The 284,017-nt window shown below is 46.0% G+C and overlaps 7 protein-coding genes, 1 long non-coding RNA gene, 2 other non-coding genes and 1 pseudogene across 15 annotated transcripts; 6 read left to right on the top strand and 5 right to left on the bottom strand.

Annotated features, from left to right (window-relative positions):
• Positions 1-2,184: 2,184 nt before the first annotated feature.
• Slc38a7 (solute carrier family 38 member 7) lies at positions 2,185-15,123 on the top strand. 2 transcript variants are annotated; one of them, XM_048355466.1, is made up of 12 exons: positions 2,185-2,216; positions 2,803-2,923; positions 5,787-6,179; positions 6,758-6,956; positions 7,150-7,294; positions 8,596-8,694; positions 9,197-9,254; positions 9,434-9,548; positions 10,650-10,797; positions 11,258-11,457; positions 12,141-12,195; positions 14,167-15,123. In XM_048355466.1, the coding sequence occupies exons 3-12, from the start codon at positions 5,910-5,912 to the stop codon at positions 14,267-14,269; spliced, it is 1,392 nt and encodes a 463-aa protein (XP_048211423.1). In that variant the 5' UTR covers positions 2,185-2,216; positions 2,803-2,923; positions 5,787-5,909; the 3' UTR covers positions 14,270-15,123. The 2 variants fall into 2 exon arrangements, with proteins under 2 accessions (XP_048211423.1, XP_048211424.1); XM_048355467.1 differs by lacking the exons at positions 2,185-2,216; positions 5,787-6,179 and having other exon boundaries at positions 2,344-2,923.
• Positions 15,124-38,972: 23,849 nt separating this feature from the next.
• On the top strand, positions 38,973-126,202 carry Cnot1 (CCR4-NOT transcription complex subunit 1). Its single transcript, XM_048355468.1, is given in 50 exon segments — positions 38,973-39,125; positions 58,858-59,133; positions 61,157-61,264; positions 62,479-62,577; positions 63,033-63,101; positions 63,185-63,239; positions 64,004-64,207; positions 66,176-66,344; positions 67,588-67,714; positions 67,812-67,922; positions 69,284-69,454; positions 70,255-70,382; positions 72,933-73,173; positions 78,590-78,709; positions 79,760-79,882; positions 81,985-82,136; positions 83,896-84,046; positions 85,480-85,681; positions 87,347-87,493; positions 89,666-89,790; positions 90,136-90,422; positions 92,095-92,173; positions 93,553-93,783; positions 94,311-94,451; positions 94,952-95,131; positions 96,882-96,998; positions 98,415-98,525; positions 99,362-99,439; positions 99,828-99,981; positions 99,984-100,004; positions 100,801-100,931; positions 103,030-103,326; positions 104,917-105,057; positions 105,152-105,256; positions 105,829-105,948; positions 107,596-107,787; positions 108,671-108,813; positions 108,938-109,046; positions 109,139-109,308; positions 109,939-110,170; positions 113,548-113,796; positions 114,476-114,639; positions 115,200-115,317; positions 116,854-116,955; positions 118,863-119,036; positions 121,181-121,330; positions 121,884-122,064; positions 124,437-124,569; positions 125,299-125,433; positions 125,791-126,202. Coding segments are annotated over 49 exon segments (7,128 nt in total). The 5' UTR covers positions 38,973-39,125; positions 58,858-59,031; the 3' UTR covers positions 125,870-126,202.
• LOC125358947 lies at positions 84,328-84,463 on the top strand. The gene has a single exon (XR_007212461.1). It is a non-coding gene; the product is annotated as a small nucleolar RNA SNORA50 (small nucleolar RNA).
• Positions 96,351-96,486, top strand: LOC125358946. Its single transcript, XR_007212460.1, has one exon. It is a non-coding gene; the product is annotated as a small nucleolar RNA SNORA46 (small nucleolar RNA).
• Positions 126,203-127,009: 807 nt separating the features above from the next.
• On the top strand, positions 127,010-151,002 carry LOC125358384. Its single transcript, XR_007212300.1, has 4 exons — positions 127,010-127,135; positions 127,887-127,892; positions 133,870-133,879; positions 150,991-151,002. It is a non-coding gene; the product is annotated as an uncharacterized LOC125358384 (long non-coding RNA).
• On the bottom strand, positions 127,080-130,843 carry Setd6 (SET domain containing 6, protein lysine methyltransferase). Of its 2 annotated transcripts, XM_048355470.1 has the most exons (9): positions 130,759-130,843; positions 130,498-130,593; positions 130,266-130,410; positions 130,049-130,190; positions 129,766-129,960; positions 129,559-129,673; positions 127,966-128,146; positions 127,693-127,835; positions 127,080-127,607 (listed from the first exon to the last, which is right to left on the bottom strand). In XM_048355470.1, exons 1-9 carry the CDS (start codon positions 130,783-130,785, stop codon positions 127,305-127,307), a joined length of 1,347 nt encoding a protein of 448 aa, XP_048211427.1. In that variant the 5' UTR covers positions 130,786-130,843; the 3' UTR covers positions 127,080-127,304. The 2 variants fall into 2 exon arrangements, with proteins under 2 accessions (XP_048211427.1, XP_048211426.1); XM_048355469.1 differs by having other exon boundaries at positions 130,266-130,593.
• Positions 132,438-173,928, bottom strand: Ndrg4 (NDRG family member 4). Of its 3 annotated transcripts, none has more exons than XM_048355471.1 (16): positions 173,250-173,465; positions 154,497-154,591; positions 150,002-150,046; positions 143,375-143,480; positions 143,125-143,245; positions 142,977-143,039; positions 142,760-142,820; positions 139,135-139,221; positions 138,615-138,671; positions 138,284-138,387; positions 137,638-137,694; positions 137,507-137,558; positions 136,834-136,881; positions 136,665-136,700; positions 136,461-136,512; positions 132,439-134,566 (listed from the first exon to the last, which is right to left on the bottom strand). In XM_048355471.1, the coding sequence occupies exons 1-16, from the start codon at positions 173,284-173,286 to the stop codon at positions 134,412-134,414; spliced, it is 1,176 nt and encodes a 391-aa protein (XP_048211428.1). In that variant the 5' UTR covers positions 173,287-173,465; the 3' UTR covers positions 132,439-134,411. The 3 variants fall into 3 exon arrangements, with proteins under 3 accessions (XP_048211431.1, XP_048211428.1, XP_048211430.1); XM_048355473.1 differs by lacking the exon at positions 173,250-173,465 and adding an exon at positions 173,833-173,928 and having other exon boundaries at positions 132,440-134,566; XM_048355474.1 differs by lacking the exons at positions 150,002-150,046; positions 154,497-154,591; positions 173,250-173,465 and adding an exon at positions 146,628-146,886 and having other exon boundaries at positions 132,438-134,566.
• Positions 173,929-197,750: 23,822 nt separating this feature from the next.
• On the bottom strand, positions 197,751-203,338 carry Gins3 (GINS complex subunit 3). Of its 2 annotated transcripts, XM_048355475.1 has the most exons (3): positions 203,073-203,338; positions 201,490-201,723; positions 197,751-199,275 (listed from the first exon to the last, which is right to left on the bottom strand). In XM_048355475.1, the coding sequence occupies exons 1-3, from the start codon at positions 203,250-203,252 to the stop codon at positions 199,045-199,047; spliced, it is 645 nt and encodes a 214-aa protein (XP_048211432.1). In that variant the 5' UTR covers positions 203,253-203,338; the 3' UTR covers positions 197,751-199,044. The 2 variants fall into 2 exon arrangements, with proteins under 2 accessions (XP_048211432.1, XP_048211433.1); XM_048355476.1 differs by lacking the exon at positions 201,490-201,723.
• A 3,615-nt stretch (positions 203,339-206,953) lies between these two features.
• Positions 206,954-208,575, bottom strand: LOC125357888 (annotated as a pseudogene).
• Positions 208,576-243,336: 34,761 nt separating this feature from the next.
• On the top strand, positions 243,337-257,250 carry Prss54 (serine protease 54). Its single transcript, XM_048354745.1, is given in 6 exon segments — positions 243,337-243,372; positions 243,374-243,425; positions 245,529-245,700; positions 250,744-251,002; positions 252,329-252,460; positions 256,535-257,250. Coding segments are annotated over 6 exon segments (1,263 nt in total). The 3' UTR covers positions 257,147-257,250.
• Positions 257,251-257,605: 355 nt separating this feature from the next.
• Positions 257,606-277,928, bottom strand: Ccdc113 (coiled-coil domain containing 113). Its single transcript, XM_048355087.1, has 9 exons — positions 277,828-277,928; positions 275,304-275,430; positions 271,688-271,843; positions 269,911-270,066; positions 269,381-269,461; positions 267,873-268,028; positions 260,918-261,025; positions 259,304-259,459; positions 257,606-257,692 (listed from the first exon to the last, which is right to left on the bottom strand). Exons 1-9 carry the CDS (start codon positions 277,926-277,928, stop codon positions 257,606-257,608), a joined length of 1,128 nt encoding a protein of 375 aa, XP_048211044.1.
• Between the last annotated feature and the right edge of the window lie 6,089 nt (positions 277,929-284,017).

The raw sequence follows: 284,017 nt of genomic DNA on the forward strand, positions 1-284,017 counted from the left end.
CTGGCTGCCAAGACCTCAACTAGCTGAAGAAGGAAGCTGACTTTGTTGCTTTTAAACAAGGCTTACTTGACCTAAGTCCCATTTCTCTATGGGTGTGAGCCCTTCTTGTGTCTTATTCAGAAGTTCAAATTATTTGCCCACACCTTCCTACTTTCCTGTGAGTCTTAAGATGTTACTGTTCTCCAATCTGGTGAAGGGTTGTGTGCTCAAAAAGAACGATCATGCTGGGTGCCCATGGCTCACACCTGTAATCCTAGCTACAGTATTCAGGAGGCTGAGATCTGAGGATCATGGTTCCAAGCCAACCAGGGCAGAAAAATCCCCGTGAGACTTTTTTTTTTTTTTTTTTTTTTGGCCAGTCCTGGGGCGTGGACTCAGGGCCTGAGCACTGTCCCTGGCTTCTTTTTGCTCAAGGCTAGCACTCTGCCACTTGAGCCACAGTGCCACTTCTGGCCATTTTCTGTATATGTGGTGCTGGGGAATCGAACCCAGGGCCTCATGTATATGAGGCAGGCACTCTTGCCACTAGGCCATATCCCCAGCCCCCATGAGACTTTTATCTCCAGTTAACACAAAAAAAAAAAAAAAAAAAAGCCAAAAGTAGATCTGTGGCTCAAGTGGTAGGGTGCTAGCATTGAGCAGCACCTAGGCCCCAAGTTCAAACCCAGGACAGGCATACACATGCACACAAAATTCATTTCACTCTGGGCATTCTGACTCAGTATGTCTGGGATGAGGTTTGGGAATGTGAATGTGTGTGTGTATGTGTATATGTCTACAGAGATGGAACCCAGGGCCTAGTCCATGCTAGGCAGGCATTCTATATCCCCACCCCATTATTTCAATTTCTGTAGATAAGAAAACAGACTTCCCCACAACCACAATTTGCATACAAATCTACAGTTATTAACATGCTGCTTGAAGTTTGTACTCTGGTTCTATGGCACCTTCTCCAATAAAGCTTCCACCTTTTAGCCTGGTATTCAAGACCGCTTCCAGGGCTGGAGATATGGCCTAGTGGCAAGAGCGCTTGCCTCGTATACATGAGGCCCTGGGTTCAATTCCCCAGCACCACATATACAGAAAATGGCCAGAAGTGGCGCTGTGACTCAAGTGGCAGAGTGCTAGCCTTGAGCAAAAAGAAGCCAGGGACAGTGCTCAGTCCCTGAGTCCAAGGCCCAGGACTGGCCAAAAAAAAATAAAAAAAGTTGGACTCAAGACCGCTTCCAAACTGGCAGCTATTGCTGCCTTTAGACTCAAGTAGCCTTCCTCCATGTCCTTTCCAGACAGTGCGCACACCTGTAATCCTAACTACTCAGGAATCTGAGATCTGAGGATCGTGGCTCAAAGCCAGCCCAGGCTAGAAGGTCCGTGAGACTCTTATTTCCAAATAACCAATCAAAACTAGAAGTGTCTTAAAAGTGGCAGAGAGGTAGCCTTGAGCAAAAGAGCTCAGGGACAGTGCCCAAGCCCTGAGTTTAAGTCCCATGACCAACAGGGGGGAAAAAATTGTACAAAAGGACAGCCCTGTAAACTGGCTCTTAACTGGGTGCCAGTGTCTTACTCCTGTAATCTTAACTATTCAAGTGGCTGAGATCTGAGGATCTGGATCAAAGCCAGTCCGGCAGGTAAATCCCAGATTCTTATCTCCAATTAACTGGCAAAAATCCAGAAGTGGAGGTGTGGCTCAAGGTCTTGAGTTCAAGGAAGCAAGCAAGAGAGAACAACAACAAAAAAGTTGGGTCTTAAGGTAACATTTGTCTAAAATGTGACTGGAAGCTGGGCATGGTAGTTCACGCTTGTAATCCCAATAATCCCAGTACTTGGAAGGCAGAGGCAGGAGGATCTCCAATTCAAGGGCAGCCTGGACAGCAAGTGGGACCCTGACTCAAAAGAGGAGAAAAAATAAACTCTGGGGTCACTGGCTGTGGCAGAAATGTAGACACAGAGGAGAAAGATAAGATAATAGTTTTGACCCATTGCCCTTGAAGGACAAAGATGCCAGGCCTCTTCAAGACCTGCCCAGGAAGAAGTGTTTTGCTTGACCAAAAAGGCCAGGCCTAAAATTAACTGCATAAACGCTGACTGGCAGTGTCTAAGAGTAACGCCTCCTGAAAACTACAACTCCCAGCGTGCCCTTCGGCCCGCCCGTGCCGGCGGTCATGTGACAGATGCTCACGTGTCTCCCCAGCCGGCTCCGGGATGAAGCCCTGTAGGTAAGTGGTAGTAGGTGGAGGTGGTGGAGGGTGGGAGCCTGGAGACCCGGGGTTCCTGCGGTTTCCCCCCTCGGCAGAGCTCAGGCCACAGCTCGCTCCTGGTCCCTGGAGCTGGTCCTCGACCCCCTGCCTTTTATTGCACCGCCAGGGTGGCACCTTATCCAGTCGGGTCTCCACCCAGTCCTAGGCCAGGATGGAGTCCCGGAGCGGCCCTCCAGTTAACCCACGTGGCCCACCTTGCCTCACTCCAGGCCTGCGAACCTTACACGCACACACACCTGGCCCAGCCGGACATTTCCTAGTCCACCTTCCAGTGCACCTCAACCCTGGTTTCGAGGCTGTAGCTCCGGACTGGACTGGGACAGGTCCTGGGTGGGACCTGAGGGGTCAACTTAAGTCTTCGATAGAGCATCGGGCTTCTAGTTATGGCCCTGCCAGCTGCTCACTGTGACCTTAATCTCGCTCCCTCGGGAGCCTTTTTCCCTGTCTCGTGTGAGCACTCAGTTCTGAATCCGTATTAGAACCAGTTTCCCCACTTTCTGAAGTCAGCTCAGAAATCGCCTGAACTCCTGTATACTAACTCCAGGTTTTAGGCAAAGTCTTCGGGAAGAAAAACTTAAAGCCAGAGAGGGAAGTGAGGAGAATCATCACAGATCTTGGGAAGAAACAAAGGGCTCCCTTCCACCATAGGCAGGTGGAAATAGCAGGTAAGCTGGGAGCTGTTGGAGCTGTGTGATTGGGGGTGAGATGGGGATTAATGGACCTACACTGATGCAGTGGGTCTGTAAAGGAGATTGACTTTTACCCCCATGAGATCTGCAGTCTCAATTTCTGCTTAGAGGCTGGGGAGATGACACAAGATTGGGGCAGGAGGGCTATGGTAATGTATTGCCTAGAGAGGCAGGAAGCTGCTCTAGCCTTGTGACCTTGGATGGGTCATCCAATAAACATCTGTAGCTGTAGTGTAAACAAGTGGTCTTAGACCACTCTGACACTATACTGGAAGCTGGGAATTAGAAAACTCTGCCATCACTAGTCACTACTCAGGTTTTTTGCTGAGAACAGGTTGCACAAGAGGAAAAAGTCCTGTGTCACAAACTCATTTTTTCCAGAATCTTGCACCAGTAGAGGCAAATTTCCCCTAGGACTGTGTCCCTTGGCTGTACACATACACACACAGGACCAAACTCAAGGCAAATACTATACCACCTAAGCCACACCCAAGTCCTCTTGGTTACATGCTTAATGACAGATATCTGAGAGCAATTGAACTTTTCCTTCTCTGTCTCATGAGGGAAATATGTCATAAAAATGCTCTCCAAGAACCATTGGAGCCACATCGATAGGCATAAAAATAAAGAATTGTCTTAGCGAGGCAAAATTTACTTCTGCCTAGAAGGATGCACCATCAGCTAAAAATCTGGCAAGCAAGCACACACACAGAGCAAGTAGACTGCTCAGGTATTTATTCCTAACTCAGCAGGCCCTTCCCCTGTGCTCAGATTTGTTGAGCTCAGGTTCACAATCTGTTCCTGATTAGCTAGTTTGAATAGGGTAATCTATTTACATAAAGTGATTTTGAAATAAGAATAACTGTTCACAAGCAATGTCAAAACATATACCCTCTGCCATTCTTGTCTGGGGAAAGTTGTAAGTCTGTCTTGGTGAAACCAGTTTGAGACAAAAACCTTACATTTTACAAATCCTTTCTTATCCCAAGGCAGTTCCTCTTTTTCCTTAACAAGAACAGAGCCACCCAGCCAAAGCAGGAACTTTCAAGCAATGAAAAGACTATTTTTCTCACAAATTCTCCGAGCTTTGTTTATTCACCCTCACTGGGAGAAACTAAGAATCATCCCAAGGAGCTATTGTTTACCCCTGTGGACTGACAATTTCAAAAATGATGGCTTTATGATAGACCCTGATTAGATTATTATGGCAGAATCTGGGGCTTTCCTTATCAGATACACCCTGCCTCTGAGTTACATACCCCCCCACCCCAGCCTGATTATTTATTCTGCCAGTCCTGGGATTTGAACTCAGGGCCTGGGCACTATTCCTGGGCTTCTTGTCCTCAAGGCTAGCACTCTACCACCTGAGTGACAGCACTACTTCCAACTTTTTCTGTGTATGTGGTACTGAGGAAACAGTACTCAGAGTAGGGCTTCATGTATGCTAGATAAGTACTCTACTACTAAGCCACATTCCCAGCCCCATAATGACTGTTTATTGAGTACTAACTAGTTGCTAATGTTAAGACACTCCTCACAGAAACTTAACATGTAAAGGCTTAAAGAGGTAAAGTGATTGCCGAAGTCAGCTGTCTAGGAAAGCAGATAGGTTGGCATTCAGACTCCAGAGCCTACTCTTGAGACCCGGAGTGCAGCTTCTCCCTGCTGGGAGATGCTCTTGATCTGGGATTGAACTAATACATGGGTTTAAACCATCACTTCTTTGTGTGTGTGTGTTGGGGGCGGGGGGGGGGTCCTCAGGCTGTGTGAGCTGAAGCTGGAGAACATTGGTCAGTTTTCAAGCCTGGACCCCTTGAAGCTCAGGATTCTGAGAAGAAGAAATCTCTTTCTGGCTTTTGAGAAAGGACCAAGAATGAAGGAAAAACTGCATTTCATCTCAGGCCCAGGGAGAGGCAGTGACAAACAAATGCAAACCCTCCATTAACCGTGGGATGGTTTTCTCCTTAGTAAACCCACTTTTAGGGCTCCATTGAAGACTAAATGAGACAAAGCACTGTGGGATGCAGTAGGAGTGGTATATCGTAACTATCACTACCACATGTGTAGCCTTAGAGCCTTGTAATTCAGCCAAGGAAAATAAATCCATGCCTATGCATTGCTAGCACATGAGAGAATGCTACAAGGAAGTGCCTGAGCAGTACCAGACCTTCCAGGGACTCCAGGAAAGACTTCCTGTGTGTGAAATGCTTCCAGTCCCTCCCCAGCCACAGGCGTAGGTCCTGTGTCTTCCGGGAAATGGCGAAAGCATACTTGGGCCTTTAGACAGATAATGGGGAACTTGTCATGTGGGAGAAGAGTGACAATTGGCCTCAGCGTGATAGAATTTAAACTCTAGGGTGCAGGGAAGTGTGCTGAGCCATACGTAATACATTGAAACTTGCACAGGTGTTGGTAAGAGCTCCTGAGAGCTTCTGAGAGCCTGTGGTGTAGAAACAGGCTGACAGATATAGGTTCCGATCCTGCATCAGGGCCTGCTCGTATCCAACCTTGAGTCAGTAAGTTGATTTCTTTGACCCTGTGATCACAAGGCTGTCACAGGATTAGGTGAGATAAGATACATCCATGGCATACCTGCTCAGTGAGAGCCTTCCTAATGCTGATGTGTTAGCATCAGCTCTAGGTGTGGTAGCCTCTTCTCTTTTCTGTTTAGGTCTTCTTTACCTAGTATAAGACTGAAAGCAGGATTTGCATCTGGTGTATTTTTCTGTGTCTGCTATCTCATACTGTGGCACCCAGTGCAATGTGCTTCCCAGAGGCACACCCAGATTTGAACTCCGCATCTCAGGATAACAGTAATACCTGCCTATTTCCCGTCTAGGTTGACAAGAGTCCTCGTAAAATAGCTGTCCTGAACAGGCGAGTGAGTGTTCCTCAGTTACCCCCAGGGATGTGGTCGTGAGGCAGAACCCAGAGCTCTTACAGCAAGACGACTTTCGGGGCCATGGCCCAGTTGAGCATTAACAATGATTACAGTGAGTGGGGCTCCAGCACTGATGCCGGGGAGCGGGCGCGACTGCTGCAGAGTCCCTGTGTGGACACAGTCCCCAAAAGCGAAGGTGAAGCCTCTCCTGAGGGTCCCGACAGAGGCACCACTTCCACGCTTGGGGCCATCTTCATCGTTGTCAATGCCTGCTTGGGTGCAGGGCTGCTTAACTTCCCAGCGGCCTTCAGGACTGCTGGGGGTGTGGCAGCTGGCATCTCGCTGCAGATGGTGAGTGTACAGACCGGTGATAGAGATGAGTGTGGGTGGGCGCTGCGTCAGTAGAACAGCTATAGTCTGAGGCTGACGTTCTTCCCCTCCATTATATGTGGCAGACATTGCTAATCTATTCCAGCACTGCTGGAATAGAAGCCTTCAGGGAGATTTAAACATCAATTGCATGTTTAACTTTTTAGGTAGTTCTTTGATTTTGCAGTTGTGGTAGAAGAGATAGGCCTTAGTCTTGAGAATTATAGACATCTTTACAGATAAAATGACAGATAACTTGTATGGGCTTCATAGTGGGAAGGGAATAAGATAAAATAAGACTATCCATAATTGGTGATTTTTTATTTAAGCTGATGGGACTACCTTGTGTCCATTATACTATGCCCTCTACTTTTATGTTTTAAACTTTTCAAGAACTCTTTTGTTTCTTAAAGAAAACCTCAACTTGGCAACCTCTAGCAGTCAGTTAAAATCGCCTTGCCAAATGAGATCCCTTTGCCAGAGCCACCTAGTAAAATACTTCGAGACGCCCTTAGCTGCCAGCCTCTCCACACCCTCCTTTCTCCCTGCCCTGCCTGCAGGGCATGCTGGTTTTCATCATCAGTGGCCTGGTCATCTTGGCCTACTGCTCCCAGGCCAGCAATGAGCGGACCTACCAGGAGGTGGTATGGGCTGTGTGTGGCAAGCTAACAGGTGTGCTGTGCGAGGTGGCCATCGCCGTCTACACCTTCGGCACCTGTATCGCCTTCCTCATCATCATCGGGGACCAGCAAGACAAGAGTAAGGTTCTTCCCAAGGTGCCCACCTCATCTCCCCCTCAACCCCAGAGATCCCAAGGTGAAGAGAAAGGGTGTTATCTACCTGCCTGACCTCATCTGAACTGGGGCCCAGTAGAGGGAGGGTCTGGGGCCCAGCAGAGCAGGAAGGCCACATTCTGATGGCCCGGGATGACACTGCCTTCCTCCCCGTGCAGTTATAGCTGTGATAGCCAAGGAGCCAGAGGGGGCCAGCAGCAGCCTTTGGTACACAGACCGCAAGTTCACCATCAGCCTCACTGCCTTCCTCTTCATCCTGCCCCTCTCCATTCCCAGAGAGATTGGCTTCCAGAAATATGCCAGGTTTGGAGGTGCTCCCCCCTCCCCCAACATGGGTGGGACAGCTCTGGTCACGGTCAGCTGGAGACCCAGGAGCTGCTGGGGAGTCCCTCCATGGCATCTCACTTTCTTGGGGAATGAACAGACAAAGGCCTGTAGTGTTTTAGGCCCAAGACTTCCCTTTTCTGTCACCATCAAGGGGGGAGCATGGTCCTTTTCATCTAGGAGAGATGTAGCTCTAAATTTTCTTGTCAAAGAAGGGACTGGGGCTAGGAAGGTGGCTTAATCTGTAGAGTGCTTGCCTAGCATGCATGAAGCCCTGGGTTCAATTCCTCAGTACCACTTAAACAGAAAAGGCTGGAAGTGGCTCTTTGGCTCAAGAGGTAGAGCCCTAGCATTGAGCACAGAGAGGCTCAGGGACAGTGCCCAGGCCCTGAGTTCAAGCCCCAGGACTACAATAAAGGGCGGGGGGAGGACTGGAGGATATCAAGGAGTGTGAAGGCAACCTGCTAGCTTGGAGGCTTTTCCTGGGAATGTGGGCTTTGAGGTCATTTCAAGATTCTAGCCTGGGGCTGGGGATATGGCCTAGTGGCAAGAGTGCTTGCCTTGTATACATGAGGCCCTGGGTTCGATTCCCCAGCACCATATATACAGAAAACGGCCAGAAGTGGCGCTGTGGCTCAAGTGGCAGAGTGCTAGCCTTGAGCAAGAAGAAGCCAGGGACAGTGCTCAGGCCCTGAGTTCAAGGCCCAGACTGGCCAAAAAAAAAAAAAGATTCTAGCCTGGCAGCATCTCCCATGCAGCTTGTGATACAGGGAGAGACGAGCTGCCTGGTTTAGTATCTGAAGGGTGGGATAAGAAGGGAGAGGGCTGTGCCCAGGCTGCTTCCTACCTGTAAGCAAAGTATCTCATTCTGCTCTCTCCATGGTTCCCTTCAATGTTGGTGCTTTGCTTTATACTCTTACTTTACCTTCAGCATCTCCTAGTGCTCAAAGGCCCACAGAACAGCCTACAGCCAACCCTGCCTAGTCTGGGCATCTTAGATCAAAATTGTCGCTGCGCTGTGGAGCCCAGTTTTCCATCATGGCCTCTGAGCCGGGGAGTTGAACTACATCCTATGTGCCCATAGCCAGAAATGCTGCCCACTGGCTTCCAGCTCCCTCCTAGCTGTGGCGGGTCTCTGTGAAACTTATTTTCAAGGTATTTCCCAAGTCTTTGCTTGGCATATCTCTGTCCCAAGAGCAATAGGTGGGCACACTGGCATGGCATCAAGTAAGGGGCTACTGGGGCTGGGGAGGAAGAAGTCAGTCTCTCCTTCCTGGCAGCTTCCTGAGCGTCGTGGGCACCTGGTACGTCACTGCCATCATTATTATCAAATACATCTGGCCAGATAACAAGATGACCTCGGGAGATATCCTGACAAGGTGGGTGGGCCTCCCCAGGAAATACATGGGGTAGAGCCTGTCACATTGGCCCTGGGAGGTACTGAGTCAAGCATCCAAAGGCCACATGGGCTCTTGGGGTTTATTCACTCTGAGCAGGGCTGACTCACCAAGCAATAAAGGGAGAAACGCTCGTGAGATCTGACAGATGCTATGTGCTAGACACAGCCCAGGTTGGGGGGCCTCTCAGAGTGAGATTGCACCATTTCCTGACACTGTTAATCTGTCAGTTTCTGTATCTTCTATACAAGGACGAATCGTTTTTCTAAATCTATCCTTCTGCTCTTTTTTAATAAAACAAAGCCAGAAATTGAGCATTTGGGCTTTAGGGGAGGGCCTTACAGAGCCTCCGTTTACTGAACTTAAGTGGAGGTGCTCGGCATGTGGAAGGCTGGCCACGGGAGGCTGTGCTGGCGTGGGGGAAGCGTGGATGACAGAGACACTCTGGAGGCTTCACGGGCAGCTGTTCATTGTTTGTTCTCAGGCCAGCTTCCTGGATGTCTGTGTTCAATGCTATGCCCACCATCTGCTTCGGATTTCAGGTGCCAGCAAGGAGGTCCCTGCTACCCCCTTAGGTCATCCCTCACCCTAGGACGGAACTCTTATCACAGGCTGGATGGGTGGAATCCTGGGGGTGGGGAGGATAAAGCAGGGGCCCTAGAATTTCCTCTTGTCCCCAGGGCCTCTGTCCCCACCATGACTGTGCCCTTTACCCCAACAGTGCCATGTGAGCAGCGTGCCCGTCTTCAACAGCATGCGGAGGCCTGAGGTGAAGACCTGGGGCGGGGTGGTAACAGCTGCCATGGTCATCGCCCTGGCTGTCTATCTGGGCACAGGTGAGTGCTTCCCCTTCACGGGCCAGGTCAACTTGAGTGCCTAAGCCCTCCAGCCCAGCTTTCCTAGGGACTCTCCTGTCCTACCAACCTGACAAGCACTTCATAGACTTTGGGTTGAATTTAGGCTGTCCAAGATGAGAAAAGTATGTTCCTCTATTCACTCGTGGATTCTAGATTGGTGCCTAGCAAGTTCCAGAAGCTATTGTCAGTGAAGTACTGTGAAGGGTGAAGGTGCCCCTGTCCCCAGAGGAGTGGCATTCTCCTTGTGAGTCAGTCATGTGGGAATGAATGGGGGATTCCAGTGACTCGTGGTGGGTGGGGTGGATTCACAGAAGGGCCCTCTCTGAGGAGGCTTTGTCTGGGGAAGCCCAAGGGATGAGACAGTCTGAAGAGTGAACTTCCCAGAGAAATAAGGTCTCTGAACCAGGGTCGGAAAGCAGCTCTGTGTAGCTAGGGTGCAGAGACTGAAGGCAGAGAGCCATGAGGCTGGACAGGTTGTGGAGAGCGTTCTGGAGAGGAAGTGTTTCGTGCTGAGGAGTAGCTGGGGAATGAAGGCTTTGACTGCTGCACGGAGTGGTTTGGGCAAGGGCTCTGTGGCCCTCCCCATGCAAGATGGGGGTGGGGTTGGGGCTGCTAGGCCAGCACTACTCCAGCCTCTGAAGTCATAGCCAGGGACAGGGAAGGCAAACAAGCCAAGTGTCTGTACAGTGGGGCTTCCTGGCTAGAGAGACAGTTGGGAGGGATGTACTCTGAAGAAAATAGAATTGGGAGATGAGTGAGAGCCTGGGTGAGAGTGGTTGTGGATGGGAAGTGTTCTTCAAGGAGGGGCCACCTGAACTGAGACCCAAATTTTGAGATGGCAGCATGAAGAGCTAAGCAAAGCAGTCAGTGTAGAGATTCTGAGACAAGAATGTGCGAGTCAAGTTCAGAAAGGTGGTGGTGTGGTGGCTAGAGAGCTAGCAGGAAGGGATCTCAGAAGGTGAGGTGGGGAGGCACCTTCTCAGATGGACTCCCCCAGGCGCAGCACCCCGTAGGAGTGGCTGGTCCACCCCTTGCCCTCCTCGGGCTGCGCTCACACAGCCCCCTTGTCCCTGCCTTTAGGCATCTGTGGCTTCCTGACCTTTGGAGCCGCTGTGGACCCCGACGTGCTGCTGTCCTACCCTTCCACAGACATGGCTGTGGCTGTTGCCCGAGCCTTCATCATCCTGAGCGTGCTCACCTCCTACCCCATCCTGCACTTCTGTGGGCGGTGAGCCCCCTCCCCAGCCCACGTGGAGCCCCAGAACCCCTCCAGTATGGCTCTTGGCCTTACCTGGAGACCGTTCTATGGAAGAAGTTCAAAACTATTGAAAAATGTCCGTGCCTACAATGGCCCCCGGATATTCCAAATGAGATCTTAGAAGTGCCTTTATCCCAGGATAACCAGAACATCCTGTGAGTCCTTGAGAATCTCCCAGCCTTTTCTGAGCTCTCACATGGGCACCCATCGGTTTGGAAACCCCACTCAGTTTCTTGTAAGGAGATGAACGGTGTTGTTTCCGTGTGACGAGGCAAAGCACTGAGCCTTGTGTTCCCATTGCTTCATGTTAAGCCCATGCTACGAAGGCCTGGGCTCAGGCAGGGCCCTGCCCACCCTCCACCCAGTTCAAGGTCTGGCTCCTGTGACCTGGAGGCAGGGGCATTAATACAGAAATCCTCCTCACTGGTAGGGCGGTGGTGGAAGGCCTATGGCTGCGCTACCAGGGGACCCCTGTGGAGGAGGATGTGGGGCGCGAGCGGCAACGGCGTGTGCTGCAGACGCTGGTGTGGTTCCTGCTCACCCTGCTGCTGGCTCTCTTCATCCCTGACATCGGCAAGGTCATCTCAGTCATCGGAGGCCTGGCTGCCTGCTTCATCTTTGTCTTTCCAGGTGTGGACCCCTGCTGCTCCTGTCTCAGCCCCGTGTGTGGCCTCCCTGGCCTCAGCTCACTGCTCGCTCAGAGCCTGCCCAGGAGAGTAACCACCAACCTTTATCACTTGCCCACCTCAGCTGCCCTGGGGGTCGCTGGCGAGATGTGAGGCTCACTGGGGGCAGGCTTGCCCAGAGGTTAACACACTCAGCTAGTGAGCCTCAAGCCCTTGCATACCCACTGGTTGAGCCCAGCACTGACAGTCTCACTTTACACTCAAGCATGTGTTCCTACTTGACGTGGGGATCTGACTGCCAGGTGGCTGCAGGCCCACCAGAAACTCAGGCCCACGAATGTCTGTCTAAAGGGGCCTGGAAAGCCCTTCCCACTGGGCTTGGAGCAGGGAAGCCCCATCCACTCAGGAATCCACTGAAATGAACCTGAAGTGTGAGCTACCAAAGAGCCACCATTTGGCTCTGAGTCCCACCTACAGCCCAACTCATGCTCACCAGGTGCTGGCCTATGGGGAGAGCAGAAGCAAGGCCTCCAGCTGAGTGGAGCAGAGGGCTGGGGGCGGAGCTCTGGAGGACAGAACAGGCCTTTCTCTGCCACCCCACTGCCTCTTGGTGAGCAGGAGGCCATGCTGAGCGAGAGAGCCACCCCTTGCTCCCTCCAAACCCAGGACCACCTCTTCTCTTCTCAGGGCTGTGCCTCATTCAAGCCAAATTGTCAGAGATGGAAGAGGTCAAACCAGCCAGGTAAAGCACAGCTGACCCAAGGGCTTCCTGGGGTTGTGGAGCAGGGTGGACTGGGAGAGGGCCTTAAAATTCATAGGAGGGCCTGGCAAACCATGAGAGCTTAATGAAGATTTTTAAATAGGTAATCCAAACCAGTTGTAACAATTCAAAATACTACTGAAAGACTTAGAAAAAAGTGAGAGTTTCTTCCAATCCCTCATCATTCCTCTCTCCCACCACCCCTGTGGACTGTGCCCCTCGAGGCTCTGAGACACACACGGCTGTGCACAGATACAGGAGCTAAGTGTGTATGGTTTTTGTTGATTTCAATACAGGTTCTTCCTACACACTGGTCTCATACTCATATGGCCCAGGTTGGCCTCAGACTTGCTGTCCTCTTGTCTTGCCTCCCTCCTGTACAATTACAGGTGTGTGGCACAATGCCTGCTTCTTCCTTCTTTCGATGGTTTCAGGATAGTGTGTCATGCGAGTGTGTCCTGTCACACATCTTGGCACATCCATTCCGTGGTTTGTGTAGGATCAATTCTTAAGAGAAAATTGGTGCGTTACAAGGCACTTCATTTTGCTTTGGTATATGAGTTTTCAAGTTGCCTTCAAAAAAAGCAGTTCCAAAATCTCAGCAACACTGAATGATAGCACCCTTTGCCCCGCAGCCCTACCCAGGCTGCATGTGAACTGTGGCACACTTGTAACCGAAAATGCACATTAGTATGCACATTTCCCTGAATAGTAAAGAGGCTGAATAAAAGGTTCACACACTTTAAGAAAAATTATTCCATCAGACACCAGTGGCTCATACCTGTAATCCCAGCTACTAAGGACACTGAGATCTGAGGATCAGGGTTCTAAGCCAGCCTGGGCAGGAAAGTCCATGAGACTCTTAACTCTAATAAATTACTCAGAAAAAAGCTGGGAGTGTCACTGTGGCTCAAGTGGTAAAGCTATAGCCTTGAGCACAAAGAAACTCAGGGACAGTGTCCAGTCCTGCGTTCAAGCCCCAGGACTGGTAGGAAGAAAAAAGAGAGAGAGCTGGAACTGTAACTCAGTTGTAGAGCACTTGCCTTGCATGCATAAGGCCCCAGGTTCCATCCCAAGCACTACTAAAAAAAAAAAGAAAAAAAAAATATCCGGCTGGGAATGTAGCTTAGTGGTAGAATGCTTGCCTGGTCTACATGAAGCCCTGGGCTTGATTCCTCAGCACTACATAAACAGAAAAGGCTGGGAATGTAGCAGTGGCTCAAGTGGTAGAGTGCTTGAGCAAAAGAAAAGAAAGTGCCCAGGCCCTGAGTTCAAGCCCCAGGACTGGCAAAAAAGAAAAAGAACAAAAGAAATATCCCACAAATAGCACTTGTGTCCTAGCACTCAGGAGGCTAAGACAGGAGAATCGGGTTCAATACTAGCCTGAGCAACATAGCAAGACCCTGTCTCAAAATACTAAAACAGGCAGGCACCAATGGCTCTCACTTATGATCCTAGCTACTCAGGATGCTGAGGTGTGAAGATAACAGTTCAAAGCCAGCCCAGGCAGGAAAGTCCGGGAGACTCATGTCCAATAAATTACCCAGAAAAAAGTCAGAAGTAGAGCTGTGGCTCAAATGGTAGAGCACTTGCTAGTGTTTTTGATCCTGTCTGCCTGCAGATGTCTCATCTTTGTCTCATTTTAAATGAAATGGTCACATTCCACATGACTTGCTTGTTCCCTGACCCTCTGCCCATCAGGAGACCTGCATTCATACCCTGGTCCCACCCTCGCATGCTGTGACCATTCTGTTAACTCCATTTGGTCTCAGTCTCCTTATCTTTGGACTAGGAGAACACACCTGGCCTACATGCCTCTGTATAGAAAAGGCCCTGGGAACTCAGGTGCTCTGTCAGCAGATGCAGTGTACTTCTGTTACGATGCTTAGCTGATAAGTCTGCAGAGTCACGGACAGGCTGACCGACCCATCCCTCTTGTCCTCTGCCCTACAGCTGGTGGGCCTTGGTCATTTATGGAGTCTTCTTAGTCACCCTGGGAGCCTTCATCTTCGGCCAGACCACAGCCAATGCCATCTTTGTGAATCTCTTGGCATAACCACTGCCTCCCATAACCACTGCCATTGTGGACCCCAGGAGCCATCTCTCAGAGCTATGGGCTGCTCCAACTCCAACATCATTCCAGCTGGTGTGATGGCATCTGGACATCCTTTTCCAGGATGAATTAGCTAGCCCCATACCTGTGGACAGCTCAGTCCCCTTACCTTTCCTGCTTCCCAGCCCCGGCAATGCTGATGGTGGTGGCAAGTCTCATGTCACACAGGAGTTTCCTCCTCCCCCACCTCCCAACATCTCCACGCATCAGTGGGACTTAGAACCCATTCTGACTTCCCTGGAGAAAGGCCGTGTGCAAAAGGCTGGAGTACCTGCCCTGCATAGGGGCTGTGTTCAGTGCCTGTTCCTGTCCTCAGCAGCCATGGCCAGTGGCAACTTCTGGATCTGAGCTTCTGAAGGTGGCCCTGGAGTCATACAGATGTGCAGAGACAGCTGTCTATTCCCCAGACCCTCAGGAAGCCTGCTAGCCACTTTGCCATGGCTAATTGCCATTCCCCAAGTCTCAGGAAGTGGGGATGGGGGTGGGGATGGGGGACGGTTTCACCCTGACTCTCCAAACCTAATAGTCCAGGCCAGGCATCCCTCTCGTGTGTCCCCAGACATCACCAAGTCTAATGTTTACAAAGGGTGCCAGGATGGCTCTGAGACCAGGGGCCGCCTGTGCCACGGTGCTGTGAGGTCCTCCTTCCTTAACCCATTGGTGAAGATGGGCTGGGGTTTTTTCCCTCAGATTCCAGATGAGCCCTTTTCAGAGGGTCAGAGTGGGGAATATAGGAGTCTGGGAACCTTTCAGACCCTCACTTTGGGCTGAGCTGACCAAACCTGAGTGAATCTCCAGTGTGTGCATGCGTGTGTGTGTGTGTGTGTGCACCTTCTCTCTGACCCTCTTCCCTTCCTCAGCTACCCATAGCCTGAGAACCCAAAGGAAGAAGGACAACTGGGACCTAGAGGTTTCCTTTCCTATCTGCTTCCTCTTCCCTCACCCTGTCTATGTTTAGTTGAGTCTTCCCCTCTGGTATTTTCATTTTGTTTGGGCAGAGCAGGAGGGCTGGGTGGCTGCCCTAACCAGACAGGGACCTGGGAGAGGCTCTGAGCTCCTGCCTTTCCTCCATTTCCCTCAGTCCTTCCCAGGCTGGGCCAGTCCTACTGTGTCCACTTTGACTGGGCCTCTCCCTCCTGCCCCTCTGTGATCCTAGAGGAGCTTCACAGCCCTGCCTGTCTTTGCTCAGAATCTAGCCTCTTCTACAACACCAGATTGTTCTCATTCATGGAGTGAAGTGGCAGAAGGCTTCTAGCCCGCCATCTTGCTGTCCAAGATTGGCACTGTGAGCAGGCCAAGGGGTTGGGTAGCTCGGGGTACTACTTCACTGGAGGTTGGGTTTCACCTTCTTCCCCAAAAACAGAGAAGGAAAGGGTTACATTCACCCCAAAAATTAATTCCAGAGCAAATGGCTAGATTCACTGATTCATATAGGTTACTCGTCACCCTTATTTTCTTTCTGGCAGTATTGGGGTTTGAACTCAAGGCCTTGTGTTTGCTTGAAACATGCCACCAGTCCATTTTTCCTTTAGTTGTTTTTCAAATAAGTTCTTGTATTTATGAGCAGGCTGGCTTGGACTGCATTCCATATTCTATAGTTCCTGAATAGCTGGGGTGACAAGGGGCTCACAAGCTTTTTGTCCATAGTGGCCTCAAGCAGCTATCTTCTAGAGAAGCCAGGATTGCAGGTGTGAGCCACCATGTTTGGCCCAACATCCCTTAATATTCCATACACTTGATGGTACTTGATCCACATCTGCCCCTCATTAGACTAAACTCCAGGGGAACAAAGTAGAATCCTGGCCTGCCAGGCATCATAGTCCGGTGCCTGCCTAAGAGGAACATGCTCAGTGGTTAATTGGGTGAATGTATGAGTGAATGGCAACATTTACTACAAGTCCTCGTGTTGCACCAACATTACTTGTGTCACCCTCATGTTGTCCTTACATTAAAGCGGAGGCTGAGGGTGGCTAAATGGTTTGCCAGGGTCACACACATCATAGGAGTGGACCCACATGTGAGTAAGCCAGTGAACACCAGCCACTATCAACCAGCCTGTGACCTCTAGCCCCAGAGGGCAAGTCCAGGAACCTTGGGCCCTCGTGCTGGCTCCAGTAGCAGATGTCAGAAACCCTTAGATCCCCTCCCAGCTAATCATCAAGAGGCCTGCCAGCTAATGACTCTGGACAAATGACCTCTAGGACTCTGATTCTCTTATTTATAAAATGAGAGTGATGGACCAAGTATGCCAGCACATACCTGTAATCTCAGGGTCTCTCCGTGGCAGCCCACAGAAAAGCATGAGAACCTGTTTGAAAACAAACTTAAAGCAGAAGGACTGGGGGAGTAGAGCATTTGCCTAGCACATACAAGGATCTGAGTTCTTTCCCCAGTACCACCAGAAAATAAGAATGGCAATCACTGACATTTGTGTAACTCACAGGGTAAAGCAGAGTTGATGTAAAGAAAGTACTTGACTTGAAAAATAAAAGTGCTTTGTAACTACCTGTAAGCTGCATTCCTCAGTTTCTTGGGAGGACATGTGCTGGGGGTTCTCAGTGGCCTGGGAGGTACGCAAGTCAGGAGTGGCTACAAATGCTGATTCTGCAGCTTGTGGTGGGGTCTGAGACCCTATGGTCACCGCTCCTAATGAGGCCCACCCTGCTAATGCAGGGGGCCTAGACAGCAAAGCCTTTGGCCTCTTAGACCTGGGTCCAATTTCAAATATGTCTCTTTTATGCTAGGAGAACTTAGGAAGCTGATTCCGTTCTCTGAGTCTGTACTTGTCTGTTGTTTGAGACAATCTTACTTAGACTTACAATCCTGTCTTGGCCTTCAGGACTGGGATTACAGGAGTGTACCGTCACACCTAGCCTCATAGCTGCTCATATTGTGGTTGTAGGTATTACAGATCCAAGGCATAATAATACCTGGGGAATGCCTGGCAGATAGCAGGAATTATTGTTAGTCATTTTACTGACTAGGTTGTGCAACTGCAGTTCCTTCATTTGGTCACTAGAGGTCGCCCATGCACAAATCTGCTCACAGATATGAAGCCAGATTCATCTGCCTAGGCTTGCTTTGAACTCCAATCCTCAGATCTCAGCCTCCTGAGAGCTAGGATGACAATTGTGAGCCATGGATGCCTGGCAAGAGTACATTTCTTTTTGGACAATGTCACCCCTTCCCTTACTCTCTCCCAGTCAGTGTACCATCTCTTTATGATGAAAGCATATCTGGGAACCTAGTCTAGTCCATCACTGTTGTTAAAAAGGGAAAGAGAAGGAAAGTGACCTGTCACAGTCAACAGTGGCAGCCTAAGAGTCCTGTCTCCAGACTCCCAGAACAATTGTTTGGTCTACTGTGAATATCTAGTATTTACTTTTGAGCCTCTGACTCCACTTAGGTCCCCAGTGCTTATTCCAGGGGATGGAGGAAGCCCTGGGACGCTTCTCTGTACCTCTTTTCCCAGAGCATTTAGCTGTGACCAACTCTCAGGAAAAGCATAGAATAAGAAGCTGACTACCGGGGCTGGGGATATGGCCTAGTGGCAAGAGTGCCTGCCTCATATACATGAGGCCCTGGGTTCGATTCCCCAGCACCACATATACAGAAAATGGCCAGAAGTGGCGCTGTGGCTCAAGTGGCAGAGTGCTAGCCTTGAGCAAAAAGAAGCCAGGGACAGTGCTCAGGCCCTGAGTCCAAGCCCCAGGACTGGCCAAAAAAAAAAAGAAGCTGACTACCATGGCAACTTGCTGCGGAATCTGTGCCGCCTCTTCTGTTATCCAGACCTCTGCCTCCCCCAGGTAGGGTTGTGGCCATAAGGAAAAGACTGGTGGGAAGGCAGTGGTAGAACTCCTGCCAAATTTCAGCATAGCAAAGCTGTCTACAGCCAGAAGTAGCTACAGGGACTCACTGCAGTCTCCGAAGATCACAGTCCTTAGGTGTATACAAACAATTATCTCCTCCAGTCCCTTGTGCTTACACACAGACATTCACCAAAGAACAAAAGCACTTCATACTTGTCATTGGTGTCTCATGCCTACAATCCTAGCAACTCAGGAGGCTGGATCTGAGATCACAGCTCAATGTCAACCTGGACAGAAAAGTACATGACATTCTTATCTCCAATAAACTCCAAAATAAAAATTTACAGAAGCTGGAAGTGGCTGGTGCCTATAGTCCCGGCTACTCAGGAGGCTGAGATCTGAGGATCACACTTTGAAGCCAGTCCAGGCAGAAAAGTCCCTGTGAGAATCTAATCTTCAATTAAGTACTCAAAAAAATGGATATGGCACTGTGGCTCAAGTGGTAGAGCAATAGACTTGAGCAGAAAGAGGGTCAGGGACAGTGCCTAGGCCCTGAGTTCGAGCCCCAGGACTGGCGTGCGCGCGTGCACACACACACACACACACACACACACTTTTCATTCTTTGTAGCTCTTGTCAGGGTTCCTTGCACTGAGAAGACCAAGTAAATCTGTGAGATACCTTTTTAAAAAGAGTATTAGGTTCCAGGCAACAGTAATACTTACAAGACAATATGTTGGGAATTAACTGTACAACTGGAGAAGGGGGAATTGGGAAGGAGGGAAGGTGAGAGAAAAATGAGGGAGGAGATAACAAGTTTGATAAGAAATGTACTCATTATCCTGCATATGTAACTGTAACCTCCCCTACTCATCACCTTAACAATAAAATTAAATTAAAATAAAATTAAAGAGTATTAGGGCTGGGTGCTGTTAGCTCATGCCTGTAATTAATAGCTACTCAGAAGGCTGAGGTCTTGAGGATCAAAAAGCCAGCCTGGGCAGGAGAGTCTATGATACTCTTATCTCTAATTAACCACCATAAAGCCAGAAGTGGTTTTGTAGCTCAAGTGATAGAGGACTAGACTTGAGGGGAAAAAAAATCAGAAAAGCTCAGAGGCAGCACCCATTCAACTAATAAAATGAGTTCAAGCCCCAGGACCAGCACATATATAAAAAGAAGAGTAAAGGGTCCTGGAGGTGTAGCTCAGTGAAACAGTGTTTGCTTAGCATGCAAGAGGTCTTGGGTTTTATCCCAGCACTGATGTAGGCAGTGTCTGGGAGGTGGGCACAATGGGATGTTATTTCCAGGAAGGAGCTCTGAGAGCAAGCAGTTCCCTATCGCCACCACCAGGAGGTGCTTCACAGCAAACTCGGATCACATAGCAAAAGTCCTTTGATTTTTGTCATCGGTGACAGCCTCAGATGGCTCCCCGTGCTGGCTCCAGCCATAACCCACTCCACGACCTTGAGATGCTCCCTCTGTCTGGTCCATCATTTGTGAAATAAGGTGGTAACACTCTGTGGTCCCTCCTTAAAGTATACATAAGCCTTTCCAAATCCCTCACCATTGACATCCAGTTCTCTGAAGTTTCTCCTTGTTTCTGCCTCCTCTATCTCTGAAAGATTAGCTTTCTCTCAAAGTCTATCTCTTACAGATTAGCAACTGGCTCAAGTTAGCAGGGAATGCACGAACCTTCCCTTCCTGCACACTCCCTAGTCCCCAGCAGTGGAGGAAGAACACTGACCACACAAACACCAGACAGGAATCTCTAAACAGGGATATCATTCTTCTGTTTAGTTTTATCAGTCACTGGGCTTGAACTCGAGGCCTGGGCACTGTCCCTTTTGCTCAAGGCTGGCACTCTACCACTTTAGCCTCTTCTGGCCTTTTCTGTTTACATGGAACTGAGGAATCGAACCCAGGGCTTCATTATGCCAGGCAAGCACTCTACCACTAAGCCCTATTCCCAGCCCTTCTTTTTTCTCCTTCTCCTCCTTCTCCTCCTTCTCTTCCTCCTCCTCCCCCCCCCCTCCTCCTCCTCCTCCTCCTCTTCTTCTTCTCCTTCTTCTTCCTTCTTCTTCCTTCTTCTTCTCCCTTCTTCTTCTTCTTCCTTCTTCTTCCTCCTCCTCTCCCACTTCCTCCTCCTCCTTCTTCTTTTTGGGGAAGCTCTTGGTATGTAGCCCAAACTGTAGAACTCATGATCCTCTTGCTCCTGACTCTGCTTCCCGGGCCTAGGAGTACAGATGTGCACAATGTACCTGGCTCTCTCCCTCCCTCCTTTCCTCCCTCCCTCCCTCGCCCTCCCCCTCACCCTCCTCCTTCTTCTTCTCTATCACAATGGAATTGACCTCCAAGGGTCAATTATCTCCTATAGTTCTCTACACAGACATATTCATAAAACTAAAGACTGAGGCTGGGAATGTGCCCTAGTGGTAGACTGCTTGCCTAGCATGCATGAAGCTGTGGGTTCAATTCCTCAGTACCACATACACAGAAAAAAATCCGAAGTGGCACTGTGGCTCAAGTGGTACAGTGCTAACCTTGGGCACAAAGAGGCTCAGGGACAGCTACCAGGCCATGAGTTCAAGCCCCAGGACTGGCAAAAAGAAATAAAAAGAAAGAAAGACTAGGGCTGGGGATATAGCCTAGTGGCAAGAGTGCCTGCCTCGGATACACGAGGCCCTAGGTTCGATTCCCCAGCACCACATATACAGAAAACGGCCAGAAGTGGCGCTGTGGCTCAAGTGGCAGAGTGCTAGCCTTGAGCGGGAAGAAGCCAGGGACAGTGCTCAGGCCCTGAGTCCAAGGCCCAGGACTGGCCAAAAAAAAAAAAAAAAAAAAAAAAAAAAAGAAAGAAAGACTAAAGAGGGACTTACAAATGTTATCAGATATTCTGGGTTCTCCTATTGATTGATTGATGGATTGATTGAGCCAAGGTCTTGCTGTTGCCCAGGCTGGCCTCAAACTCTCCATCCTCATTCATGCCCAGTCTTCCAGGCTTGGGATTACAGGTGTGCATCCTCACATTTGAATCATAGTCATATATTTGTGTGTGTGAGTGTGGTAAGGGGGTGGGGGGCTGGAGCTTGAACTCAGGACTTGGACACTGTCCGTGAGCTTTTTCGCTCAAGGCTAGCATTCTACCACTTGAGCCACAGCTCCACTTCCAGTTTTCTGGTGGTTAATTGGAGATAAGAACCTCACAGACTTTCCTGTCCAGGCTGGCTTTGGGTTGCGATCCTCAGATCTCAACCTCCTGAATACCTAGGATTACAGGCATGAGCCACAGGCACCCAGCTAGGTTAAGTGAATTTAGTGTTGAAAAGTTCCAGCAGTAGGCCTGGCCCAGGGTGTGCTCACAGCAGGTGTGGCTACAAGAACATATTATCCATAAATACAAAAGAGATGTTCTGCTGGATAATCAGGTTTGCCTTTGTTTTTATTTTCTCATCACCTGTGCTGAGGATTAAACCTTGGATCTTGTGAATACTAGGCAAGTGCTTTGCCCACTGAGTTCCATCCTCCCAAATATCCTTTTGTTTTTTTGTTTTGTTTTGTTTACAATTTTGGGGATAGAACTCAGGACAGGCATTCTACCAGGAGTCTACATGCCTAGCCACCCTCTAGTCCCTCCTTCCTTAAAAAAAAATCTGTATAAGGACTTGAACTAAGAGCCTCATGCTTGTCTTACTTGCTCAGCTGGCCTTCTACCACTTGAAACAGGCCTCAAGCCAGCTTTTTTATAGTTATTTTGAACATTGAAGCTCTTGTATTTTTCTCCTCAGGCTGGCTTCAAACCTCCCCATCCTTCTAATTTCATCTTCCTGAGTAGCTAGGATCCTAGGCACAAGCCTTTGATTGGCACACCCTCTTTTTTTTTTTTTTTTTTTTTTGTATTTTTTTGGTGCTGGTACTGGAGCTTAAACTAAGGTGCTGGAGGCTGTCTTAGTTTTGTTTCTTTGTTTACTCAAGGCTAATGTTCTACCTCTACCACTTGAGTCACAGCTCTACTCCTGGTTTTTTGGTGATTAATTGGAGATAAGACTCTCACAAAAGATCTGGGAATATGGCCCAGTGGCAAGAGTGCGTGCCTCTCGTATACATGAAGCCCTGGGTTCGATTCCCCAGCACCACATATATACAAAATAGCCAGAAGTGGCACTGTGGCTCAAGTGGCAGAGTGCTAGCCTTGAGCAAAAAAGCTAGGAACAGTGCTCAGGTCCTGAGTTCAAGCACCAGGACAAAAAAAAAAAAAAGACTGACAAACTTTCCTGCCTGGGCAGGCTTCAAAACTTAACCCTCAAATCTCAGCCTCCTAAGTAGCTAGAGTTACAGGTATGAGTCACTGGAGACTCGCTCTTGAGCTCAAGGCTAGCACTCTACCACTTGAGCCACAGCACCATTTCCAGTTTTCTGGCAGTTAGTTGGAGATCAGAGTCTCACCGACTTTGCTGCCTGGGCTGGCTTTGGACAGAAATCCTCAGATCTCAGCCTCCTGAGTAGCTCAGATTGCAGGCATGAGCCAGCTATGCCTGGCTCCTTTTTAAGGATTCATTTTAAAGGGACTTTATGCTCTGATTCAGCTGGGCCTTGCTACTTTATTGGCTCCCAGCTATGACCTTGAAGAATTCTTCCTACCAGAATCTGAGTCAAACTTCACACAGCTTAGTGAAAAGGATAGAAGTCTCTGCAGAGCAGGGACTCTCTGTATAGTGACTCACCTGTAATCCTAGCTATTCAGGAAGCTCAGATCTGAAAATTGTGGTTCCAAACACCTCAGACAAACAAATCCAAGAAACTCTTCAGTTAGCCAGCAATAAGTCAGCAGTGGAAGTGTGGCTCAAGTAGTACAGTGCCAGTCAGCAAGAAAGCTGATAAGTGCAGTGCCTTGAGTTCAAGCCTTGATACCAGCATACACACACAAAAGAAGTTATTAAGAACTTCAAGCCATTGTAGAAAGGCTACCTGTCATCTTCTCTATTTTACCTTCAATGCACTCGGGATTCCAAATATCTTTTGGAGGCAGAATCTCACTATGTAGCCCAAACTAATCTCAAACTTAATATCCTCCTGCCTTCACTTCCTGAGCACTGGGATTAAAGACATGCACCATGATACCTGCGTCAAATAATTCTAATTTGGTCTAATACTTGATGTGGGGGTCCTTTACTTAGCAGGAGAATTGATAGAGTGTTTTGTTTTTTTTCCAGATTTGTTGTTGTTGTTTGGTGGGGAGCTTGCACTTGGGGCCTGGGCACTGTCCCTGAGCTCTTCAGTTCAAGGCTAGTGCTCTACCTCTTGAGTCACAGCGCCACTTCCAGTTTTCTGGTGGTTAATTGGAGATAAGAGTCTCATAGACTTTCCTGTCCAGGCTGGCTTTGAACTGTGATCCTCAGGTCTCAGCTCCCTGAGAAGCTAAGATTATAGACTTGAGCCCCCGGTGCCCAGCTTCAGTTTTGTTTTGTTTTGTTTTTAATAAAAAGTTTGAACCAGGAGCTGGTGGCTCACACCTACTAGCCACTCAGGAGGCTGAAATCTGAGGATTAAGGTTCAAAGCCAGCCCAGGCAGGGAAATTTGTGAGATTCTATCTCCAGTTTACCAAAAAGTTGGACGTGGAGCTGTGGCTCAAGTGGTAAAGCTCTAGCCTTGAACAAAAAAGCTCAAAGAGTGCACAGTCCCAGCTCCCAAGTCTGGGCTGTGGCCCTGGCCAGCCGGCCAGCCTGCTTTTTACGGTCATGGTTCCAGTTCCCGAGTGTGGGCGGTGACCCTAGCCAGTCAGTATACTTTTTACTTCCCCAATAAATCCATCATTTTACTTGAAAAAAAAAAAACAAAACTCAAAGACAGTGCCCAGGCCTTCAGCTCAAACCCCGGGATTGGCACAAGAAGGAAAGAAGGGAGGGAGGGGAAGAACAGACACTTGACTAGAATGAGAGCATGGGGGGACAGTTAAATGGAAGGATGTTATATTTATTTGGAACAGAGGAGGTAATCCTTGAGTTTGATCCTTATCACTGGCATCTGTAAATGAGAATAATTTGCAAGGAGTCAGCTACCCTGAGATTCTGAGTGTGGTTCTTGGCCAGTGCAATGAAGCAGTGTAGCTAAGTGGCTAAGAGCCATTTATATCTAGACATCAAACCAAAGTGAGTTTGAATCTTTTTTTTCTTTTTGTGCCAGTACTAGGGCTTGAGCTCAGGGTCTGGGCACAGTCCCTTAGGGTTTTGTTGTTGTTGTTGTTCAAGGCTAGAGCTCTATCACTTGACCCAGTTCCCCTTCTGGATTTTGGATCATCAATTGGAGGTATGAGTCCTATAGATGTTTCTGCCTGGCTGGCTTCCAAGTGTGGTCCTGAGATCTAAGCCTCTTGAGTCCTGAGGATTACAGGTGTGGGTCAGTGGTGCTGGGCTTAAACCAGACTTAAGAGGCACTAGCTAAATGGTGGGTTTCGTAAAGTGGAAATAGGAAACTGAATTAGAGGAGAGTTAAAAAAAAAAAAAAGCCTGACTGATTCACTTGAGAGGTTTTTCTGTTTTTGTTTTTTCCTCTGGTATGAGGTTTGAAGCATCTCATGCTTGCTAAGCAGGCCCTTACCACTTGAGCCACACTCCCATCACTTTTTTGCTCCAGTTATTTTCAAGCTAGGATGTCACTTTTTGTGATCCTCCTAGATGTCCATCCTTCTGTTTAAGCTTCTTGTTTGAGCTGGGATGACAGGTTCCTGCCACCACGCCCATCTTTTTTTTTTTATTGAGCATTTTTACCTTGGCCCTGCTGGAATCTTGAGTGTCTCATCTCATTCCTCTGCATAGCTGGGATGACAGGCTGTTGACTGAGATGGGAATCTCAACAGCTTTTGGCTTGGGCTGGTTTTGAACCTTGATCCTCTCCATTGCTACCTTCCTAGCTAGGATGCTAGGACTACAGGTGTGAGCTGCTGGTGCTGGGCTAGGTTACTTGTGCACTTTTCTTCATATGGGTTAAAGCAAAGGGAATAGACTTATTACCCTGACTCAGGAAAGCTGGAATTTCCTGATCTCAAGAAAAACTGGTCTGGTTTGGGATCTTCTTGCATCCGTAAGACTGCAGGTTGACGATGTAGCAACAGCATGAGTGATTGTACTGTGGCTTGGTCTGGTCCATTGGGGCCTAGTGTAAGGAACTCAGGGTAAAGCCAGAGCCTCCCAATCCTTTGCTTAATGCTATATAATTCTAACTCAGACATGGTGCTAGCCTTGTTCTCTTCTCTCATAGTAGCCTTTTATTTACTAAGCAGACCTGGGGATTGAACCTAGGGCTTACCCAGGCCAGACAGGCAACAGCCTCTTATTGTTTTTATTATTATTATTATTATTTTCCCAGTCCTGGGGCTTGATGAACTCAGGACCTGGGTGCTGTCCCTGAGATTCTCCGCCCCCCCATACATACACCATGGGGCTTGAACTCTGGGCCTGTGTGCTGTCCCTGAGCTCTTCAGCTGAAGGCTAGTGCTCTACCAGTTGAGCCACAGAGCCACTTCCAGTTATCTGAGTTGGAGATAAGAGTCTCACAGACTTTTCTGCCTGGGCTGGCTTTGAACTGTGATCCTCAGATCTCAGCTTCCTGAGTAGCTAGGATGACAGGGGTGAGCCACCAGCTCCTGGCCCTGAGCTTCTATTTTGCTCAAGGCTAGCACACTACCACTTGGCCACAGCCACCTCTGGGTTTTTTTTGTTGATGTGATACTGAGGAATGGAACCCAGGGCTTCAAGCATGCTAGGCAAGCACTCTACTACTCAGCCACATTCCCAGCCTGGCAGCAGCCCTTTAAAATCTAGGACATATCATCTCAGTTCAATGTCCTGCCTGGCTTCTCTGACTGACATAAAAGCCAAAGTCCTCACCCTGTCCTGAAAGGCTCCACATGGTCTACCTCTCCTCTGAACATACAGTTACTGCTTTTCCTTTTCTACGACTGCTCTGCCTCAGCCTTACCCCAGGGCCTTTGCATTTCCTGGTCTCTACTTGGAATCCTCCCCCTACCTTTTTGTTGTTGTTGTTGTTGTTGTTGTTAATTGTGGGGCTTGAACTCAGTGCCTGAGCACTGTCCCTGAGCTCTTCAGCTCAAGGCTAGTCCTCTACCACTTTGAGCCATAGCTCCACTTCCGGTTTTTGAGTGGCTAATTGGAGTTTCACATGGACTTTTTCTGTCCAGGCTGGCTTTGAACCATGATCTTCAGACCTCAGCCACCTGTGTCTGGCTTGGAACTCTTTTGTTACCAGATGCCTGCATGGCTTCACTCCTCACTTGATGCAAGTCTCAGCTCAAATCCTCTATTAAAGAGAGATCTTCCCAAACAAAAATTATTGCCTACCTCCCCATTCTTCTCACCTCTTTCTGTCACTTCAGTACTTCATTCCCGTTCATTATTTTTGGTATTATTTACTTATTCATTATTCACACACACACACACACATACACACACACACACACACACACACACACACACACACACACACACACACCCCAGCCCTGCTAACTTAATGGCAAGATCAATGAATGCAGTAACTACTTCTTGCTATTACCATTCCAGATCTGGTACGCAGGAACCATGAATCCCTATGTGCTGAGTGAACGACTGAATACATGCCAGGCCTTGAATTTTATCTCATTGATTCCCACTGTATTTGCTAGGGTAAATATTATTGTTAGTCTCAGTCATAGACTGAAGCCCAGAGGTGGCGACCTAGCACAGTTACCTAGAGCAGAGCTAGGATATGAACCCCAGGATGTGACTCAAGCGCCCAGGCGGCAGTACCAAAGGTCCCTTTGCTCCGGCATTGTTGGTGTCCACTCTTAGCTGTTTGCTGGGTGCTTTCCCAGGTTTGGTTTGGTTTTGCCGTGCTGGGGATTAAATCCAGGGCATAGCACATGCTGGGTAATCAATCAGCTCCTAAGCCACACCCCCAACCCACTGTTGAGTGCTTTCTGTGCCAGGGAAGCCTTGAACTGGGGACAGCAGGGTCTAAGCCAGAGATGTGTGTTGAGTGTTAGGTGGTGGAGCTCTCATCCTGTTAGGAATGTGGAAAAACAGCACCTCTCCAGGAGCCCCTCTCCCCCAGGACAGGTGCATCCTGGGTCCTTATCTCTTAGGAGCAGTTCATGGTGATGGAGAGGCAGAGAGGAAGGCAGTTGGAATGGCCTGGCTGCTTGCCTTCCTGCTTGCTGCCTGAGAACTCCACCAGAAGTGGAGTGTAGACCAAGGATTGTTGTGGAATTCAGGACAATTCCAAAAGAAAAAGGCTTAGAGATCATCTGTTCAGTTCTTCTGTCTTAAAAAGAGGATTCTGGGTTGGGAATGTGGCTTAGTGGCAGAGTTTGGATGGCTCTGTCTCTGTGTCTCTGTCTCTGTCTCTCTCTCTCTCTCTGTCTGTCTCTCTGTCTCTCTGTCTCTTTCTCTCTCTGTCTGCCTCTCTGTTTCTGTCTCTGTCTTTCTCTGTCTCTTCTGCTCCTGGGGATTTGAACTCAAGGCCTAGGTGCTATCCCTTAGCTTTCTTTGCTCAAGGCTAACACTCTATACTACTTGAGCCACAGCTCCACTCTTGGCTTTTCGTTGGTGAATTGGAGATAATAGTCTCATGGACCTTACTGCCTGGGCTGGCTTTAAACCATAATCCCCAAATCTCAGCCTCTTGAGTAGCTAGGATTATAGGCATGAGCCCCCAGGGTCTGGCCCTCACCACTTTGTTTTGTTTGTTTGTTTTGTTTTGCCAGTCCTGGGGCAACTCAGGTCCTGGGCATGGCCCCTGAGTTTCTTTTGCTCAAGGCTAGCACTCTACCTCTTTAGCCTCAGCACCACTGAGGAATCGAACCCAGGATGTCATGCTAAGCAAGCACTCTACCGCTAAGCCACATTCCCAGCCCCCCTCACCACTTCTCTTGAGGTTCTAGGATCAAAACCATGACCTCACCCACTTCAGACAAACACTCTGCCACAGAGCTATATCTGCAGGCCTGAACTTCAAAACCTCTTACTAAACTGTCTGTCTCCAGCCTCCTTATGGTCCCTCTTCTGGGTTGCCTGAATGTTTCCACGCCATTGCCATGCACATGTGGTTGAACCAGAATGATGGGAAGCAGGCCCTTGGCGCTCTGGACTGCTCCCCTCCCCCTTCACACACTGCAGGTAAATCCAAGATCTGGACAGCCAGTGGCAGGAGTATGACAGACAGACAGTGGCCAGATGGGACTGAGGGGCCTTTCATAGGGGAGAGGTAGGGCAGAGACAACAGGCACTCAAATGCAAGCCAAGGCAGGGATGCTGGCTCTGTGTTGTAATATCAGCTCCTGGAACAGTGCCTGGAACCAAATATTGGTTGAAAGAAAGAAAAGGGAGAGGCTCATATTCCAGTTGGACAGGAGATGAGGAAGAGGTATGAGAGAGAGAGAGAGAGAGAGAGAAGGAGAAGAGAGAGAGAGAGAGAGAGAGAGAGAGAGAGAGAGAGAGAGAGAGAGAGAGAGAGCTGTATACCAAGGCATAACTTTCTGCTAGCTGGGAGGCAGAATTGAAAAGAGACCCCTAAGAATCCCAGTTCTTAGTTCCCCTGGTTCCCAGAATACACGCTGCCATCCTCAGGTAGAGCTCTCTTCCCGGGAAAGCTGTCAGTCTCAGAAGCTCTTTTCTTCTAGGAATTGCTACAGCATGATCTCTGGACCCCTGTCTACAGAAGGATGCTCACTTGCCTTGCTAATTCCTGAAGGGGCCAGCAGCTGGTGGCTCACATGTGTAACCCTAGCTGCTCAGGAGCCTGAGATCTGAGGATGGCAGTTGGAAGCTAGCCCAGCAGGAATGTCTGTGAAACTCTTATCTCCAATTAACCACCAGAAAACTGGAAGTGGTATTGTGTCTCCAAGTGGTAGAGCACTAGCCTTGAGCAGAAGAGCTCAAGAACAGCACCGAGGCCCAGAGTTCAAGCACCAGGACTGACAGGGGTAAAAAAAATTCCTGGAGGAGACAGGTTTGTAGAGGTTTGAAAGCAAGGGTAGCTTCTAGCAACACTCAGTGGGTACTGGGGATAGTGGTGGGATGCCAAAGCCCTTTTCCTTCCCAGAGGTCACCAGTTTGACCTTGAAATGCTCTAGAAGAATACTTTCCCCAGAAGCATTCTAATGCAAGAAAGAAATGTCAAGAGGAGCTGAGTGTGGTGGTTCATACTTGTAATCTCAGTACTCAGGAGTCAGAAGTAGTAAGATCATGGTTTTGAATCAACCTGAGCTACACAATGAAATCCTGTCTCAAAAACAACATAAAGGCCGGGAATGTGGTAGACTGCTTGCCTAGCATGCATGAGGCCCTGGGTTCAATTCCTCAGTACCACATAAACAGAAAAAGCTGGGTGCTGTGGCTAAAGTGGTAGAGTGCTAGCCTTGAGCCGAAGAAACCCAGGGACAGTGCTCAGGCCCTGAGTCCATGCCCCAGGACTGGCAACAAAAACAAAACAAATAAAAAAATATATTTTTTAAAAAGCCAGGATCACGGTTCAAAGCCAGCTCCAGAAGGAAAGTCTGTGAGACTCTATCTCCAATTAACTACTCGAAAAGCCAGAAGTGGTGCTATGGCTCAAAGTGGTAGAACATGTTGAAATGGGTGACTTTGATGTGCTGTATTCATAAACAACTTTGTTAGATGGAAACTCCTTTGTACAACTACTTAAAGATAATAAAACAAAAATATTTTTTAGAAAAAGGATATTTTGGTTGGCACCTGTAATGCCAGCACTTGGGAGGCCCAGCCTGGGCCACAGAGTAAGACTTCATCTCTTAGCTGGGCACTGGTGGCTCACGCCTGTATTCCTAGCTACTCAGGAGGCTGAGATCTGAGGAGTGCAGTTCAAAGTCAGCTAGGGCAGGAAAGTTTATGAGACTCTTAGCTCCATTTAGCCACCAGGAAACTAGAAGGGGCACTGTGGCTCCAAGAGGTAGAGCACTAGCCTTGAGTGGATAAAGCTCAGGGAAAGAGCCCAGACCCTGACTGACCAATGACTGACAACAACGGCAATTAAAAACAACAACAACAACAACTCCAAAACAAAAAACCATCTCAAAAACAAAAAGTGAAAGCCCAGGTTGGTAGCACTGGAGCACTTGCCTAGGATGTGAGAGGCCCTAAGTTCAATTCTAGTACAAAACAACAACAAACACACTCATGAATTTCCTGGTTTCTCAGAGGTTCACAGCCCACATGTTAGGGCCACAAAATGGTTGCCCAATATCCTCAGAATAACAAAGAGGGAAAAATGAGGTCGAGGGAGGAAAAGCAACTTACCCAGCATGACACAGGAAGTTAGTGGCACAGCTTTGTTAGCTCTCAGTTTCTGAATTTCTCAGCATACTTTTTACAATGTGCCTCTCAGGGAAGTCCTCCAAGAGTACAGACACCAAAGTCCTGCCAAAGTCTTAGGCCTACCAGTTTAGAAACTCAGGTGCTAGGCAGTGGGAATGGCTGGAAAGAGGTGAGGACCAAAAATTAGGCCATGGGTGATGGCTTTGTATGGGATGGAGAGTCCCAAAGTAATCAAAACTACAGGAAACTGAAGTCACATCAGTAACTGAATTCCATTTTCATCTGGAAAAAAAAGGGGGATTGAAACACATGATCAGTGGGTTAACAAGGCCAAGCATTTCTGTTCATCTTCTTCCCATGTTTTTTTTTTTCTTTTTAACAAAGTAATTATTGGTTTATTATCTGGGGAAATTTTCTTCTTTATTGTTATTATTAAGGAATTACAATTCCATAAGTCAGGTTAATACAGTGCTTCTTGGACAATGTCACTTCTTCCTTTGTTTTCTCCCATTTCCCTCCTCCTGTCCCTAACCACAAGTTGTGTAGTTCATTTATTACCTAGTGCATACTGAATACAGTGACTGCAGGTATTCACCTTTCTTTTTCTTTCTTTCTTTCTTTTTTTTTTTTTTTTTTGCCAGTCCTGGGGCTCCACAGCGCCACTTCTGCCTGTTTTCTGTATATGTGGTGCTGGGGAATTGAACCCAGGGCTTCATGTATACGAGGTAAGCACTCTTTGCCACTAGGCCATATCCCCAGCCGGTATTCACCCTTCTTCCCTTCATTTCTTTTTTTTTTGGCCAGTCCTGGGGCTTGGACTCAGGGCCTGAGCACTGTCCCTGGCTTCTTCCCGCTCAAGGCTAGCACTCTGCCACTTGAGCCACAGCTTCTGGCTTCTGGCCGTTTTCTGTATATGTGGTGCTGGGGAATCGAACCTAGGGCCTCGTGTATCCGAGGCAGGCACTCTTGCCACTAGGCTATATCCCCAGCCCCTCTTCCCTTCATTTCTGTGTCCCCCTTTCCACCCTTCCTCCCACTTTTTTATTTTGAAATTTTAGATATATTTTTTTTTATTTTGTCAGTCCTGGGGATTGAATTCTGGGCCTGGGCACTGTCCCTGAGCTCTTTTACTTGGGCTAGTGCTCTGCCATTTTTTTTTTTTTTTTTTTTTTTTTTTGGCCAGTCCTGGGTCATGGACTCAGGGCCTGAGCACTGTCCCTGGCTTCTTCTTGCTCAAGGCTAGCACTCTACCACTTGAGCCACAGCGCCACTTCTGGCCATTTTCTGTATATGTGGTGCTGGGGAATCGAACCTAGGGCCTCATGTATATGAGGCAAGCACTCTTGCCACTAGGCCATATCCCCAGCCCCTGCTCTGCCATTTGAGATACAGCTCTGCTTCTGGCTTTTTGTGGTTCCTTGGAGATAAGAGTTTCACAAACTTTTCTGCCCAGGATGGCTTTGAACTGCAATCCTCATATCTCAGCCCCCTGAGTAGCTGGGATTAGAGCCCTGAGCCACAGGTGCCAGGATCATCTTCCCACATTTCGTAACACAGTTTACAGAAACCTCAAAGCCTCAAAATTCAGTCCTGTAAGTGTGTTTTGCTTACTCCCTAATCTGGAAAAGATAAGGCTTTTGTTTTCTGGCACTTACATTTCTCTCTCTAGGCCATCCTGGGGAAGTTTTGTAAAAATTCCTCCTCTCGCTCCGGGACTTGTGGTTAATTGGAGCTTGAAGGGCTGAAAGAAGGTTGAGAAAAGGGGCCAGATGAGGGATTAAGAGCTACCTTTTGGGGCTGGGAATATGGCCTAGTGGCAAGAGTGCTTGCCTTGTATACATGAAGCCCTGGGTTGGATTCCCCAGTACCACATATATAGAAAATGGCCAGAAGTGGGTGGCTCTGTGGCTCAAGTGGTAGAGTGCTAGCCTTGAGCAGAAAGAAGCCAGGGACAGTGCTGAGGCCCTGAGTCCAAGGCCCAGGACTGGCAAAAAAAAAAAAAAGCTAGCTTTCAAAAGAAAATACCTAATTTCTAAATATGATTGAATCCTGACACTCAGGATTGCTAAGCTAGAAGGTGATTCAGTGGACCCTTTACTATGAAGGCCTCTAGTAAACCAGCTTGTCTGGGTGCGATTTCCAACTGTCTTCTAGAAGTGGTAATCTCCACTACCCCAATATAAACATTCTGAGTCTTTCAGCTCTCTACTAGGGATTGGAGCCACCCAGCCTTCTGACACACAGTTGAACACTTTGATCTCCAGAGTGGTAATTGTGCAAATCTTGCAGGTACTTAGCTGAGTCTCTATAGCACCTCAAATCCTAGGAGTGATTTTGGCATAGCTCCAGAGAAGGGGGCTAGCAGTGGGCATAGGAGTCTCCTAGAGCAGTCTGTTAAAACAGCAAATCATCTTCCTGTCAAAGATAAGCTGAAGCGGGGTGAAAAGCAACTCAATTTCATTACAACTTCTCATTTTTGGGGATTGAAATCTGAAACTAAAACTAGCTATAGAATTAGAGTCGATCTTAGATTGTTGACTTCAATGAGTCTCTTTCCCATTCCTCCGTTCCCTCTTCTTTCCCTTTTCTCTTCCCTCTTTTCCTCTCCCCCTCCTCTTTCCCTCTCTCCTCTTACCCTTCTCTCCTCCTCTCCCCCCTCTCATGTGACAGGCTCTCATATGTAATAATCCAGGCTGTTCTCAAACACTCAATCCCTCTCAGGATTCAACAGGAGTTCAGAGATTACAGTTGTAAAGATCCACACCCCCCTAGTTTAAATATCTTACTTGACTTTTATTATCAGTTCTAGAATGAGGTTAACACCTTGGCCTGTAAAATAGAGTAAGTATTCTGATGAACCGAGCAGAGGAAGTTGGTTTTATAGACAAAGTGGTCTGAGGAAAGCAGAAGCAGAACGAAAACCAGACTGGTTCAAAGTTACTTTTGGAAAAGTTAAAGCAGAGGGAACTTAGGCCTGATAAAACTTGCTTGTTTGAGGATTTTGCTATTCTTATTCTCTTTTACACACACACACACACACACACACACACACACACACACACACACTGCCATATGTGGTGAGGGTTCATATCTTTAATCCTGTAATCCCAGAACTTGTGTGTAAAAATACAAAACATGTAATTTTAGAATGTAGTGCAGTAAGAAACTCCAATCTTGTATATTTTCTTCCTTCTTTCTTTCTCCTTTCCTTCTCTCCCTCCCTTCCTTCCAGTATTTACTCTGTAGCCCAGGCTGGTCTCCAATGTGTGCTCCTATCTCTGCATTGCTAGTGATGGAATTATAAGTATGAGTCACCACTTGAGTAATTTTGCGATGTGTGTGTGTGTGTGTGTCTGTGTGTGTCTGTGTCTGTCTGTGTGTGTGTCTGTGTGTCTGTGTGTGTATTGGTCCTGGGGCTCAAACTATCCCAGAGCTTTTTTGCTCAAGGCTAGCACTCTACCACTTAAAGCCACAGCTCCACTTCTAGATTTTTTTTAGGGATTAATTGGAGATAAGAATATCACAGAGCTTCCACCAGGATAAAGGAAGGTGCCATATTACCCCCTCTTCCTGGTGAGACATGGCTTCTCCAATAAACCTCCTTTTCCTGCACACACACACACACACACACACACACACATACACACACACACACTCACAGATTTTTCTATCTGGGCTGATTTTGAACTGTGATCCTCGGATCTCAAGCTCTTGAATAAGTAGGATTACAGGCATTTACCACTGGCATTCTGCCCTAATTTTACCTTTTGACACAGGTTTTTCAGCCTCCTCTGTTCCTCCTCTGTTGTTGTTGTTGTTTTTTAATATGTGCCTGTGGGGTTTTTCCCCCCTGTCACTTGTTAGCACAATTAGTTGTAGAAGGGTTTTTTGTATATACATACCATGTACCTTGAACAGAATAGTTCTCTCTCCTCCTCTTCTTGTTTTTTCAACTTTTATTTTTATTTATTTATTTTTGGCCAGCCCTGGGGCTTGAACTCAGGGCATCCCCTGAGCTTCTTTTGCTCAAGGCTAGCACTCTACCACTTGAGCCACAGCACCACTTCCGGCTTTTTCTGTTTATGTGGTACTGAGGAATTGAACCCAGGGCTTCATGCATGCTAGGCAAGAACTCTACCACTAAGCCACATTCACAGGCCCTTTAATTTTATTTTAGTATGGAACATTTCACAGATTTGTGTATCATCCTTATACAGGGGCTATGACCAATCAGCTGGTTGATGTCCTTTTGCTTTACCTAGTTAGAAATCATGGGTAGGCGATGAGCTTTTCCATTCTAGGCATTTTGGGCTCTTGGTGGTTTTTTTTTTTTTTTTTTTTTTGGCCAGTCCTGGGCCTTGGACTCAGGGCCTGAGCACTGTCCCTGGCTTCTTCCCGCTCAAGGCTAGCACTCTGCCACTTGAGCCACAGCGCCGCTTCTGGCCGTTTTCTGTATATGTGGTGCTGGGGAATCGAACCTAGGGCCTCGTGTATCCGAGGCAGGCACTCTTGCCACTAGGCTATACCCCAGCCCTCTTGGTGGTTTTTGTAATCCTTTATGGGTGGCAGAAGATGACAAGGAACAGTAGTAGGAGATGTCTTTTAAGTGTTATAGCTCTTATTGGGCCTCCAGTGCTAGCACCCGTCACTCTACAGCCACAAATGTTATAGCTCTAGGGCCTTGAATGTCTGTATCTGTAGCCTTTGACAGTAGCAGCTAGTGTAAGAACCCTTCAGTTTCTCTTTTTAATTTTGTTTTTGTTTGCCAGTCCTGGGGCTTGAACTCAGGGCCTGAGCCTGGCTTCTTTTTGCTCAAGGCTAGCACTCTACCACTTGAGCCACAGCGCCTCTTCTGGCTTTTTCTATATATGTGGTGCTGAGGAATCGAACCCAGGGCTTCATGCATACGAGGCAAGCACTCTACCACTAGGCCCCATATTCCCAGCCAAGAACCCTGCAGTTTCTTTCTGGCCTTTAAACCCCCCTCCCCCTCTTTTCTTCATCCTAGCTCTCCACCATCCCTTGCTCTCTATTTCTGCCATGTCTGGTTGTCTCTGCCCTCTGTCACTTACCCTGGCTGCCACCATTGTTGCTACTGCTACCAGGCAGTGGCTGCCTCTGATGCTGTCACTGCCACCCATGGGACTGGTAACTGCTGCTGCCTCTTCTCTTTACTTCATGTTACCAGCTTAACCCACTCTAATGATGGAGATCAAAAATAGGCAAGAAAGGGCTGAAATAAGGATACTGGATCGAAGTAACATGGTCTAGTCCTCGCCGCCATCATGGTCTAGCCCTCTCTGCCATCCTGACCCCTTGGTAGGTGGTGGGGGCTTTTCACCCACTTCTGAAAAGCCTAGAGTTAAAATAGGCCATTCTTTGAATTGCACATGTGTCATGTTGTTTAGCCCCAGGAAAGTTCTCACCCCGGATGGTTTGCTTTGCTTAGTAAAACCCTTTTGTTAGGCTTGAGTCCCCACCCCAATCTTGTGGGGTTTTTTGCCTTTATAAGCTTTGTGCTAGCTACATTCAGGGCTGCAAGTCCTTGGGACTGGAGTCCACAAAGACTCCCAATATGACCTCTCAAAATGTGGCTTCTCAGTATCTTTCCAAGGGATTGGTGTATATAACAAGACTTGTATTGGGCTGATTGTGCATCACTGGAGGGCTGTCTCCTGGCTGACATATAAAGTGAGCTGAAATTGCCAGCCCAAATGGCCAGAAAGGGTGTGTGATGAGAGTGTCTATACATGGCAGTCCTCTCGTGCAAATGAAGGACTGTGCTCATACCAGGTACATGTCTTCCACTGGGCCACCAAGGGAACTGCTCCTTCTATGGTCTGGGTAGAAATGGCTGCAGAGTCATTTACAACATGCCAAGGCTTCTGATGTCAAAAACAAGCTGTTTGCTGAGACAGTGCCCTCAGGAGCCAGAGTTGCTGCTGTGGTTGGTTGTAGCTTCCTCAAGATGTGTGTGGAATGTTCAAAGCAGCTGGCATTGGCATGGGGGCAATTCTTTGCTCAAAGCAGCTAGGGTACGGGAGAAGTCTGTCAGTGAGTCAACATCTTATCTTATTTACAGGAAGATAAACATTAAAAGTAGTGCTTACAGTAGAGCAGTGATTTAACAGTTCTTAACAGTGTTCAGTGCTCTAACAATAATTACCTACTGCCCCACTACTCCAGGGAGAGATTGGCCCCTCTGATCTGTCACAGGGCCATTCTTTCATGTCTGTGTCATTCTAATTCCATGCATGTACTGTCAAAGGAGCACTTTTAAAATAGTTACTTGCTGACATGCCTCTCCTGTATCAGTCACTGTTAGATGCTGGAATACACCTATCTGCAAGACTGAAGCAGTTGTCTTTACTATTTGTGGGGTGCCTTTCATGTAGCTAGTTGAGAACACAGTGCTCACATTGAATTCTTTGCACACACTGAATGCTTGCTCAAAGACTTCTATCTCCAAGGAAAGGTAGGCATCAAAAAGCATTTTAAGCCAGGTGTTGGTGAGTCATGCCTATAGCCCTACCTACTAATTGGAGGCTGAACTCTGTGGATCATGGTTCAAAACCAATCCAGGCAGGAAAGTCCATGAAACTCTAATCTCTAACCAGCAAAAAGCTGGAATTGGTCCTGTGGCTCAAATAGTGGAACGCAAGCCTTGAGTGAAAAAGCTTAGGGACAGTGTCCAGGCTGTGAGTTCAAGCCCCAGAACCAGCATACAAAAAAGGCAACATTTTAAAGGAATTATGCTAAGTGAAACAAGCCAGTCAGAAAAAGACAAATACTGTATGATACTAATTTGGGGTGCTTTTCTTTCATCAGACACAGGGTCTCTCTGTAGACAAGGCTGATGTGGAACTGTGTGTATATGGGTATTGCTATGTATTGAACCCAAGCCCCTTGCACATAACTAGGCAAAGCACTCTACTATTGAACTATATCTCCAGCTCCTTAGAACTCCCCATCAACCTGTTCCAACTTCCTGCAGTTACTTGTTCACCTGCAGTTACAGGTGAACATCATTATCATGAGTTATGTTAAAGTACTCAAGCCCTTAAAAAAAGAAAAACAATTAACTGGGTGATGGTGGCTCACACTTGTAATCCTAGCTACTCAGGAGGCTGAGATCTGATCATGGCAGTTTGAAGCCAACCCCAGCAGGAAAGTCTGTGAGACTCTCAGGGCCAGGCTTCTTTTTGTTCAAGGCTAGCACTCTACCACTTGAGCCACAGCACCACTTCTTGCCTTTTCTGTTTATGTGGTGCTGAGGAATGGAACCCAGGGCTTCCTTGGCATGATAGGCAAACACTCCACTGGGAAGCTACATTCCCAGTCGTCTGTGAGATTCTTATCTCCAATAAACTACTCCAAAAGCGGGAAGTGGTGGTGTGGCTGTAGTGGTAGAGCACTAGCCTCGAGCTCTGCCTAAGCTGAAGAGGAGAGACAACAACAAAGAAAATATTTTTAGGAACAAAGGCAGACAGCCAGGAGACAAGTTAATGAGCCTGGCCTGAGGATAATTGGTAAAAAGTTAGGCTCGTTCTTCTTTTTGAAGTAAAATCTATTCAGTAAACTCTTTTCTTTTTAAAATAAAATCTATTTTGGGAAAAGTTGTGACCATAAAATCTTATAAACTACTCTACTATAGATAACGTGTCCTGCCTTTTATACTGCGCACTGGTGCTCTTTTTTTTATTACTTTCCGGAAGATAAGCCAGGAAGATAACTTTAATTTCTATCTTTCTGCAAATCATACCCCTTTCAACAAGCAGATGTAGAAGAGGAAGTTCCTTTGATTCGAAAAAGGCAAGCGAGAACCAGGTGTGCGCCTGGGAGACTACATTTCCCATCATGCACTGCTTCTCAAGGTCGCAAAGTAATGACAAAGGCTACGCATTTCTTTTGCGACCGAAATGGGCAGGATGTAAGACTACATATCCCAAGATGCAAAGACTCTCCAACTGTAGTTCGGCGCTGGGTTAGTTTTCCGGCTGTGAGCGCTCGAGGGGAGGAGTGTTTCCACTGGGGATCCCCGCAGCACACCGGAAGACGGAAGAAAGTGGAGGGAACCTGCCTCATCCTAACCGAAAGCAGTTTCCGCACAGGCTGACGAGGCGTTACGGACTCCCGTCTCGGTTTTATTGTTTCTCAGAAGCAGTGTCTGGCCCCCATTGGCCGGAGACTTCGAGTCCTAAAGCCCCGAATCGAAGTTAACGGCGTTTCCCCATTGGTCCTCGCCTTTTGCGCCGGCGCGCCGGGGTCCGACTCAGGTCCCGCGGGGCCGGTGAGAGACCATTGGGCAAAGCCCGCCAAATTGGAGCTCGGATTGGTAGTTGCTAGCGGGAGCCTGGTTTCTTCCTCGACTTCTGCGGGCGCTGGTGTGTGATTGGCTGAAATCCGCGGGCGCCTGCCAGTGATTGGCCAGGCGTCGAGGGTGGTGTGTGGCCATTGGCTGGTGCTGGGGCCAACCCTCCTCGGCCAGGCAGCGAATGGTGAAATGGGAATGGGGAGGGGAAAGGCCGCGACGTGAGCGCGCGACCTCCGGCGCCATTTTGTAGAGAAACAAGCGGAGTTAACCGAAGAGGGGGGTCGTGGAGAACCGGAGTCCGAAGGACCCAGGAGTTTCCCTGTGTCCAGCGCAGCCGGAACTGCCTGAGGTCAGTGGGGCTGGGGGCTTGTTGGTGGTGTCAGCCTCGGAACGCGAGTGCGAGTGAGAGAAGGGTCGGGGGTTTGAGCCGGGGCCATTGGGAGCGTTTCTCAGAGCTTCGGGGTACCGAGGGGCAGCTGGGACAGGGAAGTAGAGCAAGGCGGGAGAGGCCGGCTCCGTCTTCGCGGCTCGTGAGGGGCCCTGCGCCCGGAGGAGGCCGGTGCGGAGCTTTCAGGAGAGCGGAGCGCCGAGAGCGGGTGAGCCCCGCGGTTGGCGCCCGTCCGGGGCCTGGCGGCTTTTGGAGGAGGACGGCGGCGGCCGTGGCGGTTCGGGAGGCTGGGCGCCGCCGCACCGCGCGGGCTGCAGCCTCCCGCGGTCTCACGAGCGCCTCAACTGTTTCTCCTCGGGGCTCTCGAATGGGCGCCGTGGGCACTGACTCCCGAGGCCTAGCTGCCGCGCTCGGCCGGGGTGGGGGGAGGGGACCGCCGAGGAGAGGGAGTTGGTGCGGACCCCGGAGCTTTTCCAGGTACGGGGAACTGCCGCTCACCCCCGGGTGAGTCCCCGCGCGTTGTCAGCCTCCCTGTCGTCCGCCCGCCAGTGGGAGGGGCGCGCGAGACTCAACACTAACCCGTCAGTTTTGGCCACAGGTTTTTTTTTTGGGGGGGGGGGTTGTTGTTTGTTTGTTTGTTTTTGTTTGTCTCACAGGCGCAGGCCGGCGCTCACTTTCTCCGAAGTGGCCTGCGAGTCTCCCCCCTCGCCGCCCTCCCCCCTCCGGCTTGGTGTAGGTGTGGTGGTGGTGGTTCTGTTCACACCGGGACGAGTGTCCCTTCCTTCGTGAGCTGAGAGCACTTGTAGGCCTTGAGGTTGGCTTGCAGGTCTTTCGAGTTTGTTTAATACCAGACCACACAACGTGTGTTTTTGCAGTCCCACCTGCTCAGCAGAAGCCACCCACCCACCCACCTGTGGTCATGGATGAGGAATGAGCTCTATGGGTTTAAAGAAAATGCTGTTGTGTTTTAGACTTTCTGAGAAGTCAACTCTTCCCCCACCCCCAAAGTCAGCTAATCACAAAGTCGTTATCTTCCCCTCCCCTCTCCCCCTCAGGCATCAACCTACCTAAGATCTCCAGTGCATACTAGGCAATTCCTGTACTAGTGTCACCCATCTTAGACTTGTTAAAAAAAGTATTTTGTTCTTGAAAACAGTACTTACATCTTCCTACTTGTATCTCTATAGTTGGATCTTTGATGACTACATAGGAGTTTTGTGGGGTTTTTTTAGTCTGTCATGGGGGACTTAAACTTAGGGCCTCTGCACTGTCCCAGAACTCTTGTGCTCAAGACTAGCGCTCCACTTTGAGCCACAGCTACACTTCTTTTTTTTTTTTTCTGGTGGTTAATTGGAGATAAGAGTCTCAGACTTTTCTGCTGAGGCTGGCTTCGAGCCGTCATCCCTACATCTCAGCCTGCCGAATAGCTAGGATTACAGACATGAGCCACCAGCTCCCAGCTTTAAAAAAAAACAAAACAAAATAAGCACCCTTTTTCGAAAGACAATTCTGAGCATTTCTCGAAAGATATTGCCTTTGCAATAGGAACACGTGACAGTTAAGAAAATGGAGAGTGGATACAAGATGCTGAGAAGTGGGTGAAACAGGTTAAGAACAAATTTATTTATTTTGTCAGTTGTGGAGTTTAACTCTGGGCCTGGGGGCTGTCCCTGAGTTCTTCAGTTCAAGGCTAGCACTCTACCACTTGAGCCACAGTGCCACTTTTGGTTTTCTGGCAGTTAATCAGAGTTAAGGATCTCAGGGATTTTCCTGCCTGGGTTGGCTTTCAACTGTGGACCTTAGAGATTTCAGCCTCCAGAGAAGGATTATAGTTATAGGCATGAGCCACTGGTGCCTAGCACAAACTTATTTTTGTAGAGGGACTAATCTTTGGTCCAAGTTGGAATTTCTGCTCTTTGAAAGATTGGTAGCATAGTATTTAGGAGTTAATAAGATACATGTATGGTAACAATCTTGGAAGAAGGCGCTTCTCTGGAGGCTGAAATTGGAATATTACCAACCTAGGGTAAAGTTACCTACCTAGAACCTAGCTCAAAAACAGTAAAAACAAAAAGGCTGTGGGTGTGTCTCAAGTGATAGAGCACTCACCTAGTGTGTGAGAGGAGACTGTGGATTAATTCCCAGTAACCCCTCCTCTTCCAAATAAAAGGATGTATAGTAACAGTTTAAATAATGATACTTTAGGAAACAATTTGTTACATTGTCTAAAGACAAAAATGGGTTGATGATACCTGGACTCTTAGGTGGATAGTGGTGCTTTCATAATGCTACGGTAATGGTAGCATGTTGCTAAACTTAAGGAAAGGAGTGATATTCTGGTTGGCCCCCTTTCAACAAAAAGACCCAAAGTTTCTGTCTTAAATGTTTTGGTGGAAACTTGACAAGTCTCCGAACAAGACACAAAAACCTGACCTTTAATACCTAAAAGTAGTTCCTTACCTGAGATTATAACCAGAAGTGGTTTGGTTGTTTTTTTGGTGTGTCAGTACCAGGGCTTGAGCTGGGGGCCCTTGGATTTTTGCTTGGTTTTCTTGCTGGTGGCTGGGTGCCCTATCACTTGAGCCACCCCTCTGATTAGGCATTTTATTTTGCTGGTTAATTAGTTAACAGACTTTTATGTCTGGGTTGGCTTTGAACCTCCAATCCTCCTGAGTAGGGCATCCGGCCTTTTTAAGAAAAACTGTTGCTGTCCTCAAATTTGTAGTCTGCCTCAGCTTTTTTTTTTTTTTTGCCAGTGCTGGGGCTTGAACTCGAGTCTGAGCACGGTCCCTGGCTTTTTTTGCTCAAGGGCGGCACTCTACCACTTAAGCCATAGCATCACTTCCAGCTTTTTCTATATATGTGGTGCTGAGGAATGGAACCCAGGGCTTCATGTATACAAGGTAAGCACTCTACCACTAGGGCGTATTCCCAGCCTCAGCTTTTCAAGTGCTGGTATTGCATGGCTAGTAACCATGCTATGCCAGGCCTAAAATGCTGTCACTGTGTGACAAAATGACCAGCTAAGTAAACTTCTTGCCAGCATGACATTCCAATGAGTCTTATTTTAAGATAAAGAAAAGCCAGCAATATCCTTTCTTTGTGCATGCAATTTTTAAGAATCATGTTTCAAAGCCACAATTTTTAGGGTTCAAAACCTGTGTGGTCTTTCTTCTGCCACCAGTCCTGGGGCTTGAAATAAGGGACTGGTCTCTGTCCTTGAGCTTGTGCTCAAGGCTAGCACTCTACTACTTGCTTTTTGTGGCTTTTTGTGGCTAATCAGAGATAAGAATCTTAAAGACTTTGCTGCCTGGGCTGGCTTCGAACCACAATCCACAGATTTCAGGCTCCTGAGTAGCTGGGATTACAGGTGTCAGCTACTGGTGCCCAGCTAGTATCTTTTTTTTTTTTTTTTTGCCAGTCCTGCGGCTTGGGCCTGAGCATTATCCCTGAGCTTCTTTTGCTACAGCACCACTTCTGGCTTTTTCTGTTTATGTGGTACTGAGGAATCCAACCCAGGGCTCCATACATGCTAGGCAAGCACTCTTCTCTCTTTGTAGCCATACACCCAGCCCCTCAGCTACAGTTTTTAGAGTGAAGTATTTGAACAAATAATTGAGGTTTTGTTTTGTTTTGTTTTTGCTCAAGGCTGGCTCTCTTCACCACTTGAGCCACCGCTCCATTTCTAGCTTTTTACATAGTTAATTGGAGGTATATAGTCACACACACTTTCCTGCCTGGGCTGGCTTCCAGCTGATATCCTCATATCTCAGCCTCCTGAGTAGCTGGGACTAAAAGTGTGAGCCACTTGAGCCAGGCTATCCCTGGGCTAAAAGCTGAAGGCTAGTGCTCTACCACTTGGACCACAGCTCCCACTTTTAGCCTTTTGATGGTTAGAGATGAGCAGCTCACAGAAGTTGGGCATGCTGATGGCTCATACCTGCAATCCTAGATACTTAGGAGTCTGAGATCTGAGGACCACACAGTTCAAAGCCAACCCTGGGCAGGAAAGCCCGTGAGACTCTTAACTCCAAAAGTGGCACTGTGGCTCAAAGTGGTAGATTGGCAGCCTCGAGTGAAGAAAGCTCAGGGTCAGTACCCAGGCTCAGAGTTACAGCTACACAGCTACCCCCCCCCAAAAAAAAAAAAAAAAAGAAAAAAAAATCTTGGACTTGTCCTGGCCTCCAACTACCTCCTAAGTAGCTAGGATGACAAAAATTAAAAAAGAAAACACTTAGGTCTTTCATTTTGGGAAACTCAGTATTAAAATTCTAGGAGCAGGGCTGGGGATATAGCCTAGTGGCAAGAGTGCCTGCCTCTGATACACGAGGCCCTAGGTTCGATTCCCCAGCACCACATATACAGAAAACGGCCAGAAGCGGCGCTGTGGCTCAAGTGGCAGAGTGCTAGCCTTGAGCAAAAAGAAGCCAGGGACAGTGCTCAGGCCCTGAGTCCAAGGCCCAGGACTGGCAAAAAAAAAAAAAAAAAAAAAAAAAAAAAAATTCTAGGAGCAGGGTGCCATGGCACATGTCTTAGGAGGCTGAGATTTGAGGATTGCAGTTCAAAGCCAGCCCTGGCAGGAAAGTTTGTGAGACTCACATCTCCAATTAAATTGCAGAAAAAACCAAAATGGTGCTGGGGCTCAAGTGGTAGAGTACTAGCCTTGAGCAAAAGGTGCTCAGGGACAGTGCCCAGACCCAGAGTTCAAGGCCCAGGACCAACAAAAACAAAACTTCAAAGCTTCTAGGACATGGCACATCTATCTATCTATCTATCTATCTATCTATCTATCTATCTATCTATCTATTTATGCATGCCAGTTCTGGGCCTTGAACTCAGGGCCTGAACACTATACCTGGCTTCTTTTTTGCTCAAGGCTAGCATTCTGCAACTTGAGCCACAGCGCCACTTCTGGCCATTTTCTGTGTATGTGGTGCTGAGGAATTGAACCCAGGGCCTCATGTATATGAGGCAAGCACTCTTGCCACTAGGCCATATTCCCAGGCCCTAGGATATGTCTTGGCTAATTTTGTTAGAGTTATTAGAATGAAACTCCTAAAATGTTGACTGCGATACTAAGTTGTAGGAGAAAGGTAGGGTATGGTAACATAATCCCATTCTGGAGTCTGAGGCAGAAGATTTTGAGTTTGAGGCTTGCCTTGGCTAGACTACAAGACCATGTATCAATAAAAAAAACACCCAACCAAACCACAACACCCCATCACTACCACCACCACCACACACATAAACCTGAATGAGAATTATTCTGGTGATGTTGGACTAAGTGTATAAAGGGGTTAAAAACACATTTTGCTTTTGGTGTGTGGTGTGTGTGTGTGCACTCGCACAAACACATACCTGGCCTTGAACTCAGGGCCTGGGTTCTGTCCCTGAGTGTTTCTGCTCAAGGATAGTGCTCTATCATTTTGAGCCACAACTCAACTTCTGGTTTTCTGGTGGTTAATTGGAGATGCAAGTCTCATGGATTTTCTTGCTTGGGCTGGTTCTGAAATGCAGTCCTCAGATCTTTTCTTTTTGGCCAGTCCCAGGCCTTGGACTCAGGGCCTGAGCACTGTCCCTGGCTTCTCTTTGCTCAAGGCTAGCACTCTGCCACTTGAGCCACACCACCACTTCTGGCCGTTTTCTATATATGTGGTGCTAGGGAATCGAACCCAGGGCTTCATGTATACAAGGCAAGCACTCTGCTACTAGGCCATATTCCCAGTCCAATCCTCAGATCTTAACCTCATGTGTAATTAGGATTACAGGGATGAGCTACTGGTGCCTGGCACTGTCTGCTCGTCTGTCTGTATTTGTTTATTTTTTGTTTTGCCAGTCCTGGGCTTGAACTCAGTGCCTGGGCTCTGTTCCCCAGCCTCTCTGGGCTCAGGGCTAGCAGTGCTTTGAGCCACAGTATCACTTCCAGCTTTTTTTTTTTTTTTTTTTTTTTTTTGCCACTCCTGGGCTTGGACTCAGGGCCTGAGCACTGTCCCTGGCTTCTTTTTGCTCAAGGTTAGCACTCTGCCACTTGAGCCACAGCGCCACTCTGGCCGTTTTCTATATATGTGGTGCTGGGGAATCGAACCTAGGCAAGCACTCTTGCCACTAGGCCATATTCCCAGCCTGGACTTCCAGCTTTTTCTGTTTATGTAATACTGAGGAACCAAACCCATGGCTTTATGACTGCTAGGCAAGCCACTCTACCACTAAGCCACATTTCCAGCTGGCACTATATATATGCACTATATATATATATATATATATATATATATATATATATATTTTTTTTTTTTTTCCCAGTCCTGGGGCTTGGACTCGGGGCTTGAGCACTGTTCCTGACTTCCTTTTGCTCAAAGCTAGCACTCTACCTCTTGAGTCACAGCACCACTTCCAGCCCCCTTTTTTTTTTTAAATTTATTAATTGAACACAAATTTTTTGACAAGGTGTTGTGCAAAAAGGGTACAGTTACATAGTAGGTCAGTGTGTACATTTCTTGTGATATCTTACCCAGCCCTTTCTATTTATGTGGTGCTGAGGAATGGAACCCAGGGAGGGCTTCATGCATACTAGACAAGCACTATACTTATTGCTACATTCCCAGCCCGAATTTTTTAATTAATTAAAAAATTTTTTTGACATGGTGTTATGCATAAGGGGTACAGTTACATAATAGGGCAGTGTGTACATTTCTTGTGATATCTTACACCCTGCTTTTCTTTCCCTTCCCTAGATCAGTTAGACATATATACATTACACAGTGTATCAAAAACATAATACAGTATCCACGTGGCCTACGCCAAAGGAAATTCACTTAGGACTTTAAATGTAGCATCAACAATAGAGTTTGCTTATCCTTGTCTTATATGAACATACATACATCGCTTTTTGAGCTATTGTGATCCACTGAGAGGTCTATTTTTGACCTTTATATGTTGAGTAGTTGTTTGGCTTTAGTTACATAATGTAGGGTCACTGACCCAAACCTGAGGGAAATATCATTTGACAAGATGTTTTTGGTTTCGCAAACCTGGTCTCTACTGTCACCTCCTCCCCCCACCTTAACAGTCATATATCAAGGAGATCATGCCCCTTTGTTTTCTGTGTTCTAAGCTTGTCTCGTTCAACATTATTTGTTTAAGTTCTGACCATTTCCCTGCAAATACCAATATTTCACCATTTCTAATCGCTATGTAGCATTCCATTGTGTATAGGTACCATATTTTTTGGAACCATTCATCTGTGGAGAGGGGCATCTGGGTTGTTTCCATATTTTGGCTGTTGTGAATTGTGCCGCGATAAACATGGAAGTGCAGATGTCTTTTTGATATCTTGAGGCCTGTTGTTTAGGATAGATGCCTAGGAGTGGTATGGCTGGGTCATAGGGTATGTCTATGTTGAGCTTTTTGAGGAACCTCCATACTGTTCTCCAAAGTGGTTGTACTAATTTGCACTCCCACCGACAATGGAGAAGGGTTCCTCTTTCCCCGCACCCCCTCCAGCATTTGTTGTTTCCTGAGTTCAGAGTATAGGCCATTCTAACTGGAGTGAGGTGGTATCTCAGGGTTGTTTTTATTTGCATTTCCTTTACTGCCAGGGATGTTGAACATTTCCTCATATGTTTCTTTACCATTTTTATCTCTTCTCATTAAGAGTTACAGATTCTTTTTTTTTTTTTTTTCCAGTCCTGGGCCTTGGACTCAGGGCCTGAGCACTGTCCCTGGCTTCTTCCCACTCAAGGCTAGCACTCTGCCACCTGAGCCACAGCGCCCCCTCCTGGCCGTTTTCCATATATGTGGTGCTGGGGAATCGAACCGAGAGCTTCATGTATAGGAGGCAAGCGCTCTTGCCACTAGGCCATATTCCCAGCCCCTACAGATTCTTTTAACTTAAAAAAATTGACTGTTGTTTTATAGCAGGTAGATACAAAATTGAATGGAAGGTATAGATATTTTCAAGGCCTCCCCATTATCATTCAAAACATTTCCCACCCCAGTGCTACATTTGTTAACAACTGTTAAACTTGTATGTGTGAGTCTTTTCTCACCCAGACTCCATAGTTTTAGAGTTCATCCTGTGTTGTGTATTTACAGGCTTGGGCAAATTATAGTGCCTGGTTTGTCATAATAAAAACAGTTGACTTGGGGCTAAGGTGTATATATAGTTCGATGGTAGAGCACTTGCCCAACATTTGTGAGCCTCTGGGATTCATCCCTAGTGTTGCAGGGGGAAGAATAGTTGTCCTTATGTCTAGTTCTAGTCCCTGTTCTCTTTTTGCAATAGTTTCCTATTATTTATTACCTTTTACTCAGCATCTAGTTCTTAGATTTTTTTTTTCCCCCCAGTCCTGGGGCTTGATCTCAGGGCCTGGGCACTGTCCTTGAGCTTCTTTTTGCTCAAGGCTAGCACTCTACCACTTGAGCCACATTGCCTCTTCTGACTTTTTCTGTTTATGTGATACTGAGGCTTCATGCACGTGAGGCAAGCACTCTACCACTAAGTCACATTCCCAGCCCCTAGTTATTAGATTTCTTTATGCTACAAATAATGTATGTATACATTCTAGTAAAATATTTTAGGAATACATTTAATTCTTTAGTGCTTATAGTGCCTCCTAAAGTCAATCAATGGTTTAAGACATAACTTTCCTCTGTACAAAAAAGTACTTCACACACCCTTTCTGGAGCTGTACATGTTGCTCCCTACCTGCCTGTACATTACTGTATTGTGCTATAATCTGGAGCTGTACATGATGTTTTTCAAATACATTGTGTGTGTGTGTGTGTGTTGGCGGCGGCGGTGGCGGTGGTGCCAGGGGTGGGGGGGGGTATGTGCTGGGTATCAAACCCAAGGCCTCAGACCTGTTGTGCAAGTGCTTTCTTTACCAGTGAGCCATATCTCCAGCTCCCAAAATATAGGTTTGCCTCTCTCTCTCTCTCTCTCTCTCTCTCTCTCTTTCTTTCTTTCTTTCGTCTTCGTCTTTCTTCCAGTCCTGGAGCTTGTTTTTTTTTTTTTTTTGGCCAGTCCTGCGGCTTGGACTCAGGGCCTGAGCACTGTCCTTTTGCTCAAGGCTGGCATTCTGCCACATGAGCCACAGCGCCACTTCTGGCCATTTTCTGTATGTGTGGTGCTGGGGAATCGAACCCAGGGCCTCATGTATATGAGGCAGGCACTCTTGCCACTAGGCCATATCCCCAGCCCCAGTCCTGGAGCTTGGACTCAGGGCCTGAGCACTATCCCTGGTTTCTTTTTGCTCAAGGCTAGCACTCTTACCACTTGAGTCACAGGGCCACACTTCCAGCTTTTTCTGTTTATGTGGTGCTGAGGAATCAATCCCAGGGCTTCATGCATGCTAGGCCACATTTCCAGCTTCTACAGGTTTGCCTTTTATCTCGTGTTACCCATCTCCCAAAACCATAGCTATCAATCTAGTCCAAACAGGAATTACTGTCCATATAAGTTGATTTTGTAGTGTTGAGGGTTGAATCCAAGCATCCCTGGGCCCTATTACCTTGTGTGTGTGCAAGTCTGTGCACACATGTGCACACGTTCATGTGTATTCATGTATTTCATGTATTGAGGCTTTGAACTCAGGGCCTGGGTGTGCTGTCCCTTAGCTTTTTCTCTCAAGGCTAGTGTACCACTTTAGCGACCAGGCCTCTTGCAGCTTTGGTGGTTAATTGGAGATTGAATCTCACACTTTCCTGCCCAGGCTGGCTTTGAACCATGATCTTCACATTGTAGCTTCCAGACGGATTACAGGTGTAAACCACTGGCATCCAGCTTCTTATTATCTTTTCGCAGTCTTGAGTATATTAAATACTTTTTTTTATACTACTAAGAAGATGGTTCTGACTCGTTGATTCTAGATTGAGAACTTGGTTTCTTTCTGATTCTTGATATGATTCTCATGTCTCAAACTCTGTGTTCTAAAAAGAAATATTTGCAAATACTTAATGAAAGTTTGAAATTTAATGACAAATTGATATGATAAATTCTTGTAAAATAGTTAAAATACCCTTACATGACTAGTAAATAAGTTAAGATTACACTGCATTAGTGAACAAATTGCTTTTTGAAGTGCATAGTTTATATAGAGAACAATTGTTGCTGTTTTTGAGGCTGAGCTATGCTCTGTACCCCATGCTCGCTCCAAATTCTTGATTTTCCTGTCATAGCTTCCTGAGTGTACATGCCACCATAGCTAGTGCAAATCAGCTTTAACTTTCATCCATTTGATTTATTTGTAACTGTTAGCTATTGTCTTTTTGTTTAGTTTGGTAGTGTAGGGCTTGAACTCTGAGCCTCACCATTTGATAGGTTATGTGTTGTGACTTTACCACTTGAGCAACACCTTCAGCCCTGCATTTTGCTGATTATCTTTGGAGACATTGTCTAGTGAACTTTTCTGCCAAGGGCAGGCCTAAAATTTCCAGTCTCCAGATCTCAGCCTCCAGAGTAGCTAGGACTATAAACATGAACCACAAGGCCGATTTTTTTTTAATTTGTGTATTTTTGTTTATGTACCTAGGAAATGAACCTAGGGCCTCATGCACACTAGGCACACAGTCTACCAATAAGCCACATTTCCAGCCCTGGTTTGTGTTCTTTTATTGAGACAGACTCTCACTGATTTTCTATAACAGCCTACCTAATGATGATACTGTAGGCTCTCCCATATGCCACCATACCCATCTTGTTTATGCTCTTTGAATGTTCACTACTTCCTTGTCAACTGGGTTCTAAAAGAGCATTTTTATGTTGCTACTGTGATTTGAACTTTGTTCCTTGGGCTTGTTAGACAAGTATTCTACAACTGAGTCATTCCTTCAGCTCCAAAAAAGCGTTTTTGTTTTTTTCCTAGTAATATATATTTTTTGGATGGTTTTTATTTTTCACCCTTGACTTTGTTTTTAAGTTGAAGAGTAGTAGAGAGGTGAGGCATTCTCTATTATGTTCTAGATAAATTTCTTTTTGTCGGTCTTGGAGCATGGACTCTGGGCTTGGATGCTGTCCCTGAGCTCCTTTCGAGCTCAAAGCTAGTACTCTACCATGTGAGCCACAGTTCCATTTCCAGTATTTTTGGTGGTTAATTGAAGATAGGAGTCTCAGAGTTATCTGTCAGGTTGGCTTTTTACCGTGATCCTCAGATCTCAGTCTCCTGAGTAGGTATGATTACAGGTATGAATCACTGGTGCCCATCAGAAATTTTATTTTATGGGCTGGGAATGTAGATTAGTGGTAGAGTGTTTGCCTAGCATGCATGAAGCCCTGAGTTCTGTTCTTCAGTACCACAGAAAACTGGAAGTTGTACTGTGGCTCAAGTGGTAGAGCACTAGCCTCGAGCAAAAGAAGCTCAGGGACAGTGCTCAGGCCCTGAGTCCAAGCCCCAGGACTGGCCAAAAAAAAAAAAAAAAAAAAAACAAGTTAAGCCATTCTGCTCAGACCATTTACTACTATTTCTCTCAGTAAAAATGAAAACAAGTAGAAAATTTCATCACCTTTAGGATCTAGCCCTGTCTTGTCCCTCCTGGTATTTTCCATTTTTCTTCTCCTCTAAACTTAAATCTTTAAAAAAAAAAACAAAAAAATCATTATCTCTCTGTAAGTTAGCCTCACCTAGAATGGCCTCCATTTCCTTAAACATGTCATACTTCTTCCTCTGCCTAGAACATCCCCCAGATAGATGTACATGGCTATTTCCCCCACTTCCTGATTCTGTTCAAATACTACTTTTTCAGTAAGTCACTCTGACCACACCACATACAAACATAAACCTCCCTTTAGTTAATCTTTTTACCTGTTTGTTAGTATCTATCTCCTTTTTAAACCAGTCTTGGGGTTTGAACTCAGGGCCTGGGTACTGTCCTTGGCTTCTTTTTGTTCAAGACTAGCACTCTGCTACTGAGCCACAGTACCACTTGCACCACTTCTGGCATTTTCTGAGTGGTTTACTGGAGATCAGAGTCTCACCACCTGGGCTGGCTTCAGCCGTAATCCTCAGATCTCAATCTCCTGAGAAGCTAGGATTATAGGAGTGAGCCACCAGTGCCTGGCTGAAACATTTCCTTCTTTCATGTTCATCTCTCTGTCCTCTAACCCAGGCAAGTGTTCTACCATTTGAGCGATGCCCCCTAGACCATTGGTTTTTCTGTTTGTTAATGTTTTGAGTTCATGATCTCATTAACTTTATCAGTCCTATTCCTCCTGAATAGCTGGGATTACATGCCAAGGCACTATTCCCAGCCCTTTCTTATTTTTCACGGTCTTGCTGTGTTGCCCCTCCTGGCTCTGAACTCCTTTGTTCAAGTGATCATGCTGCCTCAGACTTTTTTTTGGGGGGGGGGGCAGTCCTGGGGCTTGGACTCCGCCTGAGCACTGTCCCTGGCTTCCTTTTTGCTTAAGGCTAGCCCAGCCCTGCCTCAGTCTTTTAAGCAGCTTGGACTGTAGCCACGTGCCACACCTGGCTTTAATTTTTTTTTTTCCAGTGACATTGAAACAAATATGCCTTTTCAAAAACTATCTCAGAGGGCTGGGAATATGGCCTAGTGGTAAAGTGCTCGTCTCATATACATGAAGCCCTGAGTTCAATTCCTCAGCACCACATATGTAGAAAAGGCCAAAAGTGGTGCCATGGCTCAAGTGGTAGAATGCTAGCCTTGAGCAAAAATAAGCCAGGGACAGTGCTCAGGCCCTGAGTTCAAGCCCCAGGACTGGCAAAAAAACAAAGCAAAAACTATCTCAGGTTATCTGTTACATACTAAGTACCCTGCATGTATTTGTCTGAATTAATACAGGTAATAGTTAATACATAAACTTTTGTTAAGTTGTAGTAGCCACTTTATATAAGCCATATGCCATTTCTGATTATCTGGTGGATTTTTTTCTTTTTTGTGTCAGTCCTGGGGCTTGAACTCAGGGCCTGGGGCTGTCCATGAGCCTTTATTTTTCCACTCTGGGCTAGTGCTGTACCACTTGAGCCACAGGCTCCACTTCTGGCTTTTTGGTTGCCAATTGGAGAATCTCATGGACTTTTCCTGCCTGAGCTGGCTTCAAATGATGATCCTCAGATCTCAGCCTCAGGACTAGCTGGGATTGCAGACATGAGCCATCAGCATCTGGCCTATCTAGTGGATTTTATTTATATTGTTTTGGTCCTGAGGATCCCCTAGGATTCATGTTAAGCATGCCTTCTACCCCCTGAGCTGCTTCTGTAGTCCCTGACTGGTAGATTTGAGTTGTATTAATAAGTAGCTTATATGCATTTGTGGAAAGCCAATCTAAGGTTTAGCTTGTAGAGTCCACCCTGCAGAAGGTAGATATAAAAAGCCATTATTTCAACAAAGGCATTGTTGGCATTTGGGCAGAACCGTTTTCTCTCTCTCTCTCTCTCTCTCTCTCTCTCTCTCTCTCTCTCTCTCTCTCTCTCTGTGTGTGTGTGTGTGTGTGTGTTCAACTCAAGGCTTTATCCTCTGGCTTGGCTTTCTTGCTCATGGCTGGCTGGCACTATACCACTTGAGCCATGTCTCTAGTCCTGCTTATTGCTGGTTATTTTAGAAATGGTGTCGTGGACTCTTCTGCCTTGTCTGGCTTTGAATTGAGACCCTTTAGGTCTTAATCTCCTGAGTAGTTAGGATTATAGACATGAGCCACTAGTGCTGCCTGTGTTTTAAATTGGTTCTGGGGATTGAACCCAGAGCCTCTGATATGTGTTTTCACCAGTGTACTGTCAAAATAACCTATCCGCAATTTTTTTTTTGTGTATGTGTACTGATGTTGGGGCTTTGAGTCAGTGTCTCTCACTTTCACTTGGCTTCCTTGCTCATCGCTGGCACTTGAGTACTTCCCTTACCTCCAATCTGGCATTTTCTGGTCAATTGGAGATGGAATCTTTCAGATACATTCACCCAAAGCCTGGTGATTCTTACCTGAATCAGTCTTATGCAGGACAGGAGTCTCATCTATCTGCATTTATTAGTCAGAACTTATCTGTTAAGAGTACGTAGTGTCTCACCTTTAAAACATTTTTCCCCCCTTTGGTTGTTGGGCTTGAGCAAAGTGCTTAGGTATTGTCCTCAAGATTTTTGCTCAAGGCTAGCACTCTACCATTTTGAGCCGACAGCTCCACTTGGTTTTCTGGTGGTTAATTGGGAGACAGAAGTCTCACTGATTTCTCTGCTGGGGCTGGCTTCTAACTGGTCCTCAGATATCAGCCTCCTGAGTAGCCAGGATTACAGGTGTGAGCCACAGGCGCTGGGCTGGATTCAGAGATTCTTTTTTTTTTTGGGGGGGGGGGCAGTCCTGGACTCAGGGCCTGAGCACTATCCCTGGCTTCTTCCCGCTCAAGGCTAGCACTCTGCCACCTGAGCCACAGCGCCCCTTCTGGCCGTTTTCCATATATGTGGTCCTGGGGAATCGAACCAAGAGCTTCATGTGTAGGGGGCAAGCACTCTTGCCACTAGGCCATATTCCCAGCCCCTGGATTCAGAGATTCTTTTTTTTTTTTTTTTTTTTTGGCCAGTCCTGGGCCTTGGACTCAGGGCCTGAGCACTGTCCCTGGCTTCTTCCCGCTCAAGGCTAGCACTCTGCCACTTGAGCCACAGCGCCACTTCTGGCCGTTTTCTGTATATGTGGTGCTGGGGAATCGAACCTAGGGCCTCGTGTATCCGAGGCAGGCACTCTTGCCACTAGGCTATATCTCCAGCCCCCAGAGATTCTTATGGTTATCACCAAGTTATCTTTTTTTTTTTTTTTTACAATGTGACTATAGAAAGGACTGTTAGAGTGTTTCATGAAAATTACAGGTTGAATAACACCTTATCGTAAGATTAATGTACACAAATTACACAATGTAAGATTGTTTAGCTGTTTGGAATCGCTTTTGTATGTGTATTCATGAACTTTGGAGAATGCATAGAAAGAAACTTGGCTGCAAATACTAATGCTTGATCACAGGCATGTTTTGAATGGTGTGCTTGTGATAAATTAGGAATTCATAGTACACAGGTTGGCAATAGTAAAATAATGTTATTCCCACACTTTAGCCATTAAACATTTCTAAATGGTGCTGCCTTTTTGGCATATTTTTGACTACTGATTGTAAGTTGCCCCCCCCCCACTCCCACCCCCTTTGGCAGTGTTAGAGATCTGATATCTGTTAGGCAAGCACTTTACCAATAAGCTACACTGCTCAGTCTCTGTTAAAACCCTTTCTTGTTTTGTGTTGCTTTATTTTGTTTGCTTTTCTTTTTGAGATAGAATCTCCTTACTTATTCCAGACTGGCCTAGACTCAAGATGTTTCGCCCTCAGCCTCCTGATTTGCTAGTATTTTAGGCTTGCTTAAATTGTTTTTTGTTTTTTTTTTTGTACAGTGCTTAGGTTTGAACTCAAGACCTTATGCATGCTAAGCTGACAGTCTTCCACTCTAGTCCTATTTTTTTTTGCCTGTTAATTTTAATTTTTTTTTTTTTGCCAGTCCTGGGCCTTGGACTCAGGGCCTGAGCACTGTCCCTGGCTTCCTTTTGCTCAAGGCTAGCACTCTGCCACTTGAGCCACAGCGCCACTTCTGGCCGTTTTCTGTATATGTGGCGCTGGGGAATCGAACCCAGGGCCTCATGTATACGAGGCAAGCTCTCTTGCCACTAGGCCATATCCCCAGCCCCTTTTAAAAAAAATTTTATGATAAGCCCTCATGGACTTTTCTGCCTGGGTTGGTTAGCTTCGAACCACTCTGCCTCTCAGGTAGTCAGGATTACAAGCATGAGCTACCATAGTGCTCTTGCCACAGCCTTAAGTTTTGTTCACCCCCCCCCCCCCCCAAGTCCTGGGGTTTGGACTCAGGGCCTGAGCACTGTCCCTGGCATCTTTTTGCTCAAGGCTAGCACTCTACCTTTTGCCACAGCTCCACTTCTAGCCTTTTCTGCTTATGTGGTACTAATGAAGCACTACTCTATCACTCTATCACATTCCCAGCCCAAAGAGGTGTTTTTTTGTTTTTTTGTTTGTTTTTTTCCTCTACTCATGGAGCTTGAACTCTGGCCATGGGCGCTGCCTCTTTAGCTCCTCAGCTCAAGGCTAGTGCTCTACCACTTCAAGCCACAGCTCCACTTCAAAACAAAAATCATTTGAAGATCTTGCCTAAATCTTGGGAATCTTCCTCCTCTCTGAACCATCTACTCAATTTCGCAACATCATAGAATGCAAATGAAAGGGCATTCATTCATAGCCAAAAATGGTGGTGCATGCCTATAATCTCAGTATTTGGCAAGTATTTGGGAAATTGAGGATGAAAATATTAGGTTATCCTAGGCTACAGAGGAAGATTCTGTCTCAATACACACATCTCTTCCTGCCTTGTGTGTGTTCATTATACCCATACAAGCAATCTGAAGTGATGGAGGAAATAACTGTTGGTAGAAGGAGGACAGTTTGATGTTAATATATATGTACCTTTTTTTTTTTTTTTTTTTTTTTTGCTGGGCCTGGGGCTTGAACTCTGGGCCCTATCCCTGAGCTCTTTTTGCTCAAGGTTAGCACTGTTAGCACTTGAGACACAGCACCAATTCCAGCCTTTTCTGTGATTAATTGGAGGTAAGTCTCAAGAAATTTCCTGCCTAGGCTGGCTTTGAACCACATCCTCAGATTTCAGCCTCTTGAATAGGATTATAGGCATGAAACACAGTCCTCTGGGCTTGTATAATGAATTAAAAAAATTTTTTTTTTGCCAGTCCTGGGCTTGGACTCAGGGCCTGAGCACTGTCCCTGGCTTCTTTTGCTCAAGGCTAGCACTCTGCCACTTGAGCAACAGTGCCACTTCTGGCCGTTTTCTCAATATGTGGTGCTGGGGAATCGAACCCAGGGCTTCAGGTATACGAGGCAAGCACTGTTGCCACTAGGCCATATTCTCAGCCCCTGTATAATGAAATTTTTAAAAATGTACAAGCTGTCATTTCAACAGCAGAATGAGTGACAGCTCAAAATATTAAGAAGAGAGTATAACCAGGCCCTGGTGGCTCACTCCGATAATCCTAGCTACTAAGGAGGCTGAGATCTGAGAATTTCAGTTAAAAGCCATCCAGTCTGAGACTCTTATCCAATTAATCTTATCTCCAATTGAGTACCAGAAAACCAAAAGTGGAGCTCTGGCTCAAAGTGGTAGAGTGCTAGCTAGCTTTGAGGGAAAGAGCTCAGAGACAGTGCCCAGGCCCTATCTGAGTTCAAGCCCTAAGATTCACCAGGAAAAAAAACAACATAGAATCTGTCCTAATTGCTGGTTCTCATTTAAAAAAAAAAAAAAGGGCTGGGAATATGGCCTAGTGGCAAGAGTGCTTGCCTCCTATGCATGAAGCCCTAGGTTTGATTCCTCAGCACCACATATATAGAAAAAACCAGAAGTGGCGCTGTGGCTCAAGTTGGCAGAGTGCTAACCTTGAGCACAAAGAAGCCAGGGACAGTGCTTCCTCAGATTATACCCCAGGACTGGCCAAAATAAATAAATAAATAAATAAAATAAGTAAATAAATAAAACTCTATACACTTGACTATTGACCAAATTTGCCAGTAGGTGTGCCATGTGTGTTGAGAGGTAGCCCAGGGTGACCTAATAATACTTGAGTGTCCGTTTCCTAGATACTGGGATTATAGGCATGTACCACCATTCCTGGTTGTGAGTGCCCTTTCATTTGCATTCCACATTGTTATTAAATTGAGAAATTGGTTGTGGGGAGTAGGAGAATTCCAAGATTAAAAAAAAATATTTTTTAAAATTTTTGTGGGCCATGGGACTTGAACTGTAGGCCTGGGCGCTGTGCCTGAGCTCTTCAGCTCAAGGCTAACTCTGTAGCACCTGAGCCACAGCTCCATTTCTGGTTTTCTAGTGGTTAATTGGAGATAAAAGTCTCACAGACTTTCCTGCCCAGGCTGACTGTGAACCTCAGTCATCAGATCTCCACTTCTTGAACAACTAGAATTAACAGGTGTGAGCCATTGGTGCCTGGCTCATGATTCTGAAATTCTAATTGTGGAAAGCTGTTATATCTTTAACTTTCATCCCTATATAGTTCCTTTATAGGTAGGACCCTTATGTTTCAGATAGGGCTTTAAAGCCCATGAATTCCAAGAATTTTGCATGAGTAACCTTAAGCATGAAATTACTATCAGCTGAGATAGGGGAATGTTTTGTATGTATGTAAACAAATATTGTGTGGGAAGTCAGGAACCTTATTTTTCTTCACAATACTAATGTGTACACTCTTGGCCTTATACTTAGCAGGCCAGTGCTCTCTACATTTGAACCATACCCCCAACTTTTGATTTTGCTTATTTTTCTGCTTAAGGTCTCTCCCTCTCTCCTCTCTTTCTTCTGGTGGAGGCGGCGGGGGGGGGGGGGGTGGCGGTTGTAGTGAGGGCCTGGACCCTGTCCTTGAGTTTCTTTGGCTCAAGGCTAGATTAAAGGGTCTCATGTACTTTCATATCTGGGCTGGCTTCAAACAGTGCTCCTCAGATTTCTGCCTCCTGAGTTAGGATTACAGATTACAAGCATGAGCCACCAGCCCCCAACAAAATCTCATACTTTGACACAGGCTGGCCTTAATCAATAGTCCTTCCTTACAGGCTTTCTCAACTGAGATCACAGGCATGTACCACCATGCCCAGCTACTTGATTGGGATGTGTGACTCACTAACTTTTTGTCTTGGATGGCCTTGAACTGTGATTCTTCTAATCTCCCCGCTAGAGTAGCTGGGATCAGAGGTTTGAGCCACCACTCTAGGCAAGGTGATCACTTTCCAACATAAGTGTTTGAGATGTCAGGTTGGAAATTAAATACAGAAGAAACCTAGACACCATGAGAGGTTTGAGTTGGACATAAGTTAGAGATTAAACTTTGAGAATTGTTGGTGTAGGTTTTTTGTGGTTTGGGTTTTTTTTTTTTTTTTGCCAGTACCACCATTCCTGGTTGTGAGTGCTCTTTCATTTGCATTCTACATTGTTACTAAATTGGGAAATTGGTTGTGAGGAGTAGGAGAATTCCAAGATTTAAAAAAAAATTTTATTTTTATGGGTCATGGGGCTTGAACTCTGGGCCTGCGCACTGTTCCTGAGCTCCTTTTGTTCAAGGCTAGCACTCTACCACTTGAGCCACAGGGGTCACTTCTGGCCTTTTCTGTTTATGTGGTGCTAAGGAATCAAACCCAGGACTAAATGAATGCTAGGCAGGTACTCTACATCTAAGCCACATTCTCAGCCCCAAGATCTTCCTTTTTCCTTGGAAGAGATCCTCCTATCTTCCTCTTCTCTATAGCTGAAATTACATGCATGAGTGACCATACCCTTGCTGAGAATTAATTGTTAAGTTTTCCTTGGGATTAGCCTGTGGCCACATTCCTCTCAATCTTCACATCCTGAGTATCTGGGATTACAAATGTGAGTCATTCCTGGCCCCTTGAGTTTTGTATAAATAGGTTGTAAAGGAGAACTGAAAATATGAGATTCTACCTAAACTCTTAATTTTAATTGTATAGTCTTGGTGCTTTTGACCACGATAGTAGAAACTCTCTTTGAATTGGTAAGTAGAAATCTCAAAGTCCGTTGTAACATTTTAGGCACTGTGACAAAGAGATGAAAGTTATTTAACCTTTTCTTCTAATTTAAAACTCTGATTTTATATTCATTTTATATTTTATTTTGTAAACAGGTGCCATGTTTCAGGACAGAGTAAGACACCTGGTAAAGAAGAATTGAAGAAATTATACAGATACCAGATATAGCACAATTACAAAGAAAGCATTAACCTGCCTCTGAGGTGACTAAAGGGGAATAATGGTGATTTTGCGCCGGGCTCGGCCGCCTGCTTCCGCCCCAACCAGCAATGAATCTTGACTCGCTTTCGCTGGCCTTGTCTCAAATCAGCTACCTGGTGGACAATTTAACCAAGAAAAACTACCGAGCCAGCCAGCAGGAAATACAGCATGTAAGTAATGTAATCAGGAAAGAAGTAACATTGAAGGGATGAATATTCAGGGGACAGATGATTAGAAGTGTATATCGGTATGTAGCATGACATGTGACCAACCTTCATCTCTTTGTGTTTCTGTTCAGTGTAATTGTTAATTTTTTTTTTTTTTTTTTTTTTTTGCTAGTCCTGAGGCTCTTAACTGGCCCCCGGCGCTGTCCCTGAGCACCTTTTACTCATGGCTAGCACTCTACCACTAGAGCCGCTTCAAGCTTTTTCTGTGATTTAATTGGAGACTTTACAGACTTTCCTGCCTGGGCTGGCCTCGAAGCGTGATCCTCAGATCTCTCCCCTGAGTAGCTAGGATTACAGGTGTGAGCCACCGACACCCTGCTTGTGTATTTATTCATTCATTCATCCATTTATTTGGGCATAGGGCTTGAACTCAGGGCCCAGGTGCTGCTTAAGGTTAGCACTCTACTGCTTTGAACCACAGTGTAACGGGAAAGTCTCACAGACTTTCCTGCCTGGGCTGGTTTTGAACTACTATTCTTAGATCTGAGACTTCTGAGAAGCCAGGATACAGGCATGATCCACTGGCACCTGGCTTGTTCGATGTAATTTTAAGTAGATCTTATCCCAACTATTGAGGATATTCATATCTTTTCATTTCTGTCTTGAAAATGAAATATATGATCTGGTTTTGGACCAGTTCTACTTTTTTCTTTCTCATTTCAAGAAAAGTTGAGTTAATTCATAAGCCATAAAACTCACCCTTTAAAAGATTCGTCCAGTCAGTGTTTGATTTAAAGTTGTATGTAAATATCACTGGACTATTTTATCACTCAAACAGAAACTCTGGATTTGTTAACAGCCATTCTCTTGCCTTTTCTGTTCTTGACCCCTACTGTATTTTTGGCTTTTGTGGATTTGTTAGTCCTAGACATTTCATAAGAATGAATGTTATATGTGGCCTTTTGTGTTCGTCTCCTTTTACTTTAATAATCTTTTTAGCATTTGTCCATTTGTGTTAATATTCCATTCCATTTGTTTTCTTTTTTAATTGATTGTGGGGCTTGAACTCTGCCTGGATGCTATCCCTGAGCTCTTTTTGCTCAAGACTAGCACTCAGCCACTTTCAGTCACAGTGCCACTTCTGATTTTCTGTTGGTTAATTGGAGGAGTCTCATGGGATGACTTTGAACTGTGGTCCTAGTGAAATAGTACTCAACAATTAAGCTACATACTCAACTTACTTTTAACCTCCCCCCACCCCCCTTTTTGGTCTTTAATGTTTTGAAGATCTGCCTGACTTGTGCAAAGCACTGCATTTTTTCTTTTCCAGGAGAAGCACATCCTTTTTTTTTTTTTTTTTTGCCAGTCCTGGGTCTTGGACTCAGGGCCTGAGCACTATCCCTGGCTTCTTGCTCAAAGCTAGCACTCTGCCACTTGAGCCACAGCGCCACTTCTGGCCATTTTCTATATATGTGGTGCTGTGGAATCAAACCTAGGGCTTCATGTATATGGCCACTAGGCCATATTCCCAGCCCCATCACTTCATCCTTACTAGTCATCATTCCTTTTTGTTTTTAGCCATCCTTGTATGTGTAAAGTTGTTTTAGTTTTACAAGTAGTAACAGTGAATACCTTTCCACGTGTTTTTCTTTTCATGTGTTAGTTTTTATATGCTTGGAGGAAGATCTGTTGAAATTTTTTGACTTGCAGTTTAAAAAGCTAGTGTTCTTTACCATAAGTTCAACTTGCACAGTATTTAATTTAATCTTTATGAAAAGTAAGTAGCACTTTAAATTTAGTGTTTGTAACTCTTCCTTATACTTAAATAGATATTCATACCTAGGAATTTAAGGATAAAACTATCGAACTATACACCAGACACCCTTCCTCACCTATATGTATACACATGCATGTACTGTACATGTATTTACATGTATACATATAGGTATAGACTAGGTATGTACATATATATATAATGTTGTGTATATTAACTCTTCCTTTAATCTTATATTTTTGTCCTTTGCAGATTGTGAATCGGCACGGTCCTGAGGCAGACAGGCATTTATTACGCTGCCTATTTTCACATGTTGATTTCAGTGGCGATGGTAAAAGCAGTGGCAAAGATTTCCATCAGGTATTTGGGGCTTACAAGGTTTATGTCCACTTAGTTCTTAATTATTCAATCAATGCAGTTTTGTGCATAATGTATGTTAGAAAATAGCATCCAGGCTCTGGTTAGATAAGTGATACTGAAGACATTTCTGCTCCCTTCCCCTTCCCCTCCCCTTCCCCTCCCTCTCCCCTCCCCTCCCCTTCCTCTTCCCCTTCCCCCTCCCCTCTCCTCCCCTCCCCCTTCCCCTTCTCTATCCCCTCCCCTTCCCCCTCCCCTCCCCTCCCCCTACCCCCTCCCCTCCCCTCCCCCTTCCCCCTCCCCTCCCTGCCCTCCCCTCCCCTCCCCTCCCCTCCCCTCCCCCCCTCCCTTCTTGTGTGTTGGTAATGGGGTTTGAATTCTGGGCTTGGACTCTGTCCCTAATGCTCTACCACTTGAGCCACAGCATCACTTCCCATTTTCTGGTGGTTGAAGTCTCAAGGGCTGGTTCGAAATCCTCAGGTCTCAGTCTCCTAACTAGCTAGGATTATAGGCCTGAGCCACTGTGAGGTAGCCCATACGATTTTTATCTCTAACTTTGGAAAAAGCCAGAAGTGGAGTAGTGGTCAAGTGTAAGAGTACTAGCATTGAGTGAAAGAGCAACAGGACTGAGTTCAAGTCACCAACCCCCCTCCCCAAAGGTATTGTACTTATAAAATGATTTGTTCAACTGAAGTCCATCTGTATGACTACTTAAAATGAAAAAAAATACTTTCATCCTTAAAAAAAATTTCTGTAAGAATGAATAGACTGTAATTGGTCTAAAACTAGGTCTCCTGTTTCCTTAAATTACTGTCACCCGCTGTTCACAATTTTTTTTCTTTTTCTTTTGGCCAGTTGTGGGGGTTGAACTCAGGGCCTGGGCACTGTCCCTGAGCTTCTTTTACTCAAGGCTTTTGCTCTACCACTTGAGCCACACCTCCACTTCTGGCTTTATTTTCTGTTTACATGGCACTGAGGAATCCAACCCAGGGCTTCATACTTGCTAGGCAAGTACTCTAGCACTAAGCCACATTCTCAGCACCCAGCAAGTTAGCTTTTCCAGATTAGGATTTCTCCAAGACTGTTCAATTTATTTTCAAAGAACTGATTTTGATAAATAGTATGCAGTATGAAATTGTTCTTTAATGTTCTGATAAACTCTGCTTTATTTGTGTGAGGTAATAGTGCTAATAGCAATTCATTTTTTATTTTTAAAGACACAGTTTCTGATTCAGGAGTGTGCGTCGCTGATTACAAAGCCAAATTTTATCTCGACATTGTCATATGCCATTGATAATCCATTGCACTACCAGAAGGTTGGTACTATTTTTTTTTTAAATCTAACTAGTCCTAAGAATGTGATGTTACTCTTTAGTTTTTGAGACAGAGTCTTGTTAATTTGGTCAAGTAGGCTTCAAACTCTTTCTCCTGCTTCAGACTCCCAAGTGCTGAGTTAAAGGTGTTTGCCAGTAATTTGTCTAGAAAATCATCTCCCTCTCTTAATGAAAGTAATGTCTTAGTTTGAAAATTTTCAATAGTTACTTTGGAATCTTTTTGTAGCATTCTAACAAATGAAGGCAGTTAATTTGATAATAGTAGACTCATAACAGATCATGTGAAAGCTTAAGTTTGTTAGTAGTTTAGGATATGTCATATTGCTTCTAGTAGCACTACATGATTATGTTGCTTAACATATACTGTCATGATTGGGTATAGTGATCTTAAAAACTTCTTAAACCATTGTTTTAAAATATAATTTGGTTTGTTTTAGAGTTTAAAGCCTGCACCTCACTTGTTTGCCCAGCTGAGTAAAGTTCTCAAATTAAGCAAAGTACAAGAGGTAAGTGGTTTAAGAAAAGAGTTGTAGGTTTAGAGCTATTAATAATCACCTGACTTGGGTTAATGAAATACTTCTTATTTCAGGTAATTTTTGGCCTTGCCCTCTTGAATTCTTCCAGCTCAGATCTCCGAGGTTTTGGTAAGTAATTTTTCCCCAAGAATAAGATTAATCCTAAGATTTTTTTTTTGGCCAGTCCTGGAGCTTGAACTGGGCATTGTCCCTGAGCCTCTCTGTGCTCAAGACTAGCACTCTACTACTTGAGCCACAGCACCACTTCTGGCCTTTTCTGTATATGTGGTACTAAGGAATTGAATCCAGGGCTTCTTGCATGCTAGGCAAGCACTCTTATCACTATGCCACATTCCCAGCCCCCTATTTTTTTTCTTTTAATACCACAACACAAAATGTAGTCTGATATTTCTGTGTTTCCTTTTTCGGGGGAGGGGAGGAGGTGTTTAGAGAAAGATTTAAAGTTTTGCACTCTCCCAAGCCAGCCACACTGTAACCATATATTTTTGTAGTGTTGCCCATATTTACATTGTTATATAACTGATCTTAATCTTTTCACCCTGTAAAACACCCCTTCAAGCAGCTGCTGGCAGTCTCTGCTCCTCTCCCCATTTTTTTTGTTTTCAGGGGTAGGTAGTCGGTGATAGGTGCTTGCTATATAGCCCTTGTTGGCCTCAAATTCAGCAACCTCCTAACTTCTGAACACTGACAGAATAGGCATGTGGGACTATATTTGGCTCAGTCTTTTTGTACCTTTGAAGTATACCTATAAATGTATTAGCTCACTTGTGACTTGTGAAGGAAAAGGCATGACCTCTGTATATAGTAAGAGTATGTATATTTGTATGTAAGTAGTCCGTAAATAACTTGAGTTTGGTTTACTTGATTTCTAGCTGCCCAGTTTATCAAACAGAAGCTTCCAGATCTTCTGCGTTCTTACATAGACGCAGACGTCAGTGGAAATCAAGAAGGTGGCTTCCAAGACATAGCAATAGAGGTCCTACACCTCCTCCTCTCCCATCTCCTTTTTGGGCAGAAGGGAGCCTTTGGAGTTGGACAGGAACAGATAGACGCTTTTCTTAAGACTCTGCGCAGAGGTAAGAAATTCTTTTTAACATCTGATATCACAGATACCAGAATGTTAGCGTATTAGCAAAGACAAATTTACTTTTTTTTTTTTTTTTGCCAGTCCTGGGGCTTGAACTCAGGGCCTGAGCACTGTCCCTGGCTTCTTTTTCCTCAAGGCTAGCACTCTGCTAACTTGAGCCACAGCACCACTTCTGGCCTTTTCTATATATGTGGTGCTGAGAAATCAAACCTAGGGCTTCATGTTTACGAGGCAAGTACTCTTGCCAGTAGGCCATATTCCTAGCCCCTACTTGTTTATTTTCTTAATTCTATAGAGATTTTTAAAAGTAAAATATGAAAGTGATAAAGCTCTGATAAATATAAGACAAACCTAACTTGATCAGTAATCTTTGCTATGGAATTAGAATCCAGATAAAACTTGAAATATTTTCCATAGTCTTTTTTTTTTTTTCCTCCCTTAGGGAGACTACTTTGTAGGGTCCAGGCTATTAGTTTAGAAAGTTGGTCACATTTGTTACATGTTACATTGCTTCCTTAATGTGGGCATTGTAATGACAAGGTAAATTATTTTGGAGCAAAATCTATTCTTTTTTTTTTTTTTTTCTTTTTGCTAGTCCTAGGGCTTGAACTCTGGGCATATGCACTGTCCCTGGCTTCTTTCTGCTCAAGGCTAGCACTCTACCACTTGAGCCACAGAGCCACTTCTGGCTTTTTATGTTTATGTGGTGCTGAGAAATTGAACCCAGTGCTTCATGCATGCTAGACAAGCACTCTACTACAAAGCCTCATTTCCAGCCCCCATAGGTAATTTTTTTTTTTTTTTTTGGCCAGTCCTGGGCCTTGGACTCCGGGCCTGAGCACTGTCCCTGGCTTCTTCCCACTCAAGGCTAGCACTCCGCCACTTGAGCCACAGCGCCGCTTCTGGCCGTTTTCTGTATATGTGGTGCTGGGGAATCGAACCTAGGGCCTTGTGTATCAGAGGCAGGCACTCTTGCCACTAGGCTATATCCCCAGCCCAGGTAATTTTTTTTTGTGACATAAAAATTTAAGTTCTGTCGGGTGGCTCACACCTGTAATCCTAGATACTCGGAAGGCTAAGTTCTCAGGCAGTTCAAAGCCAGCCCAGGCAGGAAAGTCTGTGATTTGCATCTTCTAATAATCACCAGAAAACTGGAAGTGAAGGTGTGGCTCAAAGTGGAACAGTGCCCAGTTCAGGCCCCATGACCAGGGGGGAAAAGTTCAAATTCTAGTAAAGTCATAATGTGGGCTAGTTGACTGGGGAAATTAGATAAACTTTATTCTGAATTTTAATTGTTGGAAGAGTTGGTTTTGGAAGACTTTGTCTTTTGTGGGGTTTTTGATTGTTTGTTTTTGTTTTTGCCCGTCATAGGGCTTGGACTCAGGGCATGAGCATTATCCCTGGCTTCTTTTTTTTAATATTAATTAATTTAGTTTTTAATTATTTGGCCAGTCCTGGGGCTTGGACCCAGGGCCTGAGCACTGTCCCTGGCTTCTTTTTGCTTAAGGCTGGCCCTCTGCCACTTGAGCCCCAGCACCACCTCTGGCTTTTTCTATATATGTGGTGCTGAGGAATCGAACCCAGGGCCTCATGTATAGGAAGCAAGCACTCTTCCCACTAGGCCATATTCCCAGCCCCTCCATCGCTTCTTTTTGATCAAGGCTAGCACTCTACCACTTGAGCCACAGCGCCCAATTCTAGCCTTTTCTGTGTATGTAGTGCTGAGGAATTGAACCCAGCACTTCATGCATGCTTAGGCAAGCACTCTACCACTAAGCCACATTCCCAGCCCTTATGTTGTTTTTTTTGGGTTTTGTTTTTTGTTTTTAAAGTTCTCAGTGAAGCTGAGGCTCTCCCGTGGCAGGCAAGTTCTCTTCCACTGAAGTCACTGAGTTAAACCCTAAGCCCCTGGTGGTTTTTAATCTGTATAGCAATTGTGTCCTTTTTCTTCCCTCAGATTTTCCCCAAGAACGCTGTCCTGTGGTGCTTGCACCACTTTTATATCCTGAAAAACGGGACATTCTAATGGACAGGATCCTGCCTGATTCTGGAGGGGTAGCTAAAACCATGATGGAGAGCTCTTTGGCTGATTTCATGCAAGAAGTAGGCTACGGTTTTTGTGCAAGGTTAGTAATAAAACATGTTAAACTTCCGATTATTCTTGTGGTAAACAATATGTAATTCTTTAAAACAATTTTTGTTTCTATATTTTAATTTTCCACATACTAGTGTTGGTGTCAGCTGTAAACATCCTGAGATGGTTAAATTTCTGTGTTTCTTGACCACTTTCTCAAATTAGGAATTAAATCTTTAGCCTAGTTACTAAGATAGGCATAATTTAGCTTTTGGGGAAGAAGATAGGTTTAGAACTTAGTATCATTTTATACTTAGTGTCTGTTTTTACTTTCCTATACCCTACCCTCAATATCCTCACTATACTTTCCTGTCTTTCCTTTTCTGCTTCACTATATGACCTTCCAAATAGAGCAATGAAGGCACTGAGAGGTAAAGTGTGAGTTGACCTGTTGTAGTTATGGTATGACTCAGCCTGTTAGATATTTGTTACCTGCTAGTCATCAAAAGAAGACGTAAAAAGAAAAAGACCCTGAAAACCATTAGTAGCTGCACTTGTGTCTGATGTAATGGATTAATTTATTTTCTCTGGGTATATAATTAAAGGCATTAATTTGCTTTGCTTTGGGTTTAAATGTAATTTGTAGTGCTTTAAAAGCTAAGTCCCTTCCCACTTACATATCAAAAAGTTTATTCGTGAGACCCTCATGCAGCATTCACTTAAGTTAGTTTTAGATAGAAAGTGGAAAAGTATGCATTTTCAAGATTTTAGTCAAACTAATCTTGTGTAAAAAGAAACTTGATTCACTGTGAGAATTGAATATACTTTTGTTTCATTGGGGGGGATGTGTCATTGGTTTCATTTTTCTGCCTTCCTTTGTATTTTGTACTTTTTTTTCCCCCCTTCTATTCAAGTGGGTAATTTTGCCAGGCACAGGTGGCTGACACCTGTAATCTTAGCTACTCAGGAGGCTGAGATCTTAGGATCACAGTTTGAAGCCAGCCCAAGCAGAAAGTCTGTAAGACTCTTATCACCAATAAATCTACTCAGAAAAAGCCACGAGTGACCCTTTGGCCCAAGTGGTAGAGTGCTAATCTTGAGCACAAACAGGCTCAGGGATATTGCCCAGGCCCTGAGCTCAAAGCCCTAGGACTGGGGGAAAAAATTCAAGTGGATAATTTTTATATTAATATTAAAATTATTTTGGTATTATTAAATATTTTATTATTTGTTAACTTTTTTATCTTGGTATTTGACTGTGGTAGTGTTTTTGAAAAATAGTATTTTTGTTTCAGTATTGAAGAATGTCGGAATATAATCATGCAGTTCGGTGTTCGGGAGGTCACAGCTGCCCAGGTTGCCAGGGTTTTGGGAATGATGGCTCGAACTCATTCAGGATTAACAGATGGTATTCCGTTACAGGTCTGTTGAATTCAGCCATTTTACAAAATTAATGATTGTCATATCAGCCAGAGCCAACACATTAGATGGTTGGATTTATTTTATGTTTGACTTTTAGAGTATCTCTGCTCCTGGCAGTGGAATCTGGAGTGATGGAAAAGATAAAAGTGATGGAGCACAGGCGCACACATGGAACGTGGAAGTCTTGATTGATGTTCTTAAGGAACTGGTAAGTTCATGCAATCCTATTTTTAAATCATGTATGTATCCAAAACAAAAGCTTTTATAAGTCATATGCCCAGCCAACTAAGAGCAACAGTGTTTTGTAATTCCCCATCTTATTGGCCTTAAAAACAATGAAGCATCAGGCTAGTTAGATATGTAAAACAGTATAGAATCAAATACAAGAGTCTTACTGGGGTGTTGCTTACAATTTTGACTAGTACTGCTGAGGTGAATTGTGAGATATGTGAGGTATTTTTTGGGATGAGATGAGCTTATTTGTTTAGAAAGTAATGATGAAAAGAAGGGAGTTATGAATGTATGGTGGATAAAAGAACGTTCTACCCAACAAAAGTTCTATGGTGCCAGGGGATAATAAAAGTTCACATTTATTTTGACTGCTTCCATGTTCAGATATCTACAGCTAAGTAATGGTCCCCAGTAAGTGAAGCACTTCTATTGAATGATCAAATACATACAATGAAAATTTCTGATTTCAAAAGGGATTGGTAAACTTTAGAAGAGGATAGTACATTGACTTTTAAATCTTCACTCTTGTTGAAGAAACAGAATGTGACATTAAGGCAGGTGCTGGTGACTCACACCTGTAATTCTAGCTACTCTTGAAGGCCAAGATCTGGAAATTGCATTTCAAAACCAGCCCCGGCAGTAAAGTCCATGAGATTCTTCTTCTTCTTTTTTTTTTTTTTTTTTGCCAGTCCTGGGCCTTGGACTCAGAGCCTGAGCACTGTCCCTGGCTTCTTTTTGCTCAAGGCTAGCACTCTGCTAACTTGAGCCACAGCACCACTTCTGGCCTTTTCTATATATGTGGTGCTGGGGAATCGAACCCAGGGCTTCATGTGTATGAGGCGAGCACTCTTGCCACTAGGCCATATTCCCAGCCCCCAATTGTAACTTCTTAAGCCAGCGTTGGCTACATAGAAAGTGACAGACCAGCCTGAGCAAGGTACTCAGAAAAAAATAAAAATTAAAAATTTACATGTGTGAGCTCTGGGATGGTAGCTCAGTGTAAAGGCTGGTCTCAGACCTATATGGTCCTCCTGCCTTAGCTTCCCAAGTGCTGGGATTATACGTGTACAGTACTCTAGTCTTGAAACCTTAAAAAGAGCCTTGGTGATGTCTCTTCTCTTTTTAATATTAAGGTAGAGGTGAGTAAAGGGCTAAATGGTCTGTGTCTGTCTGTTTGGAGCTAGGACTAGGGTCTCTTGCATAGTAAGATAGCTCTACCACATAGCTACTCTCCAGCCAAGTTCGAAGTCTGTTTGAAATTTACTTTTAGACTGGCCCTTTGAAAAAAGTGTCATTTGCATACATTTGTTAAACTTTGAAATTCTTTTGTTTTATTAGAACCCGAGTTTGAATTTCAAGGAAGTAACTTACGAACTAGACCATCCTGGATTTCAGATTCGTGACAGTAAAGGACTTCATAATGTGGTTTATGGCATTCAGAGGGGTTTGGGTATGGAAGTGTTCCCTGTAGACTTCATATATAGACCTTGGAAACATGCAGAAGGCCAGGTAAGTAGATGGTGGAAGGGGAGGAAAAGAAAATTTATTTTTGCCAGTCCTTGGGGCTTGAACTCAGGGCCTGGGCACTTGTCCCTGGCTTCTTTTTCCTCAAGGCTAGCACTTTATCACTTGAGCCACACTGCCACTTCCGAATTTTTCTGTATATGTGGTGCTGAGGAATCAAACCCAGGGCTTCATGTATACGAGGCGAGCACTTTACCACTAGGCCATATTCCCAGCCCCAGTATTCTACCTCTTGAGTCACAGCACCACTTCCAGCCTTTTCTGTTTATGTGGTGCATGCTAGGCAAGCATTCTACCGCTAAGTCACATTTCTAGCCCTTGACTGAAACTTTTATTAAGGCAAATTAAGGCAAGTCAAATGTTATTGAGTGTGTGTATTTAGAGTTTATTCCTCAAAGGAATGGGACTAACAGACCTAGCTTAATGATTGTAAGATAATCTCTTCCTTCTGAATTGCTTGGCTTTCCAAGTACAGATTATTCTGTATGTGTCCTGGGGTTGTACTCAGGGCCTGAGTACTATCTATTCATGAGCTATTGTGCCACAGCTCCACTTCTAGCCTTTGGTGGTTAATTGGAGATAAGAGTCTCATGGACTTATTGCTTGGGCAAGCTTCAAACCATGATCTTCAGGTTTTAGCCTCCCAAGTAGCTAGAATGTGAGCTAGTGGAGTACAAATGACTGATTTTAAAGGAAAATTATCTTTTAATAATTGAGATTTGCCTAATAAAAGTGTTTCAAGTTTTTATGGCATCATAATTATTTAACTTTGTTTTTGGTTTCAGCTCTCCTTTATTCAACATTCCCTCATAAACCCAGAGATCTTCTGTTTCGCTGACTATCCCTGTCACACTGTTGCTACTGATATTCTGAAAGCACCACCAGAGGATGACAATCGAGAAATTGCCACATGGTAAGTAAATACTGTGGATTGGGTTTTCTTTAAGGGATCACCTCTGCTGTTGTAAGTAGAAAATTTAACAGTGAACGTGTACATAGTAGACTTAAGAAACAGTATTTTTAGTGATCCTTGTTAAGTTTTTATAAAGGATATCGCATCTTTTGTATCTTTTGTAGTAGTGTCTGGTATTACATATTTTCTAACATCAAAAATTTGTAACTCAGATATTAGAATGAGATTTGTGCTTCCAACTAAATGTTGACAGCTTTTTCCTTGTATATTTTCTTGCTTTCCATCCTTTCTAAGTTTCCCAAGAAGGCCAATAGATGAAATAACTTTCAGCTAAATTAACTAGATTGTCTAGGTTCTAGTTCCAAATTTCTGGAGGAATCTGATTCTGGCCAAATATCTAGATGAATATTCACCTAGAACTCTTTATCCAGGTATATGAGGTAAGGATAGTGAAAGCACTTCCTTCCATCCTTATTGTAATCATACATGACTCTGGGATAAGGCATCTATTTCATAATTCCTGGGATTTGAACTCTTGGCCTTGGTGCTGTCCCTGAGGTCTTCAGCTCAAGGCTCTACCACCTGAGCCACAGTGCTACTTCTGGTTTCCTGGTGGTTAGAGTCTCATAGACTTTCCTTGGCTTTGAACCGGGATCTTCAGATCTCAGCCTCCTGGGTAGCTAGGATTATTGGCGGGAGCCACCTGTGCCCAGCAATATTTCATTTTACTTTCTTTTTTGGGGGGAAGGGCAGAGTGTACTGGTCCTGAGGCTTGAACTCTTAGGGCCTAGGCACTGTGTCCCTAAGCTTTTTCACTTAAAGCTAGCATTCTACCACTGCAGCCGTGCATTCTACCACTGCAGCCACGGCTTCATTACTGGGTTTTTGGTGCTTAATTGGAGATGCATTTCACAGACTTTCCACTGTCATCCCTGGCTGCCTTTGAATCACACACCTCAGAACTCAGACTCCTGAGCAGCTAGGATTATAGGAGTGAGCCACTAACTAGTACATGGCTCATGATGTTTCTTCCCTTTTTTCTTTTTTTTTTTTTGCAAGTCCTAGGGCTTGAACTGAGGACCTGGGCACTGTCCCTGAGCTTCTTTTGCTCAAGGCTAGCACTCTACCACTTGAGCCACAGTGTCACTTCCGGCCTTTTCTGTGTATGTGGTACTGAGGAATTGAACCCAGGGCTTCGTGCATGCTAGGCAAGAACTCCACCACTAAGCCACATTCCCAGCCATGTTTCTTCTTTACTTGTGATTGTAGCCAGCTCTCTAAATTGTTTCCATATCTATAAACTATCTGCAAACAGTAAACATTCAAATGAAAAGTGCACCTGTACCACACATATGCAAGCTTTTTCCTAGTTATTCCCAAAGCAATACAGGGTAACAGCAACTTAAATGGCATTTACACCACCCATGATGATTATTTGTGTAGGGATGTGTCAAGATTAGACCATTTTATTTGTGTAAGGGACTTTAGAGCATGGTCCTGAAACCAGTCCCTTATGAATGAGAGGGACAACTGTATACTTTCCCAGGATACTTACTCCATCATTGAACAGAGTAGAGCAGGTTAAAGCAGGATTAAAGACATGAGCCAAGAACACTTAGCAATTAATTTTAGAGTTTTGAGTAGTTGTAAACTATGATTTATTTCCATTTTTTCACCCCAGTCATAAAAATCCTTATCTCTCTGGTAAGGTGGAGCCATGGTTATACAAATGTTCAGTGGTTGTATCCTCTCCATCAGTTATTACCTGTTAATTTGAATTACCTTGGAAATCAGTTTGGAAACCTAACAGCATTTTCTTTTTTTTTTTTTACTCAAGGCTAGCGCTCTGCCACTTGAGCCACAGTGCCACTTCTGGCTTTCTCTATATGTGTGGTGCTGGGGAATCGAACCCAGGGCTTCATGTATGCAAGACAAGCACTCTACCGCTAAGCCACATTCCCAGCCCCTTAACAGCATTTTGACCCCACCCCTCACAGTGCTAGTAACAAGGCTTGATTCCAACACATACAACAAATCAAGTGCTCTACCACCAAACTAAATGAGCCTCAAAAGCATATTGTTATCTTAAAAACAATATTTATCTTAAGAAATACCAATAATTTGGGGCTGGGAATGTGGCCTAGTGGCAAGAGTGCTTGACTCTTACACATGAAGCCCTGCATTCGATTCCCCAGCACCACATATATAGAAAACGGCCAGAGGTGGCACTGTGGCTCAAGTGGCAGAGTGCTAGCCTTGAGCAAAGAGAAGCCAGGGACAGTGCTCAGGCCCTGAGTCCAAGGCCCAGGACTGGCAAAAAACAAAACAAACAAAAACCCTACAATATAAATACTTAAATTCGGTAACAGCAATGTGGTTTGTGCTAATATACTAGTTAGTAATCACTTATTTTGACTAGTGGTGTATCTCAGTGGGAAAGTACCAGCATGTATGAAGCCATGGGTTTGATATTCAGAATCCAAAACCTTCAGTTGAGTGTGATGTCCTAGTATTTTTATTGAGAGAGCATCTTTCCTTCCTTCTTTTTAGGAAGAGCTTGGATTTGATTGAATCTCTGCTTAGGCTTGCAGAAGTTGGGCAGTATGAACAAGTCAAACAACTCTTTGGCTTTCCTATCAAACATTGTCCAGACATGCTGGTATTGGCCTTACTCCAAATCAACACTTCTTGGCACACTCTACGTCATGAACTCATCTCTACTCTGATGCCAATATTCCTTGGAAATCATCCTAACTCTGCCATTATTTTGCACTATGCATGGCATGGGCAGGTAAGACATAGCTATTTACTCATGATTTCTTCACCTAATATTTGACATTCTTGGAGGCTTGAGCATATTTTTGTAGACACTCTGTCAATCTTTGTGTGTGTATGTGTACGTGTGTGTGTGCATATGTGTGTGCACGCACGCTGGTCCTGAGGTTTGAATTCAGGGCTTGAGTGAGATAAGAGTCCCATGGATTTTTCCTGGCTTCAAACTTAGCTCCTCAGGTCTCAGCATCCAGAACAGCTAGGATTACAGGCATGACCCTGTAATTGACAGCCGCTTGGCTGCCAATCTCTTAATAATGAGATTATGGTGGTTATAGTACCAATAACAGGTGTGTTTTACTTGTTATTGTAAGCTCTGTTGCTGTTAACACCAAAAGAGAAAGGAAGTAAAGAAAAAATTTTTTTAACTTTTGTTCACTCATTTATTAGTGTATGTGTGCCAGAGGTGAAGCTTGAACTCAAGATCTAGGCACTGTCTTTGAGCTGTTTTGTTCAGGGCACCTAGGGCTTTAACTCTCTCTGAGGGCCTCAGCACAGGCTCCTGAGCTCTTTTTGACCAAGGGTAGTGTTCTTCCACTTGAACCACAGCTCTACTTCTGTCTTTTTTGGTACTTAGTTGGAGATAAGAGTGGCATGGACTTACTTACCTTTCCAGACTGACTTTGAAATGTGTTCCTCAGATCTCACCCTCCTGAGTAGCTAGGATTAGAATCATGAGCTATTTTAAGACTTTCTGTGTGTGGGTGTACACATGTATTGGTCAGTTTGTCTGTCCTGGGGCTTGAACTCTGAGCCTGAATGCTGTCCTTGATGTGTGCGTGCGCCTCCTCAAGTCCTGTGTTGTAGTCTCCTCCCCTTATTTTTTGTGGGTTTGGCTAGAACTCTACCACAACTTCAGTTTTGGCTTCTTGGTAGTTCATTGGAGATAAAGAGTCTCAGAAACTTCCCAGGTTGGCTTTGAACCATGAACCCAGACTGTAGCTTCCTAAGTAGCTAGGATTACAGATGAGAGCAATTGTGCTGGGTTAAATAAAAGGCATCCCTAGGGAGCACAAAGACAATTCTTTGAAAAATTTAAAAAGTTCTACATATAACCAAACACTTTTAAGTGTTTTTGCTGGTAATAAGGAGCTTGAACATTGGTTATTTATTATACTATGGTTATGCACGTAGTTTTTCCAGGGCAAGGCTTGTCCATTGACTCCAGATGTACTAATTGCTGCAATTTCCCCAAATGTGGGAAAGTCAGCTGCATAATTTGTGGTAGTGAGTGATTGCATTTCCACTTTCCCTTAAGTAAAAAATAAAGTAGGAGGTCATAAATGTAATTGCCATTTTTAAATTGTCTAGATTTTCATATTATTTAGTTTGTAATGAACTGGTTTTCTATTTTTGTTAGCTTTCTAGTTGTATAGGATGAATTTGACAGATAAACTTTTGTTCATTGATTTTTTTCTTATTTTATAATTTTGGTGCCATTACTAGGGTTTGACTCAGGGCTTTGCTTTCTGGCTTGGCTTTTTTGTTTTTGTTTTTTGGCCAGTCCTGGGCCTTGAACTCAGGGCCTGAGCACTGTCCCTGGCTTCTTTTTCCTCAAGGCTAGGACTCTGCCACTTGAGCCACAACGCCACTTCTGGCCATTTTCTATATATGTGGTGCTGAGGAATCGAACTGAGGGCTTCATGTATACGAGGCAAGTACTCTTGCCACTGGGCCATATTCCCAGCCCCATGGCTTGGCTTTTTTATTTCCCTCAAAGCTGATGCTCTACCACTTGAGCCACATCTCTACTTCTGCCATTGGTTTTTCTTAGTAGCCAGTCTGCCTTCCTTCCCTCGGTTCCCCTCCCCTCCCCACCCCATCTTTCCCATGTGTTAGACAAGTGTTCTGCTAATATTTCCATGTCCCAGTCCTTTTGCTCTTTAGTTGGTTTTTCAAACTAGGTCTCATGTGAAGTTTGCTTTAGCTAGCCTCCAGCCTTCATCCTTCTGTCCTATCTAGGGTAAAGATAGAGTCTGGAAAATTTTTTGCTTAAGCTTACCATAAACTATTTTCCTCTTCTGGAATAGCTGGGATTTTATATACTTTTACAACTTGCTTCTTATTTATTTTTAAGATTACAGATGTGTACCACTATGCCAAGCAAGTCTATATTTATACAATGGTAAATGCTAGAACTTTCCAGGAAAAATACTACTTGTTTTACTCAAGTCTTTATTTTGGTGTATAAAAGTAAAACAATTTAAAAGCTTTTATATGATATGCAAATGCTTTAAGAAGCTAACTTGATAAGAGTTCTTTCTTGATTGTGTGTGTGTGTTTGCGCGCGTGTGTGCATGCACACATGTGAATTTACTTGTATTCATGGCCTTATATTCCTCCTTGGCTTTCTTGTTTATGGGTGACACTGTACAACTTGTGCCATGCCTCAAGTAGGGCATTTGCTGGGTAACTAGAGATATAGTCGTAAGGAAATTTCTTCCTAGGCTGTCTTTGAACTTTGGTCCTCTAGGTCTGAAGTCTCCTGAGTAGCTGGTATTGTGGGTATAAGTCACCTGTGCCAGTGATAAATCTCCTTTGAAGATGTGAAAATATGTGCCAGTGGTTTATGCCTATAATTCTAGCTGCTTTAAGAGGTAGAAATGGATCATGACTTGAAGTCAGCCCAGGCTGAAAAGTATGACAAACAAGACTCATTTTCAGGGGCTGGGAATATGGCCTAGTGGCAAGAGCGCTTGCCTCGTATACTTGAAGCCCTGGGTTCGATTCCTCAGCACCACATATATGGGAAACGGCCAGAAGTGGCGCTGTGGCTCAAGTGGCAGAGTGCTAGCCTTGAGCAAAAGGAAGCCAGGGATAGTGCTCAGGCCCTGAGTCCAAGCACCAGGACTGGCCAAAAAAAAAAAAAAGACTCATTTTCACTGGATAGTTAGGCTTGGTGGGACAAATGTCACCCCAAGCTGTATGGGTGGCTAAGATCAAGGTTCCTGGTCAGAAAAAGTCCTTATAGCTTTAGCTCCAGGGAGAGAAGCTAGGTGAGGTACTGTGTACCTGTGATTTTAACAATAGTAAGAAGCCTGATAAAGGCAGGTCAGGAATTGGAGGCCAGATAAAAGTGGCTGGGAGGGGGGAAGAGGGAAGAGTGGAGGGGACCAGACCACACCAGGTACTGAGTTCAAGCCCCAGGACTGGCACCCAGTGAAAGGTAACTTAGTAACCCAGTGAAAGCCAGCCTATAAGCTTCAAGTTCAAGTTCTAGTACTGGGTGGGGGGAGGGGGGAACTATTAGTCATGCCTTTTAGTCAGTTCCCTTTTATATTAGAGATCCAGTTATACCATAGGCTTATAGTTTAAAAAATACTTGACCAAACATGTACTGTCTAATTTTCATTCATATCTTTCTTACTAGAGTTCTGAGGTTGAAAGGTCAGGCTGAATGAGTTGCTACTGTCTCATTCCTGGTATTTGTCTTCCTGAAATACTTATCAGTTCAGGGGAGTTAGTAGAATATGATTTGTATATAGCAGTAGTAATTGCCTTACTTCTTTGTCTGAGAATATTTACTGAGGTCTATCTGTTAAATCTTGTAACTACTGAAAGCCATAGAATAACACCTCCCCTCCCCCCCAAAAGAATATATACTTATTTTGAAACAGGTAAATTTAGAATGTGTTATACAGATATCATTTCTAACAACACTATACTGTGCAACATGAGTGATGATAATCTTCAACTATTAGTCTGTTTATAGGCATGGTAATATTTGTTTTGTTTTGTTTTGCCAGTCCTGGGCCTTGGGCTCAGGGCCTGAGCACTGTCCCTGGCTTCTTATTGCTCAAGGTTAGCACTCTGCCACTTGAGCCACAGTGCCACTTCTGGCTTTTTTCTATATATGTGGTGCTGAGGAATCGAACCCAGGGCTTCATGTATACGAGGCAAGCACTTTACCACTAGGCCATATTCCCAGCCCCAGGCAGGTAATATTTATGTACTTTTCAGCAGTTACTAATGTTGGTGTATTCTTTTGTTTATGCTATTATTCTTTTTTCTTGTTTTTTTTTTTTGGCCAGTCCTTGGACTCAGGGCCCGAGCACCGTCCCTGGCTTCTTCCCGCTCAAGGCTAGCACTCTGCCACTTGAGCCACAGCGCCGCTTCTGGCCGTTTTCTGTATATGTGGTGCTGGGGAATCGAACCTAGGGCCTCGTGTATCCGAGGCAGGCACTCTTGCCACTAGGCTATATCCCCAGCCCTTTTCTTGTTTTTTGGTTGATCATGGGGCTTGAACTCAGGGCTAGTGCTCTACCACTTTGAGTCACAGTGCCACTTCTGGCCTCTTCTGAGTGGTTTATTGGAGATAAGAGTCTCACAGACCTTTCTGCCCCGGGCTGACTTCAGCAAGCCTCAGATCTCAGTCTCCTGAATATCAGCTAGAATTACAGGCTTGAGTGACTGGCACCCAGCCCTTTCTTTTTCCTTTTGTGGTGTTGCGGGGTCATACCTAGATGCTGGCACATATTCTGATACTTGGCCAAATTCTTTCTTTTTAGTTTGGGGTTTTGGCCATAATTCAGGTGGTGCTGAGGATCACATTTCCAGACCAGTCTTATTCCTACCTTAGTCCCACTTCCCTTTTAGTTTAGTAATTACTTATTTATTGTCAAAATGATGTACAGAGGGGTTACAGTTTCATACATAAGGCCATGGGTACATTTCTTGTACTATTTGTTATCTCCTCCCTCTTTCCCCCTCCCCTTCCTTCTTCCCCTCTCACCCCATTTCCTATTTATTTATTTATTTATTTATTTATTTTTGGCCAGTCCTGGGCCTTGGACTCAGGGCCTGAGCACTGTCCCTGGCTTCCTTTTGCTCAAGGCTAGCACTCTGCCACTTGAGCCACAGTGCCACTTCTGGCCGTTTTCTGTATATGTGGTGCTGGGGAATCGAACCCAGGGCCTCATGTATACGAGGCAAGCTCTCTTGCCACTAGGCTATATCCCCAGCCCCTTCCTTTTTATTTTTGAGACATGGTTTCAGTATGTAGTTCAGGCAGGCTTCCGACTTAGGATACTCTAGTTTGCCCCTCAGGTGTATTGGGATTATAGATTTTTAGCACAATCGCTGGCTTCATATTACTTCATTTTCTCACTTTTGTGTTTGAAGATGGGTAAGCAGATATATATATGTATATTTATATGTGTATAGAAACAATGTTGTTGAATTATTTGGACTGAGAGTTAGAAGCTACTTGGATGGTATAGAATGAAGAGCTTCTCCAATTGCATAGTGGTTTGAGGCCTGAACCTAGTATTTGTATGGGTATTATTTTTATCTGAATATAATGAACAAAATTAGGCATTTGTTAGACTGCCCATCAGATAGAAGGGTTTCCATCTAATCTCCTCCTCTCTTCTTAGGGCCAGTCTCCATCAATACGCCAACTTATCATGCATGCAATGGCAGAATGGTACATGAGAGGAGAGCAATATGACCAGGCCAAATTGTCTAGAATACTTGATGTGGCCCAAGACTTGAAGGTAATTTCAGAGGGGCAGAATAACAGTCTATTTAGAAAGTCAAATTTATGTAACTTAGACACCTTAGGCACAATTTACATGAAATTAGAATTCTGATCAAATGAATTAAGATTTTGACTTTTGCCTCATAAATATAGAGACATTGGTACGGTGAATGATTGTAGATATGTAAAAAATAATGTCTTTATTTTAGATAGTCTTCATTTATTTCTGGTTGGTCTTGTGTATCACAAGTCTGGTTTTTCTTTTAACTGCTTTTGGCTTTGTGTGAGATGTATGATGTAGATGTTGAGTAATGAAACCTGAGGACTTGGATGTTCTGGGTTAACACTGCCACTGAGTTATATACTCAGCCCTGGCAAGGCTGTTTTCAAGCAAGTGAAATGATGACAATACTTTTTTGCCAGTCCTGGGGCTTAGACTCAGGGCCTGAGCAGTGTCTCTGGCTTCTTGTTGCTTAAGGCTAGCACTCTGCCACTTGAGCCACAGTGCCACTTCTGGCCATTTTCTGTATATGTGGTGCTGGGGAATTGAACCCAGGGCTTCATGTATATGAGGCAAGCCCTCTTGCCATTACTATACTTTTTTTTTTTTAAGAGTTATTTAGTAGTAATATAATTTTGGAGAAAATAAGATGCACTTATTAGAATATCGGTCTATGGATATCACATGACTACTTGCATTAGTGTGGGTAGTAAAGTTGTGCTTAGATTTGCACATTTAGATTTAAAAGAAAATAGGATAGTGAACATTATACTTTGAGTCATGCTTTGCTGTGGGTTTAATTCAAAAAAGCACCAGTACTTTAAAGTTAAGAGTTACGAACTGACTTAGAATGTGAATTTATTTTGAATTAGCAATAACTTAAGCATGGAATGTATTAAGCTGTTTAAAAAGTTGTGACTCTTCCCTCAAAAAATAATTGTGGCCAAGGAAATATTAGCAATATGTTACTAGACTTGTCTGTGAAAAACAGGAAATAGAGAATAGGCTACAGCAATAGTAACTTACTATGTGACTTGACATTTTTAGTGTTCTTTTTCTCTTTAGGCCTTGTCAATGCTGCTAAATGGCACTCCCTTTGCCTTTGTTATTGACCTTGCTGCACTTGCTTCACGTCGTGAATACCTCAAACTTGATAAATGGCTCACAGATAAAATAAGAGAGCATGGGGTAAGCATGGTGTGTGTGTGTGTGTGTGTGTGTGTGTGTGCCCGCGCGCAGTGTGCACACACATTTAAAGTCTGGGAACTATTCCTTAAGTTTTTTGCTCAAGTCTTGTGCTCTACCACTTGAACCACAGCTCCATTTCTCCCTTTTTGCTGGTTTAGAGTATAAGAGTCTATGGCTCAGGTTGGCTTTGAACCTGTATCCTTACATCTCAGCCTCTTGAGTTAGCTAGGATTGTAAGTATGGGTTACCTGGCATAAGCATGATGTATCCATTTATTTCTCTCTCTCTCTCTCTCTCTCTCTCTCTCTCTCTCTCTCTCTCTCTCTCTCTCTCTCTCTCTCTCTCTCTCTCTCTCTCTCTCTCTCTTTCTCTCTTTCTCTCTTTCGCCAGTCCTGGGTCTTGGACTCAGGGCCTGAGCACTGTCCCTGGCTTCTTTTTGCTCAAGGCTAGCACTCTGCTGCTTGAGCCACAGCACCACTTCTGGCCATTTTCTGTATATGTGGTGCTGGAGAATTGAACCCAGGGCCTCATGTATACGAGGCAAGCGCTATTGCCACTAGGCCATATCCCCAGCCCTGTATCCATTTATTTCTACTTTTATTTTTTTGGGTGCTAGTCCTGGGGTTGAACTCACAGCCTGGGTACTGTCTCTGAGCTTTTGTGCTCAAAGCTACCACTTATGCCACAAGTCCACTTCCTGATTTTTAATATTATTTTTTGCCAGTCCTAGTGCTTGAACTGAGGGCCTGGACACTGTCCCTAAGCCTCTTTTGCTCAGGCTAGCACTCTACCACTTGAATCAAAGGGATACTTCTGGCCTTTTCTGTTTATGTGCTCCTGAGGAATTGAACCCAGGGCATCATGCATACCAGGCAACCACTGTACCACTAAGCTACAGTCTCAGTCCCCCTGATTTTTAAATTTTGTTCACTCATTTATTAATGTATGTGTGCCAGAGGTGAAGCTTGATCTAGGCACTGTCCTTGAGCTGTTTTGTTCAAGGCTTGGCCACTTGAGCCACCACTCCATTTCCCCCATTTTAGTGGTTAATTGGATATAGAACCTCATAGGGTTTCCTGCTCTGGCTGGCTTCAAACCTTGATCCTCATTCATATATCAGCCTACTTCCTGAGTAGCTAGGATTTATAGGCATGAGCCACTGCTTCCATGTTCTGCTTTTAAATTTTGATGACTAAAGTATGTAAGCTTTTATTTTCTGGATGGTGCTAGGAATTGAACTTGGAGCCTAGTGTATGCTAGGCAAGAATTCTACATCTGAGCCTTATCCTAAGAAACAGTTTTGTTTGTTTGTTTTGGTACTGATCCTGGGGCTTGGTTCAGGGCCTAGGCACTATCCCTGAGCTCAAGGCAGTGTATTCCTCTGTCACTTGAGCCACAGCTGGACTTCCAGCCTGGGCTGGCTTAAACCCAAGATTCTCAGATCTCAACTTCCTGAGTAGTAGATATGAGTCACTGGCACCTGCTAAGAAATAGCTTTTTAATATGACATTTAGGCCAGAGGTTGGTGGCTCATGCCTGTAATCCTAAGCTTCTCAGGAGGCTGAGATCTGAGGATTGTAGTTTGAAGCCATTGGGGGCAGAAAAGTCCCCATGAGACTCTTTATCACCAATTAACCACTCAAAAAACAAAAACAAAAAACCAGAAGTGGCACTGTGGCTCATGTGGTAGAGTGCTAGCCTTGAGCACCAAAAAGCTCAAGGATAGCACCCAGGCTTTAGTTCAAGCCCCACAACAGACTGATGACATTTAGAAAGTCATTGATTTCTGCATTTTAGTCTTGTTTGTTTTTTTAACCAGTCTTGGGGCTTCAACTCAGGGCCTAGCATTTGTCCCAGAGCTTTTGTGCTCATCGCTACCACTGTACTGCTTTGAGCCACTGCTCTATTTCCAGTTTTCTGGTGGTTAATTAGAGATAAGAATCTCGTGGCCCTTCTTGCCCAGGCTGGCTTTGAACTTTGATCTTTAAATCTCAGCCTCCTGAGTAGCTAGGATTACAGGCATGAGCCACTGGTGCCCAGCTTACATTTTAGGTGTTTTCAGTATCAATTTCAATATGCCGAAAACATATTTTTTTCCCCAGGAGCCTTTTATTCAAGCATGCATGACTTTCTTAAAGAGAAGATGTCCTTCTATTTTGGGTGGACTTGCTCCAGAGAAAGACCAGCCTAAGAGTGCTCAACTTCCTCCTGAAACTCTGGCCACAATGTTGGCTTGTCTACAGGCTTGTGCTGGGTGAGAAAAATATGCTAGGAAATAGCTTTCCTTTGTTCTAGAATTTGATTATTTTGCTAGTAACTTATTAATGTTTTTTGTGTCTGCATTCCTAAGGAACATTGCTCTGTTTGTTCTTGTTGTTTGCTTTTGTCTAATTGTGATACTAGAGTACTATTGACTTCATATAATCCGTTTTGTGAGAAGAACTGATGTTCACACGTTTTTTTTTTTAATGCCATATATTAGTCAAGGGGGGATTTTATTGTGACATTTTTACTCATTTGCAATGCATTTCACTCAGTATCACCTTCTCTTAACAATGTCCCCCTTCATAAAATACAAACAGGTCTCATTGTTGTGTGAAACAATTTACTTCATCATATTATCTTTACACTCTCCTTGTTAGTGTTAGCCCTACCACCCCCTCTGGCTAATAACCTCCAACAAATATTGTGATTATCCTGCATTACCACCCATTTTCCTCAGCTCAAGAAATTCTGCCTAAGCTACCTAGGTAGCTGAGACTATAGGTATATACCACTGTGACCCACTTTAATCCATCTCAAGACATTATCCAGTTGATATTGGGGAGGATGAGGGGTAGGTATGATTCTCATAGCACAAGTTGTTTTAGTCTGTCAAACATTTATCCTGTGTGACATTTGTTTAAGATTTTAATCTGTGTAGTTAACCATGTGTATTTTTTTAAATCTGTGCTGTAACCTTTAACTGTGATACATTAGTGTTAAAATTTCTTGCTTGCCTGTTTACTTTGACATAAGGTTTTGTTGTTGTTGTTGTTGTTTTGGTCAGTTGTGGGGCTTGAACTCTGGGCCTGGGCACTGTTCCTGAGCTCTTTGGCTCAAGGCTAGTGTTCTACCACTTGAGCATGTCATGTCCCCCCCCCCCCCCCCCCCCCCCGTGGTTAATCATCGGAGATAAGAGTCTCACTGCCTTTCCTGCCCTGGCTGGCTTTGAGCCTTGATCCTCAGATCTCAACCTCTTGAGTAGCTAGGATTTCAGGCATGAGCCACCTGGCTTAGGATAAAGTTTTGCCAGTGTTGAAGATAATGTCACTGTGCAGAAAATACTAGTAAGGAGTGACTGATGCAAAACAATTTGATCTGAAGAGAAATTTAGCCATGGTTTCCACAGAAAGTTTTCTTTATTAAAAAATAATAATGTTTTATATAAGTATTGTGGAAAATGACAACTATAATTTCAGCATCTTTTGAACTCAAAATGATTTTTTTATTTTTAATAAAGATGGATACAAATATACAAAATAAAAAGTATACAAAATAAACAATAAAACTATACAAAGGAGTTAATATTCAGCAAATCATTTTATATAGTGCATTTGATGTCACCCCTTTTATCATTCTTTCCCATTCCTCCTCTTCCCCCACTTTTCTTAGTTTCAAAGGAAATGCATTTAATAGTATGACTTCATTCTCTTCCTCCTTTCCTCTCTCATTCCTTTACCCATCTCCCCTTGACTTTACCCCCTCCTTCCCCACATTTAAAGTGTCAGTTTCCTGGTACTCATTTTGTTGGCCTGTGATTTAGTTTTTCTAAGGAATTAAATGGTTTAAATTCTCCCCTGTAAATGCCATACTTCTGTTAATATATTTGTGTGCACTTGCATATAACCCATATGTGTTACTTGTACACTTATAAATGATAAATTAGGTTTTGAATTTAAGGTCTTGTACTTGACAGGCAGGTGCTCTACCACTTGAGCCACACCTCTAGCCCACTTTCGTTCTCTTTTTAGGAGTGTTTCTCAAGAGTTGTCAGAGACCATCCTCACCATGGTAGCCAACTGTAGTAATGTTATGAATAAGGCCAGACAGCCACCACCTGGAGTTATGCCAAAAGGACGACCTCCTAGTGCTAGTAGCTTAGATGCCATTTCTCCTGTTCAGGTAAAAATGAATATTACCATTGATATGTCTGCATTTGTTCGTAGACTGAGAATAGACTAAGCTTCTACACCATCATTGATAAAATGAACTTATTTCATTTTAGATAACCTGCATGTGTAGTATCCACTTGTATTTTAAAGGAGATCCATCAATAGGCATTATAGTTGAAAACAATTTAATTATCAAATAGTACGTGACTCTTAAGACCAAAGATAGAAACCACTTATTTAGGTAACTGAGGAAGGTTTCTTTTTAAAATTAGAATTACACTCTTGAGAAATAAGCACTGCCTTTGAATCTGATGTGTCTTGTTTGTAGCTTCACGGGCCAAGCAACAGTACTAGAGCATAACGACTTGTTATAACTGGGGCTCTTCAGCTCTCAACTGAACTGCTCTTTTAAAAACAAGGTACATTTAAGTTACTCCCTGACATCGACCATCCTCGTTCTCTTTGGGAGCAACACACCCCACTTCTGTTACCCAGTGAATGGCAGATTGGGGTATAAGGAGAGAAAACAGCGTTTAGTGATTCTTCAGTGTCTACTTTATAAGAGGCATTTGCTTGTCATTTTCTATACTCATGAGGGTATGAAATAGTGCCACAAACTAAGATGCTTGGAAATACAAGTTATTAGATTGCTTAGAGATTATTTGGTAAATAGCATACTTGTATTTTAAGTTTGTTTGATCTTTAAACCCTGAGGATTCTTTTTTTTTTAAATTTTTTTTATTATTAATTGAACATAAATTTTTTTTTTACAAGGTGTTGTGCAAAGACTGAGGATTCTTAAAGTTGGACTATATGTTTGGGCTGAAGGATTTATTTATAATTTTTAGTGTTTTATGGAGAAATAACTTAGTTCAGAAGATTTTATTTTACTGGAAATTGCAGTGACTCAGCATAACACGTGGACATGCCATTATAGTGACAGGGCAATTATTGTACATAGATTTTCTTTTTCCTTCCTCTTCTATGGCTCTGATACTTTCTGACATGGGTCAATTCTGAAACATATATGTGTGTGTGTGTGTGTATGTGTGTGTGTCCCGAAAATGATTAGCAGACTTGGTACTGGGAATTAAATATTGTGCTTGTTAAGTTTTTTTTTTCTGCCAGTCCTAGGGCTTGGACTCAGGACTTGGGTACTGTCCCTGAACTTCTTTTTGCTCAAGGCTAGCACTCTGCCTCTTGAGCCACAGTGCCACCTCTGGCCCTTTCTGTTTTTGTATGTGGTGCTGAGGAATCAAACCAAGGGCTTCATGCATGGTAGGCAAGCACTCTACCACTAATGTGGCACTCTGCCACATTCCCAACCCCTGAGGTTCCTTTTTAAAAGTAGGAGGAAATACTGCTAATGATTGCTTTAAATTATGCCATCTCTGACTTTCCTTGAAACATGTCTTAATATACGTTTATAATGTTTTTCTTTAGATTGACCCCCTTGCTGGAATGGCATCTCTTAGTATAGGTGGTTCAGCTGCTCCTCACACCCAGAGCATGCAGGGCTTTCCGCCAAATTTGGGTTCTGCATTCAGTACCCCTCAATCACCAGCAAAAGCATTTCCACCTCTTTCAACCCCAAATCAGACAACTGCATTCAGTGGTATTGGAGGCCTTTCATCACAGCTTCCAGGTAAGGGGAAGTAATATGGATTACTTGTAATTTAATTATACTTTTTAAAGTGACTGTGATAAAAAAAAAAGTTACTTCGGTGAAAAAGTGAAAGAAAAAAATGTAGTATTGTTATATTCAATTTAGTGTAATAGAAACATGGAATATTTAAACTTGCAAAGATAGTTGAGTAGTTTAGTAAGTGTTCTGTATGTTCTGTATTGCCAAATGATAGTATTACTTGTTTGTTGGTCACTTTTATAGTATTTTTTGTAGTTGGGAATAATGTCATATTCTTATAAGCATGTGTTTCACCATTGAGCTATATATATTCAATGCTAATCATTGCTTATTCAATGCTTAGTTCAGTCTGTGTGTGTGTGTCTGTCTGTCTGTCTCTGTCTGTCCTTCTGTGTCTCAATACAGAGATTGAAATGAGGGCCTTGTACTCTTGGCTTTCTTACTCATGCCTTATACTCTACCACTTGAGCTATGATTTTAGTTTTGACATTCTTGTTAACTGGAGATGGAGTTCCTCAAAACTTTAATGCCCAGGCTGCTTCCAAACTCAATCAAGTGTCAGGCTCCTGAATAGCTAAGATCACAGGTGTGAGCCACTAGAGCTCAACTAAGATAAGTTTAATGAGTTACTAACGAGATATAATTAAGCTTGAAAATACTGTACATACTAGATTCAGGCATTTATTCTTTGCCCACATTAAAAACAGTATTATAGCTCGGCACTGGTGGCTCATATATGTAATCCTAGCTACTCAGGAGGCTGAGATCTGAGAATTGAAATTCTAAGCTAGCACAGGCAGGAAAGTTTGTGAAACTCATATCTCCAATAAACTACTCACACAAAGCTGGAAGTGGCACCATGACTCAAGTGGTAGAACACTAGGCTTGAGTAAAAAGAAAGTTCAGGGACAGTGCCCAGGTCTTGTTTAGTCCCTAGAACTAGCCCTCTCCGTACCCCCCCAAATAGCAATATGTCCTTAAAACCTTTTTAGTGTCCTCTCTTTCCCCAAATATTTTTTTAGCTTGTAGCTTTATATTGAATCAAGAACTCATGTTCATGTTGTAAGTTGGGGTACTAGAGCCTATGACTATTGACATGACTCTGTGATCTAGTTAATATTGCTCTGAGGTGATTCTAGACTTGATGCCACACAAACCAAAGCTACTCTGTAGCTGTTCAGTGTCTTAGGATAGATCTTACTACTCTTAAGACTCTTTTTGGCCAGAATTAAGAACAGTAAATTTCTGGTAACTATAAAATGCTAATAGTGAAATCAATTTTAATCATTGATAAACAAGCCAGGGGCTCTTATAATGTTTTTTTAAATTTCATATTCAAGAATATAAGGGCCCTATTTTGTTGCTACTGAAATCAGTTTTTGTAATGGCAGTCAACAAATAAAGGGATACTTATTATTTAAAAAAGAAAAAAGAATATAAGGGCCCTAGATGTATAGCTCTAATGATAATAGCTCCTACCCAGCAGGTAAAGAATAAAAATGAAGTAATAAATTCTAAATGCTGAGTAAATTTTGCTATTATCAATTTGTGTCTACATTGAGATTTAACAAAGAGACATGGAACTATTAAGGGTTTACCTTGGTGCTGTGAATGACCTTAGTATATAAGGAATGATGGAACTCTGGCTACCTTTGTTCTCTCTAGTAGGTGGTCTTGGCACAGGCAGCTTGACTGGTATAGGAACTGGGGCTCTTGGACTTCCTGCAGTGAATAATGATCCCTTCGTACAGAGAAAATTGGGCACCTCTGGACTCAACCAGCCTACATTCCAGCAGAGTAAGATGAAACCTTGTAAGTGGTAGTGTTGTCTGTGATTGTGAAGTGTGACTGATACACATACATTTTACTGAGTGCCTGACTTATTATCTTTTGAGTTATATGGACAGAAACATTGATTAACTTAAATGTTTTGTGAAGGTTAGATGTTGATATGTATCCTACACTAGAAGAAATAAAATCATAAATTTGAATTATTAAAATTAAAAACTAGATCTATTAACCCATCTTTACTTTGGATTAAGTCAAACATGTAATGGTTAGTAAGAGGCACCATCCCCAAAGTAAGAAATAGGTGTGGGAAAGCAAAAATATTTTTAGTTCTTTAAATTTCTTGGTGTTGGCTCCTAAATTAGGAAAGACTGTGTTTTGTTTTGTTTTTTTTTTAAAAATTTCAGCTAAGTTTAGAAAGTCAACATTTAAAGTTTTAGTTTCATGTTTCATAGCTATTGCCATGTGTTAAATGAAATAATTTGTGAAAAAATTTTAAAAGCTTCACCTCTTTTGCAGTACTATGCAAAGTCAACCCATAGACATAATTGATTTGTGTCTTTTTTATCCCTGGGACTGAATATCTATTTAACTGTATTTATCTATCCATCCATGCCAGTCCTGGGGCTTGAACTCAGGTCCTGAGGACTGTCCCTGAGCTTCTTTTGCTCTAGGTCAGCGCTCTTACCACTTGATCCACAGCACCACTAAGGACCTTTCCTTTTTATGTGGTACTGAGGAATCAAACCCAGGGCTTCGTGCATGTTATTTAGGCAGGCACTCTACCATTTAGCCACATTCCCAGCCTGGGACTGAGTATTTGTGATACATGGTTTAAAAGTATTATCTGGTTGAAGTTGGCAATGCCTGTAGTCCTAGCACTAGGAAGGTGAAAGTAGGATGATTTTGAGTTTTGGCAAGGCTGGGCTCCATAGTTGAGACCCTGTCTCTCAAAAAACAATCTAGAAGGATCGAAAATGTTAAGTGTGAAAGGCTTGTCTGAGTGTTGTTTTATAGCATGCTGTGTGTTTCTTATCAGTTTGTTATACACATGCATTAATAGTCAAATGAGATTTTTATTATTTTATTGCTTATGGCTTGAACTCAGGGCCTGGGCGGTGTTCCTGAGGTCTTTTGCTCAAGGCTAGCACTCTACTACTTTGAGCCACAGCTCCAGTACTGGTTTTTGAGTGGTTAATTGGAGGTAAGAGTCTTATGGGGACTTTTCTGTCCAGGCTGTCTTGAGCCATGATTTGCAGATCTCAGCCTCGTGAGTAGCTAGGATTACAGGCATGAGCTGCTGGCACCCAGTTGAGCTTTTTTTTGTTTTGTTTTGTTTTTGTTTTTTGCTTGTTCTGGGGCTTGAACTAAGGGCGTGGACACTGTCTCTAAGCTTCTTTGTTCAAGGCTCTTACTGAGTCACAGCGCCACTTCTGGCCTTTTCTGTTCCTGTGGTACTGAGGAATCAAACCCAGGGCTAGGGAAGCACTCTACCACTAAGCCACATTCCCAGCTATATGGTTGAGATTTGTATTGTAAGCCAGTAAAGACTTGTAACCTAAAGTGGTTCTTTTAACATTAAGCATAGTAGGAGCTGGAGCATAGTGAACTTTCTTATTATAATATGTCTTTGTGAAAGACAGTGTAGGACTCTGTATAGCATCACTTATTAACTGGAGGTTTTTTGTTTTTGTTTTTTTCTTCTTTCTTTAATAGGGGTTTGTATTCAACTCAGGGCCCTGGGCTCTGACTCAGCTTTCTGGCCTCCAGTCTGTGTTCAGCCTTTAAGTCTTATCTGGCCAGGCACCAATGCCTGTAATCCTGCCTACTTAGGAGCCAGATCTGAGAATTGCAGTTCAAAGCCAGCCAGGACAGGAAAGCCGTCTGAGAATCTTAACTTTCAGTGGTCTACTCAAAAGCTGGAAGTGGACCAATGGCTCAAGTGGTAGAGTACTAGCCTTCAAAACAGCTCAGGGATAGTGCTCAGGCTGAGTTAGTTTGAAGCTTAGGACTGGCACATACTCAAAAAATTATTTCTGTTTTCCTGGAACACAGTAATATTGGTTTGACCATTTAATACTTAAGTCTCCATTTACTTTTTCTCATGAAGTTAAAATTTATACTGATCTCTGGCTCTTTTCATGGGATTTGAAGAAGGAATTAAATTGCACAGTGATTATTCTTTGTCTCCCACAGCAGATTTATCTCAGGTGTGGCCAGAGGCAAATCAGCACTTTAGTAAAGAGATAGATGATGAGGCAAACAGCTATTTCCAGCGAATATATAACCATCCACCACATCCAACCATGTCTGTTGATGAAGTGAGTATTTGGGATTCCTAATTACTCACTGTTTGGTAAATCTTAAATATGTGCCTTTTTTTTTTTCGAAGTGTTTAGAAATTCAGCTCGGTGTTTTGATATGTTTGTGTACCTTTCAAAATATTTGCGCTTTTTTTGAGGGGGTTATTTTTCGAGATGGAGTATTTAAGAATTTGCTGTCCCCTCTATCCCAGACCTAAGTGCTAAGTGTTGGGAGTCTAGGGCTCTTTTGGAATATCCTAACTCTGTTTATTGGTAAATACTTTGTATAAGTCTACTATTAAGAGTATTTCTGGATGTTTTTTCTAATAGTTGCTTGTAAGTATGTGTTTTGTTCTTTTCTAGGTACTAGAAATGCTACAGAGATTTAAAGACTCAACTATAAAAAGGGAACGAGAAGTATTTAACTGTATGCTAAGGAACTTGTTTGAAGAATATCGATTTTTCCCCCAGTACCCTGATAAAGAGTTACATATAACAGCTTGCCTGTTTGGTGGCATAATAGAAAAAGGACTGGTCACTTACATGGCATTGGGTCTGGCCCTGAGATATGTCCTTGAAGCCTTACGGAAGCCTTTTGGATCCAAAATGTATTATTTTGGGATTGCTGCACTAGATAGATTTAAAAATAGGTGAGTAGATAGGCTTCTTATGAAATGAGTTTTTCTACCTTTCTCTTTCCTTTCTAATAAGAGTCTCACTATTGGCCTTGAATTTGTTATCTCTTGCCTCTGCCTCCCTAGTTCCAGAAAGCTTTTTTTTTTTTTTTTCTTTTTTTTTTTTTTGCCAGTCCTGGGCCTTGGACTCAGGGCCTGAGCATTGTCCCTGGCTTCTTTTTGCTCAAGGCTAGCACTCTGCCACTTGAGCCACAGCGCCACCTGTGGCCATTTTCTGTATATGTGGTGCTTGGGAATCGAACCTAGGGCCTCATGTATACGAGGCAAGCACTCAGGCCACTAGGCCATATCCATATCCCCAGCCCCAAGCTTTTTTTTTTTTTTTTTTAAATGCAGGGACAATAGCTTATTTATCAATTGATGGATGTCAGGCTCTATAAATATGTATATGACACATTATACAATGTCTATATGAAGTAGAAGAGGCCAAATGAAAATAATTTATCACAATTACCAAATAAGTAGTAGGATAACTGATAGGAAGGCCTTACATTTTTGTTTCTTTTTTATATTTTACATATCTTTTAATGTGTAGTTCGTGAATTTTCACAAATTTATCCAGCAATTTTCATTGCTCCTTAAGGAGCTCCTTCCTTTCTATCATTCATGAGGGCTGAACTCAGGGTCTGGGCCTCCCTTTTGCTCAAGGCTAGCATTCCATCACTTTGAGCCATACCTCCATTTTCTGGTGGTTAGTTGGAGATAAGATTCTGAGGAACTTTCCTGCCCGGCCTGGCTTTGAACCAAGATCCTAAGATCTCAGCCTCCTGAGTAGAGTTACTAGCATGAGCCACCAGTGTTCAGACCCAAGGGTCATTTAAACGGAATCATGCCATTTGTAGGTTTTGTGGGGTTTTTTTGAGGGGAGGGGAGTGTCACCCTCCCCCACTGATGCTTGGACTCAAAGCTATCATTCTTACCATTTGAGCTGTACACCCAACTTTTTTTGTGCCATGTTGAGCTGTGTGTGTGTGTGCGCGCCAGTACTGGGGCTTGAACTCAGGGCCTGGCCACTGTCCCTGAGCTGCTTTTTTGCCCAAGGCTTGCACAGCACCACTTCTGGCCTTTTCTGTTTATGTTGTACTGAGGAATCAAGCCCAGGGCTTTATGCTAGGAAATTACTGTTTCAATGAGCCACATTCCCAGCCCATGTGTAGCTTTTTGAGCATTATGTTTTGAGGTTCATTCATGTTACTACATATTTTTAGTATTTTATTACAGTGCTTATACTCACTACACAGTTTTCTATTTTATCTGTTGGGTGTTTGGGTTATTTGTAGATAGCATCTTAGTGGTTCTTGTTTTTCTTTTTCCTTCCTTCTTTCCCCTCCCCCCCCCCCCCCCCCCCCCGTTACTAAGCACATTTCTACTACTAACCTATATCTACCCTGTTTCAATCTAACTTTAAAATACATCCTTTCACAAGTAAATGTTAACATTTTTATTTTCTAATAATAGGAAGGTTCACAAGTATTTTCATATACTTTGGTGTTCTGTCCTTGGACGTTTCCTTCTAATTAGATATTTATAGATAGAATTTGGAAACTGCTTCAACTAGTGTGAGAGGAAAATATCTTCTGTTTTTACAAAACTGATGAGTTATAAAACCAATTGTTTGTCTTGGCAGATTGAAGGACTATCCTCAGTATTGCCAGCACTTGGCATCCATCAGTCACTTTATGCAGTTTCCACATCATTTGCAGGAGGTAAGTGCTTTCAGCACTTAATACCTATCTAGTAGTTGGGTTATCTATTTTAACGTTTTTTCCCCCCCTTCCCCACCCAGTCCTGGGACTTGGACTCAGGGCCTGAGCACTGTTGCTGGCTTCTTTTTGCTCCAGGCTAACATACTATCTCTTGAGTCACAGTGCCACTTCCAGCCTTTTCTGTTTTTATGGCGCTGAGGAATCGAACCCAGGGCTTCATGCGTGCTAGGCAAGCACTCTACCACTAAGCCACATTCCCAGCCCTTTGATTTGAGTTTTATATGAAATTACATTAAAATATCTTAATGGATGAGCTGAGGAATATAAATCTATAGTTATTCTATGACCATTAGCACTAATATATATGGCAAATCCGGTTCTAAGACGGATCTGGAGTATGATTCATAAGCATAAATTTTTCATTGCTTAAAGTGTTGTTGTAGGTTGAACTTTCTTAAATACGTAAGATGAAGTGTTTGTTGAAACACGTTTTTAGATGCTTGTTTAGAGTCTGTTGAAGAACTTAACTAAAGAGGATGCAGTTCTTGGGAAAATGGACCTAGGGAAAAATGTTAAAATACCTTGTGATTATTTTTCATTGTTTTAGTAATGATTTGGTGTTAGTATTGTTCAAACTTCTGTCATGGTTTTGATCAGTAAGTTTCAAGTGGAAAGTTGATTTAAGTCTTTATTAACTTTATTTTTTTTATTTCATAAAACAAATTACAAGGTCATTGTTTAATACTAAGAACAGATATTTATTGTGGTCTTAGAGCTCATTTCATATATATGTATACATATATTGCTTATATATGTATGTGTGTGTGTGTGTGTGTGTGTGTGTGTGTGTGTGTATCTTGTACACACACGCACGTTTGGCACCCACTCTTGCTGAGCTGTTGCCCCAGTCTCACAAACAACCCTTTTTGGAGGATGGTGACAGTACAGGAGGCTTGAACTGAGGATTCATTCTCATTCAGTTTGCTTGCTCAGTTATCTCTCTACCACTTTTCTTGTTGTTTTGAAGATAGTCTCAAACTTTTCAGTTCTGGCTTTTTCTATATATGTGGTGCTGAGGAATTGAACCCAGGGCTTCCTGTATACAAGGCAAGCACTCTACCACTAGGCCATATTCCCAGCCCTGTTTGCAGTTATTTTGGTCTATGATTTTTTTCTTTGCTAGATGTATTCTCTAATAAATACTTAGCATACTAATATTTTATCTTCACAGGGGATGGGGCAAGGATTAAGGGACATAGATGTACCAAAAGACAAAAGAGTTCTGATATTATTCTCTTTATAAGTGAAAGTAATATAACTCAAAAGTTTTAATCTCTTCTAAGAACTCTTTATTTTGCTTCATTTCCCTATTCATATAGTATATCGAATATGGACAACAGTCTAGAGATCCACCTGTGAAAATGCAGGGGTCTATCACAACCCCTGGAAGTATTGCACTGGCTCAGGCCCAGGCTCAAGCCCAGGTTCCAGCCAAAGCTCCTCTTGCTGGTCAGGTTAACACTATGGTAACCACCTCAACCACCACCACTGTTGCTAAAACGGTTACAGTCACCAGGCCAACTGGAGTCAGCTTTAAGAAAGATGTGCCAGTAAGTAGGTCTCTTTTTCTTTCACAAGATTTGTTGTAATATATCAAATAGTGAGATGTATTTTAATTTTATTATGAGTATAAAAACCAGCATTCCTCCCTGTCTGCATCCTCTCCCTGTGTTTTCCAGAGGCAGCCACTATTAATATTGGATATGTATTCTTTCTTCTACTGCCATTGCACTGTCATGCCATGTGTATTGTTTTTTTTTGGCCGGTCATGGAGCTTGAACTGGGGACCTAGGCACTCTCCCTGAGCTTCTTTGTGCTCAAAGCTAGCACTCTACCATCTGAGCCACAGCACCACTTCTGGCATTTTCTGAGTAGTTTATTGGAGATGAGAGTCTCATGGACTTTCCTGCCTGGGTTGGCTTTGAACCATGATCCTCAGATCTCAACCTCTTGAGTAGCTGGGATTACAAATGTGAGCCACCGGTGCCTGTTTTATACTAATGGTTTCTGTTCAATCATCTGGGATTTTTCAAGGAAGCATCTCAGTTTACCTAATGTACTTTATTTTATTTTTTAGCCTTCCATCAATACTACAAATATAGATACATTGCTTGTGGCCACAGATCAAACTGAGAGAATTGTGGAGCCCCCAGAAAATATCCAGGAGAAAATTGCTTTTATCTTCAATAATCTCTCACAGTCAAATATGACCCAGAAGGTGAGCATGGGTATTATACTTGATAAGTGCCTTTCTTCTTTTCCTTATGGTGTGAAGCATTTATTTAGTCTCTTTTTTAAAAACTGTTCTGATGCATGCTTGTAGTGCCAGCTATTAGAAGGTTGATGTGTGAGATTTCCTTGAGCACTGGAGACCAGCCTGGGAAAAACAAAATGAGACCTCATCTCAAAAGAAAAAAACTCACTTTGAAGGTAGAGGTAGGGAAACAAAGGAAAGGAAATGTGAATCTCCAACTAGTGGCTGTGGGTTTTATGGACACACGTAAATCATAGTACGATTTACATTGCAGTGATGTATAGGTACAGGCTTTTTGAGAAAAAACTTGATGTTATTGACAAAATAGAAGCATTCGTTTGTTCTTTTATCCATAAATCAATTTCCAGCATGTACTCAAAGAATATCAGACTTAAATCTTAGAATTTAAACCATATTCTTGTTAGTATAATTCTGTGCTTCATCTGTCCCGTTAATTGGCCTAGGTTGAAGAACTAAAAGAAACAGTGAAGGAAGAATTTATGCCTTGGGTTTCACAATATCTAGTTATGAAGAGAGTCAGTATTGAGCCAAACTTTCACAGCCTGTATTCAAACTTCCTTGACACACTGAAGAATCCTGAATTTAACAAGATGGTTCTGAATGAGACCTACAGAAATATCAAAGTAAGAGTCATTTCTTGTGTTTCCTTTAATTATTGGTTTAAACTGGAAAATACTTACATTTAGGTATTCCTATACTGTTTATATTATTTAGGTTTTGTTTCAAATGTACAGCTAAATTTCAAAAAGATTAATCTTAAAAGGCATTTGTGTTTACATTGAATGTAAACAGCATTCTAAATTTGTTCTCATTTTTCCTTGATTTTAGAATCTCATTATCTGTTATACATTAACAGTGGCATATTACTTTGTATATTCTATATGGATCACTGTCTCTTTGCTTCCCTGTTCTGTAATTTATTTGCCATATGCTTAGTTCTTCACTTTTTTTGTTGCTGTCCAGGGGGCTCAACAGCATCTGGGCACTAATGCTGAGCTTTTTGCTCAAGGCTCTAGCAGTCTACCACCTGAGCCATAGTTCCACTTTTGGCCTTTGAGTGGTTAATTAGAGGTCAGAGTATAATAGACTTTCCTGCTCAGGGTGACTTCAAACCTTGATCCTCAGATCTCAGCCTCCTTAAAGGGTTTTTTTGTTTTGTTTTGTTTTTGTTGCCAGTTCTGGAGCATGGCCTCAGGGCCTGAGCACAGTGGTCCCTGGCTTCTTTTTGCTCAAGGCTAGTTCTCTGCCAATTGAGTCACAGCATCACAGCGCCACTTCTGGCCTTTTCTATATATGTGGTGCTAAGGAATCAGGGCTTCATGTATATGAGGCGAGCACTCTACCACTAGGCCATAAATTCCCAGCCCCTCCTTAAAGGGTTTTTAACTCTCCTCTCCCCCACCTGTTGTGGGGAAGCCCTTGAACTCAGGGCTTGGGCACTGTCCCTGGCTTCTTCCCGCTCAAGGCTAGCACTCTGCCACTTGAGCCACAGCACCGCTTCTGGCCGTTTTCTGTATATGTGGTGCTGGGGAATCGAACCTAGGGCCTCATGTATCCGAGGCAGGCACTCTTGCCACTAGGCCATATCCCCAGCCCTGTCCTTTTGGTTTTTGAATGCCTAATAGGAGAGAGGAGTTCCACAGAGACTTTACTGCCCAGGCTGGCTTCTAACTGTGATCCTCAGAATTCAGTCTTTTGAGTAGCTAGGATTACTGGTGTGAGCCACTGATGACTGTCCAAGGGTTTTTAATTTCTAAACCACTAGGAAATTTAAAAAAAGTACAGACTAATGTACAACAGTCACTACTATTTGTTGAGTGTCTTGGCACTGTTTTAGGAACCAGCACTATATTTAAACCTATGATGAGATTTTCCTCATTCTAGGTTACGCTGTAGTGCAATAGAATTCCTGGCTCTTTCTGTTGCACAGCTGATAATGTGACATTCAGTTGTTGCTTTATGGAGTTAAGGGACATGAAATCTTTAGCTCTTATTAGTTTGTAGCAAGGATAATTGCTTGTCAGAAAGGTCCTATATAATCTGAGGTAAAATTTAAGATCTTGGTTGTTTGCTCATTCACTTAACTCAGTCACTCACTCACCTGTACTAAAGATCATACCTAGAGTCTTCACACATTTTAGACACATACACTTGACCACTGCACCTATATCTCCATCCCTTAAGACCTAACTAAAAATTCACTGTTTTCTGTTGAACAAGGCAAAATAATAGGGCATATGTAACAGTCTACTTTGGGCATGTTGTTGCAAATAATTACAGAAAAAAAAGGAAATATTAAAATTCTCAAACGTTGAGTTGAGGATTTTCTTTCATGTTTCTTGTCATTGTTTTCTTGATCCTATATTGTTTTAGGTGCTCCTGACCTCTGATAAAGCTGCAGCAAATTTTTCAGATCGTTCTTTGCTGAAGAACTTGGGGCATTGGCTGGGAATGATCACATTAGCTAAAAATAAACCCATCTTGCATACTGTGAGTTTCAGCTGAAAATTTATGTATAATTTGAAAATATTCATTCTGTGTATTATGTTAAAAACCCTTGGCTTTGTCAGGGGTTAATGTAATGATGATTTTTTTGGGGGGGGGTAAGATTTTTACCTATGTTTGAAATTAATTTTTTTACCCATGGTCTAATAGTATGCTTGGCTATAGAAAAGCCAACAAAGTGTGGTGTTACTGCTTCCTTTTTCCTAAGGCAAGGTTCAGATACGATTACTATTTGGGAGAATAAATGAGATGCTTTTCTTTCCATATATATACACATAAATGTGTGTGTGTGTGTGTGTGTGTGTGTGTGTGTGTGTGTGTGTGTATCTTTTTTTTGTGGGGGGTCAGTCTTGGAGCTTGAACTCTGCTTGGGTAGTGCCCCTGAACTTTTTGTTCAAGCCTACATTATTCATCTAACCTCAACGTATATATTCATTCCTTTATCTTGTTTCATGGAGAAATAGTCACTTGGAGATAACAGGAATAGACTTACTGACTCATAGATACTCTGGAAGGCTCTCAGGATAACTACATTTTGCAAAAATAAGGAATCCAACAGGGCCCCTCAGGTCTGAGAAGAATTCTTTTCTCCTGTGAATTCACCACTCAATCTATTTTCCAACGCAGATTGATTACCAATCCATCTGGAGTACAAAATGCCTTTGGGTTCACCATTGGCTGATTGATTTAATGATAATAAATCATGGATGGGTTTCCTAATATTTCCTCATTGTCACGCTCAAGGGGTTTGTGTATTCATCTTCCATTTGTACATACATTATTATTGAGAGAGAACTCTTCCAGGCCATCTAATATTTCTGCACAATCTAGACCTTCTGAGCAAAAGATACACTTGAATAGCAAACAGCCTTGGAAGCCAAAGGCAGTGAATCTTTCTCTCTTTATCCAGTCTGGGGCTTGAACTCAGGGCCTAGGTACTGTCCCCGAGCTTCTTTTGCTCTAGCACTCTACCACTTGAGCCACAACATCACTTCTGGCTTTTCCTGTTTATGTGGTACGGAGGAATCAAACCCAGGGCTTTATGCATGCTAGGCAAGCACTCTACCAGTAAGCCACATTTCCAGCCCCTTTAATTTTTATTTATTTTATTTTGCCAGTCCTGGGGCTTGGACTCAGGGCCTGAGCACTGTGCCTGGAATCTTTTTGCTCAAGGCTAGCACTCTGCCAGTTGAGCCACGGCGCCACTTCTGGCTGTTTTCTGTATATGTGGTGCTGGGGAATTGAACCCCAGGGTTTCATGCATGTATAGGAGTAAGCACTCTTTGCCACTAGGCCATATCCTCAGCCCCTCTTTGTACAATTGTTGAAGGCTTTCAATCTTGAACTTGTTTTGGGGCAGTGATCGACACCACCAGTTCTTGAAAATGTCTTCTCTCCTAGGATTTGGACGTGAAATCTTTGCTACTAGAGGCTTATGTTAAAGGACAACAAGAATTACTGTATGTAGTGCCCTTTGTTGCCAAAGTCTTAGAATCCAGCATTCGTAGTGTGGTAAGTGGATTTTAATATTATATTGGTGGCTGATTTGTAAGAGTTGGTCCAAGAAATTTATAGCATAAGTTCTTTCGTCCCTTCCCTCTCTTCCCTCCCTTCCCTCTCTTCCCTCCCTTCCCTCCCCTCCCTCCCCTCCCTCCCTCCCCTCCCTCCCTCCCTCCATCCCTCCCTTCCCTTCCCTCCCTCCCTCCCTTCCCTCTCTTCCCTCCCTCCCTCCCCTCTCTTCCCTCCCTCCCTCCCTTCCCTCCCTCCCTCCCTTCCCTCTCCTCCCTCCCTCCCTCCCTCCCTCCCTCTTGGTTGGATGTGGTTCTTGAACTGTGGGCCTAGGCATTGTCCCTGAGCTCTTCAGCTCAAGGCTAGGACAACGCCACTTCCCATTTTCTTGGGGTTAATTGGAGATAAGATTTTTATGGACTTTACTGCCAGGGGTGGCTTTGAATCTCGATCCTCAGATCTCAGCCTCCTAAGTAGCTAGGATTACAGGCGTGTACCACCAGTGCCTGGCTTAGCCTAAGTTCTTACTAACATAAAGCCCATCCGGCCATCCATCCATCCATCCCTCCCTCCCTCCTTAAGCAGCACTGGGACTTGCACTGAAGGCTCTTTTGCATTTGTTAGTACTATATACTTGAGCCATGCCTTCAGCCACTTCCATCTGTTTTTGTTAATTTTAGATTCAATATGTAAAGCTAGATGAAATTATAAGACTGAATATAATCAATGGGCTTGTGTTTTGGTATTTTCTTAAAATAAGATGATGAGGATTTTATATGGTCACATTTTAAACTAAACGTTGATTTTTGGAGCCATCTTATCATGCCAAATTTCTTTAGGTTTTTAGGCCACCAAACCCCTGGACAATGGCAATTATGAATGTATTAGCAGAGCTACACCAGGAACATGATTTAAAGGTAAATGTAATGAAGCTTTATCCTTTGGAACAGTCTCTGCCTGTGTGTATTAGTTACAGTAACCGCAGACTTTGAGGGAATTCTTTTGGGGTGGGGGGCTAGTCCTGGAGCTTGGACTCAGGGCCTGAGTACTGTCCCAGTTTTCTTTTTGCTCAAGGCTAGCACTCTGCCACTTGAGCCATAGCATCACTTCTGGACATTTTCTATATATATGGTGCTGGGGAATCGAACCCAGGACTTCATGTATATGAGGCAAGCACTCTTGCCACTAGGCCATATTCTCAGCCCTGAGGGAAATCTTAATAGCTGAATTGAGTGTAGACTATGTTATGAATAAAACTAAATTTTTCATTCTAAAATTCTAATTAAAATACTGGTCTTAATGCAGTTAAACTTGAAGTTTGAAATTGAGGTGCTCTGCAAGAACCTTGCATTAGACATCAATGAACTGAAACCTGGAAACCTATTAAAAGATAAAGATCGCCTGAAAAATTTAGATGAGCAACTCTCTGCTCCAAAGAAAGATGTTAAACAGCCAGAAGAACTCCTCCAATCACAACAACAAGTAAGTGTGACAATTACTTTAGCCTTTTGTTAATCAGAATGTTTTCTTACATGGTACATCTCGGTGTACGTAGCAAACTGTTAACTTCTGCAGCTGTGTGCTGAAATGTAATGTACATTTTTGGCAAGCCTTATGTAATGAAGCTACCACTGACAAAGGGGTTACATACTTTGTTCGCATCTTATATAGTAATGGAATTTACTCCCCCATGTCAATAATGGAACTTGAACTCAGGACCTGGGTACTGTCTCTGAGCTTTCTCACTCAAGGTTAGTGCTCTGCCATTGAGTCACAGCTCCACTTCTGGCTTCTTGGTAGCTTTTATTGGATGTAAATCTCGCAGACTTTGTGCCCAGGCTTTGAACCAGGATCCTCAGATGTCAGCCTCTTAATTAGCTAGGATTTATAGGCGTGAACCACCAGTGACCAACCAGAATTTCTTTTTCAGAAAGAGAAAGGTGAGACATTAAAACTTTTTTTTTTTTTTTTTTTGGCCAGTCCTGGGCCTTGGACTCAGGGCCTGAGCACTGTCCCTGGCTTCCTTTTGCTCAAGGCTAGCACTCTGCCACTTGAGCCACAGCGCCACTTCTGGCCGTTTTCTGTATATGTGGTGCTGGGGAATCGAACCCAGGGCCTCATGTATACAAGGCAAGCTCTCTTGCCACTAGGCCATATCCCCAGCCCACATTAAAAACTTTAATTCAGTTAGTTTGGTTAGATAACCAGACTTAGATGACAGCTTAATATCTTTTATTAATCAACAAATATACTCTTCTTTTTAATCTTTTACATTTAGCAACTTCTACAACACCAGCTACCAGTACTACTTGTACAGCCACGGTTCCACCACAGCCACAGTACAGCTACCATGATATCAATGTCTATTCCCTTGCAGGACTGGCACCACACATTACTCTAAACCCAACAGTAAGTAAACACTAACTACTCCACCCTCCCAATTAATTACTAGTTTGTGACAAAGGCATCTATTTGGTCCTTCCTGCATTCTCTGCATTAGTAAGCGCTTGTTACCAAGTTAGATCTTTGAATGTTACGTAGTACATTTGAGAAATTTTTTTCTTGCTCTTAGAAATAGTCAAAATGATTAGCACATTCCTGTCAGCTAGTCTTATCCCAACTCTTGATAATTAAGACTAAGAAAATAACAATCTCAGATTGTTCTTTTTTTTTTTTTTTTTTTTGGCCAGTCCTGGGCCTTGGACTCAGGGCCTGAGCACTGTCCCTGGCTTCTTCCCGCTCAAGGCTAGCACTCTGCCACTTGAGCCACAGCGCCGCTTCCGGCCGTTTTCTGTATATGTGGTGCTGGGGAATCGAACCTAGAGCCTCGTGTATCCGAGGCAGGCACTCTTGCCACTAGGCTATATCCCCAGCCCCTCAGATTGTTCTTAACAGGTCAAAAGAGCCCTGATATATATAGTAGCCTTTTGCTTTTTACTTTTATTAAAATGTTACTTTGGCCTGTATTAAGCTTGGGGGCCGGGCGGTGTCAAATAACCAGGAGCCAGCTGGGTTTTTTTCTTTTCCTCCAGTCTTGGGGCTTGAACCCCGGGCCTGGGCAGGCAGTCCCTGAGCTTATTTTTGCTCAAGGCTAGCTCTCTACCATTTGTGCCACAGTGCCACTTCTGGCCTTTTCTATAAATGTGGCAAGCTGATCTTTGTATATAAAATTTCCAGGCCAGTGTTGTGAAATGGAATTTTGTTCTTTTAATTATGTTTATATTGGGTTGTTTCTAGGAGGCTGTCAAATCTAAAGTCAAATAACACCTTAGAAATTTCCTTTTCTGTGCTTAAAGGTAGTATTTAGTTGGGATATTCAAGGTAGATATTTATTGCCTTTTTTTTTTTTTTGGCCAGTCCTGGGCCTTGGACTCAGGGCCTGAGCACTGTCCCTGGCTTCTTCCCGCTCAAGGCTAGCACTCTGCCACTTGAGCCACAGCGCCGCTTCTGGCCGTTTTCTGTATATGTGGTGCTGGGGAATCGAACCTAGGGCCTCGTGTATCAGAGGCAGGCACTCTTGCCACTAGGCTATATCCCCAGCCCCCTATTTATTGCCTTTTGTCTGTTCTGCTTAACTTCCTTTTTCTTTTTTGAGGCAAGATTATGTAGCCAAGGCTGGCCTTAAACTTTCCACCCTCCTTATGTCAGCTTCCTAAAAATGTTGTAATTGTGTGTCCTACTACACCAGCTTAGCTTAGTGTTGGTGTAATTCATAATCCTGTGGTTTGAGTTCTCATTGTTGAGTTTTCACAAACTCAAAATGTTCACAGATATGGTAGTACTTTTGTATTAGAGTTGAAGGTTTTTTGTTTTTGTTTTTGTTTTGGTTTTTTTTTTGCATGTGGTCCTGACCTTGCTATTTAATCTTGGAATTACCATGTGTAAAATAAATCATTAACTTCTCTTCTACTCTCCCTTCTGTAGGTTTGGTAGGCAGTGTTCCTATGATTCCTTTTTGAATTATGCTTAGTATTTGAACATTTCATGTTCATTATGAATATTTCTTACAAACAAGTTATAGACACCCTAGTGAATGTTAGGGCATAGCTTATTCCAGAAATGAAAGATCAGAAATAGTTTTTCAGTAGGCACTGTTAAAGCTTGCTAATCTCAGGAACGATTTGTCACAATATTAATTTTTTTTGAACTGTTTGAGGAATTGCTTTGTAATCTGTACTTTAGTTATAATTGTAATTCAGCAAGTTATGTCTATAGCACATAATACATATTTTAATAAATCATTTGCTTGTTGAATTTGACTTCTTAAAATAAAGATATACTTACTATCAATGGATCATAAGCTATGCTAGGTACTTTTTTCTCTATATAGCTTAGCTCCCAGGTTTTCCTTGATTAATTTGTTGATTTTATTAGAAATACATGCCTTCTAAGGCTAACCTTGAAGTAATTCCAGAATTGTGGGAATGCTGATAAAAATTGGATTGTCTTATTTAAAGCAGTTAACTTACTTTTTCTGTTTGTGTATATGTTGTGTCATCCCTCCCAGATTCCCTTGTTCCAGGCCCATCCACAGTTGAAACAGTGTGTACGCCAAGCAATTGAAAGGGCTGTACAGGAACTGGTTCACCCTGTGGTGGACCGATCAATTAAGATCGCCATGACTACTTGTGAGCAAATAGTCAGGAAAGATTTTGCCCTGGATTCGGAGGAATCTCGAATGCGAATAGCAGCTCATCACATGATGCGTAACTTGACAGCTGGGATGGCTATGATTACTTGCAGGGAGCCTTTGCTGATGAGCATATCCACAAACCTAAAAAACAGTTTTGCCTCAGCTCTTCGTGTAAGTTGGTTATTTATTTGGCGCCGATATGGGAGCCAATGGCTCACACCTATAATCCTAGCTACTCAGGAGGCTGAGGTCTGAGTACACAGTTCAAAGCCAGCCTGGGCAGGAAGTTTGAGACCCTCCAATTAACAACCAGAAAACCAGAGCAGCTGTGGCTCAAAGTGGTAGAGCCCTAGCCCTGAGCTGAAGAGCTCAGGGACAACACCCAGGCTACAAGAGTTCAAGCCCCATGACTGACAAAACCCCAAAAACTCTACTTCCAGGCACTGGTGCTCACTCCTATAATCAATCCTAGCTCAGGAGACTGGGAGCTGCAGATCATAGTTCAAAGCCAACATGGGCAGAAAATTCCATGAGACTTATCTCCATTTAACCACCAGGAAACCAGAAGTGGCATTGTGGCTCAAAGTGGTAGAGCACTAGCTTTGAGCAAGAGACCTCAGGGAAAGGTTCTCAGGCCCTGATTTTAATCCTCATGACCTACCAAAAGGAAAAAAAAACCTCACTACTACTTATCTTCCAGAAATTTCTGTGCCTATGGCTGCGAGAATTACCTTTCAGTCCTGGGGGGAGGGGGGGGGTTGTGTGTGTCTTGTTTTGTGCACATGAGTGCCAGCCAGTACTAGAGCTTAAACTCAGAGTCTCTCACACTTTTTTGCTCAAGGCTGGTATGCTACCACTTGTTGTTGTTGTTTTTTTTGTTTTTTTGGTTTTGTTTTTTTTTTTAAAATTATTTATTTATTTTGCCAGTCCTGGGCCTTGGACTCAGGGCCTGAGCACTGTCCCTGGCTTCTTTTGTGCTCAAGACTAGCACTCTGCCACTTGAGCCACAGTGCCACTTCTGGCCATTTTCTATATATGTGGTGCTGGGGAATCCAACCCAGGGCTTCATGCATACAAGGCAAGCACTCCTGCCACTAGGCCATATTTTCAGCCCCTATGCTACCATTTGAACCACATCTTCACTTCTGGCATTTTGCTAGTTAAAGAGAATCATGAACTTTTCTGTGTAGGTTGGCTTTGAACCATGATTCTCAAATCTCAGCCTCATGAGCAACTAGGATTATAGACAAGAGCCACTAGTACCCAACAATCTCTCAGTCATAAATATTTATTTGATGTCTTTTTTGTTGGTCGTGGGGCTTGAACACTGGGCCTGGGCGTTGTCCTTGAGCTCAAGGCTAGCACTCTACCACTTGAGCCACAGTGCCACTTCTGGCTTTTTCTATATATGTGGTGCTGTGGAATTGAACCCAGGACTTCATGTATACGAGACAAGCACTCTACCGTCACTAGGCCATATTCCCAGCCCTGGAAGTACTTTTAAGTCTCAGATGTCATGGTAAATAAGTCCTTTTTTTTTTTTTAAACTAAGTAACTACTTTCATGTTCACAATGTTTATAGCAAACCAATAAAATGCTTAGTGTCTTTTCTTAAAATGAGGCAGTTGGTTGTTAAAAACATTCCAAGGTCACAGCGTATTTGTAACTATCACCTAAATTTGAAATGTATTCTTTGGATGTATTATATTTTCCATTATCCAACTTTAAAATTTTTCTTTCCTATTTTTCTGTTCTAAATAGACTGCATCCCCACAACAAAGGGAAATGATGGACCAAGCAGCTGCTCAGTTAGCTCAGGACAATTGTGAATTAGCTTGTTGTTTTATTCAGAAGACTGCTGTAGAGAAAGCAGGCCCTGAGATGGACAAGAGATTAGCAACTGTAAGTGCGTAATATTTTCTTTAGGCTGGAAGTGTTTTGTTATTTAAGAAGATGCCTCATAACAAGAACCTCAGTGACTGTTTTTTATTTCCAGGAATTTGAGCTGAGAAAACATGCTAGGCAAGAAGGACGAAGATACTGTGATCCTGTTGTATTAACATATCAAGCTGAGCGGATGCCAGAGCAGATCAGGCTTAAAGTGAGAACTGGACTCTCTCTGTCTCTGCAAGTCCCCCCCCCCCCCCCCCCCCCCGCGCCGATATTATTGGCTGTATCTGTTTACTGATTCTAGGACAGTAGGACTAAATGTTTCTAAGAAAATGTCTTAACCCAGTAGCACTTTACTTTAAAAGTATCTGTGGAACAGGTGTCGAAATAGCCTGGGCTCTTCCATTCCACAAAGTCATTAAAGAAAAGATGCTGCAGAGACTTGATGTGCCTCTAAGTTTTAGCTTTTATTTCCCAACTTAGACTTCCCTAGACATATCAACATGATGATGGGGAATCTAATACTATTTCGTGGCACCAAGGGAGAATTGCATGGCCCCATCTGAGACCATATCTTCAGTGAATATAAGTGAGGGTATTCTTGAGAGAGAAATGGGAAACCCTCTTCTGCACTGTCGTCTGTGGCCATCAGTTAATGCCCACAGTATGTTTTGATGGCTTTTGTCAGAACTCTTGGGCCAATTCCTGTTCAAACATTAGCTTTAAAAAACTTTACTTTGATTTTAAAATGGATTCTGTCAAAATAGGCTTTTCTTTTTTAAGGTTGGTGGTGTGGACCCAAAGCAGCTGGCAGTTTATGAAGAGTTTGCACGAAATGTACCTGGCTTTTTGCCTACAAATGACCTAAGTCAGCCCACAGGATTTTTAGCTCAGCCCATGAAGGTAAAATACTTCACTTGGATTAAATTGGGTGTTTGTAAAGTGTGATTTAAATGTATTAGTTAATATATCACTATTCCTAGAAGCTCAAGTTATAGGGAAAACATAGTTATTGAATACTGTGTATCAGACCATCCTGGCATATAGAGTTGTTTCTTGTTTGTGCACTGGTACTGAAGCTTGAACTTAGGGTATTAAGTTTTTGCTCAGCCTTTTTCATTCACAGCTGATTCTCTACCACCTACCTGAACTATACCTTCAGTCTGGCATTTTACTAGTTAGTTAGATAAAAGTTTCATTAACTTTTCTGCCTGGTCTAGCTTTGAACTGAGATCGAGATCTTAGCTTCTTGAATAGCTAGTATTATAGTGTGAGCCACTGATACCTTACAGAGCTTACATTTACAATTTTGGTAGTTAAGCCCATGATACTAGTCTGATTCTAATGGTCAGATGTGTTAGAGGAAATTTGACCTCTTGGCTTCCCTTAGGGTTTTTGTAATGTGTTTTCTAAAAATTTGCATGTTGACCATAATAAAAGCATCAAAATCAGGAAATGTAACTGTGTTTTCACAGACTTCATTGTCTTTTTACCAAGTTGTCAGGATACTTTTTTTTTTTTTTTTTTTGGCCAGTCCTGGGGCTTGAACTCTGGGCCTGAGCACTGTTCCTGGCTTCTTTTTGCTCAAAGCTAGAACTCTACCAGTTAAGCCACAGTGCCACATCCAGCCTTTTTTTGTTTATGTGTTGCTAAGGAATCAACCCAGGGCTTTAGGCATGTTAGGCAAGCACTCCACCAGTAAGCCACATTCCCACCCTAGGATAATGTTTTATAGAAGACCTGTTTGAGTACTACACATTTCATTTTTAAAAACTCCCCTAACTAAACTTTCACATCCTTGAAACTTTCAAAGATTATAGACCAGTTATTTTCAAGAATAGCCTGATTTGAACTTGGACAGTGTTTTCTTGTGACTGTACTTAGGTAATGCTCTGTATTTACATTACTACAAATACCATACCATTATTACTGCTATTACCCTGTGTATGTGGTACTGATGACCCACCCAGAGCATGCCAGGCAAGCACTGCCACTGAACTGGTGCAGTACCTTTTTGATAGGAATACCACTGATACACTGTTCTTGTTATGTTTAGGCACGCTTTGGCAGTTGCTATGAGTACTATATTTTTCATGTCTTAAAACACATTCTTAGACTGTATAGTAGTTGCTATATGCCACCAATAATGTGGTCGTCCCCAGTCTTTACTCTGCTATACTTGATATACCCTTTCTATACTCTGGTCACTTGATTATGCTGGTGCCTGATAATTTTCTACTCTCAAATATTCCTGCTCTGGAGCCTGCCTTGCACCACCATATTTCATAGCACTTCATAGCATTATGACTGGTAGCTCAGGAAGCAAGCCTGGAAAAGACACTTTTCCTAAAAAAGTAAAAGGAACTGCTGGGCGCCAGTGGCTTATGACACCCACCTACACACACACACACACACGCACACACCTACACCTACCTACACACACCTACCTACACACACACACACACACACACACACAAATGAGAGAGACCTTCAGTGAAGAAAACCTTAATTTTTTTCCCCCTTACCTCTTTATTTCCTTCTGTAACACAGCAAGCTTGGGCAACAGATGATGTAGCTCAAATTTATGATAAGTGCATTACAGAACTGGAGCAGCACTTACATGCCATACCACCAACTTTGGCTATGAACCCTCAAGCCCAGGCTCTGCGAAGTCTTTTGGAGGTTGTAGTGTTATCACGGAACTCTCGGGATGCCATAGCTGCTCTTGGCTTGCTCCAGAAGGTTGGTTCTTGATATTACTTGTGGAAGAAGGAAACTAGCTTTGTAGAATTTGAGTTACTTGCACTCCCATCTGCAAACTTAGGAAATTATTGTTAAGACTAAATAAGTTACCTAAAGCAATTTCTGTGGTATAGGTTTTTTTTTTTCCGTCTTAGGTAGAATATGGTTATGACAGAGGGAAAATTTCCTTAAGAAAATATTTTCTTGGAAATAAGACTATTGAGCACACTCTAAAAGAGAGCTTGAGAATTTGATGGAAAAAGACTCTGAAGAGGCTAAAGACAGTGATGAAAACCTCAGGTAGAACTTAAGAGTGACTCTTAATTCCAGCAGTTAGGGTCACCAAATATAATGGTAAAGGGCAGAGTAAGGAGATTTGTTACATGGCAGCTATGGAGAGATAGTACTTAAATGCATTTTAAAGCCATCTTCAGGGTATAGACATGAGTATATACTTAAATGGCAACAGGGCTAAAGAAGTATGTAAAGTTAACAGTCCCTGTCACAGATTGGTGGTGGATGACCATTATCTTGGTCCTTGTTTTGGGGCAGGTTCTGGAGAAGTTTGGAATTGACAAGTCATCACTGCCTAGTGGGTAGTGAGTCCTGAGGAAACTGTATTGTTCCTTAGGTCCTCTTAAAGTTGTTGATCAGTGATAAATCCTGTTCTTCCTGAATTCCAAGGTGATTGCAAAGTGACTGCAGAGACAGTGATTTAGAGCAAAGAAGCATAGAAAATAGAGACAGTTATGCCAAGATTTTCTGTAGTCCAGATAGCCATTTTGAAACTTTAGAAAGTGGATAGTATTTCTCATTGAAGTTTGATGTTTAGCTTTCATAATTGGGGTGAATATTGTTCTAAACATTTTTGTTTTGCCCACAGGCTGTTGAGGGCTTATTAGATGCCACAAGTGGTGCTGATGCTGACCTGCTGCTGCGTTACCGAGAGTGCCACCTCTTGGTACTAAAAGCTCTGCAGGATGGCAGGGCATATGGATCTCCATGGTGCAACAAACAGATCACAAGGTTCGTGAGGGCCTCCTGTATTTGGCTCTTTAAGGCATTCTTAATCTAGAACAAAGTTCCAATAATCTTTTTTTGTTTTATATAGTGTGGTTTAGCATCTGAATAAAATCCTTAACTTTCTTAGGTGCCTAATTGAATGTCGAGATGAATATAAATATAATGTGGAGGCAGTGGAGTTGTTAATACGAAATCATTTGGTTAACATGCAACAGTATGACCTTCACCTAGCTCAGGTATGGAAGAAGTTTACTTGAGCCTACCAAAGAACTCAGGAAGTGTTTTCATTTGTGTTTTCTCTCTTACATTGTATTTTCTGTGTTGCCAGTCAATGGAGAATGGTCTAAACTACATGGCCGTGGCGTTTGCTATGCAGTTGGTAAAAATCCTGCTGGTGGATGAAAGGAGTGTTGCTCATGTTACTGAGGCAGATCTGTTTCACACCATTGAAACTCTCATGAGGATTAATGCTCATTCCAGAGGCAATGCTCCAGAAGGGTGAGGATGAAATGCTTTGATCACTCTGTGCATTCAACACTCTTCCTAAAAGCTTTAGAAATGAATATACAGACTTAGTAATGTTACTTATAACTTCTTTGCCTGTAGTGTGTAACTTTAGTTAGGCATTACATTGCCTGTGGAAGTAGGAAAGCTTAACTAACTGCCAGGTCTTTTTGGTATTGAACAGTATATGTAGTGATTTTTAACTTGGTGTCAGAATCCTTTTCTGCCTTAGTTCTGCCACTTAAAAATACGCTAATTTTAAGCAAATGGACTTAACCTTTCTAGGCTTGTTTCCAAAATCAAATGGAAGCAAATTTTCAAACAGCTGTTGAAAATAAAGAGAAATAGTATAAAGTACAGCAATGAATGAAAATAGATAAGCAGAGAATGAACTACTTGTTGATTCTGACCATCAGCTCCACTTCAGTGGATAAGTTTTTGGTGAAGTAGTTTAACTAAAGTCAAGACATTTGTGTATATTGTGTTGTCGTAAGTAGGGAGGTGCGGAGAGACTGGAAATGCTAAATCAATGAAGTGTGGTTTCTGTTCAGTAATCAAGTTGTCCAACTGTATGAAATTATAACTGTGAGTAGACTGATTTTCACTCTGGATTTATCATATTAGATTGCCCCAGCTGATGGAAGTAGTACGATCCAACTATGAAGCAATGATTGATCGTGCTCATGGAGGCCCCAACTTTATGATGCATTCTGGGATATCTCAAGCCTCAGAGTACGATGACCCTCCAGGCTTGAGGGAGAAGGCAGAGTATCTTCTGAGAGAATGGGTGAATCTCTACCACTCAGCAGCAGCTGGCCGTGACAGTACCAAAGCTTTCTCTGCGTTTGTTGGACAGGTAGAGCTTTTGGAAAGAAAGGTGCTTTTTATTCAACATTAAGTAGGGTGTGATACCTCCAGTATTAAAACTCAGCATTATATACTTGTGGTCAGAGAGTTACCTCCATACTCATGCAAACCAAAAATACAAGATCATTGTGCTCTTGTTAGTTCATACAGCCCATGTTTCCTTACTGTTTATCAAAACTTTCAGTGAAGTTTGCATTCCCTAAGCTCACATTAGTCCTATTTATCACATTCCACTTGTCAAACCAACAGTATATAATGGGTTACATAATAATAGGTTGGAGAATAAAGGTGAAAATTTTAATTGGCAGGATAATCAGTAGTGATAGGTTATTAACTAGTGAGATTTTTATAGATTATGTTTAAAAGATATAACAGCTAGACACCTTAGCTCATGCCTATAATCCTAGCTACCCAGGGAGGCTGAGATCTGAGAGTTGCAATTCAAAGCAAAGCCAGCCCAGGCAGAAAAGTCCCCTTGAGGCTCTTACCTCCAATTAACCACTCAAAAGCCAGAATTAGAGCTGTGGCGCAAAGTGGTAGATCACTAGCCTTGAGCAAAAGAGCTCAGGGAAGTGCACGGGCTCTGAATTCAAGCCTCATAATAAAAGACACAAACAATTAAATAGTACTGTAGGGCATTTTGTAATTTTAGTGGCTGGCAACTGAAAATAGCAGCATACTCTTGGAAAATGCTTTTCAGTTTTTCTGTTTACTAAATTTGATGCAAATGGGGTTTGGAGGCATGGTTCAAGTGGTGGGCCAGTAGCCATAGTGTGAAAGCATTCGGTACCTAGTTCAAGTCCAGGTCTCAGACCTTTAAAAAAAAAAAAAAGGAAAAACAAAAAAAAACCCCAAAAACTGATGCACCAGGTATTGGTGGCTCACCTCTGTAATCTTAACTTCTCAGGAGGCTGAGATTTGAGGATCACAATTCAAAGCCAGCCTGGGCAGGAAAGTTCATGAGTCTCTTATCTCCAATTAACCAGTAGGAACCTGGAAGCATGGTGGCTCAAAGTGGTAGAGTGCTAGACTTGAGCAAAAGTAGTTCAGGGACGGAGCCCACCCATGACTAATCCACCCCAACACCCCAAGAAAAGGACACAAAATTGGAGTTTGAGTTAAAGTATATGATGGAATCAAGCCCCTAGCTAAAATTCATATGTCACAAGAACAAACAGTTATAGACAGGATGAACAGAAAAAATACAGAAAGATAGCCATTAGTATTCTACTTTTGGTCATCAACTGCTTTCAGTGGCTTCAGGGTATAAGAATGATAGTCAGTGTGTCCTCATAGTAATATAACTTGGTAAGAATGATAGCCCTCGCCCTTGAAGTGACTTTAAAAAATTAGCTTGTCTCACTTATATGGGGGTGGAGAAGAGTTAGTGTTACATTTCCACATGTTTACACTATATTCCAGTCAAGTTCACCCTGCTATCCTGAATTGGCTTTTGAATGTTATAACTATTACCAATGTTATATTTGTTCAGGGTGAGCTATCTGCTTATTACATTTTTCTCAGCTGAAACTTGGTTATGTTGCCAGAGAAAGATTGTTAATTGGCTCTATTTTCAAATACGTGTCAGTTGATAAGTGGAAGATCTGATTTATATTCTGGAATTTGTTACATGTTGCATTTACTTTTCAAGATAAATGATATTTAGTAAACTACTAGATAAAATTCTCTACTAAAAGTCTAATATAAAACATCCTATTGAAAAACTATTACTGCACATTTTTAGTTTTGATTTCTTATCTGAGTGGAAAAATTTTAAATCAGTTGGGTTTTGTGATCATTGCTATTTCATGGGTATGGATGTGGCTTTTCTGTCTCAGCTCTTCCTGTTGACTTGTTTGCTCTTAATCTTCTTGAGAAAGACTATCACACTTTTGTGGTCACTTTTGCTCTGTGTTGTATCACTATTCCCCCAACCATACTAGATACTCAGGGTCTTGTGTTCGGCTTGCTTGGCTAGCACTGTAAGCAGCTGAGCCATTGATGGCTTCAGAATGTGATCCTCCTGTTTTCAGCATTCTGAGTAGTTAGGATTACAGAAATGAGCCACAGCACGTGGCTGGCTGTTCTGGTTATTTTGACACAGTGTCTTGCTTTCTGCCCCAGCTTGCCTGGCCTGCAGTCCTATTTATGCTCCCTGTCATTGCTGTGAGGACAGGCAGGTACCACCACATAGCCTTTCCTACTGAGATGGGATCTTGAAAATGTTTTTTGCCTGGGCTGGCCTCAAACTGATCCTGCCTGCCAGGATTAAGAACAATGTGAGCCTTTTTTCTCCTTCCACTCCTTCAAATTTTAATGTAGGCAGAAGTTCTTTGGCTCCCTTTCTGCCTTGGCATTGGGATACATTGTTATCAGGATTGTACCAGTTTAGCTGGTTTATTGGTTATAAATTGCTTTATAATTTCCAAAATATTCTTCATAATTTTTTCTTAAAGTTTGATTGGTCTAAGTGAGTGCTGACCTCTTTAACCTTTATGCATATTTTCTGTTGTCATCTGCTGACTGGCTTTTCTGCTCTGCCTTACTTCTAGACAAGTGTCATATAATTTGTATTTTCCTCCTTTTATTGTACTGTATTGTAACAGTTTTATTACATTTTAAAATTGCTAGCCATAATCTGAGTATTTTCATTTGGTACCTGTTTATTGTATAAATTAGTGCTTAGTGCTTTTCCTAAGGGTGGCTAGAGTTTCAAAAGCTCTTGTTACTGTTTAAGTAAAAGAAATTATCTGTTGAGTGCCAATGGCTTATACCTAGTGCTGAAATCTGAGGATCATGATTTGAAACTAGCCCTGGCAGGAAAGCCCCTGAGACTCTTATCTCCAATTAACCACCATAAAGCCAGAGTTGGAGCTGTGGCTCAAGTGGAAGAGCACTAGCCTTGAGCAAAAAAGCTCAGAGGCAGCACCTAGACCCTGAGTTCAATTCCCAGGAAGGGCACCCCCCTAAAAACAAACAAACAAAAAAAACCTTTAATTTTGTGAGAAGTAAAATACACGTAAACTTTCCTTCTGGGACAAAAGATACTTTTTTCAGAGTATCTTATGACATAGGCGGTTACTAAATGTTGGTTTTATTTGCATATTTTTCTAAATTACTTGAAGATACTCTCTCAATCTCTGTTCTCCATAAAACTCAAAACTGGAGGAATTGTGTCACAGTGCCTTAATGGAGAGAGAAGACATCCTCCTAAATGACATCTTTTTTTTTTTTCAAACAAGAATTAGGAATGGTGACAATAGGAATAAATGAGAGTATATATCTTAAGTATGGAAGTTGAGGCATACAAAGTTAATTTGTTCATATTGTCTTATTGTTTATCAATACTTTTGTTCTCCATGGTAGATGCATCAGCAAGGAATACTGAAGACTGATGACCTCATAACAAGATTTTTTCGTTTGTGCACTGAAATGTGTGTTGAAATCAGTTACCGTGCTCAGGCTGAGCAGCAGCACAATCCTGCTGCTAATCCCACCATGATCCGAGCCAAGTGTTACCACAATCTAGATGCCTTTGTGCGACTTATTGCACTGTTAGTGAAGCACTCAGGGGAGGCTACCAACACTGTCACAAAGATTAATCTGCTGAACAAGGTCTGAAATGCTAATTGTCATTGTCTTTGCACATTTAAGTCTGTCAGTGTTTCTTAACTTCTTTGTTCTGAGTCCTTACCTAAAATGTTCTGTAGCATTTCTTTTCTGTGCTGAACTTGAATTTGGATATAAAAATCCACCAAATGTTGGGAAAAGATTAGAATGCCATAGTAGGAAAAAAACCTGTTGGCTCATTTTAGACATTTCTGGGAATGTGAACATTGAAATAGTGCAGAAATGTGTGTGAACACGGAGATCATTTTGGTCTAGGGTGTTACAGGTGGGTCTTTGATGATCCTTCACTTATCACTGAGAGAATTATATAGAGAGGACAGGGTTTTTTCAGTTTGTTTTATTTTTACCAGTCCTGGGGCTGAGCACTGAGCACTGTCCCTGTTGAGATTGTTTTAGCATGGTAAAAGATGATGGTCCCTGGTGAAAACCAAGATTTTGGAAAACTACGGGAGGGTATTTATGAGGAATATATGAGCTAGGCCCAAAGATAGTAAAAAAAAAGAAAGAAATACTGCAAGCCATTCAAAGATATGGCTGCAAACATACAGTTTTTGTTTATATCTGTTCTTTAATGTAGGGTTTAAGGTAAAAAAAACATGATTTGAAAGTCTTCAAGGGACTTTTTGTACGATTTTCAAGCTGAGATTCTGTGTTTTCTATACAGGTCCTTGGTATAGTAGTGGGAGTTCTCCTACAGGATCATGATGTTCGACAAAGTGAATTTCAGCAGCTTCCCTACCATCGAATTTTTATCATGTTGCTCTTGGAACTCAATGCACCTGAGCATGTGTTAGAAACTATTAATTTCCAAACACTTACAGCTTTCTGGTGAGTATAGTATTGTTGGATTTAAGAGAGTGTATGTTTTATTTGTATGTTATGGTTTTGTGGGTTTTGTTTTACTGCTTGCCAGTACTGGAGCTAGAACTCAGCCTGAGTACTATTCCTGACCTCTTTTTTCAAGACAATGCCACAGCACCACTTCAGGCTTTTTCTGAGTAGTTTATTGGAGATAGGAGTCTCACCAGACTTTTCTGCTGGGGCTGGTTTAGAGCCGTGATCCTCAGATCTGAGCCTCCTGAGTAGCTAGGATTACAGGCCTGAGCCACTGGTGGTGTTCTACCGGTTTTTCTTTTTGAAGGCATAGCCCATGTTGACCCGGAACATAAAGTCGTCTTGCCTCAGCCTCCCAATTCCCATAAGCAATCCACCATTATGTCTGACTGAGAGTTTTATTAAGAGCTGTTGTTTTGATATAGTAAAATTTTAGAAGTAGAACATTTTTGTATTTTGGGGCTTGTTAATTTTATTTGTAAACTGGCTTACATATTATATTTATGTGTTACTTTTAAGGTTGAGCTTTCTAATTTGGATTTTTCTTCTTTCAGTAATACATTCCACATTTTGAGGCCTACCAAAGCTCCTGGCTTTGTATATGCCTGGCTTGAACTGATCTCCCATCGGATATTTATTGCAAGAATGCTAGCACATACACCACAGCAGAAGGTGTGGCTGCAGTTTATCTCCTATTGATGAAGACTGCTAACTATTTGGGGCTTGTTAGCACTGCCTAGAGATTTAGTAGCAATTGTACAATTTTCACGTTTACTTGGGAATTAGTCTATGTATTGTTGGGTCTAGTCATGGAGAGGGACTTAACAAGACCTTGACTGATGTTGCCTGAAAATCAATCTCTTAAAGGCGTTCTGAGGTGGTCTCCCCCAAGTCTATACTGCTTTATATACAGTAATGATGATTTTACATACTTGTTAAGGCTTTTTAAGTTGGAATCCTTAAGTACTTCCTTAGACATGTGAATAAACCTATGGATAATGGGACCTTGCTATTTTTATAGGTTCCCATTCTAAATCCTGAAGGCTTATCTCATAGGTAACACCACTAAACTTGCGGGGAGTGGGGGGAGATGTGATGTTGCTGCTTCTGAGAATTGAACTTATGGCATCACATGTGGTAGGGAAGCACTCTTAGATGGAGATTTCTCCTTTAATGCTACTTTATTTGAAGAATTCTAGTCAGTTATATTAAGAGTTCTTAGTGTAATTAGGAGTAAGGTGTGATTTATGTGAGGAATTTATCATTTTGGGTTTTTGGAGGGGGGGGGGCAGGGTGCCAGTCCTGCGGCTTGAACTCAGGGCCTGGGCACTGGCCTTGAGCTTTTCTGTTCAAGGCTAGCACTGTACTACTTGAGCTATAGATTAACGTCCACTTTTTTTGGGTAGGTAATTGGTAGTCTCATGGACTTTTCCTGCCTGAGCTGGCTTTGAACCATGATCCTCAGATTTCAGCCTTCTGAAAAGCTAGGATTACAGGTGTGAGCCACTGGTGCCCATCTTTCATTTTGTAGTTTAATAGCAAATAGGTGCAACCTTTTAAAGCTCTCTCCTTTGGCCCTCAGACAAGAAGAAAATATGGCTACAATGTGCTGAGGTGAATTTAGCCCACACACCCCCCCCCCCAAAAAAAAAATGCAAAGGAATTAATCCTTTAATGAAGTTGGTTTGTTTCAAGAAAGACTTTCCCTTTCCAAGGGAGGAATAAAATATATTACTTAAAATTACTCAAGAATGAAACATAATCGGCTTGGTTGAGGGATAGTAAGTAGGCCAATTTATCTATTAGTATAGAATTGGTGTTGGAAACACAAGTTATTTGCTGAGAATTTAGGAATGGGAAAAGGAATATTGAGACCTAGGGCTCTTTGTAGACTGCAATTATATCTGAAACTTCATCAGGTTCTCCTCTTTTCTCCTACACTTTCCTTGCAGGTACTAGGGGCAGTATGCCTGAAATCTCTGGAACCAATTTGTTTCAGACTTTTGTTTCCCACTACCTTAATTCTTAGTCTTTTATTAGACTAGTGTAGCAACCACAGAGATGTTCACTTCTGTGTTTTCTACTTATTATAGTATGAGGAGGTGGATGGGATGGATAGTCAAGTCTTGCTTTAGCTGCTTAGATGTTTTCTGTTGGCTGAACCACATTTGAGTATAATTATGACTCATGTACATTTCTTTCATTTAGGGATGGCCTATGTATGCGCAGCTACTGATTGACTTATTCAAATATTTAGCACCTTTTCTTAGGAACGTGGAACTCACCAAACCTATGCAAATCCTCTACAAGGTAATTAATTAGGATTTACAAATTAGAATAACTTTCTGAGCAAAAAAAACACTTTAGTCTGGGTTATTAGACTTGGTTTTTATTAAGTTTTTTAAAGATTAATATGTACATGCAGGAAAGTATAAAGTCTTTGTTATTGCAAAACTTTGCAGGCTCGTGTGATTTCAGAAGATACTGTATCTTACGAAGTGCCTGTATTAGTTTATGCTTTTTAGCAACAAATCAGTTTCTTCACATCTTGCATACCTGATTTTTTGTTTTGCCAGTCCTGGGCCTAAGCACTGTCCCTGACTTTTTTTGCTCAAGGCTAGCACTCTACCATTTGAGCCACAGCGCCACTTCCGGCTTTTTTCTATGTATGTGGTGCTGAGGAATCGAACCCAGGGCTTCATGTATATGAGGCGAGCACTTTACCACTAGGCCACAGTCCCAACCTATACCTGATATTGTTTTTAAGCCTCTTTGGTGGTGATTTTTTTTTTTAAATAGGGGATATAATTTGCCTTTTTTATTTTTGCCAGTCCTGGGGCTTGGACTTAGGGCTGAGCACTGTCCCTGGCTTCTTTTTGCTCAAGGCTAGCTCTCTACCACTTGAACCACAGTGCCACTTCTGGCCTTTTCTATATCTCAGCCTCCTGAGTAGCTAGGATTACAGTTATGAGCCACAGGTGGCTGGCTAGGAAGCTTATTCTAATGCATAAAACTTCAGCAATTGATATTCTGGAGAACTAAGGATTTTACCCAAGGGAATTTAATATTTTTATACTCATATCACGTAGATAGATATTTCTAAATGCAAGTGTATGATTTAGCTGTAGTGGTTTTTTTGTTTTTGTTTTTTTTAAACAAAAAGTAGGCCACCAGGGACTCATGTCTGTGTAATCCTAGCTACTCAAGAGGCTGAGATCTGAGAATCATGATTCTAGGCCAGGCTAGGCGAGAAAGTCCATGATACTCTTATCTCCAATAAATAATAGGAAAAGCTGGAAGTGGTGCTATGGCTCAAGTGGTAGAATACTAGCCTTGAGCAAAATGAGCTCAGGGGTAGCACCCTGGCCCAGGTTCCCAAGACTGGCAAAAAAAGAAAAAGTCTCACAATTTTCCTTCCTGGGCTGTCTTTGAATCATAATCCTCAGATCTCTACCTCCTGAGTAGCTAGGATTGCAGACATGAGTCACCAGTGCCTGTAGGGAGGAATCACCCACCCCACCCCCGGCCCTCCCAGTCCTGGGGCTTAGAGTCAGGGCCTGAGCACTGTCCCTGGCTTCTTTTTGTTCAAGGCTGGCACTCTACCACTTGAGCCTCAGCGCCATTTCCAGTCTTTTCTGTATATGTGGTGCTGAGGAATCGAACCCAGGGCTTCATGCATGCAAGGCAAGCACTCTACCACTAAGCCACATTCCCAGCCCCGGGAGGAATCTTTTTAAGAAACTATTTTTTTTGTTTTGTCCTCTTCCCCATCTCCTCACCCCTCACTTCCTACCCTGTTCCACTTTTCTTAAGTACTTAAAAAAAAAAATGCTGTCCTGTCTTCTTGGTTTTCGTTAGTTCTTTTCCTAGATACTTAAGAGATGCTTATTGCATTCTTTCTAAGATTTTTTAAAAATATTTAAAACTACAGAGGGGCGCTTATTGCATTCTTGTGTTTTTGGTTTTGTGTGGAATATGTTAATATTTAATTTTAAGATAATGCTTAGGTTTTCATGTCTAGATGTATATATTTTAATAAACTGGATAAACAACCTGTTGATATTGACTGAACTATAAATTCTTGGTTATTAAAGTATTCTGTTGTCTTTTAGCTTTTTAACTTTGAGTTAAATTAATAGAATATGTGACTTCCTTTTCTCAGTGTGGAAGTGTTCTTTTTTTTTGTTTTTTGTTTTTTTGTTTTTTGTTTTAAATAGGGTACTCTAAGAGTGCTGCTGGTTCTTTTGCATGATTTCCCAGAGTTCCTCTGTGATTACCATTATGGGTTCTGTGATGTGATCCCACCCAATTGTATCCAGTTAAGAAATTTGATCCTGAGTGCCTTCCCCAGAAACATGAGGCTCCCAGACCCATTCACTCCTAATCTGAAGGTAATGTTCCAAACAGTTGAAGAAATTATATTTCAAAATTTTTCTGATAAGGGGGTAGGAATATGGCCTATTGGAAGAGTGAAGCCCTAGGTTCAATTCCTTAGTACCACATATATAGAAAAAGCAAGAAGTGGTGTTATGGGTCAAGTGGTAGAGTGCTAGCCTTGAGCAAAAAGAAGCCAGGACAGTGCTCAGGCCCTGAGTCCAAGCCCAGATCTGGCAAAAATAAAAATTCTCTGATAAGCAGGCTGACAGTACTAGTGCATGCACACACGCAGTGTTAGGTATGGGTACTGTTAGGGGGAAATAATTTTATTAATCCTCATGGGCATGATCATTGCTACTAGCAGATGTTAATAAATTGGTTCAGTGTTTCTAGTTGCTATTTGTCTTCCTTCTTTTTTATTTTTTTTTGTACCAGACCTGGGACTTGAACTCAGGGCCTGGCCACTATCCCTGAGCATATTGTGCTCACGGCTAGCACTCTACTACTTGGGCCACAGCTATGAGCCACTTGAGGCTTTTTGATGGTTAATTGCAGCTAAGTTTCATGGACCTTCTTGCCCAGCCTGGCTTGGAACCATAATCTTCAAATCTCAACTTTCTGAGCAGCTAGAGCTACAGGTGTGACCCATTGGTGCCTCAGCTATTTCTTACCTATTTCCTGATATTGTGGCTTTGTATTCGGGGCCTCTTGTTCTTTCTTATTAGCTTTTTCATTAAAAAAAAATTTACCTTTTTTCTCATAAGTAGTTGTATAAAGAGGTTACAATTCTGTAAATAAGGTTTTTGAGTATAATGCTTCTTGGTCAATTCAGTCCTCTCCTAAAAACGTTAAAAACGTTTCTGTTTCTTGGTATTTATTTTGATAATTAATTGTTCAGAGCAGTTACACCTTTAGTTTCTTTTCCCACGTAAACTGTCTATTAGTTTGCTTTTGTTTGTCCTTTTTACTCATGGCTAGTGCTTAACTACTTGTGTTGCATCTCCATCAATGAAGATAATAGTCTCCAGACTTTCCTGCCCAGATTAACTTTGATGAACTTGCAACCCTCAGATTTCTGCCTCAAGTTACTAGGATTACAGATATAAGCCCCTGGTGCCAAACTTTCATATTTATTTTGTTTTGTTTTGTTTTGTTTTTTGCCAGTTGTGGAGCTTGAACTCAGGGCCTGAGCAGTGTCACTGGATTCTTTTTGCTCAAGTCTAGCACTCTACCACTTGAGCCACAGCACTAGGGCACCTAGGGCTTCATGTATATGAGGAAAGCACTCTACCACTAGGCCATATTCCCAGCCTCATATTTATTTTGATATTAAATTTAGAGTGATTTTAGAACCCAAGCCTAGGTGTTAGGGCATTGTGGGGACTAAGTGACAGAATTGCAACATGAATAGGACTTTGTAGTGCTCATATTTCACAAGTGTTTTTGTGTAGCTTGTAAAAAAGAACCAAGTGAGTTTATCAAAATATTTAAAGTGAGAAATTCCTCTCATTTTGTGTGTATGCATATTCTTATAATTAAAGATTTATTTAGGGGCTAGGAATGTGGCTTAGTGGTAGAGTGCTTGTCTCACATGCATGAAGCCCTGGGTTTGATTCCTCAGTACCACATGAACAGAGAAAGCTGGAAGGTGATGCTGTGGCTCAAGAGGTAGAGCACTAGCCTTAAGCAAAAGAAGCTCAGGGACAGTGCCCAGGCCCCGAGTTCAAGCCCCAGGACTGGAAAAAACAAAACAACACTGGTTTATTAAAAGATTGCAGACTTCTCTTCATGAAATAATGTGTATAGGTTTATATAATTATACAACTTTCCAGCTTTTATTTATTTATTTATTCATTTATTCATTCATTCATTCATTCATTTATTTATTTGCTTGCTTGCTTGCTTGCTTGCCAGTCCTGGGGCTTAGACTCAGGGCCTGAGCACTGTCCCTGGCTTCTTTTTGCTCAAGGCTAGCACTCTGCCACAGCGCCACTTCTGGCCATTTTCTGTGTATGTGGTGCTGGAGAATTGAACCCAGGGCCTCATGTATACCAGGCAATCACTCTTGCCACTAAGCCATATCCCCAGCCCCCCAGCATATAATTTGTTACTAGCTTCTACCGTTGATCCTAATTGTGATTTTTGGAATTTCTAACAGGTGGACATGTTGAGTGAAATTAACATCGCTCCCCGGATTCTTACCAATTTCACTGGAGTGATGCCACCTCAGTTCAAAAAGGATTTGGATTCTTACCTTAAAACTCGATCACCAGTCACTTTTCTCTCTGATCTGCGCAGCAATCTACAGGTCAGTTGGTTTGGCTTAACTCTGCTGTGTTCCATAGAAAGTACTTCCTATGCACTATTATGTGCATACATTATGTTTTATTAGCATTTTCAGGCTCATGTAGAGATCTTAAGACATGTTGCCATGTCTAATGGTTCAGCAAGCTTAACTGAACTATAAGACTAACTTTGATTTTTTTCTATACTTGGAAGTTTGATATTTGTTTTGTAGAATGACTTGAAATCAAGTTAATCGTCCACACAAGTTTCTCCCTTTCTAAAATATTGTAATGGGAATAGTACATACTTTCACTTCAAAAATGGTAGTACAGTGCTATTAGCAGAACGGTGATAGTTTTGTTTCGTTTCCCAAAGGAACTCATTTTTGTTGATGGAAGAACCAGTCTTGGGGGTTGGTTGTGTTTTTTTAAAAGTAACCCACAAGCATAAGGTAGGTGCTCATATTGAGAACTCAAGGAACACTGAGAGCAGCTTAGCTTTCCACAGAGACATAGGAAGAATTTAGAAGTAATGGTGCCAACATTTAAAGTAAAATTTCTATTTTGTTCCTATAGGTATCCAATGAGCCTGGCAATCGCTACAACCTCCAGCTCATCAATGCACTGGTGCTCTATGTAGGGACTCAGGCCATTGCACATATCCACAACAAAGGCAGCACACCTTCAATGAGTACCATCACCCACTCAGCACACATGGACATCTTCCAGAACCTAGCTGTGGACTTAGATACAGAGGGTGAGTGAAGCTGCCCCATCCCCACCATAAAGTTCCCTGTGCTTCTTGCCACAATCTGACCACAGACCTGCTTAAACCACCTAAATGTATTAGGGGCAAAAGGGACTGATCAAGTGGCAAAATACTTGTATAGCAAAGGAAAATCACTGAGTTCGTATCCGACTTCCCCTTGCTCCCTTCAAAAAATACACAGCCAAGTATAAAGAATTATCAGCCAGGCTCTGATAATCTAAGTGGCTCATTCACATGTATAATCCTAGCAACTTAGAAAGCTGAGGGTTGAGGTTCAAAGAAAGGCAGCCCCAGCAGACAAACCTATGTGACGCTTATCTCCAATTAAGCAGCAAAAGAGCTACAAGTGGATGTGTGGCTCAAGCGGTAGACTACGCTCTAGCCTTGAATGAGACAAACCAGAGTGTGAGGCTTTTGAATTCAAGCCACAGTACCAGTAACCAAAAAAGGAAAAAAAAAATTACCCAGGGGCTGGGAATGTGGCCTAGTGATAAGAGTGCTTGCCTAGCATGCATGAAGCCATGGGTTTGATTCCTCACTACCACATAAACAAAAAAGCCAGAAGTGGCTCAAGTGGTAGCAAAAGGCCCCCCCCCACAAAAAAAAAAAAACCCACCACAAATCCTGAATGAACTATTTTGATGCAGGTTAGTATGAGCGTAAATGTTCCTTTTGGTCAGGTTTCAATGTAGTCTCATTGTTTGTTAGGAAACTAATACTTAATCTGTGCCCGTTAGCCACATTGAGTGTGAGACTAGGACTTGTCTATTATAGCAATGTGAAGTGTAACTTGAGAATTGTACTCTGTTCTTTAGTAGTGACTCTATTGTTTTTGCCCTATACTTTAGGTTTATTACTTTTAACTTGTGTATTCTTGAGGCTGATCTTGTTTTTTGGTGGGTTGTGGAGCTTGAATGCAGGTCCCAGGCACTGTCTCTAAGCTTTTTCACTTAAGGGTACTGTTCTACCACAGTGCCACTTCTGAGGGGCAGTTTTTTTTGGCCAGTCCTGGAGCTTGAACTTACAGCCCGAGCATTGTCCCTGGCTTCTTTTTGTTCAAGCCTAGCACTCTACCACTTAAGCCACAGTGCCACTTCTGGCTTTTTTTTCCCTTCTATATATAGTGCTGAGGAATCGAACCCAGGGCTTCACGTATACGAGGCGAGCTCTTTACCACTAGGCCATATTCCCAGTCCTCCAGGCTGATTTTTATACACATGGTTTTGCCTGTTTTTTAGAAGTGGTAAGAAAACCTAAAAGTGAACATTTAAGAAAGCTGGATATTGCTATAGCAGTAAAAGGAGGGTAACTTTTAGGAAGTGTTGCTAGGGGTCACTGGGATAGCCTTACAAATGACAGAGGCTTACAACGAAGCTAAGTGTGAAAGGTACACACCTGTAATCCTAGCACATGGTGGGAGGCTGAGGCAAGCAGAATCACAGGTTCAAGACCAGTCTCTTATATACAGCAGGACATTTTTTCTTTTTTTTGGCTTGGACTCAGGGCCTGAGCACTGTCCCTGGCTTCTTTTTGCTCAAGGCTAGCACTCTGCCACTTGAGCCACAGTGCCACTTCTGACTGTTTTCTGTATTATGTGGTGGTGGGGAATTGAACCCAGGGCCTCATGTATACGAGACAAGCACTCTTGCCACTAGGCCATATCCCCAGCCCCCAGCAGGACATTTTCTGAAAACATTCAATATACACTAGTGGTTCTCAGAGTGTAGTGTGGAAAACTTTAGGACCATTGGTTTAGGACTTAGGAGCTCCTTGACGTCAAAACTTGAATCATAGGGCTGGGGATATAGCCTAGTGGCAAGAGTGCCTGCCTCAGATACACGAGGCCCTAGGTTCGATTCCCCAGCACCACATATACAGAAAACGGCCAGAAGCGGCGCTGTGGCTCAAGTGGCAGAGTGCTAGCCTTGAGCGGGAAGAAGCCAGGGACAGTGCTCAGGCCCTGAGTCCAAGGCCCAGGACTGGCAAAAAAAAAAACAAAAAAAAAACTTGAATCATAGTAGGACATTGGCTTTTGGTGTTACTGAATATAGAATACGTATTTTCAGAGATAACATGAATTGGAATAGTACAGCTATCTGAACATAGAGGGAAAAGAAATGCAAGTCTAGCTGTCTTTTAGTTGTGAGAAATATGCAGAATGTAAAAGGAGACAAATATTTTTAGGAAAATACAAGTATTTTTATTCCTTTTAAGTATTTAAAAATCTTAGCATGAAAAATACAGTAAAACCCACAGACCTGAAAACTTTGTGGAGTCTGGAGAACACAGATAAAAGTGAAGAGTTAAATTTCTAGCTCAGTCTTTTTGCTAATCCTAAGTCGAGTTTCCTTAATTTCTAGGCCGGTATCTCTTCTTGAATGCAATTGCAAATCAGCTGCGGTACCCCAACAGCCACACTCATTACTTCAGCTGCACCATGCTGTACCTTTTTGCAGAGGCCAACACTGAAGCTATCCAGGAACAGATCACAAGGTGAGAGGTTTGTCCAGAGGGTGCCTTTCCCCAGCCTCTTCATTTTAACTGTTTCAGTTCCATGTATTCAAACCTTGGATAACTTATCTTTCACATGTCTGTACTGTTATATAGGATAGAATTGTGGACAAAATGGGTGGAAGTGGTCTTTTTCTTCCCTAGTAGTCTGTTGAATTCCTTCTTTTGGCACCACTAGAGTCATGCAGAACTATTTTAAAAAGCAAAGGATCATAGTCTGGGAGTGTGGCTCAGTGGTAGAGTGCTTGCCTTGCATGCATGAAGCCCTGTGATGAAATCCTCAGTACCAAAAAAGCCTCAGTACAGAAACCTGGAAGTGGCACTATAGCTCAAGTGGTAGAGTGCTAGCTACCCTTGAGCCAAAAGCTCAGCGACAGGGCCCCAGGCCCTGAGTTCAAGCCCCAGGACTGGTTTAAAAAAAATTAGCCGATTGCTGGGACTATATTATATAAAGATGGAGAAGTAGGACATAAACTTACCCATTCACCTTAGTGAAGTGCTTATGGAATATACTTTATGAATACACTATAAGGAATATACATTTGGTATGTTCCTTATATAAAGTTATTTGACTTTAATGTGCCATTTTGAGACTGTATAAAGCCATAGCAAACTTATTCCTTGTTTTTTACAGTCACTGAAGAATAATAAGAGTGAACAGAGGCATGATCCTATTTTCTCTGTGCCTTAATAACCCTTTCTCCTTTCTAGGGTTCTCTTGGAACGGTTGATTGTAAATAGGCCACATCCTTGGGGTCTTCTTATTACCTTCATTGAGCTGATTAAAAATCCAGCGTTTAAGTTCTGGAACCATGAATTTGTACACTGTGCCCCAGAAATCGAAAAGTAAGTTGAATTATCTAGCAACAGGATGTTCATAGATTGTCTTCAATTAAAGAGGCAGTAGTAAAGCTGGGCCCTCGTGGGTCACTCCTATAATCCTAGCTAATTAGGAGGCTGAGATCGGAGGTTTATAGGTGAAAGCCAGCCCAGGTAAGAAAGTTCATGAGACTTTTATCTCCAGTTAACCACCAGAAAACCAGTTTAGCCTTGAGGAAAAAACGCTCACGGACGGCATCCAGGCTCTGAGTTCAAGTCCCAGAACTAACTACTCCCCAAAAAGGCAATAGTAGCGAAAGGAAATGATTGGGTATTAAACCTGAACTTGCCTCACAAGTAAATGTGTCATTCTTTATTCTCCAGGTTATTCCAGTCAGTTGCACAGTGCTGCATGGGACAGAAGCAGGCTCAGCAAGTAATGGAAGGAACAGGTGCCAGTTAGATGAACTGCATCTCCGTTGTAAAGGCACCAAACTTATAAACTGACTACGAAAGCCTTCCAACTCCTGACTCTCCCAGCCCTTTGGTTCTCGGGTGTCCACCCCAACACCTACACTGTTGAGGTGGGCCACCCGTCTACGTGGGCACGTTCCAAAGTTTAAATGCATTTTTTTTGACTTGGCCAAAATTTAGGTGATGCTGTGAATATCATTTTGAACTTGTGTAAATATATGAAAGAGAAAACCTTTGTCTGAACTTCTGGGTTTGTGCAAAATGTGTTCAAGGCAAGTACATAAACTAGTACCTTGTAATAAAAAGAGGCAGCTAAATACCATGTTTTTGTTCAAGGATATAGCTCCATGTCTTCTGGCATTCTTAGTGTCCCAACACAAATGGTATAAATACTTTGTATCAAGTTGCTAAAACATGGGTATACACACACCAGAACACAAGATGGGTGGGATTACAGTTTTGTGTGCCTTTCCTGGAAGCCATTATACAGTTAAATCAAGGGAAAACAAGCCAGGCCTGAAGCTTTCCCTTCCTTCCTGGTCTTGCAAACTACAGGAAAAGGAACTAATATTAGGAGTTGTCCTACCTTGCCACTAGCTTAGGCCCTACAACCAACCAAAAGACCAAAACAGCCTCTTTTGTTGAGGATTTCAAATGTTTGATAAATGAGTTGGTTCCTAGCTGTGTACAGACTGTAGCTAAACATTAAGTCAGGCATGGCATACAGCCAGTGCTAGTAAGGAGGAAAGTGGATGGGCCCAGCCTGGCCTTAGATCTCAGGCCATTGGGAAATCGCTCACTCCTTGGTGAATGGTATGGCATATATAACATATCCTCCCCATTACTACGCTAACAAAACTTTTTTCTTGTGGCAGTCTCATTCAGCTTACCATGGCCTCAACTGCTTGGCAAAGGAATTTTTGTACCAACAGGAAAACTAAATTACACCCAGATATAAAGTGAGTCACTACCTGTCCCTACTTAAACAATTTATCTTTAATTATGGGTAGGCTTTATGGCTATTTCAAAAGTAAATAGCTGGAGGCTTACACGAGTGGGGTCTATTCCATTGATACAATCTTGAGTTAATTTCAGATAACTCTTGTCCACTGCCAGGCCTATCTTCCAACAGGAGATGTGGGGTTCAACAAAGGTTGATTTCTTCTGGTTATAGACCTAGATTTGAACTAGGTTTTTCTCCCAAGTCAAGGGCCCAACAGAAATAACTGCAGGGTGCATAAAGTGACAATTGGCAGTGACTCCCTGGTCTGTTGATCCCAATCTTACCTCTTACCTTGTAGTGAATTCTAGCACAGCACTTTTCCCCTTCTGGTATGTTAATAAAGACCCATGTTTTCCTCTTTTAAGGCAACAAACTCTCAGCTTGCAATGAAATAGTACTGTTCCTTCAGGTGACAAGTAATCTAACTTGTCAGTTCTAACAACCGATACAAGATCATCTTCTGACCATAGCGAACCTGTAAGGCCTGCTGTTCCCTTGAGCTGAGTTTGGCATAAAGCTCCTTATTATTAAGCAAATCTTGCTCAGTTTTTAAGTCTGTGGTATATGTCTGCAGTGTCAAAAGAACACTGTCTCGAAGAAGCTGTCTCCATGATGCTTTGAGCTTGGGGATGTTGGCAATAGACAGGCTGCCTTCTCTTTCACTCTCTCCCCATCCATCCTGGTCTTTACATTCTCTGAACTCCTCAGCAGGCATACATAGTACCTAAGAAGAAACCATGGGGTCCTTTGATTATGATAATTAATGACTTGTGTATTACCATCACAACATGACCATTCTCAGCCTTTACCCTGAGTGTGGTGGCCAGCTCCTCTTCAGTCAGCACCTCTTTGTGGCCAATCACAAATGCTCCCTCTTCCCCTACCATCTCCAGTTTGCACAAGAAGTCCCAGCGCTCATACAGGAGGCGCCTTTCAGGTGCACTTTTTGCTCCTGTAGATAAAGTAATTGGTAGAAATCTCAGCAAATACCATGTCCAACAAGTCAACTGTTAGCCAAATTACTACAGCCTGAGGTGGGCAGAGAAGGCAGCTGTCAGGGTTGAAGACTTAACAAAACTCACCCTGTAACGCAGCCTCACGAACAGTCACCATCTGAATGTCAGCTGTGTCATCTGTGTTGTTAGGATATGGTTCAACAAAACCATACATATGAATCAGTTGCCAATTAGCCATTTGCCCGTAAGTGTTGAAAATCTCATGGCCTTTTGGAATGGACTGAGTAGCCACCATCTGAAGATAATCCTGGGATGAAAGGGAGAAGCTAGGGCCAGGCCCTTCCAAGGCCCTCCCCCTCTTGGGAAGAGCCTCCCAGTAGGTGCTCTTAGCCATGTCCTGAGGCTGCATATACTCTTCTACACTTAGTGTCAGTTAGGTCCTGCATGGCAGAATCAAATGGGTGAGACCAGTTTTAAAAGGTCAGCTTCATGTGTTATTAGTACTACCTTCAATGGTTAAAAAATGCTAGCTTTTCAAAATGAACAGTTAAGCCAGGAATCAATGGCTCAAGCCTTTAATCCTAGCTTTTTTTTTTTGGGGGGGGGGGGCTGTCTTAAGCTAGTAAAAGAAATAGCCTTGCTAGGTAGCTGTGGCTCACACTTGGGTAGTCCTAGCTACTTAGGAGACGAATCTGAGTATCTTGGTTCAAAGCCAGCCCCAGCAGAAGAATTCCCCATGAGACTTGCCTCCAATTAACCACTCAAAAACCAAAGTGGAACTATGGTTCAAAGTGGTAGAGCACTAACCTTAAGCAAAAGAGCCCAGGGACAGTGGCTAGGCCCAGTGTTCAAGCCCCATGACCCACCTAAAAGGAAATGGCCTCATCTGCTACACTTGTTTTCTGGGGATAAGATAGTGCTATGTAGTGTAGACTAGCCTTGAACTTTTGGTTCTCCTGGGGGCTGGGGTTATAGTCAATTTGCCATAAACATCTTTTCTTACAACTTCTGATACAGAAGTGATACTTCTGGCCAACATTCTCATCCTGCAGTTAAGTACTGTGACGGCTGCGGCAGATTTGTCTGCAAGACCAACTGAACTGCCAGCAGGGAATGAGACATGTTTGTAACCTCTACTTGAAGGCTACTGAAATATGGTCAGAAGAGTGACCCAATTTTTGTGTGTGTGTGTGCCAGTTCTAGGTCTTGAACTCAGCACTCTGCTTCCCAGCTTTTTGCTGCTTAGACATAAAAGTGTTGGCTTTAAGGTGCACTTAGCCACCTCTGTGGGTAGGATGACAGGCATGAGCAAGCCACTGGTGTCTGGCTTCTATAATTTAATTTTGAGTCTTAAGATATCCAAGTTTTTTTGTTTTTTTTTTTTTTTGCCAGTCCTGGGCCTTGGACTCAGGGCCTGAGCACTGTCCCTGGCTTCTTTTTGCTCAAGGCTAGCAACTCTGCCACTTGAGCCACAGCGCCACTTCTGGCCGTTTTCTATATATGTGGTGCTGGGGAATCGAAACCAGGGCTTCACTTATGAGGCTAGCATGCTACCACTAGGCCATATCCCGAGCCTCTCCAAACAATTTTTAACACAAACCCGAGTACCAAAAGACACGAGGGAAGCTAATTTCACCTAGTGACTGGTAGAAGGCCACAGTCGTTTGGCTCAAATGCTCAATCACCAATACACATAACAACTAGGTGAGACCCACTCACTGCAGAGTACTCTAGGTTGGCATTGTGACTGGCTACATGGTTCAGTATGTCTGCAGCAGGCACCATCACAGGGGATTTTGGCTCCTCTTCATCCTCATCCAGTGGTTCTTGAAAGCTGCCACACAGAGAATTGGGCTAAAATTAAAGAGCACGGTCGTGGACTTCGCTGTTCGGCTCTCTTCCACTTTCAATTCTCTACACACTGACCTATACGCCATTACGAGGGCCACGAGCTGGTGATAGAGCTCCAGGGAGCGAACCTTGGGGCTGAAGAGATCAGGGTGGGCTTCCATGAAGGGTAGCACAACGGAATAGTACTCGCTGCGAATGTTTGCCAAATCCTTCTCCACCGCCTCTGGCACACCTGTGCCCTGTAGCAGACGTTGCCGCTCCTCCTGGGTCCTGCACAAACCAGCCGGCCCAGTTCCCTTCAACACCCCCGAACCTGGTGGCGGGGACGGGGGTCCCCCACGCCCCTCTCGGCTCTTACCAGAACATGGGGTGCTCCAGGCGGCCCAGGTCGGGCCAGAGCGCAAAGTAGGGGCTCCAGTGTGAGGCCGGGGCCTGCAGCTCGTGGAGCAGCGCCAGCAGCAGCGGCACCCAGCCCGATGGGCTTTGCAGCGCAGCTCGCTCTGGGGAAGACACCGGGTGAGGCCCTGGCTGCCCTCGCGCGCCCACCCCAGAGCTGCCCGCGCCCGCTCGCCCACCTCGTTCCAACAGACCGCTGATGGAGCAGGTGTGCGGAGACAGGAGCGCGGCGCGGGGCACCGCGAACAGCAGCTCCCCGGGCTGCAGGCCTTCCTGAGCCACCATGCCGTAGCCGGCCACAGTCCCCCGTCGGCTCACCGCCACCTGGCAAGGAGGAGGCCGGGTCAAAGCAGCCCGAGCCCCGCCGAGCCCCGCCGAGCCCTGCCGAGCCCCGCCGCGCCGCTCGCTCACCTTGGGACTCAACTTCAGTCCGACTCTCCCGCACCAGCGGAGGAAGCCAGCCACGGGGTCGGAGCCCGGCTCCCGGCCGGCCGCCGGCCCGCCGACCTGGGAGGAGGGAGCCCGTGACGACGCCGCGCCCCGGAAGGCCCACAGGGGATGGGGACCCCGGCGAGGACTCGGAACCCCCGGGATGGGGTGCTGAGCCACACTCGGGACGGACTAGGGGGAGGCGCGGAACCAATGAGGCCCGCCCCGCAGCCCTCCACTCACCCGCGGACGCTTGGCCGGCGCCGCCATGCCCGCAACGCGCTCAGCTCTCACCGCGGCTCGGCTCCTCCGCGCCGCAGTCAGTAGGGTCTGCGGGCTGAGCCCGAGTCACGTGGCCGGGAAATGGCGCGGTCACGTGGCCGAGGGGCGGGGCGGGGTCTGAACCACGTGGGCGGGGACTCCTTGGGAATCGTTCCTCCCGCAAGCCTTCTGGATTCTGGTGTTTCCGATGGAGTTGAGCGCGAAAAGGGGTGGCCTGGCTGCCCCTGGCCCGGCTGAGTCGGAAACTGCCCTCCCCTTTGTACTGTGCCCGACAGCTGAGGTTTCCTAGGGTAACTCGGGGTGCTTGCCCCGCCCCCGGGGCGTAGCTGCCGCCTGGAAGGCCACCGTGGTGCACGTCCTTCTCGTCTCCACCCCGGGCGACCACCACGGTCCTCCAGCCACTTCGCCCTCGTCCGTTCGGTAAAAGCACCTGAAGGGGCGCGGCTTGGGCGGTTCCCAGAGCCAGAACCCCCCCGCGCTTGCTTTTTCTCATCTTCTGCGTGCCTTAAGTTAAGCTCTCCGGTTTTACTCCTTTAAAGGAAGGGCGAGCAAATGCAGCCATTCTGTTCCATGTACGTTATGTAAAAGCTGAACTGCGTAACTTGAGGGTAGGGATGGAGGGGGTGACGTTGATCAAGAGGCATTGCACTCCTAACTTGACTCACGGTTGTAACCTCTTTGTACAACTAATTCATAACTTTTTAAAAGTTACTCCTTTGGGGAGTGAAAGTGGGAGAAAAATGAGGGATGGGGTAACAAGTCTGACAAGAAATGTACTCACTATCTTATGTATGCAACTGTAACCCCTCTGTACATCACCTTGACAATACAATAAAAAAGTTACCCCCTTTAGGGAGGATATGCTTAGAGGAATCCTCTGAACACCTAAAGTATTGTTCATCAAAGTGAATTCTAGAAAGTGGAAGCTTGTTTTATTAGGGGGAGCACAGGGGAACACAGGTGGGGGGGAAGGTGAGTGAGCAAATGCAATCATTATATTCCATATACACAAGGTAAAAAAATGAAGCAATTTGTGGGAAGGGGGGGTGGGGGAGAAGGAAGGAAGGGGTGATATTGTCCAAGCATCATTGTACTCATTACCTGACTTACAGAATTGTAAACCTCTTTGTACAAAATAATATACTCCTTTAGTAGCTAACTCGTGGGAAGGAATCAGTATTTACCAGGTGAATAATGAGACAAACAGTGGTTAAACATGGAGAAGGATGCTGTTAAGAAAATGAGGTGGGCTGGGAATATGGCCTAGTGGCAAGAGCACTTGCCTCCTACACATGAAGCTCTCAGTTCGATTCCCCAGCACCACATATATGGAAAACGGCCAGAAGGGGTGCTGTGGCTCAGGTGGCAGAGTGCTAGCCTTGAGCAGGAAGAAGCCAGGGACGATGCTCAGGCCCTGAGCCCAAGGCCCAGGACTGGCCAAAAGAAAATGAGGTATGGCTTAGTGGTAGAGTGCTTGCCTAGCATGTGTGAAACCCTGGGTTTGATTCCTTCGTACCACATAAAGAGCCAGAAGTGGTGCTATGGTAGAGTGCTAGTCTTGAGCAAAAGAAGCCAGGGACAGTGCCCGGGCCCTGAGTTCAAGCCCCAGGACCGAGGGGAAAAAAAAGAAAATGAGCCCAACAATGCCAGAGTCAACTCTGTTTGGCCTCTTATTGGGGCATATTCTTTGTTCTTCAGTTCAGTGACCTCAGCTGTGAATGCATTGCCCCCAAAGAGCTGTTGTTAAGATTGGTAAGACTCCATGTGCTAAGTGCTGGAATCAGTCTGTATGGTACCATGGCTCCTTCCCCAAACCTAGGCCCAAGCAGCAGCCTCAAGACTCCCGCTTGGCATCACCACATCAAGCTCCACTTAGTCTTTTATTAGTTTGTCAGTACAGTCAATTCTCTCTACATAGACAAGGGCTTTTGTTATTATACATTTTGTCATCTCAAAGTCTCATGACATCAGCCACCATAATACACAAAATTAGGCTCTTTGTACAGAGAAGAAAATAATAAACTCCATTAAAGTTCACCTTGATCAAGGAGACAAACTCCGATGGAAAACTACACACAGGAGGGCTCAATATACATATATATAGAATAGATATTTATAGATATCTCATGTGAAAGAACACAGCAAAAAAAGTCAAATACTCGCAGTGCTATCTACATACAGTAAGAGGGATTAATTCTACCAGTTTTCAACAGTCACATTCAATATTCAAAGAAAGCACGTGAGCAAACAGAACTGGGGACAGAACACACTCCACCCGGCTCTAGAGTAATGGCTTAAGAGTACTGCAGGGGCGGCCTGTGCCAGGAATGTGGATTTTGATGACCTCTTGGCCTCAGAACACACCCTGTAAAAATCCACACTAACCCTTCCCTTTCCCTTACAGCCCTTCTTTTTGTTTTCATTTTCCTGTTTGGGAGATTGTGACAATAGATTGAGAATCTGGGACAAGGGCTCTGTTTGGGGGGCCTGGGAGATTCTCCCTGGTAAACCGGGTGGTTGTGGAGTAGAGGGCACAGTCCTGGGCTGTGGGAGGCAGGCATGTCTAGGAAGCCCTTCTCTTCTACTTGGCCCTTGTTCAAGAACTTTCCATTTACCATCGCAAGACCCGGCAAACCCCGGCCTACTCCAGTGGGTGGAGGTGGTGGTATCTCGTCTTGAACCAGATCTCTCCAATAAACTTGTTTCCCCAGTGATGGCTGCAGGACTCACTGGCACAGCTTGACCAGGGCTTTGCCGGGAAACACCAGGTACTACCAAGTGGGCTGAACTCTGAGGCAACAAAGGCTTCTTACAGAACTCTCAGTCACCTGCCATTTTCCAGAGATCTGATCCCAAGTCTACACAAAGCACATGAGCAATCCCAGACTATCCCTCTGCCCCCAGACAGGTCATTAGGAAGACAAAAGCAGGTGATTTCTGCCTAGGACACCTAGCTTAGGATGGGAAAGGGCCAGAAGGTGGCAGAGTGGGGGTGGGAGGTGGAGCAGGGGAGAGGGAAAGCACTGGACTTTCTGTCCTGGGGTTCCCATGGTTCACCTCAGTCCCAGAGAGCACCAGGAAAGTGGCTGCCCCGTCTCAGCGCCCCCTTGTGGTCACCATCCGCATGATTGTCTCCTGTACCACAAACGTGCAAGTTTGTGCTTGGTGGAGGGGAAGAGGCCTTCAGAGGAACGGGGCTCCTGTCCCTCATATCGGAGTCTGAACTCAGCACCCACCACCTCAAAACTGCATCCCATCTTCCAACCTGAGGTCTCCCTCCCACCCATGCTCTTGCTGGATTGTTCTCAGAGGACTCTGCCCTCTCTGGGGCTCGCCGCACAGTGCCAGAGTGGGGGTGAGGGGACACGTCAGCCAAGTGAACACGGAGGGGTGGGGGGCGGCGATGGGCCAGGGAGGAGGCGCCCCTCTAACCATCTCAGACTGTTGTACTGCAAGCATCTACCTTGGATCCCTCATTTTTTTTAAACAAAAGAAAAATAACCTTCGTCTCCTCCCCTTTACCCTCACAGAAATAAACGAAAGGAACGATGAGCCGGCGCAGGGATGGCAGGGGGGCCCCGAAGAGGTGGGTGTCTCGGGCAGGACCGTGGGCTTCAGCAGGACACCTCCATGGTGTGGTTGACCTGGCCCAGCCCCTCACTGCTCTCCGAGTGAGCGCAGGCCTGCGGGCGGCTGCCCTCCACCGAGCTGGCGCTGGTGAGGGACGCGGTGCGGGAGCGTGCCAGGCGGGTCATGCTGGCTGAGGGCACTGCGGACGCAAACGGGACAAGGGTGAGGGCCGGCAGGTAGGACCTGGCACCAGCAGGTAGGAAATGGATAATGCAAGCGAAGCAGCCAGCAAGACCCGGCCTGACGATGACACCAGGGCCGTCCCAAAGCCATGGGCCCGACACCCGCCTCCATCAGGCCTGCGGCATGCAGAGCCGGCAGTAGTGAACGGACCCAAGGGGCTGTGGCCAGCAAGGGCCTGGATCTCAATGGCTGACTGGCTATGGCTGGCACCCCTGGCAGGCAGGGATGGGCCTCTGTGAAGAGGACGGTGGGTGGGAAGCTGGATTGCTTCTCTAAAGAAGACATGGTGTCCTGGCTCCCAGCTGCCTTGGCTTGTGCCTCTGCCCTTCTTCAGGGTCCTGCAGGAGACAGGCCTGAGAAAGTAACACTCAACACGCGCCTCTGAACTCCACCTGCCGGGCTCGGCCAGGGCCACACACAATGCCTGCAAGGTTGGCCTGACTACATACGAGGTTCGGCTTCTGACTCCCAGAGCTCTGGAAAGCCCCACAGCCTGTAGCAACCCAGCAGCAAGGCCAATCGCGAGCCCCCCATGAGACACAGCCCACAGTGGCTCTGGGTCTGTGGAAGAGCAGGAATCCACTGGGGTTCTGGGTTGAAAAGGACACAAGGTTCTAAACCCCAGCAAGATGCGGCCTGGCTGCAGCACTGCACAGAGGGAGTGGGAGATGCTGGGAGGGGTGTCCATGCATCAGAAGAGGGGCCACGGGGCTACCTGCTCCTCCACTCAGCCTTCGATCCTTCAAGTACGCAACTGAGAGAGAAGACAGAGCCACAGAAGGGAGTGGGGACAAGGAAGAGACACAGGTCAGGCGCAGCCAGGCCCAGACAAGGGCACTGGGATAGACCAAGGAGGGCAGGGCCTCAAAAAGCCCATTCGGGTCCTGATCATCAGCAGGGGCTGATCTCAGTGTGGTCCATGGGAGTCCTAACAGCAGGAGCCGGCCTCTCGCTGCCCCTCCCCCCTCCACATCCTGGTTCCAGCGCCCTCACCATTCTGTGGGGTCCACATACAAGATGGGGAGGCCTGCAAATCTCCAAAGTCCCTCCCGACTCCTGGGCTGCCGACTCAAGTGCTCACAGCTCCATCCCATGCACAGGGCCCAGGCTCAGGACCATGGCTGTGCCTCCCCGCCAACCTCTGCCCTTCTTCCCAGAGAGGCTGGCAGTCCCCAGGGACTCCCCGACTCCCCAGCCAGTGCTCCCCTATGAAGACTGTAGGAGTTGGGGAGGAGGACAAAGGGAGAAGTTGGCTTCCTGGCAGCGGAGGAGCAGCTGGGAGCTGGGGGGGAAGGGGGGAGGGTCCATCAGTCCCATTGGTCCGTGGCAGTCATGAGTTAGGGAGACTGCAGGCACAATGTCCCGTCTCATCACTGCTGCCCAGGGGGAAGTTTGGGGAGACACGGGGGTGCGGGGAGCTGGCCTCACCACAGTGTATCCTCAGGCCCTCAGGTTGGCCTTCAGCTCAGGTCCTAACACTCAAATGGGAGTCCCCACTTACCTTCCCTGGTCCCCAGAGCAAACCCACTGCGGTGGTGGCCCGGCCTGGGTGCCAACTGGGACTCGGGCCCAGCAGGGGGTGGGGAGCTCACCTCTAACGAACTTCCCTGGCTGGATCCAGCCCGGGCCTTGGGTCCCCGGGGCTGGAAGGAGCACCCTCCTCCACCAGGCCCAGGCCCGGCACTGCCCTCGGAGCAGTGCCCAAGTCCAGGCTTGCACAAGTACTTCACAGTGTGGGTGAATTCTGGAGAGCGCAGCCCAGTGTTGGGGGGCACCGGGCAACCCAGAGCTCAGAGAAGGCGCCCCCACCCCTGCCCTGCCCTTGGCCAGTGGGGTTGGGGTGCACTTACTGTATCCCATGCCTTGCAGGAAGTACTTGAAGGCCTCAGTCAGCTTCCCTGGCTGGGGGGAGGGGGTACAGTCACATACTAAGATTGGCTAAGATTGATGGAGTGAGGGGGGGAGGGGGCCTCCTCTCCTCTCCTCCCTCCCAACTTCCCAGCCCCTCCCCCCCATGCTGGGTGACAGAAAGGCAGGAGGGCCAAGAATCTCACCTGTGTGACTTGGGGAAGGCCCCCAGAATCTGCCATCTGCAAGAAGAGGAGCGGTGTGAGCGGAGGCAGCTGCTTCCCAACCCACCTGGACAGACACCTGGGGCCCAGGCGGGCCCTGCCCGCCCTTGAGCCCGCAGCCGGCCTCCTGGGGGCCACGGGAAGGACTCACCTTGAGGAAGGTCGTGGAGGTTGGGTCCAGTTTGGAATTGCATTCAACCTGTGGGACAGGAGTCAGCTGCAGCAACAGCCCTGCTCTCTGCACTACTGTGTGTGCGTGTATGTGTGTGCATGCGTGTGTGCACACTGTAAGGTAGGTCTGTGCCTCAGGAAGGAGGGAGGGAGGGAGGGAGGGGCAGGCGGACTGGAGATGCAGGCCCAGGGCCTGGCCGTGGGCACCCAAAGGCTGGAATTTTGGGGGCCCGTGGGGATTGCCCTGAGCCTCCAGGCAGCTCGGTGCAGGTGCCCGCCTCTGCCCCCCAGACTGCCTGAGCCAGAGTTCTACCGGGGAGGTGACACACAGGCCCGCACTCGTCACCAGCGCTGGGTGGCCCAGCGAACAGTGTTGCGTGTGCAAATCACTTAAAACATAAAACGTCCCTGAAACGTTAGGAGAAGGGATCTGGGCCCAAGTGCATGGGCTGAGGTGGCACTGGGAAGCCGGGCCGGGGCTCTGGCCCCAGGGCTCCCCAGTGACCAGGCCAGAGTGGCGGAGCGAAGAAGGGAAGCTGGCCCTCCTGCACGGGTCCCCGCCATGAGTCCAGGCGGCAGCCAGAGCGGGCCCTGCCGTCCAGGTCCACAGAGTCCCTGGCCCGGGCCTCCCGATCGGGACCCAGCGCACTCACCACCCCCTCCTCAGCAGGGGCGTTGTCGCCGACCACCAGCATCACGGGGCAGCTGCGGGCACAGAGGAAAGGGCTGTCTGGCCTGGTGCCGGGCGCGGGCGGGGCCGGCGGCACGCGCGGCCGTGACTCACCGGAGTGTCTTGGCATTGGGCACCGTCCCAGGCCGGTTAATGTCCAGGTCTCTTCGGCTGCAGGGGAGAAGCAGAGGCAAAGGAGGGAAGGCATTAGGAAAGGTGAAATGCAGGGGCTTTTCCCCCGCGTGACCTTCCCACCCGCGCCCTCACAGCAGGCGCACTGCCATTTCTGTGGAGGGAGCTCTGCGGCTCTGCAGCTGGCCTTGCGTGGATCTCGTGGACTGCGTGGAAGTCAGGGCTGGGTGGTTTTTAGCACTGTGCCTCCAGCAGGATTCAAACCTGGGTCACTCTTCCTCGCTACTGTTTTTCACCAGGTGCTTAATTAAGTATTTACAAACATAAGAGAGGGAAGAACAGGGAGCTATCCCCCTCCCCGGGACCCCCAAAGGACTGCGAAGAGCACAGCTAGAAACCTCACCCGAGCCTCTCCTCACTTCACAGAGGTCAGGCACCAGGACTTCAAAGGGGTCAAAGGGTTCCCTAGCACCCCCAGTGCCTAAGGGGGAGGTGAAGAGCCCACAGCCCTGCTCTTCCTGCAACCCCCTGGAAGCTGCGAGCCTGTCCAGGGGGCTGGCTCCCCCTGGGGGACAGCTGGGGGAAGAGCCCATGACGGGGTGGGGGGGGGGCACCCGTGTGCCCGCACCTGTTGTACATGTTCCAGAAGAGCTGCAGGTTGGCCTGGTTCACCACATTGGAGATCTGCTGCCGGTAGCTCTGCACCAGCTCCGTGTTATTCACCAGCTCCTCCTAGGCCCAGGAAGGTTGTGGGGAGGGGGGTTGTGTGTGGAGAGGCTCTGAGAGGCCGGACAGGGAGGGTGGGGGGCCTTGGGAGGGAGGAGAAGGGAGGGGAGGCCTCCCACCCCCATTGCTCCTCAGATGCCGTTCATCACAAATAACCACAGAACTCAGGGACAGGTCAAGGCCACACAGCCTCGGCCTGCCTCCTGCTGAGTAGGGCTGGGGTGCCCCCTTACCTGGCTGAACAGGTGGGAGAGCACCGTGTCAGGTAGGGTGCTGGTCAGGCCCGAGAGCTGTGGGTGGGGATGGTGGGGAAAGCCAGCTTGAATGTGGGGCCTCACCGACCCCCACTCATGGATGGGACCCTGCAATCTCAAAATATGAAAGCCCACTCTCCCCCGCCACCCCCCCCCCCCCAGGTAACAGGCGCCTGAATTCCCCAAAGCAGGCCACACCTGGCTGAACCACGACCTGCTCAGTGGGTTTGCACAACAGGCTTCCTGAACCAGGCCTCCATAAATCACCTCAGGCTGAAACCACAAGCTTGCAAAGCAAGTCCTGAAACATTCTGTGCCCTCCAGCCACCTCCAACCCGACTTCAGCCCCTTCACCCTGCCCCCCAGCACGCCTGGTGTCTCCTGACTCTCCTCAGGGCACCATGGCGCCCTCTTCAATTCTCTGTTCAAGGTGATGGGGCTGCTGAGGTCGGTGTCTCCGTCTGCTCTCCTTTTTCTCGCCCTTTCCCCTAACGCTCACCTTGGTGGCAGCCCAGTCAATCCAGCCTTTGCCGTTGGGATCGATGTTCACCAGCACCAGCCCCTCCACCAGGTCCGGGAAGATGAGCTGCAGGGGACCAGGGAGAAGGGGCTGGGTGAGGAGGGAGGAACGGCACGGGATCTCCCCTTTTCCCCAGCTAGGAAACTGTCCATTTAGTCCTAATGTCTGGAATGGAGACTCCTTTGTACAACTATTCCGCAAAAATCAGTATTAAGATTACAGCCCTGCCCTTCCCCTAGATGGCTGGGAAGGTGGGACTAGGTGGAAACACTTCATGTCTTCAGGAGGCCGCGGAGGAGCCAGCTGGCTGTAGCAGCCCTGCGGATCTTTGATTTACTGTGAGGATATGGAGACACGGGCCTGCAATCCCAGTACTACGGAGGCAAAGGCAGGAAGATCTGGAGTGGGGGGCTGGCCTGGGCTACATACTGATACTATCTCAAACACACACACAATGGAGCACTGATTTATGTCAATGTCTTCTGCCTTTGAAAGGGCGGCATGAACAGGTGCAGTGTGGCTTACATCTGTAAACCCAGCTCCTAGGGAGAAGTAGGAAGTTAGAGGCCTGACGAGGTAAAAACACAGTTAGTGAAACCCCTTCTCAATGAAGTTACACGGGGAAGAAGTAGGAGAGTTTCTGTTCCAGGCAAATATGTGAGATCCTATCAGATAAAAAAAATGAATAAATAAAAAAATAAATCAGAGAGGACTGGGGCTCAAGTGGTAAACCCTTGCATAGCAAGCATGAAGTCCAACTCAAAATCCCAGCACCCAAAAAATAGACAGGCCATTTCTTCTTCTTTTCCTTTTTTTCCTTTTTTCTTTTTTGGTCAGTCATAGGGCTTAAACTCAGGGCCTGGGCACTGTCCCTGAGCTCTTTTTGCTCAAGGCTAGCGCTCAACCACTTTGAACCACAGCGCCACTTCCGGTTTTCTGGTGGTTCATTGGAGATCAGTCTCACAGACTTTCCTACCTAGGCTGGCTTGGACAGCGATCCTCAGATCTCAGCCTCCGGAGTAGCTAGGATTACCATCAGCACCTGGCTAGTACCCCCCCCCCTTTTTTTTTTCTTTTTTGAGGGTGGCAGGCCACTTCTTAGGAAGCATATCTCACTTGGACCCAAGTTCTGCAGGTCCTCGCTCCCAGCTGGAGTGCTGCCTTCTCCCAGGCTGTGTAATAGCCAAACTCAGCTCTGCAAGCTCAAGTGGAGGCAGTCTACCCTCAGCTGCCTTGGTAACCATGCGCCCCAATGCTCCCAGCATGTTCCCCTCCATGGTACCTTCAAGACCTAGCTCAGACCATCTCTACATATAATAAAGTAATGATTGCAGTGCTGGGGATTGAACCCAGAACCTCACTCACCCATGGTTTTGCAAATACCCTACCAGGGAGCCACATCATCAAATCCTTTTATAAAATAGATTGTTGAAAGTAGTGTTGCAAAACTCAATACTAAACATCTTAAAAATCTTGGGCTGGACAAGTGTGCCTTAAGTGTGAGCACTCCTGTAGTAAGCATGGGTTCAAACCCCAGTGCTGATAACTACCTAACCACATAAACAAACACACAAACATATTAAGCATGTGTGATTGCTTTTGGACAAAATAAAGATGTTAGCCAAGCATAGTGACACAGGCCTGGAATCCCAGCTACTTGGGCTGGGCGCACGGCTCAGCAGTAGAGCAATCATGAGTGTTTAAACCCCAGTATCACCAAGAGAAAAAAATAAAAAAGGAGAAAGAAGCCCTTGTGGCATAAGTTAAGAAGCTGCTCTTTTCAAGGCCTGTTTTATATTAAACATGGGGGTAAGATCTGCCTTTACTATTCTTGGGGGGTTTGAACTCAAAAGCCTCAGGCTTATTATTAAACTGGTGTTCTGCTCCTTGAGCTACGTCTCCAGTTGTGTGATTTTGCTGGTTATATTTGCAGATATAGTCTGACAGAACTTTCTGTCAAGGCTGTCCTCAAACCACGATCTTCCAGATCTCAGCCTCCTCAGTGGCTACGTTTACAGGTGTGAGCCACTAGAGCCAGGCCTGCATTTTCTGTTCAAGGACAAAATTCACAGAATACCGCGCCCTGCTGGGTTGTCTGCATGGTTTGGAGAAGTCTATGGTTAACACAGTGGTGACGTGCTAGACTTGAAACTGGATTCTAAAATCCTTGAGTATTTCTATGTAAAGATCTGAAGATTCGGGCTAGGAATATGGCCTAGTGGCAAGAGTGCTTGACTCGTATACATGAAGCCCTGGGTTCGATTCCCCAGTACCACATATACAGAAAATGGCCAGAAGTGGCGCTGTGGGTCAAGTGGCAGAGTGCTAGCCTTGAGCGGGAAGAAGCCAGGGACAGTGCTCAGGCCCTGAGTCCAAAGCCTAGGACTGGCCAAAAAAAAAAAAAAAAAAAAGATCTGAAGATTCTATCTGGAGATTTCATCTGTGATTTTAGAAATAAAAAGCTTTCCTGCCTGACATAGTGTTTTTTTAGACTTTTTTAAAAATAGATTTTATGAGCTCAATATAGCGTGATTTTTTTAACTTCAAAAAAGTCAAGGGTCAGGGGCTGGGAATATGGCCTAGTGGCAAGAACGCTTGCCTCCTACACATGAAGCTGTCGGTTCGATTCCCCAGCACCACATATATGGAAAACGGCCAGAAGGGGTGCTGTGGCTCAGGTGGCAGAGTGCTAGCCTTGAGCGGGAAGAAGCCAGGGACAGTGCTCAGGCCCTGAGTCCAAGGGCCACACTGGCAAAAAAAAAAAAAAAAAAGTCAAGGGTCGGGTGTTGATGGCTCATGCCAACTACTCAGGATGCTAAGATTTGAGGATAAGTCAGCCTGGGCTGTCAGTGAGACTCTTATTTCCCGAAAACCACCAGAAAACTGGAAGCTTTTTAAGCACTAAGGCTCAAAGAGGTAGAATGCCAGCCTTGAGCAAAAATTTCTCAGGGACAGCACCCAGGCCTGAAGTTCAAGCCCCAAGACCAACAAAAAACAAAATGAAACAAAATTTAAAGTCAAAAGATTGTGTTCAACTGTCACCTTAATGGGTGACCTCAATGCTATACCTCAATGTTACCAATGTATATGTTGTTGCTAGTAGAAATTTTGAGCTGAGTGCTGGTGGCTCATGCCTATAATCTTAGCTACTCAGGAGGCTAAAGTCTGAGGATCCCAGTTCCAGCCCAGGTTTTGAACCTGGGTCCATGAGACTCTCATCATCAATTAACTACCAAAAAGCTGGAAGTAGAGTTGGTGGCTCAAGTGGTAGAGTGCTAGCTTTGATTGACAAAGCTAAAGAACAGCACTCAGATCCAGAGGAGTTCAAGCCCTACCCCCAATGCACATGCACATGCACACACACACACCTGGATAAAGGTTAAGTAAGGTGAAGTCCATAGTTTTTGAAGGAAGCCTGAGATGTCACCACTTGCACTTCTGAAAGTTAGTTTCCTTTGAAGGAAAAGGGCTTTTGTGTGTGTGTGTGTGTGTGTGTGAGGAAAAGATCAGGAGAAGGAGAAGAGTAGCAGAAAACCCAGAGGGAGTCCCTGTGGCAGAAGCCCCCTTTTCCAACAGAGCGAGGGACCGGGATGGGGAGACTCACCGCAAACTTGGCCAGCACATAGGCTCCGGCTCCCACTCCGATGCCAATCACGTACTTGAACCTGGTGCAGAGCAGGGCTGGTCATTCTAGGGCTGGGGTGTCATTTCCCAGAAACCAGCCAGCCAGCAAGGCCCTGCCCACCGCCCTCAGGTCTCTGCTGGAGCCAGGCGGCTGCGGCGTGAGGGGCACTCCAGGGCTGGGGAAGAAAAGAACTCACCCAAAGTGCTGAACCACGCTGGGAAGCATGGCGGCCAGCTGCTCCAAGGAGGGGAACTGGTACCTGAAGGCAGCACAGAGGTCAGGTCCTGGGTGTGGCCGGGGTGCAGGGCTGGGGAGGGTGGGTGGAGGGGCTCTGGGTTACCTACCCCTGAGGGAACTGCGACGCCCCCACCTGCTGTCCCGGGGCATCTACGTGGCACACCACAAAGTGCTTGGTGATCTCCTGCATGTCCTCGAAGTTGAAGAAGGTGTTGAAGCACAGCTTGTCTGCAGGGGGCAGGGGGCAGAGGGACACTGAGTCACAGAACTAAGCGTGAGCAGTGGAGGGCAGGGAGGCTTCGCTGCTCTGGCAGACTGAGGGTGTGGCAGGGCAGGAGGGGGCCGGGCTGCACTTACGGTTGAGGCCCACATCATGGTAGGTGAGGATGGCTGGGCGGTTCCCCTTGGGGGAGCCCCGGATCACCACATGCAGAAGGCCATAGGGCGTCTCGATATCGTGCTCCTAGGCAAGACAGACAGCGTTGGCCACCGGCTGCCCCCACCCCAGGCTTTCTGGGGACTGAGGGGGCCAGGCAGCCTAAAAGCTGTTGGGCTGATGGCAGGGTCTCCTCTCATCAGAGTTCAGGTCAATGGAGCCCCTTTGCTCAGGGGTGTTCCAGTACAAGACCCACATGGACTGCATGGAAAGTTCTGGTCTCCACTGCAAACCAGCCCATGCACTGTGCTGCCACTGCCCAGACCATGACAGGCACAGACTCAGCCCTCCAGGGGAAGCCATTTCCCCCCCCCCCATCTCTCGCTGCAACCACTGGTGCGGTTCTGCCACCACAGCCCAAGCCCCTCACCCACTCCGAACCCGCCATGGCTCTGCTCTCAAGAGGAGGGACCACAGCAAACACCCCTCAGGGCCCCACACCTGCCCCCTGGCTCCCACCCTGGGCTCTAGCTCATGCCCCTCCCGCCACCTTGAATGCTCTTCCCTGTGCTCCAAGCACCCCCAAGCCTGCAGTTCTGCTCTGGGTCACCTCAAGTCCTCACTCTTGCTTGGCTTTGCTGCTCAGGTCATTAGGCTTTCAGGGCTGGCTGGGCCCCTCACTGTCTCTCCTCTTCTCTCTCTCTTTTTTTTGTGTGTTTTCTTTTTCGGTACTGGGGATCGAACCCAGGACGTTGCACTTGCTAGGCAAGCGCTTTGCCACTGAGCTACATCCCAGCCCTCTCCCCTTCTCTTGAGCCATCTGTCTCCTGGGGGCTTCACTAGCCACCACCTTAGCCCCGAGAGGGGGCTGCTGTGCTTCGGTACCCCCGAGCCTCGCCTCGGGGAGATGCCCTGACGGCCGGTCCCTTTACAGACGGAGTATTCTTGGTCACTTAATCAGGAAACCACCAGGGGATCTGCCAGAGCTGGGTGAGCAGCCTGGCCTGGATGGTGGGGAGGCTCCATGCTGCAGCGGGTGGCTCACCGTGCAGGTGGGGCTAGGGTCAAAGGTCAAGGGCTGCAGCCCGTAGCTGTAGCTCTCCCTGCCCATGCGGCTGGGGTCAAGGACAGGGAGAAACAGCAGCGGCCAGAAGTGCCAGCCACGTGTAGGGCTTCCTCTGTTACCCAGGAAGAAGGAACCCCAAACTCCATTTTGCAGATGGTAACACTTGGGTCCAGAAAGGGATGCTTCTCAGGGTCTGCTCTCCCAGGTGTGCCTTCAGAGGACAGCCAGCCAGGGCTGGGGGGGGGGGGGGGGGAGTGACAAGAGGGTTCCACTCCCATGGTCAAAGGCTCCATTCTGCTGAGAACCTGTCTCTTTCCTCCCTGTGGTCCTCCAAGCAGGCCAGGCCTCCCTCAGGCCCAGCTTTCTGCATGGTAGCCACTAGCCACCGTCTGTATATGCCATCTCATACCCTCCTCACTCGGGCACGGCCAGAGGAGGAAACTGAGGCCCAGAGAGATATCTGCCCTGCCCTGGCCAAGGGTGAGCCCAGCCCCTGGGAGGTGGGAGGCAGGTGTGGCCCCGCACCAGGCCCTGGGCTTTCTGAAATGGACATCCTGAGCATGCAGACTCTCCCTAGCTGCCGGTCCCTGCCACTCACCCCACCGGCCTCTGGAGGGAGCGGCTGGGCGGAGCCCCCAGGCACAATTGCTGCAGGGGCCAGCTGCAGTGGGCAGGCCTCTGGGTCAGGCAGCTCAAGCTCTTCAGATGTTGGGACCCAGGGCACCCTCCAAACCCAGACCTCCACCCTCCATGGCTGAGGCCACCGCCTGCCCCATCCTAGCCTGGGGTGGCTGTCCAGGTCCTCTATCTCAGCAGTAGAGCTGACCCTGCTAAGGCTCACTTCCTGGGCTGGGAAGGGCTGTTCTGGACAGGTCAAAAGGTGTGGAGGGGAAGGGGGTTGGGGGGATGACCAGGTTATCTGTCCCCAGACCTAATGACCTTGGCTGCACCTCCCCAAGATCTCCCCCCCTCAGCCCTCCTCCCACCCCATGCACGACCCTGCCTGTGGGGGTCTGACCCAATTCAGCCTGATGCTGAGCGTCCGTCCCCTCTTCCTAGATGCTGCCCAATGTGTTGGGGGACGGCCCAAGGGCAGCAGCCCCTGCGCAGCTCTGAGACCCCTGACTCGCAGGGTCAAGCGTTCCCATTGGCTCCTGGTGACATCAGAGCCCCGCCCCCAGGTGGGCACCTGCGGGATGCACTGCGGCAGGCAGCGGGGGAGGGGGTTCTGTTATCCCTCCCTCCAGCACATCTTCCCTGCCAGTGACCTTCAAGGAGGCTGGGGGGTGGGCAGGGCCAGGGCTCGGGCGCATCAGGGATGGTACTGCTGGGGCTGAGATTTGCCAGCTGCATTAATAATTCAGGGGACAAGGTCCTCAAGAGCCGGTAGGAGCTGATGTCAGGGACCAAGCAGGGAAGGGTAGGGGCAGAGGATAGGGCAGGCGTGCCCTTGCCTCTCCTCATTGAGGAAGAACCAGAGCTTGGGTACCACCGTTGCCCCTCCAAGGACAGGAGGAGGTGTGCTGGAGGCCCAAGCCCCACAGGTCAAGATTCCAGGGCTGCCCCCACCCCCAGCTTACAAAACAAGGCCTGGGTGGCCCCTCCTTGTCTGTCCCCTCCCATCACACCTGCTTTCTGAAAACACTGACCTCCATGTCGTTCAATCTCCTGCCTCCCCACCCACCACAATGCCCTAGGGATGCACAGGCAACTCCCAAGGAACACAGAGGCTGTCTGTCCTTCCAAGGGCACCTGCCACAGCAACCTAAACCTCCAGACAATCCCCCACGGGACAGGACCAGAACCGACAGGCATGGCCTTAGGCAAGCTGGTGACTAGCCAAGGCTAGTCCACCAGGCTAGGCTAGTCCCAAACGCCTGGGCAGACACCAGCAGACAAATGCAAGCAGAAGACAGCTCAGCAGGGCATGTGATGGGCTTCCACTGATACATTTCCGCAGACTTCACGCCTCTCTGCCATGCCCTTCCCAGGGCCTGACTGGCAGCTGTCGCCAGCAACCTCTACAGACTAGGGTCACCAGGGAGACGGGAAAAGGCACCAGACAAGTGCAGAGAGGGATGCTTCATCCCTCTCGCAGGTCACAAGGATGTCTGTCCTTCCTGCCCACCTTGTTGCCCTCCCCCGTTCCCCCCTCGACCCTCACTCACCCCATCCCAGCACTCCGGCATCTTGCCTAGGGAGGGAGCTTGCTTAAGCAGGAAGAGCAAATAAAAGCCTGAGTCACTGGAGCCTGGAGGGAGGGGACGGCTGGGAGGGAGACCAGCAGCTCTGTGATGGAGCACAGCGGGGCTCTGGGCCCTTTATACACAGATCCTGGCCCCGCCCAAGATGGCCCCGCCTCCTTGCAAGGCTTCTGAGCAGCCACTTGCTGTTCAGTGAGCAGTCACTCCCAGATTGGCTACTGGGAGAAAAACCTGGCTCCAACTGGCTTCTGAGGTTCTTGCTTATCCCACCCTCCTTCCTGCTCCTTCCTCCTAGCTCACAGCATCCTGATGGTCTCAGCATCAGGGATGCTCAGCCTCAACGACAGGCAGTGAACTAGCTCACCTGGTCCCAGCACCTAGGCACTCTCCACTAGCTGACGCTGCCTTCCGACAGTCCTGGGAGGTCAAGAGCTACTCACGCCCCAGATCACATATGTTAACCAAGACAGAGCAGAGCAAGGCAGGATCATATGCCTGCCCCAGACCTGCAGAATTCTTGACCTATCCCTTAGGGGAACAAAGGCCCCCCGCATCCTGGAGACCAGACAGACCCTCAGAACTCAGAACAGGTCCTTAGCAGGAAGGCCTGGGTCCCTAGCCTTGGAGGAGAGCTGGGTGGGAGTGTAGGAAGGCCACTGCTTGTTGAAACAACTTGGGCCATCCTTCTCCATCCACTGGGTTTTTTCCCCCTTGGGAAGTTCCTACTCTGCCTGCATGCAGGCCTGGGGGTTGCCCAGGATACTGAAAGTGGGGTTCTGGGCTGGGGGAGGGGTGCTGGGCAGGCTGCAGGAGCAGGGATGTGGGCCAGGCACGACCAGCTCTGCCCTTCCCACCTCACCCTGCTGCAAGGGGCTGGGGGGCCATTGGGGAAGAGGATGAGGGTCAAGAGGCTGTAGCCAATCAGCAGGGAGCTCAGCTGCCGGGCCTCCTGAGAGTAGGAAGCACAAAGCCATCTCAGACTCCACAGGGAGTGGGGGAGTGGTGGTGGCTGGGCACCAGTGCCCCCATTCTGTCTCCTGGGTAGAGGAGCGGAGCGAGCCTTTCTCCCTCCAGCCCTTTGTGCTGGAGGCTGTCTCTGGGGAGGGCAATCAGCTCCCTGTCCCAGGAGATAGAGCTGTGCACTATTCCTGGCCTAGTGCTCTGCCTGGGGTGTCAACAACTTTTCCCTGTTCCACCTCTGACCTCTAGCTTTGAGGCTGTGGCCCCTCAGCCCGGCAGGGGTGTGGAGGAGGGGGAAGCCCCTCACATCCTGTCCATGACTGGAGGGAGAGTTGAGGCAGCTGTAGAGGCCCAGCCTGTCTGTCCGGTCCTGGCCAGCTCCTCTTACACCAACTGCCACCACCCCCTCTTCTGGTAGTCTCACCCAGCCCTCACCAACCCCCACTTCTGCCCCTCTCTGATACTCAGGCCAGGAGTCACCTGACACTGTCCTGTCCATGCCACAGCCTTTCCCCTCTCTGCTGAGCTCTCAGCTTCAAATCCACAGGCCCGGGGGCCCCAAGCTGCCCCACCCCCAGCCAGATCCTTGGACACCCCCAGGCTCTCCCCGATTCCATCCTTCCGTGTTTATCCCAGAGGAGGAGGAGAAGATAGTAGAAGCACAGAGGAAGCATAGGGAATTGTCTCAGATCATATCAGCACTCTGGGCCTGAGGTCACAGCATTCAGAAGAGCACTTTCAAGGTCTCCCACCTGCCAGGCTCTTTTAGGGCACTTGATATTTGTTGCCTCATTTTCATCCTCTCAGTAACCACTTTCCCACTGAGGATCAGAGAGGTTTGGTAACCTTCCCAGATCCCATAGCTAGAAAGCTGAGAACAGCACCCAGGCAGAGCGCCCTCGTGCCCTGCTCGGTGACCATTTGTCACCATCACGCATGGGTCTGACCTCTGGGCCTCACAAGCTCAGCGAGGCCCGGGTATAAATGAGGTTGCTGAGCGGGGTGACTGCTGCTAGAGGTCACCTGGCCTAAGTAGCAAGGCTGGCCCTGGCTGGCCCAGGTGTGCCTGGTGCTTACTGATCTCTGCCGTAGAGGCCAGGGACAGTGACCTGCCTGTCACTGAGAAGTGGGGGAGCGGGGAGAAGGTGGTGGCAGCCCTGCCCAGACTTGACATCTGCCTTTAAAACCTAAGTAAATAAGGCTGTGCCCATAACTAGGATGGAGAGGAAGGTGTTTTGTGTTTCTACACCCAGCAGGGTCCCACCCACCACAGTGGCTGCCCTGGGCGTGGGCTGCTTCGAGAGCAGGGAGTGGGAGGAGGGGGTCCTCTGTGATCCTGGGGCTCCCCTCCATCCCTGCCACAGAAGCTGTGTGCTGGGCTCTGGGTAGCACAGCCAGGGCTTCCCATGGTGTGGAATTGGCTGGCAGGGCAGGGCCTGCTCTGATTTCCAGCACCTCCTAGCTACAGAGCTCCCAGCCCTCCTCTTGGGGGGTCCCCCCCCCCATTCACACAGCTGAATCCCATCCTCTGCTCTCTTATGTTTGGAGAAAGCATGGCGGCGGGGGGGGGGGGCGCTGGACAGGTGCACCTGCTCTGGAGCTGAGCCTCTTGTCCTTGAAGACAAGGAATCATCATGCAGGCCTGGAGCCTCATCCTGGCCGGAAGCAGCTGGCTGGGGGAGGAGCCAGCGGGCTGCCATCACCCCATGTCCAGCAGCCATGAGGCTGCTCCAGTCATGGGGCCTGGAGGCAGACCCAGGTAGAGGTCAGGTGAAGACACAGGCAGGGGCCTAGGCTAGGGCTCCATCAATCTGCAGCAGGAGTTTGAGTTTACCATCCCATTTGGATAGCTAGTGGGCTCTGGGCGCTGGCAAAGGTCACCTGGAGCGAGCTACAAAACATTTTCTGACACCTGGATAGGAGCGGTCACTAGAGGACTTGGAGGGGAAGGAGCCAAACCAAGTGAGCCACATCACCGTGTGGGGGAATAGAAACAAAGAGCAAGTTCAGTGTTCATGGAGAATCTGCAATCAAATTAAAGAGGACATGGTTGCCCAGGCAACCGCTGCTATGGAAACAGGAGCTATTTCAGAGGCAACCTGCCTTTCAGTGGAGGAAAATGCTGATTCAGATGACAACATCCCTCACTCCCTTCTCCATCCTCACCGTCCCAGCCCCCCCTTCCCTTCCCACACCCTGTCAACAGAGGGCCCTCCCACCTCCTCCTCCGGCACCTCTCATTGGGCAGGGGGCAGGTGCAGCTGCTGGGGGGACGTAAGGTGCCCACCCCAGCCACTATGGGGGGCACAAGTCTGTGATCTCCCCTGAGGTCCGGGCAGCTAGGGAGAGGGGGTCCCACAGCTCAGGCTTTGCCTTACCTTCCAGTCTGTGTCCACAGCTGAGAGGAAGGTGTCAGAGTTCTCCTAAGGGAAAGCAAGCGGGGAGAGGTGGAGGAGAAAATGAACTGTGGGGAGCCTGGGGGGCCCACAGGGCCCTGCTCTCCCCACAGCACGCTGCCCTCTGGATCTATGTTCACATTAACCCAAAGCGCCAGGGGCTAACCAGGCATCAGGCACCGGAGCCCATGAGCTTATCAATGTCAAATGCAAACATCTCCATTTTACAGAAGGGACTGCGGCTCAGAGGGCTGGGCATCAGGGCCAGAAAGCGCCGGAACCTCTGACTCCAAGTCCGGCTTTGGGCACTTTGCCCTCTTCCCACCAAAGCCATTTCCCTTGGTCTGGTAGGGGAGAGGGCACAGGGCAGAGGCAGGAAACCAGGGAGGGCTGGGGCCTGACTGTCACAGCCAAGCGAGGACCATTCAGCAGGGGCAATGCAGCTTTCTTAACCTGCACTCTGCCCTTGGGGCACAACCTGCCGCCCCCCTCTCGCTTGGCAATGTGAGGCCTTTGCTTAGTGCCTGTCTGGCCACTAGGCTCCAGGGTGGGATCATGCATCGCTGGGCTCCACACAAAGCCTGGGCTGGAACCGGCTCCCTGACACAGGATCTGGATGGCGGACTTCCCACTGAGGGGCACCCCCAGATGGAGCTCCTGAGGGTGGAGGCTCGGGGCTGAACTCATGTGTGGGCTACATCCCGACTCCGTAGTGGGGCCTGGCTCTCAGGTGTGAATCTCCCACTGTACAGCCCGGCAGTGGGCTGGCTCAGACCTCCCGCCTTCGAGAACAGCGCCTGCCCAGGGAATGCAGAGCTGTGTGTTTCCCTGGCTGTCTTATGCGCTGGTCTAGAACCTTCTCTGCTACATACACTTGGTAAAGGAGCTCCAGGCAGGTTTCTGAGGCCCTGAGCCTAGACTAGGGCTGGCTCTTGCTCTTCTTCCTTTGTATGCTAGAGTCTCCTAGTGAGTCACTGTCAATCAACTTAGAAGCAGAAGGCTATTGGAAGATGGCAAGACAAGGGGTGGGCTGCAGATCTGCAACAACGACAGAGACCCCATGCTCCACAGGCACAGGAAGAAGAATCCATTGATAATTCTGATGTTTTTTTCTTATAATGAAGAGAAGTCCAGCCACCTGCCTTCTAGCATGTGTGGAGGGCAGTTGGGGGGGGGGGGGCTAGGTATGTGGAGGTCAGAGGGCACCAGGACCTGTCCTCAGCCAGGTTCCATACAGAATGGCTATACTTTCTGCAGGTATAGTATGCACACCTGCAAGCCCGGCACTCAGGAGGCTGGGGCAGGAGGATTGGGAGTTAGAGGCCAGCCTGGTCCACATCAAGAATGGCTGTACCTAGGCCTCCCCACTGATCCATCCAAGGCTGGGGGGGGGGGCGCTGCATGGGGATAGGAGGGTAGCCACCACGGGGACCCCAAAGAAGGGGACCACCAGGGGTTGGGGAGAGGGTGGGGGCAGTCCTGGGTGGATCTTCAGGGAGGGCCGGGAAAGTGCAGGTGTGGGAGGTTTATGTGCTGGAAACCTAAAGAGGGTAATTATCTCTGAGGAGGAAGTAGGAGGCAGGTTTTTAAAACACAAAATCTGACAGAAAGGATGAGGCAGATAATGGCAGGGTGTGCTGAATGCTCCCAGGGCCTGGGGGCAGGGGAGACGGGGAGTGTGGGAGGGATGGGATCCAGAAGTCAAGAGACAGCAGGAAAAAATAAAAGAGCCAACTCAAAACCCCACCTCCAAAACAGTGGAGATGAGCAAGCTCAGAGAAAGTGGGGGGTTCTGCTGAGAGAGGCCTGGGGATGGGAGGCAGGTAAGGGACCCCGACCCTGGAGAAAGGGAAGACAGTCTTCCACCTGATACTGGAGACCCCAAGCAAGCCAACCTGAGGAAGCGCGAGCGCGTGGAGATAGCTATCTGTGGGACACGGGTTCCAGAACTCTCTGGATACCAAACTGCATAGGCTCAAGGGCCTTGTGTAAAATGCCCCCGTATGTACACAGACTATGGACATCCTCTCACAAAATATAAATTGACCTAGATTACCTAGAGAACCTCATGTCAGGTGCTGGTGTTAGGGAATCATGGCAAGAAAAGAAGTCTGTACGTGTTCAGTAAGCACTTGATTCTTTTCTCCAACATTTTCCACATGTGGTTGGTTGAAACCCAGTTAAAAGCTAGTACTAGAACTGTGGTTCAAGTGGTAGAGTGCCAGCCTTAAGTGATAAAGCTAAGGGACAACCAGATGCAGATGGCTCACGCCTGTAATCCTAGCTATTCAGGAGGCTGAGATCTGAGGATCGCAGTTTAAAGCCAGCTGGCACAGGAAAGTCTGTGGGACTCTTATCTCCAATTAACCTCCAGAAAACCAGAAGTGGTGCTATGGTAGCGCTCTAGGCTTGAGCAAGAAAGCTAGGGAACCGTGCCCAAGCCCTGAGTTCAAGCCCTATAGCTGGCCAAAAAAATAAAAGTTAGGAACAGTGCCCAGAACCTGAGGTCAAGGTCCAATACCAGCAGGCAGGCAGGCAGGCAGGTAAGAAGGAAGGAAGGAAGGAAGGAAGGAAGGAAGGAAGGAAGGAAGGAAGGAAGGAGAGGGAGGGGAGGGAGGGAGGGAGGGGAGGGAAAGAGGGAAGGACGAAAGAAAGGAGGGAGAGAGGGAGGGAGGGTAGGGAGAGAGGAAAGGAGGAAGGGAGGGAGGGAAGGAGGGTGGCTCTTGGGAAGCTGTGGAGGCTGCATGCCAGCAACTCAGCCTGGAATACAGCAAACACCACAGCTCTCTAAGACAGAAGGCAGACACGGAAAGGCGGCGCCAGGAGCTCCAGGGAGGCCACTATGGGCTTGGGGACGGGATCTTTAATAGGCCTTTGGAAAAGGAGATGTGACCAAGGACCCAGAATGGGGCATGTGCAGACTCAATAAGCCAGGCCTCCATGGGAGACTGAGACACAGACTCTCGTGCAGGGGTGGGCAGCCATGGTGGTGAACTCCAGTCAGGGAGGGGGTAGCCAGGGGCGTCCTGCTGAGCGAGGAGTGGACCAGAAGAGACAGGGACAAGATGCCCTCTGCTCCCTTCACAGGCGCCATGGGGCCAATGGGGGCCCCAGCCACACGCCTCACACTGTGCCAGCCACTCTGCAAGCTGCCCCCCTTGAGCATCCCTTGTGGTGGGATGAGGGGTCCCCCGGGACACCGCCTGCCCTCATGGCACTGTGCACGAGGTCTCTGCTCACATGCCCTGAAAGATGCTGCATGGGGAAGAGGCCTGGGCTGTACATGTGTGGCTCCCGCCCAGTTCACATCTTCACTGACAGCAGCCTTGAGCGGGCGCTGTGCTGGGCGCTGGGGAGTCTGTGCCGCGGGGCCTCACAGTGGTGTGTGCTAGGGCTGGGAAGCGTGAAGACCTCCCAGGAAAAAGCGAGCAGAGACCTGAGGAGGAGAAAGAGCCAGCCCTGCAAATTCCTGGGCTAACACCATCCCCCCATCCTACCTCAGACACAGAGGGCATCTGGAAATCTGGTGGGCATGTCCCACAGGGAGGCTGGAAGGAGGGAGCTGGGGTCCAGAAGGGGAGGGAGAAGGTACAGATCACACCATGGCCCCCAGAAAAGTCGGTGGCTGTCATTGAGGGAGATGGCAGCCTTTGGCAAGTTTTAGGTAGACTGGAGACATTTTTAAAGAATTGTGCAGGACAAGAAGCAGCGCAGAAGCTGGAGGGCAGCAAGGAGCCTCCGGCAAGCATCCTGGTAGGAGATGAGATGAGGGGCAGGGACTGGCGTGTGAGAACGCAGCACAAGGCTTCCTGTTCACAGCTCACCAGGGACAGACTATGGCTGAATGCTGTCGGACCCCTTAGGGCCCTGGCTGGCTCTTGGTCCCCCAGCTGGCCCCTCAGTGGTTCCTGAGTGTCCCTGGCAGGAAGAGGACAGTGGACTGAAGATGTGAGGGATGGGGTTCTAGACTTCCCCATCTGCAAAATGGGAAGAACCAGGACAGCATGACCATCAGGGACACCCCCAGCCCTGAAGCCCCTAACTTGACACAAGAAGAAAGCGTGAGCCAGGAGAAACTCTGATTCTAGCACCTGGTCCTCTAAGAGTGCCTCACTCTCAAGGCTTTTGGTGGCACTGTGGATGAGCCTTGCCCCTGGACCTCAGAGACTATGACAAAATGACAAGGGAAGTTGGGGTAGCCCATGGCCTCTAGTTCTATCACATAGCCAAGTGAGTTCTTTCTGCCTACATTTCCATTCAAGTGGAGACATCTCTTCTGAAGAACTCCAGACTGAAGGGCAGCTAAGGGCACCGTGAGGCTGGGACTCGAGCTGGCCCCCAAGCTCTCTCAAGGCTGTCCAGGGTGACCTTCCCCATGGACAGAGTGACCACCTGCAAGATGGCAGAGAAAATGCATAACTTCCCTCTTTGCCACAAGGTGGCGCGCTTGCTCCCAGGATGCAAAAGGGCAACTCACCAGCTCAGTGGCATCCTGGCTGCGGAGCAGAGGCTTCTCTTCTGGGAATCGCAGTTCTTGAAGACCAGCCATAGTCATGTCGTGCAACAGGAGCCCTAGGAAGAGGGGGGATGAGGTTGGGTCCCATTCCGAAGCTCCTGAGGGGGGTGGTGCACAGATTCTTACACAAGATCAGCGTGTTCACCTTAGGGTATGCCATGCCATTACATTATCTGTTCTTCCCCCCACTCCCCTGCCAGTCCTGGGGCTTGAACGCAGGGGCCTCGGCACTATCCCTGAGTTTCTTTTGCTCAAGGCTGGCACTCTACCACGTGGGCCACAGCACCACTTCTGACTTTTTTTTCTTTCTGTTTATGTGATGCTGAGGAATCGAACCCAGGGCTTCATGCATGCTAGGCAAGCACTCTACCACTAAGCCACATTCCCAGCCCACAGTATCTGTTCTTAAAAAGCAGGCCATGGGGAACCAATAGAGGCATATATTAGGGGGGGGGGCAGAGTCAAATTGCAGGATGGGTGGCTCATGTCTGTAATGCTAGCTACTTAGGAGGCAGAGGTAAGGAAAATCATGGTTTCACACCAGGCCTGGCCAAAAATTCATCAGGCCCCACTCAACAGAAGACACTAGGTGTGGTGGTGTATGCCTGCAATCCTACCTATTAAACTAGAGAATCCTGGCCCAGGCCAGGTTAGCCCAGACAAAAACCAAGATCTATCTCAAAAATGAGCAAAAAGATTAAGAAAAAAAAAAAAAAAAAGCACCACACGATCCCTAAAATGGTTTCAAGCAAAACCCTGCATTTGTTGAGACACAGAGATGCACCTGGGATGGGTGGGGAATGACACAGGCATGATCACAAGCAGCCAGAGGTCCCCTGTGAAGACCCAGGGCTGAAGTAGACAGTGAGGTTTTAGGATCAGAGGTTGAAGGGGAGGGGAGCTGAGGGCTCTCATGGGGCTGGAAGGACATGCCTGAGAGGAGGTGAGGGACATCACCCACCCACAGGGTGACAGGGAGAATGGTGTTGGAGGAGGCAGGCAGGTCAGAACACCTGCAGAGAGGGGATGATACAAGGGTCTCTCAGTCCACAGGGACTGCATGGCAGGACCCAGGTCCCAAGTTCTGGGGCTCAGGGAGCCTTCAATCTTCAGAGAAAAAAAGAGTCACACCTGCACAAGTTGGTGTGTGTGTGTGTGTGTGTGTGTGTGTGTGTGTAAGAGCCAGAAGTGGAGAGAGGCAGGAAGACAAGGGCACAGGATGTGCAATCAGGACTGCCAGTATTACCCCTACTTGCAGTTCAAGGTGGAAAGAAATCTACCAGGGGGAAACCAGCCAAAGACTGGGAATTCATAAAATTAAAACTGGTCTGGGCTGGGAATGTGGCTTACTGGTAGAGTGCTTGGTTAGCACACATGAAGCCCTGGGTTCAATTCCTCAGTACCACATAAATAGAAAAAGCCAGAAGTGGCGCTGTGGCTCAAGTGGTAGAGTGCTAGCCTTGAGCAAAAAGAAGCCAGGGACAGTGCCCAGGCCCTGAGTTCAAGCCCCAGGACTGGCAACAAACAAACAAACAAACAAAACACAACAACAAAAAAACCCACTTGATCTGTTAAATTGTTGAAAAAAAAACCCCACCCAAGGTCACTAGAGGTCAAACAAGTTCACTTCAAAACAGGAGTCTTGTTTTTCAACAACAGACCTGGCCACATCTGCTAGCAAAGCAAGCTACAAAACAGTAGTGATAGAATACACTGATACAGTATCACAACATAATATATTGATACATCTTTCTGGAAGGCAGCATTGCAAAATGAATTAATATGATGTAAAAGATTCTGCCAGCAGTTCAAACTCAAGGCCTGCCCAGGCTTCATAGCAAAACTGTCTCAAAAATAGTTTCAGGGGCTGGGAATATGGCCTAGTGGAAAGAGTGCTTGCCTCCTACACATGAAACTCTCGGTTCAATTCCCCAGCACCACATATATGGAAAACGGCCAGAAGGGGCGCTGTGGCTCAGGTGGCAGAGTGCTAGCCTTGAGCAGGAAGAAGCCAGGGACAGTGCTCAGGCCGAGTCCAAGGCCCAGGACTGGCCCCATGAGAAAAAAAAAAAAGTTTCAAGCCCCACAACTGACATAAATAAATAAAGTAACAGATCAAGTTCCCAGGCTTTACTCCCAGATAGAAGGTGGAAAAGTGAGGGTGTCCGGTCTAATATTAACCCTAAACATTAATTCTGGTTGGAGATTAGGAGTAAGTTTCCTCTTTGTACAAAGCATTTTGTCATTCATAAATACTTGCTTGTGCTACAGTACTCCATCCTGGGAGGGGGGGAATGAGGAAACTGAGGCTAAAAATGGTCCAAGTGTTGGCCCAGCTTAGGCCAAGGCTGGGCTCTGGCCTTGGGCTCGGTACTCAGCTGGGGCACGGCAGCCACCTGGCCGGGGTTCCCCACCTCCTGCTCTCTCCAACTCTATTCCTAGCCATTCTTCAGGGTAAAGCCTGACTTTCCTTTTTGCCTTGAGGATGGTCAGTTACTGGCTGGCTAGATGTTCCTCCCTCCCCCCTCCTCCTCTACCCGCCCCCCCCCCCCACTTCCCTGTCCCCCAGCTAACTTCACCTTACAGAGAGCAGTCGCTGCTGGGGCACAGGGCTATGGCGGAACCCACTGTGGTGGCAGGGCTCCCCTGCTCCCAGCCCTCTACAGGGCCGTCAGGACAACAGTGTTAGCCTCACAGATCTGGATGTGGGGACCCAGCAGGAGCAGCTGGCCATCAGCCCCAAAGGAGGGCAGCCCAGCCCCATCTTTAGCATCAGGACGGTCTCTATTCCCAGGCATCCGGCCCGCGGGTTCTCTGTTCCCAGCGGTTTCCCAGGAAACCAGCTAACACAATGCAGATGGGATGTATTTTTAGAAAGGCGTCCTTTCCCCTCTCCCCCCCGCCCCCCCCCCCCACTTCTCTGTCCTTTCTGATGTGTGTATCCTTTTCCATCCACCCAAGTGGGGAGCTCAGAGTGGGGTTCTCACCTCCAGAAACTTGCTATGAGGACTTTCTTGGACACCTGCCTCCCTGACACCCATCTGGATTCAATATGTGGACAGCCCTGGGGTGTCCTAGTGTGCTGTGGGGTCCCCGAGACCATCCTCCCCAGGGAGGTGTGATGAAAAGGGCCGTGAGTGGGACAGATGGCTTGTGATGGAGGGAGGAGCAGAAAGGGGTAGGAGAGACCTTGCGATCTGGAGAAACAGGAGCGCTCCCTCCACCCCTGCAAACCGGAAGCCCGGGTCTCACAGGCTGTTCTGGGACAAAGAGCACAGAGAGGACATTATCACAGGGCACGGAAGAAAAGCCTCTTCCCAAGGAAATCATGCTCTCTCTCCTCTCTGTCTCTTTTTCTTCTTCTTGTGCTGGTACTAGTGGTGTTTGAACTCAGGGCCTCACATTTGCCTTCAGCTTTTTTGCTTATTACTCTACCACTTGAGCTACTCTACTACTACCACTCTACTGCCAGCCTTTTGGTAGTTAATTGGAGATAAGAGTCTCAAAGGCTTTCCTGCCTGGGCTGGCTTCTAACTGTCATCCTTAGATCTCAGCCTCCTGAGTAGCTAGGGTTACAGGCCTGAGCCACCGATGCCTGGCTCTCTGCCTAGTTTTATCTGGGCAAATAGCTGGAAGGTCCACTGGTGAGCACAACAGGAGCAGCAGCTTTCCTTTTCACCCTTCAAGGCTCTGAGACCACAGACATAAATTATCTGAGAACCACGGGAGGAACTCAGTGAGAGGCTTGCCTACATGAGCAGAGCCTCGAGTCCCATCCCCAGAGCCACGAAACCCAACCCCCAACCCCCCTGTATCTGGGAGACTTTTGTACATAATCATGGGACAAAAAGGATGCAGCGCAGCTAAGCAGGAACTGAGCTCAAGCAAGGCAACTTCTTTTCCTCTGACTCTGTAAGGCAAGAAACATTCACACCCACTGGCTGAGAGGCTGGCTGGGCATCCAATGTCTGCGGGAAAGGAAGGTTATGGGTGGAGGGAGGGGTGACAGCCAGGGAGGTTCAAAGGTCTGGGAGGGAGATCAGAAGGGCATCCAGCAATATTCTTTTCTAAGAGATGATATGTTCCAACGACTGTATTTGATTTCTGCTTTGTGTTTCTTTAAATGTGCTTCTATGAGATCATTTGAATGCCTGTGTTTTATTAGCTCGTTCCTGAAACTGTTCAATATATGCTTAAATTTCGTTGATCAGTGGAAGTTACACCCTTTGGTACCACTCCTGGGGATTGAACTCAGAGCGTAGGTACAGTCCCTAAGCTTTTTTGCTCAAGTCTAGTGCTTTACCAACTGAGCCACAGCTCCACTTCTGGCTATTTGGTAGTTCACTGGAGATAAATAAGAATCACACATTTTCCAGCCCTGGAGTTCAAACCTTGATCTCAGAGCTCAGCCTCCTGGGTAGATAGGATTTATAGTCGTGAGCCATTGACACCTGAATTTTTTTAATTCAATGGTCAAATGGGAGGAAGTCATCACATAGTGACAGTAGATGAAAGGAGGTATTTGGAATTGTCATGGGGGACTTGGGGACATCCATCCTAAGTGTATCATCCAGAAGTGAGAAGGACCACAGTGACGAGCTGCCCCCTTGCCGGCTAGCCCGCCAAGAGCCACTAGAACTGAACAAGACCAGGCTGGGGGTCCACAAACACCTGCAGGTGAGCTGCCTCCCCCGGAAGGGACCAGTGGTGGAGGAGGCAGGTTGTTCAAGCGCACTATAGGCGCATATGGAAACGCCACCGCGAACCCGCCTCCCTCATCGTCTAATGTATGCTAATTGTTTGTTTAAGCTGGGCCTTGTGGGACAAGGAGAACGGGGAAGGACGCCTGTGGAATGGACGGCTTTCACATTTCCTATCACCTCCAGGGGAGCAGCCTGGCAGGCCACAGTCCAGGTTCTAAGATGCCCCGCCTAGTTATAAGCCACATATGAAACGGGTCTAAACCAGGCACCAAGCGACGCCAGCCTAGCGAGCTCCACTGGGGGGGGGGGGGGATGCTCAGCCAGGGACAGGCAGTGTCACGCAGAGCACGGCAGGGTGGTCACGTGGCTCACCCACACCTCCACATCTGAAATACTCTTCCAGGCCAGCGGACCTAGTGGCCAGTGACTGGAGTCGGCAGTCAGGGACACCACGCCAGCAAAGTAGTCTCAAAAGGAGCTCCAGAAACATGAGACCCCAAGGCAGGAACCCATCTTCCAACGCACTACACCCTGTCCTCCTCGCAGAAGGCTGGGACAGTGCTGGGTGGGGCTGGGCTGAGACCAGAAAACAAGGTGCAGGAAGGCATGAGGGGCAGGTGCCATCCACTGTGCAGACCTAGGAAGGGGGCCACGGCCATGCCACCCCCCCCCCCAACCTGAGTGTGTTCTGCCTCCCTGGCTCTGTGCTATGGCTACTGCCTCTTGGTTTATGCCCAACCTGGGACCCTGGGACATGGTCTACTTTCCCATGTGTTTCTCTGCTTTTCTACCCTCCCGCCACTGCTTGGCACATGCATGCGTGCGCACACGCATGCGCGTGCACACACACACACACACACACCACTCCCTCCCAACCCCCGTGCTCCAGGCAGCCATATCCGAGTTCTGATGCTCATACTTGCTGAGCGCTGACTAGGTCCCGGGTGCTGTGTTAGCTTTTCACCTGTACAAATCCTTGAACCTCCTGCCCCGCACCTGTCACCTCGCTGACAGGGTCCAGCTGTTGTCCCTGCAGTTGAGGCGGGGGCACAGGGAGGTGAAATGAACAAGCCAAAGCCTCACTAGTGTAAGTGAGAAAAGCTGTTTGAACAGTGTCTGCCGCGTCACCTGAATGACTGTCGCGAGTGGCATCTCTGCCCCACGTGGGCAGCCCGCCGGAGGCTGGCCCTGTTCATCTGCCCAGCTCATCAGAGCCACACAAGGGCCAAGGTTAGGGACCAACAGGGGAGGCCCACGGGGAACCCGCGCACCCAGCCTGGCACCCTCATCTCTACAGTGCCACAACTTCGGTGCCATATGCAGGCATCGACCCCACAGTAGGTGAAGCGCAGCAGGGCAGAGATCTTCCACCAAGGCTGGTGGCCAGGGCTGGCCAGGGACAGGCTTCAGAGGCAGTGCCCGCCTGTGCTGTCTCACTGTGCGCCTAACAAGACCCCAAAGGGGAGGAGGCAGGACAGCTCCCCACTTTGCACTGCAGACTGAGCCAAGGAGAGCAAAGAGCACACCCTCATGGACAGCCCCAAAGAGCACGCGTCAGCGACTACCCAGGCATGGGCCCTGGCGCCTCCGCCCCTCCCAGAGGCGCCCCAGGACTGGGGGTCCCTATGTTCTGTCGCTGATGCCCGTGTCCAGCACCTTGCTGGGCACCAGGCAGACGCACACTCAGTACTTCTGTCTTCCTCAGAGGGGGAGGGGCTGCAGGCCAGGCCTTGCACACACTGGGCAAGCACTCTCCCCCAGAGCTGCACTGCAACCACTCCGTTTTTGCTTAAAGAAATGAGTCACTGGAGGGGATGAATCACTCATTCAGGCTGCAAAGTACTAAGAGATTGCTTGTCCCCAGTGTTGGTGAGGCTGTGGGAAAACAAGGGGCATGCTATGCTCTCTAGCCAAGCTGGTCAGATGGCAGTGGGATCAACTGTATTTGGTGCAACTTGGTAGTCTGTTAAATGCATATATCCATCAACTCTTCAGTTCCATGTCTATGAAAGCTGCTGACAAAGACGTGTGGGGGGAGGCTATTGGCATGGGGAGGCTTGACACAGTACTGTGGGGAAGAATAAACAGAAATACTGTGGGGAAGAATAAAGCAGAAACAGTCTAAATAAACATCAGAAGGGTGGGTAAATAAATTATGTTCTTGGGACTACTATGCAGCTATTAAAAAGGCAGTTCTACTCACATAGTTAGGGAAAAATGAGAAGTTAGAAGAGAAAGGCATGTGGGGCTGGGGATATAGCCTAGTGGCAAGAGCGCTTGCCTCGTAGATATGAAGCCCTGGGTTCGATTCCCCAGCACCACATATACAGAAAATGGCCAGAAGTGGTGCTGTGACTCAAGTGGCAGAGTGCTAGCCTTGAGCAAAAAGAAGCCAGGGATGGTGCTCAGGCCCTGAGTCCAAGGCCCAGGAATGGCAAAAAAAAAAAAAAAAAAGAAGAAGAGAAAGGCATGATGCATGATAAAAAAGTGTAAATAATCCCATTGTTGTGAAAAACATATGCACTAAACAGAGACCTGTATTGGCAGATTAAAAAAGAAACTCTCTAATTATTTAGGATAAATAAACAATTTATCTCTGGGAAAGAATATGAAGTTGGAAAAGTATGAAAGGGAGATTTTTATTATATACAGCAGATTTGATCAAATCTAAGATACCACTGATGATTGTGACAAGACACATTTTATGTATCAATAAGAAAAAATGCAACCAATTAAATTAATATTTCCTCCTTCAACTTAACTTTTCCTTCCCTTCCCTGTCCTTTCCTTCCCTTCCCCCTTCCTTCCTTCCCTCCCTCCTTTCCTTCCTTCCTTTCTTTTTTTTTTTTTTTTGTGGTACTGGGGACTAAATTCAGACTCAAGCTTAAGCACTCTACCACTTGAGCCACATCCCCAGATTTTTGCTTATAATTTGTTTCTGAGATAGGGTCCCAAGCTAACTTTGCACCAAAGGCTGGCCTTAAACTGCCATCCTCCTATCTTCACCTCCAGAGGAGCTGACGTTACAGGCATGTCTTACCATACCTGACTATCAATGAAGGTTTTGGTTCTCTGATTCATTTGTATACCACACTGGGATTGAACCCAGTGCCTTACGTATGCTAGGCATGTGCTCTATCACTTGAGTCATGCCACCAGCCCTCAACTTCTTATTGTGAAAACTTCTAAGGCTTGCAATAAAGCTACAACAAACAAACAAAAGCACAGAAATTTCCCCACTTCCCCCAAGCTACAGAGGCAAAATACAGTTAGAGAAACAGAAAGGAAATACACATGCAATACTGGTCGTGGGAAGATGCCTTATGAGTTTCCCTAGTTTGCCTGATGTTCTGGGACTCAGGACAACTTCCAGACTTCCGTTTAGTTGTCATGGCCCACTGCTGACATAGCTCCTCAACACCGCCCCTCCCCCGCCCCCAGGGCACTGGAGTTTGGCCTCAGGACCTTGTGCTTGCTTGCTCAACTCTGGTGGTACTCTACCACTTCAGCCATGCCTCCAGCTCAGCTTTTTACTGGTTATTTTGGAGATGGAATCTAGCAGATTTTTCTGCCCAAGGTGACCTTAAGCCAGATTCTCCAAATCTCAGCTTCCTAAGTAGTTAGTATGACAGGTGTACACCACCGGCACCTGGATTGTATGACCTTGACACTAGATAGATGATGGATAGAATTTATTTATTAAGTAGTTGTACAAAGGAGTTTCAACTCCAGAAGTGAGGTTATGAGTACAAGGCGTCTTGCTCAGTGTCCTCCCTTCCATCTGTCCTTGACATTTTGAAGGGAGCTGGTTGGTTCATAGAGTGCCTTCAGTTGGGGTTAGTTTGTTGTTTTCTCATGATTCTATTGAACTTGCGGTATCTTGGGCAAGAGAGCAAGGGAGCCAGTGACTTCCCAGCGCTCCCATCTGTCTCCTTACTAAGGAACATTAACCTGGGTCACTGGATTGAGACGCTAGGCAGTGCGGCTTCTCCACTGGAAAGAGACCATCTTTCCCTTTGTAATGAATTCCTATCTAGTAGGAAGATTCTGTGCAAACATCTTGTTTCTCCACCTCCTTTTGTGGGCTAATCTTAGCAGCCATTGAGGAGTCCCGCCCATGCAGATTATTACTGTGGTGTCTAATGATCATGTTTTATTCCCATCATCCTACTACATCTGTTCATTGTTCTTATAGGTGGCAGTTACCTTTTCTCCTTTATTTATTGGTCCTGTTACTTACATTAGATGGGACACATGCATATTTATACTATGGGCTAACATCCACTGCGATTGTGTATGTGGGGGAGCACATGCACTGGTCCTGGGGCTTGAACTCAGGGCCTAGGTACTATTCCTAAACAACTTCTTTTGCTCAAGGCCAGTAGTGCTCTACCACTTAAAATACAGCTCTACTTCTGGATTTTTGGTAGTTCACTGAGACAAGATTTTCACTAACTTTCCTACCTGAGCTGGCTTTGAACCTCAGTTCTCAAATCTCAGCCTCCTGAACAGCTAGGATTACAGGCATGAACCACAGAGATTGGACTGCTATTATTTTTTTTTAATTTCATTTTTCTATCTTTTTTTTTGCCAGTCCTGGGGCTTGAACTCAGGGCCTGAGCACTGTTCCTGGCTTCTTTTTGCTCAAGGCTAGCACTCTACCACTTGAGCCACAGCACCACTTCCAGCTTTTCCTGTATATGTGGTGCTGAGGAACCGAACCCAGAGCTTTATGCATGCTAGGTAAGCACTGTACCACTAGGCCACATTCCCAGCCCCATTAAATCTCATTTTTCAAACATGGCCATATTTGGCCACTGGAGTTCCCTCAAGTTGCCTCTTATGTCTTTTCAACATGTACACGTCATTTTTTCAGGAGTTCCTAATTTTAGCACACTTACTCAATGCTCCAAATTCATCTTGTACTTTTTCTGCCTGAGCCCAGAAATCTGTCACCAGGAGCCCCGGTTCCTTTTTGTGCAAATGTGTTTGTTTGTTATCTAGTTAATTAGTTATTATTATTTTGCCAGTCCTGAGGCTTGAACTCAGGGCCTTCAGTTCCTTTTTGCTCAAGGCTTACACTGTACCACTTAAGCCACAGTTTCATTTCCGGTTTTCTGGTGGCTTATTAAAGATAGGATTCTCAAAGACTTTCCTGCCCAGGCTGGCTTCTAACTGCGATCCTCAGAAGTCAGCCTTCTGAGTAGCTAGGATTACAAGTATGGGCCATTGGCATCTGGCTTTAGTTAGTTGTTGTTGTTTTTTTCTTTTTTTTTTTTTTTTTTTTTGGCCAGTCCTGGGGCTTGGACTCTGGGCCTGAGCACTGTCCCTGGCTTCTTCCCGCTCAAGGCTAGCACTCTGCCACTTGAGCCCCAGCGCCACTTCTGGCCATTTTCTGTATATGTGGTGCTGGGGAATCGAACCCAGGGCCTCATGTATATGAGGCAGGCACTCTTGCCACTCCCCAGCCCAGTTAGTTATTTTTTGATGAAGGTGATTACTATATACCTAAGGTGAACCTCAAACTCACATACTCCTGCCCCTGTTTCCCAAGTGCTGGGAATGCATACATTTGTCTCTAAACCTATCCAGCCTATATTCTAAAAAGCTAATATTTCTACTTCTAATTCCATTCAACACCACCATTCACTCTAGCTTCCACCCTTTATTTGTAGCTTTTCCTCAGGTGGTGAGGAATCTCATTATTCACAGTATTTTTGCTTGTCTCTCCATTCCTAGGATGCACACACAAAAAGTTTTGTGCATGCTGGCTGAGTTCTCCTCACTCAGGGTTTTGCTGCTGCTGGTTTTTGTACTTATTAAATGTTTTAGACTTTAAGATTCAGATTTTTTTTAAATCTCATTCATGTGAATTCTTAAGGCAAATATAACTGAGGGAAATTGTTTAGGCTCTTCCTACACCGTTTTGTATTCTTTTTTTTTTTTTTTTTCCTGTTTTGTTTTGTTTGCCAGTCCTGGGGCTTGAACTCAGGGCCTGAGCACTGTCCCTGGCTTCTTTTTGCTCAAGGTTAGGACTCTGCCATTTGAGCCACAGCGCCACTTCTGGCTTTTTGCTATATATGTGGTGCTGAGGAATGGAACCCAGGGCTTCATGTATACGAGGCGAGCACTTTACCACTAGGCCATATTCCTAGCCTCCCCCGCCTCCCGCCCCGTTTTGTATTCTGAGTGGTGGTGAAGGGGCGCATTTCTTCCCAGCAGACCTTGCCGTCTCCAGGACTTCCTTCCAGGCTGCTGACATCCACTCTGCAAATCCGGGTGCTCAGGGACATTAGGAGCAACAGGGGCCCGCCATTCACTTGCTCACAGAGACTCCATTTAGAGACTAAAGTATGGGGAGGGCAGCTCTAACACATGAACTCCAGGTGTTAAACAACAAAACCCCCAATCTCCAGGCCAAAGGCCAGGGCAGAGGGACCAGAACCCCAAGTCCATATGGGCAACTTCTGCATGGAGCCAGTGGGAGTCCTGCCAGGACTCCTATTCCTTGTTCCTCAACATCTTTCCTCCTCTCCTCCTGGCCTCATATCAGAGTCCCAAGTCAGAAATCCACACAGTACTACTGTGACATTCTGCCAGTGAGGTGGTAAGGGCAGAATGAAACTAGAGGGGTGTTCTTTTTATTTTATTTTATTTTGGCCAGTCCTGGGGCTTGGACTCAGGGCCTGAGCACTGTCCCTGGCTTCTTCTTGCTCAAGGCTAGCACTCTGCCACTTGAGCCCCAGCGCCACTTCTGGCCATTTTCTGTATATGTGGTGCTGGGGAATCGAACCTAGGGCCTCATGTATACGAGGCAAGCACTCTTGCCACTAGGCCATATCCCCAGCCCGTAGAGGAGTGTTCTTAAAAGAGGAGATGTGCTGGCTTTTCATTTTACTGCAACTGGCTAGAATACAGACATGATGTCAGGAGCTCAAACAGCCATTTTTGACAGGATACAAATAGTGACAGAGCTAGGATGTAAAAGGAACTCAGCAATAGGAATAATCGAGAGCCATGAAACCATAACTTTTTTTAATGGTTTATTTTCAGACCCCACTTGTGGAAGTTGGAGGTAGGGACATTTTTATCCTGTTAAATCTAATATTATCATCATGGGTTTTCTGTCACATACAGTTGGGGCTGATCTAAACTTAGGCCATTTTCTGGGAGAGTCATGCTAATATTGGAAAGGGAGTTAAGAAAAAGGGAACGGCTGGGGCTCTCTGAAAACAGGGAAGTCCCTGAGCAATGCAGCCTGAGTGATGGGTGAAGGGGCTATCCTGAAGGCTTCACGAGTGGGCCTTCCTAACCAGGACAGACTCACAACCGCGTCCACGCGGGCGGGCAGCTGTGACCTACATTCCAAAGTTACAGAGCTAACTGCCACTTTGTCACCAATTCTCAAGTTTCCTTCACACAGGTATCTCTCTCCTTTCAGCTGTGGAGCCTTGCCCAATTTGGCAAATTTCCCAGAAACAAAAGACATGCCCTGGTTCTCTGTGCAACATTCAGCGAGACAGCGAGCCTTGCCTGGCGGTGACTGCGACCTGGTCTCCACGCAGAGCACACCGCACACTTCCTTCCTCAGGGATACTTCCTCCGCCAGGCTGAGGTTTCTCTGTCCTCTGAGTTTCCTGGCTCCTTAGGACCTTCGAGAACAATGTTCACCCCACAGGGATTGTTCACCCCGCAGGGAACTCTCTCGACACCAGCAACCCTCAGAGTTCTACCTCCCACCAGGTGAGGGCTGCGTGTGTCTGTCTGCCCCTACCCCACTCCAACCCCGGTGTTCTTATAACAGCACCTATGTTTCCCTTTGGGAAGCCCCTTCCATCCTCAGTCCCCATGGTTCAGGTGTACTGGTGACCTGGGAGCAGCCTGGTGAAACAGGCCAGGTTGAGGGAAGGTCTTACTAAGCAGCCCAGGGTAGCCTCAAACTCTTCATCCTCCTGCTTCTGACTCTTGAGAGTGTGATTAGAGGCAGGTGCCACCACATCCAGCCGAAAAATGGAAGCCTTGGCAATGGTGGTATGATGATGATGCTCAGAGGATTTTGGATTTCAGATTCTGATTTTCACATTAGGGATGGCTCAACAGATAAAATCTGGCCAGGGGGCTGGGAATATGGCTTAGTGGTAGAGTGCTTGCCTAGCATGCAAGAAACCTTGGGTTCAATTCCTTAGCACTACATAAACAGAAAAAGCCAGAAGTGGTGCTGTGGCTCAAGTGGCAGAGTGCTAGCCTTGAGCAAAAAGAAGCCAGGGACAGTGCTCAGGCCCTGAGTTCAAGCCCCAGGACTGGCAAACAAAACAAAAAGAAGCTGGTGGCTCATGCCTGTAATCCTCGCTACTTAGGAGGCTGAGATCTGCGAATCATGGTTTGCAGCCAGCTGGGATAGGAAAGTTCAAGAGACTCTTATCTCCAAGTAACCACAAAAAGCTGGAAGTGGAGCTATGAATCAAGTGGTAGAGCACTAGCCTAGCGCAAAAGAAACTTACAGAGCCCAGACCTTGAGTTCAAGCCCTAGAACTAGCACTTGTATGCACATGCATGAGCATGCACGCACATACCCCCACCAAACAAACAAAAAACACCACAAAATTTTCAATACTGAATCTGAAACACCTCTAGTCCCAAGCACGAGGATAAGAGATACCCACCTTGTATATTTCAGATGCTGGAGACAAAAGGGAGCGTGTCAATATTCCCACCTTTGTGGGGTTATCAGAGGGGCAGAGGGGGGGGCAAATGATCAGCAAGTCTATGAAAATGTATGGTGTATCAGATGTTGTGCAATGGAGGAAGTAGTCACAGAAGGAGACACAGTGGGGCCTGAGGGCCGAAGCTAAATCAAGGTGCTAAGAGATGCCACCTGAAGCTGGGTGCTGGCAGTCCATGCCTGTAATCCAAGCTACTCAGAAGGCTGAGATCTGAGAATCATGCTTCAAAGCCAACCCAGACAGGAAAAAAAATCTGTAAGAGTCTTTTTTTTGCCAGTCCTGGGCCTTGGACTCAGGGCCTGAGCACTGTCCCTGGCTTGTTTTTTGCTCAAGGCTAGCACTCTGCCACTTGAGCCACAGCGCCACTTCTGGCCATTTTCTGTATATGTGGTGCTGGGGAATCGAACCCAGGGCTTCATGTATACGAGGCAAGCGCTCTTGCCACTAGGCTATATCCCCAGCCCCTGTAAGAGTCTTATCTCCAATTAATTACCAAAAAACCAGAAGTGGAGCTGTGGCTCAAAGTGGTAGAACATGAGCCTCGAGCACAAAAGCTCAGGGACAGCACCCAGGCCCTGAGTTCAAGCCCCGGTACACACACACACACACTCTCACACACAGACACACACGAGAGAGAGAGAGAGAGAGAGAGAGAGAGAGATTGATTTTACGTAGCTAGGAAAAGATGGAATCCAGGACTTGAAGACTTGAAGGTGGGCAGGCTGAGCCGCATGGGGCGTGGGGAAAGCACCCAGGGCTCAGTTCACAGCAAACACAAAGGCAGGGAAGGCAGGTGGCAGAGGACTGGGGCAGAGGGAAGCGCCCAGGACCTGGTTACTTTTAATCCTGAGAGTAAAAGTACAATGAGAGGACTTAGCAAATCCTTCTTCCTACAACCTGAAGTGACTTGGCGTGGGCTGGAAACAGGAGGCTATCACCACAAGCCAGCAGAGGTGTGGATGGCCCCAGGGGCAGGGTGGCCATGGCCACAGGAGAAGCCCTCCATGTCTGGATGATGTGCAGGGACCTACACATGCCTCAGCTGGGGGCGGAGCAGGATGACAGGGAAGGGCCCCACCAGAGGCCCCACCAGGGTAGCCGCTTATGAGATGAGATGACCTGCAGAACAGACTTAGGAAAGATGAGGGGGATGTTTTTAGACCTGAGGCAGACTTTTCTTTTCCCCCTGGTTGTGGGGCTTGAACTCAGGGCCTGGGCTGTCCCTGATCTCTTTTGCTCAAGGGTAGCACTCTACTACTTGGAGCCACATCTCCCGACGTGTGGCGTTTGAGTGGTTCTGCTTGAACTGGCTTCGAACTGTGAATCTTAGATCTCAGTCTCCTGAGTAGAGATGGTACAGAACGGATCCTCCATGCAAGACCAGACCTTCTGTGGAATCTTGGGGAAAAGAAAAAGTTCCTTGCTGAAGAGGATGGCTTGTGAGGCAGCAGCCATGAGAAAAGGCCTAAGAAATCAATCAATCTAAGCTGAGGAAGGTGGCAGCAGGAGGATTGTGAAATTGAGGCCAGCTCAAGCAAAGGGAGTGAAGATAGTGGGAAGACCCTGTCTCAAAACAAAATGCAAGCAAAAGGGCTGGGATGTATTCAGCTCAGATGCCTAGAATGTACAGCCCCATCCAGCCACTCCAGGGAAGGGAGGGCGCCACTGAACGCACTGCAAACATGAACTCCAAGCTGGGGTGGTAAGCAGACCCTCAAGCCACCGCAGAACACCCTGACTCTCCCCTTTACGTCATCACAGGGTGCTAAGAGCCAGCCAACCCTATGTCAAAAAAAAAAAAAAAAAAAAGGAGGGAATAAAAGTACATATCTCCTATAGTTGTTATGATGACTTGCTAACATATAGAAAGTGCTGAGAACTGTCTGGCACAGGAAAAACGTCACCTACCATATCCTGTCATCACTGTTATTAGAACATGTGTATAAGGGAACATCTATCTGGGTGGATAAACAATCTGCGTGTGCACTGTGGGCTTCCAGGTCTGAGGGCACAGCTAGGCTGAGCCATTTTCCTCCTCTATTAACAATGACTGGACAAACATCCTTGAGAAGACATCTCTGCACACCTCCTTATTTGTTCCTACAAACTCAACTGCTGAGTCACATCACACGTGCTTTCAGATATATCACTGACCATTTGCCCTTCACAATGGAAACACCAGTTTGCCCCCTGCTTGGGGCAAGGAGTCGGCATGCCCAGCCCCTCACGGGGCTGAAGTCCTGGACACCTGCCAACTTGTGTCCCCCACAATGGATGCTGAGGTCCAGCATCCATGGTGTATGCTGAGATGGACAAACTAGAAATGAAGACTTGAGGGCCTATGTCCAGCCTGCCTCAGTTTCTCCCTCATGTAAAAGGCAGGTCTACCTACTGACAAACAAACAATATTTAATTGTAGACTGCAAAACTGTAAGGTTATGCACTTCGTGAATCAAAATAAAACCAAAACTACACAGTACTGGCAACTTTTTCCCCCCCCCTTCAGTTCTTGGGCCTGAACTCAGGGCCTTAGGTGCTGTCCCTGAGCCTCTTTGTGCCACCGCGCCATTTCTGGCTTTTTCTAAGTAGTTTATGGGAGATAAGAATGTCACAGATTTTTCTGCCCTGGCTGGCTTTGGTTTGTGATCCTCTGATCTCAGGCTCCTGAGTAGCACTGGCCCTGAGCATCAAGGCACTTGTATATGGGAGTGACAGAGACCTGGGCTCGTTCACAAGTACACCCCTCTTGACCATCAGGAGAGAGGATCCTCCCTCCCACCTATCCTTCCTTTTTTAGTGCTGATACTCAGGCTTGAACTCCAGGTTTGAACTCAAGCTCTTAACGATTTGGGCCATGACATTTCTGGCTTTTTGCTGCTTAACTGGAGATAAAAGTCTCACAGATTTGTCTGCCTAGGCTGGCTCTGAACCATGATCCTTAGATCTCAGTTTCCTGAGTAGTTAAGATTACAGGCATGAGCCACTGGCACCTGGCTCATTCCACTAATGAGGCTGAGCCTCACAGAAGCAAACGATTTCCCTAGAAGCTGAGTGGTTGGGACAGTACCCTGAGATCCACATCCTCAGATTGCAAAATCCCTGCCTTCTTTGACCTACAGAAAGACCAGAAACATGAGATGCCAAAAACACTAGTGACCAGAAAGCCAGATGAGCTCCTCACCGCCCTCTTCCCTCCAGAACAAAGTGGCACCCTGAGCCTGCATGTGACAACTCATGGACACCCCACGTGAGGGGGGCCTTGCTTCTCTCACCAGGCTTCAGAGCTGTGGATAATGTGGCCAGAAGGATCCAACCCCAGATGTCCTGCCATACCCTGTCCCATGTCATGGGACCTCCGTAGGTCTCCCCTGGGACCACAGTTGAGAGGTCTAGACTGTGCAGCGATCCCAGTGAACAGACTGGTACACCCTGGAGGAAAGGACATGGGATAATGGAGCAGAGGGACAGGGGAGCCAGGACAGGGAGGACCCCAGGCAACCAAGGGACCACAGCTCTACAAATGTCATTTGCTATCCACTGCTAAACATTGTGCTCAACACTTGACACGCATGTTCGCATCTGATTGCTGAAGGACACAACCCCAAAGGTACCACCATGACCCCATTTTCTTGATGAGGAGACTGGCCCCAACAGGGTAGGTAGCATGGCATGGCTCAGCTTTCAGGTTTGCATCCGGCAGTGCCTCTCTTGGGCTGTATGGGCATGAGAAAGTGACACTGGGTGGGTAAGATAGGAAAAACTTCACCGAACCAGAACAATGTGCAACTTTTTTTTTAAGGGTTCAGTAGATAATTTCCTAAGGCTGAGGTTAGACAAGAAGCTAAAATCTTCGACAGAATCATTCTGCTGGCTCAGCTGACGAGCAGGGTAAGACTGGGTTCAATAAATCCACCATTTCCCTGTGACCCACCTCTTTATCATCCAAAGAGGAACTAGCCAAAATCTCCTAGGAATCCATGAGCAGGGATGAAGCCCCGTGGGGGTGGGGGACAGCCAGCCACCTGCCAGTCAGGACAGTGGTCTGCCCTCCTGGTAGGGTGCTAAGTCTCCCAGGACATACAAACTTTTCCTCCAGGGGGTTAACAAGTTCAGTCTCCATGAAGCTCCCTCCAAGGTTCCCACACCAAGCCTGCCTCCGGTGAACTCAGCGAAAAGCTGACAAGGAATAGGTAAAGAAGACTGCTAGGAGTGTCCAGCTGGGGGGTTTCAGGACCCCAAAAGCAATCCCCACCTGTCCCCACCACAACCCACTGTTGATTTAAAACACAGCCTAAACCCTCATGTGAACACATATGACCACATACTCAGGCTCCACACTGCCAGGGCACTCTGACACCAACTTCTCCCATACCCCAAGATCCAGGCCAGTCTTTCTACCCCAACCCACCTCCCTCTCCAGGAACAGAAATCCTGTCATTGAATCTGCAAATCCTGTCACATGCTCTAACCTCTCTCCTCCCCTCCGGTCCCTCTTCCAGACCCCAGCCTGTTCTGAGTGCGCTCACAGACTCTGCCCTTACCGACCCTATAATAAACAGGGCTCCCATGCTCTGTGCTATTGTCTCCAGAGGTCATCTCCTGGCATGAGCTTGTTCTCTGGGTTTATCCTGTAAGCGGGGCTGGGGTCTTGCCTCCTTCGTGGGTCTCTCCACTCCCACCCAGGAAAAACACACAAGCTACCAGTGCTGCCATGCTTCCTGCCTGGGTGGCAAGTCCCACCCTCAGCCACTCTAGCCCTGGCCTGGGTTCCCTTGGTCCCCCTCATCTTGTCTCGGGCCTCTGAGGCACTCCAGCCATGGCCTCCTCCATGCAGGTTTCTAAACAGGACAGTGGCTGCTTCTGCCGAGGGACCCCGGTCCTCACGTTCTAACCGGGCTCTCACTTCCCAGACCACTTGGCCTCTATTCCCAACAAGAAACTTCTCCGTTCGCGTTTGCCTGCACCCCTAAGAGCGGCTCAGAGTCCCAGGGAGAGGCCGTGGCAGGGTCCTGTCAGGAGACCATGGAGCTGACTGGAGGGCTGGGACTCCGCGCCCCCCTGCGGGATCCTGACCCGCGCCTGCGATCCCGGGGGAGGCTCCGCGCGCTCCGCTCGCCCGGGACGCCGGCGTCGGGGATTCGGGGAGCAGAGCCGGGAGGGGCACGGGTGCGGGTCCTCTCCCCGGAGAACTTGTGCTCAGGAGCAGGAAGCGCCCGAGCGAGAAGTCCATTGACCTAACTGACATCCGCACCCCGTCCAGCTCGGACGGCGGGCCAGGGCCGCGGTACCTGTCAGCAGCTCGAGCCGGTGTCCCAGCACCTTCATCTCGGCTCCCGGCGCTGCCCGGAGGGGCCTACGTCGTCGGGGAGGCGCGGGGCCGGCGGCGGAGCCCGGGGCCGGGGCGGGGCGCGCGGGAGACGCCGACGGCAGCGGGAGAGTCGAAGCCGAGCGAGGAGCAGCCGGCACCCGGCGCGCTCCCGCCGCCCCCTCCACCACGGTTTAAAAAAAGCCACCAATTGCAGGGCCGCGCGCCCCCAAAAGGCGCCCGCCGCCACCTGGTCGGGGCGAACTCCGGGGGGCGGAGGGAGTGCGACACCGCGGGAGGGGCCTGCACCCCACTCCCGAACAAAAGCCCGCCGCCCCCAGGCATCGGCCGGGGGGCCGCAGTCCTCGGGGGTCCCCGAGCTTGGCGGAGGACGGCAGGGCAAGGTGTGGAAGGGAGGGGAGGCGCCACCCTCGCGGGGGCGGAAGGTAACCCCGCGGAGCAGGTGCAGGTGCAGGGCCGCGCTGGGGCCCGGGGGCGCCCGCCGCCGCCCTAAGGCCGAGGGGAGCGGAGGCCGGGGGTGCTGAGGCGAGGGCGCGGCGACTCACCGGGGACGCGGAGCGGGACGGACGCGCAGGCGGGAGCCGGGCCTCGGTGCCGCCGCCTTTGCGCGTGCAGGTGCCGGCTGCCCGCGCCCCTCGCCGAGGCCGAGGCTGCGGGCGGGGGCGAGGATGGGGGCGGGAGGGGGCGGCGCGCCACAGGGGCGGGGCGGGGCGGCCCCCCGGGGCGCGGTGGGCGTGTGCGCCGGGCCTGCGGGGGGAGGGGAAGGGGGGGTGGACTTGGTCCTCAGAGCCCAGCTTCCGCCTACCTGCTACGGCCAAGGCGCTGGGTGGGCTTGCGGGAAGCCGGACCCTGCGGCACGAGAACCTGGTGGAGACCCCCGGCAATCGCCGGGAGATCGGGTGCACCAACTGAGGCTCCGGCTCAGCGAGGGGCACGTGGCCCGGTCCGCGCCCCAGGGCCCCTGTCACCACGCCTCATGCCTCACCTGTCTTTGTTTGGACTCCCCAGGAGACCCCAGCTGGTAGACTTGTGGACTCTCCCCTCCTCCCTCCCTGCATCCTCTCTCCCCTGGATTTTGCCACCTCGGAACAGTTGGAGAAAAAGCTCCCCCCCCATCCTACCCTCCCCCTTCTCCCCGTGGGGATCTCAGGAAGAACTAGGGCCCCAGGAGCTCTTGGGGCGTTGTCCCTCCTGTCTTTCTCCGCCTCTCCTGGCTCCAGCCTATGGCCACTCCCATCTGTAACCCCTCAAAACGAGGACCAAAGGCCCTGGATGCAGTCCTGCTCTGGTATGGAAGTCAGAGGAACCAAAATTATTTGGTTCCCAGCGAGATGAGGGCGGGAGATGAGAGATCCACAGTGACCCTGTTGTGGGCACGGCGAGGAACAGAGCCTGGTCGGTAAAGAAAATGTGGCTTCTGATGTCCTGCAGATCTTTGTCTGGGCTTTAGCTGGGGTCTCCGTGAATTGGCGCATTTGCCAGCTACAGAGCTGGTAAGATTTTGGTGGTCATTTCCCTGCCTCAGATGTAGCAAGCTTGTCTACTTGCACACAGTCTGCAAATTCCTGCCTCTCCATGTCCTTTGTCGGTGGTGACAGAAGAGAGTTCCATCATTAAAACTTCTTCCTTTGGCTAGGCTGTGGTCCTATACATAGAAGTCAGGATTCGGTCCTTAAAACACAGGCTAGATTTTCAATTTCCTGGCTGCTGGTCTGTCCAGTTACTCACCCTCTTTAAGTCTTCAGGTCATTCTAGGTGGTACTGGGATAGGCCTGACCTCAGAGGGTTCTTCTAAGAATTAAATGATTGCACTGTACTTCCTTAGCAAGCAGAAGGCCCTAGGTTCAATCTCCAGGTCTAGGAGGAAAACAAAACAAAACAACAGAATGTGAAGAAAATGCTTAGCATAGTGCCAGGCATAGTTTAAACATTCGATAAATGGTTATTGTTATTGATGATGAAGCTGTCATTATTACATTAGAATTTTTCCAGCTCTCCTGAGTTCTGCCCTTTTCAGTAATTTCAGATGTCATTGGGCCAAGTAAATCGCTGATGTTCTCATCCATGAGGCCTTGCCTGGTCTGAACTCCTTGAGAAAAACCTGCTGGAGAGTATAAAGGCTGGCCAACCATAGCTTGGGTACTATGTCAGGCCTGCCGGTGTGAGGCATGGCATTGGTAACAGCCTTGAACTAATGCCGGCAGTCTGCTTGGCTCTGATCACTTATGAGTGTTCAGACTGGAATCTTTGCACCGGAGACTTGCTGGGTGATGAAGAGATGCGGCTGTAAGAACTCTGGCACTGCATACAGCACAGGTGCTGTGGGTACAGGCGGAGTCAGTCACACTAGGCACAACAGTCCCTACTGCCCAACAGAACTGAGGGCCAGCAGCCCCAGTCCCACAGGGCCCCCTTCATCCTCATCTCCCTCCCCTAGGGAGGAGGGGAGGAACTTGGGCTTGGGGGCAGGCTGGGTGTTTTAGTTTATTGTATTTAAAAACCAGAGCTGAAAACCAAACCCAGGGCCTTGCACTTGCCAGGCAAGTGCTCTTCCACTGAGCTAAATCCCCAACCCTTTATTTTTGAGCACAGGATCGTAGAACACTGCAGAAGGCCAAACTGGTGCCTGGGACAGGGAAGCCTGAGACATGTCCCCTGGCCTTGCTCCTGAAAGACGCTTCATCATAAGTCACTGCCTTGTGGAATGGTCTGAAGCCTGGCCGGGCCACAACTAGGTTGGAGAAAAGCCTTCATTTCTCCATCTGGCATGAGGGGTTAAGGTGTCAGGCAGGTAGTAGGGATAAGAAGCAGAGGCCCGCTCTGGCTGATTGAAACAGAAAAGGGCTTTGTTAAAAGGAGGACAGGCAATGCTTGGGATCAAATAAGCCAGGTCTGATGTTGTAGCTCTGGTGTGATTTAAAACTGCACTGCCAAGGCCCAATAGCTATACCCTTATGAACACCTAAGACAATGCTAAGTGAAATGAACTCCATGCTATGGAGACAATTGTTATATCACAGTTGTAACTACTTTCAACGTCCCATGTGTATCTGTAGCTTCTACTATTGATGATGTTCTTGTATCACCTTCCTGTGGTTGTACCTACACTATCTCTGTAATCTTATCTGAGTATATTGGAAACCGTGTATACTGGTATTGAAACTAGGAAATTGAAAGGGAATACCAAAATTGAGAGACACAGGGTAAAAAAAGACAAACAACTACAAAAGCAATACTTGCAAAACTGTTTGGTGTAAGTGAACTGAACACCTCAGGGGGGGAAGGGGTAAGGGGGAGGGGGAGGGGGGTATGAGGGACAAGGTAACAAACAGTACAAGAAATGTATCCAATGCCTAACGTATGAAACTGTAACCTCTCTGTACATCAGTTTGATAATAAAAATTTGAAAAAAAAAAACTGCACTGCCATTGCCTGGCACAGGCACTGTGGCTGGCACTTCCCACAGGCATCGACACTGGCATCTGGAACCTGCTGTCAACATCACCAGATAGATTCTGGGTGGTCTTGTACTGGTCCTGTGCCCCAGTGTCCAACTCACAGTCTAGAGGAGTCACAACTCTGGACTGCAGTCCAATTGGGCTTGCCAACAAAGCTGCAAGGGAAGCTGGGAAGAGCAGGTTTCCAGGTTTTCTGATGAGAGGTGGGCTCTGTCTTGTAGGAAGGATATGGTGGGTGCTAGTGACCAAACAAGTGACCTGTGCCTAACTTATGTAACAGTAGATTCATGAAGGCTTTACCAGAGGATGCTCATTGACTCCAACTCTAAACCTAATAGGAAAGGACACGTGGTCCCTAGTCACTGAGAACTGCCTTACACTAAACCCTCAGTTACCAGCCAGAGGTTCTCCTTCAAGCCTTTGCCTTTGATTTCTCAGCAGGTGAAAGACAAAAGGACCTTGGGAACTGTGTGGTTTGCTGCCCTTCCAGATGCAGACACAGCTCAGATCTTGCTGCCAGGAGGACAGGTGACTGGGTTTTTCCATTATGGTGATGAATTGGGCTGAGTCACAGGCCCTCCCTGGTTCCCTCGTGACCATGGCTGAGAGGGAGCAAGTTGAAGAACCAGCTGATGGGGCTAGAGGTGTATATAAGCCTGGGACTGTGGGGGCTTCATCTCTTAGCAGGAGGAGGGGAGACAGGAACTCTGCCCACTCCAGTCAGGACCCAGCAGCCATGGGGGAGAGGAACCTTTTTCTTCTTGCAAGTATTGAGTCACTCTTTTTTTTTTGGCCAGTCCTAGGCTTGGACTCAGGGCCTGAGCACTGTCCCTGGCTTCTTTTTGCTCAAGGCTAGCACTCTGCCACTTGAGCCCCAGCGCCACTTCTGGCCATTTTCTGTATATGTGGTGCTGGGGAATCAAACCCAGGGCCTCATGTATATGAGGCAGGCACTCTTGCCACTAGGCCATATCCCCAGCCCCGAGTCACTCTTTCTTGGTGCTAAGCCCATGCTGCAGAATCCACTGGAGACCAAGAGTGGACAGGGACAACATTGACGCTGCCTCTTAAGCTCATGCATGCTCTGATGGAGGAACCCAGCTCCGAGCCCCAGACTAAGATTACTATGGGGTGCAGTGCGGGTAGTTGGGGGCTCAGTAAAGGCATCCTGGAGAAAGAGGCATCATAGCCAGCAGATGGAGATGGGAGGAGGGATAACTAGGGGGAGAGTTCCATCCACTCACCTGTCTGTCTGTCCATCCATCCACTTGTTTATTTACATTGGGCCAGCTAAGCCCTAGGTTGTGCCCTGCCCTGACAGGAGCTCTTAGGCTGAGGTGGAAAGGGCTGGGTATATTTGAGCAGATAGATGGTTAGGAAGCTGCCCCAAGAGGTGGGTGGGGGAGAGTGGCGGGCTTGAGCCTGGCTCTGGAATTTCGCTAGCCACCAGCTAATCTGCTTGCTGTTCCTGGGCCACTGAGGACCAGACTGCTGTGTTGCCCTGCCTTTCTCTCTTAGCATGTAAGTGCAGTCACTGTCTTCTCCCCACCATCTCAGAGGCTAGTTCCCTTCTTTTGGAAATGCCTTTCCATCTCCCTTCAAAACCAGCACCAGGTGCCACTGGATCAAGGCAAGAAGTAGGTCTGATAACAATACATCAAAAGAAAATATGATAGTTATACTCAATGTACAAATTTTATGAGGTACAGAGAGAAAATAAAAATCACCAGTAATTTCACTGCCTAAAGCTAGCCATGGTTGGGTATGATGGCTCACATCTGAAATCTCAGCATTCAGGAGGCTCCAATAGGAGAACCATAAATTCAAGGCAAAAAACAAAACAAAAAAAAGAGATAGCTAGTGTTAACATTTTTGGGCTATGACTCTCCAAATGCTTTATATTTACCCTGATAAAAATTATTCTTTTCGGGGCTGGGGATATGGCCTAGTGGCAAGAGCGCTTGCCTCGTATACATGAAGCCCTGGGTTCAATTCCCCAGCACCACATATACAGAAAATGGCCAGAAGTGGCGCTGTGACTCAAGTGGCAGAGTGCTAGCCTTGAGCAAAAAGAAGCCAGGGACAGTGCTCAGGCCCTGAGTCCAAGGCCCAGGACTGGCAAAAAACAAAACAAAACAAAAATTATTCTTTTCTGGCTGGGAATATTAGCCCAGTAGCAAGAGTGCTTGCTCCGTATACATGAAGCCCTAGGTTCAATTCCTCAGCACCACATATATAGAAGATGGCCAGAAGTGGCGCTGTGGCTCAAGTAGCAGTGCACTAGCTTTGGGCAAAAAGAAGCCAGGGACAGTGCTCAGGCCCTGAGTTCAAGGCCCAGGACTAGCAAAATAATAATAATAATAATTATATATATATTCTTTTCTAATATAACAATATCAGCTACATTTGCTTTACTGTGTGGGAACTAAATCCATGCATGTGGGATGTGCCTGGTTTTGGTCCTTGGACACAATGTTGCAGCACTGGGCCAGCAGCTCTGCTTTGCTTGTATCTTCACCTCAGGAGAGCAATCTGCAGCCTCCCTTTGGTTCCCTGGTTTCTGACTTCCTGTCCAGGCCTGCCTATCTGCCCTCAGGAAGAGGTCAAGGAATGTGTAAAGTATGACGCTCTTCACATCCAAGCAGATTCTGAGAGGATCCATAGGAAGCCCCGATTGTGCAAGTTTGTGTGAAAGCCTGAGATACTGATTTGGCACTATTACTATGTAAAAATGTTACCATTGGGGAGCTAAGGGACCTCGCTCTTATTTATACAACTTCCTATTAATCTACAATCATTTCAAACAAGAATTGAGGCAGAATTGAGACAGGCTTGTTGGTGATGTCTTTGGCACCCACTCAGAAGCGGACATTTTATTGCATTGAGTACAAAAAGCAGAGCTAAGGTGTTTGTGCCTTAGTTTCCCCTGGAATGTAGTACTTGGTCTAGGGAAAGGCACCTTTCCTGGTGCCTTGATGTGATGCACTCTGGTCTGTTCTTGTGCTTCTTGGGGTGTCACTGCCAGCTCCACCATGTGCTTCTCATAGAGCCAATGAACCAACCCTACCAACTGGGTCCTTCCTCCATTGCTCCTCCTATGCATTTGCCTTGCCACAATTTGCTCCCTAGGAGCTCCATCTTTTCCCTTTGTCTCATGGCTTCTCTATGTTCTTCAATTGCTGTGTCAGCCTGAGTGCCCCACCCCCACCCCACCATGGGTGGGTGCACTGAAATAACATGTGAGCACAACTCTGTTTCTCTTGCTAATCTGTCATTTGCTAGTGGAGTTTACAGGACCCCAGTCAGGGAACTGAGAAGAGCAGAAAGAAAACCTTTCCTCTTCCATAATGCCACAACTCATTTAGTTAATGACTACATGTCCTCGTCGTACTTTGTCTTATCATGCTCACAGTGGCCGGCATTAGGGCGAATCCCTGGCTGGTACTTTGGGAACTAGAGGTCCCGAGAGAGAGGCAGCGCTGGGATTCCTCACAGGGTCTCCACAGCCAGGTGGCTTTTCTTCAGGGTGCCCTTGCCTGCCAGAGTCTGTGACCTCCCCCGGTCCCCTGGAGAGGACCAAGGCTGCTCAGTCTCTGCTCAGCTCTCCCACCCCCCCCCCGCCCCCAGTCTCCCTGGTGTGTGGCACAGCATGTTCCCTCTCCCCACCCACAGAAGCCACCTTGTGAGCTCAGTTTCCTTCTTGCCAAGCCAGCTGTCACAGTCATCAAGTTCCCGACTTCCCTGGGAGAGGCAGCAAACACCAGGCTCCTGTCCCCTGGCCCTGGCGTGTGTGCTGGGGTGGCATGGGAATGTGGATGGCCACGTCTGGTAGTGGTGGTAGTGTGTATGTTCTCCTTTTTCTCCCAGAGGGCTGGGAGGAGGTGGTTAAATCTAGAGTTAAGGTCAGGATTAGAGGATCCTCAGGGGAGGACACCAGGAGGTCGCAGCTTTGGAGCTGTGTGATACTGAACATGTTGCTTAATCTCTCTCTGCTTCAGTGTCCTCTTCCGACGCCTTCTTGGAGTCATTATGATTGTGGGTTTACTGTGGGCAAAGCCATCAGCACAGAGCAGTATGTGCTGAAAACCCCTGCTCTAGTGGACACTAAGCTTTGGCAGGAAGGGCACCCAGAGAGGAGAAGCTGAGGGCTGGGTGGGCTGAATGTAGGCCAGAGCTGGTCTCTCCTCCCTGTTTCCAAGTCTATAAATGGGCAATGCCTGAATTTAGCAGCTGCTTACAAAATGGAAAAAGTGAAAACTCCAGGTGACCTAAACTCTCCTCCTCCTTTTTGTTTTTCTGAGATTTAAGGTATTGACCAATGTTGGCATGGAAACCCAGAGGGTAGGAACCTCCATCTCCCCATCCCTGCTATTAACCTGCTAGATGCCCAGGTCCTGAGTGACTGGTTGAAGATCAGTATCAGAATATCTGGAGTATTCGGATTCTGATAGTATCAGAATCATCTGGAGACCTTGTGACTGAGCCATGACCCCGGGCTATGTAGGACTGGGTGGAGCCCGAAAGATTCTGTGTCTTCATAAGTTCTCTGATGGCAGCAGAGCAGGTGGTCCAATAAGAGATCCAAGCAGTTTGCTGGAGATTATTCTAAAAGAGCACTGGACTTCCATAATCATAACTCTCAGTCTCCTCCTCTAACCCACAGGCTAAAATTGAAGGGACCATCCCATCTCTCCCAGCCTCTCGTTTTAGCATGCTTCCGTCTGTATTTTGACCCATTTCTAGTCACCACCACTGTCTTTGGTCTCAGGGCAATCGACAAGCTCTCAGCAGATGCCCACCTCTGAGGCACAGCAGGGGCTTCCCCAGCCCTGGGAACACAGTGTGCAGGGCCCCCACCCTGCTGGCAGTAGAGGTACCTGCGTGATCAGTGTAGCCCCAGGCACCAGCTTCTTCATCACTGTGGCACTGGGCACTTGGTGTCTGCTGAGGAGTGGGGTGGGTTTGGCAACAGCAGCTGATGAGTTGACCAGAAGCAACTGACTGTTCCAGAGGCCATGGAGATCAGCTGTGTTAGCTTTACCTCTCATCCATGGTTTCTTGCCCATGGTGAATCAGCAAGAGTCTGGTTGCAAGGTCTCAAACCATCTCAATGACCTCAGCTATGTTCCAATGTCATCCTCTCTGGGAATCACCTGTGACCCTCGTGAACATAGGCGTGCCTGTCTTCTACCTCACTCTTCATATGAGTGACCATAGCAATGACAGAAAGCTTTAAATGCTCACTTAGACTGCTAATGGACAGAAAGCTTGTTTGCTACCACAATCCTATCAAGTACTTATACAGATTATCTCCCTATGAGATGAAAGGGAAGGCATTGGAAAGTTAACAAACTTAAGTTAACGAACTTCCTTAAGTTAACGAACTTCTTGATGTTTTAGCTGGTCTATGGTAGAGCCACATGTAGCTAGATCTCTAAGCTATGGTTTCAGCACTCTGCCAATGAGCCTCCTCTTGTTGGCAGAGATGCCTGGTTTCCTGGGACAGTCCCTTTTCCAAGCTTTCTCCTTTTCCTTTTCTTTCACAAGGTCTTGCATAGGCTAGGCAAACACTCTTCCACTGAGCTACATCTCCAGCCCTCCTGCTTTGTTTTCTTGACCTCCTGCCTCCACTTCCCAAGTGCAGGATTTACAAGTGTATGCCAGCACACCAGTTCCTCAAGCCCTCTTCTGCATATGCCAGGGCCATCCTCTAGTTTGCAGCCCTACCACCACTCTCTACTTGTGGTAAATGTACCAGGTCCCTTCTGCCTGGAGTTAATTATTCCAGAAAGACATTTAGAAACTCAGCTCTGCAGGGTCGAATGTGTTTCCTTTTGCTAATTTAATAATCCTGTTTTCAAAATCCAGTGTGCTTTAAGACTTATTTGCTGGTCTGGGGATATGGCCTAGTGGCAAAAGTGCTTGCCCCTTATACCTGAAGCCCTGGGTTCGATTCCCCAGCACCACATATATAGAAAATGGCCAGAAGTGGCGCTGTGGCTCAAGTGGCAGAGTGCTAGCCTTGAGCAAGAAGAAGCCATGGGTGCTGGGAATACGGCCTAGTGGCAAGAATGCTTGCCTCGTATACATGAAGCTGGGTTCGATTCCCCAGCACCACATATACAGAAAACGGCCAGAAGTGGCGCTGTGGCTCAAGTGGCAGAGTGCTAGTCTTGAGCAAAAAGAAACCAGGGACAGTGCTCAGGCCCTGAGTCCAAGCCCCAGGACTGGCAAAAAAAATAAATAAATAAAATAAATAAAAATAAAAAAATGAAGAAGCCAGGGACAGTGCTCAGGCCCTGAGTCCAAGCCCAGGACTGGCAAAAAAAAAAAAAAAAAAAGACTTATTTGCTGCACTGACTGCTCTGCAGAAATTTCCCATCTTGATTATCTTTGAACCAAGATTCACAACCGCACTTCTGGATTTTTGGTAATTAGCTGGAGATAAGATTTTCACAAGCCAGGCACCAGTGGTTCACACCTGTAATCCTAGCTACTCAGGAGGCTGAGCCCTGAGGATTGTGGTTCAAAGCCAGCCCGGGGAAGGAAAGTCCATGAGACTCTTAGTTCCAATTAACCACCAGAAAACCGGAAGTGGCGCTGTGGCTAAGTGGTAGAGAACTAGCCTTGAGCTGAAGAGCTCAGGGACAGGCCCCAGGCCCACAGTTCAAGCCCCATGACCAGTAAAAGAAAAAAAAGAAAAAGGAAGAAAAATGCTACTATCACTAAAAAGGAAGTTCATATATCTAAGCTATATCAAACCACAAAGTTAACATGTTAAAAGTTCAACTTCTATTCTGCTTGTAAGTACATAAATTATTTTCTGAACATAATTACTAGTCTGGGTCTTGTTTTCTCTTTCTGAGCAGAGCCAGGCTTATTTGCAGAGGACTCTGCTTCTGTAAGCACCCTTTACAGGTTTATAAAAGTTCGTTTAGTATGGTGCTGGTGGCTCATGCCTGTAAGCCTCACTACTCAGGAGGCTACAATACAGAAGATCATGGTTTGAAGCCAGCCCAGGCAGAAAAGTCCATGAGACTCCATCTCTGAAATAACTAGCAGAAATCAGGCCTGAAGGCATGGTTCAAGTAGTAGAGCACCAGCTGAGCAAATAAGCTAAGCTAGTGTCCAAACACTGGAAAAAATTATTGGAAGTACTGATAAAAGAAAAATTTTACAGTTCATAAAAGCCAGGCTTGTCTGAGATTTTTTCATGAAGGATTATTTTCCTCTTATTGAACTGCAATAAGACTTCAGTTCTAGCTGGGTGCTGGTGGCTCACACCTGTAATATTAGCTACTCAGGAGGCTGAGGTCTGAGGCTCAAGGTTCAAAGCTAGCCCAGGCAGGAAAGACTGTGAGACTCTTATCTCCAATTAACCACCAAAAAAACTGGAAAGGGCACTGTGGCTCAAAGAGGTACAGCACTAGCCTTGAACAGAAGAGCTCAGGGATAGTGCCCAGGCTCTGAGTTCAAGCCCAATGACTGACAACAACAACAACAAAAGAGTTCAGTTCTTTTACAAAGATAGGGTGGTGGGCCATTTCCCATCTCCTCAAGATAGGAGTAGATCAACATGCAAACTAGCATTTTAGTCCCCTCTTACCCTTCTTTTTTAGACAAGATTTCCCTATGTAGCCTCAGCTGGCTTGTGCTGGGGTTAAAGGCATATTCCTGACTCTCATCAGTTTTAGTTTTAAGTTTAGCTTTTCTGGAGAAGGTATAATAGCAGTTTTGCATTTATAATTTAAATGTACATTTCTGTTGAATAATTATTTTTCCCTAATGGCTATGCATAGATTTTCTTTTACAAATCTACTCAAATCTTTGACTCCTTTTTCACTGGAGGAGGTCAGTAGTATCCAGGCTTCCATTTGCACAGTGTCATCTTAGGACCAATAAAATAAAATTCCCAACATGAGTTCAGGCCTTGCCCTGAGATGTAAGGCTTTCTGATATGAATCATTTCTTAGGCATTAAAGACCCTGAAGTTGAGCTATTTCTGATGTGGAGGCTTTTTGCCCGGTGCATTATTTATGACAATGTCGGTCTACTTCCATTCTCTCTACAGTATTTAAGAGGCCAACTCCACCTGCACTTTCTACTCTCCAAAAGCACATGAGGCTGAAATGGGCCATGAAGTAGTCAGTAGCTTGATGGCCAAGGGTCTAATCTCACCATTTCCTTAGCCAATGTCAAACTCATCAGGGAGAAAAGGAAATACAGCCCAGGGTAAAAAAAATGAGCCAGTGGCATCAGAACAGGACAGCTGGAACAAGACAAAGATGTAGATGTAGAATAGAGATATTCTGTACATTTCTGGCAGAGCATAGATTCCCATGAGGTTCCCAAACATGCTGATCTGACCCAACCAAACCCCTCCTCTATATGTGTCAGAGGGTCTGGAGAGGCATGTCAGTTTGAGAAGGTTATAGGTCTATAGAAGGCATGAGGGGTGGATAGGGATGAATGACCACAGCAGATACAGCCAATAAATGGAGAAAACAAGTCCTCATTACTCTCCCCCATCCCCTCAGCTTCCATGTTTTGAAAGCTACTCACCAAGATGATGTTATTAGAGGTACAGCTTCTGAGGACGTGATTTGGTGATGGGAGCAGAGCCTTGCAAATGGGATTAGTGCCTATATGAAGTGCCAACTCACACCTTCCAACATGCGAATGGACAGCAAAAAGTTGCCATCTGTGAACCAGGAAACGGGCCCTCAGCAGACAGCACATTTGTACCTTGACCTTGGACTTAGTCCCTAGATCTGGAAAAAAAAATAAAGAAAAAAATAAATTTGTCTTCCACTGCCCCCCATACTGTCATTTATAAGCCCCTCATTTTGCATATTTTGTTATAGCAGCCTGAGTGCACTTAGAAAACTAGCAATTCATTTAATTTTTTTCTTGCCAGTAATGAGGCTTGAACTCAGAGCTTTGAGCACTTGCTCAGCTTTCTTGCTCATGACTGGTGGTTTACTACTTGAGCCACACCTCCAGTCCAGCATTTTGCTGGTTAAATGGAGGTGAAATTTTGAGGAATTTTCTGCTTGAGCTGACTTCAAACGGAGATCCTCCAGTTCCTCAGCCTCCTAAGTATCTGGAAGCTGCCAACACCTGGCTGATAACCAGCCATTTTATCTCTAGGCTTTTGCTGTACTTGTTCTTATTGCTGCTGTAAATAAATAAATACATAAATATGTATGTATATATATATATATGAAAAAAACTAGTAAAAACAGTATATCTTGCATCAACAGATCTCCCAGGTTTTGCAGTCATCTAAACCTAAATGAAAACCTAAAGACATTCAGCATACTCCATTCCAAAGAGAAAAACGTAAATGTAACAAACACATGGAAACAGCAAAATTCCCTTACAGTTTTGGTACCTGGCACCATTATTATTATTATAAATTAGCTTCTCAATTGTAATCTGGAAAGAAGCCATTCTACAGTAACATCATAAAACCTTCTCTACTAAGTGCCGTCCCTACTGTGTGTCATAAAGCAGGTGCAAGGTGTTTCCACTCAGAGGTGCACCACAGTGCTCCATCTATACACCAGAGGATTCTGTGAGAAAGGCACTAGGTCAGACTTGATTCTATTTTCCAGCAGAAAGCCCAAGGGACAGTATAACACAAGATCCTTAATTGAATCACAAGTGCAGCCCCCTCTGCCATAGAAGCTAAGAAAAGGACAGGTTCTTGGGATGAGGATGCGGGTGCCTGGGGAGGCCACTAATACATCTCCCACACTTGCCTAGAGAAGGACACATGTCCATAAGGATGTAGATACGGGAAGCACAGAGACTGCGGTGAAGCAGATGCAGCCATAAGAAGAGTGAGGTAGATGAGGAGGGATGTCTGTGTCTTGATTTTCATGAGAGTCAAATTTCAGAAATTCACAATTTATTTGTTCAACAAGTACCTTCCATGCATACATGGGCCAGGCCCAGGGAACATAGCTGCAAGCTAGACAGAAGCTCATATTCCCTTCCTGTTTAAAGATGCTACAGAAATGTGTGCATGGAAAATGTCTTACCTAGAAAGGAAAAAGAAACTCAGTGGTGACAGAGGAAAAGCAAGAACAAAAATGGTGACTACTTGCCCTTTCTGTTTGTTTTCATGTTTTTACCTTTTCAACAAGCATTTATTGTACCTGAAAAAAATGAAAATGAATTAGGATCCACTGACCAGAAAAAATGATCTATGTATGTCAACTCTGGGTCATAGAGAGAAAACTAGACAGAAAGAAGGAAAGGGGGAGGGAGGGAAGAAGGAAGGAAGGAAAAAGGAGGGAGAAGGGGAAGGAGGAAATGAAAAAAGACCTGAGTAGAATGAGCTGACAAACATTCACCGGGAGGCAGGAAGGCCATGGGGACTCAGCCAAGGTTCTCTCTGTGTGAAATGTCCCTTCCTCCCCCACAGGAACTGGCAGCTCCTCCATGCATCTGGCCCTGTGCCTGTGCATAGGAGGTGTCCAGTGACACAGTCCTGACAAGCACAGCACAATGGGAGTTCAGAGCCCGGTGTAGATGACACTTCTTAGCACCAGGGTTCATCTCTGACCCCATGTGAGCCAGTGCCTCCACTAGCCTCCACTCCATGCCTGGATTTGCTCCCACTCATTCTTAACTGTGTAGGCTCAGGTCTGGTCTTTGCCAAGCCTCTGGCATGGTCCAGTTATTCCAGACCCAGTTTCTCCAGATGGAGAGGCCATGCCACCCACCATGGTGGTCCCCAAGGGCACTGTGCTGTACTGCAGGCAGCCTCTGTGTGGATCTCAGGCTGGGGACGCCTGGCTGAGACTCATGTGAGACAAGGAGCCTTTGGCTCATGACCCCTGACCTGGACCCTGTCATCTCAGCCTAAATTCCCCTAAGAGTCATGGTCTCAAATTGCTGTCTGGGAACGAGGCTCAGTAATCCTCACAAGCTCACACCTCATTTTTCTATAGCACTGGCCACTTCCACATAGTTCACTTGTTTACTTAGCTTACTGTCTACTCCTTTCTAATGAAATCCCCAGGAGAGGGATGGGGATGGAACTTGGTAAGGAACACTTCCTCTTCAGCCCTGGAAAAGTACCACCACCAGCAAAACCAAAACACTGCCTGCCCTGAACTCCATGAGTGGAAGGATTTGTGTTCCTTTTGTTTACCCCTAAAACCCAGTCCTGGGGCAGCTATTGAGTGTGAATCTTCAGAGAGGAGTTTTATATTGTGCATTCAAAATCTTATAAATATGCTAATGACTCAACACTGCCATTCTACCTCTAGGAATTTATCCCTCAGAAGTAATCACAGATGTGAGCAAAGAGATGGTTAGGAATGTTACAAAAGCCAAACACTGGAAATAATAAGAGCTGACATTTAATTACCACCTACCCTGTGCCAGACCTAGTTCTAAACAGTTTATGCATGTGAATTCATTTAATCTAACAACAACCTAAAACCTGCTTATTTGTCTCTCTTTGCAAGCCAGGAAATAGGCAGAAGGATGGGAGAAGACAAGAAGACTACTAAAGCTAGGATTTGAAGTTGAACCAGGAGCCCAGGCTTGAATTGCTCTGTGTGTTCAACACTGCATGCTACATTCACACAGAGGACTTCCGTGTGACCACGGTGTATACAAGGGACTTTCGTACCTGAACATCTTTGTGGTACGGTGGGGTTGAATTCAGAGCTTTTCATTTTCTAGAAAGTGCTCTATCACTCATGCCCATCCTCTCACAGGGTGTTGGTGGTTTTCTAGTGGTTACAGGACATGTGAAACCATCCTTGAATGAACACAGCTATCTTTTCTTGTGTGTGCTGGTCCTAGGGCTTGAACTCGGAGCAGGCTTTATCTGCTCAAGGCTAGCACTCTACTACCTGAGTCACAGCTCTACTTCTGGCATTTTGGGAGGTTAATTGAAGTTAAGAGTCTCCTGGACTTTCCTGCCCTGAGCTGGCTGAACCTCAATCCTCAGATCTCAGCCTCCTGAGTAGCTGGGATCACAGCATGGGCCACAGGCATCCACTCACGGCCATCTTTTGTTTGGCATATATCAAAGGTATTTATTTGCAAAAGTGTAAAACAATACTGTGAATCTCTAAATATTTTTATGGTTGTTTTTAAATGAAAGAATATAAATTTTAAAGATTTCTCAAAAAACTCAAAACAACACAAATTCACACTCACACACGAGCACCCACATGTGTATATGTGTAACACATTCACACTTGTATAACCAATCATACACTTTCATTACCTCACACAACCACATGCATACTCTGACACACTCACTTTCACAAGCACACACTCATACAATCACATGAACACAAACACACAGTCTCACAGCTTCCAAACTCCGAAATACTTCCCTTGGCAAATTGACAGAAAATCTTGATCACTTGTCAGGATTAGAAACAGGCTCAATCCTCAGTGTGGAGAAAAATGATATGTAAACAGCAATACAATCTTCTGGCACATTCTACCTTCTTTCTTCAAGTAAGAACAATAATGCAAAGATCTTGGAGCAATATGGGAAGGTAGATGACAAAGTAGTGTTGGATATAGTGGCACTCCCTATAATCCCAGCCTCTGGGAGGCTGAGACAGGAGGATCTTGAGTTTGAAGTGGGCTTGGGCTACATGAAGACAACAGGAAAACCCCTGAGGATGCAGCTTGGTGGTAAAAAACTTACCTAGAATACATGAAGGGGCTTGGATTCAATCCCCAGCACCACCAAAAAAAGAAAGTCAGTGGAAAATTGATCATGCACTGCTTCTGGGCTACCAGCCAGATGGGACCCCAGTGTGGCCAGGACATATGCGGTAGGGTCACAGTGACTCTATCAGCCAGGCAGGATTCTGTGACATTGGCCAAGACCTAGTCCCCTTCCTGTAGTTCCCATTTCACTTCCAAAGCCATTAGTAGTCCACCAAGCTCTACAAAACCACTGTAATCCCAACTCCCACTTCTCAGCTGAGGAAACTGAGGCGCAGGGGTGCCTTCAGGTCACATGACTAATAACAGGCAAAGCTGGGATTTGAACCTATGTGCTCTCAGCCTCAAGCCTGAGCCTTTAATTATGAATTGATTCTGCCTAGAACTACTAATGCACTAAAAAAAGACACCTTATTTGCTCCCAAGGATTCAAACTGGCTTAAGGAGCAGCAATGGACCCCATCACTCACATCAGATTGGGTGGGGCAGGATCCATAGGACCCTCTCCCCAAGTTTTACTGCTTGCTGTGACTTGAGCTGTTTTCCCCTGCCCTACCACTGGCCAGGCTTTAACTGATGGCAGTCTAGTGCTTTCTGCCCCTTAAGCTCTGAATCCTTAAGCTCACTTTAAAGTCATCCCCAGTTTTGCCAAGAGACCACCCTGCCACCTGTGGAACTCAAACCCTACCAGGGCCTCTGCTTGCAAAAAAAAAAAAAAAAAAAAATAGGGGACTCAACGCCTATTTGGGTTCTATTTTTATTAAAACCCATTAACTTGTTTCTAGCAGAGCAATTAAAGTGTCAGGCCTGCTGCTCTACAGGCTGTGGAGGCAGCTGGATTGTGGGCTGTTCTCAGGGAGAACTTTTCTATGCAGAAGGACCCCTGAAGCTGGAGTATTGGCTTACACTCAGCACTAGCAGGTGATTGGGTAACACCCGCTGCAGCTGGACTTAATTTACTGTGTTTTTGAATATAGCCTAATTCCCCTTCATCTTGTCTTTTTTTTTTTGGTCATGGGGTTTGAACTCAGGGCCCTAGGTGCTGTCCCTGAGCTTTTTCACTCAAGGCTAGCACTCTATCACTTTGAGCTTCAATGCCACTTCTGTTTTCTGGTGGTTAATTGGAGATAAGAATCTTACCAACTTTCCTGCCCTGCCTGGGCTAGCTTTGAACTGTGATACCCAGATCTCTGAGTAACTAGGATTACCGGCATAAGCCAGTGCCCCCCTAGGCTTTATCTTTTTTGCTTATCAACTCAAAACCAGTTTCAAGGTTTCTAACCTGCTGCAGGGAATGTAAATTCCTTTCACACCTTGCCAAGAGCACACAGGGGGCAAGGGAAATTTTACCATTCCTGTCTCTCCTTTCACACTTGGAAATCAGCTCCTCCCTGTCCTTGATAAGCCAGGGTGGGTGTGGCCTGCTGGTGGTGTTGGGGGTGCTGGGGTGCCCCACCACATACATCTTCCTCTTGACACTGAGGCACATTCTGGAATGAGACAGCTGTCAATTGGAGGCCCTGTGCTTTGTGCTCTAGTGGCTCGGCAGGGCAGGGGTGTAGTACTAGAATTTGTGGTTCCAACAAATTCATACATGATGCCTTTCTGGGGACCATACGATTAGAAGATGTTGTGTACAAGTATAGAAATGTGCCAGTGAAACCTCCCCTTGCATAACTAATCTATATTAATAATTAAAATTAATAATTATTAAAATTTAAAATTATTTTAATATTTAAAATTATTTTAATAATTAATAATTAAAATGGGTCACTCCCCTGGCCACTCTCTCTAAATTGTACAGTGAACTTGCCATGGGCCAGGAGCAGGGCTCCTGTTGGGCTCCCGCCTCTCGGTCTCCTCGGATCTCTCCTGTCCCCTCTTCCCCCGGCCCCTGTTAGGTTTTTAAAGTAGGTAGCCGGTAAAGGAGAACGCCACGCGGTATTCAGGCAGGAGAGAAAGTTTATTACCGAACTGCTGGCCTGTGGCCGAGATGACCCATGGCCAGAGAGAAGGGAGAGAGAGAGAGAGAGAGACCCCCCCCCCAGCCCTGCCTTATATCTAGGGCAGGAGCAAGGGGTGTGGCCAGGTGGATTAGGACATGACCTCAGGGAAAGGGGAGGTAACTGCCTCCAGGTCAGCAGGTTACTCAGGTAACTGGGTGGACACTTAATGAGGTGGGGGAATCTGCATGTAGCCCTCAGGGAGAGGACCTTACAGCCCCCAGCTCCATCAGCTCCCCACCATCAGCCCCATGGTGGAATCCGCCCATCAAAGGATCTGGTCTCCACTTCCTTTTCCCTACCTCACCTGTCACTCTCATATACACTACTGCCAACCAGGCCTGCCACGCCATGGACTTCTCACATGCCAGGACCTTGGCACTGGCTATCTTCCCTACCCAGAACAATGTCCTTCCTTGGGCTCCTCACCCTCCCTTGGAGAGCCTTTCCTGAATTCATCACTTAAAGAGGCCCCTAGCTGTTTCTTTTTGCGGTTCCTTTATTTAAATCATTGCCTATCACAATCTTGTTACAGTTTGATGTACCATCTGGACTTAACAAGGACAGGAAATGGCCAGCCATTCCCTTCCTCACCTAGAACCCTACACCCACCCCATGGCATTGGGTGGGCCTCACTGAGGGGCAGATGGTGGAGGGAATGGCAGTTGTTTCTGCACAGAAGAGGCCAGGAGTCAACCAACCCTTTCTGTAGGATCTAGTTGAGTCTAGTGGGTTCTTTCTACAAACAACCTTAGGACCGTTCCTTCAGAGGCCAGCTATCAGGCAATCCTCATTTTGTTTTGATCAAGGGACTGGAGGGGGAAGCAGAGGGAGGTGGGGGAGTTCTGGTAACAGCCAGATTAGACACACATAATCAAACCCTGAGGCCACTCAGTGTTCTGCCAACTGAGATACCCAGATTAAACAGGCCCAGGGCCCTGAGGCATGCCAAATAACTTTTCAAAAATAGCAACTTGCAATCTCAGGAATGAGCATGAATTGTCAATGACATGAGCAGTGTTTTAAAGTAAAAGATGAATCCTAGTTATAGTACAGACAGTGGTTATGGACATGGGTATAGTTTGGGCCATGTTTGCCAAAGGAAACACGCAGGAGAGGTGGCAGTGGTACTTCCTGTAGAGGCTGCCTATAAAGGGTTAAGACTGTAGCAAGAAATGCCTTGTGGTCATGGCGTCGTGGGACAGGGAAGCCCTGGCCTGCCTCTGTGGATAACCAGGCAGTACAGGAACAGTTTAGGAACCTGACCCTCAGAATCAGCCCAATCTAGGTTCCAGGCCTGGGCCAACTCTGTGACTTTGGACATTTACCTAAACCCACTGAGCCTTCCTTCCTTTCTTTTTTTTTTTTTTTTACTCTTTTCTTTTTGTGCAATACTAGGGCTTGAACTCAGGGTATGTGTATTGCCCCTTAGCTTTTTTTGCTCAAAGCTGACACTCTACCACTTAAGCCACAGCCCCTCTCCTGGCTTTGTAGTGGTTAATTGGTGATAAGAGTCTCATGGTCTTTCCTGTCAGGGCTGGCTTCGAACCACAGTCCTCAGATCTCATTCTCTTGAGAAACTAGGATCACAGGTATAAGCCACCAGTACTTGGCTTGAGCCTTTTTCCTCTGTAAAATGAGGGTGCCAGTAATTTACTTCTTAGGGTTCTTGTAAGGATTAAATGATGCTGGTAACAAAAGGTACTTTTAATAGTCTGGATGAGCTTATCCTTATGGGTCCCTCTGTTTATGATTTCTGAGATTGTATGTAGTAGCTATCAGCTTAAAAAGATCTAATAAACCATAACCCCACCATCTGTCTCTCAATACATTAGTACTTTGATTTCTCGGCATTCATGGCCATCCTGAGGCCCTGTAATAGAAGCAGGAGGATCTGTTCATCAGCATGGATCCCCAAGGGATTTGGCCATCACACATATGACAGAGAGGGATCTTGGTTAGAAGCCAGCTGGGCAGGGAAGTCCATGAGGCTCTTATCTTCATTAACTACCAAAAACCAGAAGTGAAGCTGTGGCTCAAATGGTAGCACTGCCTTGAGGGAAAAAGCTAAGAAACTGTACTCAGGCCCCAAGTTCAAGCCTCAACACACACACACACACACACACACACACACACACACACACACCCTCAAGCCAAGCACCAGTGTGGCATATGTCTATAATCCTAGCTATTCAAAATACTGTGACCTGGAGGATCTCAATTTGGAGACAGCCTGGGGTGGGGGGTTGAGTGTCCCCATTACCAACTAACTGTTGGGGATTTAGTTTGGCCATAATGGGGGATGGGTGACAAGAGCCAGACGCTGCCCTTCCCTCCCCAGCCCTGGGGCAGGGTGGGAGGGAGCCCCTGCCACCTTCCAGCCTCAACCGGAAAAGAAGCCCCCCCGCCCCTGGGGGGCGAACATGTGCGTGCCACCATGATAGGGTTGTCCAGCCCACAAAGGAAGTTTCATGACATCACCTGATGGGCAGCCCGGCTTAGCCAATGGCCAGTCCCCCTCCTTTCCCGCCATTACCGCTATATAAACCCCCCTCCCAATTAAATCCTTGGAGACCCATTCAACCATCCAACCGTCTCCCGATATCTTTGTCCTGGGGCTCCTGACACATTATGGGGGGCCGAGGAAGGGATTTCGGCATCCCACTTCAGCTTAGAGCAGTCCGTTAAGGACACGCCTTACTCCTTCTGCCGGTATGAGGGGTAGGGCGGAGTTTCTTTCATAACTGAGGTTCAGGCATTCCCCCAGGAGATGGGGGAGGGGGAAGGGGTCCTCAGAGATCCCGACAACTAACCAGCAAAAAACTGGCCTGAAGTCACTTGGCACCAGTGGCTCATGCTTGTAATCTAGCTATTCAGAAGGATGAAATCTGAGGACCTCAATTTGAAGCCAGCCCAAACAGGAAAGTCTGTGAGACTCTTATCTCCATTTAACACCCCCCTCAAAGCTGGAAGTGGAACTGTGGCTCAAGTGATAAAGTATGTGCTAGTTCTGAGCACAAAAGCTCAGGGACAGTGCCCAGGCCCTGAGTTCAAGCCCTAGAGCTGGCACACACAGGAAGGAAGGAAGGAAGGAAGGAAGGAAGGAAGGAAGGAAGGAAGGAAGGAAGGAAGGAAGGAAGGAAGGAAGGAAGGAAGGAAGGAAGGAAGAAGGAAGAAGGAAGAAGGAAGAAGGGAGGGAGGGAGGGAGGGAGGCAAGCAAGCTTGGTTAGAGTTGTGGCTCAAGTGCCATGAGTTAAGAGCTCCAAAGCTCCAAGCCCTGGGTTCAAGCCCCAGTACTGCCAAAAAAAAAAAAAAAAAAGAAAAACCAACACACACACACACACACAAATGAGAGCAAATAAGAAGCGCTAAATTAGAAAATGAAGGTGTCCTTTTAAACTGCTCCCCCTTCCCCCCCAACAGAGATAAGTGCCAGGCCCTCTTGGTTGCCTTAAGATAAGGCCACTCTGGAATGATCATTGTCATTTTCTCCTTGGATCTTACTGCAAGAGACTGCTTTCTGTCTCGTCTTTCTTCAAGCCTCAAAACAATTCCCTGCCACACTTTTCCTTCATAGATCATAGAACACAACATCCTTCACTCACCCACCACTTGGGCTATATTCCTTAGCTAGTTATTTGCTTTTTTTGTGTCCAAAGGAGGGGGGAAAAAGTCCTTGGGTAAGATTTTTAGTCGTGCAAAGTGAGACATGCAGAGTGAGACATGCAAATCATGTGGCAATCCAACTCTTTCAAGGGTGAAACGGGAGCAGAAGATGTTCTAAGGCTTGCACGGCTGACTTTCTGTTGTAATTAGCCATGGTGGGAGTTTGCAAGATGAGCTGTGTCTCTGGGCTCCTTTATGAATTCTAAAACATGAGCGAGTCCCAGGCACTATTTTCAGAGCTGTGCTGACACTTGTTAATAATAATGTTGGTGTATAAAGTGGTGCTCGTTTTAAACTCATTTAGACACAAGGAAAATTAGCTCAAGGGTGTTGGGAGAGAAAGGAGACAATCACATTTCTGATTGTCAGACAGAGAATATTTGAAGTTTTAAGAGTCAAAGAGGCCTTTCCTGTCAGATGCAATTCCTAGGGAAAACCCAAAAGATCCAGGTGAAAAACACATTGCACCTTCTCTTCCTTATGAATCTGCTTGGGTAAGCTGGACTTCTGAAATACAGTGATGACCTCAATGCTGAGCTTTTAGTTATTGTTAGTACTGAGGATTTGAACTCAGGGCCTGTGTGTGATAGGCAAGTATTCTACCACTTACGCTACACCTCTAGCTCTTAGATGGTATTTTACTTTAAAAAAAAGGATTGTCTTCTAATGCATTCTGAGACTTTGAACTGGATAGTGAAGGACAGGACATTAGTGGAAAATCTGGTGAAATCTGCATGAGCCTGAGTTGAAATATATCAGTGTTAACGGTTTGTGCATGTCTGTATGTGTGCCTGCACACGCTAGTGCTTAAGTACCTGGGCTTGAACTCAGGGCCTGGTTGCTGTCCCTTAGCATTTTTGCTCAAGGCTAGCACTCTACCACTTGAGCCACAGCACCACTTCTGGTTTTCTGGTGGTTAATTGAAGAGTCTCTCAGACTTTCCTGTCTGGGCTGGCTTTGAACCACGATCCTCAGATCTCAGCCTCCTGAGTAGCTAGGATTACAGGTGTGAGCCACCAGTGCCTGGCCAGACTTTCCTTTTGAATACAAAAATAGCCACTTTCAGGGCTAGGAATATGGCAAGTGGCAAGAGTGCTTGCCTCGTATACATGAAGCCCTGGGTTCGATTCCTCAGCACCATATACAGAAAATGGCCAGAAGTGGCGCTGTGGCTCAAGTGGCAGAGTGCTAGCCTTGAGCAAAAGAAAAAAGAAGCCAGGGACAGTGCTCAGGCCCTGAGTTCAAGCCCCAGGACTGACCAAAAAAGAAAAAAAAAATCCACTTTCAGAAACATATATATGGCCTTGAATCTTTTTTTTCACTGAGGTTAGTCTTGACACAATTATAGCCCATTGTTTCAACATAAACCGTTCTAAGGGGTTTCTTGAAGGATGGTAGAATAAAAAAGATATAAAGTAGAATTTTTTTTTTTTAACAGTGCTTGGGATCCAACCCAGGGCCTTACCTCTTCTAGGCAAGCGCTCTACCACTGAGCTATGCCTGAACCCTAGAAATGACCTCCGTATAGTTTGAGTGAGCTGATTAACACTTCAATCTGGTCCTGTGGTGCCAAGTGCTTAAAGACACTCTGTGAGGTGCTCAGAATTCTCTTAAGAAGGCGGAATATTGATTCTACAGGCACAGTAAGAAGTGATTAATGGATCAATGGAGTACACTTAAAAAAAATTGGGTTACATGTCTGTGTGAGCCCTCTTCTCAGAGATGTGAAGACTTTCAGCAGAATGAGCAAGAATTTTTTTTTTTGAAATACCTGGATTCAAATACAGGTCCTTGTGCTTCCTAGTTGGCACTTTACCAGGAGCCATACCTCCAGCCCCATGTGTGGTTTTTGTCTTTTCTTATTTTGGTACTGGGGATCGAACCCAAGATGTTGCACTTTGCCACTGAGCTACATTCCAACCCTGTGTTTTATTATTAAAATTTCTAAAAATTATTTTAAAATTGTACAAATGTCAATTTATGAGTACAGTGCACCTTGATCAGTGTCACCTCTTCCATAATTCTTCCCTTTCTATCCCCTTCCCTAGTTGAAAAGGGCGTGCTCACCCAAGCCTCAATCCTGTTCTGGTTGTTGTTGGGATCACAAACTAATACTATCATGCTTCCCATGGAGATAGAGCCTTGCAGACTTTTCTCCCTGGGCTGGTCTGAACCACGATTCTCTTGTTCTTAGCTTCCAACATATGTTAGTGTACGCTGTGGGGTTGAGAAAGGGTCTCATGAACTGCCTGGCCTGACATCAAATTGTGATCCCTCTCCTTCCAAGTAACCAGGATTATAGGCATGAATCACCAGTGCCCAGCAGGGTTTGATTTCTATACCAGCTCCATCTGAGCTCATGGCTGGAGAATGAATGTGGGGAGACAGGAAATTATGTCAGCAATCCAGAAAGGAAATGGTGGGAGCCTGGACCCACATGACAACACTGGAGGGAATAAGAAGTAGTCAGATTCTATAAACAATTTAAAGATAGGACCTAAGATATGGAGTGAGAAAGGTAGGTCTGGCAGTATGCTAAGCCTGTATAAGAGAGAAAAACAGAGTTGTGAACGGAGATGGGAACAAAATGGCATGAATTGCATACTGAAAAAACAAAAGAAAAGTTATTAAAAGGAGGATTTATTTGGGTATTACTGTATTGGGTATATTATAGGATCAAAGACAACCTTTTTGGTTGGCAGAGCACCTGCAGTTCTGGAGCTACAGAAACAGTACTTGCATAGAATGAATTTGTAGGAAAAGCTGATCATCCAGCCCTAAAATTAAGTCATAAAACAACTTTATCCTAAAACAGGCATTTTAAACATATTTCTGTCATTCTAAGCTTACATCTGCATAATCTAGATATCTACATCCTTGTAGGATTTCCAGAAACAAAAGCAATCTCTGCTAGTTGTAGCTATGAGAAGAGGGGACTGTAGTATAGAGAAAGGGCCCACGGTCTAATGGGTCCCAGGAAATCCTGTTTCTCAGCCAGGTTTTCTGTGGCCCTCCAGGGAAGCATTTGGTTTGGCTTAAAGAGATTCCTAGTAAATGGGCAGGGTCCTCTACGCAGCAATAATGTGGAACTTTCTGCACGGAAAATATACAATCAAGGCCTCGTGACTTGCCCACTTAATTTCTGCCACACTTCTTTATAACCCACAACTCTCCAGTCCTGATTTTAGATGTAATACAGGCTAGTTAACAGCCTTTAATAAACTATTTTGCAATTCCAAATGATGGCCTGGCAGCCCTTCTAGTCAGGGAATGGAGTGTGTGGTGCCCCCGAGATCCTGGAGACAGCAGGAGCTCTTTCACAAGGGCCCCCTGGGCTGCAGCAATTTGACTCCAGGGTCTGGAACCAACATTTTCTCTTTCCTGCCATGCCATTCATCTCTCTTTCCCTTTTCCTCCTTCATCTTGGTGACTGTTTTGGAAACTGGGGTAACTCCCCACTGGCAGGCTACAGGAAGTATTTTCAAGGCAGTACAGCAGGCCAGAGATGCTATCCTTTGTTCAACCACAAGGAAGATGAACAAGCTCAAAAGAACATTTTATGAATAGGCGAAAGTGACCCACTTTGTATGTCTGCTGTAGCCAGTGAAAGTGGACATCTGAGGCTGTTTCTACTCCCAGACACTGGAAGCCCAGCTCCAACTCATTTGGATTATTTAGGACGGACTGATTTCTCTAGGGTCCAAAGGCCTAGGCAGTGGTAGAAAAAGTCCAGGAAGACTTACAGGGTCAAGACACCCTTCAGACCATCCCCTTCTTATCGACAGTCGCAACTCTGGAGACTGATGCAGGTTAAAAAATATAAAATGGGACATGATTTGATCTCAAGGTCATCTGGGTCTTACCAAGGACACCAAGGGATAAGTCCCCTAAGAGCAATTCTGTGTTCTTTAGGCTTTCAGTCATCCATGTCAGTGAATTTTCTCTTCTTGTAATTCTGAACAAGGTTGGAAACTGTGATCTGAGAAGCTTGACCCTTTTCCCAACACTGAAAGTCATTCAGTCCTTTCTGTCCTGTTTGAAATAAGCCCCTTTCCATCTCATCCAGCCTGGCCACCAGTGCTGAAGTATCTTCATTGTAGGCATTCTGTGAGGAGTCCATGATGCGGCGGAAACGTCCAATGAAAGTCTGAAGAGAAAGGCAATGAGAGAAATCAGGGTTGTTCTCCCATCCTATACAGCCAGATCCATTTATATGCTTGAATAGCTGCTAGACAGGCATTTTACCACTTGAGACATGCCACAGCCCATTATGCTGGTTCAATGAAATAGTATGAAGGAATATGGTAGGAGGAGTCCTGGGTGCCCTTTACCACTCAGGTACATTGTCATACATTGCCAGGCCTTGGTATCTCTGACTGTGAAATGGATTACTGTGGAGATCCAATGGGTGTTATGAAAACCAATGAATAGAAAGCCAATGGCTAGCACCTAGCAAGTGGCTGACACACAGGAAGCTCCTCGAAAAGCATTACTCATTACACTATTGGTGACAGCAGCCATAATATTGCCTGTCCCATGATCACAGGCTGAAATCTTCCAATCAGAACATACTCTCGATTTAACTGAATGTAATTTCTGGTTAGCCCAAGAGCAGGAAGGAGACACAAGATATAGTGAGACTATTTTATGAACATAAGCCCCTGCTCTACATTCTTCAACTGTCTCATGGCAAAGTCACCTTACCTGTGAGTATCTTTAAAGCACTTCAGAGCAATGACAGGAAAAGAAACATACAACTCATTTAAAAGGCCAGACTCTAATTAAAGAACATGTCTTGGGAATATTGTAAGACAGATGGAATTTCCTGCTTTAGCTTCTGCTCAAGAGTTTCACAAGCTTGAATTTAAGCTTGTACTCCATGTAGTTTGTGTCTGTAGTCTCTGTAGTGACTTCTTCTGAATGGAGAGTAATGTTGTTCCTTACCACTTACATCAAAAGCAGCACCAGGAAAACGAAGGGGGGAGGTGGGGCAGATGAATCCTAAATCTGATGGAGGAAGAAATGTATCCTGTCCAGGAAGAAATGTGTCCTGAGCCAACAGTTCTTATAAACTTACAATGAGGAAGTAAAGCCTTGACTGTTTACATCCCACGAGGCAGAGAGGATGGTTGGTTCTATTATGAACAGAACAAGATACATATGCAGACTTCAGATAAAGTTCTACCCACAAAGAATGGTGATAGACAGCACTGTTTCATGTATGGAAAGAACAAGTACTGCGCTGGATGCACTTGTCTAGAATGTCAAGGCCCTGGGTTCCAGCCCAAGCACCGCAAAATTAAATAGCTCTGTACGGTGTTTGTTCGGTTTTGTTTTTATGCTGGTCCTGGGGCTTGAACTCAGGGCCTTGGTGCTGTCCATGAGAGTTTTTTGCTCAAAGCTAGTGCTCTACTGCTTGAGTCACAATTCCACCTCTAGCTTTTTGGAGGTTACTTGGAGATGAGTCTCAAGGATATTCCTGCCCAGGCTGTTTTTGAGCCTTGATCCTCAGATCTCAGCCTCCTGAGTAGCTAGGATTACAAGTGTGAGCCACTGGCACCTGGCTTCTGCATGGTTTTTACCTAACTCTGAAATTCTCACTCCATTATTATCTGATTCCTGGAAAGGCCAAGGTGCCAGAGCAGTCACACACCTCTTCATGGGGAGCCAAGTCAGCTATAGACGGAACAGACCAGATCATGAGTAATGCCAGAGTTTCCAACAGGAACCCTTATGCAGGCCTATGGCAGGCTGGGACTGTGTATCTAAGTACCTGTCACCTGTAATCCACCATTTCTTGGACTGCCTGATAGGCCCAATTCTTTGGAAGCAAACAGAGCAGCAGATAGGCATATTAAACACACATTATACTCAGGAGGAAGACAGCCCAACTGAGTGATAACAGGTGACAATAATGACCCTGACATTTCCAAAAGCAGTAACAAGTATTTTTTTAAAAATCTGCACCATAAAGAAATGGTTCACATTTGAGAACGCAACTGGACATGAGCAGAACACATATGTGCATGAAAGAAAACATCACACAGCACTCTATGAATATGTACAACTTCCATGCTTTTTGTTTATTTTGTTTCACTTTTTCCTGTGGTGCTGGAGTTCAAACTCAGGGCTTCAAATGTGCCAGGCAAGTGTTCTACCACTAATCTACATCCTCAGTTGAACTTTTATGTTTTATTTATCAGTTAAAAACTAAATTGGATTTAAACTAAAAAAAAATCTACCTGGCAGACATAGTATAATTGTATAGCAACCTAAACAAATGACAAACTAAGCTCATATGCTAGAGAAAAGTGACGTGTGGAGGCCACACATGTTCACTAGCACTCAGAGCAATTCTTACCTGCAGCAGCGACTGGGAAATGTCTGGGTTCTCCGCACTGTCAAAGTGGAGGAGCTGCGAGCCGAATGCGTAGAAATGGGGCCCCAGCTTGTGCAGGTCCACCACGTTGGCATCTGCACTGAACACAGTCCTCCAGCCTTCTTGGTAGATCTTGGGAAGCTCCACAGAAAGGATGCGACGCTTGTTGTCAAAAAGTCCTTTCGCCAGCCACAAGGGAATTTCAAGCTTTGAGCCCTGCAGCACACAGGAATGCAGTTTCTACCTTCATTTTTTGTGCCATTACTGGGGCTTGAACTCAAGGCCTGAGCACTATTCTGAACTTGTTCATTCAAGGATGGTGTTCTACCAGTTGAGTCATAACTCCACTTTGGGCTTTTCTGCTGCTTAATAAGAGTCTCAATAACTTTTCTGCTGAAGCTGACTTCAAACCTTGATCCTCAAATTTCATCCTCCTGAGTAGCTAGGATTATAGGCATGAACTACTAGTACCAGGCAGAATGGAGCTTTTAGCTATTCATTTATTGTGGCAGTACTGAGGTTGGAACTTGGGCCTCACACTTGCAAGGCAGGCGCTCTGCCACTTACTTGAGCCACACCTCCAGACCCCCTAACTTCTCAACAGAAACTTGGAATCCCCAAAACAATAGAAATGCAATGACAATAGTTTTCTTAGCTGAAAGGAAACAACTAATATAGCCTTTCCAGGGAGAAGTGTGAGGGTCTGACATGGTATCCTGGCCAAGTTGGGAACCTGTATGGCATGTGGAGAGCTCCATCTGTCCTGGAACTGCTTACAGTACCCTACCTGAATTAGATGTAGAAATAATATGGTTAGCCCCTCAACACCAGTTTTCCAGGGTGCGGGAATTTCACTATGAGGTAGGCAGTGACTAAGGGACAAGCTACCAACAAAACCTTAGGCACTGAGCCAAGCTTTCGGGTAGGCAAGATTTCACATGAGTTCTGTGTGATTGCAAGCCTGGTCTCCTCCATATTTCACCCCATGCCTCCTTTTCCTTTAGTTGACATTGTTCAACACCGGGATCATTCCACAGGAGAGATGCCTGTGCATCTACTATGTTTATGCAACACTCTTCATAACAGGCCAACTGGGCAGCAGTTTTGGTGCCCAATAACCGATGAATGGATAAATGAGTTATAAATGTAGACCAGGGAATGTGACTCGGGCATAAAAAAAAAAAAGTTTATGTCACTGCAAACTCAAGAAGCCAAATACGACATGTTTTTGCCCCTGTGTGGAATTGGGACTATGAAGATAACCGTGGGACTGTTGTGGGTCTTTTTTAGGTGGGGGGGGGGGGGAGAAGACAATGACCGAATGATGGTGGACGGGTATCAGGGACACGGCGCGTTAGGTTGCGGATGGTACGAGGAGCCTCACAGAAGGCTGCCGGGCCAATGGCGGGGCGGGGGACGGGAAAAGGGAGCACGAGGTGAGGTGCCGAGACAGATAACCTAAGCGGGCCGGCCACACGGACGCCAGGAGTGGAGACGACGCGGGGCCGCAGGCCTGGCCCGGCGCGGCCTCGTCCCCGGCCGCCCCGCAGCCCTCCGGGCCTCACCTGCGGCAGCGCGCGCTCCGGCTCGGCGGCCCGATCCCGGAGGAAGGCGCCCAGGCGCGGCAGCGGCGTCTCCGTCAGCACCGGCAGCTTCTCCTGGGACATGAGGATGTCGTCTAAGGATAGAAAGTTCTCCTCGGGGCCCAGCGCGCCCGACTCCACCCGGAAATAAGCCTCGGACATGGCGGCGCCCCGAGGGCCTGGGCTCCCGGAGACTCCGCCGTGGGAAAGCCCGAGCCCCGGCCCGGCAGCCGCAAACGCATTTTCCCGCGCTCTGGGACGGGCCAGGCCGGAGCAGTCGATCGATCGATCGGGGGCGGGCCTGCCGCTTGCGCAGGCAGAAGCAGTCGACCGCGTCTGCCGATCTGTTGGGAGTCAGCGCCGGAGTTGCACCGCGCATCCCTTCGGCCTTCCATTCCTGTGCCCCTTTGAAATGTCTGTGTGAAACTACAAACCCTTTTGCAAATAAAGGCGTCATGTTCTATACCCACTCTCGGCCTGTTCCGAAGTCTGATCTTCGAATACAGTTTTCACTGCATTTTTGTAAATCTTGGTCCTTAAAAAAATTAACAAACAACAACCGACAGGCAGGTCCCCGTCCCGCCCCCCCCTCCCCGCCCCTTTCTCCTCTCTCTGTCTTCATGTTATTTTCCAGATAAGGGGCTTGGGTCTTGTGTTTGCAAAGGGCATCCGTGAACTGAGATCCTTCGTATCTCGAGTAGCTGGGATTACAACTGTGAGTCATGGTGCCTGCACAAAAGAACAAGGGAAAGGCTTATTGCCAGCAAAGGGACCCGCAAGACCCCGTCTTACTAGGGAGAAGTGAGAAGAAGTGGTGTCTATTGTTTGGGTGACATATATAACCTAGGATGTCTTGGAGGCAGGGACTTTGGTGTGGACATGCCGACCAAGGGCTTCATCATGGCTGGCTAGGATTAATGGCTGCTGCCCAAATTGTAGATAAGGGGTCCTGCAGCTGCCCAGGCCTGGAGGTCACTCTAAGGGGATTTGTTGCCTTACATTGAAATTGCCCCCAAAGGAATGCCATCTCAAGGTAAAGGGCGTGAAGGTTGATTATTTACTGCCCTCACTAAATGGACCGGGTGTTGCCTAGGAAAGGAGCATGCTAAGCTATGAGAGAAGAGGCTATTGGGCCTACAGATGGTAATTGCAGAACTCAATAAGATTGAGGCCAACCTGGGCTAAGTTATGGAGGCCCTGTCTCAAAATGAGAAAACAAACGAGACACCCAAAATGTCTTTGGTGACATATGCATCACAGAGCTAGAAGCAAAGCCAAGGTGAACTAGGCCTGTCAGTTTTCTGCATGTGTGTCCCGAGCTCATACATAAGTGGTTCCCAATTTACAGTAAATCCACTTCTGATTTCTCACGGTGGCTCAGAAGCACACTAATACAAGCATTCAGTTTTACACTTTCCATACAGCATTTAGTAAATTACATGAGATATCTAACACTTTTAAATAACACTTTCAGAGAAGTTATATTAGGTGCTTTGCACATATAGGCGAATGGATTCTGAGGATTATTTAAGGTAGGCTAGGCTAAACTCTGAGATCCCATAGGTTAATATATATTAAATGACCATTGAATGCATTTTTAACCTAATGAGGTTACCAATAACCCCACTGTAAGCTGATGAGCGTCTATATTTAGTAAAAGGTGGTTTAGAGAGCGAGGTGAGGAAATAGTTGCCATTTGTTCTATAAGTAACCCATCCTCAAGCAATGATCATCATTTAGAATAGCTAACCACGTATGAAATACCAGTATTCTCTCTACCGGCGTGGTAACGAAAAACCAAGGAAATTAAAACCTCACAGTCTTTTCTCCCCCTCAAGACTTATAAAAGTACAATTTTTCCTTGTGCAAAAATTACATAAAATCTTGATTACAGGACTGCTTAACATTTTAATACTATTATCCAGAGAGATGTATGTGTTTTTCCCAGTAAGGTCACAGCTGATGGAATTGCTTTGTCCTTATGACTGAAGTCCATGCACTGAAATACTGTTGACATCTTCAAAGAAAGAATAGACCTGTCAGTTTCTGTGAATCCTACATGTGGTACTGGGGTTTGAACTCAGGGTCTTGCAGTTACTCAGCTGGTGTACTGTCACTTGAGACATGCCTCTAGCCCTCATTTTTGCTGGTTTATTTGAGGGATGGAATCTAGCAAACTTTTCTGTGTGGGCTGGCTTCAAACCTATATCCTCCAGATCTCAACTTTGTAATTAGCTAAGATTACAAGACTCCAAACTGTGAATTCTTTTGTAAGACAGACTCGAGACCAGAGGAATGAAAACAAGTCAATTTGCAGGGCCACATACTTCATCACGAAGTCTAAGGGCCTGTGGCTAGTCAACAGCAGCTTCCCTCTGACTCTGAATATGATCTTTAGAGTTTGAAGTCCTCACCAACTAGACAGTTTGAGTGAATTGAACAAGTTGGATGAACTTTTTCAATGAATTTCTTTTTATTGTGTGTTTTTGCTCTGCTCTCCATAAAAATTGTGTCATCGTGGCTATGTTGCCCTGTGGAAGTCAGAATCTCCCTTGGCATCTCTCTGTAACTTCTCTTATATTCCTGAATTGCCAGGTACAATATGAGATGGGCCATGCCATCCAAGCTCTTTTACCCAATCTTTTCATGTTGTAAATGTCTCTTCTTTAGTAAAATCATAAACAAATATAACTACAATCGATCCACCATTGGGGCCAAGGAGCAAACAACCCTGGTTTAGTTATATTATAGATTAAGAAATGATGAACCTCATTTTGTCACTGGACAATCTTGGTCAGAAAAGAAGCACTATTACGGAGCTGTGTGGCTCAAGTGGTAGAGTGCCAGCCTTGAATGAAAAATCTAAGGGACAGCACGCAGGGGATACAGCTAGTAGCACCTGGCATGGTGGTGTGGGTGGAAAAATGAGCTGGTATGCATAGAGCTCTGGGCTCAGCAATGGCTCGCAGCAAGGGCCCAATAAGTATGTCTTAATGATTGTTATTTGTTTATTTTCCTCAGTATCTTCACCAACTCAAAGGATACTTGTCTTATAGCAAGCACCCAATTAAGTTGTGTCCAACATCATTCATTATCATCATTAGTGGGCTTGGCCACACTTGTGTTTTTCTCCAATCTGAGTTCCTAAATGAACTTGAAGGTGATAAATTCTTCCTTTGCAATTGAACTTATTCTTGCAAAGACATCAAGTAGGATTTATCACCTATGAGATCTAATTACCGTATTGTCTTTTGAAATTACAGTACTATGTTTAAACATCCTATTATGTAAGGTTAATGGATGAAAATGACTGGGGTTCATTTTTACATAACTAGAATGTTCTTTTGGTTGAGCTATTTCTTGAGCCCTGCTCCAAAACGCCTTCCACAAGATCAAAATAAATCGATGGGCATAATCCGACCTTACATGTAGGCAGTGCTGATTTTAGACTCTTCCCACAGTCCTCAGCAGTGTAAGAAAATTGAAAACCCATCTTATTTATTCAGAGAGATCCTATGTGTCACCCTCTTAACTTAGCAAAGCAGCCACCAGTGCATTATTATAATAGAAGTACTTGTTAATGCAACTTTTCTTTCTCTGTGCTCCCAGTGCCACAAAAATACCTTTTCCTATCATTCTTATACTTTCCCCTTTTGGTGGTAATTTATTATGTGATGGTTTGGTGACCAGTATAGCTCTCAGTCCAAAGTTGGTAGAGTAGTGAGCAGGTTCATTAATCTGAAAAGAAAATGGTAGAGAAGAACTATCTTTTGCTTGTTAGATCAAGAGCTTGTTAGCTACCCTGGAGCCACCACAGAACTACCTATCATCAAAAGGTATGTGTAATACTATTGCAAATAGCTTCAACCTGAAAGCCACAAAAAGATGTGCGGAAGAATGTGTATCTGTATATTTGTTGTGTTTTTTTTTGGCCAGTCCTGGGCCTTGGACTCAGGGCCTGAGCACTGTCCCTGGCTTCCTTTTGCTCAAGGCTAGCACTCTGCTGCTTGAGCCACAGCGCCACTTCTGGCCATTTTCTGTATATGTGGTGCTGGGGGATCGAACCCAGGGCCTCATGTATACGAGGCAAGCTCTCTTGCCACTAGGCCATATCCCCAGCCCCTGTATATTTGTAATAAGGTGGACAAATTGCATTGATTTCACTATCCTGTTTCTGATATTGTTCAAAAGTTTTGCACAACAGTGATCCTTGGGAGAAACTAGGTAGAGGATATAGAAATCAGTTGCATTATTTCTTAGGAATGTGTGTAAACCAATACATATCTTTTAAAAGTTTAATTATTATTATTTTTTTTTTTTTTGGCCAGTCCTGGGCCTTGGACTCAGGGCCTGAGCACTGTCCCTGGCTTCTTCCCGCTCAAGGCTAGCACTCTGCCACTTGAGCCACAGCGCCACTTCTGGCCGTTTTCTGTATATGTGGTGCTGGGGAATCGAACCTAGGGCCTCGTGTATCCGAGGCAGGCACTCTTGCCACTAGGCTATATCCCCAGCCCCTAATTATTTTTTTTAAAAAGTGAGAACCAGGCACCACTGGCACATGTCTGTAACTCTAGCTACTCAAGAGGCTGAGATCTGAGGATTATAGTTCAAAGCCAGCCCAGCCAACTAAGTCCCAGAAACACACTCTCTCTCTCTCTCTCTCTCTCCCCCCCCCCTCCCTCTCTGTCTGTCTGTCTGTCTGTCTTTCTTTTTCCAGTCCTGGGGCTTGAAATCAGGGCCTGGGCACTGTCTCTGACCTTCTTTTGTTCAAGTCTAGTACTCTACCACTTGAGTCACAGTGCCACTTCTGGCTTTTTCTATGTATGTGGTACTAAGTAATCAAACCCAGGGCTTCATGCATGCTAGGCAAGCAATCTACCAGTAAGCCACATTCTCAGCCCCTGAGGCTGAGATTTGAGGATTGATTTTCAAGCTAGCCCAGACAAATCCTTGAAACTTACCTCCAATTAACCAGCAAAAATCCAGAAGTGGAACTGTGGCTCAAGTGATGGAGCTCCGGGAAAAAAATATCCATAAACTAAATGAGGGTAAGAGGCCTTGAGTTAAAGATCCAGTACCAGCACAAATAAAATAAACAAAAATCCCTAAGAAATTTACAAATAAAGCACACATGAAAATGGAACATTGTTTTTTACTCATTTGATTCTGATAACACTCTGAACACGGGCCCAAGAACACTCAAGTAATAAATCAGATACAATCAGATATGAAGATTGGTCTTCCAGCATCATAGCTAACAAATCTACGCTTGCCTATGATTTCTTGATATAAAACCACACCCACACTTTAGTGGCCAGCAAACCATTCAGCATAGATTCCTGAACTGTAAGCTGTTTGAAGCTGTAGGGACCAGCTCAGCCCTGATATAGTGCTAAAATTGGGCCAATCGCGGTTTGGAGTAAGTCACACCAGCATTTGTCAGTGTCCGGGTCTTCTACACAAGGTTGTGGGCCAACTGGGCCATAGCCAGTACCATTGGTCCGTCTTCCAGAATGGTCTGCTGACTATCATTCCACAATCTTGGGGTGGGGGTGTGGTAGTGAAAGCAAGGATGAGAGCTTGCAAACCATGAATTTATTTGCTATACTACACTCCTTTCATTGGGGGACATGGATTGAAAGCAAGTCCTAACCCAATACACGCTCCTTCGGAAAACTACCCAAGCCTCCCGACTTACAAGTCTGGGGTAAATTCTCACAGCACCCTAGGAACTGACAAAACACTACTTCCTAGTCTTGAGATGTTGGGTATATAGACAACCCGTGACTTGCTTGAAGATACCATGATTCTGTCTCAGGGGAGCTTTTATCTTCTGAAACATCATTACACATAATTTGAACTTTTAAATCATTCATTACTCCCAGCCACGTGGGTGTTCCCACGTGTTGCACACTGCGTTGGAAGGACTGCAGAAGGTAAAGTAGATCCTCGCTGCAGAGGGAACCAGGGACACCAATTCTTACCTGCCCATGAAATGGAGTCCCCTAAAGCTGTTGAATCTTCCGGAACTGGGACCCCACCACCTGTTTAGTTTGTTTACAATGATCATTACAAGTATCATTATGGAGATCTACTAACCTTTTCAGAGTTTATCCTGTTTACCTAGTACTTGTTGATAAAATTGCTTTGGAGGAGATAAAGATGATTATGTAAAGAAAATAAACTAATTGTATTCTGTAAAAATGTGCTTTTAAAACTCTTGTACTACCACGCTGGTGGCTCACTCCTGTAATCCTAGCTACTCAGGAGGCTGAATCTGAGGATCACAGTTCAAAGCCAGCCCAGGCAGGAAAGGCCCTGAGACTCTTATCTCCAATTAACCACCAGAAAACTGGGAGTGGCACTGGGGCTCAAGTGGTAGAGTGCTACCATTGAGCACAAAGAAGCTCGGGGACAGTGCCCATGCCCTGAGCTGAAACCCCAGGACTGACTGAAATAAAATGAAAGCTGAGATCTAAAGAACTAAAATCACACTATAGAGGGGCACCGGTGGCTCACACCTGTATGCCTAGGTAGGATCTGAGGATTGTAGTTCAAATCCAGCCGGGGCAGGAGTTTGTCAGACTCTTATCTATAGTTAACCACTAGAAAACCAGAAGTGGTGCTGTGGCTCAAGTGGTAAAGCACTAGCCTTGAGCTGAAGAGCTCAGAGACAGTGCCCAGGCCCAGAGTTCAAGTCCCACAACTGACAAAAAGAAATATCACAGTATAATTCCATTATAAACAGATCAAACACTTAAAAAAAATCCTTTCTCTCCACCCATCTCCAACACCACCAAAGATCTAAAATATTTCAGGCCTGAAAGTTGTTCTAATCTGTCAGCACTAGCAGTTGGTAAACCAATGCAAATAGAACATTACACCTCCCTGAAACCTACTGTTCCTGATCCTACCACACAACAAGTCACGTTACAGACCGAACAAAACAGAAGCCTGGCCCATTAGACTGATAGCAAAACCCAAACCCCATGTTGAATGCCAGAAACTGAGCATTCTGTTTTCTTGCAAGTAATGCAGTGTGAATATATAAAAGTAGAACCTTTGGCAGCTAGTAAGTACACTTTAGAAATAATGCACAAAAGCCCAAAGAAAGAAACCTTCTAGAGATACCAAATATGTACATGTTTTAAAATTAAATTTCATGTTAATGAAAACCCCTTCAACTTTGTAGAAGTCAGCTCTTTGATGAAATTTGGTCTTTATGAATAAGAAAAGGATCAGGCAAAAATGAATTGTGTGTGTGTGTGTGTGTGTGTGTGTGTGTGTGTGTGTGTGTGTGTGTAGTGAGGTGGGGGGCAGGGAGATCTTCAGTGTCCCTTCTTGGGTCAGCAAGACATGCTCTGTGCAGATGGAATTCCTCTGGTGGTGACAGCTTTGCCTACTTGCTTTAGATGTGCTAGAAGGGTCTATGCTTCAGGTGGTCAACTGTCCCACTTCACCCAGGATTTAATGTCTCTTGGGACACAGGACTTTCAGTGTTAAAAATAAATCAAACATGAGGTCCTGAGTTCAAATTCCACTATGCCAAAAATAGTAAAATTAAAGAAAGGAAGGAAACAAAGAAGGAAGGAAAGAGATGGAGAAAGAGGAGGGAGGGATGGGGAAAGGAAGGAAGGGAAGGAGGAAGGAAGGGAGGGAGGGAGGAAGGAAGGAAAGAGATGGAGGAACAGGAGGGAGGGATGGGGGAAAGAAAGAAGGAAGGAAGGGAGGGAAGGAGGGAGGGAGGGAGGGTGGGAGGAAGGAAGGAAGGAAAGGAGGGGGAGGAAGTTAGTTCTATCTAACTACAAGAGCCAATAGAACCAACCCAAGTGTCCATTGACAAATGGATAAACAAAATAGAATATGAAATATTATTCTGTCTTCAAAAAGAATGACACTGGGGGCTGGGAATTTGGCCCAGTGGCAAGAGTACTTGCCTCGTATACATGAAGCCCTGGGTTCGATTCCCCAGCACCACATATATAGAAAATGGCCAGAAGTGGCACTGTGGCTCAAGTGGTAGAGTGCTAGCCTTGAGCAAAAAGAAGCCAGAGACAGTGCTCAGGCCCTTAGTCTATGCCCCAGGACTGGCAACAAAAACAAAACAAATAAACATTGGGGCTGGGGATATGGCCTAGTGGCAAGAGTGCTTGCCTCGTATACATGAGGCCCTGAGTTCAATTCCCCAGCACCACATATATAGAAAATGGCCAGAAGCGGCGCTGTGGCTCAAGTGGCAGAGTGCTAGCCTTGAGCAAAAAAAGAAGCCAGCGACAGTGCTCAGGCCCTGAGTCCAAGCACCAGGACTGCCCCCCCCCCAAAAAAAAGAATGACACTGGGACACATGTTTCAACAAGAGTGGACCTTGAGGCCATCGTGTTTAGTGTAAGCCTGATAGCCCCCTCTCCCATAACTTTAGCATGCTCCCTTCCTAAACAACAATAGGCCCATGTAGTAAGGGCAGCAAACATGTAGTCCCCACCCCCACTTCCCTGAGACGACATTCCTTTAGTACATTTTATGACCATGTAAGGCAACAAGATGCCCTTACAAGTGACCTCCAGGGTCAAGGAAGATACAGGACCCCCTTGACAGCAGCTCTATCAATCATAGCCAGACATGCTGAGGCCCCTGGTTTGCACGTCCACACCAAGGTCCTCACCTCCAAGATATCCTAGGTTATATAGTCACCCCAGACAATAGACCGCACTTCTTCTCACTGCTCCTGGTGAGAAGGGGTCTTACCGGTCCCTTTGCCGGCAATAAACCTTTCTTTTGTTCTTCTGTACTTGGATGTCTGCGTGGTCTCTGGCAATATCTGATATATTCTAACATTTAGTCAAAAGAAGACACACACTATCAGACTCGTGTCTGTGGGCTACTTAGAGTCATCAGTTGTTGTTTTTTTCTTGAGTATCATATTTATAGACAGGAAAGTGGGCTAGATGGTGGCTATTATGGGCCCGGGGAGGTGGGGGGGGCAGAAGAAGAGGGAGTTAAATATTTAATGTTGTTTAATGTGTGGGAACCTTCAATTTGGGAAGGTGAAAAAGTCCTGGGGATGGAGAGCACATCAATATCATGGAACTGGCTGATTAAAAACAATTAAATAGGGGCTGGGAATATGGCCGAGTGGCAGAGTGCTAGCCTCCTATGCATGAAGCCCTGGGTTCCATTCCTCAGTACCACTTATATAGAAAAAGCTGGAAGTGACACTGTGGCTCAAATGGTAGAGTGCTAGCCTTGAACAACAACAACAACAAAAATGAAGCCAAGGACAGTGCTCAGGCCCTGAGTTCAAGCCCCAGGACTGGCAAAAAAAAAAAAAAGCAAAATTTATGCATAAGTGATATAACACTTTTATATTGGCATATTTTACCAGTATGCAAACAAAAATCCAAGGCTGGGGTATAACTCAGTGGAAGAGCACTTGCCTTGCATTCACAAGACTCTGGGTTAGAGCCTCTGATACTACAAAAACAAAATTTTAAAACAAACCCCCAAACCCATAGGACCTAGAAACCTCAACACATAGGTCTAGGTGTGTTGATGTACCTTAGGACCCCTACCCACCCACAGTGAAGTTCCAATTGTGAAAGAATCCCTGGTTTTAGAACTGAGGCTCCAGAGATTTTTTTTTTTCTTTTTTACTCCAGAGAGTCCCATCACTCCCTTCCATCCTCCATTTGAAGAGATGAGTAATGGTGTAGTTTAGAGAAAGGAGGTTTATGAGATGAGGAATGGTGGAGGGTAAAGAAAGGAGGGTTATGCTATAGGAAGAGGAGAATAAGCCTCTCCGCCCACCTGGGGGCTGCACACCTGAGCTTTAGGTTTAAATAGAACCAGGACGGGGTGTGAAGGTCTGCATAATTAAGCAGTCCCGGTCAAATTGAGGTCCTGTGGATTACTATCTCAGTTCTGGTCTTAAAAGTTGGTTTGAAGAAATGGTTCTTGTTTGTTTGTTTGTTTTTTCTGCTTGAGGGGGACAATTTGGTCCCTAGAAAAGGATTGATCCTGTTTTCCCAGCTGCAGCCTCATCAATATAAGTCCCTCATTTGATGGGGAGGGCGGGGCATAGATTTAGTCCATCATCATAAAGATAGATGCTGTCTACCAGTCTTGTCTTCTCAGAATTCAAGGTCTCGGCTGGAGAAAGTGACAGAGCAAAGCAGAATGGAAGCTGGCATGCCAGACTTTCTTCCTGCTTTTAGTTAACTTGTGGGCCCAGATAAGGAGTTAATGCTTCTTATAAAAAGCACTTTCTGAGAACCTATTAGAACCTCGATCCCTGTTGTTCTGAGTTGGGGACACCCCCCACCCCCACCTTCCACCAGCCCCCTCCATACAGCCCACAGGATGGGAAGATTTCACTGGCATGATTTGGAAAGATGAGCTGGACCAGTCAGCTTCTTCTCTTGAACATTTGCACTAGTTGTAGCTGGCCCTCGACCCAGCGTGGAAAAGCAGAAACAGAAATGGGGACTGGGAAGGACTCTGCCTGGGACTTGCCTGTCAGCTGTTCTCCAGATTGTACAGGGACTCAATGAGCTCACCACCCCCCTCCACAGGAGCTACTTTGAAGAATTCCTTTCTCCACTCCCCAAAGGCAGCTATATCGCTGCAACCCTTCCGTGGTTAGAGTCACTTGATAAAACTGGATTCTATATACATAACTACAAAAAAAGAAAAACAACCCAATACCCTGGAAAATCACCTTAGGGGCGACTTAGCTCCTCAAGGGATACTTGCTAAACCTCTACAGCCATTTTTGGAACCAAGCCCAGGGAGAGGTAGGAGGGTGTGCCCACTTGTGGGCAGAGGCGACGATGATATTAAGGGGCCCAGGATTAAGGAATTACTCATCACAAGATAGCAATGGTGTTGAGTTTGACAATTCTGCTTCTGAGGGATTGAAAGCTTTAAAAACAGCACAATAGGGCTGGGAATATGGTTTAGCCGTAGAGTGCTTGCCTTGCATGCATGAAGCCCGGGGTTCAATTCCTCTGCACCACATAAACAGAAAAAGCCGGAAGCAGTGCTGTGGCTCAAGAGGTAGAGTGCTAGCCTTGAGCAAAAAGAAGCCAGGGACAGTGCCTAGGCCCTGAGTCCAAAACCCAGGACTGGCAAAAAAACAAACAAAGGGCTGGGGATATAGCCTAGTGGCAAGAGTGCCTGCCTCGGATACACGAGGCCCTAGGTTCGATTCCCCAGCACCACATATACAGAAAACGGCCAGAAGCAGCGCTGTGGCTCAAGAGGCAGAGTGCTAGCTTTGAGCGGGAAGAAGCCAGGGACAGTGCTCAGGCCCTGAGTCCAAGGCCCAGGACTGGCCAAAAAACAAAAAAACAAAAAAACAAAACTCACACAATAAAGTATTCAGACTCCAAAAAGACAGGGGTGGTGGCTCAGGCCTGAGATCCCAAGAGAAAGCTGGGGTAGAGGCAAGAAGAACAGGAGCTCTTCACCAACCTGGACTCCATGATGAGACCTTGTCTCATATATATATATATATATATATATATATATATATATATATATATATATATATATATATATATATTCAGTATATAATCTAATTGTATGCCTGTGTGTTTATAAAATACCAGCATGAGTTAAGGTCTTGTTTTATTGTTTTTCCCACCCTCTCTACCTCTCCTGTTGGGATGTGATGTCATCTCTCCAAATGGGTCTTGGTTGTTACTATTATCATTAGCTAGTACTAGGACTTGGACTCAGAGCCATATATTTTCTTGGGTTCTTTTCACAGCTGGCACTCTCTCATTTGAGTCACACCTCCAGTCTAGCTTTTTGCTGATGACTTTGGAGATGAATCTGTTGGACTGTTCCCCCAGGCTGGTCTTGAACCTCAATCCTCAGATCTCAGCCTCTTGAGTGGCTGGGATGCCAGGCATGAGCCACCAGTACCTGTCAAGTCTCAGCTGCTTGTGCCTATGGCTCCCTTCTGACTAGAGTCTACCAGAACCAGAGATTAGCTCATGCTTACCAAATTCTTACCAGGTTTCCTGGCCTGTGCCCAGCACTGCACACGTATTACCTAACCTGACAGCAACAGCGACTGCCTCCCCCCCCCCCCCCCCCGCCCACCGCAGGTCCTATTCTTCTCATTTTATGAATTAGATTCTTAGCCAAGATCCCAAAGCTCATAAGAGGTTAACAGGATTCAAAAAACAAACTGCTCTTAAATACTACAGCACATCACCATCTGTTTTGCTTTTCTTTTTTTCTCTTTAGGGAAATTAATTGCTCAAGCAGAAAAAAATTACAAAGAATTGAATTAGTACATTATTTGAGTGATTTTTCTCCTACAGACATTAAAATGTGAAGAATGCTGCACATCGCTTTGTACCTACTGATTAGAGTTTATGATCTCAAAAAGTATTTCTTTTTAATTGCCAGTCCTGGGGCTTGAACTCAGGGCCTGGGCACTGTCCTTGAGCTTCTTTTGCTCAAGGCTAGCACTCTACCACTTGAGCCACAGCACCACTTCTGCTTTTTCTGTTTATGTGATACTGAGGAATTGTGAACCCAGGACTTCATGCATGCTAGGCTGCAAGTACTCTACCACTAAGCCGCATTCCCAGCCCTCAAAGTATTTTTTAAATCAAGTACAGATTTCCCACAGTTCCACCAAGGAAAATGTAAATTCTGTAGTTCTAGGCTATTCTGCCAGCAGTATGTATCTACTGTGTAATTTTTTTTTTTCTTTTAAAGGCAGAGTCTTGCTATGTAGCTCAGGCTGGCCTTGAATTCACCATGTAGCCTGGGCTGGCTTCACAGTTGTAATCTTCCTGCATCCACCTCCCCCACCCCCCACCCCCGCCCCCATAGGATTACAGGCAGTTGCTACCACACCCAGCTATCATCTTTTAAATCACAGCTTGACAATGCCCAGGTCTACTTAGTAACATATAGCAGCACGTGGCTCTTGGTCAGCATTTCTGAGTCATGGCTGGCTACCTATAACTGCCAAGGAGCATATGCTCTAATGGGGCCTGACTCATTGTGGAAACTCCATTAACTTGACAAGTTTGATTTTTACAGAATTGAAGAGGACTCTCTGAACTTTTGAGTTTTCTTTGTCTCTCTCTATAATAGTGATACAAATTCAAAATTATCCCGATGGCTCCAGATGGCCTTAGCTGTTGAGAATTCCTCTCCATTGGCTTGAGTGAAATGACTCTGAAGTGCTGGATCTGCCTCTGGCTCCACACTCAACTTTCCTGCTCTGTGGCCTCTGTTCCCTTTGCTGGGGTTAAACTTACCTAGCATCTCCCCGGCCTTCCCAGACCTCCCCTGGGCTGGCTCCCTGCAGCATTTGATGCTTTTGTCACCCCGTTTTCCTCTCTACCCCTTCCCTTCCTAGGAAGAGATCATTCTAGGATGGCATTCTCCTTTCCCCATCTACTGAGAGTGTTTAGACTCCCTTGTTGGTCCCATTTTCTCCTCTCTGTCCATGGGCATAAGCTGTCCTCACTCCCCCTGCCTTTCCAGCGGCCCCACCGCCTCTGCCTCCGCCTCCAAGAGGTGGTTGATGTCTGCCAAGTTCAAACCGTAATTTTTGGAACTCTACTAGGAGGTGGTGACCAGGATCCAGAATTGAGGGCACCATTTCCCTTTATTCTTGGTTCTGTGAGTGGGGCCGACTTCCTGTTGTCAAAACAGAAACCTGAAAGATACTTCAGCTGCTTTACACTTTTTTAATAAAATTAGCATACATTAGTTATACAAAGGGGGTTCTCATTCTGACACTTCCATACAGCATGCAGTGCACTATGAGGAACCTTACCCACAGCACTCCCCATCCCTGATTAGAATCATTTCAACAGATTTCAGTGTTCTAGTTTCAAGTATCATCAATCGTAGGCACCCCATTCATCCTGTCCATTCACCTCCCTTTCCCTCTGGTACCTACCCCCTCCAAAAAAAAAAAAAAAAGAGTTCTGATATCCATTTTAAAATAAATTTTATATCAATTGATTTACATTAATTTTATACTAATTGTGCCAAGGAGATTCACCATGATATTTCACAGGTACATATGTTACATTTCAATCAGAATAACCCCTCTCTTGCTCTCTTTCTGTTCTCCCCCCCCCCCCCCCGTGTTCAATAGCTTCAGTAGGGTTTCTTGTGGGGTCTTCACACATGCACATACTGTACTGTTCCCTACAGTCTTCACCCTCCATCATCGTCTTCCCCAATTCACCTCTCCCTCATCTCCCCAAACAGCTGTGAAGCTACAATCATGCGTGTGTGTGTGTGTGTGTGTGTGTGTGTTATATGTGTATGAGTATATGTCTTTCTAGATTCCACAAAAGGATGAAAACATGGGATATTTGTCCTTGGCTTTTCTCACTCAGCATAGTTGATCTCCAGTTTTTTTCTGTGGAAAAAAAATAGGTTTGTTACATACAGCCTTTATTTTTATTTATTTATTTATTTATTTTGCCAGTCCTGGGCCTTGGACTCAGGGCCTGAGCACTGTCCCTGGCTTCTCTTTGCTCACGGCTAGCGCTCTGCCACTTGAGTCACAGCACCACTTCTGGCCATTTTCTGTATATGTGGTGCTGGGGAATCGAACCCAGGGCTTCAAGTATACGAGGCAAGTGCTCTTGCCACTAGGCCATATCCCCAGCCCCTATTTTTTTATTAATTGGACATAAATTTTTTTACAAGGTGTTGTGCAAAGAGGGTGCAGTTACATAGTAGGGCAGTGTGTACATTTCTTATGATATCTTACGACCTGTTTTTCTATCCCTTGTCTAGGTCAGGTTGACATATATGCAATATACAATGTATCAAGAACATATACAGTATTCACAGACTTGGTCTCTACTGTCTCTCCGTCTCCCTTTGTTAACAGTCATATATCAGGGAGATCATGCCCCTTTGTTTTCTGTGTTCTAGGCTTGTCTCACTCAACATTATTTGTTCGAGTTCTGACCATTTCCCTGCGAATAACAGTATTTCACCATTCCTAATCGCTATGTAGTATTCCATTGTGTATAAGTACCATATTTTTTGGATCCATTCGTCTGTGGAGGGGCATCTGGGTTGTTTCCATATTTTAGCTATTGTGAATTGTGCCGCGATAAACATGGAAGTACAAATGCCTTTTTGATATCTTGGATTTTGCTGTTTAGGATAGATGCCTAGGAGTGGTATGGCTGGGTCATAGGGTAGGTCTATATTGAGCTTTTTGAGAAACCTCCATACTGTTCTCCAAAGTGGTTGTACTAATTTGCACTCCCACCAACAATGGAGAAGGGTTCCTCTTTCCCCACAGCCCTTCCAGCATTTGTTGTTTCCTGAGTTCAGAGTATAGGCCATTCTAACTGGGGTGAGGTGGTATCTCAGGGTTGTTTTTATTTGCATTTCCTTTACTAGCAGGGATGTTGAGCATTTCCTCATATGTTTCTTTGCCATTTTTATATCTTCTCTTGTGAAGTCTCTTTTTAGCTCTTTTGCCCATTTCCTAATAGGTTTATTGGGCTTGGAGGGGCTTAGTTTTTTGAGTTCTCTGTAGATGACCGATATCAGGCCTTTGTCTGTTGCTGTGCTGGTAAATATCCTTTCCCATATGGTTGGCTGTCTTTCTATTTTGGTGGCTATGACCTTAGCTGTGCAGAAACTTTTTAATTTGTAGTAGTCCCATTTGTCGAGTCTTTCCCCTATTTGTTGTGCCCCTGGGACTCTATTCAGGAAGTTCCTTCCTGTGCCTATAAGTTCTAGTGTCTTTCCTACTCTGTCCTTCAGTAGTTTCAAGGATTCAGGTCTGATGTTGAGGTCCTTGATCCATTTTGAGTTGATCTTGGTGCATGGTGATAGGCTTTGGTCTACTTTGAGTTTTCTGCGTATGGCTGCCCAGTTCTCCCAGCACCAGTAGTTGAAGAGGCTATGTTTATTCCATTGTATGTCTTTAGCTCCTTTGTCGAATATCAGTTGGCTGTAAGAGTGCGGTTTTATTTCTGGGTCTTCAGTTCTAATCCATTGGTCTTCCGATCTGTTTTTATACCAATACCATGCTGTTTTTGTTATGATGGCCTTGTAGTCAGGTATTGTGATACCTCCTGCACTGCTTTTTTTGCCTAGAATTGCTTTGGCTATTCTAGGTTTTTTGCTGTTCCATATGAATTTATGGATTGGTTTCTCTATTTCAGTGAAGAATGTGGCTGGGATTTTGATAGGTATTGCATTGAATTTGTATAACAATTTGGGCAAAATGGCCATTTTCACTATATTGATTCTGCCTACCCATGAGCATGGGAGGTCTTTCCATCTCCTTGTGTCTTCTTTGATTTCCCTTATTAGATTTTTGTAGTTTTCATTGAATAGGTCCGTCACGTCCTTGGTTAAGTTGATCCCTAGGTACTTTATTCTTTTTTTGGCTACTGTAAATGGAATTGTTTCCATAATTTCCTTTTCTGTTTGTCTATTGCTGGTGTACAGAAAAGCTGCTGACTTTTGTGGGTTGATTTTGTATCCTGCTACTTTGCCAAATTGGTTTATTAGGTGTAGGAGTTTGGGGACTGAGTTTTTTGGGTCCATCAGATATAAGATCATGTCGTCTGCGAATAGGGATAACTTGATTTCTTCCTTGCCAATGTGGATCCCTTTGATGTCCTCCTCTTGCCTTATTGCTATGGCTAGGGACTCCAGCACTATGTTGAACAGAAGTGGGGAGAGTGGGCATCCTTGTCTTGTTCCTGAGTTTAGGGGGAATGATTTAAGTTTCTCTCCATTTAATATGATATTAGCAGTTGGTCTGTTGTATATGGCTTTTATTGTTTTGAGGAATGTTCCATCTATTCCTGTTCTCTCCAAAGCTTTTAATAGGTATGGATGTTGTATTTTGTCAAAGGCTTTTTGGGCATCGACTGAGATAACAATGTGATTCTTGATTTTAGTTCTGTTTATGTGGTGAATTACGTTGATTGATTTACGGATGTTGAACCATCCTTGTGACTGAGGGATGAAGCCTACTTGGTCATGATGTATGATCAGTTGTATGATCAGATGTATGATCAGGATCAGTTTCTGGATCCTATTAGCTAATATTTTATTGAGGAGCTTTGCATCTGTGTTCATTAGTGATATTGGTCTGTAGTTCTCTTTTTTTGTTGGATCTTTGCCTGGTTTGGGAATGAGTATGATATTAGCTTCATAGAATGAGTTTGGGATTTCTCCCTCTGTCTCTATTTCGCGGAAGAGTTTGAGGAGTATTGGAATTAGCTCCTCACTAAAGGTTTTGTAGAATTCGTTGGTGAATCCATCTGGGCCTGGGCTTTTCTTAGTAGGGAGGTTCTTGATTACCTCCTGTATCTCACCGTAAGTTATTGGTTTATTTAGTTGATTTATTTCTTCTTGGTTCAGTTTAGGCAGTTTGTACTTCTCTAAGAATTGATCCATTTCTGTAAAATTATTGTTTTTTGCTGAGTAGAGGTTTTGGAAATAGCTCCTTATGATTGTTTGAATATCGTGTGTATTTGTTGTAATTTTTCCTGTGGAGTCCTTGATTTTACGAATATGAGTCTCTTCTCTTCTTTTTTTTTGTAAGTCTTGCAATGGGTCTGTCAATTTTGTTTATTTTCTCAAAGAACCAGCTTTTAGTCTTATTTATTTGTTGAATGGTCTTTCTATTTTCAATCAGATTTATCTCTTCTTTAATCTTTGTGATCTCTCCCCTCCTAGTCGTTTTAGATTCTGTCATTTCTTGTTTCTCCAGTTGTTTTAGTTTCATCGTGAGGGTATTCACCTGCTCTGCTTCCATTCTTTTAATGTGGGTGCTGAGTGCAATGATCTTGCCCCTCAGTACTGCCTTAGCTGTGTCCCATAGGTGTCTTTGTGATGTGTTTTCTTTGTCATTGTGGCTTATGAATTCATTGATTTCATCTTTAATTTGATCTGTGGCCCAAGTGTTGGATAGCAGGGTGGGGTTTAGCCTCCAAGAGTGTGTATAGGCTCTGTGGTATCCTTTGTTGTTGAGGGTTACCTTTAATCCACTGTGATCAGATATAATACATGGGATGACGTCAATACTTTTGTATTTGCTGAGGTTCTTTGTGTGGGCTATGACGTGGTCTATTTTGGAATATGATCCATGGGCTGCTGAAAAGAAGGTGTATTGGGTCTCTGTAGGGTGAAAGGTTCTATATAGGTCTGTTAGATCCATTTGGGAAATGGTGTTATTTAGGTCCTCAGCTCCCTTACTAATCCTCTGGGTGTTGGATCTGTCTCTTGGAGAGAGAGGAGTATTAAAGTCACCCACTATGATTGTGTTTGCATCTATCTTGCTCTGTAATTCTTTGAGAATTTGCTTGACATATGTCGGGCCTCTTTTGTTTGGTGAGTATACATTTATCACCGTGATTTCTTGATTCTGGATTTTTCCTTGTATTAATATGTAGTGTCCTTCTTTGTCTTTTTGAGTGGACTTTAAAGAGAAGTCCAGCTTGTCTGAGATCAGAATGGCTACACCTGCCATTTTGGTGGATGCATTTGCTTGGTAGATCTTGCTCCATCCTTTCACTCGAAGCCTGTTTTTGTCCCTTGCTGTAAGGTGGGTCTCTTGTAGACAGCAGATGTCAACTTTTTGTTTGCGAATCCATTCTGCCAGTCTGCTCCTCTTTATCGGGGAGTTTAAATCATTTATATTTAAAGAGGTCAAGGATAAGGGTGTTTTTTCTCCTTCCATTTTCTTGTTGGGCTGTTTTTTCTTCTTTTTTTTTTTTTCTTGTCTTTAGTGAGCTTGTGTTTCTGCTGGACTTTGGCTATTGAAGTTTCTTTCTGATTCTGTCTGTGTGTCTTTTACGATCTCTGTTGGGTGGGGTTCCCCTCTTAATATTCGCTGTAGGGCTGGTTTTTTTATTCACATACTCCTTTAGCTCCTCTTTGGTGTGGAAAGATCTGGTTCTCCCTTCGAATGTGAACTCCAATTTCGCTGGATATTTGATCCGAGGTTGTAAATTGTTATTCTGGAGTACTTGGATGGTGTTCTTCCACTCACTTCGAGCTTGGTAAGTTTGTGTGGATAAGTCGGATGTTATTCGAATCCTCTTCTCATTGAAAAAAGTTTCCTTCTTCGCTTTGGCTGAATTCAGAATTTTCTCTTTAATCTTGAGGTCTGTAGTCTTGAATATTATGTGCCTTGGGGTGGCTTTCCTGGGGTCTGGCCTGCCAGGTGTCCTATAGGCTTCGGTTACCTGGATGGGGTCCCCTGTGAGATTGGGGAAGTTTTCTGCAATAACTTTATTGAGAACATGATTAAGCCCTCTGCTCTGGTATTCGGCTCCTTCTTCTATTCCAATTATGCGCAGATTATATCTCTTGTCTTTGTCCATTAGTTCCTGGATTAGTCTTCCCTGAAGCTTCACCTTTTCTTGGAGTGTGGTCATTTTCTGGTTGTTGTCAGCTGCTTCATTGTCCAGGCGAGAGATTCTGGATTCTATATGGTCTACTCTTTGTGTTATGGTTTCAATTGCGGAGTTTATGGATGTCAGAGAGCTATTTATGGTTGTCATATCAGCTCTGATCGTGGAGATTTCTTCCTTTAAAGAGTTGTATTTTAAATCTATTTTTTCATGCATTTCAATTCTCAGGATGTGGAGATTTTCTTTAAAGGCAGCTTGCATTGCATCCATTTTTGCTTCCATTTCTTTAAAGCAGGCTTGCATTGTATCCAGTTTTGCTTCCATTTCTTTCTTGGCTTCCTGGGTGTCCTTCCAGATTTCCGCTCTAAATTCCTGGAATTGTTTTCTGATTTCATTTCTGACGCTTTCGATCATTCCTGTTAACATGGCCTCATTTGCTTTTTTAGTCTCCATCTCCTCTTCAGTCGTGCTGCTTTTTGGAGCTGGCGAGTTGGCTTGCCCTTTGATGAACTGAGTTATGTTTCTTTGTGATTTGTGCATCTGGAGATCTGGATGGCTTCTCAGGTTTGGTTTGTAGCTCTTCCCTCCCTCCTGTGTAGACCTGTCTATGGCAGCAGGTGCTGCTGCTGTGGCCCCGCCCACCAGTGCAGGGTACGCCTACCAGAGCGGGCGCTGTCGCCGGGGGCCCCGCCCTTCTGTGCGCTGTGCGTCCACTGCAACAGGCACTTCGGCGGGATATGCCTCCCAGAGCAAGTCCTGGGTTGTTGGGTTGTGCTTGTGCCCTCCCACGAGTCCGTTGGGGGGGGGCGGTATGTGTGGGGTCCAGTGGGATCGACTGTCCGGGTGTGGCTTGGCACCTTCAGTCCTCACCTCTGCTGTGAGTGGGGGACGTGATCAGGCTCAGGTGACCCTGCTGGGCTGGTATTGCCCACCAGCGCCTGTGGTTTTAGTTGTAAGAGTTTGCAAGGTCCAGACGCCTTGGGTGGGGAGCCACCAGTACCTGGCACAATTTTTATTTGTTTTGAGACAAATGAATCCCAGGCTGGACTTGAACTTGTCCTCCTGTCTCAGCCAAGAACTGGGATTACAGGTGTATGACACCACATCTGACTGATGTCTTTTTATTTTTTGTTCATTGTAGGGCTTGAACTTGGGGCCTGGGCACTGTCTCTGGGCTCTTCTGCTCAAGGCTAGTGCTCTACCACTTTGAGGCACAGGGCCGCTTCTGGTTTTCTGGTGATTAATTGCAGTTAAGAGTCTCTCGGGATTTTACTGCCACAGGCTAGCTTTGAGCTACAATCCTTAGACCTCAGCCTCCTGAGTAGCTAGGATTACAGGAATGAGCCACCAGGACCCGGTTGATGAATGCTATTTTTAACTTTACAATGGTGCAAAATGGATACTCATTCAGTAGAAACCACATATGAATTTTGAATCTGAATGTTCTTGGGCTTCTAGTAGGCTCCATCTCACAAATGCTAAGCATAGAGTAAAGCAGTGAGTTTCATCCTACTCATCTCATACACTAGGGTGTGCTGTACTGCTAGACTCAGTGTTAGGTTTGGTAGGGTCAGTGTAATAGATAGAGTTTTGACATGTGGTTGTTTCTATTAATAATGGCTCATCAGACTGTAACCCCATTATGACGGCTCTGGTTTTCTAGAAGAGGAAGCGCAATGGGACTTTTATGTGTTACTGAAGAGTTTTTAACTCAGGGCTACTCAAGACTAACCCCCAGACTCTATGGGCCAATCAGTGGCAAAATAAACCCCTGAATTGAAGTGAGATGCTTAGTGATGCTGAGCACCCTCCCAATAACCGAGTGTGTCTTCTCAGTGTGATTCTTGTTTTCCCATCTCACAACACCTTGCTTCCAGTGGCTTAAAAGAACAGGCATGGCCTACCCACCTTACCCAGAGGGAGCTGGATTTGGGGCAAAGAACCTACTAGAAACTTAGTTGTGGGGTCTCAAAGTTGCCTAAGCACAAAACTGCTTTGTTAAACATTATAGTGTGGGATTTTTTTTTTTTTTAGTAGCTGGCTAAAATAGGTAAAAAAGGTACCTATTGCCCAGCCACTTAAAGTATTCAATCTTCCTTATGTAATCTGCATGCTAGAAGAGCTCAGATGGTGATAAAGATCTAGGTGAAACTTAATGGCTTTCTGATTTGTCCATGCTCACAAGTTCTTAAAGAATTGCACATGCACTTACTTGCCCTTGGCCCTCACGTGAGCTGTCGTTCAAGGGCAGCCCTGGAGAGCCCTGGCCCTGGCCTCAGGGATGGCAAGTCTGGAAAAGCCAACAGCTGTCAGCTTGTGGCCTGACAGTAGCTGGCTTTGTCCTCCTGTAGGGGTGAACATGTCTCTGAAAGGTGCTGGGTGAATTAAGCCTTTGTGATTTGTTGGGTGGCGCTCTGAAAATTTCTTGTCTCTGTTCCTAATTTTAGAGTCAGCAGCTGTCTCTGCTTTGTTCACCAAGATGGTAATTTTCCATTCCCCTTTTGATGTTTACTCCCTAGAGCTGCAGCAACTTCCAACTTGATCTTATTCTTTTAACCCCAAGGACAGATGTGCATGTCATGTAGCAGTCCTGGACGTAATGTAGCAATCTCTTTAAAAAGTAAAGCAACCACTTTTATTTTACCCATGTACAATCAATCTATTAAAATCGTCTGACATTATATGTGAGACCTCGAATTTTAGTCTATGATGATATGGATTTCATACTTTTCAAATTCCTGGTGGCTCTTCCTTTCCTTCCCTTCCCTTCCCTTCCCTTCCCTTCCCTTCCCTTCCCTTCCCTTTCCTTTCCTTTCTTTCCCTTCCCTTTCTTTTCCTTCTTTCTTTGTGCTTGAACTTTGGACTTGAACTCAGGGCCTTAGCATTGTCCCTTGGCCTTATTTACTCAAGCATAGCTCTCTACCACTTAAGCCACAGCTCCACTTCCAGCTTTTTGCTAGTTAACCAGAGATAAGAGTCTCAGGCTGGCTTTGAACCTCAACCCTCATATCTCAGCCTCCTGAATAGCTAAGATTACAGGCATGAGCCACAGGCACCTAACCAGGCTTTATGTTTATTTGTTCGTTTATTTTATTTTTATTTTTCTAAATACAAACGTATTATTATTAAAATGTTGTGCCATTTCACAAGTCAGATAATGAGTACATTTCTTTTTGTGAACAATGTCACCCCTTCCTTTACTTCTCCCCAGTTTCTCCCTTCATTTATTATTATTTTTTTAAGACTCCATAATTACTACTCAAATACCTTGGTGGTATTTTGCAAGTGGTATCATCATGCTTTCCATTTTAATTTTGTAGTCATTTGGGATTTGTTTTAAAATAATCCAGAGGGAGGGATGGGAGCTGGGGGTTGACAAGACTGTCCATGTGACCCAACTGTGGAGGGGGCTGGCGACAACAGCAGTGATTCCTTCCCCTGGCCTCCCTCCTTGTGACCACTTGCAACATTCCACAATGAGAAGCTTTGAAGTGTTTGCACGGGGATTACTTCCAATAATCTCCTTTAGGTAAAGGTGGTGCTGGTTGTCCAGATATTGCCACCTATGGGTGGGAAATCCATCGTGCCTGCTGTTTTCTTTATAAGTTGCAATGTAAAGAGAAAAATTTTTTTGTCTCTAAATTTTCTCTCCTCTCCAACCTCTAAAGTTCTAACTCTGAAACATTATTATTATCATCGTGACAGTCTCAGAACTCTTCTAGGGACTTCTGGGTATAATAGATATAAATTATATTATGATCTCTACATGCCAGGAAACCCTGGAAAAGGTCAAATTGCATTTTTATTTGACTCATGCGTTTTCAAAGTTTAAAAGTTCTGAATCAGTATATAATTAAAATGTATTTCTAGCCCTTTTGATAAGTTGAGAATGTGTCTCTATTTTAAGTGTTTGTGCTCACATGAGCTTGATATTTTCACATGGGCCCACAAAGAAGAAAAGAAAAGTACTGCTTTTAAATTTGGGGAAATCATAAAGAAACTGCTTTAAATCATACAGAAACTGAGGCTAGGCAATGTGGTACACTCTTAGAATCCCACCACTTGGAAGAGTGAGGCAGGAGGATTTAAGTTTGAAGCTAGCCTGGGCTACATTGCAAGACCCTATCTTTAAAAAAAAATTAATAATCACAGACATAGGCAGTAACACCTCCTGGAATATAAGATCCTATTAGAAAAATAATGAAGGCAGAAAGCGCTGAGGGTCATGGATCTTGAAGTAAAGCAAGGGCAAGGCCCCATACCATAAATAAACAAAAACCAACACACAAACCTTATAGGTAGAATCACCAGACTTTTGAGGTCAGATGGCAGACTAGAAGTTTTGTGTACACAACTCCATGAATGAAAAGAGCCAAAGGGACAAAGCACAAATGATATTCCAAAGAGAGACAGAGAAGAACAGCGCCAGCAACCATGAAAGGGTGACAAATCACCTGAAAAATGGAGACATAATAGAGAGCGGCTGGGCAGAGAAAAGCAGGAAACAGCCCGCAGCTTCAACCCCGGCTCCCAGGGTGGCAGGCTGGTGAGGAGGGAGATGTTCAAGTCACAGCCATAAGGCAAGCCAGGCCAGCCCCGGTGTCAAGAGACAGGCAGTCATGGCAGCTGGCTGAGGCTGGCAGAGTAGTCACAAGCTTTAACATAGTGTGGGGATTTGGTGTGGCATGGAACATTGGAGCAGAAGGACATTTTTGTCACTTCTCATATCCCAGAGTGCTGTATCAGGTGGCATCTTGAGAGGGAGCCTATTGTTTGAGACTGAGCTACTCTGGGGACCTGGAAACAAGGAACAATCATAGGTTCGGGGGTCTGGGGGGCACCCTCTCACAGTGTCTGGATGGGAGACAGCCTTGAGAGGCAGTTGTGCACAGGGGAAGAGTTGTGTGTGGACCACTGAGAAGTTGAAGCAGCAGGGAGCTTAGGCTGTGGAGAGTGCAGGGCCGATGGTCCTTACCTCTGTCCTGAGAAGCAGGCCCCATCACTGAGGAGTTCCCACTGTCACGAAGAAGAACTGGTGGTCCAAGCTTGAGCCCATGGCGGGCAGATTGCTCGGCGTCTGAGCTTCCTCCCTACTGCTTGGGATTTGCTGTGGGTGAGACTGAGAGCTCCAAGCCCAGATCTAGGGGATCACTTGGTTTCCCAGTCTTCTCCCTTCCACAAGAGGCTTAGTACTGCCAGATTATGGGATTCCTCTCTGCTCTCCCACTCCAGTGTTGGTCTCAGCACCCTGTTTGATGCCCCCCCCGCCCCCCCATGCACTTAGGGACACCCCTAGGCTACAGGGATATGATTTTGAAAGACAAGGAAGTCCTGTAATAGGAGGAAGACAGTGGTGACCCCTTGATTCATGGGGTGAGACTTTGTGGAGAATGAAGCATAAAAAGAACTAAGCCTGAAACTAAGACCAAGGCAGGACTGGTGGCTCAATCTCAGCTTAAAGCCAGTTCCCAAACTACTACAAAATTAAGATGGAAAGGATGATGATACCATTTGCAAAATACCCCCAAGGGATTTGAGTAGTAATCATGGAAGACTCCATCTCCAGACTGGGATTGTGGCTCAGACTCACGCCAGAAAGGACCAGCCCTGAGCATGAAAGCCACACGAGAACAGGAGGCCCTAAGTTCAAGCCCCCATGCTAGGGGGAAAAAAGTACAGAGGGACTTCCAAATTTGAATCAGTGTCTAACCTAAACAGCACATTTACAGACTGGATCAGATTACAATATTAAAAGGGTCTTTTATGAAACAGGCTGTGGCTATGAGGCAAAAAAAGCCCCAAACCCAGGATATTTTCAAAACACCCTGTGACCCCCTCAGAAGTTCAAGGCCACTGTCCACATGCCCAGTTTTACCAGGCCCTCTGCTTCAGTAGGAATGCTGTGGGAAGACTAAGTGCATGTCACATCTGCCTCTCTTTGCCCCAGAGTGGCTACCAAGGGTGACACAGGCAAGTCACTAACTCTGCTTCCGGAAACCTAGGGTTGGCCTCTAAGCACTGACCTTCCATCACCCACTACCCAGCTAGATACACAATCACTGTGGTTTTCTAGAAACTTGGTGTTTGAGAAAGGCACGAAAAGGAGAGAAGCTCCCCCACCCCATCCCTCCTAGGAGCACAGCGGTGCCTCCCCCAGCCAGTTATGTAAAGAAAAACAAAATCCCCTTCAGGAAGAAAAGCCCCCTCTTGCCCCTTTCGTTCCCAGCTTGACAGGCAGCATGCAATCATATGGACCAGTGTGGACCTTAAAACACCTGAACTCAACTGGTGACAATTATTTCCACCTTCCCAAACAAAAAAGTGCAGAAAACCAAAAGAGACAGGTGCCAGTTTTCTTTCAAAAACTGTTGTGATTATAGTTTTCCACTCTGAAGCTTCAGTTTCTTGAACTTTCCACTTAGAAATCAAGCTCTCATGAACACTGGCTTTTGCGAATGCATTCAAGTGAATCATAACAGGGCTTTATCTTTGCTAACTCACTTCTGTAGTCAAAACTTGGAATCTATCCCAGCTGCCTCTCTATGCTATTTGGCACCTGCAGGTGTCTATAATTTGTGGAGAGTGTGTTAGTTTTTATACTAGTAGAGAATTTCCATCAAGTGAAATCTTACTGTTGAATGGCAACGCAAAAACAGGTGATGGGGCTGATGGGTTCCACTTAGATTTTGGGGTTCCTCTGATTTCCAAGATGCTGCAAAACCTAGGTGTGCCTGGAAGAAATAATATTCTAAATATTCTAAGCACCTCTGAGGGTGATAGCCATGAACACTTTTTTTTTTTTCTTTTTTGCCAGTCCTGGGCTTGGACTCAGGGCTAGAGCGCTGTCCCTGGCTTCTTTTTGCTCAAGGCTAGCACACTGCCACTTGAGCCACAGAGCCACTTCTGGCCATTTTCTATATATGTGGTGCTGGGGAATCGAACCCAAGGCTTCATGTATATGAGGTAAGCACTCTTGCCACTAGGCCATATTCCCAGCCCCCCATCAACACTTTCTTACCAGGCCAATCTGCTTTGTGCCAAGACCCAGGACAGAGACAAGCTGTCTCAATGGCCCATGAACCAGCCATATGACACCAATGAAGAGAAGAGAGAAAAACACTTTCATTGTAACTAAAGTATTGACACTTTCAGCACTTTTAACAAAAGCATGCTTTCTCTCTACCCCACCGCCCAAGCAGTTTCCCCTAAAAGAAAAACAGTGATCACAAATTAGAGGAAGCTTGTTTGCTTTTGAGCATATTTCTTTGTTTACAAACAGCAGCGTCTCTGTCAACAAGAATCACTGGGACTGTAACCTTTTATCTTAATTTTCTCATCATTCCCCACTGCCCTTTTGAGGCTTGAGAGTGGCATGTTGCAGGAAAGATCGCCACCTACCGACCGCAGTGGTCATTGTCCTAAGCTCTGGTGTGGCTTTGCTTGCAGCAGCAGAGCCAGTGACAGGATGAATGCCTGAATGAATGATATGAATGACAGTGTGTGAATGGATGGCTGAGTGAATGGATGTGACATTCGTAGTGCTTCGTGCATGTACCGTAGGTTGCCAGGAACTGGAAATATCATTGATTCCCCCTTTCAGTTTCTTCATTGCTAAAGTTTCTTGTGCCAGCACCGGCACATCCCAGCCTCTGCATGTTGGAGCCACCTGGGGAATTAGAAAGCCATCATCAGGCTAGACTACAAACGTGCAGGAAAGACTCCAGATGACTTACACGACAAGCCCTAACGCTTGCTTAGTTGCTCTATTCTTTTTTTTTTTTTTTTGGCCAGTCCTGGGCTTGGACTCAGGGCCTGAGCACTGTCCCTGGCTTCTTTTTGCTCAAGGCTACTGCTCTGCCACTTGAGCCACAGCACCACGTCTGGCCATTTTCCATATATGTGGTGCTGGGGAATCGAACCTAGAGCTTCATGTATACAAGGCAAGCACTCTTGCCACTAGGCCATATTCCCAGCCCAGTTGCTCTATTCTTGAATCTTTAGACTTTTAAAAGTTCTAGAGCATGCCGAAGCTGGCCCAAGGTTCCCTCAATTGGACACACTGGATGTTGAGAAGACCCTGAGTGTGGTCTGCGGGTTGGCTCTAGAGTTTGACGTTAGTTCTGGAGTGTTACCAACCCCACAGTGGAGACCATCCATCCTGGCTGAAGGAGGCAGGGGGCCAAAAATTCAGCTGTGCCCCAAAGTTATTACATGCTCAAGAGACTCTGGATGTAGCTCGGTGTGCCCAAGAGAGATGTTTTAAGGACTCAAAAAAGCTGGAGTATTATCATTATTTTCTCATCTATAAATTCTTAAAAGAAGCATGGGGAAGCCAGCTTCATGGCCCCTCCCACTGGTCTCTCCTACTCACCCAGTTTATTAAAGGGGTGCTCCCTCCCAGCAAATATCCTGGACATTGTACTGTATCTATATGTGGGTTTCTCTGTCTGGTTCTCTATGTGGTTTGATTATTTGCGGTGTTGGGAACTGAACCTATGGAATTGCACATGCTAGCCAAACACTTCCCCACTGAGCTACAATCCTAGCCTTTGGCCTTTTGGTTTAGCTACATTACAAGGGTGCATCATCATGCTTGTGTGTGTGTGTGTGTGTGTGTGTGTGTGTGTGTGTGTGTGTGTGTGTGTGTGTGTGTGTGTGTGTTTAATTTGCCTTCAGTATGAGAAAGCAAGCTGCCTGGCAAAGATTTTATTTGGTTCATACATCTAGAGTTGGTCAGCATATGGCAGTTTCTGGGTAAACATGGGTTGAATGAAAGAAAACATGAGTGTTTGTGGCTGCTAGTGCCTGGCTAAATGTTCTCTAAACTAAAAAAAGACTATCTTCTTCTGTTCCTGCCCTGTGCTTTTGTGCAATGTCATGGGCCTGACCTTGAGAATGCAAAGGCAAGCAGGCACACCGCTCCCCCCGCCCCCACCCCCCCTTCAGGACCCTCCTGGCTTAGCACAGAGCAACAGCTACACAGCCATTTCTACTGGCAGTGCAGTGGTTCCGCACCTAGACGTGGAGACTTGGAAAGACAGAGATCTGGCTTCAGGGCCTGGCTCTTATCCTTTCTGAACCTCCTTTGCAAAACAACAGCAATAATAACACCTACCACCCCTCCGGTTTGCTGACGTTAGATGAGCTAATAGGAATTCATTTTTTGTGTGTGTGTGTACATGTGGATTTAGCAGGATGGGTGACTGAGGTGAAGAAGGACTGAGATGCTAGACAGGCGGGCAGGGACTGGATGGCAGCAAACGTTGTGGCTGGGCCAAGGTGCTGAGGACCTCCCGCCTGCAGCTGTGCAGGTAAGATGCCCACAAGCAGCAGGGAGAGAGGGGGGGTTCAAGGATACAGAACTCACCCAGGATGGCATGGAGTGGGCAGAGGGGAGAGCAGGTGAGAAGGCTGGAGCTCAAGCATTATTAGGTGGAGAGCCGGCTACCTTGGGCCTTTCCCTGCTTTCCCCTAGGGCATGTGGAAGTGTTGGCTGCTGGACCTCCCTGTCCCACCGGCTTGTCTTACTTAGGGCCACGTGGGTCCCCATGATGTCTATTCCTGCAGTGAGACAGAAAATCTTAGCAGCTAGACTGACAGATGGGTCCTTGGGTACCTACTTGGCTTTGTTCTGTAGTGAGATCCGTTTAGCCACATCCCATTCTTACTATTCATCAGTAAGTGCTTGTTGCATGATGCATGTTAAAGCATCATGAATGTTGTGAAACATGATCAGCTCCATTACTAGTTGTTTCTAGAACAACGTTCTTTGAGACGCTTGAGTACTGCAGAGACTGCAGGGCAGTGCCAGCCATCAGCCCGTGTCCCTCACTGAGATAAAAAGAACACTAGCTTATCAAAGAAAAAGCGTCCCCCCCCAATTAAATACAGACCCATAAAAAAGCTCCATCTCTCCTTCTTGCCACCCCTGTGCAGTAGCCCAGTGCTCAAAGGGGTACAGCCTGTCCGTCAGACGTTTTCCAAGTCCCTCCTTTTGGATGGACCTTGCTTTGTTTCACAGCTGCGTTTTCTCTACAATAGATGGCCCTCTAGAGGTGTACTCGAGAATTGCACCCCACTCTGTGTGTTGGCCACACAGAGTCTTAAAGCCAAACAGCAGGACAGAGCAGTCGAGATGCTTGCTAGGTTGGATTCTAATGTGGGAGATGGAGGGGAGCCCCACAGAATGTTCTCCATTTCTTCCATGGTTCTGCTCATCGCCATGAGAAATGTAATGGCAAGATGATTGACGGCCAGAGCAAATTCAAAAGCTATAGGATGGCATTGAAACCATTGCATGGACGAGAGGGTAGTTTAGCAACAGAAGCTGTTCAATGGCTTCAAATTCTATTTGTTAGAAATAAGGGGAAAGGACACAAGCAGAAGCAAAACAAGACTGACCGCAGGAGTGGAGCCATGTGTGAAGTTGAAATGGCTGCCAGCAGCCTGCTTGGAAGCACAAGAAGAGAAGTGGACCAGGACAAATTCAGCACTCAGAGGAAACAGTGACTTCAGAGCTCACAAGGCACAATGATTACCAACAGAGCAAGGAGAAAGCTTCATGAAAAAGCTGGCCTTGGACATGAACTTGAAGACTGAGTGGAACAATATGATAAAGCGTTTCTCTCTGAAGATGGCCAAGGGTGGGCAAACACCACAGCAGTTTTGTTGGAGAGGTGTTCTGCACAGGGTTCATGTAGCTGAAGGAAGAGAGAGGCATTGAAGGGGCATTTAAAGAGACTGAGTGAAGCTGTCTGAGGCCTTGCGCACACCTGTGAAGACCCTCTGAAGGAGGCTCCACCGTATCCCTCCATCAAAGCATTTAAAAATGAATTTTAAGTGGGTGCATGTGCAAAATAACTGAAATTAGGAATCTGGACAGACAAAGGCACACCATTAGCCACAACTCAGAAGATGGAAAAGGCCCAAATGCAGATTCCAAATGTATCTGCATTTTCATGAAATGGTGTGCTGTTTACTTTTAAAGAGTAATCAATCTCTGATGCCCCACATGTTTGTTGTTGAACATTAAGACAATATGGTAGCTGGGTGCTGGTGGCTCACATCTATCATCCCAGCTAGTCAAGAGGCTCACATCTGGAAGATTATAGTTCGAAGCTAGTCTTGGAAGAAAAAAAATAAAAAGAAACACTCTTATCTCCAATTAACTAGCAAAAAGCTGGAAGCAGAACTGTGCCTCAAGTGGTAAAGTACCAGCCTGGAGCAAAAGAAGCCAAGCAAGAGCTTGGAGGAGCTGAGTTTAAGCCCCAGTACCGGCACACACGAACACACACACACACACACACACACACACACACACACACACACACAGTTGTTCTCTAGCCCTGTCAATGATGTTTACTCTATAACACACATACATTGTTTTACTCCCATTAACTTTCTGCCTCTCTCTCTCTTTCTATCATTTCCATTAGCCACTGTATGGTATTTTATATTAAGTACTATTGTGTATACAACCGATGCCCTATTAGTGGACCTATTAATGTCCTGTTAATGGGTCATCATCAATTTTGTTCCAATTTGACCACATGACCATGAGAAAGTGGTCACTTGCTCAAGAGGTGCTCCTGTCACCTTGGAACCCAGAAGCTGTCCTACCTGACCTCTCTTGGTGTGGAGTGGCCCAGGGTTAGACACTTGAGCTGACTGATCAATTTGGATAAGTAAAACATTCACACTGGACTGCCAATGCTGGGGAATTTGTTTTTTATTCAAACAGTGCCATTTTGTTCAAACGCAATAATAATAAAGAACCTTTGTATATTTGACCAGAAGGAAAATCCCCTGGAGTTTTCATGATACTGAGCAATGAAAGGCTTCAGGTGGATGCCATGGTGACGCTCTCATCTCCTTCATCAGCTGGGCTTGGCACGCCACCAGCCAGCCGGCTGGGTTCTTCTGCTCTACCCAGTTAGCACTTGTGGGTAGATGAGAAGCAACTGTAGTTATTCCCAGCCCTTGCAGGTGGTAGAGAGAACAGCAGTGGGAAGAGGCAGTCAGCCCTGGGGCCTTTGACAGCTAAGATGGCTCTCGGGGTTCTGGGCCCTCAGTAGTGGGAAGGGTCTGCTGGCTGATTCCACCTAGCTTCATTTCTCCATTACCTATGCTATCTCCCTTCACCCCACCACCACCACTGTAGTCAGTTTTCTCCTAGGCCTCTCAGCTTTCTGGCCTTATGGCCACCCTGATACCTTGGGTGGCTTTCTCTCTGCCTCTACCACCCCTGCTGCCGCTTTTACTTTAACACTTAACAAAGGTGGGCAAGATAACTTGAAAAACTATTTGGACTGGATAGTATAAGACCAGAGAAGCAACAAAGACAATGACTCCCAACTGCTCCCAAAGTGAGTCAATCAACCTGCTTATTATATAGCCAGCCAGAGGAGAGAGAGATACAAGGGTGTCTATACCAATAACAGCAGTCCCCTCCTGTTTCCACCCATCATGGCATAATGTTATGCAAATGAAGGGTTGAGTTTACACCAATCAAAGGTCTATTTATGGGTTAAAGCCATTCTGACCTCCTGAACTCCCCTGTGAAAATGGCAGTTGTGACAGTCGGTCTTGTTTTGGGCTCAAGTCTTTGAACTCATTTCTGAGACACTGCAAGCCATATTTTGGTACTGTCATGAGAACAGTGCTGCTACATAGTTGGAAGGCATTTGCTCAAGTTGGGACCTTGGAAGAGGGTATAGCAGAGGTCAATTGGGGAATTAAGTCTTCCCAGCCCCCATCATCTGAACACAATTTAAAGGAAAAATCTGATGTTCCAAAAGAGTACTTAAAACAAAGATTTATCAGTAATGGTGCTTTAACAATATTTAACAGTGCTTTAACCATGCTTACTTTCTGTCTCAGTGTCCCACAGATACAGGCCTGTGGGTACTAGAACATACAATTATTTTTATGTTGTATTTGGATATATTTCCTACTGATACAACAAAACATCTGAACTTTATTAGGCTCACCAGTTCAGAGGTTGAGAGTCCCAACAGCATGATGTAGGCTCAGCTGTATCACCCCAAAATTATCATGGGTATGTCATGAGGAAGCACGTGTAGGAGAGAGATCACATGGAGATCAGGAAGAAGCCAGAGAGAGGACAAGAGCTAATCTTTCTCTTTCACAACAACCCCTCTCTCCTGAGCTGAGGTTCCACAAGAACTATATTAACCCTCTCTGAAGATAATGCCCCATCCCTAAGCATTCTACCACCTCCCAACATGGCCAAACTGAAGGACCAGGCTGTCAGCACGTGTTCTCTGGAGGACACACTCAAACCACATCCAAACCACAGCCTGTTGTTACTAAATGTATGTACAAATATATCCTTCTGTATGTACAAAATAGTTCCCTGCCAGGAACCAGTGACTCACCTCTGCAATCCTAGCTACTCAGGAGGTTGGGATCAGTTTGAAGCCAGTCTTGGCCAAAAAAAAAGTCCACAAGACTCTTATTTTCAACTAACCACCAAAAAGTGAGAAGTGGCGCTGTGGCTCAAGTGGTAGAGTGCTAGCCTTGAGTGAAAAAGCTAAAGGGCCCTGATTTCAAGCCCCAGTACTGGACACACACACACACACACACACACACACACACACACGCACGCACGCACACACACACACACACACACACACACACCCTAGGAACAATAAAAACATAAATACTGTAACTCAGAAAAATGATAGGTAGGACTCAAGTGTGATTCATTTGTAGTGTGACACGTGAATCCAAGAGTATGATGAGTTCAAGAAAGTAGCCAAAACCTTGAGTAAAGAAGACCAAACTCTAGAGAGCCCTAATCTAAAATTGTGAATTGGAGTTAGGAGAGTGCCTGCTCTACTGGGAGGCCATTAGCTCAGCTTCTGATGCATGATCTGTTGCAAAGCTCACTTCTTTTTTGAGCATCACGGTGGACCAACTGGTCTGAGGAGTCTTCTCATGCAAAGCAGACACAAAATATAGAATACCTTTGAAGTAGTTGAAAAAGTGAAAGATATCCTAACAAAGATGAAAATCACAGAAAATACAATCAGAAACAAAAAAAGACTTAAAATGGATCATCTTAAAAAAATGTTTCGTGGGGGCTGAGGATATGGCCTAGTGGCAAGAGTGCCTGCCTCATATACATGAGGCCCTGGGTTCGATTCCCCAGCACCACATATACAGAAAACGGCCAGAAGTGGCACTGTGGCTCAAGTGGCAGAGTGCTAGCCTTGAGCAAAAAGAAGCCAGGGACAGTGCTCAGGCCCTGAGTCCCAAGCCCCAGGACTGGCCAAAAAAAAAAATGTTTCGAGGTTGGAGGTGTGGCTCAGACAGTAGAGTGATAGCCAAGTAGCGAAAGTATCAGATACCATATTTGCGTCCCAGTCTTAGAATAAAAAGGAAAATATATTTCTTTGTTCAATTGAAAAAAATCCTCTAGAGGGCAATTGGACAGAAAATTAGACACAGATGAAAAGAGGTTGATTAAACTGGAAAGTATGTCACAGTAATCACCTAGAATACAATACAGAATGAAAAAAAGGACTATAAATACAATAAAAGACATGAAGGATAAAATGAGAAAGTCTAACACATATCTATGCAGAGTCCCTGAAGGACAGAACAGAGAGTCTGAGGAAGAGAAAATATTTGAAATGGATGATTATTGTTCCAGAACCTACACTAAAATATGAAGAGCTAGCAGCAAAACGAGGAAACATGACATATTCTAAATAAAGAAAAGAAACTCATGCTTCAACTTATAATATAGGCCATCAGAAATCTCCTTCCAAAACAAATACTAGGCCAAGAGAATTGTCCAAGGAATTCTGCAGACTTTCATAGAACAGGTAATTTCCATGATCTCTATTAATTGCACAAGACTAGTATAACTGAGGAGAGCAGAGAAGGGAGTTGTAGGCCAATTCATCTCACCTAGCCACTTGCCAGTCACCCTTTATGAGATGTTATTAAGTAATAATATGCAAAATAACAGAACATTAATCCTTTAAATTCAATAGCAGTTTAGTCTGAGAAAGTCTATAGTTTCATTACTCACATTAATAAAAGAACAAACATAAAAAAAGAACAAACATATGATTACCTTGATAGAGGCCAAAAAAGTTAGCAAAATTAAATCTCAGATTTTTATTAAAACAAATGAAACCTAGAATTAAAAGGCGACTACCCTAATCTTATAAATCAATTAGCAATCTATATTGCATATTATTTTAAACCAGGGAGTATTGGATACTCACTTTTGATTAGAATAAAGATAAAAATGTCCTCTACTGTAGACTGTATTTGGTATTTGGCTTTGTTGTCTTGCCAAGACAATAAGACAAGAAAAAGAAATCAAAGATATAACAATTGAAAAGGAAGAAACAATATTTTCATTAGTTTTTTAATAAAAACCTAAAATAACATAAAGATAAGCCACTAGAAATAAAATATTTTATTATTCATCATAGACTATTATATATTGAAACAGTAAGAAATAGTTTAAAAAACATAATGAATCAATATATTGCAACCAAGAAATACAAGATACTTAGGAATGAATCATATTCAAAGATTAGCTGAGCAATAACTCTTAGGTTTATAATCCCAGCTACCTTGGAGATGAGGTAGGAAGATTTTTAGTTCAAAGCCAGCCAGGGCAAGATAGCAAGACCCGGGGCTGGGAATATGGCCTAGTGGTAAAGTGCTTGCCTCGCATATATGAAGCCCTGGGTTCAAGCACCACATACATAGAAAAGCCGGAAGTGGTGGTGCTGTGGCTCAAGTGGTAGAGTGCTAGCCTTGAGCAAAAAGAAGCCAGGGACAGTGCTCAGGCCCTGAGTTCAAGCCCCAGGACTGGCAAAAAAAAAAATAGCAAGACCCTGTCTATCAAAAGGTATATTAGATCTATGAAGAAAACCACAAAATATTGTTGAAACATTCTTGAAGGAGACCTAACTGAGAGATACACTGTGCTTATGGAGAAGTCACTGTTATAAAGATACTAATTTATCTGCAAATTGGTCTCTTGATGCAATGGAATTCTAATTCAAGCCTTAGCGCAGTTTAGGGTGATGGATTTGTGGAAGTTTCCAGGTTGTTTCTAAACTATATGAAAGTACAAGAAGGCAAAAATAATCAAGACACCCCTAGAGGAAAAAAATTAGGCACATTTGCCCTGTGTGATATTATAATTTCTACAGAGCTGATGTGTAACTGGCACAGAGGTATAGACAACTGGGGTTATAGGAGCGAGGTCTTGGCCACAATGGAGACCTATGGACAAACAGGGCTCTTGTGTGACACAAAACCACAAGAGCATTTTCCTGGTTATAAACACGGCATATCCTCTTTAGTTAATAAGTAATAGCTCTTTTTCTAGAATGAGAACATTATAGTTTTGCAATAAATTCTCTGTGTGTGTGTGTGTGTGTGTGTGTGTGTGCGCGCACACCCATGCCAGTCCTGAAGCTGGACCTCAGGGCCTGGGCACTGTCCCTTAGCTTTTTTGCTCAAGGCTGGACCTCTACCACTTGAGTCACAACTCTATTTTTGGGTTTCCTAATGGTTAATTGGAGATTAGAGTTTCATGGACTTTCCTGCCCAGGCTGGCTTCAAACTGTGATCCTCAGATCTCAACCATCTGAGTAGCAGGATTATAGGCATGAGCCATTGGCTTACAATTTGGGTTAGAGAGGTAAGGAGTGAGCAGAGAAGGTATCTTAGCAAACCCCTGCTTCAAAGTTGGGTTTCCTATAGTACACGTTGTACCAGAGCTGGAGGCTTTAAGTGAGAGTATGGGCTTTAAAACCAATGCTCTGTGAAGGCCTGCAACAGTAAGGAATTCTTGCACAGATGAGTCCTTAGGACATGGTGTCCATAGCAAAGGGTTAGCAGACATTTTGCTTCCCAACTCAGTAAACTAGTGATGAACAGGAATCATGTTCATGAGGAAGACAAGGATTCCTTTTTGTTCTGCTCGCCTTAGAAGTAAGGAGATTCTGAAATGTAACCCGACTATTATTGGCATGCTTAAAAACGAACGCTGCAACAGAACATGAGAAAATCTTTGCCCAGACAGAAAAGCAACCAAGTGACCTAGAAATCCGCCCACCTCTCTCTCCAGGATGGAAGAGCTTTGCAGGGGAAATGCTTGGTCCTCACCCCAGATTTTGATTTTACTTGCTATTCCCAAGTGCCTGGAGAAAGCAGGTTTCTTTTGGGGCGGGGAGGGGAGTGTCAGTCATGGGGCTTGAACTCAGGGCCTGGGTGCTGTTCCTGAGCTCTTTTGCTCAAGGCTAGCACTCTGCCACTTTGATCCACAGCTCCAGTTTTTGAGTGGTTAATTAGAGATAAGAGTCTCATGGGGACTTTTCTCGCTCACCTCTGCAATCCTAGCTACTCAGGAGGCTAAGATCTGAGGATCATGGTTCAAAGGCTGCCTAGACAGGGAAGTCTGTGAAATTCTTTTTTTTTTTTGGCCAGTCCTGGGAATTGAACTCAGGGCCTGGGCACTGTTCCTGAGCTTCTTTTTGCTCAAGGCTAGCACTCTACCACTTGAGCCACAGCACCACTACTTCTGGCTTTTTCTGTTTATGTGGTGCTAAGGAATCAAACCCAGGGCTTCATGAATGCTAGGCAAGCACTCTACCACTAAGCCACATTCCCAACCCCATGACTTTCCTGTTAAAGACACAAAACTATTCTTATTACTGTCCTTATTAACCTTAAAGAATGCCATCAGTGTTTTTATAGCTGGGATCAATATTTCAAGCATTTGCATAAAGTCAGTGGTCTGCCGTCCACAGTCCAGAGATTTATAAGACCTGTCATACAGAGGTCCTCTGGATTTGGTTCCATTCTGAGCAGTCTTTGCTAGATGTGATGCTGGCTCAATCTTATATGCTGGCTCAATCTTATAGGAAACAGAAAATTCTCTAAGGTCAGCCCCAGACTCCTTTGCAAGGGAAAGGGGAGTTAAAGAGGACTCTGGAGAGAGTCAAGGTCACAAGTGTTCCCCTTAGGCCCCCCACCCCTCTCATTGTTGAAGAGCAACTCAGGCTCACGCCTGTCATCCTACCTACTCAGAAGAGTGAGATTTGAAGATTGTGGTTCACAGCCACAAAGCTGGAAGTGGAGATGGAAGTGACTCAAATGGTAGAGTGCTAGCCTTGAGCAAAAGAAGCTCAGGAACAGTGCCAGGGCCCTGGGTTCAAGCCCTATGACTGAGCAAAAAAAAAAGAAAGGAAGGGAGGCAGGCAGGCAGGCAGCCTATGGCTGAGGCTAACAGGCCACCCCGTGGCTGGATCTGGGTAGGACCCGTCCCTGTCATTTCCACTGTAGGACAGTGACATCCCTACTCTGGGCCACCATGCTGTCCTTTGGAAAGCTCTGTCTGCCCAGGTGATATGGGGTCTCCTCAAGATCTTGAACATGGGCCAGATTCCAGAATGGAATTCACATCCCTTCTCCTAGTGCTGAAAACTGTCCCTGTTCTTCTTCTCAGAGAAGCTATCTCTGCACAGAATTAAAGGTGATGGAGAGTGCCTGACATCAAGGAGGACCTGAAGGGTAAGAGATCACAGCTTATTTCTGACCCAGGCTTCCCTACCCATCCCACGGTGTTGCCAGCCAATCCCATCCAGTAAGGGTCTCGTGTGTGCCACCAGCAGTCCACCAGCCCCATGTGCTTCAACAGAATGATGTCACCATGATGTTGTCAGCAGCACTTCAAACTCTTTTTTTTTTTTTTTTTTTTTGGCCAGTCCTGGGCCTTGGACTCAGGGCCTGAGCACTGTCCCTGGCTTCTTCCCGCTCAAGGCTAGCACTCTGCCACTTGAGCCACAGCGCCGCTTCTGGCCGTTTTCTGCATATGTGGTGCTGGGGAATCGAACCTAGGGCCTCGTGTATCCAAGGCAGGCACTCTTGCCACTAGGCTATATCCCCAGCCCACTTCAAACTCTTTTGACACGTGTGCCAAGACCAAGGCTGCTCTCAGCGGCTGGAGCTCAAACCTCTAGCTGACCCTGGCGAGCCAATCTAGGAAGCTTAGCTTGGACCTGCCTGCTGGTGGGGGAATTAGAAAATGGATCTGGGCCTCAGAGAAACCTCACTGGGAGCATACGATGCTGATGGGGACTGGTGTGACCCACTTTAGTCACACCCACTTGTGCAGACATAGTGTGGATGCTGAGGGGGAGACAGATCACAGTCTTGACCAAAGAGAACTTTATGCTCCACAAAGTGGGTGTCTCTCATCCAGGCCTGAGGAGTTTCTGGTTCCCAGAGTAGCACTGCCAATATTGGGTAACGACAGGCTTTATAATCTTAGCCCATCCTATCCACATCCTCACATCTAGATATTTGCTTGGAGATACCATGGCAACCACGATGCCACAATGGAACATTCTTTCCCAAGGTTTCCCAAGGAGAAATTCCTCTGTTGAGCTTTGCTGTGGAAGGCCAGAGTGAGTTTGTTTCTCCCACAGTGGGATCTGTTCTCAGAAGGACTCAAGGATACTATGAGGGGAGCATGGTGACTTAGCACTGACTTCATGGGCTCCTTAGATCAGTGGTAATGGTTTAAGGCAAGGATGGTGGCCTGGTGGTTTGGATCTGAGGTGAAGCACCCAAGGGCTTTGAATTCAGAGAGTCCTGAGCTCCAATTCCAACTTTCTACTTGGTAGCCATGTGATCTTAGGCTGGTCTGTCAAGGTCTCTGGTTCTGAATCTATAAAATAGGCCTATGAGGGGTTCTGCCTCATTCCTGTGGCTGTGCAAAGGATCTGAGCTAAATGTTGGGGTGTAGAAATACTGCTGTTACTATCAATAAGACACCCTGGTACTTTTTTTAAAACCAGCAGATTTGGTGGGAGGAGTAGAATGACAGTCTAGACAGAAAGCCTAGGGGTGCGCATTCACCCAAACTCTGCCTTTCCTTTCAGTTGCATTTTGTGGCCACGGAGTTAAAGCAAGGGTTGACATCCACGAATCAAAACCCAACCCTTCTTAGAGAGCCAGATCTCTAGGGCATGCCAAGGCCTGGGCTGCACTGAGGAGCAAGCGGAACACGTGGGCTGCCTTCTCTCCTCCTGCCACCTTGCAAATTGCTAGCTGAGAGAGTATGCGGGACAGCGGCTTCCTGCCTCTTTACTGCATAGCCAAGCACTGAGGATGTGACAGGTTAGTTTCCCATGACTTCAGACATTGTGTGTGTGTGTGTGTCGGTTGTAGGGCTTGAACTCCATGTCTGTCCCTTTTGCTCAAAAATAGTGCTCTACTGCTTTGAACCACAGCTCCACTTCTGTCTTTTGAGTGGTTAATTGGAGATAAGAGTCTCATGGGAACTTTCCTGTCCAGGCTGGCTTTGAACCATGATCTTCAGATCTCAGTCTCCTGAGAAGCTAGGAGTACATGCATGAGCCACTAGCACCTGGCTTTTTTTTTTTTTAATGACAGTACAGTGATTTGAATTCAAGTCCTCCTGCTTGATGGGCAGGTATGCCACCACTGACCCATGCCTCTTGCCCTTCTTGCTTTTAGTTCTTTTCAGACCTTATGCTTTTGCTTTTGAACCAGAGGCTGGCATTGGATGGTTATTCTCCTATCACCACCTTACTATAGACAAGCATCACAATGTTTGGCTTGTTTTTCATGAGACAGAGTTGGCTTCAAACTACAGTCTTCCTATCTCTACTTCCCAAGTAGCTGGGAGTACAGGCATGAATCACCATGCTCGGCTTTCAGTAGTTGACGGGTGGCAAAGAAGAGGCATAGCTTCTGGCCCGGGGACATGCAGGAATGTGTGTTTGCAAAGGTGATAGTCCCTGGCTCTTCTGTCTTCCCAGCTGCCCATGGTGCCCGCTGCACTTCTCTCTGGGGATGGCAGAGCTGAGAAGGATGCTGTTGGTGCTGCTGTATGTGTCCCACACTGCCGCTACCAGTGAGTGTGAATCCTTCCCAGTGGGGGAGGGGTGGCCCAGGAAAATGAAGTGACCCTTAATGCTCAGAGAAGGACTCCAGAGGGGGAAATGATTCCAGCACTTGGCTCCAGGCAGCATGTGTAAGTGACAGGAGCCAGGCAGGGACCCCTGGGCTGTGGATGTAGACACTGGCTTCCAAGCCAGATCAGGGCTGGTCCTGAGGGCAGAGAGGGCTGGAAAACCAGCCTTTGGCTACAGAGATACCAGCTGGGCAGAGAGGTCCTGTGAGGCCTGCCTCCCTACCTTTAGTGTCACCCTGTCTGCGTGGCATTCACTGATGCTTTAAAAACTGTGACACCCCACCCCCACCACACATAGATATAGATCCCAGTGCTGGTCCCAGGAGTAGCTGGAGCTCCTCCGTTCTCAGTGCCTTAAAGGCCCTCAGAGCTTCCAGTAGCAGAACTGGCAACTGAGATCCCTTCCTCCTCTGACCTGTAGGCTGTTTAGAACTAGAAAATGCAGCCTAGGAAAGGGCAGGGAGAGAGGGGACAGCTTGTTAACACAGGACTGTCCACCTCGCTGCCCTCTTGGCTGGCTCTGCCTTGCCTTCCGGGGTTGAGATGGAGTCACGTGCGAGGCCTGTCCTGCCATCAGAGGTCTCCATCTGCCCACCCTCCTCTGCCTCCCTGCTGAGGATATCCAGAAAACACAGAGTCCTGGCCCCTTGAGAAGCCACGATCAAGGGACCCAGGACAAGCAAGCATTCCACCCCTGGAGTGGACTTCCTTATCATCTCCTGGTCTGCCAAGGCTTTTTGAGGCCCACTGAGCTCACCAAGTAGAGATTTAGGCAAAGGAAATTTCACACATGGATGTGGGTTCCTGGGTTGAGAAAGACTGGCTAAGGCTTCTAGTTTAAGTCAATGGGCAGCCGGCAGGGGCTGGGGGGGCGGCGGGAGGATCAATCTACTTATTCCTGTCAGTCATTGGTGATTTCTAAATCACTGAGTAACTTCACAGGGGTCATTTTTCCAGCAATCAGTCTTTGTCATTATTCTAGAAAAGTCTCCAACGATCCTGGGAGAGGTTTGATGACGTGATGTACCTGCTCATGACAATTCTGTAAGAGGACAAAGGACTGACTTATACCATGTTGTCTTTAGTGCTGACCCCGAATGTCAACAGCAGGGGGAGCCCTCCCAGGCTTCCTGCACAGGGCAAAGCCTCCCTGCATGTACCCAGGATGCTCCCTTTTGTCCCACTGTCTGTGTGATTCATGTCATGATGACAGATGATCCCTGAATTCAGCCCCCAGGCCAGTGCCTGGCAAGGCTGTGTGTCCAGGGATGATGGGCTGAAGCAAATGCTCTGCCAAGAATTCTGGTGGATGCAATGTACAGTCAGAGTTCAGAATCTCTGCACTGGGTCTGCTTGAGCAGGAGAGGGGCTCTTGGTCTAAGAAGGCCAGGAAGGACTCATCAAAGCAAGGTGTGCTGACAGGAGGGAGTATTGGGGCAGCAGGTCCAGCAACTAGAAAAGCAAAAGTGCCAATGGAATCGCCATCTAACGAAGGCACCTGGAAAGTGGGGTCAGCTCACCACATCTAGAACTTGAAAGACATAGCTTTCTCCCTCCCTCCCTCCCTCTCACTCTCCCTCCCTCCCTTCTTTCCTTCCTTCATTCCCTCCTTCCCTTCCTCTCTCTCTCCTTCCCTCCCTCCTTTTCTTTCCCAAATGTGTTTTATTTTTTTTAATAACCACATATTTCTCTCTTATTCATAATATACTCCTTTCCAACCAGACAAGTGTCAAGGGCCTTCCTTTTCTGACATCCTAACATTTTCGCTGATTCTTTGCACTAGAACCTGTATAAGAACATAGGGGAATACAGACCTCTCCTGGACCAACCCTGAACTGTAGGGGGTGAAGGGGGAATCTTTGAAAACTCATCAGTCAGCATCCATCTCCCCTGGGGTAAGGATAGGCAGTTGGACAGTTGGGAAGGGAGTCCAGTAGTACTGGGTTTCTGAGAATAGCTAGGGTGACAGTCAGTGATGAGCAAGGAACGAAGGCTGAGGGCTGGTGAGGGCCGGTGCCCACAGGTACCCTCTTCCCTCTGCAGAGTGCGGTATCCAGAAAGCCACCCTAGTGGACAAATCAGAGGAGAATCTAGTGGCCATCACCGAGTTCCCATGGGTGGTGTCCTTGCAGGACACACAGTACACCCACCTGGCCTTCGGCTGCATCCTCAGCAACTTTTGGATCCTCAGTGTCGCATCTGCCTTTCAGAACAGGTCAGAGGGACAGAGGGGGACAGAAGGGGATGGGAGGAACCTGAGCTTGGCGTCCTGAATCACCAGCTGCCAGAACTCCTGAGCTCTGAGGACCATAGAGGATACTCTGTACGGGAAGGACATTGCTTTTGATTTCTCCCTCCTTCCCTCCCTCCCTCCTTCCTTTGCTCCCTTCCTTCTTTCCCCCTCTCTTTCTGTCTCTCTTTCTTTCCTTTCCTCTTTCCAGATAGAGACACTATAGTGTCTCCCTATGCAGCCCAGGGTGCTGGCCTGGGTGATGAGCTCTTCTCAGCTGGTATTACAGGAGTACTCCATCCATAGTTCTGATTTTTCTGCAACCATAGAGATTTTGTTTGTTTGCTTGTTTCTGCGCTAGAATTTGAACCCAGGAACTTGCTCACATTAGACAATGGTTCTGCTTGGCCCTTTTGCTTCTATTTTGTTCTTGAGACAGTACCTTGTTAACTTTACCCCTCTTGGCCTCAAATTTATGGTCCTCCTCCTCCTGTTTCCTAAGTATCTGGAATTACAGGAGTGTACCACCATGTCTGCCAGGCACTGAGTCTTAATCTCTGTCTACCTCACCACTTATCCTGGAAATCCACCTAGTAGGAGTCCTTAAGGCACTTGCCTGAGCCTTACTAATGTCACTGCCCCAGGAATTGTAGGGTGCACAAGCAAGAAAGAACCCAGTGATTTTACTTTGTAGAGAGAATATGAAAAAAAAAATAATTTCAGCTGGGCGCTAGTGGCTCACACCTGTAATCCTGAAGATGTTACATACTGAGTAACTCCTTCATACGTTGCTTCTCACTACTTTTTTTCCCTGTGTCATATCCTTGGGGGCCTAAGGCCACTGTTTGTTTTGGGTTTTTGGGTTTTTCTTTGGCCAGTCTTGGGGCTTGAACTCAGGACCTGAGCACTGTCTCTGACCTTCTTTTTGCTCAAGGCTAGCACTATACCACTTGAGCCACAGCCACTTTCAGCCTTTTCTGTTTATGTGGTGCTGAGGAATCAAGCCCAGGGCTTTGTGCATGCTAGGCAAGTGCTCTACCACTAAGCCACCTTCCCAGCCCAAGGCTACTGTTTTGATTTTTTTCTTGACTCCAGGGTTTTGTTAAAAGCAAAGTTTTAAAATATCCAGGTGCTAGAGTGTGTTAGTTTGTTTTCTAACATTATAAATTTGGAGTTATGGTGTTCTATTTAGGGCTTTGTTGGGATGATTTTTGCGCTCTATTCTACATGGCCCATTCAATATTTTCCCTAGGTAAATGGGAAAGTTCACTCTGTTCTTGGGTATACTGTTTAATTCATAAAATCGGGGGGGAGGAAGTCTACTTGATTTGTCCAAGACTAACAGAGGTGAATTTTACAGCTTTAACTTCATGGATTCTCAGTCACTTGGTGTTGATATTGATGACTTAATGATGAATTTCTGATCTTCTGTAATATCCTTTCTTGGTCTTTCCTCTCTTCTGGCTTGAGGTTCAGAATATGCCTCCTGAGACTTACTTGTGTTCTAGGGATGTTTTGTGAATTTATTGTTCACAAGGTGACATTTGCTTTAGTTGTTTCTGATGACAGATAAATCATGACAAATTTGGAAGTTTCCGTCTTCATTCTGCTCTTTATCTTAGAGCTTATAATTTCATGTAAGACACAAAAATCCTCTGTTCTCCCGGGCAAACCCTTTCTGGCTCCATTATGGCCACTACCAGGAGTCATGTCTTCTCAGTTCTCTCCTCTTTCATCAACCATATTCAAGGTATTATATAGATGGCGAGGTGCTGGTGGCTCACACCTATTATCCTTGCTATTTAAGAGGTTGATGGTTCAAAGCCAGCCAAGGTAGGGAAGTTCCTAAGACTCATATCTCCAATTAACCACCACAAAAGCCAGAAGAGGAGCCATGACTCAAGTGGTAGAGCATCAGCCTTGATCAAAAATGCTAAAGGACAATACCCAGGCCTTGAATTCAAGCCCCAGTACTGGCATACACACACACACACACACACAGACACACAAACACACACACACCTTCTTAAAGCTTAATATATTTTAATGTTCATCCTGATTATTTTACATATCCATACTTATTTCACATATCAGCCATGTGTGTTATATGCTTATCATTTCCATATTTCTATATGCTTAGATTTCTGTGAAGATGAGAAAGGTGAGCTGTCAACATCTACCTCTGACTTTCCAACTTCATTCATACTATTTGATTATTGTGCTTTGTTTCCACTTTCTACTTTTACTGCAATCTATAACTGGTCTACAGGTTTTCCTTTTGTTCTAATTTTAGGCCAGCATTACAATGAGGTTTATGCTGCTTGACCGTCCTTTTGCTGAATCTGCTCCACTGAATTCTAAATTTGATTAAGTTTGTCTTCAAGTTGTTTTGGCAAAAACCACATTTCACTGGTTTTTGCACATATTCAGAATGTGTTGACCTTACGCCTGAGTGACTACTCAGCTCACACCTCCTTTCTTTCTGAGAACTTTCTCGGTGTTACAACACCCTACTCCTACTTCACTCTACCCTTCTTGTCTTCTGGTATTCACCTTGTTGTGGGCAAGTCTGATTGTGTGTGTGTGTGCGTGCATGTGCGTACACACACACACATGCACGCACACACTTGTCCTGGGGCTTGAACTCAGGGCTTGGATACTGTATTTGAGCTTTATTTTGTTCAAGCATAGTGCTTTTTTGTCACTTGAACCATATGAATCCCATAGACTTTCCTGCCCAGGCTGGCTTTGAACTGCAATCCTCAGATCTCAGCCTCCTGAGTAGCTGGATTATAGGCATGAGGCACTAGCCCCAGCCTAATGTTATTCTTGTTTTCTCCCTTGGAGTAGGGAGAAAATACATTCTCAAGTACCAGGAAAAGCCGGCTCAACACCTGCTGTCTCTCGCAGCTTCCTGACACTAACACCTCCTCTCATTTGCATATGTTCCCTGGCTTAGCCAAGACATTACAGAGTTGAACTCTGGATGCTTTTATTTTTGCTGGTCTGCATGCCCAAGGCTTCCCTCTATATGTTGGAATAATCCCTCTAAATGCCCTCTGTACTCTTTCCTTCCTGCGAGGTCCCAGCAGGTTGACCTGTGCGGGTTACACTAATGCTCTCACTGGTTCGGGTTGGCTTTAGCCAATGGGAGCCCTGGATCAAAAGGAGGAGAGTAAAGTCAGGGACTTGTTGCCTGTTGGGGCCCTGCAGAATGGCTTCTTCTGCCACCTAAGTGACAAGTTTCCCTCCCCTGGAGCCCAGAGGCAGGCTCAAAACCCTGCTGTGACCCCTGCACTCTGCTACATTTGTAAAGTGTCCCTTATTAGGTCCTTTCTGCTTCTGCTCACTACAAGATTTGAAATAGCCTCTCCTTCACTTGCTTCTGCTGCCATCATGTCTGTCTAAGCACACGGGGCCAGGCAACCATGGGCTCTGAAACCGTGAGCTTTGAAATAAATAATCCCTCCCCTTGAAAAAAAGAAGAGTTCTTTGAAAAAATTAAACTCCTCCAATCTACTTATTTGAGTGTGCCATCTGTTTCCAGTTGGGACCTGACCAGGATATGTCTCAGTGTTGATTTTTCTGTCACTTTTTAAATGTTTGCTGTGATCCAATTAAGAGGTAGATTTAAGTATTTTGTAAGAGAAAAACCTTTTATAAGGTCTATCTTTTTTGTTGTTGTTTTTAGTGGTACTAGAATTTGAACTTAGGGCTTAGTGCTTGCTAGGCAAGCCATACCCCCAGCCCTTATTTGCTTTAAGTTTTGGGATTTCTTTTTTTCTTTAGTTATTTTTGAGATAAGAGTTCTCCTAGCTTTGCGTGGGGCTGGCCTTGGACTGCAATCCTCATAATTATGCCTGGAATACAGGTGTGAGTCACTGTTCCTGTTCTCATCTGTGGTTAAGATTGAGTCTTGCTACCTTTTTTTTTTTTTTCTTTTTTGGTCAATCATGGGGCTTGAATTCAGGGCCTGGGTGCTGTCCCTAACCTCTTTTGCTCAAGGCTAGCACTCTATCATCTTGAACCACAGCACCACTTCTGGCTTTTGAATGGTTAGTTGGAGATAGGAGCTTTACAGAGACTTTTCTGCCTGGGCTGGCTTCGAACTGCAATCCTCAGATCTCAACCTCTTGTGTAGCTAGGATTACAGGTGTGAGCCACTAGTGCCTGGTGAGGCTTGATACCTTTATTCCCAGGCTGGCCTCAAACTGTGACCCTACACCTCCAATCTAGCTCCTTTGTTGCTTACTTGGATATGAATTGAATTTATTAATTGGAGATTCATTGATTAATTGGAAAAATCTCACAGATGTTTCTGCCCAGGCTGGCTTCAAACCACTGGACTTAAATCTTAGCTTCCTAAGGATTGTGGACATGAGCTACTGGTACCCAGCATCTATATCTCTCTATTTCTCTTTCTATGTCTACACACATACAAACTATTCAGCTGGGGGGCAGAAACAGAGACCAGGAGGATAGCAGTTTGAGGGCAGCCAGGCAAAGTAAGGGACCCCCTCCCCAATAGTTGGGCATGATAGGCCACACTTGTCATTCCAGGTATTTACAGAGAAAAGTACTGAGGGCATGGTTCAAGAGGTAGAGAATCTGTCTGACAAGTGAGGGGCTCTGATTTCAAAAGCCCAGGACCATCAAAAAAAAATCCAACACAACCAAAAAGAAAAAGAAAGCCCAAAATATTCACAGAAAAGTTAACCAGCAGTGACATGTGAACAGATTATCTTTGGGTAGTGAAACAAAAGGTGTTAAGATAGAAGAACCCCTCCCGCCCCCCCAAGACTCTTGCTGGGAGCAGGGGCACAAGTCTAAGGATTCAAAAAAACATTTCCTGGAGCTAACGGTCAAAAGAATGAGTTAACAATTTACCTAAGGAAGCTGAGTTGGATGAACATCTGGGTTGAAACAATAAGGAATGGGACAACAGGGCATTGTGGCACCTTCTTGTTACCTTGGCTTCTCAAGATTCCTTTGCTATCTGTCTGAATCTGTCTGTTTGTCTGTCTCTAGAAAGAGCGTTATTGCTGTGGTTGGTATAGCCAGCATGGATCCCAAAATGGTTGCTCACGCAGAGTACCCCATCAATGTCATCATCATCCACGAAGACTTCGATAACAGCTCGATGAACCATAACATAGCCCTGCTGAGGACAGACTCAGCGATCCATTTTGATGACCTGGTCCAGTCCATCTGCTTCCTGAGTAGAAAGCTGCATTTGCCACCAGTCTTGCACAACTGCTGGGTGTCAGGATGGAACCCCACATCTGCAGTTAATGCAATCCTTCTCCTAGAGGAGGCTGTGTGTGTGTGTGCTGCCTGTGTGTGTGTGTGTGTGTGTGCGCGCGCTGCCTGTGTGTGTATGCTGCCTGTGTGTGTGTATGTGTGTGTGGAAGGGGAGGGGGAGAGTGGATGAATCGTTTTTTTGAGGACTAAAGATAATCATTCGGATTGCTTGAGGTTCTAGACTTGGGATGGATGCCACGCGGCATTCAGGCAGGAGAGAACGTTTATTACCGAACTGCTGGCCTGTGGCCAAGATGATCCATGGCCAGAGAAGGAAGGGAGAGAGAGAGTGACCCCCACCCAGCCCTGCTTTATTTAGGGCAGGGGCAAGGGGTGTGGCCAGGTGGATTAGGAGGTGACCTCAGGGAAAGGGGAGGTAACTGCCTCCAGGTCTGCAGGTTACCCAGGTAACTGGGTGGAGACTTAATGAGGTGGGGGCATCTGCATGTAGCCCTCAGGGAGAGGACCTAACAGACACCTCATCCAATCAGCCAAGATCCCCAGGGCTGCCCTTTCTGTGGCTTTTCTGATATTGCATTACTTTTTTTTTTTTTTTTTGCCAGTCCTGGGCCTTGAACTCAGGGCCTGAGCATTGTCCCTGGCTTCCTTTTGCTCAAGGCTAGCACTCTGCCACTTGAGCCACAGTGCCACTTCTGACCGTTTTCTGTATATGTGGTGCTGGGGAATCGAATCCAGGCCTTCATGTGTACAAGGCAAGCACTCTTGCCACTAGGCCATATTCCCAGCCAGCCCTGCATTACTTTTATCTTCAGGCCTATACCCACACCAGAAGTGCATAGACAGAGGACAGACTGTGTGAGGGGGTAGGAAGGGTAAGGGGAGGGGACAGACATTGTTCTCTGGAATAGAGCTTGCTGTGCTTCCTGTCATTCTTGAGAAATAAAGAGAAAGGGAAAGAAGGAAGGAAGGAAGGAAGGAAGGAAGGAAGGAAGGAAGGAAGGAAGGAAGGAAGGAAGGAAGGAAGGAAGGAAGGAAAGAAGGAAGGGAGGGAGGGAGGGAGGGAGGGGAGGGAAGGAGGGAGGGAGGGAGGGAAGGAAGGAAGGAAGGAAAGAAGGAAGGAAGGAAGGAAGGAAAAGATCTTATTTAGATGTGGAGAATGAGTGAATTGTTTTCTACCTGTTGACTCATTCAAGGTCAAAGCAAACGTAGTTTTCAAGGGAAAACTCAGACTTAGATTCTGATTTCTATGAAAGAGATTTCTTTTATAGGAACACATGCGAGTGGTATCTGTATTGGCTCGAGAGCCAAGCTTCTTGTTCATAATTCTTGGGCTCTCTGTTGCATGGTCCAGACAGGAAATCATATGACAATGAGTATCCTGAGGAGAATCTCCGTGAAAGACATTGACCCATGTCCCCTACACAAACCCCGGAAGACAGGATGCGGCACTCACACAGAGCAGGAAACTGCCACCGTCTGCTTGGTAAGAACATGATAAATCCTGAGAGTGAGCATTGTTGTGTTGGGGGAGGAGGGTACGGCAGGGAGGGCCGGGGTTCCTCTTGGACAAGTATTTCTGTGAAGGCAGGGAAAGTGACAGGGGATTCATGACTGTTTATGGGGTGGCGTAGGGGGAATAGATAGCAGAGAACAATTACTCACTAAAACTTCTAAATAGTTAAATGTAGTGCACACCTATAATCCCAGCATTGGAGAGACTGAGGCAGGAGGGTCATGATGGCCAGGCTAACCTGGGCTATCTAGTGAGACAATTTTTGCTACTATGACTCTGTAATGTAGTTTGAAATCTGATATTATGATATGTCCAGCATTGGTCTTTTTTGCTCAGGATTGCTTTGGCTACTCTGGTTCTTTGTATTTCCATATGACTTTTATTTCTATTTCTATGAGGCATATCATTGGAATTTTGATGGAGATCACATTAAATTTACATATCACTTTTGTAGAGCCATTTAAACTATTTTTTTCCTGCTGATCCAGGAACATGAGGAGGTCTTCCTTTCTTCTAGGTCTTCTACAATTTCTTTCCTTCAGCATTTTATAGTTTGCATTGTAAAGGCCTTTAACATCATTGGTTACATTTATGTCTAAGGTGTTTTTCTTTTGAGGCTATAGGAAATTGGATTGTTTTCCTGACTTTTTTCTCAGTGAACTTGTTGCTGATGGATAGATTTTGTACCCTCCTAGTTGGCTGGAAGTGTAAATCAGATCTAAGAATCCTCTAGTGGAGTCTTTGGGAGGCTATAGGATCATAATATCAACCAACAGGGGTAGTTTAGTGTTTTTCTCTCCTGTTCATATTATCTTGCCTTATTGTTCTGGCTAAGAATTCAAGCACGCATAAGCCCTATACTAGGGCTTAAACTCAGGACCTCAGGGTCTCCATTGGCTTTTCACTCACAGCTGGCACTCTACCACATGAATCATACCTCCAGTTTAGCTTTTTGCTAGTTAACTGGAGATGAGTTTCTTGGTTTTCTCTCCCCTGCCACCCTCACATCTTAGCCTCCTGAGTAACTAGGATTATGGGCATGAGTCTGTGGCACTTGGCTAAGTATACTTCTGAGTTTTTGCATCTCACTTCTACCCAGAACCTGCAGAAGATTTTTTGTGTTCCCCCTCCCCCATTTTCCCCATTTTGCCTTCCAATACTCTTCTTTTTTCTTTTGAGGGGAGGGGCTGATGATTATGGGTCTTAAATTCACTACCTTGTTCTAGCTACACGAGTACTCTGCCACTTGAGCCATGCTTCCATTCCTTTAGTGATTTTTTTTTTTTTTTTGGCCAGTCCTGGGCCTTGGACTCAGGGCCTGAGCACTGTCCCTGGCTTCTTCCCGCTCAAGGCTAGCACTCTGCCACTTGAGCCACAGCGCCGCTTCTGGCCATTTTCTGTATATGTGGTGCTGGGGAATCGAACCTAGGGCCTCGTGTATCCGAGGCAGGCACTCTTGCCACTAGGCTATATCCCCAGCCCCATTCCTTTAGTGATTTTGACTTTGTTTTTCAGATGTAGTCATTTTTTTCTGGGGCCAGTCTCAGACCAAGAGCCTCCTATCTCTGCCTCCTTCACCGCTGAGATTCCTGGTATATGCCAGATGCCTGCCTCCCACTCCTATTTTACATAAGATTCTGTCTGATCACTGTCCATTTTCTAGAACTTTGCCCTTTTTTTTCCATTCTTTCTTTTGCCTCTTCAAATGCCAGGCTGGGCTCTCTGCCCACTAGAGCTGTCCTTCTGTTCAGCTTGCCAAAGTTGTCTATCTTCCTTATGAAAATCTGGTTCTGTTCACTACTGAACCTTCAGTGCATTATCCTTTTCATACACCTGGAAACGAGATGTTCTTTGCTTGCTCCCTGCCCTAGAGATGCTAGGTCAGTTGGCCTTCGTCATCCCCTCCCCGATGCTTTTTTAGTAAGCTCAAACACCAAACTTCACAGATATACATGCAAGTACAGAGCATAGGGTCACTGTGTCTAGAATCTATGATATTTAGACTGGCCTCCACCCAGATGAAAGCTGTATAGGTTTGGATCTCCTATGTGTAGCATTCACAAACACCTGGTTTGAGTCTTCTGGTGTTCAAGACCAGAGAAAATGTGGCTCACGGGCTGGGAATATGGCCTAGTGGCAAGAGTGCTCACCTCCTATACATGAAACTCTGGGTTTGATTCCCCAGCACCACATATATAGAAAACGGCCAGAAGTGGCGCTGTGGTTCAAGTGGCAGAGTGCTAGCCTTGAGCAAAAAGAAGCCAGGGACAGTGCTTAGGCCCTGAGTCCAAGGCCCAGAACTGGCAAAAAAAAAAAAAAGGAAAATGTGGCTTACTAGGACCAGCCAACAAATAATAGAGCAAAGATGGAACCTAGGGTAAGCAGTCTTTCTAAGATGCCAGTCATCTGTTCCCTTGTAAGCAACCTCAGGACCCTTGATGCGGAAGTATTTTCCTCCAGAGGATCTAAAAAGGCAAGAGAAATACATATCTAGGGGCCAATTCTTTGTAAAAGTCTATTAATTGCAAAAGCATGGAGGACTGCCTCTCATATTGTTTTGCTCTTCCAAACTTGGTTAATATTTAGCAAGTGCCTTATTTCCATGGGCCTGTTACCAAGGAGAAGACCTTAGTAACTTCTGAAATTCAATGTGTTAATTTATAGTAGAAGGCAGAACCATTCGACAAAATTATCCCCCTAACCATCCTATCAATCCAATGTCATAATTCATCAAATATAAGATGCCACTAATGGTAGAGTCTATCATGATGTTATTTAATGCCACTTAAACTCGGGTATCAACTGATTAAAAACACACCTTGGTTTCAGAACTAGGAAGGCCACACCGTCAAGGACAATGGAGTAGCCTCTTCCCTTCCCCTTGGGGCTAAGACAGACCATGAATGGGATGAAGGATGGAAGTAGATGTTTATTTAAGAGGAGGCCTAGAGTGGATGTGGGGTGGAGCAGTTAGACAACTCATATCTAGTACTTGACTTGTCTTTCTCCTTTTCCCCATTCCCCCTTAACATTGGAGAAAACTGATGACCTTTGTAGACATCAGATGATAGTAGCTAAAACTTCATTGAGTGCATGTTGCATGGCAGGTACCGTGTTAGGTTCTAGCCTAAGTCAGACATTCACTACACCACTACTTAGGCTCAGAGAGAACTAGGTCACATGGCCCAGGGGCACATATCTAACTAGCTAAGCAGGCCAAGTGTCTACCCATTCACCTTGGAAGAGAGGAGAGGTGTGTGATAGAATCCTGAGTTCCAGAGGACTTGCTCCCTGGAGGGAGGGGAAAGGCCACACAGGTGGAATAATCCCAGCCTAGCCACTTGCTCATGCCTGTAACCCTAGCTACTCCAGAGGCTGAGTCTTGAGGATCGAAGTTCAAAGCCTGCCTGGGCAGAAAAATCCATGAGACTCTTATCTCCAATTAGCTCCCCCATCCCCTTAAAAAAGCCAGAAGTGGTGCTGTCGTTCAAGTGGTAGAACATTAGCCTTGAGAAGAAAAAAAAAAAAGCCTCAGTTCAAGCTCCAGTACCAACACAACAAACAAACAAAAACCAGGGAACTTCCAAGTAGAAAAGCTGTGAACCTAGCCCAGGGTGTGCTCCCTGGGAACTCTGTCTCTGTCCCCTCCTATGGCCCTCCCTTAGGCCTGAAGGTGGGAAGAGGAGCCAAGGAAGGATGGGAGCAAGAAAGTCAGGGAAGTGTGAGCAAGGCCGGCCACTGCATGGAAAGGCATGCCTGAGGAATGAGGGGAGATTCAATCAAAGGTACTTGGGGTGGGGGGTGAAAGCAAGAAAATGATGAGCCAGGAAGTTACAGGCAATCTGCAGACCACTGCAAGGAATTTGCATCATGAAAGGAGAATCACCCTTTGGAATTGGTGGTGGCAGCTGTCTAGAGTTGAAATAGTATCCTATAATTTGTCCCATTTTCCAAGGAGACTCAACAGTGAGTTGCACAAGGATCTGGAAAGGGAAACATGTTTTTTTTTTCCAGGCCCTTAAAGCCTTCTGTCCTCTTTTGCAGGGGGAACCAGGAAGCCCCATGATGTGCCAGCTTCAGGAGGTGAATCTGTGGGTCCTGAGAGGACTCTTGACTCAAGGAGGTGACCAATGTCCCGGCCTCTTCCTGTACACCAAAGTGGAAGATTACAGCGACTGGATCATGTCCAAGGCTAGGAGGGCTGGCCCCTCCCTGTCTTCGCTCCACCCCTGGGAGAAGTTGGCCCCAGTTCGCTACCAGGAGCCATCAGCCCTCCTGCCCCAGAGCACTTTCACGGCAACGCACCTTGTGGCCTGGTCCCACTCCCAAGAGCACGAGCACATGCACGAGCACGAGCACAAGCACGAGCACGAGCACAAGCATGAGCACGAGCACGAGCACGAGCATGACATGTCCACTGTGCACTCGGTGCCAGTGAACGGCTCTGGAGATTCCGGTCAAACCTTCAGGGCTAAGGTGCTCCATGATGCAGAAAGACATTCCGAGGCAGCCGCTCAACCCGTGTACTATGACTACTATGGTGGTGGGGCTGGGGAGGACTCGACGGCAGGTCAGAGCAGGCTGCGTCAGCCCCAAGCCATGAGCTTGGTTTTCTCTGTGCTAGTTTTCTTTGGCAGCAGTGTCTTGTCTAGCTAACCCACCACCACATGGAAGAGGAAGCTCGGAGCACTGAGTGCCAGGCATTCACCAGACCCTTTTGGCGTCTGTTTTTGATAGGTGCTCTGCTGGGCTGTCATGGATTGGCCTCTGGCATGCACCCTGGGGCTGGGGCTGGCTCTCCCTCCTGTCTCACTCCCACTTTGGAAGGTCACCTTCATTTGTCCTTGTGAACTAAATGTGTGGGCTAACAAGTGTCAAAGCGTTACAGTGCCCTGTGCTTCTTTCGATAGGAAATGGTTCCTGGGGCCAGGTTATGAAAATACTTTCTATGGTTACACGTAGCCCCGGAGATGACGGTTAGTCTGGCTGGGGAGTTGGGGCCACCAGTCAGCAAAGGGAACAGTCAGATGACCCCATGACTAGAAAAACACCCAGTCCTTTAATGGATCACTTGATCTACAAGCCATTCCTTTCCCATCTCCCCCCACCCACCCCTTATTTCTCAGGAGGGCCCATCGCCTGCAACTGCTCGTTGCTGGTTTTCATTTTATTCCAAGACTTGCGATAGCCTTTTAAGGACATCTGTGAAACAAAGGAGGAGAAGGAGAGAAAAACTGAGTTAACTGAGTATGTCTATTTCCAATGCAACCACTTCTCTCCCTGCAGAGGGTGCAGATGATATTGGCGGGGAGGGGAGAACACAGCTGGACAGAGGCTCCCAGGGGTCAGCTCCCACCCCAGAGACTATAAACCACATTGCCGGTTCCTGCGGACCCTGGGTTTCAGATCAGACCAGACCCAAGTTTGGATCTTAAATTCCTCCCTGCCAGGAAGCAGTCACAACAAAGACAGAAGGAAGTCACATGAGAAATATTGCTGGGACTCACATGTGAAAACGCCCAGCTCTCACTTTTCCAAGTATCCCAACTGGGTTTTTAAGCCACAGTAATGAGGTCTTTATAATGACCTCAGTGTTCGTGAGGGCTTTATGGTCCTGAGCTCTGCTTTTTCTGACAGCAGCATGTCATGGGCACATTACCCAGAGGTTGACAAGGGGCCAGGGAACTCCCATGCACAATGCACCACACCCAGAGGCTGCGGGATTGCTTAAACACGGCAAGACCATGGAATCCATGGAAACACACGCAATCGAGCACCAAGTGACATTCAAAATCCATTATTTTCTTATTTTAAAGAATGCTTCTCGGGGCTGGGAATGTGGCTTGGTGGTAGAGTGCTTAGCACGCATGAAGCCCTGGGTTCGATTCCTCAGCACCACATATACAGAAAGGGCTGGAAATGGCGCTGAGGCTCAAGTGATAGAGTGTTAGCCTTGAGCAGAAAGAAGCCAGGGACAGTGCTCAGGCCCTGAGTTCAAGCCCCAGGAATGGGGAAGAGGAAGGAGAAGGAGAAGGAGAAGGAGAAGGAGAAGGAGAAGGAGAAGGAGAAGGAGAAGGAGAAGAAGAAGAAGAAGAAGAAGAAGAAGAAGAAGAAGAAGAAGAAGAAGAAGAAGAAGAAGAAGAAGAAGAAGAAGAAGAAGAGGAAGAAGAAGAAGTAGTGGTGGTGGAAGAAGGAGGAGGAGGAGAAGAAGACAACGTCTCTATGTATAAAGTAACAGTCAGTATTCAGAAGCTTCTAGAATACATTATAGCAACAACTAAAAATACACCATCACTATAGTCTCTCCCTGATACCAAAACTAACAACAACAAAATACAAAAATAAAACAGAAACCAAATGCTTTAAAAGCCATTTGTCATTTTGCTTTTATAGCTGAAGCAATTGTTGAAACTTCTCACAGACAAAATATGTCCAGCCTGGTGGAAGTGGCTCATGCCTGTAAGCCTAGCTACTCAGGAGGCTAAGATCTGAGAATCATGGTTCAAAGCCAGCCCAGACAAGAAAGTCCATGACAGTCTTAGCTGCAATTAACCACCAGATAGCTGGAAGTGGAGCTGTGGCACTAGCCACGGGCTCAAGGCACTAGTCTTGAGAAAATAAAGCTCAGCGATAGAACCCAGATCCTGAGTTCGAGCCCCATGACAAGCACACAAACAACAACAACAAACCCCCCCCCCCCAAATGTCTCTATAATCTTGGGCCAACAAAGCAGAGCCCTAAACAAAAGTGTTGAGAACAGGAAAGATTTGGCAAGCCATGGAGAAGGCATCCCACCTGGAGCCTCAGGCTCACCTCTGCAATCTCCACTTTCCTCTCCCACATCTTGATGGTCTTCTCTAGGTCCCCATTGAGGATCTTCTCCCGGACGTACATCATCACCGGCGGTGCCCGGAACTCAGACAGCTGCTTCCTCAACTTCCTGTTCAAAGACTCAGCCTTGGCCCGGTCCTGCATTGGAAAAGGCAGATTAGCCCCAGGGATATCTGGAGGCTCCTGCTCAGAGGACTCTGTGGCACTGGCAGCTCTCTGCGGTCCTAGTGTAGTTCTAGAAACAGTGGTTACTAGGGATTGAAGGCCACTTGCTTGCTAGGCAAGCCACTCCACTACTCAAACCATGTTCCCAGGCCTTTCGCAGGTTTTTTTGTTTGATTCCTCAGATAGGGTCTTCAATTTCTGGTGATGCATGATCTCACCATCATCAACGCCTGTGTAGCTGGCAGGACAGGCCACCATGCCCAGTCAGATCGTAATGTTTTCATGCCAGTGAGAAACACCTGCCTTTTCTTTCCCTCCATTTCCTTTCCTGTCCCTACCTCATCCCAACTTTTTTGGTTTTGGTTCTGGCTTCTGTTTATTGAGACAGGGTCTTGCTACATAGCCCAGGCTGTCCTTGAAGTTACTATGTGACACAGCTTGGCCTCAAACTCCTGATCCTCCTGTCTCTGCCTCCAGAGACTGGGGAAATAGGCCTATGCTAACACACCCAGCTTCCCTTCGCTGCTTGCTTTCTTCCCTTTCTCCCTTACTAAGGAATGTGATTTCTTTTTCTTTCTTTCTTTCTTTCTTTTTCTTTTTCTTTTTTCTTTATTTTGCCAGTCCTGGGGCTTGGGCTCAGTGCCTGAGCATAGTCCTGGCTTCTTTTTGCTCAAGGCTAGCAATATACCTTTTGAGCCACAGTGCCACTTCTGGCTTTTTCTATGTATGTGGTGCTGAGGAATTGACCCCAGGGCTTCGCGTATGCAAGGCAAACACTCTACCACTAGGCCATGTCCCCAACCCCCTTGTGATTTCTTCGTAAGAAAAAAAGTCTATTTGATTTTACTTTGACTTCATACACATAAAATTTGCTACTTTCTTTGTGTCAGTCCTAGGGCTTGAACTCATGTTCTTGGTTGGCTTTTTCAGTTCAGCCACAGCTCCACTTCCCGTTTTTTTGCTAGTTAATTGGATAAGAGTCTCATGGACTTTTCTGACTGGGCTGGCTTCAAATTGTGATATTCAGATTTCAGCCTCCTGAGTGGCAAGGATTACAAGCACGAGTCCTCAACATCCAGCTTCTTAAACCATTTTTAAACATTAAGCACATTCACACCATGGTACGATCCCCCTCACCATGTGTCTCTAGAACTTTCCTTCTTCCCAAACTGTAACTGGGTCCCTTTAAGCAATCCCATTCTCTACAGATCTCTTAAAGAATTGGACTCTTCGGAATGTCGCCCACACAGTGAATGTAACATTACTAGGCTGTAAGTCCAGCTTCTGATCTGATGGCTCTGAGCTATTTTGCCTTTTGTGATTGGCCTTCTCTCGGGAAGCCATCAAGAATCTAGGATCTTGGTAGACATACACGCAAGCACTGCGGGCAGGAGACAAACATCAGAAATGACATGTTTTGCTCTCTCCTACCTCTTCAGCATGTACGGTTTCTTTTTCAATTTTTTCAAGTAGCTCGGCTCTCATTACAATGTCCTTGTCCAGGTTGACGTTCAGTTCCATTGCCCGGTGAAGCTTGCTCTGAAACACAAATCTTCCATTAAGAGCTTGAGAGACAAACGCACCAGTGGCTCACACCTGTAATCCTAGATACTCAAGAGGCTTAGATCTGGGGCTGGGAATATGGCCTAGTGGCAAGAGTGCTTGCCTCCTACACATGAAGCTCTTGGTTCGATTCCCCAGCACCACATATATGGAAAACGACCAGAAGGGGCGCTGTGGCTCAGGTGGCATAGTGCTAGCCTTGAGTGGGAAGAAGCCAGGGACAGTGCTCAGGCCCTGAGTCCAAGGCCCAGGACTGGCAAAATAAATAAATAAATTAATTAATTAAAAAAAAAAAACAAGAGGCTTAGATCTGAGGATCAAAGGTCCAAACCAACCAGAGCAGAAAAGTCTAAGATACTATTTCTAACCAAAAAGAAAAATGCTGAACTGGAGGAGTGGCTCAAGGGGTGGTAGAACACCAGCCATGATCAGGCAAGCTGAGCAAGAACACAAGGTTCTGAGTACAAGCCTTAATCAAGTACTAGCATTAACAAAGAAATTTGCCAGATGTTCATGGCCATGCCCATAATCCTAGCCATTCAAGAGGCTGAGATCTAAGCTAGGCCTGGCAGGAAAGTTTATGAGACTCTATTTCCAATAAACCAGAGTGGAGCTGTGGCTCAAGTGGTAGAGCGCTAGCCTTAAGCAAAAAGAAGCTCAGGAACAATGCTCAGGCCCCATGACCAGCACAGGAAAAAAAAAAAAAAAGGTGGTGGGGAGTGGATGGAGGAGAATCGAGGTGCTCCAGAAATCTGGGCCTTCCTTTGTACAGGTCTCCAGAATCTTGAGGACTGGGGACTAAATGGGGAAGCGAAGTGGTTAGACACACGTGGGCCCAAATCCCGCCCCACTCTTCCTAAGTGCAACTTTGGGCAAGTCCTAGAACTCCTTGAATACTGGTGCAGTCACCATCTGGTAAAGAACTGGACACAGTGCCTGGTGTGTGAACACTTTCAGGTGCCCTGATCTCCTCCAGACGTAGAAATTGTGGTGGGAAGGACTACCACACGGTGGATGTGACCCCTTGCCCTCTTATAGGTGAGAAAACTGACCCTCAGGAAGGTGAAGCAACCGGCCACAGATCACACAAACAGTAGGAGCCAGGATCTGGAGCCAGGCAGTATGATTCTGCTGTCCATGGGTCCACTAGGGCCCAGGGCAGGGGCTGGAATCTCATAGAAGCTGCCTGGAAGATTCTCTCTGTGTCATCTGAAAGTCCATTCTTCCCAGCCTCCAGCTTCTTACGTGGGAATAAACCCTGCGGAATAAACCCTGCCCGTGGATCTGTCAGCCCGTAAGGAGCTGGGATGTGTTCTGCTTGGCTGAGAAGTGGGCCAGTACAAGAAGCTAGAGATGTCAGAGGGTTCATTGGTCCAACAAACCTTGAACACCCTGCACCAGGCAACAACTATTGGAACAATCTAGGCCTGTCTCCAGGAGGCCAGGCTCAGCCAAGAGGTGAGGAGGCTGGCAGATCACTGCAGAAAATTTGCAGCAGCCTTACTGTGCCAAGCAGAGACTATGCCAAGGCAGTGGGGGAGGGGAGAGCTGTTCTGTCATGGACATGCTGGGGGGGGTGGGAATGGAGTCAAATATGGTTCCAGGAGTTGAAGGCATGACTCAGTTGGTGAAGTGTCATCCAATGAGTGAAAACATCAGATATGAGTTGAAGTCCCTGTCTCAGACAAAAAAAAAAAAGAAAGAAGAAAGAAAAGTATGGGAAGAGGGAAGACAAAGAGACCTTCCAAACCAAGGAAAGAGCCTGGGGGAAGAGGGTGGCAGATCTATAGAGTCACAAAGTAGAGGTGGAGGGAGAAGGGAAGAGAAGGGAAGGGAAAGGGTGTGGTTATGGGGTTATAGGGTGTCAAAACTTAGAGCAGCAGAGCCTGGAGCTACCTGCTGGGGAGACCTCAGGCTCTGAGTCATTCTCCTTGCCACTTGTTACTTTTTGGGGGGGGTACAGGTCTTGGGGCTTGAACTCAAGGCCTGAGCACTGCCCCTGAACTTCTCTTGCTCAAAGTTAGTGTTCTACTACTTGTGCCACAGCTCCACTTCTGGACTTTTGGTGGTTAATTGGAGATAAGAGTCTCATGGACTTCCTTGTCTGGGTTGGCTTTGAACTTCAATCTTCAGATCTCAGCCTCTGGAACTTCGAGAATTACAGGCAGGGATGAGCACTGGTGCCCAGCCACTCCCCTTCCTAAAGGTTCATTCTTTTTTTTTTTTGGCCAGTCCTGGGCCTTGGACTCAGGGCCTGAGCACTGTCCCTGGCTTCTTCCCGCTCAAGGCTAGCACTCTGCCACTTGAGCCACAGCGCCGCTTCTGGCCGTTTTCTGTATATGTGGTGCTGGGGAATCGAACCTAGGGCCTCGTGTATCCGAGGCAGGCACTCTTGCCACTAGGCTATATCCCCAGCCTAAAGGTTCATTCTTGTTCCATGTCTTTGTGTGGATGGCACTATATTGATGGGGTTAGCAGGGGCTGTGGTGGGGGAGGCAGGGAAGGGCGGGAACTCTAGCAAACTAGCCATCAGGTGTGGGGAGGGGAGAGGACTCAGGCAAGTGGGATGGAATAGCCAGGACATAGCAAGGCAACCCTGTCGTTGCTGGGGCAAGGTTTCCATGAAGACATGGTGGAGCCAATACGTGATGTTGGGCAGAGGGGTCAGGAATCTGAAAAGGCCACTTCTGAAAAGGAGTCATAACTTGTGACCCTGTCTAGCAAACCACCACAGACACTGCAGCTTAAGTCCACAGCCATTTTATTTATTTTTTTTGCTGGTTTTTCTTTTTTCTCCCCCTCATTCCTGGAGCTTGAACTCAGGGCCTGGGCATTGTCCCTGAGCTGCTTTTTTGCTCAAGGCTGCCATTTGAGCCCCAGCTCTACTTCCAGCTTTTTGATGGTTAACTGGAAGTAAGAGCCTCATGGACTTTCTTGCTTGGGCTGGCTTCAAACTGCTCCTGAGGAGCTAGGATTACAGGCGTGAGACATCTGGGGTCAGCTCCATAGCCATTTCTTATCTTTCTTTTTCTACAAAGCAGAAGACTGGCCATACTTAAGCTAGTTTCTCTGCTCATGATGCCACTGGCCTGAAACCAGTATTGACCAGGTTGGTGGGTATCATCTGGGACATAGGGTCCCTCTCCAAGCTCACTGGCTGTTGGTAGAACTCATTTCCTTGTACCAAGGTGCTATTTCCTTTCTGGTTGTCAGCAGGTGTCTCTCAGCTCTTGGAGGCCACTCTAAGACCCCGTCCACATGACTTTCTCTATCTTCAAGCAATAGCTGAGAACTTTTGACCCAAAAAATACCACTTTTGCTTCACCTCCCTCTCTCTTGCAAAGAAATTCTGCTTTCAGTAGGTTCATGTGATTAGGCCAGGCCCACCTGGCTATTTCTCCATTTTAGGGTCAACTATGCCGTATAACATTACCTAAGCAACAGATATAGCCTGATGGTCAAAGCTGTCACACCAGAGCTCTGGCTGGCACTGTTTAGGATATATGCCCCAGGGGCAAGCTTCTGGGGACATCTTTCAATTCTACCTTCCTCCAGATACCCAGTCATTAGTTGAAAGTGACTCATGAGCCAGAGTCTGCTGGCTCACACCTGTAATCCTAGCTACTCAGGTTAAGCCCTGGAGGATCAAGGTTCAAGGCCAGTCCAGAAAGCAAAGCTCAATAGACTCCACCTCCAAAATAACTAGCAAAAAGCAGAGCTGGAAGCATGGGGTAGGTGGTAGACCACCAGCTGAGCAAGTGTGAAGCCCATAGTTTAAACTTGAGGGCTGCCCACCAAAAATTAAAGAGTGCGGCGTGGCAGCTGTGCCGGCCCCCCAGGCAGAGGAGGCTGTGTCTATCTGCGAGGTCTAAGTGCTATCCCTCGAGCTCTTGACCTTGTATTGACCTGGTAATTTTGCCAGTAGAGAGATTATTCTGCATGTTGTTAACAAGGTGTCATACCACCAGATATACACCTGAATTCTCAGCAGTTTATTCTTAGCTGAACACACCTGCTCTGGCCAGCCTATCCTTGGTGCTGATACAGCACAGCCTAGACAAAATCCCTGACACAAGACCTCAGCTCTCCCTCAGCAGACCCACCATCCAATCCCTCCCCCTGAGTGGGTCCTGCTCCCCAAGCCACAGCCGCTCTGCCTCTGTTTCCTTGGGCAGAGCTGAGAATGGGGACATGGAGGAAGTGGGCCTGGTTCCTACCCTCGCCTAGTACTTGGGTCCACTTGTGGGTGTCCCCTCAAACGCCCCTCCCCCTCCATGTTTTGTCCGCTATCATTTGCAACAGGCTCTGGACCAGAATGGCTCCTTCAGCCACCTGTGGCCTGTGCTACCGCTGCTGCTCTAGTACTGCCAGTAATCTACACTGAGTTTAGGGGTGCCCTGCTGAGCTCAGCTCTGCACCTGGCAGCTTCCCTACATAAATCAGCAGCAAGACCAAACAGGTCCCTATCAGTTTCAGGGTAAGGTGGAGGTCCCACGTGACCTGAGCATGAGCTCCCGGCTCTGCTGCAGTCGTAGGCACTGACTTGGTGAGGATGCCACTGATCAGATACCAAGTGCTGGTGCAATAAGCTCTGAGGATGACCTGCTGGACAGCTGGATGCTTATGACACATCCATTTCTATATGCTCGCAGAGTATTTCCTGCATCTTCCATGGAGGAGGGGAGGCAGATGAATGGGACACAGTGGGCTGGGAGTCCCAGCTCTGTCTCTAAGCTGAGTCTGAATCTGGCAAGTAGTCTGTATCTTTGAGCCTTGGGATTCTTTTTGTTAAAGAAAAATGTAAGCCTGGTAAGAAAAACATAAGCCTGGTCTAAACATATTCAAATAACTTTTTTTTTTTTGTCCATATCAGGGCTTGAACTCAGAACCACATAATCACTGTTGCAGTTAACCAGACTGGGCTGGCTTCAGACCTCAAACATCATATTTCTGCCTTCTTTGAAGCTAGGATTACAAGCATGGATTCTGGATGCTTGCTGACAACCTCAAATTAAGAGAGAGAGAGAGAGAAAGAGAGAGAGAGAGAGAAAGAGAGAGAGAGAGAGAGAGAGAGAGAGAGAGAGAGAGAGAGAGAGAGAGAGAGAGAGAGAGAGAGCGCACATGCTACTCCTGGCACTTGAACTCAAAGCCTTTGTGCTGTCTCTTAGCTTTATTGCTAGGCTTAGTGCTCTACTATTTGAGTGTCCGCTCCAATCCCAGATTTTCTGTTGGTTAATCAGAGATTAGTATTCTATTGACTTTCCTGCCCAAGCTGAACCTCATTCCTCAGATTTCAGCCTCTTGAGTAACTAGGATTACAGGCATGAGCTACCAGCACCCAGCTTCAAATTTATAGTTTTCTTCTCTCTCTCTCTCTTTTAGGTCCAAGACTGGGACTCTACCTTGATACCTGCTGCTTTTACTCACTAGTTAGCCCTCTACCAACTGAGCCAACCCTTCAAATTTACATTGTTAAACAACACTATGTGGGTCAAAGGACATTGCATAGTGAGTTATCTAGGTCTGTAGCCACCATTGTTATTTGGGCACTAGGCCAGGAAGGAGCAGTCTTTTTCTACAAAGAATCAGATAGTAAATAGTTTAGGTTTTGGCAGGCACAGAGGCAAATATTGCATACATTATGTAATTATTTATATTAGCAAGAGAAAAAAATCCCCAAATTCCAATGGTATACTGATGAAATTAAAAGTGCAAGAACTGACTATAATATTTTAGAATTGAGGTCTGCTCGTGAGAAGAGTGAATTTCTGGAGGAGAAGTCAGTTTTCCTTCCCTGGGTTTCAGAGTTAATGTTTTCTATCATCTAATTTGCTGCAAACGTCTTCTGTAAGAGCCATTCTTAGCTCACAGGCCAGTGGGTAGGACACACTTGTCCAGCCTGCTAACCACTATGATGACAGTCAGACGATAGTCACTCCTAGTCACTCACAAGGAAGCCAGATGGCCTGGTGTGCTGGGGACAGGCCCTATTCAGCCGATAGGCTCTACTTAATTATTAAGAGTGCCTTTTCCTTTCCCTAAGGCATTGCATTTGGGTGATAAATAATTTAGTCATTCTCTGATTTATAGCTGAGACTGTTTTCCTTTGTTGGGTGGTAAGCAGGGTAGTGCTTAATACATGCCTAAGTTAAACGCAGACTTAAATGTGATCAGCTTTTTAAAAACATCATGCATAAAAATCACTCAGAGAGATGGGCACTGGTGGATCACACCTATAACCCTAGCTCCTCAGGAGGCTGAGATCTGAGGACTGAGGTTCAAAGCCATCCCCGGAAAGAAAGTCTGTGATACTCTTAACATTTAATGAACCACCAAAAAAGCTGAAAGTGGAGTTGCTGCTCCAGTGGTAAAGTGCTAGCCTTGAGCAAAAAAGCTCAGGGACCGTGTCCAGTTCCCAGGACTGGCACACACAAACCAAAAATAAAACCAAAAAAATCATCTGGAAAATTCAAAACGAAGTGACAGGCATGGGCTCCCCCTCTAATCCAATCAGTCTGTGTGGGACCAGGCACTGTTTTGTTACTGCTTTTGTTTGTCTACACACATATACACACTCACACACATATATGTGTGTGTAAATATATTCTGTGTGTGTATGTATACACACACACACATATGTGGGTGTCAGGCTGCCAGAGTTGTGGGAGGGAATTTTAGGGGGCGTGGCTTTGGTGAGAGGAGTCAGGAGAGTGCTGGGTGAACCTGCAGGAGAACTTCCCTAGGGCTGGCCCGGTGGGTGTGGGCGCCAGTCCAAGGTGCTGTGCGCTGGGGTGCCTGGGCTCTGGGTCGGGCTGAGTCTTACTTTGTATGCATTAAGGACCTGCAGGGTGCTTCCAGAGGCCATCTTCAGCTGGATCAGCTCTTGATTCCTTGCTTCAATCATCTCTAAAAACTGAGCATTTTCAATCTTCAACTGCTGAAAATCAACATCATGGAGGGCCTCGCCAACCTCTTCCTTCTACAGCTCAGAAAGAAGGAAAGATGGTTGTTCAGGTGTGATTTCTGAACATAGCCTCCCACCCAGTAACTCCAGGATGAAAGTTTGGAGATCTCTCATCATTTAGTCATTCAACAAATGTTCTGGGCAACTGTGCTCAGCACCGGGGATGGATATTTGAGTTAATACAGTATTCCCTGGCCCAGATAAAGTGTGGTGCTGAGGAATGGGACAGGGACACATGGGAGTCTTAGGGTGGGCAAGGAGAGTCCTCCCTCAGGGAGTGGAGCCCAAATAAGGCCATAAGGAAGACCAGGGATCCAGGCATTAAAAGGTCATTTGTAGCTGGGCACTAGTGGCCCATAAATGTAATCCTAGCTACTCAGGAGGTTGAAATCTGAGGATTTTGATTTGAAACTAGCCCAGGCAGGAAAGTCTGTGAGACTCTTATCTCCTATAAACTACCAATTTTTTTTAAGCCGGAAGTGAAGCGGTAGCTCAAGTGGTAGAGCACTGACTTTAAACAGAAGAAGCTCAGGGACAGTGCCTAGGCCCGGAGTTCAAGCCACAGGACTGGCTCACACAAAAATGTCATTTGTAAACCTGAAAAGTCCCAGAAAAAATAACCCATATATTCCCCTCCTTTGTACCTAAGTTGTTTCTACAGGGCTGGGTGTGTTATAGTATCAGGCTCCTTACTTGATTTGCCCTCACACTGCCTGCCCAGCTAGGCCTCTGCCATCTTAAATTTGTGGCTACATTTGTCCAACTTGGAGGCAGTTGTGAAAACTTCTCCCCAAACAGTAATTTCTTTCAGCCCCAATGTCACTAGTCTTCCAGTTCCCACACTCTCCACCTGTTCTTCTCCGTGGACAATCCCTGTCTCCCTGATTTCTCTGCACAGTAGCTGAGTGACTTTCCTATTAGCTGCTATAAGGTCAAAATTATGACAAATGTTGTGGCCTAAAATAATGCACATTTATTATCTTATAGTTGTGGCCAGAACTCTAAAATGGGTTTTGGAGCTACACCCAGGATACTGCCAAAGCCTGCTCTTGACATTTCCAGCTTCTAGAAGTTTCCTGTATGCCTTGGCTCATGACCCTTTCCTGTTTCTCATCACTTTGATCTCTGCTTCCCTTGTATCTTCTTTTACCCTCCCAACCGGCTCACATAAGGAAAGAGATGACATTGAGTCCAAGATCACCTCCCCATCTCAACGTTCTTAATCACATTTGAAAAATCCTTTCGTTGGGAAAAAGTCACAGATCCCAAGAGTTACGGGCAGGAGCAGCTTTGGTGGGCATGAAGGCTATGATCCAACCTGCCTTTGAAAGGAAAGATAGAAGAAAGGGGGAAAAAAAAGCACATACCTGTCGCAATTGTAAAAGCATTTTTTTCCTCTGAACTTTGAGAGAAACGTTTTTCAAACATAATTTATCCTTCATATTATCCTAAGGAATAAAAGCATATTATAATCAATTTCTCTTCTTTTTTTTTCCATGTGGGTTTGAAAAGTAGATATGGGGCTGCAAACCAGACCTTGAACCCTCATGTTCTATTATCTATTTGAAGCCCTTTTATTCCAGGTCCCCTTTCACACATGGGTAGCACGCAGAGGAAACTGGGCCTGCCCCGTTGCAATTTTTACATTGCTTTTCCATTCAAATGTATTCCAGTGTGGGGCTCCTGGACAAAGTGGTCTTATGGTTCTATAGTTCTTATTCTTGTAGTTGTTATTCTGTAGTTCTTATTCTTAGCTCACATGTCAGATTTAGTACAGCCGGCCCCAGGCTCCAGAGCTTGACCTGCTGGAAAGATCTCTGGAAATGAAGGCCTCCTATACCTCTCCCCCCTACTCCCAGCTTCTCCCTTTCTAAGATCTATCCAGCAGCCAACTCACCCTCCGGCGGTTCATTTCCTCTATGTACTTCATCACTTTTTGGGTGGCCAAAATACTTCCTTTCTTCTTGGATATGGTTTTTAGAATATCCTTTTCAAAGTCATGCACTGCTCTCTGAACTTCGATCCAGCGAATTTCAGCTTCCTCGATGATAGCCTGGGAGAGTCAGAATGAAAGGGAAAAGTTTCCCATAATTCCCAAGGGCACATTCCCTAAGGATACCTAAATCCCCAGGCTGCCCTTATGGTCCAATGTATAAAACCTCTTAGTCTTAGAAAGATAAATACAAACCTGATTACCTGAATATTATTTTGTTGTCTAAAAACTAGGAGGCACACCTCAGAGGATTGATGGTACCCACAAAAGGGTGGGGCAAACAAACAAAAGCAAAGTGTCTCCTATCTCTGTAAAAAGGTATTTGAAATATTATTTGCCCATTAAAAATTGTGTTATGTTAAATTATCTGGAAGGACATAAGGCAAAACCTTAATCACAGTTAAGTCTAGAGAATTGAGTTAGGAAGGAGGTAAGACACATACATTTCTGTAACTTCAAAAAGATGTTATAAGTAAAAATATTATATATATTTATATATATGGGGAAAGAGAGATGTCTGACACCTAGCAGGTTAGCATAGCCAAGGCTCCTTTAACTTGCTGGAAGTGTCCACTTGCAAAGAGAAAAGAAGGGGACAAGTCACAAGGATAGGAAGAGAGGGAAGGAGAAAGAGGTTCTGATGGTTCATTTATGGGAGACATGGATCAACTTGACATGTCCTGTGGAAGGAAGCAACAAGTGTGATTCTACATTTGTTCTTTTCAGTAGAAAGACAGAAAGAGCTATCTGTTTGTATAGCACATGGTTCTCAAAGGCAAGCCAACAACTTCATCCTGAGAACAATCCAATCAACAGGAAGGTTTCTTCCTTCCCTAGAGGAGAAACCACTGGGTTGTACTCACTGGGGGATACTGTCTTGGAATCCATCAGACCCTGGACCATGCACGCAATACACAAAGGACAACTTAGGGAGTTGTTTTTGTTTTTTACCAATCACTCACTTAAACATCAAACTCCTTTTATGATTAAAGACGTGTAAACTCTTGAAGGTATTCAGGGTTAGTGTGGATATGGTTTTTGTTTTAAAGACTCCATCTCTTCAATCCATATACTAAAATACTTAGATAAATAATATGACTAGTATTCACTTCCTAATGACACTGGGAGTGAGGAAAAACTTGGTTGGGGGCAGTGATAACAGAAGAACATCACTCCATTGGCAAGGGTTGCACTGTGGTATCAAGTACAGAGGGCTTTGTTCTGTTACTTTACTACTCTAGAGTGTTTTGGAAAAAAATTAAGATAGTTTTAAATGTGTTGTCTCCTCAACGAAGTGACAAGTTCTTTAAAGGGAGGGAAGGAGCCAAGCGCCGGTTGCTCATGCCTGTAATCCTAGCTAATCAGGAGGCTGAGATCCGAGGATGTGATTCAAAGCCAGCCCAGGAAGGAAAGTTTGTGAGACTCCTATCTCCAATTAATCACCAGAAAACTGGAAGTGGCTCTGTGGCTCAAGTGGTAGAGTGCTAGCCTTGAGTTGATGAGCTCAGGGACAGTACTCAGACCCAGAGTTCAAGCCCCAGGACCAACAGAAAGAAAAAAAAAAGGGGAGGGAGGGTCTCAGCTTGTCTTATCCTGCCTGTGTCTCTTCTAATAACCTGGACATGCCAGAGGCACTGCCTGAGGAGGTGTAAGTGGGGGCCCAGGAAGGACAAAGGGATACCTCATGATGCTGCAGGTCCCGTTCAGCATTGGCCCTCATGTGCCTTAATTCATCCTTCGTGTCTTCTAGCTCTCTTTGTACAAGCTCAAGTTTTTGGTCCACAGCCAGTCCTGTCAAACGGTCTGTACGGGACTTGGATTTCCGTCTACTTCGAAACTATAAACCCAAGAGAAACAAAGTCACTGTCAAAGAGGAATTGGTAGCATTCACCAGTGGCTCATACCTGCCATCCTAGCTACTTAGGAATCTGAATCTGAGGATTGCAGTTCAAAGCCAGCTGGAGCAGGAAAGTCTGTGAGCCTCTTATGTATAATGAACTACCAGAAAGCTGGAATTGGCATCATGACTCAAGTGGTAGAGTGCTAACCTTGAGCAAAACAAAGCTAGAGGACAGCATTCAGGCCCCAAATGTAAACCCCAGAGCCAGCAGATACACTCAAAAATAGCCCAAGATGGATATCGAACGATCCCTAAGACCTGTCAGAACCTTCCTGAGTGAAGATAGGAAGGATAAATGCCTGGTGCAAAGAAACATATGAGGAAATGTTCAACATCCCTGGCAGTAAAGGAAATGCAAATAAAAACAACCCTGAGATACCACCTCACTCCAGTTAGAATGGCCTATACTCTGAACTCAGGCAACAACAAATGCTGGAGAGGGTGTGGGGAAAGAGGAACCCTTCTCCATTGTTGGTGGGAGTGCAAATTAGTACAACCACTTTGGAGAACAGTATGGAGGTTCCTCAAAAAGCTCAACATAGACCTACCCTATGACCCAGCCATACCACTCCTAGGCATCTATCCTGAACAACAGGTCTCAAGATATCAAAAAGACATCTGCACTTCCATGTTTATCGCGGCATAATTCACAATAGCCAAAATATGGAAACAACCCAGATGCCCCTCCACAGATGAACGGATCCAAAATATGGCACCTAGGGTCTGGGGATATGGCCTAGTGGCAAGAGCGCTTGTCTTGTATACTTGAAGCCCTGGGTTCGATTCCCCAGCACCACATATACAGAAAATGGCCAGAAGTGGTGCTGTGACTCAAGTGGCAGAGTGCTAGCCTTGAGCAAAGAGAAGCCAGGGACAGTGCTCAGGCCCTGAGTCCAAGGCCCAGGACTGGCAAAAAAAAAAAAAAAATATATATATATATATATATATATATATATATGGCACCTATACACAATGGAATACTACATAGCAATTAGAAATGGGGAAATATTGGTATTCGCAGGGAAATGGTCAGAACTTGAACAAATAATGTTGAGCGAGACAAGCCTAGAACACAGAAAACAAAGGGGCATGATCTCCTTGATATATGACTGTTAAGGTGGGGGGAAGGGGAGACAGTAGAGACCAGGTCTACAAAACCAAAAACTTCTTGTCAAATGGTATTTCCCACAGGTTTGGGTCAGCGACCTTACATTATGTAACTAAAACCAAACAACTACTCAACATATAAAGGTCAAAAATAGACCTCTCAGTGGATCACAATAGCTCAAAAGCTATGTATGTATGATTATATAAGACAAGGATAAGTAAACTCTACTGTTGACATTATATTTAAAGTCCTAGGTGAATTTCCTTTGGCGTATGCCACGTGGCTACTGTATATGTTTTCGGTGCACTGTGTATTGTATATATGTCTACCTGATCTAGGGAAGGGAAGAAAAACAGGGTGTAAGATATCACAGGAAATGTACACACTGCCCTATTATGTAACTGTATCCCATTTGCATAACACCTTGTCAAAAAATTTAATTAATAAATAAATTTAAAAAAATAAATGCCTGGTGAAGATATGCTGTTATGCTTTGAGTCTGAAATGTCCCTCAAAGTTTTGTGGGTTAAAGGCCCGATTCCCAGTATAGCAGCATTCAGCAGTAGTGCTTTTGAGAGGTGACTGGATTATGACATCTCTGACCTCATTAACAGCTTAATCCATTGGCAGGTGAGAGGTGACAGAAACTTGGGAAGTAGGACACTTTGAAGGGAGTGGGTTCTTTCAAGTGTGCCCTTGCGTGATCTGTCCTCCACATCTTTCTCTCTCTCTTTCTGACTGTTGTTGCCATGAAGTGAGTAGGCTTCTCCAACACATATTCCCGCCATGATAGTCAGCCTCACTTCAAGACCAAAGCCATGAAGACCTCTGAAACCAGGAGCCAAACTGAATCTTCCTTCTAAGTTGATTTCTCAGGTGTTTGTCACAACCACAAAAGACTGACACAGATTCTGAGGTTAGGCCGAAGGTGACTTAGATTTCCCAAGTCATCCTTGTAGTAAGACCTATTTTTGACAATAAACTGAAATTTAAAAAGGGAAATTTTTCTTGACAGAATATAATCCCACTGTAGATCGACAGTCAAAGTCATAGGAAGCCTCAATCTCAGAACTTCCTGCAGATAACACAGAAGAAAAACTGGGTTAGAAAGTTTTAGCAACACAGATAAACAAAAATCTTCCATTTTCCTAAGTATTTGAGGCAAAGGTCACAAGTGGGTGGCCCAGGAAATGTGTGGGCCTCAAAGTTTGCCTCTCAAATGAAAAGTCTATACACACACGGGCCCTCTGAGACATGACAACCACTCCACTCCTTAATGTGGCTGGACAGGCTTGTAAATAATCGCCCAAACCTAAGGGAATTCTTTCATATAAACTAAGACATTCTGGAAGAGTCAATCCACTGCTAAGTAAACCCAACTCTCTCACTTGAAAGAGAAATTCTGAAGGAAAGGAAGAATCAAAAGTAGAACAGGGGGATGTAGCTCAGTGGCAAAGTGCTTGCCTAGCAAGTGCAACATCCTGGGTTCGATCCCCAGTGCCAAGAAAGAAAAGACCAAAAAAAAAAAAAAAAAAAGTAGAACAGGGAATCAAGCACCAGTGGCTCACACCTTTAATCCTTGCTGCCCAGGAGGCTGCAATCTGAGAAGCTAATCCTAGGCAGGCAAATCTTCAAGACTCTTGTTTGTAATTAACCACCAAAAAGATGAACCTGGAGACCTGGCTCCCAAGCACTATCCACGAGCAAAACAACAACAACAACAAAAGAAAAAAACAAACAAACAAACAAGAGCATGAGAGCTTGAGCTCAAGCCCTAGTACAAGAGGGAGGGGGGAGGACAAGGACCAAGTGTGGTGGTATATGCCTATAATCTTAGCTAACCAAGTAGAGGTACAAGGCTTTTGGTCCAAGGCTGTCTGGCAAAAATGCAAGACTCTATCTGAAAAACAAACTAAAAGCAAAAAGACAGGAGTATGGCTCAAGTGATAGTTCAGTTGCCTAGTAAGTAAGAGGGTCCTGGGTGCAATGGCCAATACCACTAATTTTTTTTTTTTTAAGGAAGGACAGAGGTGTTAGAGGTGTGGCTCAGTTGGTAGAGCACTAGCCAATAGGTGAAAATAGCATGTACTGAGTCCCAGTGTCAGTCCTAAAAAAAAAACAAAAAGAAAAAGAAAAGGAAGGACAGGAACCATGGTAAGTCCCTTTGGCCAAAGAGGGGAACATCAAAACACAAAAATGTACCAAAATTTATGTATCAAAATACATAAATACTATTTACATTTAAGGGAATAAACAGATTATAATGGTTTTCAGCTCTCCATTGTGTACCTGTGCAAGATCCGCAGCAGAGACTTTGATGTCTGACAACCGGGGTGGCCGGTGGTCACCAGGCTCCAGTTTAGAGTAGTATTTCTCAAACATCTCTGTCTCCGTTCTAAGAGCTGAATTCCCATAGCTGAAAGGCAGAGGAACCTAAGTAAGTCCTAATAGGAGTTTACACCCCTGCAAAACCAGTCCTTAGTACTTACTAGCCACACTGACTTGCTGAAGTCAGTGTCTGACCTCTTTGTGTCTTACTTTCTTCACCCATAAAATGGGGTTGTATTTTAAGGCTGCCAGAAGGAATGTGAAAACTTTAGGCCAGATAGTTCTAGATCACTGAGTAAGGGCTAGTTAAGTATTTGGTGTCTTTATTATTATGTGTAATGAGCCACAAAATTCAGTGCACTGGTAGACTATTGAAAATGATTGGTTATTGGTTGTATCTTCAAGTGTCATGGAACTCATTTGTGAAATTCCTTCTTGAAGTAATAATGTCACCATCTTCAGATGTTTCCTTTGGTTTATGTTTCTCAGAAGTCTTACATCCAGTATCGATAGATAAAAGAATATGCTGAAATTTTTCATGAACAATAGAAAACTTTGAACAATGGTATTTAAACAACTAGAGATGAGAGATCAAGGCTTGTCTTGGATAAGCAAGATTATGATCTTTTTGAACTTCTTAATCTCTCACATCTATGCAATTTGGCATATTTTGTATATATGTGGGTGCATAATACACATACATATGCATATGTTAGAATACTGCTGATTTGTTATTGTTGTTTGGGCAGATACTGGAGTTTGAACTCCAAGACTTGCACTCACTCAGCTTGCTCACTTGGCTGGTACTCTTCCACTTGAGCCACGCCCTTAGCCCCGCTTTTTGCTGGTTATTTTGGAGATGAAGTTTTACAGACTTTAGTGCCTGGGCCGGGCTTCAAACTATGGTCCAGGATTGCAGTCATGAGTCACTGTTGCCCAGCTAGCATGGATGTTTTCATATATTATTGAGCTAATTCCTATTTGGCTAATTTTTAAGATTAGTGGAGAAGGCTCAGTGGTAAACACAAAATATCAAAGTATCTTGATTTTCCAGCATATACTATATTCATGGTGTAGCCATGGGGTTGCTCCTGAGTCCAGCACAACACAAACATTCCAGCACAAACATTCACTGGGTATGTGAACTTAGGGAAATAACCTCCCAGGATTGCTGTCATCGCTTAAGGTCATATATGCAAAATGCATGGCAAATAATAAGCACTCAAAAACTGGCAGCAACAGGCCAGCTGTGGCTTATTTATAGGTATATAAGGCAAGGTCTCCTTAGTTCCAGGAGTCAGCATACTCCGTGAGACCATTGATTTATAGAATGAATCTACATTATGGTATCCTGGTATCCCATTTACTTGCTAGGGTAGATACAAGTCAGAGAGCTAACAATAGTCCTTCCTCACTGTTTAGAGCCATTCTTTTTCTCTTTCTTTTTGTGCCAGTTCTGGGGCTTGAACTCAGGGACTGGGTGCTATCCCTGAGCTTCTTTTGCTCAAGGCTAGCAATCTACCACTTGAGCCACATCTCTACCTCCAGTTGTTGTTGTTGTTGTTGTTGTTGGTGGTGGTGGTGGTGGTGGTGGGGTGTGTGTGTGTGTGTAATTTAGTGGAGGTTGGAGTCTTTGGCACTGAGGGCTCATGCCTGTAATCCTAGCTATTCAGGAGGCTGAGATCTGAGGATCGTGGTTTGAAACCAGCCCAGGCAAGTAAATCCATGGGACTCTAATCTACAATTAACACTGAAAAGCTGGAAGTGGAGCTATGGCTCAAAATGGTAGAGTGTGGGCCTTGAGCAGAAAAGCTCAGGGACAAATCCCAGACCCTGAGTTCAAGTCCCTCAATTGACAAAAAACAAATTTTTTAAAAAAGTCTTGCAAACTTTCCTGCTTGGGTAGGCTTCAAACTGCAATCTTCAGATCTCAGCCTCCTGAGTAGCTAGATTACAGGCCTGAGCCACCAGGGCTTGGCTCTATCCCCATTCTTACGTCTGGGTTCTGCAATGTTGCCTAATGGGCAAACCATCCCAATTGCTTCCTTTCTACCTGGATGCCCTATTAATGTTAGCATTGGGAAGAGGTTTAGAGGTCATCTGAGGATTGTGCCCCTGGAGGCACAGAGCCTGGGACCAGGCAGACACCAGGCTCATGTTGTAGCTTCACGAACCTTCACCTGTAACCCTTGGGGTTGCTGGTGAGGCTAGAACTTTACCTTGGGGGTTTACACTCCTTCACCCCGACCTGGTTTCCTTTACCCCTCCACCCCATCCTGGTTTTATCAACAGCGTGTTAGGTCATTGGAGGCCCTGGGTCCACCACGCAAAGAGAAGTTCCTTTTCTACTTGGGGGGGAGGGGTTGAGGAGGGGCCTCAGTTTCCCCACTGTCCATGGCCGGTCTCCATGCGGGAGGTTTTAGGCCGCGGGGGCGGAGGGGGTCACACGGAGGGGCGGTGGCCCACGGAAGCCGCCGGCGGATACCTGAGCTCATCCACCAGCCCGCACAGCTGGATAACAGGCAGGTCACTCTCCTCGCTCCCCTGGGAATCGGTGAGGCCGCTATCGCTCTCATCGTCAGTCATCCCGCTGGCTGAGCGGCCCCAGCCCGAGTCTGGTCGGTCCCACGAGCCCTTGTTGCTCGCGGCCATGCGTCACTCACACCACGACCCAGCCGCGAGTAGCCAGCTGCGCGTAGCCAGGACAACCGGCCGCGGTGAGCATGGGCGGGGCGTCCTGAGGCCACTCCCATCGCCCCCTGCCTATCGGCGAGGGGGGTGGAGCCAGGCTGCTGGCCTCGCCCAGAGGCCTAGATGGTGCATTTTCACCCTGAAAGTTGGGGGGGGACCTTTCAGCGTGGGTTTATTCAGCCCCCCTTCCATCTGGCACGGCGCTGAGTTTCATCTATGAAAATCCTTGCGATACTGTCTGTTAGGCCGTCCATTCTTATCACCAGGGAGGGATGTGCCTAAGTAAGGACTGGATATCCATTATGTCCTGGTGCAATGCACTTAAGAGTGACCAGTTTGGCTCTCAAAGGGCTTCCAGTTAAATGAGGGAGATTGCCCCTGTACAAGCGGTTGTGGCCTGGGGTGATGATAGGGACAAACCGAATGGTGCTGTGCACTTAGGAGTGGTTAAGGTGGCAAATTTTAGTTTTGTAGTTTTTTGACCACCTTAAATTATTTTTTTTAAACAAAGATTTATTTATCCGTACGGTATTTTTTTTTTCCCTTTGGCCAGTCCTGGGGCTTGGACTCCGGGCCTGAGCACTGTCCCTGGCTTCTTTTTGCTCAAGGCTAGCACTCTACCACAGCGCCACTTCTAGCCATTTTCTGTATATGTGGTGCTGGGGAATTGAACCCAGGGCTTCATGTATACAAGGCAAGCACTCTTGCCACTAGGCCATATCCCCAGCACCAAATTTTTTTATTTTTGTGCCACACCTGGAGTTTGAACTCAGAGTCTGGGTACAATCCTTGAACTTCTTTTGCTCAGAAATAGTGCTCTACCACTTGAGCCACAACTCTACGACCGGCTTTTTTGGGTGGTTCATTGAGGATAAGAGTATCACAGATCTTCCTAATGGGCTGTCTTTGAACTGCAATCCCCAAATCTCAGCCTCCTGAATAGCTAGGGTTACAGGTGTGAGCTAGCAGTGCCAGGCTTTGACCACAACTGTAAAGCAGTGAAACAATGTGAACTTTGGGATACAACAATTTTGTTTGAAAAGGGCAAATATCAAATCACATACCTGAAAAAATGATTTGTGTCTAGGATACAAAAAAAAACCCCACAACTATCAGAAATCAAACACAAGAACAGAAATACTTTTTCAAATGGACAAAAGGTGTAAATTTCCTTTTTTTTCCCCTAGAGACAGTATCTTGATAAACTGATCTTAAAGTTTTATTCCTTCTGCCTCTCAAGCAGTTGGATCTAGAAGAACATGCCACAAAACCTGAAGATGATGCAACCGATTTAAACAGGCACTTCATTAAGCAAGACAGCCATGCTTGGTGCCAGTGGCTCACACCTGTAATCCTAGCCCAGGTGGCTGAGATCTGAGGATCAAGATTCAAAGTCAGCCCTACCAGGAAAAAGTCCGCGAAACTCTTACCTCTGATTAACTTCCAAAAAGCTGAAAGTGGAGCTGTGCCTAAGTGGTAGAGTCCTTGAGCACAAAAGCTCAAAGACAGAATGTAGGCCCTGAATTCAAGCCCAGCACTGACATACACACACACACACACACACACACACACACACACACACACACACACGGTATAACTTATTTCTCCTGGGGCCATGATGATGCAAACAAGATTGAATCAGGAGACTATAACGCAAGCCAAGACATGATGTAAAGGCAAAATGTAGGAGGCTGTTGCTAGAGGAACATGGCGTACTGATTTACAGTCACCTTCTTACATAAGTAGAAGTAATACAGTCTAAAGTAATGACAACAAGTAAATATTTAAACCAGCAACATAGTGGTTTGTTGCCATTATCAAATAATTTTTTCTAAATACAGTTACATGTGCTGTGATTCTTCTTTGCCCCTCCAAGTCACCAGCCTAGTTATCTTTGTGCAAGTGATGGCCCCTCCCCAGCCCCTTCTCCAAAACCTCACCCTGCTGTCCTGGGCCTTGTGCTTTGTTTAGATCCAAATATTCTCCAAAGGCCCAAGTGGTCAAGGCTTGGTCCCCAACATAGCACTGTTGTGAGGTAATGAGACCTTGTAAGAAGCCTACTGAAAGGACTTCAGGCTCCCCCTCAGGGACCCCAGTTGTTCTTCCTCTCTCTCACTTCCTGGTCTTGGGGAGAGCATCTTTGCTATGCTACACCCTTCTGCCATAAGCCCAAACCAATGGGGACATTTGATCCTGGACTCAAAGCTCCAAAATTGTGGACCAAATCAAACCTCTTTTCTTTGTAAGTTGATTTTCTCCAGGCATTTGCTATAGTGACAGAAAGCTGACAAACACACTGGAAAGCTGATTCCTGTGATTCCTAAGCATCCTTGCCAGCTTGGGGGTGGGGGGGTGGGGCGTGGTCAGCCAATGACATCCCCATGCAGTAGGGAAATGGGAAGAATGAGCACACAGGCAATGTCTTCCCTCTTCCCTCTCTCCCTTGGCACCACCATTCTGGCAGCCCCTTTGGACCTTGGTTTTTAATCATATTTCTGTGACCCTTCAAGCCTTAAATGCTGCTGATGCCTACCTATCTCCCCATCCTTGTGGGTTCCCTTTGTTCTACCCATGTGAGTACAGAATCCCTTGCAAGCTGTGCATAGAGGCTCATGCCTGTAATCCTAACTACTTTGGAGATGGAAGTGAGGGACAAATAGGAGGACTGCTGCCCAGACTGGCCTGGGAATAAAATAAGGCCTTACCTTGAAAATAACCAGCACAAAAAGGGCTATAGGCCTGGCTCAAATGGTGGAGTACCTTGCCTAGCAAGCTCCAGGCTCTGGATTCAATCCCCAGTACCACCTAAATAAATAGTCCTTTCCTGAGATCTCCTTGGTCACACTGGGTACAATTCTACTTCCTACAGGACTTTAAGTAATAAAATATACCTGAACACCTCCCTGAGGAGTATTGGACAGAGAGGATTACACTAGAGGTCCCTGGAAGAGTGAGCTGTTGAATATGCAGTCACTGTGAAGTAGGCACTGTGGCTCAGGTGGTAGAGCACTAGTCTTGAGCTGAAGAGCTCAGGGACAGTGCCCAGGCCGAGTTCAAGCCCCACGACTGACAAAAACAAAAAACAACCAAACAAACAAAAAAAACAAAATAGGAGGCACCATTGCCCCAGTTTGGAGTCAGGAGATTATTTTATATGACAAGCTGACCCCTCTTGTAAGCGTTCAATAATAAGAGGGATAATTGCCATCATTAGTTCTTCATGTATTTACTTCCTATTAAGTAATATTATTATTGCCTAATTCAAGGAATATGCTAACTCTTGTTTCAGTTACTATTTATTGAGTGCTTGTGGAATGACTGATGCTATTGGAAGCACGTCTTTCACATACACTTGTTTCACCAACATTGATGATTCTGTGAGATACAGGTGACTCCATGAGCCCTTGTTTTGTTCATAAGGAGACTGAGGCCCAGAGAAGTTAAGCAACTTGCCCAAGGCCACATAGTTCTTCTGGGTGCAGCTAAAATTTAAATCCAGGTTCCCCTATCATTCTGCTCTGTCTTTTCAACCTATAGTCTCTGTCGGAGCAGTGGTCCTCAGTGGATCCTATGGGATTGGGGGACATGTCTGAGACCTTTTGTTTCTCCTGAGGATACTATTGTTGGGTAGCATCAGAGTGGCTACTCTAGTTACTTTCCTACTGGTTGTCATAACAATCCTAAAAAGCACTAGACAGCTCTGCAGGTTAGAAGCCCAGTATCAGCAAGGCCATGGTCCCTCTGAGAGATCAGAGCAGAATTCATCCTTGACTCACCCTTGTTTGTGCCAGCTCCTGACCACGCTCAGCATTCCTTGGCTTGTGGCTGCATCATGCTACTGTCTGCCTCCTTCCCCATTTCTCTGTGTGTCCGCAACTCTTGTTAGTCATCAGACATTTCTTTTTAATTGTGCCTTTTGTGGAAAAAAACACCAACACCTATGCATGATTAGATTTAGAGTCATCTCTAAATCCAGAATTATTTTTTTAATCTCTAGATTTCTGAAGTAGTTACATCTGGAAGGACTCTTACTCCAAATAAGATCACATTGAAGGATCAAGTGGTCATGAATTGTAGGGGGGGGGCACGCTCTTCATTCCACTACACTGTCAAGCACCCTTCAAGGCATAGTACAGGCCCCCCAATAAAGATTTACTTAGTCCCCACTGTCAGTTGTACTGACAGGCTGAGAAAGTCTTTTCTAGAAAGGCAACTCTTTTCTGGAAAGCAAGGAGAATGCACACCTACAACTCTAGAGAGTAGCAAACAGGAGTGGCAGAGTGACTGGAAGTTCAGAGGCCATGGCCCCCTGTCCACTCTTTCTATCCACTTTTCTGGGACCACTTGCTCTGACTTAGCTTCTCTTATCTCCATGTGAATGCTGCCCCCTGCCTGCATTTCTGTAGGATTTTAGGTTTTGAACCAGAGGTCAGATCTACTCAATTAGTAACCGTTAACCATAAACCAAATGCGCCTCCTCAAAGAGGAAGATGCCCAGATATTCCATAAAGAAATCCAGGCTCACAGACAAGTAACTACTTGAAAGCTGTAGAAACAGCACCATTGCGTGAGGTGAAGCATTTGCCATTCTTCTCGCAACAGATAACTATTGAGCACCTACTGTGTGCATGGCCCTGCTCATTGGCTGGGTTGTGCTGATCTTCCAGTCAGATGTAAACAATTCCAATCCAGGGTAGTAAGCAGGGAAGTGCAGGTGACTCAGATGTCAAGGCATCAGGGAAGATTTCCTAGAGCAAATGCAGTTTTACCTGAGACAAGGAGACTGGATAGATTCAAATCCAGGTGATCCAGATTCTTAGCCCTAACTTGACTGTAACTTTAGCCCCAACGCAGAGGCCAAGGCAAAGGGGAAAGCTTGTACAAAGGGCCAGAGAGGAAAGAAAACACATTGAGGTAGTTAAAGGAGAGAGTCAGTCTGTGCTCGCTCTGTTTAGAAGAACAAAGCAAGGAAAGTTGTAACTCATATCTACCTAGTCTTCTCCCCTATCCTCCTGTGGCTCCCGCTGACTCTGTCCTGTGTGAGCTGTTGTGAGGCTGTCTCCTGATGTCCACATTGAACTTGACTCCCTTCCGCTCAGGTACAGGGGCCCTGACCCCCTAGGCCTGATCTCCAGGCCAGAACAAAGCCTCCTGGCCTCAATCAGAAGAAGTAAAGAGGGGCATCAGGCATGACAGCCATCCTGGATGTCCATACATTGTTTTGTCCAAGAATGAAGTAGAGGCATAAAGTCCCCCAGAAAGCATTAGAGCACCCTCTTGTTTACTGCTAAGGTAGCTCACTCCTTCCCCCCCCCCCCCAAGAATGAAGTAGAGGCATAAAGTCCCCCAGAAAGCATTAGAGCACCCTCTTGTTTACTGCTAAGGTAGCTCACTCCTTCCCCCCCCCCCAAGAATGAAGTAGAGGCATAAAGTCCCCCAGAAAGCATTAGAGCACCCTCTTGTTTACTGCTAAGGTAGCTCACTCCCTCCCCCCCCCCCATTTTAAAAGTTAGAACCAGAGGAATGTCATTAGGGGCCAGGCACCTTAGTCAACTTGGGACCCATCTCCTGCTCCCTTGGGATAAGAGAGGGACAATGATTATGAGCCTGGGTTCTGGAACCAATACATTCTAGGTTCATATCCTGCCCCAGCCATTCACCAGTTGCATGACATGTAACAAATCACTTCACCAAGCCTCACTGCTCTCAACCCAAGTGCTGCCCCCTAGGGGTGTGTGTCCACATGTGCAAAGGACAGGCCACAAAACCATTCCCGCCAGAGCTCAACTCAGGAGTTGGCACCTTAAAAAGCTGGCCATTTCTTTGGATTTATTTCTTTCTTGTCATTGACTATGAATCCAAGTCCAGCTACTTCCTCTACCGAATTTCCAGGAAAGCTCTCTGGAGTGAGGTGGGGGGAGGGAGACAGGAAGTGAGCAAAGAAAGCAGTCTCTCTTAGGCTATGCACGTCTTAAAGCATTGCA

This window comes from Perognathus longimembris, chromosome 10 (assembly GCF_023159225.1).
Source record: "Perognathus longimembris pacificus isolate PPM17 chromosome 10, ASM2315922v1, whole genome shotgun sequence".
NCBI classification, from domain to species: Eukaryota; Metazoa; Chordata; class Mammalia; order Rodentia; family Heteromyidae; genus Perognathus; species Perognathus longimembris.

What these genes read in the sequence shown, in the direction of transcription:
- Slc38a7 (XM_048355466.1), top strand. Translation starts at nt 5,910, where the DNA reads ATGGCCCAGTTGAGCATTAACAATGATTACAGTGAGTGGGGCTCCAGC. An exon ending in CCATCTGCTTCGGATTTCAG is followed by an intron (nt 9,255 to 9,433) that starts GTGCCAGCAAGG and finishes TTACCCCAACAG; the next exon opens with TGCCATGTGAGCAGCGTGCC. An exon ending in CTTCATCTTTGTCTTTCCAG is followed by an intron (nt 11,458 to 12,140) that starts GTGTGGACCCCT and finishes TTCTCTTCTCAG; the next exon opens with GGCTGTGCCTCATTCAAGCC.
- Setd6 (XM_048355469.1), bottom strand. Translation starts at nt 130,785, where the DNA reads ATGGCGGCGCCGGCCAAGCGTCCGCGG. An exon ending in GCCCTCGTAATGGCGTATAG is followed by an intron (nt 129,674 to 129,765) that starts GTCAGTGTGTAG and finishes TCTGTGTGGCAG; the next exon opens with CTTTCAAGAACCACTGGATG. An exon ending in AGCTGGCCACCACACTCAGG is followed by an intron (nt 127,608 to 127,692) that starts GTAAAGGCTGAG and finishes GTTTCTTCTTAG; the next exon opens with GTACTATGTATGCCTGCTGA.
- Ndrg4 (XM_048355471.1), bottom strand. Translation starts at nt 173,286, where the DNA reads ATGAAGGTGCTGGGACACCGGCTCGAGCTGCTGACAG. An exon ending in GCGTCGCAGTTCCCTCAGGG is followed by an intron (nt 143,040 to 143,124) that starts GTAGGTAACCCA and finishes TGCTGCCTTCAG; the next exon opens with GTACCAGTTCCCCTCCTTGG. An exon ending in AGCGTGGTTCAGCACTTTGG is followed by an intron (nt 142,821 to 142,976) that starts GTGAGTTCTTTT and finishes GCTCTGCACCAG; the next exon opens with GTTCAAGTACGTGATTGGCA.
- Gins3 (XM_048355475.1), bottom strand. Translation starts at nt 203,252, where the DNA reads ATGTCCGAGGCTTATTTCCGGGTGGAGTCGGGCGCGCTGGGCCCCGAG. An exon ending in CGGAGCGCGCGCTGCCGCAG is followed by an intron (nt 201,724 to 203,072) that starts GTGAGGCCCGGA and finishes TGTGTGCTGCAG; the next exon opens with GGCTCAAAGCTTGAAATTCC. An exon ending in TTTCCCAGTCGCTGCTGCAG is followed by an intron (nt 199,276 to 201,489) that starts GTAAGAATTGCT and finishes CTTTCTCTTCAG; the next exon opens with ACTTTCATTGGACGTTTCCG.
- Ccdc113 (XM_048355087.1), bottom strand. Translation starts at nt 277,928, where the DNA reads ATGACTGACGATGAGAGCGATAGCGGCCTCACCGATTCCCAGGGGAGC. An exon ending in AGGAAATGAACCGCCGGAGG is followed by an intron (nt 269,462 to 269,910) that starts GTGAGTTGGCTG and finishes TTTATTCCTTAG; the next exon opens with GATAATATGAAGGATAAATT. An exon ending in AAACCGTACATGCTGAAGAG is followed by an intron (nt 259,460 to 260,917) that starts GTAGGAGAGAGC and finishes TTTCCAATGCAG; the next exon opens with GACCGGGCCAAGGCTGAGTC.